This window comes from Vigna unguiculata, chromosome 7, assembly GCF_037176805.1.
Source record: "Vigna unguiculata cultivar grain cowpea cultivar isolate G323 ecotype 2 chromosome 7, ASM3717680v1, whole genome shotgun sequence".
NCBI lineage: Eukaryota > Viridiplantae > Streptophyta > Magnoliopsida > Fabales > Fabaceae > Vigna > Vigna unguiculata.
Window position 1 is genome coordinate 41,217,258 of NC_140798.1, and position 204,661 is coordinate 41,421,918.

General features: G+C 31.5%; 19 protein-coding genes and 1 long non-coding RNA gene across 30 annotated transcripts; 7 read left to right on the forward strand and 13 right to left on the reverse strand.

Moving 5' to 3' along the window:
- Positions 1-8,212: 8,212 nt before the first annotated feature.
- Positions 8,213-41,364, reverse strand: LOC114189764 (uncharacterized). Of its 2 annotated transcripts, none has more exons than XM_028078444.2 (3): positions 41,204-41,364; positions 40,960-41,106; positions 8,213-8,348 (listed from the first exon to the last, which is right to left on the reverse strand). In XM_028078444.2, exons 1-3 carry the CDS (start codon positions 41,293-41,295, stop codon positions 8,228-8,230), a joined length of 360 nt encoding a protein of 119 aa, XP_027934245.1. In that variant the 5' UTR covers positions 41,296-41,364; the 3' UTR covers positions 8,213-8,227. The 2 variants fall into 2 exon arrangements, with proteins under 2 accessions (XP_027934245.1, XP_027934244.1); XM_028078443.2 differs by lacking the exon at positions 8,213-8,348 and adding an exon at positions 40,343-40,649.
- LOC114189765 (uncharacterized) lies at positions 17,513-19,240 on the reverse strand. The gene is made up of 3 exons (XM_028078445.2): positions 19,124-19,240; positions 18,737-18,880; positions 17,513-17,783 (listed from the first exon to the last, which is right to left on the reverse strand). The coding sequence occupies exons 1-3, from the start codon at positions 19,207-19,209 to the stop codon at positions 17,675-17,677; spliced, it is 339 nt and encodes a 112-aa protein (XP_027934246.1). The 5' UTR covers positions 19,210-19,240; the 3' UTR covers positions 17,513-17,674.
- LOC114189763 (uncharacterized) lies at positions 34,986-36,043 on the reverse strand. The gene is made up of 3 exons (XM_028078442.2): positions 35,871-36,043; positions 35,414-35,560; positions 34,986-35,267 (listed from the first exon to the last, which is right to left on the reverse strand). The coding sequence occupies exons 1-3, from the start codon at positions 35,969-35,971 to the stop codon at positions 35,156-35,158; spliced, it is 360 nt and encodes a 119-aa protein (XP_027934243.1). The 5' UTR covers positions 35,972-36,043; the 3' UTR covers positions 34,986-35,155.
- Positions 41,365-49,110: 7,746 nt separating the features above from the next.
- LOC114190357 (uncharacterized) lies at positions 49,111-51,451 on the reverse strand. The gene is made up of 4 exons (XM_028079206.2): positions 51,142-51,451; positions 50,945-51,048; positions 50,488-50,874; positions 49,111-49,363 (listed from the first exon to the last, which is right to left on the reverse strand). Exons 1-4 carry the CDS (start codon positions 51,272-51,274, stop codon positions 49,301-49,303), a joined length of 687 nt encoding a protein of 228 aa, XP_027935007.1. The 5' UTR covers positions 51,275-51,451; the 3' UTR covers positions 49,111-49,300.
- A 1,721-nt stretch (positions 51,452-53,172) lies between these two features.
- LOC114191593 (G-box-binding factor 4-like) lies at positions 53,173-56,702 on the reverse strand. Of its 6 annotated transcripts, none has more exons than XR_003605985.2 (5): positions 55,984-56,702; positions 55,817-55,888; positions 55,518-55,726; positions 54,343-54,372; positions 53,173-53,828 (listed from the first exon to the last, which is right to left on the reverse strand). XR_003605985.2 is itself a non-coding variant. In XM_085665088.1 (5 exons), exons 1-5 carry the CDS (start codon positions 56,521-56,523, stop codon positions 53,770-53,772), a joined length of 729 nt encoding a protein of 242 aa, XP_085521214.1. In that variant the 5' UTR covers positions 56,524-56,702; the 3' UTR covers positions 53,173-53,769. The 6 variants fall into 6 exon arrangements, 5 of the variants coding, with proteins under 5 accessions (XP_085521214.1, XP_027936658.1, XP_027936657.1 ...); XM_085665088.1 differs by lacking the exon at positions 55,518-55,726 and adding an exon at positions 54,201-54,228; XM_028080857.2 differs by lacking the exon at positions 55,518-55,726 and adding an exon at positions 54,185-54,228.
- Positions 56,703-59,483: 2,781 nt separating this feature from the next.
- Positions 59,484-60,516, forward strand: LOC114191405 (UPF0496 protein At1g20180-like; the record flags this gene model as incomplete). Its single annotated transcript, XM_028080576.2, has 1 exon — positions 59,484-60,516. A coding segment is annotated over one exon (1,023 nt), but the record flags the coding sequence as incomplete, so codon positions are not given.
- Positions 60,517-64,292: 3,776 nt separating this feature from the next.
- LOC114191623 (sterol 3-beta-glucosyltransferase UGT80B1-like) lies at positions 64,293-76,489 on the forward strand. Of its 2 annotated transcripts, XR_003605988.2 has the most exons (17): positions 64,293-64,855; positions 65,789-65,937; positions 66,286-66,522; positions 67,064-67,175; positions 68,310-68,480; positions 69,300-69,363; positions 69,609-69,666; positions 69,782-69,959; positions 70,490-70,620; positions 72,230-72,332; positions 72,663-72,739; positions 72,894-72,941; positions 73,096-73,245; positions 73,372-73,573; positions 74,638-74,736; positions 74,834-74,906; positions 76,236-76,489. XR_003605988.2 is itself a non-coding variant. In XM_028080921.2 (14 exons), the coding sequence occupies exons 1-14, from the start codon at positions 64,672-64,674 to the stop codon at positions 73,579-73,581; spliced, it is 1,872 nt and encodes a 623-aa protein (XP_027936722.1). In that variant the 5' UTR covers positions 64,294-64,671; the 3' UTR covers positions 73,582-73,882. The 2 variants fall into 2 exon arrangements, 1 of the variants encoding a protein (XP_027936722.1); XM_028080921.2 differs by lacking the exons at positions 74,638-74,736; positions 74,834-74,906; positions 76,236-76,489 and having other exon boundaries at positions 64,294-64,855; positions 73,372-73,882.
- A 7,105-nt stretch (positions 76,490-83,594) lies between these two features.
- On the forward strand, positions 83,595-86,451 carry LOC114192588 (Sphingomyelin synthetase family protein). Its single transcript, XM_028082355.2, has 4 exons — positions 83,595-83,982; positions 84,632-85,026; positions 85,496-85,689; positions 85,811-86,451. The coding sequence occupies exons 1-4, from the start codon at positions 83,693-83,695 to the stop codon at positions 86,207-86,209; spliced, it is 1,278 nt and encodes a 425-aa protein (XP_027938156.1). The 5' UTR covers positions 83,595-83,692; the 3' UTR covers positions 86,210-86,451.
- A 1,031-nt stretch (positions 86,452-87,482) lies between these two features.
- On the forward strand, positions 87,483-90,111 carry LOC114189708 (uncharacterized). The gene is made up of 5 exons (XM_085675541.1): positions 87,483-87,898; positions 88,311-88,399; positions 88,552-88,729; positions 89,639-89,709; positions 89,813-90,111. Exons 1-4 carry the CDS (start codon positions 87,704-87,706, stop codon positions 89,702-89,704), a joined length of 528 nt encoding a protein of 175 aa, XP_085531667.1. The 5' UTR covers positions 87,483-87,703; the 3' UTR covers positions 89,705-89,709; positions 89,813-90,111.
- A 1,267-nt stretch (positions 90,112-91,378) lies between these two features.
- LOC114189987 (small ribosomal subunit protein uS13z/uS13y/uS13x) lies at positions 91,379-93,667 on the reverse strand. Its single transcript, XM_028078720.2, has 4 exons — positions 93,534-93,667; positions 93,105-93,265; positions 92,782-92,970; positions 91,379-91,754 (listed from the first exon to the last, which is right to left on the reverse strand). The coding sequence occupies exons 1-4, from the start codon at positions 93,534-93,536 to the stop codon at positions 91,649-91,651; spliced, it is 459 nt and encodes a 152-aa protein (XP_027934521.1). The 5' UTR covers positions 93,537-93,667; the 3' UTR covers positions 91,379-91,648.
- A 4,220-nt stretch (positions 93,668-97,887) lies between these two features.
- Positions 97,888-99,004, forward strand: LOC114189812 (uncharacterized). Its single transcript, XM_028078512.2, has 2 exons — positions 97,888-98,476; positions 98,576-99,004. Exons 1-2 carry the CDS (start codon positions 97,982-97,984, stop codon positions 98,762-98,764), a joined length of 684 nt encoding a protein of 227 aa, XP_027934313.1. The 5' UTR covers positions 97,888-97,981; the 3' UTR covers positions 98,765-99,004.
- Positions 99,005-101,996: 2,992 nt separating this feature from the next.
- LOC114192529 (18.1 kDa class I heat shock protein) lies at positions 101,997-102,963 on the forward strand. Its single transcript, XM_028082277.2, has 2 exons — positions 101,997-102,277; positions 102,364-102,963. The coding sequence occupies exons 1-2, from the start codon at positions 102,130-102,132 to the stop codon at positions 102,819-102,821; spliced, it is 606 nt and encodes a 201-aa protein (XP_027938078.1). The 5' UTR covers positions 101,997-102,129; the 3' UTR covers positions 102,822-102,963.
- A 4,817-nt stretch (positions 102,964-107,780) lies between these two features.
- LOC114191110 (plant/protein (DUF793)) lies at positions 107,781-109,902 on the reverse strand. Its single transcript, XM_028080286.2, has one exon. It carries the CDS (start codon positions 109,343-109,345, stop codon positions 108,125-108,127), a length of 1,221 nt encoding a protein of 406 aa, XP_027936087.1. The 5' UTR covers positions 109,346-109,902; the 3' UTR covers positions 107,781-108,124.
- Positions 109,903-121,819: 11,917 nt separating this feature from the next.
- LOC146884877 (uncharacterized) lies at positions 121,820-122,128 on the reverse strand. The gene has a single exon (XM_085676064.1). It carries the CDS (start codon positions 122,126-122,128, stop codon positions 121,820-121,822), a length of 309 nt encoding a protein of 102 aa, XP_085532190.1.
- Positions 122,129-123,400: 1,272 nt separating this feature from the next.
- On the reverse strand, positions 123,401-125,262 carry LOC114191406 (uncharacterized). Its single transcript, XM_028080578.1, has 2 exons — positions 125,223-125,262; positions 123,401-125,130 (listed from the first exon to the last, which is right to left on the reverse strand). The coding sequence occupies exons 1-2, from the start codon at positions 125,260-125,262 to the stop codon at positions 123,401-123,403; spliced, it is 1,770 nt and encodes a 589-aa protein (XP_027936379.1).
- A 2,195-nt stretch (positions 125,263-127,457) lies between these two features.
- Positions 127,458-131,594, reverse strand: LOC114189630 (uncharacterized). Its single transcript, XR_003605702.2, has 2 exons — positions 130,319-131,594; positions 127,458-129,380 (listed from the first exon to the last, which is right to left on the reverse strand). It is a non-coding gene; the product is annotated as an uncharacterized LOC114189630 (long non-coding RNA).
- Positions 131,595-137,795: 6,201 nt separating this feature from the next.
- On the reverse strand, positions 137,796-141,659 carry TLP5 (tubby like protein 5). 4 transcript variants are annotated; one of them, XM_028080841.2, is made up of 5 exons: positions 141,479-141,659; positions 140,091-140,558; positions 139,868-139,955; positions 138,888-139,020; positions 137,796-138,685 (listed from the first exon to the last, which is right to left on the reverse strand). In XM_028080841.2, exons 2-5 carry the CDS (start codon positions 140,436-140,438, stop codon positions 137,956-137,958), a joined length of 1,299 nt encoding a protein of 432 aa, XP_027936642.1. In that variant the 5' UTR covers positions 140,439-140,558; positions 141,479-141,659; the 3' UTR covers positions 137,796-137,955. The 4 variants fall into 4 exon arrangements, with proteins under 4 accessions (XP_027936642.1, XP_027936644.1, XP_027936643.1 ...); XM_028080843.2 differs by lacking the exon at positions 141,479-141,659 and adding an exon at positions 141,433-141,453; XM_028080842.2 differs by lacking the exon at positions 141,479-141,659 and adding an exon at positions 141,287-141,426.
- A 16,096-nt stretch (positions 141,660-157,755) lies between these two features.
- Positions 157,756-161,198, forward strand: LOC114191519 (trihelix transcription factor GT-2-like). Its single transcript, XM_028080730.2, has 2 exons — positions 157,756-158,172; positions 158,991-161,198. The coding sequence occupies exons 1-2, from the start codon at positions 157,895-157,897 to the stop codon at positions 160,606-160,608; spliced, it is 1,896 nt and encodes a 631-aa protein (XP_027936531.1). The 5' UTR covers positions 157,756-157,894; the 3' UTR covers positions 160,609-161,198.
- A 17,232-nt stretch (positions 161,199-178,430) lies between these two features.
- On the reverse strand, positions 178,431-181,809 carry LOC114191520 (trihelix transcription factor DF1-like). Its single transcript, XM_028080731.2, has 2 exons — positions 181,446-181,809; positions 178,431-180,498 (listed from the first exon to the last, which is right to left on the reverse strand). Exons 1-2 carry the CDS (start codon positions 181,748-181,750, stop codon positions 178,836-178,838), a joined length of 1,968 nt encoding a protein of 655 aa, XP_027936532.1. The 5' UTR covers positions 181,751-181,809; the 3' UTR covers positions 178,431-178,835.
- A 17,095-nt stretch (positions 181,810-198,904) lies between these two features.
- Positions 198,905-201,222, reverse strand: LOC114191094 (uncharacterized). Its single transcript, XM_028080261.2, has one exon. The coding sequence runs from the start codon at positions 200,541-200,543 to the stop codon at positions 199,191-199,193; it is 1,353 nt and encodes a 450-aa protein (XP_027936062.1). The 5' UTR covers positions 200,544-201,222; the 3' UTR covers positions 198,905-199,190.
- Between the last annotated feature and the right edge of the window lie 3,439 nt (positions 201,223-204,661).

The following is a 204,661-nucleotide window of genomic DNA, read 5'->3' on the forward strand; positions in this document are numbered from 1 at the left end:
GCTGCCACTGTTGCTTGGCCTGGGGCCCAGGCCAATACTACTGGAGGAGGTGGAGCCTCAGCTGCTGCAGAGGATGAGGAGGAAGATCTAGACGAAGAGGGCGAGGATGACGCCTGAGCACTTGGAGAGAATGATTCACTTTTTGCAGGACTTGTTTTGTTGATAGTCCTGATTTATTTTATGCTTTTAGTTTTCAGTCTTAACTTTCTTTTGATAGTTTTGAACTTTTTAGCATAGTGTAGAACTTTGTAACTTGGTTGTGGTGAACTAATCTTTTGCATTGAATTACTACTTTTCATGATCATCTTTTGTGCTTGTTATGAAATGATGTTGAATTGGCTTGGGAGCATGAGCTTGTGGTTGTTCTCATTTTGATATAGTGATGCTTAAGTTTAATTGTGATCAATGATTTTGGCATATGTTGACAAGTGTGGAACCCAAATACCCTGTGAGAGGTTGTGCCTCCAGAGTTGATTTGTGTGAATGTTATCACTGTGAACTCATAATTGACTTTGCTTGAGTTCATTTGCTATTCATTTACTTGCATGCTACAGGTGATCAAGGCCATCTTTCTTTTTCTTTACATAATTGAGCCAATCCTTTTTAAGTTGATTTCTTGTGCAAATCCTTTGAGTCTTCTTTGAGCCTTAAAGATAATATGTGCCATTCCTTGAACCTTGAGCATAGTGAAGATTTTGACTACCTTACTTTGAGCTTGAGAGAGCAAATGATTGTTAGTCATGAGTATGGTTCAAGTTTGGGGGAATTATTGCTAATACAAGGGAGCATGGGAAAATTTGTAAAGTTTTTGGTTTCATTCAAAAAAAAAAAAAAAGAAAAGAAAAGAAAAGAAAAGAAAATTGGTGCAAGCAAGTTGGGAATTGGTTTCATTGGTTCAATAGAGAAGGGAGAAAAATACTTTCATGATTTGATTAGTTGCTCTCTTAGCTCAAGGTACTTTTGTTATCCTGAAAAACCAAATTTCCTTCTTAGCCTAGCCACGATACAAGCCATAAAAGACCTTGTGATGATAGCATGCTTGTGAAAGTCTTAGACATTTTGAACAAAAAGCAAAGTTAAATTGTGTGACATTGTGATGGCAGAGAGAATGTTGTTTATATCCATACACTAGTGGGCTTGAGTGAAACACTTGTTCTTGTGAGAAGTGGTTCCCATTGATCAAGGAAACATTTTGCCATGATTGTTGATCCCTTATAAACTCTTGCATGCACTTGTGATATTTTTGTTTTGTGAACACCATAGCTTTAGTTTGCCTTGCTAATGAAACACATGTGCTACACAATCTTTCAAATAAGAGCAGGCACAATTGACATTTGTTTTCTTGATTTGCTAGATCATTGCAATTGTGTTGTTCATCTAGGCCCAGTTACCTTTTTGCTTGAGGACAAGCAAGGTTTTAAGTTTGGGGGAGTTGATAATGTTAATTTTTACCATTATCCAAGCGATATTTCATTAGCAAAATCATCTCTTCCAAAGCTTTTAACCTACTTAATCCTCAATTTTACCTTACTTTTGTAAATAAATACATTGTGGGTTACATTGATCTAATTATACCACTAATCCCCATTTTTGTGTCTTTTTGGTAGATGGGAAGACTTGTTCCAAAAATCCAGACTAATGAGTGACCCGGAATAGCAAAGAGAGAAGAAAATTTTCAACAGGAAGCGCCTGGCGACGCGAAGCCAGCGCCAGGCGGAACAGACCGCCAGCCATGCGCCAGCCAAGCGCCAGACAGGCGCTACTGTTAGTCACCGCCTGGCGGCACCTAGTCACCGTCGGGCGGTAGCGGGAAGATTTGCCCCCTGTTTGGTGGCTTGCGCCTGGCGGTGAGACCCTTCCGCCAGGCGCCCTTTTTCGCTGATGTGTCAAGTGACCCATTTTTCTTCTGTTTTCGCGAAGGGAAACTCATCTTGGACATTTTGGAGCTCGAGCAACGCGATTTGGAGAGCTTGGAGGAGTGCTAGGGCTTGTGGGAACAGCTCCATCTTCCTCTTTGTATCTCTTTCTCTTCCATTTTCCATTTTGTAAGCTTGAGCTCTCCATGACAATGGAGAGCTAAACCCATTTTTGTTGGGGTTAGATGTAGCCACTGAACTTTCATGTATTTTCGAATGGTTTGAATATATATATGCTTCTTCCATTGATTTCTAGTATCTTTGTTTATGCATTTAAAGCTTGCTTTGTTTTACCCATTCATTGCATGATATTTGGGTCATTAGGTATTGGAAAATATCTCTTGAAACCTTGAATTGGAACAAGATACCTAATGGAACTTGTATCTAGGAATGGAACTTGACCCATTAGTTGTCTTAAACCCTAATTTGTAAAGCGGGTTTGTTTATTTAGGGATTCAAGGAATTGACTCTAAATAAGGAAACCTAGGCTCATTCAAATAAGGGATTAGAGTTTGAGTAAACTTGTGGGTTGACATTAGTAATTAATGGAGAAGAGTTTTATTGCTTAATAATCATGAGAGTGAAGTAGGTGAAGTCTAACTCCAACAATATCAATCCATTACATTTCTAGTCTTTACCATTTCCTAGAGCCTTCTAATATCCAAGTTCAATTTTAATTATTTAGGAAAAATTTAATTTCATACAAAAACCCCAAATTATGAATTTATTCATTAGTTTAAATTAGTCACTAATTACGCAAATATTTAGTATACACGAGTCTCTTGGGAAACGATATCCCGGTCTTACCGGTTACTACTTGCGCGACTTGGTACACTTGCCAAAGTCTTAACATAGAGACATTTTCTCTTTGAGGATAGTGTTGTGTGTGCCTCAACCTAGACTTTTTCTATCATTTTCTCGTTTATTTGTTATCTTTTATTGTTGTTATAATTGTTGGATATCTGATTAATATTCTTTGATTCATATACATGTCAATATTATTATTATATTATTTCATATTTTATTATTAATAGTATTATTTGTTTAATCATTTTCTAACATCTTATTTTAGGGCCACATATTTGTTTATCTTTGAAATACTCCAATAGTCTTAATCATTATTAAACCTAGGTTTCTTTATAAAAGTCGTCACACTTGGTCCATCAACCATAATTTTTAAGGAGAATGGTCTTAATCCTAATATATTTCCATATACTAAGTAGTCTCATATTGTTTAAGAGTTGAGGTCAAAAGAAGTTTAAATATCATTTATTTATTTCTTCCTTCAACCATTTGATATTCGATGCGCCTTTACAATATTTCTCTTAGTCATCTATTTAGGGATGAATCTTCTTTCTTCTTAGATCTCGATTATAGAACTTATTGTTTTGGTACACTAATACTTATGAGTTAAGGCCAAGAAACAAGGTCATTTAACAGACTTAGGATCGAAATACCAACGACTTTTGTGAGAAATAAATTTCTTTGGATAACCGATAAATAATGAGTTTAAACAATTTCCCTAAGATGTTGATGAGAAAGCAAATACTAGGAAGATCTAAATAAAGAACTTGATAAATATCAAATGAGTCAAATAATTTTGAGAGAATAAAAAATTGTAAAGTGAAAGAAGATTATTTCAAATAAAATGAACCAAATTATCAAAGAGAATAGTAAAACAAATTTTTTAGGTTACCTAATGAATAAAATGTGTTTTGGTAATTTTAAATGAAAAGGAGTATGTGAAAGAGAACCAAATTCATGATCATTGGGTTTGAATCCAAATGTGAGTCTAAGTTTCACTTTGAGTAAAAATGAAAAAGTTGCACCTTATAAGAATGAAGACCTATAAATTCATCGCCTTATGGCGTTTTAGATTGAGAGTGATGTTAATCTCTTATACGTGGGTTGGACTCATGTCTTATTGGTGTTAAATCTCTCCCGATAATCCTCTCTCGAAAGACTCAATAAAGTGAATTAGTCAAACAATTATGAGAAAATGAAAAATTGTGTAGTGAAAAATAGATTATTCAAATGGAATGGACCAAATAACTAAAGAGAATAGTAAAGTTACATTATTTAGGTTACATAACTAATAACTAAATAATAAAGTGTGTTTTCATAATTTAAAATGAGAATGAGTATTAAGACTAAACCTTTATATACGCTCTCCTCTTGTCTATGTATTTAGCTTAAAAGAATAAATATTATTCATGCTCGTATTAGTGTCCAGTTAATACATGAACTTTTTAGTTAAAATTAGAACGAAATCAAACAATATGATAGATTTATTTACCATCACTAAACATTAAGTTTCCAATAAAAAAACATTTACAACACAAAATTGTGTAATAAATATCGGTATTTGTCATTACCACCGACAAATTATATGTTATTGTACCACATAAATCATATTGTACATGCACAAAGATGAAATAATTTAATTTAAAATATGAATTGCATGATATATAATAACATGCATATATATCAACATACTCATACTCGTCAAACGCCCATTGGATACCAAAACACACAATTAACTACAATATTACATTCTTACACTATATGATAGTATTCCTTACAAAAACTCCCAATAAACATTATCAACATAAACATTGTCAAATCTTTATTCACTATTAATCCACAACAAAATTGAATTTTTATTTATATTTGATAAAAATGGCATATATACAAGTATATGAAAAAAAAAACATGAAATTTTGAAGAGATCGAAACTTCTAAACTATGACCTATCAATTAATAAAGTCATCTATCACGACCAATTTAAATATTTAATAAATCGTACAAAATTTTTATATAACTTTTTGCTTAATTTTAATGCAATAAAATGTTGACGAGTGAACCATTAATAGAAGAGTACCACGCTGCCAATAAGTAGTGTTGAATATTATATTTTCTTTTTAAAAACAATAAACATTTAAAAGATAAAATAAAGGTAATAATGTTTTCGAGACAATAGCTTTCCTTCATTTTTTTTTTATTTTTTTCTAGACGCAGCTGGTCTTCCAAGTTTGGAAGAGAGAAAAGCATTCCATTGATCGTGTAAACACAAGTCTCACTCGAGAAAAATTGACCAAGTTATTGCTCTGTGTTTTGGTAAAATATATCGTTAAGAATATTATTGTTTTTATTTTCAAGAATTATTTAATTAAAAAATAAATAAAAAATATAGAAATATAACGTGGAAATTTTAAATAAAAAAAAATCACAATTGTATTATGTATAAACTTTTACAGCACATAACAAATATTTTTAAATTTTTAATCCCAAATACATTTACATTTCTTAAAATAAAAATTTAACTATATCTCACAAGAGTGTAAAAAAGTTAAATGTTAATTTAAAATATTTTTTATTTAAGAGAAACAATATCATATACTTAAAACTTATTATATAATCATTGTGACCTACTTTCTAGTTTATTTTAGATAATATATAATTTTTCAAAGACATTATTTGGATGAATATGATATTTAAATATAAGATAAAGGTAATCATGTTTTCTAGACTATACCTTTCCTTTATTTTTATTTTTTATTTTTTCGTAGACACAGCTGATCTACCACGTTTGGGAGAGAAAGAAAAGCGTTCCACTGATAGTGTAAACACAAGAAGTAAGTCTCACTCGAGAAAAATATTGTGGGAAATGTTTTCACTTTTTGTTTTTACAGTTCAACAAATTTTAAGAAAAATATGTTACTTTTGATCTATATATTAAGCATTTTTTTTTATTTTATTTTAGGTCTGACTGACCTATCTAGGTCTGTCAATGATATATCCACTCAATTGATGCGAGTATGTTTGGCATCGTTGGATAACGGGATAAGGTATTCATATAAAATAAAAACATACGAATTCGTGAAAAGGTTGGAACTCAATTTTATATAAAAATAAATAAATATAATAGATGTACATAAAACTAGAATTAGAATGTATGAATGAATGTATACTATTATCTAACATAAATTCTAGTGAGATAAAATTAATAAAACAATTACAATTGAATAAAATGTTTTTCTATTATTTAAATTAATTTCTTTCATAAAAAAATGTATCCTAATATTTTGAATATATTTTTATGTTAATTATTTTTGTAAAAAGTCGTATTTATAATAATACATATATACATACATATATACATACATACATATACATATACATATATATATATATATATATATATATATATATATATATATAAACTCAATTATAAATTCTATACATGTGATTAATCAATATAAAAATAATATGAGTAAATGTTTTTGAAATTGTAAACAAAATGGTAGAATGACTCGTTAGAAATATTATTATGGTTCATGAAAGGTATAAGAAGTAATGAATTTTATCTTTTAAAACTCAATATCAATATTATTTCAAATAGATGATAAATAAATTCGTTTTGGTAGGGATTATTTGAAGTTTTTTTTCGTGGAAATCTATGTAATGATTGAATGTAAGAATAATACTTGATATTTTTGAATTAGATAGGGAGATTGGATGAATATATATATATATATATATATATATATATATATATATATATATATATATATATATATTAATTTTTGATATAATTTTTTCCTTTTCTTTTTAATTGTTTGGTTTTTTATGTATCCATAAAATCAATTCACATTTTCAAAATAATTTTTATCTTGTCACAACCTTTGTAGTATTATATTTAAATGGTGTATTATAAATTATAATGATTTAAATAATTTTTAGGTATCATATTTATTATTTATATTTTTTAAAAATTTTTATTTATTACTTATTATTTTTTGGTAAAAATATTTAACTTTCAATTTTAAATGTTCAATCGTATAAATACTTTATTTATTAGATAATATAAAATTTTTACCTTATTTTATTCTTAAATATTGTTTCACATTTACTTGGGAAACTTTTGTCGAATACACAATTTTTATTATTTTTCAAAAATTCAACTAGTTTAATTATTTAAAAATATTTTATAGATCTCCAAAATATTATTTTCCATCTTATAATACCTTTAAGTGTACATTTACATTTTTTTTAATTATCAAATTGTTTTTAAAACATATATTAATTATTTTTAGTTTTTTTAAATATTTTTATTTATTATTTATTTTTATTATATAGAATAGCGATTTGATAATTTTGTATATAACTCTTTTTACTTTCCATTTCTTCTCATAAGTATAATTTTATTATTGAAATAGTACAAAGGCATTCCATTCAGTGTAATATAATAATTCAGTATAAAGGCATTCCATTCAATGTAATATAATAATTCAGTATAAAGGACATTGAACTTAATTTGAAAATAATTTATGATTGAAACTTTATCATTATTTAGTGTATGCACATCGAATAATAATTATATAATAATAATAATAATATATAATTAGTATTAGTATATTATTATTATATATAATAACAATAATAACTATTATTATTATATAATTATTAATAATATTAAAATAAACAATAATATTATAACTATTATTAATATTAATAATAATAATAATAATTATGTATAATAATAATATAAATAATAATTAATAATATTAATATATAGTAATAATATTAATATTATTTCTTATTATTTTTTTAATATTAGCAATATTAGTAATTAATAAGATTATATAATAATAATAATATTAATATTATTAATAATATAATTATATTACGTATATATAATTATTAATATTATTATTAGTATATAATGTTATTATTCTTAATAGTAGTATTATTATATATATTTTAACAATGATTTTGCAGGGATCAAACAGTAACCAAGTTTCAACCATGGACCATTTTCAAATTAAATTTAAATTTCAGGGATCAAAAAAATATTTTTTCAGCGTGTAAAGTGTTGGTCTAAGCCGACACTAGTTTTTGTTTTATAAAACAATTTAAATAAGATGTGGTACGTCGTTTGTTATTTTTAACGCAGTCCAAAATTAAGAACTAAAAACAATGATTTTGAGAGTACATGAATGAAGCAGTGATCGAGTTTCAACCAGAAACCATTTTTAACTTTAGGTCATATTTGAGGAACCAAAAATATATTTTTCTCTATATGTACCGACCAGTATAGGATTAAATGATAATGACATTAAATAATTAAACGAGAAAAAGAAACGTTTTTATCGGATATGTTTGAATTATTTTATGTGAAAGTACAGAAGATTAAGAGAATAGAAGCATTTGATGAAAGCTTAAAATAAATTGCAATAGATTGCAACCAGAATGTTGCAGATACGGAATTACTTCAGCATTCTTCTTGTGCTTCTCACCGAATTAACGTCTCAAGTATTTTTACCTTTATAATTAGGCGGGTACTTTTCTCCGAACAAGTACGCAATCAACAGTGATAAAACATTCTTAATCTCTTGTACTTCTGCTGAATTCCCTGACCCGCTTGCCTCACTACATTCACCCAATTCACAGTGAAAATATGTCAGAATTTGAAAATTCTATTATACCTTAGTACGATGGAATTGGAATATTATTTCAAATGAAACCAAAAAGTTAGTAATTTAAAGGGTTAATCTCCGACAGTGTTGATTCAACATTGCATATATCAGTTTTGACGAAATGTATCTGACACTATGAAATGAAAAAGAAAAAAAAAACATTAAGCAAATACCGTCCAATTTTAGCCTTAGTATAATTTTGTTTGGCGTAGTCTGCGTTATTGAATGCGCCGGAAATCTGTTCAGCGCGTATTTCCGCCCGAGTCATGTTTTGTTGTGCTCCCTCTCCATTAATGAATGCGCCATGTATACCTCTGGGTCTGCAGTTAATGTTAAATTGAAACAGTTTATTACATGACATTGGAAGGTAAATCAGAGATAGGTAAGAAGAATGATCCAAGCTATGCTGCATATTTATAATCGTTGCAGATAGGTGCACAAATGGAATTTGATCTTTCAATAAAAACAAAGTTACTTTATTAAGAAAAATGATTTTTTTGACAACTTCGTCTCCAAGGGTTAGACCAATCATGTGACACGAACAATATTCATTTTCAAACATGTTTTTGACAGGTACAACGTACGAGAATTGCTGTATAAATCTGATGAATAACAAAATTATACGTTTAAAATGGAACTAATGACACCAAGTTATCGGGTAGGAACTGAGGTGAAGTTGAATGTGAAATTGATTTTTTAGTAAACAATATACACCTAAAATACTCACTATTTATGCTTTAATCTTCTTGTTCCTGTAATTCATTTTCTCATTCAATATTTCGAAAGCTGCCTATTTTATACTCTGTATCTACTTTTTATCCAGAAATACTTCTTTTCTTAATTTTAAAATCAAACTCATACATCTTAAAAGGAAGCTTTGAATTTACCTGCGATTCAGTTATCGATGAAGTGTAGGAATTTTATTCACACTTCCATGTATTCAATCTTCTCAATTATACATAAATATCTTCATATAACTCAACAAAACTAGTCCGTTGTTGTTGCTATGAATAATGAATCATGTTTTTTAATGGTTTAATTTACATCCGTGTCTCGCGCTCTATGGGAACCGATCAAAATTATTGCTACGCGGTACCCTAAACCTTAAGTTTACCAAATACATCGTCAATACTTTTCTTTAAGAATTCTCCCTTTTCTTTAGGGCAAAAGTTACCTCCTTTAGAGTAACATATGTGTTTATCTTTGAAACTAGATCGTCTTAATCATTATACTTAGGTTTCTTTGAAAGAAATCATCACGCTTAGTCCATTAGTCATAATTTAGGAGAATGGTCTTTAATATCTATATTATCGTCCACCATTAATCAACTGCGTTAATTGGATATTCTTGAATCTTTGTTAACATTCACGTGAAGTTATTATTTTTCACATATTGTTCATCGACAAAAACAAATTTATTTTTGTTCACTACTAAATAATTAATGAAAAAAATGCACCAAAAAACTAGAAACAAAATACAAATTATAATTATTTCCTACGCTTAGATAGTCATTCTTTCAAAGTCTGTCATATTTATTTTTGAAATTTTTTATGTAATTTCTTTGTTACTCACGGAACGTTAATGTTATTTAAGATTTTTTTCTAAATAAAAAAAATTATATAAAAGAAATTCGTAAATAATTACCATTTTCTTGTAATAAAATGAATATCAAATTTTCATTTAATATAACGAAATAATATCTATAACAATATATAAAGATGATTCTCTTTTGATATACATTTTAAAATATCAATTTTACCCTTTAAAATATAATTATTTATTAAAATTTTGAAAATTGACCGTTACTTTTACAAACTTTTTTTTAAAAATCGTCTATCTTTCTTCTCTTTTTTCTTTACTTAACAACAATTATTTTCTCATCTTTTCTTATATATTTCACTTTATTTTTAATAAATATAATTTTATTTTATATATTAACTTAAAAAAATCACATTATCATTACCTACTAATATAATATCATACATATTTAAAAAATGTTGTGTCTATGTGTACACTAGTAAATAATAATGATAATAATATTTGTTTCACTATTTCATAACGTTTCACTTTTTTTATGTTAATTGGTCATTTATTTTATAGGATTTAAATCATCTTGGATTAAACAGGATAATTATATTTCAAAAAATCCTAACGATTTATTACGTTTGTTCTTAAATATAGTCATTCAAACATTGAACCAGTAGATCATATATTAAATTTTGACCAGCTTTTAAATAATTAAAAACTGATACGGGTATAATATTTGTTGGTTGAATACGTGAAAAAATTAACAAGATCCAATTTTGCTATCCCAATGGCACATTTTGGTTTGGGACCAAACTTAAGGGATACCAAGATAAAATGTTAAATATGTTTTTAGTATATGAACTTTGATGAAAAATTAAAATTTGTTATTGTCTAAAATTTTGATACATTTTAGTTTTCAAACTTTAAAAATGAATGGATATAATCTTTTTATCCAATTACGATAATATATTTTTTTTGTGTCAAACATATGTTTTATTAGATATTGGAACCTGTGAGACAGTATAAACAACTCAAATATACATTTTAAATTAATTGGATTAAAAAGACAATATATGTTCATTTCTAACATTTAGAAATCAAATTGTATTAAAATTTTAGATAAAGACGAATTTTAATTTCACCTGAAATTAAAAACATATTTAATATGAAAAATATATAAAGTTTTTAAAATTATAAATGCGTTAAAATTAAAATAGTATATATATATATATATATATATATATATATATATATATATATATATATATATATATATATATATATATATATATATCGGTACTCATCGATGCCCATGGAAAAATATACAAGAAATCTTTCATATATAGCATTTTGCTGAGTTTAAATGCAATAAAAAAGTTGAGCAGTAAACCATTAATGGAAGACTACCAGGATGTTAATAATGTAGTGTGAACTGTTTTTGAAAATAATAATCGTTTAAAAATTAAGATAAAGGTAATTAATTGTGTTTCCCATTGTATGTGTTGGTTCCTTTACTTTCCCATTTCTTTTTTTTTTTTTCAGTGACCTTAAGACTTAAGAAAGACCACGTTTGGAGAGTAAGAGACCTTAAGACCACTGTCGAATCAAGTTGCCAATTAGAATATTCCGTGTTATTATAAAATGGAAAAAAGTTTCTAACATTTTTTAAACACGCTTGCCTAACTCCATAAAAATAGACCAAGTTATTGGTTGGCGTGCAAGAGAATTTTTTATGTTAAATGTTTTCATCATTTTATATTTCAACAGATTTTAAGTGAAATATATGCTTTTAATCTTCATAAAAAAATATTTTATTTTCTTTTAATTTGTATGAATTTAGATGTTGGAAATTAATAATTATTAAAAATTGAATATATATATATATATATATATATATAAGGATTGAAATAAATTATTTTTAGGAAAAAAAATAGTATAATTATAATGGCTAGATAATTAATTAAATTATGATAAATATTGGGAAATATTATTAAAATACTAAAATAAGAGCTATTTTTAATGAATTGTAAATTAACTTTGCATCAATTAATCTAGAGGGGTTTTTTCTTATTAGTTCTTATGAAATTTTATTTTTTATTTGTTTATGAAATAATTTTGTTTGTAAAAGAATTGCATAAAACTGTTTATAGAAAAATTTCAACTGAAGGGTAGTTTGGATGATTTATGTGATTCATTTTGTTTATTGCAATTTTAATTCTCTTGCAAGAATGAGATGTACCGATTAGATTCATGTGTTTACTAGAATCATATTTTTTCACACTCATTTTCTAGTTTGAGTAATTGAGATGTCACCACTCTCCTTCCTCCACGAGGGTCGATTTAAATTTGACAAGTTGGGATGCCTACAAAAATTAATGAATGGATAACTTAATAGTTTTTTTTTATATTATTTTGTAGCTCTTACATTAGTAGACCTAAGTTGGGTAGGTAAAATCATATATAAGCAGGTTTAGGGTATTCTAACCTCTAACATCTCTCATATTCCTTATCTTGTTTTTGTGTGTTGATCTTATTACTTATATGCATGTGTCGAGGTAATGTGGTTTTGAGCTAACAACATCATTTATGTTATGAAGAATACACATAATAGATTTAGGGAGGGTGAAATGAAGGATTTGAGATAAGTGTGGTGGTTTTTACTATGAGAATTGAGAGGTGAAAAATGAATGAATTTTTAGAAAAAAGTTTGTCAAAGATTTGATGGATTTGATGGATAAAAAATGTTATAATAAATAAAATTAAAAAATTATGCATTTGCTCTTGTTGTTAGAAGTAATATGAAGTAAAGAATTGATGAATTAAAAAAATTAATGTAAAAGAATATGTTGATGATCGGTTTTTAAATAAAAAATTAATAGGTCTAGTTAATTAAAAATACAAATGTTATTACTATTAAAAGAAGTTTTAATATATTAATTCAAAAAGAAATGTTCAAATTAAATTAAAGTAAAATTTGAATAATTAATTTTTAATTAAAAAATGAATAAAAATACAGTTAATTTCAAAGACAATGCATGGGTTGAATGGATAATTTTAATTAACTTTTGTTCCAGGTGATATATATATATATATATATATATATATATATATATATATATATATATATTGTGATTACATGAATATTAAATATTGTTGTGAATATTATTTTTATCTTACATTTTATTTTGATGTTGAGTTATTTTTCAAAGAGAAATATTTTTAAAAGCTTTATATTTCATTAGTGTTATTACTATAAATTAATATAAGTATTAAACGAGAATTTTTAGATTCATTGAATTAATTTAAAATAAAATTGGACGTTCATCGCAAGGATTGTTCCTGTTCATGCAGGAATCTCATTAAGAATCCTAACCCTCGCTGCTTTTTGACGGCATGCAAAGTCATGAACACAGTCAAGACTAAAAATAAAAAATAAAGGTGTAATGTGAAATTATGATTAATGATGTAGGGTTATTTGGTAAAAGCAGACAATAATTACATTGTTTACCCGCACATTCCCTTACGAGTGAATATTAAATTTTGTATATTATGCAAATCAGCGCTCGCACTCACGCAGAAATCACTTGAAATGAACAAGACAATCACTCGTGAATCTGTCTATTCCAACAATAATTACTTGGATGTGAACAAAGTGTAAGAAATAAAGGGAACACATATTGTGACAAGGTGTTCAGTTAACAATTGTATAATGTATTTATAATACATAAATAAGTCACTTTTGAAAATACTAAGGTGGAAAGGGAAGAAATATTTGATAAGACAGAATTTGATGCTTAGGCTTGAATTAAGTGATGGAAATATTTAATATAATTTAAAAAATATATAATTAAAATGTTATCTTATGGTTAATACTATTTTTATGTACATTTAATTTTGTGGGTAAATGATATTTATAATGAAGGATTATAATTTTATTATGAATTAATATTTTATTTAATCAAACTAGTTAGAATTGACTTTTAAGTCTATCTCTATTATTTATAAATACTTCCTATTTCCTATTTATACGAGAATAGATAACAACAAACAATAGAATTCGTATAAAAGTGTTTTGTCTTCTTCTCTATATTATTTTTTAAGACATTGATGTTCATAAGATTCAGAGGAGATTATTCGCTACATTCGATCGATCTAATGGATTGTTGTATCTTGGAAGAGAAACGCAAATCATTTTGTTTGTTCAGTGCAGTGGATGTGTTTTCTCTTCAAGAATAACGTTATGCGTACCTCAACCTATGATATTTTTACTCATTTTGTCATTTACTTTTTATCTTTTATTGTTGTAAAAATTGTTATATCTTATTAATATTCTTAATTCATATATATGTTTTAGTATTATTATTCTTATAATAATAATAATTAGTTTTATTATTATCAATATTATTTTGATTAATCATTTTTAACATTCAAGATAAAATCTCAAAGATCTTATATTTTTATTTGTGCTTATGTCCAAATATATGGATGTCATCCTCATTAAGTGGAGGTCTTTGAAAGTATACTTACCCACCTAGAGGTTCTCTGAGAGTGAGAGTTTTTAGTGGATGTTAGAAAACTAATTAAAAGTTACCACAAGTGTTATTTAAACTTTACTTATAGGAAACATACTAATTACATAAGGAGAGTTAATGTTAACTTGTAACAAATAGATATACTGTTTAGATGTATGAAGAATACGATACTTAAATTATATGTACTATATGAAAGTTTATATGCAAATATGTACATATGATTTTTATGATAATTTAAAATGTATATAATATTAGAGATTAACTGATTGGGAAATTATCAACAATAAAAGATGTTTTGGATGAATTGAAGAATCCTCAGACGAACATTTAAGCAAATTGCAGAGATAAAGAGAGATTGCTGATATAGGATGTATAATTGAAGTTTAAAAGACGGTTGATCCTTATTAATGAAAATAATGTAATAAATATATTTGCACTATATACATTTACATTTTAGAAATCAATAAAGGAAGGAACAGAAATATATGAATATAGAAAAGAATATATATTATTCAAACCTGATAATCATAACATACATTTATTCAACATCTTGAATAAACTACCTTGTAAACAAAAGCGAGAGGTGTAGCTTAAAGTTTTTTCTTTATGTTATCTCAATGGAGTTAAATTGGGAGGCTATAGTGATATCTTTTTTGATGAAATAAATATTACGATTAACTTCTAATAATATGCCGTTGTTTAGTTTCTTGGTCATTTCCTTTTTTTGTCAGAAATAGATATTTTTGATGTATTTTTTATATTTTAAAAAATATTGCATTTCAAGATGAATATGTCACAAAATTATTAAACATAAGAGGCCAAGTTTTTATTAAAATATCCTGATAAAATTAATCATAATTAGGCGTACGTATCCCACTCTCCAACAAAAACAAATTATCTGAAAATAGAAAAAAATTTCATGCACCAATATAGAAACAAAAGTTATCCGAGAGAAAGAAATGTTACACAAGTTGTCCTAGAGAAAGAAATGTTACAGACCAGATCCTCATATCTATCATAAATTACTGCAACATCATGCGTGTGCTTCTGAGCTTGCCAAAGTTATCCTAAATTAAGGTTTCAACTGAAGGGTAGGATGATAACACTTGGTCATTGTTAGGAATCTGAGTGTGAGTCTAAATCTCACATTCAGTAAAAAAAATTGAGAAAATTGAGCATCATATAAGGATGATGACTCATAAATCTATCGTCTTAAAGTTTTGGGTTAATGGTTGTGTCAATCTCTTATTTGTAGGTTGGATTCATGTCTCATTGGTGTTGTATTTTTCAAATAATCCTCTCTCGAAAGATCCAACAGTGATATCAGAGACAAAGGTTCGTGTAGTGATCAGCTTAGAAGAGGTCATGTATTGACCGTCTTCCTAACTTCTGTCAGGCAAGCGTGTCTCGTTATGTGAACGACAGTACGAGTAAGGGGTACTCGTGATTTGAAATGCTTCTGCTCGAGGGAAAAGTGTACAAGTAAGGGGTATTCGTGACTTGAAATGTCACCTTAAGGTTTTGATTCAAGAGTAGTGTGAATATCTTATGTGTGAGTTAGACTCATGTCTCATTGGTGTTGTATCTCTCCAGTAATCCTTGTTCGAAAGACCTAACAGTGGTATCAGAGTCTCTCGAAAGACACGCAATAGTGGTATCAGAGCGGAAAGTTCGTGTGGTGACCGCCTCAAGTGAGTGCTTATATCGAAAGTCTTTCTGATAGTGAGTTAGGTAAGTGTGTCCCGTTATTCATATTATTTTCATGGTGTTTGTTCTCACTTCCTCTATATTTTTATGTTTATTTTTCTCTTGGACTATAACAAAATGAATATGCAATAATACATGAATAAATGACATCTCCCTACATTGGTCAAATTAAATGTGATAATTCATGCAACTTTTCCTAACATACAATGGAATATAGATGCCCAAAATAACACAATGACTTTTAAAGGTTAATGATCATCAATTTTGTCTCTTCCAGACGGATTGCCTCCTGTCAACCTGACTATTACTGTTACATTTACTATTCTGACCACGACTGTCCACATGAACCCTTTCTAGACAATGTCAATCCATTAGTTTCTCACTCGAGAAAAATAATAATAATGTTGTATAATTATTAGGAAGGAAGTAAATATGAATATAATATAATTATAACTTGTGTAATTATGGTATGCATCTATATAAATATCAACTTTATAAATTGTGAAATATCTTGATAAATAGTGAATGTTTTATAATTTTCTCTACTATAAGAAGAGTGATCAATTAGGACGTCGTAATTTTTATATTTATTTATAACTTAATTGAGTTTTATTTTTGTAAAAAAAAAGAAAAAAAGAACTTTATATTTTTTTCGTTAAATTAACATTAACACTATTTAGAAGAGTCACATGTCAAAAATTTAGGTCTGTCACATATTAAAAATTGGATTATCTTCTATTTTAACATTTTTTTTTTTCAATTTTGACACCGGAAACATTTAAAGTAAAAAATAACCTAAATTTTGACACGTGATATACTCATGTGATTCTTCCAAAATATTAACATCAAATTAAAAGAAATAAATATATTAATTTTCTTTTCTTACAAAAAGTACTCAATTGAATCTTTTAATAAGTATAAAAATAAAGATTCAATTAAGTTAAAAAAATATAAAAAAGACGAACACAAATAAAAAAACCTAAATATACAAACTAAATTACTTATAAAAACTTTAATAAATGATAGAAAATCAATGAAAGGAAACATGGGTTGTTATTTGTATTTTGTTTATAGACACGCCTATAAACAATGATTAACTTATTATCATCATAGATTTAAGTGTAAGACTACAATGATATTTTTTTCGATAAAAGAAATATCATGATTAACTTATTATATTCCGTTGTTTAGTTTCTTGCGTCGTTTTCCTTTTTTGTCAGAAATAGATATTTTTTAATGTATTTTTCATATTTTGAGAAATCTTGTATTTCAAGATTACGAGACACAAAAAACGACATATTTACTAAAATATATACATAAAATTAAACATAATCATGCGTATTTTATTATCCAACAAACATATAATATTAACTGAAAATACGACAATTTTTCATATACCAACATAGAAACAAGTACAATTGACAAAAGATAAAGAAATGTTACAAACTGAACTATTCATATTTATTTTCCAATGAAATTACTACAACATCCTTGAGCTTATGAAGGTCTGAACTCATTTGCTTTTATGTCCACCATCAGCTTTATACTTTCCACCTCGAACTAAGTATATAATAAATTGAAATAAAGCAGTCAAAAGGTTGGTTGCTTCACTTGGGCCATCACTACATTAATGCAATTGAAATAAATTGTTACAATTTCAACATTGCAGTGTACTGCAGTGCAAAGGATTGAAAAAAGTAATGATAAGAGTAGAATATTATTCCAAAAAATGTAGTATTTAATCAAACCGGTGTAAACAATATGTAGACCTTTTAGAGATGCTGTAAACATCACATGCTTTCATGGTAAATCTTCATTTGTGTTTGAATGAATAATTTAAAAAGTAATTTATTTGATGATTTTTTTTTTAAGTTAAGATAACTTTTTTAACAAGCTATTTCAAAAAATTAAAATAAAAAAAAAATTGAAATTCATTCAAATAAGAAGAAATTAAAACCTCATAACTAGTCACTCTCTCTTTATACACATTGTACATGCATACATATAAATAAGTTATTAAATATTATTTGAATATTTAAATTTGGCTAATATTTAATTTTTTAAATTTGAATATTAAAATTATATTTTTAAAATAAAATGTTATCTTAAAAAGAAACATTTAATTACTCTATTAAAAATTATATATATATATATATATAATATTTTAATTACTCTATCTAAAATAAAAAATTTAAATATGTATTTCTATTTTTTTAAATTATTAATGTTTAAGAATGTTTTTAGTGTTTTAACTTTAACACAAAATTGTTTTGACGTAGTTTAATCCTAAATTTTGAGAATGAATTAATATTATCTTCTAATTCAATTGTGCTAATTGGGTTATTTATTCAATTAGGGTATATTTTAACTCAAATATCAAATTAAAAGATAATTTAACAAGTCTAGAAAAATTAATATGATTGAGTTAAAAGAAGTAAATAGTTTGAAATAGTTTCAGTTTTAAAAGTTTTAAGTGTTAATGACCGACAATAATACCCTAACAAACACGTGTCCAGTTAAGATATTGTAAAAGTCTAAATAAATTAAAATTGTAAGATCTTTTTGAAAGCAATACCAGATAATGGAAGCATTGTCAAGATTTTGTTTGCCGTTTCCTTCATTGTTGAACGACTTGGTAACTTGTCGAGCGCGAACTTTCAGGCCTTTAGCGCTTTGTTCCCCTCCACCACGATTAAGTAATGAATCGACTACTCCCGATCTGCATACAAAATTGAGTTAATGTTAAGTTGACACCATTTATTAGTGAGGTAATTATAATTAAAAGAAAATGTTGATATAATTGGAACTATATACATAAATACCATTTCCTCTACAATTATCTGAATTCTAAATTATCTATTACCTTTCAAGTAACTTAAAGAGTTAGATTTAGAAGAAATTTGATTGTTTCAATTTGTTTTTTTTATATATGAATCAAAGTATGAAAATTGGTTATCCATACCTTGTTAGCCACATGGAAGCACCCAAGATGAAGATGACAGCCAACAGAATATAGAGAAGGAGACTCTGACCGAGCTGAATTGGCATCTTCGATAACTAATTCAAAGTCAGATTATAGTAGATAGGGTGAGAAGAACTATCCAAGAATGCATATATTTATAGGATCCAGAGAGGTGCTCAAATGAATTTTCATGTTTCAATATAAAAATTGCTATAAAAAAGACTAAACACATATTACTTTCTTATTCAAAAAGGAGGGAATGGATCATATAACAATTCAAAAACGTGCTTGCACAATTTACCACTATATTATATACATAAAGAATGGTGCTTCTTCATGCAAATGGTTTAACTATTGCATCTCAAATTATTATGTTGCAGGCATCAACCTCCTTCGCACATATATCACTTCATTTTTCTCTTAACTCTACTATCTAAATTCATCTTCAAATCCAAACCTACCTTAAATTTGAATAAAAATCCTTGAAACACATAATTTTTGGCGTACATATTTATATGAAAATTTTAAACATGACCTATCAGTTAATGTAATCATCTTTCAGACCAACTCAAATATTTAAACAACCATAAGAAAAAAAATCTTTTAATATAGCATTTTGCTGAATTTAAATGCAATAAAATGTTGACCAGTGAACCATTAATGGAAGACTACCAGGCTGTTAACAAAGTAGTGTGAAATATTATATCAAGTCGTTTTAAAATAGTAAACACTGAAAAATTAAGATAAAGGTACGTAATCATGTTTCTCAGTGGTATGGTATGTGTCGTTTCCTTTTCTTCAAAAAATAAAATAAAATTCGGAGACTCAGTGGGTCTTCTACGTTTGGGAAAGAAAAGAAGGCGTTTCTTTGATAGTGTAAAGTAAACCCTACGCAATGAGTACTGTTGAATGAAGTTGCCAATTAGAATAGTCTCACACTCTCAGTTATTATGACACAGAATGGATCAAGCTTTTTAACTTTTTGCAAACAATTGTTTCTCACTTCAAAAAAGAAAAAAAGGAAAAATTATGAGATTTTTTTTATGTGAAATGTTTACATTTTTGGTTTTTATATAGTTCAACAAATTTAAGTAAAATATATTAACTTTAAGCTTATAAACATAGTTTTTATTTTCTTTTAATTTTTATTAATATATATATATATATATATATATATATATATATATATATATATAAAATCCCAATTTTGTGTGTAAGTATTTTTAAGTATAGTAAAAAAAATTTTTGTGTAATTATAATGATTGTATAATTAATTAAATTATGATAATTTGACAAATATTTTTAAAATATTTGTTGAAAGTTTCACATCAAGTATATATAAATCAATTTACAATATATAAGTGAATACAAACCTTATTTAATTTTATAAGATTGAGTTAGACTTAAATTTCATATCTTAATATGATATTAAAGTCACGAATTAGACCTATTTTAGCAAATTTTGTTATTTGTTAAGTCTATTGTTCTTCTATCAAGTCATTATCAAATGACCTATTAATCTCTAGTCTCAAACTCAAGATATATATATATATATATATATATATATATATATATATATATATATATATATATATATATATATATATATATATATATATATATATATATATGTCTTGGTGTGAGTGGAGTTGCGCTGGAATAGTCTCACATTGACTGGAGGTAAAACCAAATAATATATAAATAGGACAATGGTACTATGACTCCCTAATGTGATTTAATGTGAGTCATTGATTAATATACCACTACCACTATCATTTTATTTTTAAAAAAATCAATAATCCACACTAAGTCAAGTCAGGAAATAAATGATGAAAGTCAAAAAGTGAGGAGTCAAAGAATAATTTTCCATATAAATAAGTGGAAGTCTTACCTTATAAGCAATAAATTTTGCAAAATTGAATTAAACTTAAAATTCATCTAATATATATATATATATATATATATATATATATATATATATATATATATATATATATATATATATATATATATATATATATATATATATATATATATATATATATATATATACACACACACGCACACGATAAGAACTACTTTGTTAGTCTAATTAAAATATAAAATTCTCATTATTATTATTATTATTATTATTATTATTATTATTATTATTATTATGTCATAACAATTATAATTGGGATGTGCAGTCTACTGTAGTTACATATTACATGATTAATTAATATCAAATTCTAAATAAAAATCAACACTATAAATCTAAAATGGTTCGCTCATTAAATTTAATAGTGATATAGAGTAGCTTAATTTTGTTTCTTAGAGTCGTCATAAAAGCAAAAATAATGTAGTGCATATGGTTAACATGTGAAAATCAAAACCCTAATTTTAGCTCTGCATTTCGTTTGGAAAATGATGCCGAGTAAAGTGACAGTTACAGATATTCTTAGGAAAATCTAGGTTGTATTATGAGTGTCATGTGTGGTAGAATCAACTACTCATTCTTTTTTCTAGTAATGGGATAATATATTGTTTTCCGTAGTATGTAAAAAATATCTCATATTCAACCTCGTGATATATATATATATATATATATATATATATATATATATATATATATATATATATATATATATATATATATATATATAATACAATCTAAAGATATCATTCATGACCAAGTAATAAAGATATGGCTTAGTGTCTGCATAACGGTTGTCATTTGTCATATTTAGAATGAAAGAATTGAGGTCACTTTTAAAAATCCAATGGACAAAAAACTTTTCACTGATAAACAATTTAATGTTTGGACATTACTAACAAAATTTTAAGTTTAAGGTCCTCATTGATGTTTATGCCTAAGAAGGAAATGTTATCCTCGTTAAACCAAGAAGATGGGAAGGTAAAATGTAAGATTAAGCTTAATTAATTAATACGATTCTCATTGTTTAGTGGTGAATGGATAGTCAATGTTTTAAATTTAAAAATAAAAATTTCAATATAAGTTATATCAACAATAATTCGATAAACATATTTATGTTGTGTATTAATTGATTACGAATATATGAACAAAAAAGAGTTTCTATGTGGATTGTCATTGTTTCTAAAGACTTGTCAGTAATATATCATGTAAGTTTTTTAAGATATAATAACATCTTTGGATACTTCATTGATGAGCTAAATTTAAATAACGGTTCTTGTAACGGTTTAGGGCTTCATAATTATTTAAATGACAATATTAACTATAATAACTGCAATAATAAAAACAGTAACAACTATTAATTTATATAAATTTTCATATGACTAAAAGATAATAAATATTAAACATATCATTCATATTTTTCTCATATTCTCAGAAGTGTTTAAGAAAATCATAACAATAGCCATTAGATTTTTTCTTTTTAGAAATTTCCATCCGCCACATACAAACAAAATCACAAAGAGAGAGAACACATGTAATAGAAATTACTTCAACATCCTTCTTTGTATATGAAGATTCCGTCAAAACCTCACTCCTTTTTATCTTTATCAGCAGTTCTGTAATTTTCTCTTCCAAATAAATTCGCAATAAAATGAAGGAAAACGTTCAACATATCAAGCAATCCGTTCAACATATTGAGCAATCCGTTCGAACTTCCTTCGCTGGTTTGGCAAAATAAAGATGGTGTCATAATTTGAAAGTTGCGATAACCTTAACGATAAAATTAATTATGAAAGGATAATGAAATTGAAAAATCATATTTTGACTTCACAATTTGATTTTATTTTGTATTTCCTGACATAATTTAATGTAAAACGTTAATTAATATACCATTATTTTTTTAAAGAAAATCAATGTCTAAAAATAAATTACCTCAGGAATATAAAATAAAAGTCAAATTGTGTAAAATATCAACGTCCTTACAATTAAACACAAAAATGTACAGATGAGTATTTCTAAAAAAAACCTGGTCGAAACAATAATTGTAGTGTCTTGAATCCTTTGTTGGCCCCTTTTGACACGAAAAGAATTTTCGATCACATCTGGAACTTGTACATTTGTCCGAATGATTTGTTGTGTGCCATCTTTATTAGTGAATGCGCCATTCATACCTTGGGGCCTGCAAAATTATTAATAAATGTTGAGTTGAGAGGTAATTAATTTGAATGAATGAAATGTGTTTTGATACAAACCTCTCCTAACTCTCTTGAGAATCTACGTATAGGAGACTAAATACTAGAAATGATGAATTGAGTGCCTCACAATATACATGGTTTGAGACATAGAATTTGTGTATCCCGTGTATGAGGTAAAAAAGAACAAAAAATGAAGAGAAGAGAAACTAAGAGTGTGAGTGTTCCTAGCTTATGCCTCTTCCTGGAACAGTAATATAAACTAAGACTATTGTTAGTGAAAAACCAACACGGCAAGTGCACCGGTCACACATAGCAAGTAATAAGTATGTTATCGTTCTCTCCCAAGGGACTTGTGCAACACATGACAACTCTCGCAATTCACGACTCAATTAGACACAAAGTTCACAAAAATACTAAGAAACTCTTTTTGTATTTTATGAAACAGTTGGTGTGCAACTAGAAATTAACATAGTGTATTTACAATTTGTCAAGATTAGACTTCAACCATTTCATTCTCATGCATTCTAAATTATCTCAATTCCATATTCATGTTAAAATCAATTCACAAGAATACTCAAATCCTATTCCTAGAGCCTTTGAGCCTATGATTACTCATCAAGTTTCAATTCTTGAATCCTCAACAAGTGAAATCATGCATTAGTTTCAAGAATCTAAGATTACTAATGAACCAAGTTCTATTCCTAGATACAAGCATCCATTAGGTATTTAATTTCAAATCTAGATTCTAAAGATGTTTCCCAACACCTTAAGAATCACAAATCAAGCATGGGAACAATCCACATCAAGCATTAAGCAAGGAAATCAAATACTAACATGAATTGGAAAAGCATATAAATTAACAACACAATTTTACACAAGAATTCAATGGTTTACATCTAATCTCAACAAATAGAAATTGCTCTCCATGGTGGAGAACCTAGGGTTTTACAAAATTGAATAATAAGGAAGAAATTGGAACCATAAAGTAGAAACAATCTCTCTCCCAAGGTTCTTGAATACTGCTCATGGTTCAATTGCGCCTCCCATTCGCATCTCCGCCTTCAATTTTGTAGCTCATCATCCTCTCCAACCTATAAGGGGTAAAACCTCCATGGATGAAGAAGGAAACCCAAGAAGGAGAAAGGAGAGTTTCCCAACACCCCTAATAGCCTCCAAGAGTCTCTCCCAAGCACCCAAGGTGTTTCTATTCGTTAAAAATGAGGAATCTCCTAATACTCTCGTAGAAACATGATTAAATAACCATATTCGCGAATTGGGATCGATATTCTCGCCCAGCGGCTTCATTCTCGCCCAGCGAGGTCTAAAATCGACGTTTTCAGACATGTGCTCGCCCAGCGACTCGAATACTGCAGTTCTGATATGCCATTTTCGCCCAGCGAGCCACCAGCTCGCCCAGCGAGTGACCCTGGCGCCTAATGATCGTTTTTTGGCCTTCCAAGGGTTGTCCAAGGCAGTATATACATATAGGTGAGTCCTTTCTCCATGTTTGCAGTGCTGGACTTGATCTCGGTGCCCCTCGACATGATTATTTGTGTAAAAGTTAATCGTTTATGTCCAATCATGCTTCTTTGAGCTTTAGCTTGTTTTCTTCCACCAGAATTACTTCCTATTATTTTATTTCACACACTCATAATAGAGATTAGAAGTAAAAAAACATAAAACAACTAAAATACGAAACAATGTAAAAACAACATAAACTAGAGGATTAAACAAGATAAAAGTTATGTAGGAGTTGATTTTATTCACAAAACTTAACATCAATAAGAGGTAGAAAACAACGTTATCAACTATGCTGTTTACACAACTACCCTCTCAAAGAAACTGAATATAATTTAGGTAAAGTTGGAATTTAAGGCGGAGAATGCATAGATAACCTGTTATTATTTTAAACTTGTACTGTCAAATAAATTGTTTTCTTTATAAAAATGCACAGTTAGGTTGGTCAACCAACACTCTTAAAAACAACATCCTTTACTTCATTGCAATTCATAAATATAGTGTGTTTGTGTGATGAACATATGATATTAAAACATAGTTTAAATCATGGTATAAATCTTCCATGATTACATGCACTGTATATGACACCCTCCACCACATCATGAACCTAAATATGTACAATGTTCTTTGTGTCAGCACAATTAAATGTGCTGATTAAGTAAATTAGTAAAAAATGCATTGAGATATATAATTCTTGATGCGATTATGCTGGAGTCATAAACCATGCACGTATTATAGTAATTAAGACTTATTATTACTCTAAATGTTATAGCTAACCTTTCTCTAAAGTTAATGACAATGTGTTATAATTAACAAGAGTTCTGAACGTGAAGAGTTATATAATTAGATTATTGTACACATATTTCATCTTTCAATTATCTAAATTCTAACTTATCTATACATATTTCAAGTAACTTAAAAGACTGGGAATCAATAAATTGTTTTAATATTTAAATATTGAAATCAAAATGGTTATCCATACCTTGAGTTATGTGTGAAAAAACGTATCAATATCAAAGCACCCAACAAGAGCAGTACGAAAGCCAACATAATATTAACAATAAAATTGGGATCTGTGGGTGGAGTCTGCATCTTAAATGATTAAATGACTGTAAGTTTAAAGGCTGAGAAGAATCATCCAAGGTAAGCCTATTTATATAGATGGAGGGATGCTTAAGAGGAAAATTAATATTTTAGTAACAATTAAAGTAATAAAAATGAAAAAGTTGTTTTCGAAAAAAATATTAAGCACATGTTACCTTTTTATTAAAAAATGATAAAGGAGGGAATTGGACTTCATTCACTAGTTGTTGAGCATCGAAAAATAAGGTTCTACATGGTAATACCGTGTACAAAAAGAATCGTGCTTCTTAAACTTATTATTATCAGGGCAAGAAAAACTTTTTATACCGGTTAAAAAAGAGATTTTTATATTGATTTTAGAATTTGTATAGATATATGCGATATAAAAAATATCCAATCAAAGTATTTATTCATTTGGTTTTCTCTTTGAGTTTGGACACCAATAAATTTCTCATGAGTTGTGTTTATTGCTTATGGTACTACAACAATTTGAAGGTTAATCTATAAAAGGTGATGACTTTATCGACAATTAAGACAAGATACATTGTCATGATAGGCAATGAAGGAAGTTTCATTAATGAAGAGTCTAGTCAAAATGTTGAAGGCTCAAAATCAAGTAGTCACACTCTATTGTGACAACAAAATGTTGTAAAATCTATTTATTGCAAAATATGCAATTGTAATTTGGTCATGATAGTTAGAGTAGTTTTGTTTTGGTTATTATTAATATAACAATTTGAATTTGGACATTACAACATATATTACTGTTGCTAAGCTATTGCAAGATATTCATTACGAGTCATGGGTTTTTAACTCATCACCATCTCTCATCACATAAAAATGTGGTCTGGTGCTCTCTAACAAGGAGACAATTCAACTTACATATATTTCTCTCAAGGGTTTCTTTTTCTCTTTTCACCCTTTATATCTTTATTCTATTATCCTAGATTATTCATACTCTTCTAAAGAGTTTATCTTACTAGTTTTTATTATTCTCGGAATATATCTGAGATCTTCTTATTGTGTCCTGAGAGTTTTGCTCATATACTACGGATAAATCTTTAAAGATAGTGTTTCAACTTGTCTAAAAAATTTACGCATTCATATTCTCATCATATTTTTTACTACACAAAATGCAACAGCTATCTAAGAATCAAGACTACCATGAAAAAAATTAGGTTCATTAATTTCAAATTGCATTTTGTATGAGAGAAGATTGCTCAAGGATTTGAAAGTGGGAAAGGTCTCAATAGATCATAATCTGTCTTATGTATACAATTACAATAAGTTCTTTAATTGTTTGGATCTATTCTAGTTGATTGGTGATTACAATTACAGTAAGTTCTTTAATTGTTTGGATCTATTCTAGTTGATTGGTGATTAATCATGTAATGACCTCAGTGAGTGATTCTCACTTAAAAGATTTGTGTTGAATCATAGTGAAGATTTATGAAGCTTTACTCAATAAAATCTTATTAAGGTTCCTATATCCTTATGGCACTACATCATTTTATAGTATCAAACTTTCAACCCTAAATTAGACTGTAACTTTTTTCATCTGCTATAATAGAATCCACTCTCAAAGCACTATTCATGTGACTTCTTCACTATTTAGACATGATTTACGAAAGTTAGTTATAACAACTATTTTTGTATAAAAATGATCTTATATCTACTGTTTTAACTAATCGATATTTGAAAGTTCACAGAAAATTCAAGTTATAATTTCCATTATTACTGAGTTTCTTATTATGAATGTAAAATTAAAATTTGTTAACACCTCAATATAATTATATTAAATTCCTCTGTGTTTTTCTTTTGTTCTTACTCTTCTTTGTTTACCGTCTAGTAGATTTCTTCATTATTTTTCCACAATAATTATATTTAATTAATTAGTTTTTCGTACTTGAAAGTTATTTGTCATTCAAGTCAAAGAGATATCCTAGGATAGAAAAAGGATCTTAAATTTCTATAAACTCCAATAATCTAGAAAACATAAAAATTAAGTTTTAATTTGTATGAAACATCAATTTCTCAACTCATTAACATGTGAATTACAAGAAAATTTTTAAATAATAACTAATTTTAGTGATCTAAAATATGTTTAAAGATCAATTCTTTTAATAGTCAAAATTTTGATTATTAATGTTACTGGCCAGTTTAGAGATCAATTTATAATATAGACTATTTTAGTTATCAATTTAAAAACTAATTATAAGTTTTTAAAATTATTTTAGTTATCAATAATTTTTAATTTATAAATTGGTATCTAAATTTATCGTTATAGTGATTAATTATTTTTTGTCACCAAAATTAATCATTATTCAAAGATTTTGTTTGTAATAATGGGACAAAATCTAGAAAAGGTTAAATATACGATTTTATAAGAATAAAAAACGATCCTCACTATGTCCCTCTTTCATTGGTATTATTAAAACAAAATTTCAAAGAAATCATAAATTTTACAAATAAACAAATAAATACTTTAAAGTTTAACTTATATACCTATATACAACTTAAAAAGGTAATCTTTGTTATTTTTTGAAATCATCCTAATAAACATATATATGAATACGTTAAGAAAATAAATCAAGCACACATACTGATTTTTCTCCGGAGGGGACGACTTTTTTGTGTTGTTTACGAAGAGCATATATAGGTATTTTTAACATAGCAAAAGATAATTCTTTTAATTATTATTTTTCATACTGGATTAAAACCAAGGAAAAATAATGTATAAAAAAAGCCACCATAAAATATTTACCTTTAAATAAATAAATATTGAAAATTCAAATATGAATCTAAGTCCCACATTAAATAAAAATCAAAAAATTGAACACCATATAAAAATAAATGTCCATAAATTTATTGTCTTGATGTTTTAAGTGTTTATGTGAATTGAACTTATGTTTGTTATAAGTGAACTTTAGGTTGAATATTTATATCATTATATACGACTATTTTATCTTACAGACTCTGTTAACGAACAATACTTTCTTATTGATCTAGAATTTTAACTTTAATGACCATATTCTTACACCGAATTTGAACTTTAATAGTTATTGTGTGAACCGTAAGACTTGTGCAGTGAGAACCTTGGAAAAACTAGTCCGTTGTTGTTGCTATGAATAATGAATCATGTTTTTTAATGGTTTAATTTACATCCGTGTCTCGCGCTCTATGGGAACCGATCAAAATTATTGCTACGCGGTACCCTAAACCTTAAGTTTACCAAATACATCGTCAATACTTTTCTTTAAGAATTCTCCCTTTTCTTTAGGGCAAAAGTTACCTCCTTTAGAGTAACATATGTGTTTATCTTTGAAACTAGATCGTCTTAATCATTATACTTAGGTTTCTTTGAAAGAAATCATCACGCTTAGTCCATTAGTCATAATTTAGGAGAATGGTCTTTAATATCTATATTATCGTCCACCATTAATCAACTGCGTTAATTGGATATTCTTGAATCTTTGTTAACATTCACGTGAAGTTATTATTTTTCACATATTGTTCATCGACAAAAACAAATTTATTTTTGTTCACTACTAAATAATTAATGAAAAAAATGCACCAAAAAACTAGAAACAAAATACAAATTATAATTATTTCCTACGCTTAGATAGTCATTCTTTCAAAGTCTGTCATATTTATTTTTGAAATTTTTTATGTAATTTCTTTGTTACTCACGGAACGTTAATGTTATTTAAGATTTTTTTCTAAATAAAAAAAATTATATAAAAGAAATTCGTAAATAATTACCATTTTCTTGTAATAAAATGAATATCAAATTTTCATTTAATATAACGAAATAATATCTATAACAATATATAAAGATGATTCTCTTTTGATATACATTTTAAAATATCAATTTTACCCTTTAAAATATAATTATTTATTAAAATTTTGAAAATTGACCGTTACTTTTACAAACTTTTTTTTAAAAATCGTCTATCTTTCTTCTCTTTTTTCTTTACTTAACAACAATTATTTTCTCATCTTTTCTTATATATTTCACTTTATTTTTAATAAATATAATTTTATTTTATATATTAACTTAAAAAAATCACATTATCATTACCTACTAATATAATATCATACATATTTAAAAAATGTTGTGTCTATGTGTACACTAGTAAATAATAATGATAATAATATTTGTTTCACTATTTCATAACGTTTCACTTTTTTTATGTTAATTGGTCATTTATTTTATAGGATTTAAATCATCTTGGATTAAACAGGATAATTATATTTCAAAAAATCCTAACGATTTATTACGTTTGTTCTTAAATATAGTCATTCAAACATTGAACCAGTAGATCATATATTAAATTTTGACCAGCTTTTAAATAATTAAAAACTGATACGGGTATAATATTTGTTGGTTGAATACGTGAAAAAATTAACAAGATCCAATTTTGCTATCCCAATGGCACATTTTGGTTTGGGACCAAACTTAAGGGATACCAAGATAAAATGTTAAATATGTTTTTAGTATATGAACTTTGATGAAAAATTAAAATTTGTTATTGTCTAAAATTTTGATACATTTTAGTTTTCAAACTTTAAAAATGAATGGATATAATCTTTTTATCCAATTACGATAATATATTTTTTTTGTGTCAAACATATGTTTTATTAGATATTGGAACCTGTGAGACAGTATAAACAACTCAAATATACATTTTAAATTAATTGGATTAAAAAGACAATATATGTTCATTTCTAACATTTAGAAATCAAATTGTATTAAAATTTTAGATAAAGACGAATTTTAATTTCACCTGAAATTAAAAACATATTTAATATGAAAAATATATAAAGTTTTTAAAATTATAAATGCGTTAAAATTAAAATAGTATATATATATATATATATATATATATATATATATATATATATATATATATATATATATATATATATATATATATATATATATATATATATATATATATATATATATATCGGTACTCATCGATGCCCATGGAAAAATATACAAGAAATCTTTCATATATAGCATTTTGCTGAGTTTAAATGCAATAAAAAAGTTGAGCAGTAAACCATTAATGGAAGACTACCAGGATGTTAATAATGTAGTGTGAACTGTTTTTGAAAATAATAATCGTTTAAAAATTAAGATAAAGGTAATTAATTGTGTTTCCCATTGTATGTGTTGGTTCCTTTACTTTCCCATTTCTTTTTTTTTTTTTCAGTGACCTTAAGACTTAAGAAAGACCACGTTTGGAGAGTAAGAGACCTTAAGACCACTGTCGAATCAAGTTGCCAATTAGAATATTCCGTGTTATTATAAAATGGAAAAAAGTTTCTAACATTTTTTAAACACGCTTGCCTAACTCCATAAAAATAGACCAAGTTATTGGTTGGCGTGCAAGAGAATTTTTTATGTTAAATGTTTTCATCATTTTATATTTCAACAGATTTTAAGTGAAATATATGCTTTTAATCTTCATAAAAAAATATTTTATTTTCTTTTAATTTGTATGAATTTAGATGTTGGAAATTAATAATTATTAAAAATTGAATATATATATATATATATATATATATATATAAGGATTGAAATAAATTATTTTTAGGAAAAAAAATAGTATAATTATAATGGCTAGATAATTAATTAAATTATGATAAATATTGGGAAATATTATTAAAATACTAAAATAAGAGCTATTTTTAATGAATTGTAAATTAACTTTGCATCAATTAATCTAGAGGGGTTTTTTCTTATTAGTTCTTATGAAATTTTATTTTTTATTTGTTTATGAAATAATTTTGTTTGTAAAAGAATTGCATAAAACTGTTTATAGAAAAATTTCAACTGAAGGGTAGTTTGGATGATTTATGTGATTCATTTTGTTTATTGCAATTTTAATTCTCTTGCAAGAATGAGATGTACCGATTAGATTCATGTGTTTACTAGAATCATATTTTTTCACACTCATTTTCTAGTTTGAGTAATTGAGATGTCACCACTCTCCTTCCTCCACGAGGGTCGATTTAAATTTGACAAGTTGGGATGCCTACAAAAATTAATGAATGGATAACTTAATAGTTTTTTTTTATATTATTTTGTAGCTCTTACATTAGTAGACCTAAGTTGGGTAGGTAAAATCATATATAAGCAGGTTTAGGGTATTCTAACCTCTAACATCTCTCATATTCCTTATCTTGTTTTTGTGTGTTGATCTTATTACTTATATGCATGTGTCGAGGTAATGTGGTTTTGAGCTAACAACATCATTTATGTTATGAAGAATACACATAATAGATTTAGGGAGGGTGAAATGAAGGATTTGAGATAAGTGTGGTGGTTTTTACTATGAGAATTGAGAGGTGAAAAATGAATGAATTTTTAGAAAAAAGTTTGTCAAAGATTTGATGGATTTGATGGATAAAAAATGTTATAATAAATAAAATTAAAAAATTATGCATTTGCTCTTGTTGTTAGAAGTAATATGAAGTAAAGAATTGATGAATTAAAAAAATTAATGTAAAAGAATATGTTGATGATCGGTTTTTAAATAAAAAATTAATAGGTCTAGTTAATTAAAAATACAAATGTTATTACTATTAAAAGAAGTTTTAATATATTAATTCAAAAAGAAATGTTCAAATTAAATTAAAGTAAAATTTGAATAATTAATTTTTAATTAAAAAATGAATAAAAATACAGTTAATTTCAAAGACAATGCATGGGTTGAATGGATAATTTTAATTAACTTTTGTTCCAGGTGATATATATATATATATATATATATATATATATATATATATATATATATATATATATATATATATATATATATATATTGTGATTACATGAATATTAAATATTGTTGTGAATATTATTTTTATCTTACATTTTATTTTGATGTTGAGTTATTTTTCAAAGAGAAATATTTTTAAAAGCTTTATATTTCATTAGTGTTATTACTATAAATTAATATAAGTATTAAACGAGAATTTTTAGATTCATTGAATTAATTTAAAATAAAATTGGACGTTCATCGCAAGGATTGTTCCTGTTCATGCAGGAATCTCATTAAGAATCCTAACCCTCGCTGCTTTTTGACGGCATGCAAAGTCATGAACACAGTCAAGACTAAAAATAAAAAATAAAGGTGTAATGTGAAATTATGATTAATGATGTAGGGTTATTTGGTAAAAGCAGACAATAATTACATTGTTTACCCGCACATTCCCTTACGAGTGAATATTAAATTTTGTATATTATGCAAATCAGCGCTCGCACTCACGCAGAAATCACTTGAAATGAACAAGACAATCACTCGTGAATCTGTCTATTCCAACAATAATTACTTGGATGTGAACAAAGTGTAAGAAATAAAGGGAACACATATTGTGACAAGGTGTTCAGTTAACAATTGTATAATGTATTTATAATACATAAATAAGTCACTTTTGAAAATACTAAGGTGGAAAGGGAAGAAATATTTGATAAGACAGAATTTGATGCTTAGGCTTGAATTAAGTGATGGAAATATTTAATATAATTTAAAAAATATATAATTAAAATGTTATCTTATGGTTAATACTATTTTTATGTACATTTAATTTTGTGGGTAAATGATATTTATAATGAAGGATTATAATTTTATTATGAATTAATATTTTATTTAATCAAACTAGTTAGAATTGACTTTTAAGTCTATCTCTATTATTTATAAATACTTCCTATTTCCTATTTATACGAGAATAGATAACAACAAACAATAGAATTCGTATAAAAGTGTTTTGTCTTCTTCTCTATATTATTTTTTAAGACATTGATGTTCATAAGATTCAGAGGAGATTATTCGCTACATTCGATCGATCTAATGGATTGTTGTATCTTGGAAGAGAAACGCAAATCATTTTGTTTGTTCAGTGCAGTGGATGTGTTTTCTCTTCAAGAATAACGTTATGCGTACCTCAACCTATGATATTTTTACTCATTTTGTCATTTACTTTTTATCTTTTATTGTTGTAAAAATTGTTATATCTTATTAATATTCTTAATTCATATATATGTTTTAGTATTATTATTCTTATAATAATAATAATTAGTTTTATTATTATCAATATTATTTTGATTAATCATTTTTAACATTCAAGATAAAATCTCAAAGATCTTATATTTTTATTTGTGCTTATGTCCAAATATATGGATGTCATCCTCATTAAGTGGAGGTCTTTGAAAGTATACTTACCCACCTAGAGGTTCTCTGAGAGTGAGAGTTTTTAGTGGATGTTAGAAAACTAATTAAAAGTTACCACAAGTGTTATTTAAACTTTACTTATAGGAAACATACTAATTACATAAGGAGAGTTAATGTTAACTTGTAACAAATAGATATACTGTTTAGATGTATGAAGAATACGATACTTAAATTATATGTACTATATGAAAGTTTATATGCAAATATGTACATATGATTTTTATGATAATTTAAAATGTATATAATATTAGAGATTAACTGATTGGGAAATTATCAACAATAAAAGATGTTTTGGATGAATTGAAGAATCCTCAGACGAACATTTAAGCAAATTGCAGAGATAAAGAGAGATTGCTGATATAGGATGTATAATTGAAGTTTAAAAGACGGTTGATCCTTATTAATGAAAATAATGTAATAAATATATTTGCACTATATACATTTACATTTTAGAAATCAATAAAGGAAGGAACAGAAATATATGAATATAGAAAAGAATATATATTATTCAAACCTGATAATCATAACATACATTTATTCAACATCTTGAATAAACTACCTTGTAAACAAAAGCGAGAGGTGTAGCTTAAAGTTTTTTCTTTATGTTATCTCAATGGAGTTAAATTGGGAGGCTATAGTGATATCTTTTTTGATGAAATAAATATTACGATTAACTTCTAATAATATGCCGTTGTTTAGTTTCTTGGTCATTTCCTTTTTTTGTCAGAAATAGATATTTTTGATGTATTTTTTATATTTTAAAAAATATTGCATTTCAAGATGAATATGTCACAAAATTATTAAACATAAGAGGCCAAGTTTTTATTAAAATATCCTGATAAAATTAATCATAATTAGGCGTACGTATCCCACTCTCCAACAAAAACAAATTATCTGAAAATAGAAAAAAATTTCATGCACCAATATAGAAACAAAAGTTATCCGAGAGAAAGAAATGTTACACAAGTTGTCCTAGAGAAAGAAATGTTACAGACCAGATCCTCATATCTATCCTAAATTACTGCAACATCATGCGTGTGCTTCTGAGCTTGCCAAAGTTATCCTAAATTAAGGTCTCAGCTCACTTGTTTTTATCTCCATAAGGACCTCCTCCAAACAAATATGCAATGACCTGAAATAAAATATTTAAAAGGTAGTTCTGTTCTGAATCCGCGGTCCCGTTTGAGCCACCACTGCATTAACCCATCGAAAATGAAAATAAAGACGTCACAATGTGAATTGATTAAAGTAATTGTAAATATTTATCAAACACATATCCAATAGTAAAAGTCTAAACAGACCAATCTAATTGCAACATCGATCCTTTCGAAAACAATACCAGATAATTTTCGCCTTTTCAAGATTTTGTTTGCCTTTTTTCTTTACATTGAACGACTCGGTAACCCCTCCAGCACGGATTTCCGCCTCAACAGCATTTTGGTCCCCTTCGTCATCAACAAGGAATGACCCTTCTATACCTCTGCCTCTGCACACAATATTTAATTAAAGGTTAAATTGAGACAATTTATTAATTAGTGAGCTAATTGCAATTATAATAACATTATCCACAACTATTTCATTTCACCATTTCTCATCTTATAATAACATCAACAGATAAGTTAAAGATAATTGAATATCATTGTCCTGGACATCAACATCATTTCCTCAGAGTTATCTATATTCTAACTTATTACAAAGTTTGAAGTAACTTAAAAGAGTTAGAATCAACAGAAGTAGAAGAGATTTGATTGTTCTTTGAACTTTCCAGTACAGAAGCAAAGTACGAAAATCCATACCTTGTTGTTAGGTTACATATGAAGAGCCATACAAGAGCACCAAGGAAGAAGGCAATCAAGAGAAGATAGAGAAGGAATCTGGAATCGAGGGAGATTTGCATCCTAATAATAACTAAAATGAGAGTGAGTTTATAGTAGATAGATGAGAGGAAATGTTCCAGGTATGAATGTTCATAGATCTATATATAGAGGTAGACAAGTGGAATTTGATGTTTCATTAAAAAATTACTTTTAAAAGAATTTTAAAACACCTGTCTCTTTCTTATTAAAAAAATAAAGGAGGGAATTGGACAAATAACAATTCGCATAGGGTTTAAATATTGAAGAAAAAATTGTGCTTGTCTAAAGTGGCCACTCTATAGGGGAAAGATGCTTCCTGGTGCATTGGTTAACTACTCCATCTCATTTTGAAAATTATTGTAGGTTGTGAGAGAAAGATGCACGAGTACTCTTTTTCTTTCTTTTTTTTTATCGTCGATCTTCTTAACGAGATACGTTTACCTGAAATCTTTGTCAGGAAGACTTTTGATACAAGGATCATACTGCACTCGGCTCAACTAGTTTTAACCATCGACTCTGATACCACTTGTTAGGTTTATAGAGGAGGGGGTTTCCCTGGGAAGAACAAAAACCAATGAGACTTGAGATTAACTATATATGGTATTGACACCACTCTCAATCCAAAACTTTAAAGTAATGAATTTATGGGTCTTTATCCTTATACGGTACTTTACTTTCTCATTTTTAACTAATATAAAACTTAGACTCACACTTAAGTTCCTAACACACTGTTATCATAATATATATAGTTATATATTACTGCATCTAATTAAACTTAAAACATCTTGAGGCCTGGACCATTCCCAGTTTCAATCTTCTCAACTATACATAAATATCTTCATATAACAAAATCAACCCAAGGCATGTTTCTTCCATCCTATCTTGATTTTTCTTTAACTTAAAATAAAATAACAAAATTAATTGAATTTAAGGCAAAATATATAAAATAAAAAAAAATTTGAAAATCATTTGATTGATATTAAAAAAATATAGTGTGTCACTTGAATTCCGATGATTAACAGATGGTTGAATTCGTGGGTAGTGTAGAAAAAGAGAGGGAGAATCGTAATAATTTAATAAGTTCATCAATACTCGTTTTCAGACTGGGAAATGGAACTTTCCTAGTAACTACGATGTGTTTGGAGTGATGATGGAAATATTTTACTTTTCAACGACAAAAAGAAGTCGTTTTGAATTTAAGTCACGTACAATAAAACTCCAGGACAAACACGGCACTACTCCACCCACCCACCAAGTAAATATATATGGACCAAAAGAAGAAAAATAAATAATTATAAGGATTTCTTTTTGACGATTACACATGAATACGTTAAGATAATCATTTTAAAGTATTTATTTGTTTAATTTCTCCATAAAATTTTTGAACTTATGTGTAGTTAAATTTTAATCTATAAAAAATATTATATTTTTTCTGTATGTTTCTCTTATGAATATATGTATAGAATAAATTATGGTAATCTGTTTGTCTATTTATCTATATATAAGTAAATTAAAGAAATGATAATTATTTTTATATTTAGAAGTAAATATGTAAAAAAAAATCGTGTAATTAACTCAATTATAATTTTAATATTGTGAGTTAAACTTTAAAGAATAAATTATACTTATTTCTAATATTAAACAATACTTATAATTTTTTAGTTTCAAAATACATTTTTTTTTCATATATTTATATATATAATATATCAATGAAAATTAAGTTAAACCTCCCCTTCACTAACTACTTATATATCTAACGTAAATAATAAAGTAATGTGTTATTATACTAAATAAAATAAATATTATCACTCACATTGTTTTAGTCTTCTAAGGAGACTATGTTTCTCAAATGGAACTTCCTATAAATTTCTTTCAAAGTCAATTTAAAAGAAGGCAAGACTTAATTCTTAACTCTATCATAGTGTGAATCACACAAATGCACCCTTCAAACAATTATTGGAATAATCAGCGGTCATTGCCGTAAGTAACGGATAAAACATTTTAACTTTTTCAAATATGCGTGTGAGCTTTACTCTAAAAAAAGTCACAAAAATCCTTCACCCTTCCTAATTCTTTTAAAATGTTCATCTTTTTATATTAACCGCTGAAAAAAAGAGGTAAAGTGTTTTTCTATTTTATGATTTCATATATTTTATTAAAAGTGCGATAAGTACCTTGAATTCCACTAGTACAAGTTTTTTTTTTTTTATCAACAAAAATTTATATATTTATATATTTATCATACAATTGGAACTTTTAAAACTACTTTTAAAACTAAAAATACTATTAAAATAAAAACTCCTTCATATTCCAAGATCCAATTACATTAACCATGACATTAGTAGTGTATTCACATGTCATGATTCTTTTATAGAAAGTCTTATATGTTGTTGTGTGTTTACTGATATGAATTAAGTTTAATTATATAATTTATCATTTAGTTGTTAATATATTTTAAATTTTACCATTTAATTTTATCCTTTTTATAAATTTTATTATCAAACTTTTTAACTTTGACACATTTTACTATTTCAATAAATGTTCAACGACTGTCATTTTATCAATGTTTTTCGAAACTATGCTATTTTGATACAATTTCATTTGTTTGTAAATTTCACTTCACATCATCAAACTTTAATGAACCGGTAAAAAAATGTGCAAAAGTAAAATGTCTGACTGTAAAATATGTAAAAAGAAAAATAAAATTGAAGGTGTGAACTGAACGACTCACGTATCTGAGTATTTCATGATATGTCTTGTCATTTGATAGAAGTATCTTCATTATTGTACGAAAAGGTGATGAAGAAAAGAAAAAGATATCTACTGACAGCTATGAAAATGTATTACTTTTGAACGAGAAAAAGAAGTCGTTTTGAGTTTAAGTCACGTTCAATATAACACCAGGACAAACACGCGCTATTCCACCCACCCACCCAAAGTATATATATAAATATAAATAATCAAAATAAAAATTCTATGGATACAATTTTGATGAACTTTACATCTTACAGGTTAATTTGATTTATGGTTGAAGACTATATTTTTTATTATAATTTATTCTTCTATCTTTTTTTTTTACTTATAAATATTATTTAGGTGCATGAAGAAAAACAAAAACAAAACAACCATAAATATTAGAGTTCTTTTGAAGTGTTATTCTTTTTTTCTCTATATTATCTTTAAGATATTGGTGTTTATAAGGTTCGAAGATCATTCGCTGCACTCGGTCGATTTGATGAATCATTGTATCTTGAGAGAGAAACACATATGATTGTGTATTGTGTATTCGTATTGTAATGTACAGAAGGAACGTTTTCTTTCTACGGATAGCGTCATGCGTGCCTCAATCCAGATTTTTTCTATATCTTTTTTTCATTTACTTACTTTTTATCTCTTATTGTTATTATAATTATTAGATCTTTAATTAATATTCATTTATTTATATATATATATATATATATATATATATTATTGTTTTAATAATTATTATTATATTTTTATTATTATTAGTATTATTTGAGTAATATTTTCTAACAATAAATATATATATATATATATATATATATATTCACTTATAAATTTGAAAAAACCATCACCTTTTAACATCTTAAAAGATGTGTAAAAACCAAGGATCAGAGTCACCTCTTCTAAATATGTGAACGTAAATATTGAATATATATTTCTCTCTATTTTCAATACGATAAGAAAGATTTTGTTATAACATTATTTACTTTTAACTTTACAACATTGGTTAACAACAATAAAATAAAAGAATATATTTTGATCCTTTTAAAATGACAGAAAAATGAAATCTGATGAAATGATTGACGGTTCAAACAAGATGAAGTATTAGTTGACAAAGTTAAATGTAACTATAGCGCTAATAGCTACATGAAATAAGAATTACAACAGAAACGTAAATAGTTAATTTTATTGAAAGTGTTCATTATAGTTGTAATTTTTTTTTTCATTTTTAAAGAATATTTCCTAAATTAGGTGTAATCTATTTTAGAAATTTGATAGTCATTCATTTTTTCGAAGTTTTTTTTTTCGTTTTAAGATTATTTTTATTTTATTTAATTCATAAAGAAAAACTTATAAAATTGGAAATCTCATGAATATTTTCATACAAAATCATTTATGACTACACCGATCAGTTTTAAAGAGTGTAATTCCTATTAAAAGTAAGTTTCGATCATAATAAATGAACGTATATCTCTAATCTAAAATTTAAGAAAATAAGTGTATTGGTGTATAAATTTTTATTTTTATATATTATTTAATTTTCTCATTTCGTATGAGATTTAAATTTACACTTAGATCATTCACAAGTCACTATACGATATTAAATGCTAGAATCTTTCATATATTTAATGATGAATTTAGAATTAAATGGCAATGGCATTAAATAATTAAACGAGAAAAGGAAACGTTTTTATTGGATATGTTTGAATTACATTATGTGAAAGTACAGAAGATTAAGAGAATACAAGCATTTGATGAAAGCTTAAAATAAATTGCAATAGATTGCAACCAGAATGTTACAGATACGGGAATTACTTCGGCATTCTTCTCGTGCTTCTCACTGAATTAACGTCTCAAGTATTTTTACCTTTATAATTAGGCGGGTACTTTTCTCCGAACAAGTACGCAATCAACTGTGATAAAACATTCTTAATCTCTTGTACTTCTGCTGAATTCCCTGACCCGCTTGGCTCACTACATTCACCCAATTCACAGTGAAAATATGTCAGAATTTGAAAATCGTATTATAACTTAGTGCGATATATTGATAAAAGTAATGATGAAAGTAGAATGGAATTGGAATATTATTTCCAAATGAAACCAAAAAGTTAGCAATTTAAAGGGTTAATCTCCGACAATGTTGATTCAACATTGCATATATATCAGTTTTGACGAAATGTACCTGGTGGCTTTTGGAAATGTATCTGACAATATGAAATGAAAAGAAAAAAGCAAACATTAAGCAAACCAATCTAAATGATTAAGATGTTTTCAAATGTAATACCGTCCAATTTTAGCCTTCTTATGAGTTTGTACGGCGTAGTCTGCGTTATTGAATGCGCCGGAAATATCTTCAGCGCGTATTTCCGCCTCAGTCATGTCTAGGTTTGCTCCCTCTCCATTAACGAATGCGCCATGTATACCTCTGGGTCTGCATAAAAAATTTAGCAGTTAACGAAGTACATAGTAAGATGAAGAACACGTTAACGAATAAGTTGAAGACAATTGAATAGAATTAAGTTCAATACCTTGTTATGTTATATATGCATATCAAAGCACCCGAGCACAAGACAGCTAACAGAATATAGATTAGGAGATGGAGATCCAGATGAGTTTGCATCTTAAATAACTAAATGAGAGTTAGTTTAGTAGTAGATAGGTAAGAAGAATCATCTAAGCTATGCATATTTATAAGATCGAGAGAGGTGCACAAATGGAATTTCATGTTTCAATAAAAACAAAGTTACTTTATTAAGAAAAATGATTTTTTTGACAACTTCGTCTCCAAGGGTTAGACCAATCATGTGACACGAACAATATTCATTTTCAAACATGTTTTTGACAGGTACAACGTACGAGAATTGCTGTATAAATATGATGAATAACAAAATTATACATTTAAAATGGAACTAATGACACCAAGTTATCGGGCAGGAACTGAGGTGAAGTTGAATGTGAAATTGATTTTTTAGTAAACAATATACACCTAAAATACTCACTATTTATGCTTTAATCTTCTTGTTCCTGTAATTCATTTTCTCATTCAATATTTCGAGCTGCCTATTTTATACTCTGTATCTACTTTTTATCCAGAAATACTTCTTTTCTTAATTTTAAAATCAAACTCATACATCTTAAAAACAAGCTTTGAATTTACCTGCGATTCAGTTATCGATGAAGTGTAGGAATTTTATTCACACTTCCATGTATTCAATCTTCTCAATTATACATAAATATCTTCATATAACTCAACAAAATCAAAACTACATATAAAAGGCTTATATTTAGAAAACACAACTTTTATTAATATTTCTAAATGAAAACCTTATAAAAAGATGCTGTCAAATAAATATATGCTTCAGTTTTTCTTAATGAAAGGACCAACTACTTTCTGACTCTTTATCTTTATTTTATTTTTCTGTGTTCTATTATAATCTTAAGACCTATTTAATTCGAAAAACAACAAAGTATAACGTTGTATCTATCTTGTTAATAGAAAATTAAATGCATATATAATAAAGCAATATTGCTCCCAATGATGTGAAGAGGGCACAAATGGAATTATGATTACTCGTCGTCCATGATCAATAATAATAATAATAATAATAATAATAATAAAAAAGAGATAAGTTAAAATGAATTTGCTCCCAATCTTATCTTCCCAAAGACATGGACTCCAAATTGCATTTGTGCACTTCCTACGACTAAAAAGAATCAACGCAGATCAAATCATTGTCCTTCCATCTTCCTTGGTCTATGTTGGAATTAAATAGTACAAAATAAAATTATTTAAATTAGGAGAAAAATGAAAATGAATAAAATAATTTGATTAACCGGAGAAAATAAAAAAATATATAATAATTCGATAACTTGAAGAATCATCCAAATATATTTTTACTTTAACCAAATACTTATTATTTCTTATTTGTGTGTTTAAATTAAGACATTTTGTATAAATTCACGTGTGACTTTGAATAGAAACTAGCATTTTTCCTTTAAGTATACTACGCCTAGTGACGGATCTTGACCAAAAGCGTCGGAGGGGCCAAAATAATGTAGTTTTGAGATCATTAGATTCAATCATTAGTACAATGCTTCAAAAAATGACTTTTTTAACTGAACATTTTTTATCATTAGTATAATGCTTCAAAATATGTGAAGAAGTAGAATCTATCTTATTTTAGTCAATAATTTTATTTTCATCACTCTTAGATGATTAATTTATTCTTTCATTATTTATCAATATACCTTTTTTGTAAATAATACTAAAAATTAATTGATCATAATTTAATAAAAAATTGAGACATGTAATTATTAAAAGAAAAATATATTCATTATTATTAATACATAATACACTATTTTTTTCTATATTCATAAAAAAAAATACAAAAAGCTCATGAAATAAAAAAATAATGTTTTCATTATCAAGTAAGACAAGAGACAGGAAAGGAAGATGATAAATGAGAAATATAATGAGTTTATGTCTAACTTTTTTTCTTTAAAAACAAAAAGAAGACATATGAGAGTGAGAGATTATTACAATCTGTGAAAAAACTAAAAAGACAATGAAAAGGAAAATAAAAATTATGTTAATAAATATTTTGTTGAAATACTCTTTTGATTCATGTTTTGGTTTAAAAATGTTAAGTTGGTCCTCCAATTTTTTTAGTCTCATTTGATCCCGATTTTTTTGAAAAAACTAATGTAATTCTATCTTTTATAATAAATTTCCTTAAATTCTTCGAAACAGATCAATGATCTTTTCGTTCAAATTGAGACTCTTAATATGAATAATTTGCTCTGTTGGTGTAATTAACCTAATCCTAGTGTCAATATTTAAATAAAAACAGGGACCAAAAGAAAAATTAAACCTAAATATTTTTATTTTTTATTATGTTTTATTTTATATTTTATTTTGTATTTACATTAAATGTTATATTTAAATAAAAGAAATAAAAAATAAAAAATTAATTTTTATTAATTTCTAATATATATTACTACAATTTTAAAATTTTAAAAATTTAATAAATTTTAAATATATTTTTATATTATATATATATATATATATATATATATATATATATAAACAAAAAAACAATTAAAATTTTGGGGGGCAGGGCCTGACTACGTCAGTAAACAAATGGTTGAAATGAAATGTCAGAAAAGTAATTATAATGTCTCTTTGTAAATTACGAACAATAATTTAACAAGCTTATCAAAAATCCTTTTCAGACTGGGAAATTGAACTTTCCTGGCAACTACGGTGTCTTTTAGTAACGTGTTAAAATTTAAAGAACAAAAATACTTATCCCATCTCTGTAATATTAAGGCATAATTCTTTTAGGAGAAATGATTTGAGAGGGAATAAGAAGAATAGATTAAAAAAATTAGAGATGAAGTCGGTGTTGTTTTTTCTGAAAGAATTTGGAGGTAATTTTGGAATGAGTTAGAGAATCAAATTTGTTACTAAATTGAATAATATGACATGTTAAAAAAAAATAATAGATAAAAAAGTTTGATTATCAAAATATTCTTATCTATAAAATGATATATAAATGATTTATAATTATTTTTATAAATTATTTATAAAAAAATGAATCATACAATATATTTGGTATGAAAATAAGTTTAATATGTAAGATGTGAAATAATTTATATACATGAAGATTTTATTTTATTTTTAATAATAATTTTAGAAGTAATAAATTTTTATTATAACCTTAATAAATCTTTATTTGTGTTATTAATTTTTATTATGTTGTTTTCATTACAAAGAGAAATGAATAAATCACACGGAATGGAACTGAAATATGAGAGAGTAATTTCGTAAATTGAAGTGTGTCATCCTCTAATTTCATCCTGTACATAGGAATTGCATTTGGAATAAATTCTTCTAATCATAATTAGACATCACCTTCTAGCCAAAAAAATAAGATAATTACATGTTAATCATCTCTTTCCATTCTACATGAAAAATAAATTTTTCCAAAAAAACACGGTATAAATGATGTTTAAATTTTTTATTTTAAAATAATAAAGCATTTTGTTATTATATTAAATAAAACAATAACATTCTTACATTATTTTAGTCTTTCTTTCGATGGAGACTATGTTTCTCAAAAGAAACTTCCTAAGAAAAAAAAAAATCTTTCAAAGTCAATTCAACTGTAGGTGAGACTTTAGTATAAGAAGCATTATAATTTAAATAATAGAATTATATTATATATTGATTTTCTTATCATTATTGATTTTGCGAGCTTGAGGTATATCTCCTAAGGTGTTCTAAATATCAAAATTTTAAAGGGTACACGTTATTGAACTCTGAAGTAGGAGCGAATCTTAGTGTGTATCAGACATGACCCTCTAAATTAGATAAATTAGATCTTTATTCTTTTTATAAATTATAATATTTAATACTAATTAATAATAAAATATAAAATTAAATATAATAAAAAATAAAAAAATTTGTTGAGATATATTTTATATTCTTTATCATTGTTTTTTAAGCTTTTTATATATTATATTTATCTTTCATTCATTCTTGTATGACTTCTTTTATTTATTTTTCTTTTAAAAAAAATAGACATAAGTTCATTGTTTCAATTCTCATTTTTCATGTGTTTAGTTCCATTTTTTAAGATAGAAAAGATAATTTTCTTTTATATTTTAATAGTAAAATATTAGTTCAATAATCATTATTTTTTTTATTTAATAAGTTTTGTGTATATTTTTTTTTATGAATATAGACGGAAATGTCATGTACTATATGTTTTTTCATAACATTTTTTTGTTTTGACTTGATTATCATATATGTTTCTTTTAGTAGTTGTGTCTCTCAATTTTTAATTAAATTTGATAAATTATTTTTAGTCTTAAACTTTTATTTAAGTAGGTTGATTGATGAAAAATAAAATAATAGATTCATTTTTTATGTGATAAAAGAAAAGATATTCGAGAAGATGAAAACAAGACAGATTTACTTCTTTACCTATTTTCAATCATGCTACTAAGGATCAAATTATTGAATTAGAGGAACCATTTTTTAAGATTAGAAGAATTGTGGGTGGAAGGTTTCATATTAATTCTTTGGAATTTATACCTAAAAAAGGTTCTTAAATATGAGAGTATCTAATGAGTGAAAAAGATAAAATTAGAAAAACTTATTTCAAATGGATTCTATATCAAATACAACTTCAAAACTGTCAAAATTTTTCTAAGGAGAAACTTACAAGGAGATTTCAATACTAAATTATTTATACTATGTAATTTTAGAGTATATTGTTTAGATCATTTCTAACATTTTGGTCTAGATCCACCAAAAAATAAATATTAATGAATACATAATTAATATATCTTCTAAAACATGTATTTTATACTACAATTCGTGGGTCTTACTTGATTAAACTTGGATCCAAGTTACTTGATTACTACCGGTGTCTCAGCTTAATTTATTAGTGTGGGTCAAATACATATCGTTCTAGAGAACCAACATATGCCGAGATACTAGGTACTCCAAATGAACATTTTGCCCTTGTATAGCACAATTATACATGACTATTTTATCTTATAAAAACTACTAACAAATAATTCTTATTAGTTTATCTAAAATTTAAACCGTAATAACCTAAATTTTTGTATACCGATCTTATTCTGTTACAGTGTGAACCATACAACTTATCCAATGGGAACACTTGGAAAAATTGGAATCAGGAGCTGTTGCCCTAAATAATGAATCAAACATTTTATATTTTATTTATATGCATGTGAGCCTCTAAAAAAAAGGTATACTAGCCCCTCTTCCTTCCTTATCCTTTCAAATATATTTTTTTAAAAATTCCTTTTCAAACATTTTTTTTATTTCTCTAAAAACAGATATGAAATCCTTTTCGTGTGACAAGAATCTACGTGAACACTAAAAGAGGAGGTAGAATGTTTTTTATTTATAGTTCCATATTTTTATTAAAAGTGCAAATTAGGAGTTTTAAAAAAAATATGGAACATTCGAAAATTAGCAGATAAAATTAGTAAAACAATGATAATTGAGTAATAAAATGGGTAATTAAATTTATGTAACAAGAGTAATAAAATGGGTAATTAAATTCTTTTTGTTGGAATTTTTTGGACTTTTGAAAAGTTTTTAAAAATATAAGAGATACAAGATATATATAAAATAGATATATAAAATATATTATATGAAATAATTTATTAGTATTTTATTGATATAGCATAACGTAATATCAACTATAACATACTTATAATATCTTAATTTTAATCTAAAATGATAAGTGACTTCAAAAACTGAAATATATTTCTAAAAATGTAATATTTCTTAAAAATTAATTTAAATAAAAAAATTATGTAATATTCTCGACACTTCTTTCACCCTCATAATATTTAAAATGACCATTTTACTCTTTGTGAAAATGACTTTTCTGAACTTAGTAATACTTACAAGAATATATTTTTTAGATCGAGTTTTCTCAAACAAGTCTTCTAAAATACATGAAATCGTTTCAAAAAGTTTTTCAAAACAAGCCTTTTTCTCAGAATGGAGGTACAACAATAATGTGGTTTCATATTTGGTCTTTTCTGTTGGTATGCGGGTACAATTAATAATTCTGGGAGTGCAGGAAATATAAAAGACAAATTTCTCACTTGCAGGAATACATTGACTTGGCCCAAAAGTTTGCAGGCTAACCTTTCTTGGTCCAGCGTAGAATCTACGGACTATCACACCGACAACCTAAGCAAATTATATAATAACTTTTAATATATTTCCAATTTCTTATTTTTTATTATTTATTAGCAAAACATAGCGCGATAGCACATGTATATCCGATTTTTTAATTTTTATAAGATCAATAATATCTATTTTTAAAATATATATCATAAATTTTAAAATAATTGTTAAATAAAAAACCTATTTAAAAAAAAAATTAAAATAACGGTCAAAATAAAAAATAAAAAAAAAACAGTTAAAATAAAATATAAAATAATTAATTTTTAAAATAATATTTAAAGGTAAATTTAAAAAATGAAAAGTGGATAAAAAAGAGAAATTCCCTTTATATATTGTTATAGATGACATATTCTATATTTCATGGATAAATATTCAAAAGTGGGAAATTGTAAGATTCAACTATACTATCAATGACATCGAACACTTTTAATAAAAACAATGATTTTATTTTACTTTGTAATTTGAGATCGAATAAACTCTCTATTTAAAGTTGATTTTTTAATTAAGAAGTTGATTAAGTATAATTTTTATTTTTTTAAAACACTTAAATATGTCAATAATTATATTTAATGAAATAAATTTGTGTTTTCTAACCTTACTCATGTAGTCTACAGGTATTGTGGGAATGACATTTATTCAGGATGGAGACTATTTTCAAGATGGGCTTCTACATGTACAAATTTAAACGGCTCACTCTATATACTATTTATTATATAAGTAAACATAAATATTAAATATAGTTTATGTTTTATTTTTTAAAACTTTAGTTAATAAATATATTAATAAAAAATGATATTTTTTAATTTTTTAAAACAACAAATAAAACGAAATCAACCTATTCTTTAAAATGATTGCCATTTCAAACTAGACGAAAGGTAATGAACAAGCAAAAAATGAATAAATATATATATATATATATATATATATATATATATATATATATATATATATATATATATATAGAAGTGATAAACACAAAAAAATTATTGTACACGGTATTTTTTTTTCCATTAACAGAAACAATAATTATAATGGAAGTGTAAGTAGTTAATTTTATTGAGAGCGGTCATTCTAGTAACTATTATTCTTTTCATTATTAAAAAATTCATTTGTTAAGTCTAACCATTTTCTTTCTCGGTTTTAAGATTATTGGTATTTAATTTAATTAAAATTTACACCATTTAATTTACGAAGGAAAACTTTAAAAACAGTATAATAATTCGAAAAATTTATTAATGTTTTCACAAAAGATAAATTCTCAACCCACCTTTTCCCAAGTTGTTTAGCAGTTTCACATTTCATAGTTTTCAAATTGGTTTTATTATCTTTTAATCATATTATTTATTTAGTTTATTGTAAAACATAAAATATTCAGCTCTATTTTTTTAAAGAAATAAATGAATTTGATTGAAGTTTAGAAGAATCATAATGTTACATTTTTTAGAAACTTGATTGAAATTCTAATGAAATTCAACAGTATCAATAAATAATATAATATGAAGACAACTAAGCCATTTGAAAACAAGTTGCTTAATGAACCCAGAAAACTGCCCCAATTTTATATATAGATGGGTGGAATTTTGAGCTGTGAGGTATGTTTTGGAAAGTGGCATGACATCAGAGTTTCCCCACCATAAAGGTGCCATGTTTGATGCAGTGGTGGTGAAGTTAGGACCCCATATTGTACCATCACCATGAAAAGCAAAGAAAAAAGCAATTGCAGTAATCGATTGGTTTCTTAAACCAAGGAACAAAAAGTTGCAACCATTCCAAAGTAGAATGTAAGAGCATCTTAATACATGGTATAATCATCACTCTTAAAGCTACTTTAGACCAATTGGCTTCCCATTCTCTTTCTCTGCATAACTCTCTCTTTCTCTTCATCTCACAGCAGAAGTAAAGCCATGGTGTACACAGCAATGCCAACTCCAAATGACCCAATCATCACCTGCACTCACCCACAACACAATCCAACTTCCAATCACTAACGCATCACTCACGTCAAATAAACACATTTATGATTTATGTGCAAGTTTCTGGCTAATAAGTAATAACATTAGGTACCACATACACAAATTTAGGTGCACCAACAAAACATAACATTTATGATTTAGGTTGCATGTTTCTTGCTGATATACCGCATTTTTGTGGTACATGCATAGATACGATACGAACTTTAGGTGCACTAACTTCAATTAAAAGACAACGTATAACATTAATGATTTTTGTGCACTTTTGTAGCTATTACACCACATTTAGGTACGCAGATAGATACACATTTAGGTGCACTAACATCAATTGAAAGACAGAATAACATTTATGATTTATCTGCACTTTTGTAGCTAATAAACCACATTTAGGTACACACATAGATACACATTTAGGTGCACTAACATCAGTTAAAAGACAGCATAACATTTATTCTCTGTGTGCACTTTCATGGCTACTAACCACATTTAGGTGCACTAACATCAATTATACCATAACACAGCATTTATGGTTCATTTGCATGTTTATTTCTAGAAAATAAATCACACAAGACACTTAGCACTAAAACATGCATGGAAACATTTAGGTGGACTGACACCAACTGAGAAATAAATAACCAAGGTTTTAAATTAGAAAACAGTCTGTCACAACAATTTCAGTCACAATATCAATGATTTCTTTTTTATCTTTACAGTCACCCATGACTATTGTAGTTATATTACATCAACATATTTATCTATAATCTTCTGTAATGTCAAGAAGTACATGTTTGTAATAAAATTATGACTACAATAGTATTTTAAAACCTGAAAGACAGCATTTTCTGCATGTTTCATGATATTGGAAGAAATTGCAGATAAATATAATTACTGTTGCAGATAAATCTCTCCAAAAACTGGACATTAAGGTGGAAATTGAAGCGGTGGAAGCTTTTTTCAAAATCTTGCACATGGTGTATGTGCAATTTATTGTTTGTGCAATCTAAGGAAAAGTGCATGACACAGAATGAACGAAAATAGAAACAGTACACATTAAATGCGTGGTTGCTTTAGTAGAGAGAAAGAGAGGTATGGTATGGGGCACCTGTCCTTGATGGCCAGAGGTGGGTAAGGGGCGAATGGTGGCAGAGTCAACTTCACCGGTGGGCAGAGGAACTGCAGGGTTGCTGTTAATGAAGGGCATGCCACCACCTTTATCTGGCACTAATGGAACTGTCAACGGTGAACCTGCTTGTGCTTGTGGTGCTGGGCCAGGTGAAGAAGCTGTTTGGTGTGGACGAAAAGGCCATGGAAATGAAGGGGAAGATGGTACCTCTCCGCCGGAAGAAGGAGCTGGTGTTGCCACTGGAGAAGGTTCTGGAACCATTGCTGAAGAAGCAACTTTTATGGCAAGCTTTTCAGAATCTTTGCATGCTTTGAGTGACCCATTATGGAAGGTAAAATAGAAGAAGCCGGGTCGAGATGGATGCCACTGAAAAACATGATCTTGGTTAAGGAAATTGAAAAGGTTAACAAAAAGAATGAGGCTTTAAGGGCCTTACCGTGTAGGGGTTGGTGAGAAGAGTGGCCTGAGTGATATTGCAGAGGTTGTAGGCTTTCTCGTTCTTGAAAATGTAGAGGTTGAAATGTTGTTTGTGCTTGAAAACTGAGAAACAGAGGCAGAGTAATGTTAGAGGCTAGTGCTAGAAATTGTTATGCATTGTTTATGTAGATTCCAAATCTGGGTGTTGGTACTTACTGATAGAGTCACCGATGGAAACTGTGGGGTTCTTCCACTCTGAAGATCCGTCTACAAGAATTGTGGCTGAATGTGAAAGCTTGAAGAGGGAAGGTAGGAGAAGGAGAAGCAGAATGAGAATGGGGAAGTGCATTGTGATGAATTTGAAAGGAAACTGAAATAGGGAGGGTTTGTTTGTTGGTTTAGTGTTGTATTTATTTGTGGGTGGGTTCTCTGGGTAATTAGGGAATGGCGAAAGAAAAAGGATTTTGAAAACTGTGTTTGATGTGGAAGAGAGAGAGTGTGTGTGGGGAAGGAGACTGTTAAATTGTCAGGTGTGTTTGGCTTTTTGATAAGGAAGAGTTTGAATGGGTGCCAGACATGGGTGTTGGGAAGGGGGTGCTGATATTATTATTTTACAGAGCAAAAGGTTGTGAGATTTTGTTTCTGAAAAATCCAGTCTCAAAATTGTGCCAAAAGAGGTTGAAAAAACGGGCAGGAACACAATCACTAGGAAGTTTTTTGGGTTCTGAAGTATGATGATGGGGATTATAATTCTAAAATGATTAGTGCTGTGATTATAAACCTGCAGTCAATAATGTAGTGAATGCTGATTTCATTTTCAATTCAGAAAAAAATAACCCTTCTTCTTGGGCAGTGAGAAATAAAAATTGCTTTTCTCCTTTACCCCTTTTATTTTGAACCAAGTTTTCCTCCCTACTTTGTACAATGCAATGTTACTCACACTTTGATGCAATAGCGGGAATAGAGTTTTCAACCTATCCTTTTTTTTTTCTGCTTTTCAATGATAACAATTTTCATTTAATAATATGACTGGTTACAGAGAGAGAAAAAAAAAGTTGATAGTAAAAGGGCTTGGCATTTCAATTTTATGTAAAAAATGTGGTCCTTTCCCGGTTAGATGTATTTTTTTTTTTTTTAAGATTTTATCGTTTATAACAAATAACTAAATAATTTTTGGATTAGGGAGCTACATTTTTATTTTTTGGGAGGGTGGAGGTCATGTTTAACTTCTTTATATTACACTAGTGTAATGTAACTCTTCTCTTACTATCTTTCTTATATCCATAATACTTTTTGTCCATAAGTGTGATATCATCTCAATCGAATAAGTTACGACCCAACAAAAACCTACACGCCACAATTACTTGGAGAATGAAATGCCAATAATATATTATATTAAATTTATGCCAAGAATGTATGGGTCTCGTAAAGTATTATAATATGTTCTTCTTTCCCACGCTTCCTCTTATATACCAAACACTTTTTCGTTCGTTTTATTTTTCTTGTTTTGTCAATACATGGGCTATATAACATCTTGGAAGTTGTTTTAAAATAAAAATATTATTTTAATATAAATCTCAGAAATATGAATTACTTCAAATTAAAGAATGTTTATAAATTAGAGAAAGTTGTTTATTTAAATACCTTTTTTTTTCAATTTATTTGTTTTCAGTATCATATTGAAATACTTCTTTTATATATAGGTAATTTTATAAACAACCTCATTAATGATATAGAAGAGAGAGATTTAGAATATCGAATATTATAATATATGCAAAACTTTTTTATCAACCACATGATTCATTTTCCTTTTAAACTAACTGATGTGTCTCGTATCATTTATCAGTTTATCCTCTTACTGTTAGAGCTCTGAACTCCAGAGTCCTAAAGTTTTACTGTGACTTTAATTTTTAACATTGACACTTGTGAGTAGAGTTCTTGGTGTAAAATGGTACAACACTTGCCCTATGGAAGTAGGGACAGTCAAAAACATAAGGCTCGATGTCTTTCCCTAAGGTGGCAGCTTTGCTTTCATTTAATCTCAACATGTGGTCCAACATACAGATAACGAGACCACAAGGATAGCAAGGACAAAGAGGAAGCATCATATTTATTGTCTTTGGTCTATTTAATATTTTCTCCTCATTTGCCCCTCGCTTCTCAAGAACTCTCTCAATTTATATAATCATTATAATTAACTTCTGTTTTCTAAAAGAGGCCTACGGATAAAACAAAAGGATTACAATATGATACAATAAAATCAATAAATTATCCGCGTCAAGAACAGCGCTTGTTGGTATTTTACAACAGGATCAGGTTCTTAAGTTGAGACTGAAATACCTACGCATCTCCGGACATCAGAGATTATCTATCTTTCACACGCACAGAAGAATTACATATCGCATTAACAATTTCTATATACTTTTCTCCAAATAAATATTGTCCGAGCACATGACTAGGATATATACTCGTCTACAAATCCCCTTTGCTCTCTACTATTACACATTGACACTCTGCATAGGGGAGAGAGACCAGGATGTCAAACTCATATCTAAAACTACATGGTCCAACTCTATATTTCTGTTTTTACCTACGAATAAGTAAATGCTTTTCTCACGCCATAAGGAATTTTCCGAGCCCCCTCCCGGTTCAATTCCTTCTATCTATTTCATATCATTAACCAAGATTGGCCTTGAGACTAACCGTTAGGCTGAGAACTATCATTTAAGACATGATGATTAGTTTGGTCCTGTTATTACTTCCCACCACTGATGTGACTAATTCAGTAACTGTCATGCAGCTGCACCACTGGCAAATTTTATCTACCACTGCAAGGAGCGAGCCCTACGGAGTATACACGGCGGCTTTTGTTTCTGCGCTACAGGGAGTACCTTTTCCATTAGCTGCCCAAAAACGCCAAGGTCAGTCGTAATCCAATCACTTTCTACAGCCAACATCTATTCTATAAACACACTTTAATATAGTCACAAGATAGCAAACAATCCAATGCTACAAGCTTCATAAAACAGCACAACTAGGTCTAATAATATCATCATACTTGGCAAACTAGTTTTGTTGCATTGCATCTCCATTAAATCATTGTGGGCACTATCGATAAAAAAATCAGTATGAACACTGGGTCAATTTTCTATATCTTATATCATATAGAAGCAACCTTCATATTCCAATGAACCATGTTTGTATTCATGATTAATTACCAGTTATGTTTTCAGGCAAAATATCTAGAAGAAATATTTACCAATAACATATTATACCAGTAGAAACCAGCAAGCAACCTGTAACCTTCAGATAGAGTGTCAACAGAGGAAAAATGTCTTCAAAGCAATATGCAAATTATTATCATAAACATTTTCACCAAAGAGGTCCAACGCTTACTAACTTAGAACAAATCAGTACCTGCTTGTACCTCTCTTTTTTCCTCTCGGCCTGCACAAGAATATCTTTAGTAAGAGATTAGAGAGTAAAAATACATAATAAACTCAAAAGCTACAAAGGCAAATGGGCAACAAGAAATGAGACACAAAAGTAGAACTTGTTTTACAGGCTACACTCAAACCCCCTTAAAAGTTACATCCTCTGTTTTGGAAATACAGTCCAAAATGTGGGACGTTTGCAACCCAAAATGCTTGAAGAAACATATTCCAAATTCAAACGTGTTAGCAGTGCCCAAGCAAGTGTTGAGGGAATAAAAATCAGAACATCATGGCTCAGGCATAGATAGAGACTGAATTCTGAGGCAGAAATAGACATTTCCCCATCCCAACAATGGATTTCCTGTTTGGTAGAAGGCAGACTTAACACTATAGCTTGAAGATTATGAACGGATCCAATTCTGTGAATTTCAATCAACAGTGTATCATTCCCCCGGCCCATGTTTGTAACTGGAAAAACGCGGTGCCATGGCCCACATAACACTAATTTGAGTGAACAACCACCAATGAGGGAAACAGTGATATTTCAACATAAAATATAGTACAAGCATTCTTAACAATGGACAATGGTAAACATATCTGTTTATAAACACCAGTGAAGTTATCACACTTGTATGCAAAATAGTAGTGGTAAGATTACGACATTCTGTAAAAATATATTGGTGTAAAAATCATACATAAAAGGTAAACAAAATTATTTATCAAAATATGACAGAAAAAAATCATCCCATATCTAAAAAGTTCAAGGCGAGCATCAAATACAATGTCAACAAAAAAGTAGTGATAGGTTAACCAAAGTTTATTTATTACTAATATCAAATCTATCCCAATTTTGTATACGCATCTCAAAAATATGAGACCCTTGGCTACTAAGAGGGAGGGTAAAAATGATTACAATCGGATCATAATTGTAACAGCATTAAAGCAATTGGGAGCACAATCGCTCAGACATTTTATTCCAATGGTAAGACAGCCTCAACTACAAAATATTCATGGCTTCAGAAACATTTACTGCATAACCAGATTCCCAGAAACCAGACAGGTTATACTTAAGCAAGGATGACTTCAGGTGTGACGGAATGAGAAATAGAGAATAACACTGTGAACCCATTTATGATGAGAGCAAGAGAAAAATATGACCTGCAAGCGTGTTTATGAAAGGAAAGTCCATCAATGCAATCCCAAATATTAATAGATAGCACCCAACAGCAAGGTAATGGAACCAGGTCAGGGAACAAGACCAGGCCAAAAACCCAATCAATGATCAGCCAAATCAAACCAAAAACGAAAAGTCACCACTGGAAGGGTTTCAACTTTCAAGTTCAACACATAACAAAACTTATTGTCTCCTGCAATGATTACAAAAAACAAGTAGCATGGCTAATGAAAACTGAAAGCATCCCCGGGACAAAACTTCAAAACAATGAAAACTAAAGCACCTTTTCCTTCAAGAGCTTGTCGTTTTCCTCCTCTAGTTTCACCGCCAAGGACTCTAATTCTACTTGGTAAGCCTGGAATAACGAAATTCGCATCACAACCAACAACGAAAAGTCAAATACACCGAAACAAACACACATGTATACCATATCCACATCACTACAGATACCTGCTTCCGTTCCCGAGACCTAGCAGCAGATTCCCTGTTTTTAATCATTCTTCTTTGTCTCTGTTGCGCTGCCTTATCCAACTGTTCCAAAACGGGACGTGCTCTCTTTCCTCTCCCACCTTCAACCACCTCCACGCCGTTCCCGAACCCTATGACGGATCCTTCCACTCCGTCCTGATACGGGGTCATGGCGAGGAGGGGATCGAAGGCGAAGACGCCGCTGCCAAGCCTCTCCGTGAGGGGCATTGGAATCTTCATGTCGCAGTCGACTTCTTCATTGTTGTCATCGTCGACTGCGCCGGCCTTGGCGAGGAAGTCTTCGAGAGTCATCATCTCGTCGTCAGGAGCCTCCTCCTTGCATTCGCGGCGGTCGCCGGCCACGATCTCCCGCCACACATCATCGACGGTCTTGGGGGCGGCGGTGACGGCAGCGTCGGAGATGGGGATGAAGTTGGTGGTGGTGAATTGAGGCGTGGGAGAAGGAGAGGAGGACTCTGATTTCCGTGAATGGGAAGAAGCCATTAACTTGGAAGATGCCATCAATCAATCATTCAGTGTCTCCGTGTGTCTCTCTCCTAGGGTTTGGGTTTTGGGATTTGCAATTTGGAATTTGGAAGTGAAGAAGTTAGAATAGAAGAGTGTGCAAGCTGCAGAGTAGAAACCCCCAAGGCCTTGTCGCGGGCTGTTTTTGGTTTTACTCTTCTTCTATTACTCTTTTCCTTAAACCATTTTATTTAAATACACCATCATCAAAGTCGCTTTAGTTACTCATTTTTACTTTTTTATCAAATATCTTCGTATTTGGCATTTTCACTCGGTAAATATTCTTTACGAATATCTTAATGTATATATTATCAAATGATGATAGCTATTTATTATTGTGATGAATTGATATCATCTTTTTTACTACGAGAAAATTATTTTCATATATAGTATGGATCCTTTGCAATAATGATGAGAAAATTGTGAAAGAGTAGCATGCATATGCATAAGTCTAAAACTCCTTTGTCAGAAATTGAACTTTGCACGCACCCAAAAGTTTGCGTCTAATTTTATGCATCACTCGTTCTTATGTCGTTTACTGATTGGTGATGTTAAGTCCTTTCTACACGTAGAGCCTCCAACTCTCATCTATCCTACGCGTGTAATTCACATATTGTGCCTACCCTATTCTAAAATCAACCCTTATAGATGATAACAAATCACTTATTTAATTAATGAAGATGATAAGATGATAATTTTCATGTGCTAATCACAGTTAATAATTAATAATTACCAATTGAAATAATGATCCCTTCTGCTTGACATTAGAGCAAACATTTGGCGATGTAGCGTAGGAGACTAAATTTCAGAGTGACAACTAATTAACGTAACAACGTAGTGTTGTTCCTGTTTCTTTTCCACTTTGAAAATGTTCACATCGATACCTAACCTGTTGGTTTCTGAAAACTAGATAGGTTTATGCTGATTCACAGTGAATCAATTTATCTGTACGCATATGTCTCTTTCAATTGGTTAAGGCGTAACAACAGAAGACGACTAGGGGCCATATATGCCTACAATAACGACAATGAGGACGAGATTGACTAAGGGATATTTTTAACTCAAAAAGGAATGAACCAAATGATTAAAGATGATAGGTGGTTAGCCATGACAAGTGTTGACAAGTATATATTTGATTTCAGCATTTTGTTCTTGAAGCTGTGTGTGTGTGTGCATGTGGAATAATAGGACAATAAACGTATTGCTTGTAAGGTTGGAGATGGACCATGCATCAACCAGCAGGTAAATTATACATGTAAAAGACCAGAAACCACTAACACAGTTTTACTTGTAGCAAATGCTCTAAACAGAATTTGTAACACAAAGTGCTAAAAACATTGATTGAGAAAGTAAAAAATAGAAAAACTGTTTAAAAATATTTTGTGTTTCAAATATAACTTTTTCATTTAAAATGATTAGGAATATTTATTTAATGATATAAGGTGTATTAACTATCTTCTTAATATACTTGAAGGATGTAAAATAATTAATCTACTTTCTGGGATAAAAGTAACCTTGCAAAATTAGGTGATTGAAATGAGGAAAAAACCCACGCGAAGCAAATAATTAGAAAAGGGATATCTCCAGCAATTTCAGCCTTAAGCTTGCAGACAAGTTGGCAAAGAAATTATTATCTCTGTATTTGTGGATGAGAATAGACGATTCCAATATTCGAAAGAAAGCTTAAACCAGAATTCTTGAAATTAACAACAGTAATAGAGGCTTTATAAGCACATTCAATTTAAATATTTATCAACTTCAATACACAACCTATGATCATTACCCTTATAGGATATATACCAATCAACCCATTCTTTATTATGTAATTAGAACTACAATTATATCAGGGATATTGAGATTGTATAATATCAAGGTTTTTGAGAGTTTGTTCAGTTAACTTGGTTAGCCTTTGCACTAATTATCAAGTTTTTATTAGGATCAATAAACCAAGATGTCGCCAAAGTTAAGGGCTTGGAAAACTCAAGGTATGTTTTTACAACTTCAGCCTTTTATATATATATATATATATATATATATATATATATATATTATCTTCATTCGGCTTCTCTATTTGTTTCAAACCCATGGAAATCTAAAGCAACATGGTTCATGTGGATTATTTTGTCGAAAAAGATTAACCAAAATTTGAAAATATTAATCATTCAGTATAATGTTCAGGCAATAGTGTTGGAAAAATTGAAAGGAAAGGTCAAAAAATTAGTATCATGTGTCTAGTAACAATTTAATATTTCATCACACAAATAATATATATGAATTTTAATTATTTTAAAATGTGAGGGTAATAAGCTCTTGGCAGAGATGATTTCCAATGTTGTTCACCCATGTTACAAGAAGAAGAAGAAAAAGATGGTGGAGGAGGAAATGAGAGTAAATGGTTTGTCCATTAAAAAATTAATCTCACATAAATGTTTCAAATTAAATATTTTTTCTGATTTAAAAGTAAAGTTACGTTTTTTCCTCTCTATTTAATCAACACGCGACTTGTTCCCCTTGAAACTTAAAAACCACTTACAGATATCCAACAATAAAAAAATAAAAAATCCCAATTAATTTTTTACATGAAAATTTCCAACCACCAGATGGAAATAGATAGCTTTTGCTAGACCAAACTATTTATCCTTTGGTAATCGAAACCCTCTTTGGTTACAAACAAGTGATGTAAACTGCTTCGGAAAGAAAATTGATCAGGTACATGTGCTTTAATGGTTTACATGGAAAAAGTTTAGTATTTATTGTTCGTCAAATTTCAATTTTCCCTTTTCTTCACGCAATCCTATATTTATGAATGTAAATTTAACTGATCAGTTCCAAGCATAAAAATTTCTTTCTGTTTACCATTTCTCGCCAGCATTCTGATTCTTGCATCAAGTTTTACAAGTTCCAAGTCTAAAACATGTTGTTTTCGCAAGTCTTACCTCTAATTTGTATCATGATTTAACGTCACAGATGTGAAGGAGTGCAGAGAAGCTACGAAAAGCATAAACTTCCATGATGAGTACCATAGAACACTAAGGACAAAGCCCTATGTTGATTTCTACAGTAAAGTTCAACTACTTGCAAAGCAGCCTGACAATTTTTCGGAAGTCCTCCTTGAACCTTGCCAACAAACTATATCTTCCATTGTTGATTCAGGAGCCCTTTCAAAGACACCAAAACTCAAAAACCTTATGCTAAGTTACTTTGACATAAGTGCAGAGGCTTCACACATTTGCTGTAATCTTCTCAAAAGCATCGACCAAGTCCACTCTTATTACCAATTCATTCAAAGAGTTCTAGACATTAAGGATGGTGACTCTTTCGAAACTTTTGAAGTAATCATCTTTGAGCTAAGCTCATTCACCTACCCAAATGACCCGTTTTCAAACCTTAAAACCCATGACTTCAAGCTCATCAATGATAAGCACTCATCAGTTTTGTGCCATCTAAAGTCAATGAGAAAAAGAGTGGGAAGGAAAATTAAGCTCATGAAGTATTTGATGAAGACATCATGGTTTTGTGTCACTGCAGCTTGTGCCTTAGTGGCAATCACAGCCATGGTTATAGCCACACATACTCTGACAGCAGTAATCTTGGGCCCAGCAATTCTGAGCTTCCCATTTAAGCATCTTAAGAGAAAGCTTAGAGGCTGCAAATTTTCAAGAAAAGGGTCTCTTGGTAAGGTTTATGAGCAGCTTGACATAGCAGCCAAGGGAACTTACATATTGAATAGAGACTTTGACACAATGAGTAGACTTGTAGCTCGGCTTCGTGATGAAATTGAGCATAACAGGGAAATGGTGCAGTTCTGTTTGGACAGGAAAGAAGATAAGTTATCTTTTCAGATTGTGAAGGAGCTTAAGAAAAGTGATGTAGGGTTCAGGAAACAAGTGGAAGAGCTTGAAGAACATGTGTACTTGTGCCTTGTAGCAATAAACCAGGCAAGGGCCTTGGTCATTAAGGAAATGAAAAGATCCGTATGATGTCAAGAAAGACTCAATAGAATTTAATCAATCTTTTTTTGTTCTGTTAAGGTATTATTATTACAAAACAAATAAAAAATAACAAGTGTGCTTTAAAGTTCTTTTTGCTCAAAATTTCAAGCTCTTTAAAATAACGTTTCAGGGGACATTATATTATTCATAAGTTATTATTTATGATTACTTCAGATGGAACTTTGAGTGTGACACATGAATCTCTCGATATGCAAAATGAAATATAGTAATCCTCTTCATTTTAGTGGTACTACTTTGTTACATTTCCCATTATAAAATTCGTGAGCACTATTATATTTCCATTGATTGCCTTAGACATTGGAAGTTACAATTTATCGCTGGACGCAGGCCATGTTCTATCTTTGTAATCATTTACAAAACCCAAATTGGGGTTAACAATCAGAAATACACTATCATTGATTTAAATTTGTTACAAAAATTATCATTGAAGTATCACATGATCGACAAAGAAAATTGTGACATTAATCTTATAAATAAACTAAATTATGGTAACTTGTATACAGCCAAAAAAGGAGCATTTATTCTTTCACCACCCTTTACGCACTCCATAAAATATTTTATCCCATCTTATTCCTGAATAAAAATATATTAAAAATCCTAAATTTTTTTCCTCTTTCTTCACACAACGTCCCTCTTGATCTTCATGCTCTAATCTCTATCATCTTCCTCACCCATCACTAATTTCATCTTCACAAAATTGTTTTTGGATTGGTCATTCAGTATGCATTACCGGATCCGGAAGTATATACAAGATTACCTAATTCAGTATGTAAATTTACATACATACTGGATTGTGTAATCTGGTATGTAAAACTACATGCCGAATTGGCTAATCTGGAAGTGCATGCTTTTTTGTTTGTTTTTATTCAGGTTTGTTATGTGAGGGTTGTATGCAAGCCCCAAAGCATGTACTATGTCCATGTCGGAAAATATGGGCTACATTGCTTCCAAGTGATGAAGGTACAACAATAAAGATAATGGATGTACATCTAGCTTTTGAACAAATTCACCCGTATGTGCAACTGGCATAACAAAACGGATAAATAATGGTTCTGAAAAAGCCTATTATTACAATTCTTTTAGGCCTTCATCAAAAAATAAAAAAATGCTCCTCAACTGTAGAATTCAAGAAGTCTAAGCCCATTCCAATAAAAGTATCAAACTTAAGACCTAGATAGCATACTCGTGTTATCTCTATGATGATTGTTTGAAATGTCAAAGAATTTAACAAGATAAAATCTCAAACTAAAAATATTGGATTTATCATGTCATGAGACCAATGTACATTTAAAACTTTAACAACTAAATAGTGTAAGTGATGCACACAATCATTGAATGCAACCAGAAAAATAGAAATTGATGCACATTATCATTTTCATGTTTGTAATTGTTGGTATCTACAAACAACCTTGACACAGTGTTGTTGACAATGTTCTCTTATCAAAGTTGTCATTTTATCTCAACAATTATATATAACTTTAGTCAATAATAAAAAACAAAAAAACATGTGTTTTAGGATTGGTCAATCTAGTATGCATTACTGTATCTGGAAGTGTGTACCGGGATTATCCATTCTGGTATGTAAATTTACATATCATATTAGGTAATTTGATATACACTCACAAATTCAGGAGTGCATTCCGGATTGACCAATCCGAAAACAGTTATGTGAAGACGAAATTGGTGATGGGTGAGAAAGATGATGAAGTTAGCGATGTGAAGGTCAAGAGGGACGTTGTGTAAATAAAAAAAATATTTAAGATTTTCAATATATGTTTTTCATAGTAAGATGAGGATAAAGTGTTTTATGGGGTGTAGGAAGAAAAAAGGAGGTGTAGGAAGAAATGCTCCAAAAGTGGTAAAGAAAAAAAGTATTACGTGATCGACAAAAAAAATTGTAACATTAATCTTATAAAAAACTAAATTATGGTTACTCGTATAAAGCGAGAAAATTAGTAAAAAGAAAAGTAGTAAAGAAAAACGTGTCTTTATTGACTCTGACAATACAAAATACCAAATGGAGAAAAAGAAAGACGATGAAGAAAATTGTGTCCATAGGAACTGTGCCATTTAACAGAAGTCAATGATTTCTGTAAAGCGGTGGAAGTATGAGAATATTAGAAGAAACAATGAATCATAAGTAAATGTTTATTTATTTAGTTTTATTTTATTTTTTTAACATGATAATCGAAACCTTTTAATGTAATTATTGTAAAATTACATATGAATAAGTAAATATTGATACTTTTAATTTATGTGTAATATTATTTATAAAAATAATTATATTAATGGCATTTGATAAAATGAAGAATTTATTAATTTTTAAAATAACTATGTTTTATTTTAAATTTGAGAAATTTAATTAAATATTTTCTTAATATAAAAAAACATTTAAGTATTAATCCAACAATAAATAAGATAATATCACATGATGATAGAATTGTTCGTGTGACCACATAAATATCAGGTGAGAGAGAAAATATAAAACCGTGAATTATAAATTTAAATTTAATTATATTTTAAGGATATGATAAATTTAAGAATTTTTAATTGGATTTACAATAAAATTTTATAGTTTATTGAAGTAATTTTTATAGTTAATTGAAGTGTGAATTATAAATTTATGGTTTAATTGTGTTTTAAGTTTTAGTAAATTTGAGAATTTTAAAATTGAGTCTATAAATTATTTTTATAGTTTATTGTAATTTAAACTTTTAATTAAATTTTTTTGTTTACTTCTTTTATTAACTTAGTGATGTGATTTTTAAGCATGATTATTATTTTGTCATGTTAACTTGCTTAATTAGTCACATGTAATTTTATTATTTTAAAATTATATAAATTGTAATTTTTTAATTTTTTAAACATGACAATATATTGATATTGTTCGATTGTCGTCACATGTAATTTTATTATTTTAAAATTTTATAAATTATAAATTGTAATTTTTTAAATATGATGATATAACGATATTGATAAGACAATATTTTATATGTTTTGGTTATAGTCATTAAGAGATTATCATTTTATATATATGACACTAGTTTTACACATCAATTATTTGATATCACTTTTATCCCAAAAGCTTAAGTCAATGATGTTATGGATATTTATTTTTACATAGTGTTTAATTTTATCTATTTTATCAAATATAAAACTTTGACTCACACTTAGACTATTACTAACAATATGATGATATGACAATATGAAGATACAACGATATAACGATATGATATAATAATATAATGATATAATGATATAACCATATATAATAATATAACTATATGACAATATGACGAGATAAACGTTTTATTTATATATATATAGCGGTATAATAACGATAAAATTGTAAAATTATAAAATAATAAATTAAAAACTTTAATTTATAAAATAACAAAATAAATAAAATAACATACGGGAATTCATAAAATAACAAAAAGGACATGAAAAAATAATAATTATGGTAATAACTTCTAAGTACATCACCAAGTTAATATAAAAAAAATAAATTCAATTCAAAAATTTATATTTATTTAATACACAATAAATCATATCAATTTATTTATTGAGGACTTAATTAAAATTTTAAATTTATTAAAAACTTAAAATATAATTAAACTTAAATATAAAGTCGAAAAAAACGAACTAATTTATGAAAGTTTGTATTATGGAAAGGAGTAAACAGGATATTGGTAAAATCTATAATTTTAAAGTAATTTGAATACTATTAAGTTGACCGCAAGTCGTATTTGCACTGCCATGGTAGCATTGAAGCTGAGAATAGCTTAGGTTGGGGATTTTGTGTAGAAGTGCTTCTCCTCGTGAGGAACGTGAATACACCTTGAGTTGACACGTCGAAGGAAGAACTGGGTTGGAAAAGGGTTTGAACTTTAGGTTTACCAAATGTTCTGTGTGTTTTGGTGACTGGTGGGTCTGCGTGCCAACTGTTTTTTCGTTACAAAACCTTTCGACTACTAATTTTTTCCCTCGCTCGTTGAAGGCCCACTTCCCACGTGTTAGCATGGATGCCTGCGCTTTATTACAACTGTTCAGTACCCGATTCACTGGAACCTTCTGTTTCTGCTGCTCCTTCTGTTTGCAAGAAGTAATGGATTAAGAAACTCTGATTCTGATGATGGGTAGTAATGAGATTGAATGTTTGACCCAAGAAGTGTCGGATGGAGTTCTTGATGGTCGGCAGAAGAACGATCACAAGAAAATGGAGATAATAAAGTCACAGGGTGAGGATGAGAAGTTTGGTGGAACCTCTTCTGAGGACGACGAGTCGGTGCAAGTTTCTCCTTCATCAAGAAGAGGTTTGTGCTTAATACTTCTGTCCAAATCATTTTCTTTTGTTAAGCAATTGATTGTTATTACTGTGAAATAGGCACTGCTTTATATGTGTTGTGCCGTGGTAATAGTGAAGCTGTCTTCAGTGTGTTAAGTATGTTATTGCCTTACTGCGTTCTGTTATTGTCAGATGACTCCATTTTTGTTTGGCCTATTCTTTTTTCTTACCCCTTTTGAGCGAAGGGGAGTTAGCTCCAGCACTGCATAATTCAATAAAATCTTGTGAATTTAGTTGCCGTGTTTTCTTGAGTGAGGAGGGAAAAAGGGAGGATTCTTGTGTAGATAATAAATATGTCCTAGCTCTACAAAATTAATGCCTTGGAGAAAAAGATTACTTCTTTGGTCCTCTTCAAAAGCTTTTATGTGTCCGCTGTTGTTTCTCGAGTCTAAATTACTTGCCTTCCGTGTAAGGCCCTATCCAGATACTCTTTCATATTTATGATATATGTAGTTTCCATTGTGTTTTTGTTTCTGTCAGATTCCTAAGCACAGATAGTTAGTGACGACGAGTTAGTTACAGTAAATAGTTAGTTAGTTAGTTAGAGGGTTAGAAAGGAGTGGTATATTCTCTTTTGTATCAATTGAAAACTGCATTAGCTTTGTAATAGAAAGGGGAAACTCTTTGTTAAAGAGATCTTTCTCCTTGTTCCGTTCATTTTCAGTCATGAAATAAAATAATTCTTTCTCTTCTCTGTTTTGTGTTCTGGGCTCCTAACAGTTTCACAGGTTTAAATCTAAAAAACCGAATTTTAGCTTTATTTCCTTTGAAAATAATTGTTTGCTCACTGCCTACCTTGGCCACAATTGCTATCAGTCTTGTCCTAACGGACTGCTGTTTCTAATTGCTTCGGTTGGATGATTAATTTTTCTGGCTTGTATGTCCCATTCTGTGTGTGAAGGTTTGGAACATTGCATCACAGCCCCTGTTGGAGCTGAAAGGAACCCACTTATAGTTGATGAGGAGTTTATGATTTCTAGATCAATGACAGAAAACAGGGGATTCCCTAAGCGAGACACAATATTGGACAGGCTGTCTGAGAGGGCAAAGGTATATGGCAAGTATTACTGTATGTGAATGATCTTAAATTTCACACTTGTGTTTGCATATTTTTATTCTAGTTGGATTAAGTTTCACCCAAAAGGCTGATATAAATATTTGTTTGCTGTTCATTTCAACCTTGTCTGAAAGATGCAATGCAAATCTCAGAACAGTTCTATTACTTCTTGTGTGTGTTAGATATATCTTACGATTTCTTGACACATGATTGGTATTTGAAAAATATGGTTACACTGTCTTTGTACCTTTGTTCTTGAAATGGTTCTGTATTAGTCAATTATGTGTCAGAGTTTCCACATTATTTGCATGTTCATAACACTTTCTTGTTTTGCTACTCAGCAACTGATTACTAACTTGGTGAAGATACAAAATGATGGAACTGTTGAAGTTGATCTAGAAAGGAGTGCATCTGTTGCTTCAGAATTGTTAGAGCTCCAATCTTTTGAAGAGTCAACAGTGAGTGGAGGTCTTGGTTCAGAATCAAAAAAAACTGTTCCACGGTTACAAATTGTCATACTTGTGGTTGGAACAAGAGGCGACGTACAACCTTTTCTGGCCATAGCAAAGAGACTTCAGGCATGATTGGATTTTTTCATTCAATTCATTTTGATGCACACAGCACATGAGAATTGCCATTAAATCATAATAATCTTTGTTACTGCTTCTTGCATTTTGTATGGTGCAGGCCTCCATAATATCTTCATATTTGCTTTAATGTGAGCCAAAAATGTGACATTACTTTTCGTGGAAATCACATCATATAAGATTTCATTTTACTTGTTTTGTTCTGAAAGGATTTTGTACCAGTTTAACGTATTAGTATATTATCATCTTGCTAATTTATCATATTGGTATTGGTGATTACAACTTGTCATTGAAATTCTAGATAAGATTTCTTATATTTGGGAAGGAATTATTCTGGTCCAATTGACTTTGAGTTTAAAATCCCTAGGTTTTTTCAAGTTATCTGATTACTGTTAGATGATTTGCTCTGCTGATCTATCTGAAAATTTGCAATGACGTGGTTTTTAACTACTGTTGATGTATCTTACGTCCCGACAGTCAGTTTTGTTGTATTTATTCTTTCTTTCATAGATGAACTAATATTTACTTGCAGGAGTATGGTCATCATGTTAGGCTGGCAACTCATGCTAATTTCAAAACATTTGTAAAGTCAGCTGGAGTGGATTTCTATCCTCTGGGTGGTGATCCTCGTGTTTTGGCAGGATGTAAGAGGCCCCTTTTTAATAATTCCATTAATATCCAGTCATTTATTCTCAATCTATTTGTACTTTTTGTTTAGCTTGATTTAGCATGATGTGGGAGATCCCTCCTCAATATTTTTCATTAATATCCAGTCATTGATATTGGTTCACCTATTAAAAGGGTATGTAGATTAGAAACCATGCTGGAATGCACCGATATCCCTGGGTACTGAGGTGCACTTAATTTCTAATAGTGATTTCTGGAAAGACCAAATTAAATATTTTATAATACTCTAGTAGCTGTAAGGAAGATCTTGCTTTTATACCTCAAGTTATTAATATATCTTACATATCTAAATTTCCAAGTGTTAATAATAAGCTCAACGATGCAAAATAGATACACTAACATATCTTGCTTGCCTATAACTATGTTTGAACCTAAAACATATCTAAAATAGATAAGGATGTATTATGTATGCTAGCTATAATAACTACCAAGAAAAGAAAATATGTTTTTGGAGCAAGGATTTTGAAAGCAAATCGAGATCTTAAATAACCAGTTGAATTGTAAGGTAAAAAAAAAATAAGAGAGTTGATAGAACTGAATAAAAATTCAAAGCCTAACAAAAACATTTCCTTTTAAAATCTTCACTACAAAAAGTCACAGGTCTGATCTCTCTTTTAATACAGTTAATTAATCTACAGTAATTCTTGCACTCATAGTCATATGAAATAGCAAACCTTAAGGTAATTAAAAATTGTAAAAAATATTCGCATTTCATTCTCATATGGCTAAGCATATGCAAAAGGTTCAATGATTTGTCCATTGTAGATTAAGCTAACTTAGGCAATGATAAACACCCAAGCACTAGGGGAACCTATCTTTAAAAGCTAAGAAGGAAGAACCAAACACTTAATTTCTCCACCTGATATCATATACTACTCAATATGGGACTTAGGCACCACATAATACCCAAATCACTTTCAGGCAATGACTATGGTCTTTCAAGCTTCAGCTCTGATCTCCTCATGGCTTAGTCTCTCCTATTTTTGTTTTACAACATGCTGAAACAATGTTCATTTTTTGTTTTAATCTAATTCTGCTGTTACTCTTAATCATTTTATAGTGATATACTAAATGAAATATTTAAACAATAGATATGGCTAGGAATAAAGGTTTAATCCCTTCTGGACCGGCTGAAATATCTGTCCAAAGAAAGCAGCTGAAGGCCATCATTGATTCCATTCCTCTTGCATGCACAGCACCTGATATGGAAACGGGTGTTTCTTTCAGAGCTCAATCTATTATTGCCAATCCTCCTGCTTATGGTAAGTGGTTAGGACTTGAGAGCTATTGGGTCTTGTATTTCTCCACTCCCCATCTTATGATTTATTTGTTTTAAGGTTTTATTATCCTTAGTTCTTTTATCGAACCACAATAACCATAAAAGATGTGATATATATGCAAATATGACATTTGGTGGTTCTATGGTTAACCTAGAGACTAGTCTTTGTGCCTGTTCAATAGGACATACTTCTGCTACGTGGATGACTGTTGGACAACATTACGTTCTTCATATAGTAATGATGTTATGTTCCTAGACTTTTTTGTCTAAATGATCAAAAAATTATTACTAAACCTTTTTCAAATGGTCGACCCTGATATTTTAGTCAGACATGGCTACTTAGTATTGACAGGTTGAAATGCATCAGCATTTTTCACATGTACATACATGCAATTAATTTTAAATGCTCATAAACATAATGTGAGGTCGGGCTTATCTCATCAGGAGCAAAAACGGAAAAGTAGAAGTAGAAATAAAGAAAATTAAGCTATTTCACTTTTTTTCTTTAAATACTTCTTATATGAATATCACACTCCAATTTATAAACAGAAAGTGTTATCAATGTACTGGAAAAAGGAAAAAAATTATGTATTAAAGGGACAGTAGGAATACAAGAGTAGCTACCGACATTGAATTATGAAATTCAGGGGCTTTTCACATTCAAAGCCTGAAGAATAAAGTCCATAAGAAAGTTGTTTTTTAAGAAAATATCTTTTTCATTTTAGGAGAATATTGTTGTTTTATTTACGACTTCAATATCTGCAAATTTTCCTGTACTAAATCTCGTGATCCCTGTTTGCAGGACATGTACACGTTGCTGAAGCCCTTGGGGTGCCCCTCCATATCTTCTTTACAATGCCATGGACGTGAGTTTTAATTGTTATATAAGCTGTCACTTTATTTCAGAAAGATAAAGTTTCATAACAATATATAAATACTTTTTTAATTCTTGTATCGATTTTTATTGATCAAGTAGTATAGTAATGTTTTAATTAAAACCGGTGACAACTGTATTTTCAAATATTCAGATAAATGCAACATTCTTATAGCTTCACTTCTTAGTGCTTTCTTTAAATATTTGAGGTCACTTAAATAACTTTTGAATATGCAGACCAACATATCAGTTCCCCCACCCTTTGGTACGTGTTCCTCAAAGTGCTGGTTATTGGGTATGTCCTTTGCTGACACAATAGATACTCTGATTTTGATAATTTTATAAATAGTTTATGGCTGGACTGCCTCACGACCAACATACATGTTTCAATGTTTGCTTGCCATCTCCAGCTGTCCTATATAATTGTAGATCTGCTGATATGGTGGGGAATGCGAAGAATTATCAATAACTTCAGGAAATCGACGTTGAAGCTTGCTCCTATTGCATACTTCAGTATGTACCGTGGATCAATATCTCATTTACCGACTAGCTATATGTGGAGTCCTCACGTTGTTCCAAAACCAAATGGTATGCACTAGGATTACAATATTATCTGATGGCCTCGTCATACTTTTTTTTGAATGAGCAATCATTTTAAGTCATTGAAGGAGCAAATAGATAGCTGTTTCTAGAGAACTGAAAACACATTAACTGTTGACTTGGATTGTGAATCTATATTATGAAGCTATCTTTTGAAATTTAATTACTGAATGAGTTTTATTATATAATATATGAATTTATAAAGGACGACCTTTGTAATTGCTTGGGTTCAAATCATATTTCAATCAATTTTTGTCCAAGTTTAAGCATTAAAGAGACTTCACATGTATCAAGGATAAACTATAAAGTACAGTATGCATTTTATGTTAATAATACTATTATTTGTAAATGTTAGAGATAAAAATCATTGATGGGCCTCCTCTTAACATCTTTAGTCTTTTGAAGAAATTATTCTTGGCAGTAATTACTAGAGCCACCTTAGATGATTGGTAGACATTTTTTGGTCGGAGTCCCAAATTTGTTCCTTGTAGCACTAATAACATTTTACAAATGTGCAGACTGGGGCCCTCTAGTTGACGTTGTTGGCTATTGTTTCTTGAGCCTTGCATCAAAGTATCAACCTCGGGAAGATTTTGTCCAATGGATTAAAAAAGGGCCACCTCCTTTGTATTTTGGGTTTGGGAGCATGGTATGGTATTTCACTTGAACTATAAGTCAGTATTTTCATGAATTATCTCTAATAATGAACTTTATTTTCAAAAAATAGCGTAAATTGCCAATTTAATTGTACCTTGATGTCTATTCCCTGAATTTAACAAAATCTCAGATAAGCTTTTAACATACTTTAGAATATCATTTAAGTTTCTAAAGTCAACTCTTTTTTTCTCCATTTTGGCTCCTAAACATATGTTAATATTATCACTTAGGTCCCTGGACTGGAGACCAAAAATGAAAAAGAAAACAGATTAATTTTAGGGACTTAAGTGAAAGCTGATAAAGTTTCAAAGATAGATTAGAATTATTTTTAGTTTGCTGGACTAATATGACAGAGAGAAACAATTTCAAGGACTAAATTGGTCGTTTATTCTTGGCTTTTCTGTTTGAATAGATGGGGGTGTAGAAATGAATGGAAAGTTGAGTGAGAAAATTGTATGAGATGTGAAGAAAGTGAGGGATTTCTGGGGATGGTTATTAAATTACTAATTTACCTTTTTGTTCAGCATTTGGTTTTTTAAAATAATTCTATTTATATAGTTTTTCTTTATTTTTTACAATTATTGGCAATTAATAAATATTGTTTTTAAGAAATAATTTTTTTTTACCTAAAAAATTAGTTGTTAAAAAACCATTTTCTCGTTAAAAAAATTAGTTGAGAAGCAAAAAATAAATTATTTCTTAAAAATAATATTTATTAATTGCCAATAATTGTAAAAAATAAAGAAAAACTATATAAATAGAATTATTTTAAAAAACCAAATGTTGAACTAAAAGGTAAATTAGTAATTTAATAACCATCCCCAGAAATCCTTCACTTTCTTCACATCTCATACAATTTTCTCACTCAACTTTCTGTATAAACCATCTCATATCACCTATATCAAACACAATTCTCACAAATCAACTCTATAAAATCCTTCTAAATACACCCTAACCAAATAATGGCATTATTCATTGGAGGATGAAAACTTTTCTTCAGGTAAATGAAACGTGATGTTTCATGCAAGGATTTTTAGGTTATTTTTCCTTCCAAGCGTGACACATTTGATGCTTGAGAATGGTGCAATCTATTTTTGTATATCACCTTTGGATTGTGTCTTTGCCTTGATTATTCATTAGATAATCTGTTCTCAATCACACATTGGGCAGAATCATAAAGAGTACTCAAGATCCTCGATATTCATATTCAATGGAGCACTATTCCCAATGTCTCGTATAAAAGAGCACTATTCCTTGAGCTTATAAAATTAATCCATTTGGTGTCTACAGAAAATGAGTACTTATTATTATGATTCTGACCTTTCTGACTATTAGATCCACATATGTGACTCTGGTCAAGATAATTTCCTTTAATTATTTTCTTGACCATCCATAATTTGGGTACACTTTGATTGTACATGTCCTATAAAGAAGCGTTATAGTTATCATAGAACCAGTGCAAATGTATAATTGGCATATTTTCATCAATAACTTTCAGCAATACTCATAACTTCGTAAGCTCATGAACTTGACATTTTATACGTTGATGACACTAAGCAAAATTTTGAAATCCTCTAAAAAAGTTTGATTTTCTTTTTCAGCCTCTTGAAGATCCTAAAGGAACAACAGATGTTATATTGGAGGCACTAAGAGATACGGAACAACGGGGAATTATTGACCGGGGTTGGGGCAATCTAGGGAATTGTAAGTATTTCATTCCATTTTTGTTTTGCACTTAGTCGGTATTTTTTTTTCAAAATACTTACTCCATTTGTGGAAATTTTTGTCCGCAAGTGTATCTAAGACTAAGACCTGCCTCAAAATTTTCCTTAATATTAATTTTTTGTCCATTAATCACTTGATTCAGTGAGAACTTTCTGTTGAATTGTTTGCTGTTCGTTGGCCTTAACTTCGAAGAATGGATGCCTTTTCTCGTGACATGTTTTGTGATATGCTTTGAGAAAATTATATATTTTCTTTCACTTAATTTTAGGTTAAATTAGTTCTATTTGCATTTTGTTGTCCATTATGCAGTGACTGAACTTTCTGACGACGTTTTCCTTCTGGAGGAATGCCCTCACGATTGGCTCTTTCCTCAATGTTCTGCTGTGGTGAGTTCGAATTCTTAATTTCACAATATAAATTTTTTGCTGCGATAAGTTCGTCAAAGAAAAAAACTAAGAGAAAGAGGGGATAGGGAAAGGGGTTGGTGGAGAATATTTTGGCATGCTATTAACTGGAATATATTTTGGCACAAATTTGCAGGTGCATCATGGTGGAGCGGGAACCACCGCTACAGGATTAAAAGCGGGGGTAATTAATGTTCATTAGTATCTTAGATATTTTTCTTTTACATAATCGAATGATTCGTTTGAATTTCATAGAATTTAATGACAACATAATTCTGGTGCTAAAGAACAGTTTTTGCTTCTATTTTTTTGTTTTAATTTGAATACTATACTTGCAGTGTCCAACAACCATAGTTCCATTCTTCGGAGATCAATTCTTTTGGGGAGAGAGAATATATCAGAAAGAATTGGGACCCGCTCCAATTCCAATATCTCAGCTCAACGTTGAGAATTTATCAAATGCCATTAGATTCATGCTCCAGCCAGAGGTGAAATTAAATTCTATTCATCCCTCTTTTTGTTTCCTCCAACATACTTAATAAACATAATATAATACTGGTGCCATTGGTTTAACTAATAATAATATTGATAGTTAGTGGATAATAAATGTTCAGGTGAAGTCTCGGGCAATGGAAATTTCTAGGTTGATTGAGAATGAAGATGGTGTTGCTGCTGCGGTTGATGCATTCCATCGCCATCTGCCCGATGAGTTGCCGCTGCCATCTCCATCTCCATCTCCGGTGGAGGATGAAAACTTGAATCCTTTACAGTGGTTTTTTCTCCAACTTGGAAGATTTTGTTGTGCTCCTTGTGGTGGTGTGTAGCTTTTGTGCATTGATTGTTTTTTCATTTTCAAAATTCATTATAGAATTACATTTTGTAGGCTTCATAGCGTTTTGCTTTAGTATTCCATTCATTTTGTAAAGTCTCTACTCTGAGGGCGTGCTAACAGTTAGTATTCATGTATGATGTATATTTGATTTGATATCCTCCCCCAGGTATAGGTTCGGTCATTAGTGATAGATACGGGTAAAAAAATAATTCATGTAGCGATTGGTCCAAATGCTTCTGTATGTTTCCAAATTTCATAGTTGATAATAATATGATGCAGGGATTTTGTGTTTTGCTTTCTGTTGTATAGATGTTCTCATCACTGATCCAAATATCAGGGTAATGACAAAAGATAAAGTGCATTATGGTAGGATAATTTGCCCAGCCATCAATTATAGTAACTACTACAATCTCATTCTGAAAATATTCTAAGCCTGTCACTGAACCTGTTTCTTTCTCCAATTGGCATCGTTGCTTGAACTTTTAGGATTTGACTAGTTAGTTGTTATAATGCTGACCATCTTTTTCTCATTTTCAACCGATGAAACGGTGGTGGCTTATGGAATCTTTGATACTTAAATTAAATTAGTTTCCATGATCTAATTTTTTCTTGTCTGTATGAGTTGCACTCTAGTTTCTTACTCTCCTTACACGTTATTTTTGTAATTAACAAAATATTTATCTTCCAATTACTTTAATCTACTTATTTTTTCTATGTGCCTGACTTGCTTAATTATCTATTTCTTTCAATTTATCCTCTTTTATATCAAATATTTGACTTGTTCATTGTAAATCTGAAATATAATTTAGATATTGAAAGATTTTATGATATATTTATATATTAAAAATATTTGTTTTTATTATTTTGAATTAAATTTAATTTAAATTTTTTATCATGCGGTAAGTAAACTAAAACACTTGTAAGGTCCATGAAAATCCACCTTACTTTTCTGCGCTAAAGCTTTAAGGGCTGCCCTTGAGCTATTGGGCCTTAGGGCTGGCCCAAAAGTTAAAGCCACCTGAGTCTGACCTAGTTCCCCACTTTTCAGATTTCTCCTACCTTGGTGCTTAGAGCTGCAGCCGCACTCTCTCCGTTAGGGTTCCATCGTGTTGACAGTCCACCTTCCGTTTGGCCGTTCTTAGCTCACGTAAGTGCTCTCGGACTCGTAGTTTCCTTTCCTTGGTCTGTTTTTCGTAAGTTGTTGTTAGGGTTCCGAACTGACCCATTCTCACGCTGCTCTCTAGCTTCGAGTCCATTCCTAGAAGCTGTTCGTCCCCCACAGTTTGGGGTGTCGAGGTTTTCGGCTAGCTTGTCCAGGTACGGGAAGCTAGACTCTCTTCGTGTGGTGTGTTTTGTCTTGTATCGTTGTGATTTGTGGTTTGCTTGAGTTTGTGTACTGCTATGGGTGTATGAACTGCTTGGGAATCTTTATTGGGTGTGGGAATGCGTTGTGCAGGTGCAAACAGTGGCAAACAGTGATAGTTTCGCCCAGGCGAGCTTGACTCGCCCAGGCGAGATGTGCAGGGGCTCGCCCAGGTCTTCCTGCGCGAGTGGTCGCCCAGGCGACCAGAGTGTGTTTTGAGCGAGCAGGCAACTCGCCCAGGCGAGAGGGGTCTCGCCTAAGCGAGATCCCGCGTTGCCCATGCCCCTGATCTTGTGCCCTCGCCTAGGCGGAGGGGGAACTCGCCTGAGCGAGACCCCTCAGCCTGAGCAAGGCGCTGGGCGAGGCAGTGCTGTGTTTTGGATGTTTGTTGTTCCTAAATGATCTGTCTTGGTTGAGTATGATGGTATGATGAGTGATATGTATATAATGGAGCATGAGGTATGTTTTGCATGATTCATGAATTGCGTATGACGGGTTGGGTATGTTATTGGCATGTGAAATGGATGAGAGGTTTGGAACTAAAGGAACACGTTAATGATATGAGATGAGGCCTTAAATTCATGGGGTGGTGATGATCAGAAGTATGTATTCGAAATATGATGTGTATGAGGAGTTAAATTCAGGGGTTGGTATGGAAATGTAAATATGACTTTATGTTCTTTTATTCTTGAGCTATGAATGTTGGTCCGTGTCAGCGTATAAATTCCTTGGGGTCTCTAGGTGAGGCCTCCGAGGTCGCGCTTCAGTGGTCGGGACGTAATCCCATGGCTCCTGTTAGTGGGTGTCCATGGTGGTGCCCCATCTGTATAACTAGGTAAGGATTCAAGGTAAGGTTGCATCCTGACACTCTGAGGAGCCAGTTAATCTCACCTAGAGCGGACTGACTCCTGTGGTGAAGTAGCAGGAGACCTGAAATCCATTAAGGGCTAACCTTGTGGTGAGGGAAATTTGATTCATCGTAACACTTGTAACACATAGCTCGGAGATGAGCAGCTCAGGGTCGAGCAGGGGTATCCACCACAAGTGCAAGCATCCGCTGAATCCGACTAAGTTATACGTATCCGGATGAGTCGAGTCGAGTCGTAGTGTATTGAATGAAGAGTCATGACATGCTTGGTTGCTATATGGATATGGGATGATGATAATGTATTTGACTGTATGATGAATATGTGTTGGCTCTAACTTACCCGTTTCGTTGCATGGTTGTGTTGTATGTGGTCGTTTTTCCTTGCGATGATCATCGACTTGGTTGATGGGAGCAGATAGGCGAGGTCCTCGTGGCCAACAAGGGAATGGTGATTCCGCTGCTTAGCCATCTGGGCTGGAGTTATCTTTATGTTTTCTTTAGGGCTATGGCCCATGTATCTCTTTATGTATTTCTACTCTACACTCTATGTGGTTTTCGTATTCAGTTTTCCTTTGGCATCGTGGTATGCCCGGGTTTTGTCAGGATTGTATTAAGGACCCCAGGACTACGCTACTGTACTAATATTGTGTGACGTTTTCTTTAATTTCGCTTATTAATTAAATGGGACGTTACATTTATGGTATCAGAGCAGTTCGTCCTTAGGATGACCTGAGGTTGTGGGTTTGTCGTGCTTTGCAGGCGTAAGTAGTCATGTCTAGTCGAGTTTGTCAGTGAAACCAAAAGTTTAGGAACATAAAACGTCTTGATAGAGTAATGAGGGTGCACACTCATGACTAGATTAAAGGTTGTTTTCCTTTCTTGATTCTGATGGTTTGGAAAAAAAAGGGTTCGTTGTCTGTAAGTGATAAACTGTTGCTTGGTATGATCTAGTTTGTCTTGCTGCGCCTCTGTGCTTTGTGTCTAGTGTCTACGGAGGTAAGGGAATGCAGATTCAATGTCTTGGACTAATAAACTGGAGAATATGCTAGAGTTCCCAAAATAACGAATCGTCAGAGGAAGCTTAAGGACAGACTCTCCGAAAATAGATACTACAAGTTTTCTAAAAGGGAGTTGGATCCAAAGGTTAATAACACTAAGGGGGTATCAGTGCATGCAAGTGCCACATCGTTTGAGGAAATCAAGCTGATTCTACACGTCGATGGTGGTGAGGTTCCGAGTTATGAAAATGCATACAGTGTTAGATGGAGTGTCATTGAATATAGTCATATGGTCACATCTAGTTCTCCTTGGAGTGGTGTAAGAGGAACAATTGGTAAATCTTAGGTTGCTGAAAGTGGAGGGATTGCTTAGCGACGAAAAAGGTAAGAAAGGGAGAGACCGGGAAGTGCGAAAAGATGGCAAACCTCTAGTGAGAGGCTGAGATGGATGAGGGTTTACAGATCAGTCAGGAAAGATGATGTTCCAAGTAGGGGAAAGAACAATTTATGGATAGGGGGAAGTGGCATAAGGGATTCATACCAGGATTAATAGTCAGTAGGTAAGGATGGGTCTTTTCAAATTTGTTAGTGGGATGCTTAAGAAGGGAAAGTAGTTTCCATGAGTAGGACGTCTGACCCTGGGTATAAAGTGGGAGGTTTCACGTACCAGAAGGAGGGGCACGCCTTTAAAGGTTATTCTCGTATGGAAGGACAACCCAACTGATGTCATAACACAGTGACGGGGGAAATGAAAAGAGAAGTTTTGAGTGGTTGACATGATGTCTACGATGGTTGATGCTAAAGGGGTTAGCACGAATGAATCTCATACAGAGATGCACCTTACGAAGAGATGTTTGGACTAAGGGCCAATTTTCTTGGGGTCGTGTACTCTTTGATGTCGTCGATATGGTAAAGGAGTCATGGTTGTCTTTAAGAGAGGACTTAGATGGAGACGATGGTTTTGCTAAAATTGCGACCAAGTGGAGACCCGCTCAAGGATATGGTGCCTTCGGGGTGATCAAAGTATTTAAATTTAAATCGATCTAAATTATGCGATGTTGGAACGTAGACTCAAGGGTGAATCAGTTGTTTTCTCAATCTCATCCTGATGAGCTGGGACAACCCACGAAGGGGTGTTCTTGGATTAAAAAGAGATGATTCAATGGTGGCGTGTGAGGTATGGACCGAGCTAAATAGTGGGGGGGGGGGGGCAGAGCTTCACGTGAATCATAGACATCTGACGAGGGAAAGTGGATGGTAGACGAAGAGGATCTCAGTGGTAAATGAGTTATAGACGTGTTGTGAAACAAGTACCAGAGTTTTGACCTTGGTGTGTTAAAGTTCCCCTCTGCATTGGTGCCTGAAGAGGAACTTGAGACAATACCCTAATGGGATGGTTTCTACCGCGAGTCTGAAATAAATGCGGAGGTGGAAGAGATGTTGGAGAAGTAGTGGCTTATACTAAGTATAACCACAAGGATGACGACAAAGTTGGTGAACATTAGAGGAGAGGTAGTGGCGGAATAGATTGTTCAAGGGAAAACGTTAGATAAGGGAGGATGGGCTTTTCGGGCCTATGGTTGTAAAGAGTGGAAACCATGATGAAGGTAAGGCAATCTCAAACATGTTAGTTGTGTCGTCAAGGTTTAACAGCGAGTATCCAAGTGCGAACAGAGTCGTTAAAATGTGCAAGAAAGGGTATTGACAAAGGTTGTAGTGCCTAACAGGACGTATAGTTATGAAGGGTGGATGCAATGTTGCGAAAATGGGACGCTAAGACTATAAAAAAAAAAAAAAGAAAGGGGGGGTGAGTCCAAAGGATTTTACAAGTTGCATAGAAGTTTTGGAAGAAGGTTTCTCGGCGATGATTGATTCCTTGTCACGACAGACATGAAAGGGGCATCATTTCGAGTAAACAAATAAGTGGCCTTTGTGGTGATCAGAGTAGCACAGCGAGATGATGGCAAGTGATCCTTATGAAGGGTAAAAGGTGCGTGGAAAGAACTATCTTACTTATGAACAACAAATGTGTCGTTCTTATGAGTATCAATTAAGGATGTTCAGTGACCAGTATAAGTTGGAATTATGGAGTTGCTCAAAGAAAGTTGTGCAAGAGAAGTAGGAGATGGTTTGAGTTATGATTTCAAGTTAGGGTGCCAACTTGGAAGTGAGGAAGTGAGAGTAGATGTTTAGCCAGAGAAGGGAATTCAAGATCCTTGATTTGACGAAGTAAGAGTGAGAGTTGGTTGAGAACCATAAGTGTTTGGGTTGGGAAGCGAATGTGTGAGGGGATTTCATTAGTCTCGTCATCTGACTAGCACTAGTGAGTCTCTCAACAAGGTTGAGAAAAGCCGAATCAAAATATCTTAGTTTGAGGTGTATCGGGGAGTTGCGTGGTACGAACCAGACTAGAAATTTGAAGTCAATGGAAGTTATGGTTCTGAGGTTTTGTGGAATGTTGCCTATAAGTTAGGGGGATTAAAGATGAAGATAGGATGCCAATGCGATATGGTAAAGGAAGCAGTTGAAGGTTTAAGTGGGAAGAAGATGTAGGAGTCTCGATATACATGAAAGTGGTCAAAAGTGTTGATGGTGTGGCAGTAGGCCAGCACTCAAGAGTGATCAAGGCAATGGAGTGATGCATAAAGGAGTGAACAAGGTGATGTGAAGTGATAACGAACGTGCTTTGGTTGGAGACTTAAGGTCATCTGAGACGTTGATAAAAACCTACAAGAGGTAGCAGAGAGCATATGGTAAGTGAGTCAGTGTGTCAGATACAAGTTAGTAGGGCATGCATGGAAGAGCGTTCCGATTTTGAGGCTGGAGGATTTGTAGTGCTTCGAGAGTAGTGACTAAATTAATCTACATAGTTGGACACATATCGCTTAGCACAGAGGCAAAGTTTACAGTGACTATAGGTGTGGGAGTCGTTATATATGTCATGTTTGAGTAGTGGTTCCCAGAGGAGATAAAGCGAACATAGCTCCTTCCTATCTCATCGATGAATTTTCGAGGACGAAAATTTTTCTTATTGCGGAGAATGTAAGGCCCATGAAAATCCACCTTACTTTTCTGCGCTAAAGCTTTAAGGGCTGCCCTTGAGCTATTGGGCCTTAGGGCTGGCCCAAAAGTTAAAGCCACCTGAGTCTGACCTAGTTCCCCACTTTTCAGATTTCTCCTACCTTGGTGCTTAGAGCTGCAGCCGCACTCTCTCCGTTAGGGTTCCATCGTGTTGACAGTCCACCTTCCGTTTGGCCGTTCTTAGCTCACGTAAGTGCTCTCGGACTCGTAGTTTCCTTTCCTTGGTCTGTTTTTCGTAAGTTGTTGTTAGGGTTCCGAACTGACCCATTCTCACGCTGCTCTCTAGCTTCGAGTCCATTCCTAGAAGCTGTTCGTCCCCCACAGTTTGGGGTGTCGAGGTTTTCGGCTAGCTTGTCCAGGTACGGGAAGCTAGACTCTCTTCGTGTGGTGTGTTTTGTCTTGTATCGTTGTGATTTGTGGTTTGCTTGAGTTTGTGTACTGCTATGGGTGTATGAACTGCTTGGGAATCTTTATTGGGTGTGGGAATGCGTTGTGCAGGTGCAAACAGTGGCAAACAGTGATAGTTTCGCCCAGGCGAGCTTGACTCGCCCAGGCGAGATGTGCAGGGGCTCGCCCAGGTCTTCCTGCGCGAGTGGTCGCCCAGGCGACCAGAGTGTGTTTTGAGCGAGCAGGCAACTCGCCCAGGCGAGAGGGGTCTCGCCTAAGCGAGATCCCGCGTTGCCCATGCCCCTGATCTTGTGCCCTCGCCTAGGCGGAGGGGGAACTCGCCTGAGCGAGACCCCTCAGCCTGAGCAAGGCGCTGGGCGAGGCAGTGCTGTGTTTTGGATGTTTGTTGTTCCTAAATGATCTGTCTTGGTTGAGTATGATGGTATGATGAGTGATATGTATATAATGGAGCATGAGGTATGTTTTGCATGATTCATGAATTGCGTATGACGGGTTGGGTATGTTATTGGCATGTGAAATGGATGAGAGGTTTGGAACTAAAGGAACACGTTAATGATATGAGATGAGGCCCTAAATTCATGGGGTGGTGATGATCAGAAGTATGTATTCGAAATATGATGTGTATGAGGAGTTAAATTCAGGGGTTGGTATGGAAATGTAAATATGACTTTATGTTCTTTTATTCTTGAGCTATGAATGTTGGTCCGTGTCAGCGTATAAATTCCTTGGGGTCTCTAGGTGAGGCCTCCGAGGTCGCGCTTCAGTGGTCGGGACGTAATCCCATGGCCCCTGTTAGTGGGTGTCCATGGTGGTGCCCCATCTGTATAACTACGTAAGGATTCAAGGTAAGGTTGCATCCTGACACTCTGAGGAGCCAATTAATCTCACCTAGAGCGGACTGACTCCTGTGGTGAGAGTAGCGGGAGGCCTGAAATCCATTAAGGACTAACCTTGTGGTGAGGGAAATTTGATTCATCGTAACACTTGTAACACATAGCTCGGAGATGAGCAGCTCAGGGTCGAGCAGGGGTATCCACCACAAGTGCAAGCATCCGCTGAATCCGACTAAGTTATACGTATCTGGATGAGTCGAGTCGAGTCGTAGTGTATTGAACGAAGAGTCATGACATGCTTGGTTGCTATATGGATATGGGATGATGATAATGTATTTGACTGTATGATGAATATGTGTTGACTCTAGCTTACCCGTTTCGTTGCATGGTTGTGTTGTATGTGGTCGTTTTTCCTTGCGATGATCATCGACTTGGTTGATGGGAGCAGATAGGCGAGGTCCTCGTGGTCAACAAGGGAATGGTGATTCCGCTGCTTAGCCATCTGGGCTGGAGTTATCTTTATGTTTTCTTTAGGGCTATGGCCCATGTATCTCTTTATGTATTTCTACTCTACACTCTATGTGGTTTTCGTATTCAGTTTTTCTTTGGCATCATGGTGTGTCCGGGTTTTGTCGGGATTGTATTAAGGACCCCAGGACTACGCTACTGTACTAATATTGTATGACGTTTTCTTTAATTTCGCTTATTAATTAAATGGGACGTTACAACACTAATATTGAGTAAAACAATTCGTTCATTTATATACATACATATATATATATATATATATATATATATATATATATATATTCTTGATAGTTTAATTTAGGAGGTGCTTGATTAGAAAGAATAGTTTTTTAGAATAATAAAGTTGATAAAGTATATTTCTTATAATTAGTTTAATTTTAAAGGTTTTGCGTTTCTGGTAAACAATACTTTTGTTGGAATGTTTCATTTTCTGTAAAATTATTTTTAAGAGAAGTTAATAATTTAAATATTCCTCGAATTACTCTACATTGATTCTAGTCATTCTCATAACTGTAGGAAGTATTATTCTCACAATTCATTAGTTTCAAAATAAAAGCTTTACATATACCAAACACTCCTTATAATTTTCTTAGGTTTTATTTATTAAACTATCTTACCATTTGGTTTACAAATAATTCTACAAATTTATCAGAACATGCCCAAATTATCCAAATGCACTTAAAATAACCAAATAATTGTGTTGTTTTCATTATTCTTGATAAACGATTATGGGAAAAGAAAAGAAAATGAATGTTTTTTTATAAAATAAAATTAACTTATGTAAACCACTTTTTAAACTCTCATTTACATTTTTCAAAAGTTGAATTGAAGTGTATAAATTAATTAAGGTTGATGAGGAAAAAAAACTTGACTTGTTTTCGTATATTTAATTAATTTTGTTTACTCGTCTAATTTTTGTGTGCTAAGAAACAAATTGTCTAAACTAATTAAAACATGTTAAGAAAAGTTAAATTCTCTCGTTTAATTGATGGAATCATTAAAATTGTATTGAAGGTAAGAGTTACAATGTGTATTTTGTAATTTTATTTATAACACTCTTTAGAATTCACTTGTAAGCATTCCGAGAGGTCTGAATCCACAAGCCGGAAGAAAAGAGATAGACACAGCTTAATTTTTTTAGTATTAGAGATAATTTTGTTATATTACACACGGGTATTTTATTTTTAATTATGTTTAGTTTATGGTTTAAAATTATTTTGAAAATTTAAATAAACACATGAAAAACAAAAAACACATTGTGAAATATTATCTATTTATTATATAAAGAGATTCTTTTGTCCACTTTTTTTATAATTTTTTTTTCAAGTGATATATATATATTTTTTTAATTTAACAGTTTTTTTATTTAACTATTTTTTAAAATTAAATAAATCAAAATTATTTAAACAATAAAAATAATTAAATATTTTTATTTTTATACTTATAGCTTTATTATTTTTATATTATTTAAACAATTGAAATTTATTTTAATATGATTTGTTAAATCAATATGGGAGAACTCGGATATGTTTAAAATCTTATATTGATTAAAAATTAAAAAAAGTTATATATAAATACAAACTATCATTATTAAATTTTATAAATCTGAATTAAACACGAATTTACCTTTCAATAAATTCTTTTATTTTGAAACACATCTTATCATACCTTCCTATTAATAAAAACAAAGGATAAAGTATCATAATTGTTTTTCTATATTTTCTTAGTACACAAATACATTTGTCATATTATAAGTTTCCTTCAATTCTTTCCTTTATGATTTATCAAGTTACACGTGTACATTTCTAATTAAATAGTAAAGCGTGAATTAATTAATAATTCGATAATAACTAGCCTACTTCTATTAAATTCAAGAGTATACTAAAACATGATAAAAACGTAATAAATATTTTGGCTATTTTTAAATACCAACTTCCCCTGAAAGACCCCGCAACTCGATTCCACTCTTCCGGTCAGTCTTCACTTCCACCCACTCTCAAATTCCTCAGTCTCACTCGTAGTCAATGCGGTGGCCGGCGAAGAACGCCGGCCTGGGCATAGCCGCCATGTCCTACATCACCGTCGACTACCTACGCCACCTGTCCCCGACGTGGCACTCCCGGCTGCAACCGGTGCTGTGGTCCCTCCTCGCCCTCGCCGCTGTGGTCCGCGTCCCCTCCTACCGTCACTGGTCCGCCGAGTTCCGTTCGGCGATTCCCTTTGTCGCCTCCATGCTCTTCATGCTCTCCGCGCTTCTCTTCGAAGCCCTCTCCGTCCGCTCCGTCACAGCCGTCCTCGGCCTAGACTGGCACCGGTAACTGTCTCCCAATCCAACTCCGTTTTCTTTCCTTCTTCTGTTCGTTGCAATGCGTAGGTCAACGTTGTTTCCTTTGTCGTGATTCTGTGTTGATCTTGTTTAGATTTTGGAAAGTGGATCTCGTTTAGGTGTTGGATGCAGATCTATATTTAGTAGTATTTTTAATTCAACTGCTTTTGGATGCTTCCTGTGATATCTGTTTGGCTAAAATAAGATAACTAGTATCAATGTATCTCTTACACTTAGTTATAATGACTAAAATTTAGTAGTCTTAATTTTAGTTCTTAATTAACTCTGTAAAGAACTCCTGATTTTATAGTTTTCAATAAAATTTTAACTGTAAGATTGAAAACGTTGGAAAGAATATTTCAGGGAATCTGTCACTACCACAAGTAGCAAGAAGTAAGCATCAATCAACTAACACAAGTGCGTTAAATAAGAATACTGGCATTGATAATATCAATTTGAAAATCACATTAACAACGGGCTATTAGGTTTTGAGTAGTTCACCGTTAACATAAATCACAATAAAAGACAAGCCAGGTGTGGTAGAGAGTGTTTATGCGTTACTTTTACATGGACTTAACTTCAATCGAGTGTTGTAATTTCTATTTAAAAATAAAATGCGTTTTTCTTTTTCTGACAGGAATACGCCTCCTCTTCCAGATACGGGTCAATGGTTCCTCTTAGCATTGAATGAGAAACTTCCGAGTCCAATTGTTGAGATATTACGAGCTCGAATCATTGGACTGCACCATTTCTTGATGTTGTTTATGATGCTGGCGTTCTCTGTGCTATTTGATTCTGTGAAAGCTCCAGGCCTCGGATTAGGTGCTAGATATATGTTTACCATGGCAGTTGGCCGCCTTCTTCGTGCCATAACTTTTGCATCTACAATTTTGCCATCAGCCCGTCCTTGGTGTGCTGGTTCTCGGTTCAGAGTTCCTGGTTACCCTCATCCTTGGGCCCAAAAGTATTATGTTCCCTATGCCAAAGATCATGATGCTATCAGCCGGTTGATAAACCTAGATACAGCTTATGGTATGTAGGATATTATTTTTGCTGGGTTCTGGCAACTGCTTTTAACTTAAAGTTATGTTCTCATACCATTTACTGATTTAATCTGGGAGTGCTTATGTTATGGCCCATAATCTTTACAAATTTACAAGACTTGGGATTCTGATTAAAGAACCTCTTCCTTTATTTTATATTAACTTTATCATTGGGTAGAAACATCAACTTTGAATTTTAGCTGAAAATTATTAGGTTTTGGACCGTGGAATTATTTGCAGCCACTTGGAGTTTCTTTTGACATGTGCTGTACTTATATGAATTTAGATTTTTCTTATTTGATGTATCATCCGCAAATATAGCTTTTAAAGCTTTTGATCTCAGCTCGATATGTCTTTCATCAATACCGTGCTCTATGTCTGTATGAACCTGTCCACCTTTAGGGACATTTTGCTTGGATGAGAAGATCTTCCAAATTAACGTACTTCTTTTTTCTTAGTTGACATTGGAAAACCAGTTGGCGACTACCAGCCAGATTGGGGTTCAATGAGCTTTCTGATTGATTTTTTGCGACCCACCGTCTCCGAAGGACCTTCATGGTTCAGTCTGTTAAAGAAAGCTGGAGGTGGCTGCAATGACCTCCTATACAGTGGCCACATGCTTGTTGCCGTACTCACAGCCATGGCTTGGACGGTATGATTTAAATAAATTCCAAGATTGCCTTGTGCTTTCATCCGTTGATTGTTTGCATTTGATTTTTTTAGCAGTAGCTTACCTTTGGATCTTTTTTCTTCTATATTTATAATAACTGCAGGAAGCATATGGAGGTTTCAGTTCTGCTCTTGTATGGCTTCTTTTGTTGCATAGTGCCCAAAGAGAAATACGAGAACGTCATCATTACACTGTAGACTGCATTGTAGCCATCTATGTGGGGGTCCTCTTGTGGAAGATGACTGGTTTTATTTGGTCACATGAAGCTAAGTCAAGTAATAGGAGTCTGACTAAGCTGGAGACGATTCAAAGCAGACTAGTCCAAGCTTCAAAAGACTCGGACATTGACAAAGTGAGGGAGCTTCTGAAAGAGATTGAGTTAATCAGTGAAGAAAGCAAGGATCCGACTGGAATTAAATATGCACGGTTGTTTCGTTGTGCCACCATTTTCTTTGCACTCACCATTGTTGTTCTGGCTTTCACGTTGACAAGTGATGGATGATCTTCTGGTGATCCACATTTTTAGAATGCCACAGACGGTTTTCAACTTTCAAGTATTCTAGTATTCTCGGTAATAGTTTTGGAGTCATACAAATATGTACATCACGTAATGAGGCTACCCTCAAATACCCCTGAAGTGAGGATTTAGTGTTCGGTATCATGTACTTTTCTTGATCATTGCCATCCTCTTGTACCACTGGCATGTACGTTATCTTGTTTGAATGAATTGTATCATTTTGAAGAGTTGACAACTCACCATGGATAGAAATCAGAATTACCACGTTACATTTGCAATACGAATCTTGATTTACTTTGTTTGGGAAGAATGAAGTGAATAGAATGGTTAGACTTTTATAGTCTTTTCATGTAATTCTTGTACCAAGTGTAAATCATCCATCTCCCTTTAACACTTCTTATTGCGGCTATGCATTGTTTTCTGGCTTGTACGCACCATTTGAACATTTTTTAATCTTGATTCGCAGATCCTCACGAGATCCAGTAGGTAAACTTTTTCATTTACCGCATTACTTGCATCGGGTTCAAGCAACCATGCATTCTCAAACTTGAATGCCCTCTTAGTATTTCTATTTTGCTTGTCAAGTACAATGACTAAGGGTTTCGCAGTGCTTGCAAACTCCTTAACATATGTTGTCACATTTTCTACCATTAGATTTTCCATTCATCTTTCTTTAATTAAAATAATACTGAGTCAAATGCATTAATGTCATCTTAACTTGTAATTTATATATGTGTAAATGTGACAAAGCAATCAATTATGAATACAAAACTTGAATTAATAATACTAAAATTTGAAAATAAAATATCCTACAAAAACTTGTAAGGCCGAAATACCTTTTTACAACTTTTCAAATCGACAATCATCTAGGAAATGGACATGTTTAAAAGGTGATATCTCAATGAACAACCTATTCCATCTCAAATTAGATAGTTCTTATAATGATCATAATAATAGTTATTTCTTATTAAAAATACTAGTTGCAATATATTAAAAATAAATTATAAACAACATTATCATCTTTGTTTAAAGTATAATTATAAAGTCACGAAACATGCAAAATATATTTTTAAGAGAAGGTACAACATTAAAGTTAATTATTGTAAGATGAACAAAAATATAAACAAATTTTTCTTCTAGCAATCAAAGTTATTTGATTTAAAATACTTCCTTGGTTTGACAATAGCACGCGGAAATTGTTTTTTATTATTTAATCAACTGTAACATTTATAAAAAAAAAAAAAAAACAAAGGAAAAGGAAAAGAGAGTTGGAAAATTGGGAGAGTACGAGTCAGATCAAAACAGCAGCTTGGGTTGGACCTTGGAGAGTCCGTTTGTTCCTTCGATTTGTTTTCTTTAGATATTTCTTCTTCTTTTTCTGTCGTTTCATTGCGAACTGATACTTCGGTATCCAAACACACCTCATCTACATTTTCTCTTCTCCAGCACAAACAAACACGTGCATCTCCTTTCGTTCCCATGGCGATTTCCGTTTCCGCATCCTCCGCGATTTCTTCTTTGAGTTCCGAACGTTCTACGCGCTTGCCGCCATCCTTTACCTCTGCATCTTCTTCCGCCAAACAGTCCTCGCTGCAATTCCCCTCGCGCACGCACCTTCTTCGGATTAGTACTCCACGCGCTCCTACTTCCACGCGGCCACGATTCCTTCCTCAGGTTACCTAAACTACGCTATCTGTTTTTATTTTCCATTGCAATTGTACGTACGAGTTTCTTCATTGTTTAGTAAATCAAGGAACACGCATAATAATAATAATTATTGTATTATTGTTATTATTATTATTATTGGTGTTGTGCGTTAATAGTTTGTGAAATTATATTAGTGGTTCAATAGTGGAAATTACATGCGTCGTCCCTAAATATGTATTCCGTGAAATTAGTCGCTGAATGAATGTGTGTTTCAGTAGTCAAATTAATTCTCGAATTTGTGAAGTGAAGAATAAATTGAATGAACAAGTGCAGACTTAAGGACCCTGAATATTAATTTTATTATTTAAATTTGTTAAGCTGATCAACAGTTTTAGCCAATTATGGACTTATAAGTATTTTTGTGGATTGTTCTGTGTAGGTTCAAGCTAAGAAACAAACCTTTAACTCTTTTGACGATTTGCTTGTCAATTCTGAAAAGCCTGTATTGGTTGACTTCTATGCCACCTGGTAAGTTTCTCCCTCCGTTTTCTGTTTTCTCCGTATTTTGCAGGCAGGGTATTATGCTGGTTTTTGTTAACTGGTGCTTTTTGAGGTTGAAGCTGTCTTATTAACTTGTTATATGATAGCAATTAATGAGTGACCCAAGACCTGGTTTACAGGTGTGGTCCTTGTCAATTCATGGTTCCCATTCTCAATGAAGTAAGCACTCGGCTTAAGGATAAGATACAGGTGGTGAAGATTGATACTGAGAAGTATCCCAGCATTGCTGACAAATACAGAATTGAGGCATTGCCAACTTTCATCATGTTTAAGGATGGAAAACCTTATGATCGTTTTGTAAGTCAATTTCATTTTATTTTTTTCATTTGAGTTATGCTTTCCTCGCACCTGGTAGTTAATCGTGTCTTTGTGACCCTTTATAATATGTGGAAGCTTCTGGTTGTGCTTTGCAATGACTGCAAACACTTACATTTGGCCTAAAATGGCGTGACATGGCATTTAAATTTGAATTGTGAAACCGAATTTAGGGTTTCTATTTGAAAGTACATGTCCATTAACAACGAAGCTATGCTCTGGGATATATACTAAACATAGAATTAGCAATGCTACTACTTTTCTTTGGTTTTGTTAGGAATTTGAATTTGTAGTGTGAAGGATCCAAACCATCATAAAACTTCCTTTGACTGCTAAGCCAGCTAATAAAAGAAGTAGCGATCTTTTTGGCCCCTTATTGGGAACTGCCTGAAGTTTGTTCTTATGCTGCAAAAACTTGTAGAGGACTTGCATCTAAAGGAATAATCTCGTTCCTAGTTTTGCTTAAAACTTTGATATTGGCCTATTCACCTTTATATTCTCCTAGGCTTGTTCATTTTAACATAATAAAAGCAAATTTGATTCTATTATAATGAAAAGAGCCTAATCGCTTGTTTAGTTCATCCATCCAATAGAATTTAAAATAAAGCACATTTGTGGGAAGGTATGTAGCTTGAAATGATCTGGTCTTGAGTTTGTCTGTTTGCAGGCTTTTCTTTGATGTTCTTGAAATTTGTTGGTAATGTTGGTGGAGACTAGACAGATTTTGTTGAGCTGAATCTGTTATTTACTTAGGAATTTTTATTATGAAGCTACATAGACATTTGCTTATTTGACAAAACAAAATAAAACAAGGGTGTTGTCTGTTATCTCCATATTCTAAACATCTTCACATTGTAAGCAAGAAATTTTTTTGGTCTTGATGACTTCCAGGAGGGAGCATTGAATGTAAATCAGCTTATTGAACGCATAGAAGCCGGTCTGAAGGTTGAACAATAACCCTAGTAAGTCTTTATTGTTACGCTCATTATTATCGTATTACAGATGCTCAAGAACATCTCCCCAGTAATCGCTGTCCTCTAAACTCATTGTTTTAAATTTTTTCAGCTTTGATGAAGACAGAATGAAACTTGTCCATTGGAATGTTCGATCATATACATGATGTGACCGACTTGAGGACCACTAGTGGATTCAACCTCATTAGACATTTTTTAAAGTGATCACTTGTAAACCAAGTTCTGAGTTCCTTTCATAAGTTAATTCTTGCCCCTTCTTTAGACTCATCTGCATTATTTATACTTCATTTTCATTTTCTGAGGCTTAAAAATAGTGTAAGTGTCCGGAGATTAAAGTTGGTCAATGTTTGCTATACACCGATTGAATTGCATGAGAAATGCTTTATGTGATACACATCCTAAAATGATTTTATCAAAAAAACAAAATTGATTAAACATTAATCCGTACAAGTTTGTAGACAATGCATTGTAAAAAGGTCGCATTGAATGACAGCCTAGACGAGAGTACATGGCAAACGTGATTCTTCAACATTGGAGGCCTTGCATTAGCACTACTTACTAATCAGTAAGTATTTTGAGCGGTGTATGTTTAGAGGCTTGTGCGGCACATGAACCTTTTAGGGTCAATGTTTGCACCACAATTGTCTATTCACTAACCTCAGCAATTATTGAGTCGGCATGGAATAATCAATGAAGTAAAAAAAATACACCATACTAATTTTAAGAATAATTATAAAATACAAATAATTAGCAAATTTATTACAACTGACGGGATTTTTCGGTGTTGTGAAAGGGTTATTTAGTAATTTAAAAAATATCTAAAAGTAAAATTCTATCATGTTGTGATAACTTTGAATAAAGTGAATTGAAGTCATATTATGTTATAACGATTTCAATTCTCCATAATTGAAGTCATCAGCATGATTGACACAATTTCAATTTATACATACGACTTATTTATTATAAAGTCATGCTTTCTTAACACGACTTACTATATTAGTTAATATTTCGAATAACATGAAATATTATGCTTATACCGGTTCCTCCATCATTACATAATAATAACTTATTTTAAAATAAAATAAAATTAAGAAAAACAAAAATATCAATTCAAAAAATATTATTCATTTTCATCAAAAATTTTAAACTAATTGTACTAAATTCACTTATGAATTCATTTTTCTACAATTTATGACGGAATAATCTAAGTAGACATAGACTAATCAATGAAATACAAAACAATAAAAAATACACCATACTAATTTTAAGAATAATTATAAACCACAACCGACAAAAATTCATAATACTAACAATAAAATACAAAAAATGTAAATCTCTTTCATTTAAAGATTTTAAACTAATTGGTACTAAAATCACTTATGAATTAATTACAGAATAATCTGAGTCGGCATGGAATAATCAATGAAGTAAAAAAAATACACCATACTAATTTTAAGAATAATTATAAAATACAAATAATTAGCAAATTTATTACAACTGACAGGATTTTTCGGTGTTGTGAAAGGGTTATTTAGTAGTTTAAATAACTTCAATCAGAACATTATCATTCTTTTCATTATTCATTATTATCTTAATATACAATAAAATATATTAGTTATATTTATGCTTAGATACCAAATATCACTCAAGCACTGTGTAGGCATGGCAATCATATATTAATCTTGCTCAATATTAAGCCATATTTTAACGGAAATGAACATGGCGTCCCCCCTTCAAATGGGACAAATGGGGGACCAAAAAAAAAAACAAGATTCATAAGGAAATAAAAAGAACAACCCAATCACGGTTAAAATTCAAATGCAACAAAATCCAAATGCATTCTCAAAATAGAATTGTTGACTTTAACAAATAATATATCCCATTGTTCAAAAAACAGTAAGAAAAAGAAAAAGAGAGAGCTTTAAGCTCAGCGCTTCTTAGAGACACCAACAGTTTTACCCCTACGACCAGTGGTCTTGGTATGTTGGCCACGTACACGAAGACCCCAGTAGTGTCTCAACCCCCGATGGTTCCTGCATGCAAGAATAAATATCAATCAGGATGCCCAACATTTAGCTACCTACATTCATCATTACAACCAAATGTAAAAAGACAATAGTACTGTGTTTGTGATTCGTGAACAATTTCTGCAGTTTTCTTTCCTAGCTTAGTATTTAGATTCATGAAGTGAAGGCCAGAGAAATGGACGTATTATTTTTCCACTGGACACCCAAAATTTATACTCTTTGCAATCCGTCCCTCGGGAAAATGGTTAGGAATGAAAAGGTTCCTGGGAATCCCTAATTTGTTTTTTCACTCATAGTTATATAACTCTTTTAAACAAAATTCAATGGATAAAAGGTAATGAAGTAATTTAACTTGTATTTACATATATTTGTATCCAGTTTGATGAAACCGGTTAAAAAGAGGAAGCCTCCTCCTTCCTTATCATTGGATTTGGATAAGGGATGTGACTCTTCAAGTTCTCTCTACATTCCTTTTTTTCATTTCTCTACATGATACCATATACACCCTGACATGCAGACAGTAAGGTTGAAGCATAACTTAAATTCACATGGCTAATGTCCAACATCAGGTCCAAAGAACAATACTAACATGCTAAATGGTATATTTGAACTCATACTTGTACACATCACTTGTTACCTTCGCAGTTTATAATACATGACATATTTGAACTTTATGAATGACACTAAAGAAGCAGGTTGTCTCATAGTGCATGCAACCATTAATAAAATAAATATAATATCCGGGAAAAAAACATTGCTTTGTTCTCATGCATTTTTTAGTTTTCATAGCTCCAATTCCAATACAAGTGTATATTCAGAAAAAAAAAAGGGTATTCAGCATAATTGAAATCAATAATGTTCGAAAATAATTAGTTTCTTGGTATAAGGTTTTTTCAGTGAGCAAACAGGTGTCAAGAATCCAAAAATCACTCACCATTGCATGATTAACAATCTAATCATTAAAAGTGGAATGTATCAGTTATAGCTAAACAATTTTTTCCATGAAAAAAACACAATAAAAAAGGGTATTCACCTGATTTTCTTTAGTCTCTCCAAGTCATCCCTCAACTTCATATCCAATGCATTGGACACTACCTGAGAATACTTCCCATCCTTGTAGTCCTTCTTCCTGTTTAAAAACCAGTCTGGAATCTTGAATTGGCGGGGATTGGCAACCACAGTCATGAGGTTATCCAACTCAGCGGCACTCAGCTCACCAGCTCTGCCAACAAAATAACCAAAACCTAATTCAATTTCAATACAAAACATAACTAATTGAACCACAACACTCTAATGCAACAATAAGCAATTATCAACAAACAATGAGAAACTAATGACAATGAAAGTAAAGCAAACCTTTTGTTCATGTCAACATCAGCCTTCTTACACACCATGTTAGCAAATCGTCTCCCTATACCTTTGATTGAGGTAAGAGCGAACATTATCTTCTGCTTCCCATCTACGTTCGTGTTCAAAACACGAAGTATGTGCTGGAATTCCTCATTTGCCACCAAGGCCTAGAAAACAAGGCAAGGATCGGATTCAAATAAAACAAACCAAAATCATAAAAAACCCAACTTCTACACCATATGCAATCATAACCACCAAGAGGATAAGTTCTAAAATTCCTGATTTCAAATCACAGTTAACAAATTCTACTGAAATTCACATTTTTATGATCATTCCAACGAGAAAATAAAAACTTCGAAACACTACAAAAACATGAACCCTAAATATCAATAGCATGAGGAAATAAGAAGAAATAGAAAGCGTCGAATTACTTACCATCTTGAACGCAAGGGATGCGCGATTCCGGGAAGTGATGCGGCTGAGAGTAGGTGAACGCCGTTCCTAGGCTAAAACCTCAAAGTATCAGAAGAGGGTTCTTATATTTCTGGGACCATAATCATGGGCTGGGCTTTATAATGGGCCTGATCCACCCAATACAATTGATGGCCTTCTATATACATGGGCCTAATATTTGGGAGTCCTAATATTGCGCTTGTGTTTGGACCCATCATGATTAATACCTGATGTTGGATTTTCTTAAAAAAAAAATCATTTTTAATGATGCATTGACTGTGATTGATATTCTGTATCTCACTTATAAGCAAACAGTTAACATTAATGTCTATTTCTATTTAATTAAATTCGACACGTGGTTAAATATTAATAGCTGATTAATCAGAGTAATAATAATCACACAATTTAAAGAATATTTAAATCCTCATAAAACAAAAAGATACCAGAGAATCGAGTCTTATTTTTTCTGCTGAATTTTGTTGTTTTGTTTTTGGCTGAATATTAAAAGCACGTTATTTTGATATTTTAAAAATAATTTTAATATATTTTAAAATTTTAAAATTAATGATTATTGGTATATTTTAAAAATACAACAAATAAAAATCAGTAAAGAATTCAAATTTCAGAAATTCATTATCACCATATTTAAATTTTTAGTTTTATGGGGAAAAATATTATGAAGTTAATTACGAATTCATTTCTCTTAAGTAATTTAACTGAAATCTTCTCAAAACTCTTTACACATATTGATACTATCAGAAATAAAATTATAGCCTCAACAAAACAATAGGATTAAACTCCATCAAGTCCTTTTCACGTTCGATATGAATGAATAGTCATTTAAATAAATATTTCCTATATTTTTCTTTTATTTTTGTACGATTAATATTTTTCTTATAAAATTTAAATGGGTTATTTGTTACAATAGAAGAACATTCGCATAAATAAGATTTTTATTTTACATAAACTAACAACATTTTAATCATGTTATTACAGTGAAAAAATACTTCTCTGATTCATTATATAATAATAACGAGAGATCTTGATAATTTGCATAAGTGGCCTCTTAAGTTCAGATCTGAATAGTATTATATTACATGTTTAAAAATAATATGAAAAGTTGAATAAGGATATATCTAAATAACTAAGTTAGGCGGACTTTTTGTGAAGACTTTTAGAAGAAAAAAATTAAGCTTTTTTACTAATTAAAATAATTTATAATATAAAAATTAATTTACAAAATTTCTTCACGTAATTAACTCATACAAAATAATTTTATTTACTCCTTGTATATTTTTTTTCCTTTGAAAGAAAATCTGTGAAGAATTTGGTTTAAATATACCCTAAATCTTAAATATAATAAAAAAATTACTCCACTAAAATCAAATAGGGATTAGAAAAGTATTCCAAAATTTAGGTTTTAATAAAAAAAAACACAACACATTCTATATAACATATAATGTTAGATTACAAGTAAAAACAATTTTTATTTATATGAAAAGAAATTTAGTATATTCTTAACAACAACAACAAAGTAGTAAATGAAGTGGATTATAAACATAGTTCGAAAAAAACATTTATAAAGATGAAGTGGATTGTTTAAAATAGTTAAAATAATTATTGAACGAAATAGAGAGAGAACATAATTTATTTTTCCCATTACTAACTTTTCCTTAATAATCACTCGACCATTTATAGTTTAATTCGAAATGAACTTGGGAATTTCCCAATTAGGTATAAACACAAACCAAAAAAAAAAAAACTCTATTACACTTTGATGGTGATAAAATGAAATTATAGGCAAAAACAAAATATAATTTATGAACAATGCATGTGATCCTACAGATCCTAAATAATCTGCTATTCAACACTTACGACGTTACATCACGAGAAACCAAACACTAACGGACTTATTTTTATTTTATTTTTTATTTATATATGTTCTCCGTGTTATACACGTGTCAACACCACGTGGCTCTAATTTGATCCACAATCTTTAATCTTCCCAAATTCAAATCCTAAATTTCAATCAATTAATTCAACTGTCACAACCATGTCACGTAAATAGCCAATACGTGTAAGGTCGAATATGCCACCCAAGTTTCCTTCAATTCACATCTCTATCCACCTCTCTTCAAAACAAAACAAAAATTATCAATTTTGTTTCATTTTACAACTATTTCCACAGTGTCGGATTCACAGTTATCTGTTTATTCTCGTTAGGTTAAATATATTTCTTATTGCTCTGCTGCTTTACAATCACAGTTTTGCTAAATGTGTTCCATATTTTAGATAGGGGCTTTTAAATTACGATTTTTCTTTATCACATGATTAAAATAATTAAATAATAACTTTTATAATCTGTCAAAATCAGTTATTCTTCTCTGCTGAAACTAAAATTAAATTATTTTCAAATTTCTAATTAACTAAGATATTAATATTACAAGTGTGAGGTCACGAATAAGTTGTGGGGTTTCGTGTGACAGATGGTTACCTATATTTGATATGCGATTTTCTTTGATGCTTTTTGTGAGATTTCATTTATAGACAAACTTTATATTATATCAATCTTAAAATCTTGTTGGAAACAACAAATTATCCAACTGTATGCACACAATTTGTATTTCTTCACATGTAACTCGCAGATATATAGCGGTAAAGTTTAGTGATAAACATAAATAAATATTATTAAGATAATTCTTTAGTAAACTTTAGTACCATATGAAAAGTAAAATGTAAAAATTCAACTTATGTTCATCTTAAATAATAATAATAATGATATGTTGTCATATTTCTATAGAATATATGAAATATTTAAAGAAACATTCAAGTTTATTTTATCAATGAATCATATATTTTATTACATTAACTATTCTTCAAACTTTTTTATAATAGCAATATACGAAAATTAGAATTATGTTTTTTATATTTATCTTTTATTTAGGAAGAATATGCTTAATCAGATGTAATGGAATGTTCTTTTTTGCCGACACAAACGAACAGTTCGTCAACTAATAACTGCCATTCAAAGGGTCCCATACCATTTCAATCAGTCACACCAAATCTTATCCATTTCATTATCTCTTTTATTTATATTTTTCTATTATTTTTCAACATAATCAATAAAATCTTTTGACCTAATTTTTTTTCCTCTACAAGGTCAAAATCTAAAAAGAGAAAGAAAGTACTTACTACGCACATAAAAAATATATACCTTTGTTGAATTGTCAGATATAAGTAAAATTTAATTATCTCTACTTTATTTAATAATTTTTTTCTGAAATTAACTTGTTTTTTATTAATGTTTGACCTTTAGTTATACCATCATAACTTGTATTATTTATTTTAGTATAAGTAGATTTTAGATAGAACATTAAGATATTAGTAAAATTTAACGTATTGATAATTGACTTTCTTATATATGTGAAGTTAAAATTTAAAAAATTGAATTAAATACTTATATAAAATACATTTTCATTTACATTCTAAAATAATTAAACTTTAATAGCCATCATTTGGTTGGTTTAAATAAAATAAGGTCAAAAGTTATTAAAAGAATAGTTTGAATCCAAACTTTACGTAGACAAAGGCTGTGAGAGAAGGTATTACTAGAGTGACCAATCATCTTTTTAAATAAGAACCGATCATTGATAACATTAGTAAACATTTTATACTATAATTTAAAAAAAAAGTTCTGAGAAAAATCTCATATAATTTTAATTTTCATACGCAACCTTTATACATTTTTTGCATTCCATTAAATTAAATTCTTTACATGTGTCCATTTATAGGAAAGTATTCAAGTGGTGTATAACTCATAATTCATTCATGAAGTTCATATATATATATATATATATATATATATATATATATATATATATATATATATATATATATATATATATATATATATATATATATATATATATATGAACTCCAAACAAGTAATTATAAAAAAATACATCATATAATAAAAAACAAAAAAGTGGAAGAAGAAATTCTAATAAAAATAGTTAGTTAAATGTTTGAACAAAAAATTAATCATCGATCTACTATATTATATTTCACATTAATAGTACATTTATTAAGGAAATATTAAGTCATGATAACTTTACTTTACTGGAAAAAACTTAAAAAAAATAAAAACATTTGTAAGAAAATATTGTTTGTTTCAATTCTTAAAAATGTGAGATATTTTTTTTTTTTTGTCAAATAATGATAAAGTATGATGCAGAAGATAATTTAATAATGCCCTACCAAAAAAGCAAGAAGTTAAGAATCATGTCTAACATGTTACAAGGTGATCAAAACTTTATAAATAGCTAACCACTCCTTCTCAACTATCACATCCCACCTTACTTCAACCCATTTCCCTACTCACCCTTCTTCTCCATCCATCTTTTCATCCACTAACTATTCCAACAACCACCATGGCCGAAGAGAAGCACCACCACCACCACCTCTTCCACCACCACAAGGATCAGGAGACTAAGCCCATAGAAACCGAGACTGGTTACGACAACCCATCGTACGAGTCTTCTGGTGTTGCTGAATATGAAACTGGCTTCAACAAAACATCATTTTCTAGTGACGAACCTTCCGGTGAAGGCTATGAGGGGCGCAGAAAGTCAGGTTACTCTGCCATTGATGAGTCTTCAGGTGGCTATGGCACTGGTGGTGGATACTCTGACACCACCGATGCTGGCTACACCAAAACAAGTGCCGGTGGTGGCTACGGCGTTGGTGGTGTGTACTCTGACACCGCTGACGGTGGCTACGGCAAGAAAAGTGGTGGCGGTGGCTACAAGGATGATGATAGCGATGAACGTTACGATGAGGTTGACTACAAGAAGGAGGAGAAGCACCACAAGCATCTTGAGCACCTTGGTGAGTTAGGTGCTGCAGCAGCTGGTGCTTACGCCTTGGTAACAATTTTTAACCATTTTTATTTGCTTTATACTACATACATATATGCATATTACGTTGTTCACTTGAAAACGATCTCATTTTCTTGGGATTTATAGCATGAGAAGCACAAGGCAGAGAAAGACCCAGAGCACGAACACAAGCACAAGATAGGAGAGGAGGTTGCAGCAGCTGCTGCAGTGGGAGCTGGTGGATTTGCCTTTCACGAGCATCATGAGAAAAAGGAAGCGAAGGAAGAGGAAGAGGAAGCTCATTCAGAGAAGCGCCACCACCACCACCTCTTCTGATACATCAAAACCAACATTTATAATTATGCATCCAATAAGAGCATATATATTCCTTCTACTTCCCTATATGCTTCTGGCTTTACATATGTTTGTGTGTACTTAAGTTATTTATCTTCCACTTTATTTATTTTGGGAGTGAATGCTTTGTGTGGACAGTATTTCCTTCCTATGTGTATGTAGTGTTTAACAGTTGAGTACATATATATAATGATAAAATATATTGTGAAATGATTTCAGCTCCATACATGACTCTTTTTTTTTTAATACGATATGTTCCTCTCAATATGTTAGAAGACAATCGTTAGTTACTTTTGATATATATCAAAACAGATTTTTTATTTTTAAATTAAGAATATAAATAAATAAACAAATATATTTACGTGGATATATATTATTGAAAGAAATATAAGAAGAAATGAACAATAAAATTGTTATTATGATCTGATTTTTCTTTTTACTTTATATACAGAAGATGTGCCATCTCTGTATTAAATTCGAAGGGTAACTGTTTGTAAGTGGTTACCGACAGAAGTAATAGAAATAACATTTTTTTCTTTTTCGGCAAAATTATGACGGGTGAATTAAAGAATGCAATCTCACTGAAAAAATCACGATCACATGTGCAAATATCAGCATTGCCAAAATTCAAGGAGGTTTGAATTAAAGTGGGAGGAGGGCAACAAATGGGCCCGCGTGATTAAATAACAATCACAAAGGTATTGTTTTTTATGTCGGATTATGTTTGAAAGTTTAAATAGTTTTGGAAGAAAATATAAGAATATCAATAAAACTTAACAAAAACACATTATATACCCAAATCAATGCCCCTCCATAGTCCTGTCTCCGGTGGCGGATCTTCAGCTAAAATTTTGGAAGTGCCAAAATTTTAGTTGAATTACTCTTTTGGTCCATCTTTTTGTTTAATTTATTCGTGATTTTTTAAAAATTGATGTACTTTTTTTTTCGTTGAATTTTTTAAAGCGGAAGAAAGATCTTCCATAAAAAATTGATATTAGGATTATGTCAATTATACCAACAAATCAAATAATCATTCTTATTTACAACTTCAATTTTGAAGAAAAATCTGATTCAAGAAATTTAACGAAAATGAAAAAATTACATCATGTTTTCAAAAATCGGAACTAAATTGAAAAAAAATATATAAAAAACTGGAAGACCAAATTGATATTTTTGAAAGAAAATAGAAACCAAAAAAATAATCTCAAAAGATTTTATATAAATTAGTAAAAACATTATATCCACTTTTTTCATTATAATATAAAAATAAAATAAAAATTATAATTATTGTTATTATTATAATTATAAAATTAAATATAAATTATTTTTATAATTTTACTATAATTAATTCTCATTTATAATGATTAAATTTTAAAAAATAATCAAATAAAAAATAGTTAAATTACACAAATAATCATTTAAAAGATAATATTAATAAAATAATTATTTTTATTTAAAAAATATTTAAAATATAAAAGTAAAAAATAAATGTGGACAAAAAAAACTTTTACTTATTTATAAATATAAATGTATACAGATTTATTAAAATATTAAAATATAAAATATATAAAATATATTACAAATATTAATTTTTTAAAAAATATATTTAAGATTATATATTAATAAATATAAATATAAAAAAAATTGGGGGGGCCATGGCCCCCCTTAGTCCCTTCGTAGGTCCGTTACTGCCTGTCTCACTCATTTTTTTAAGGCACAAAACAAACTCTCACAACACCACATATCTCATAATTTTCTCTTTTTATAAAATCACCCTCATGGGTACATTCATCAAACTTCTTAAATAATTTTAAATGAAAAAAAAAATAAAAATCAACTTATTTCGTAAATTAAACTTAAATTCATGCATAAATAATTATTAACAATATTTATATGTTCATTGTTCCATTAACTCAACTTAATCTAAAATCAAATTAATGATTTGGTTCAAGTTATATGATGAAACCAATTTGAAAAATTTATAAATATGTATACTTTGAATTTGTTTTTAAATTTGTCATCATTTAGTTCGAATTTTATTCGATGAATCCAATCATACATTTGATCTCATTCACCTTTTGAGTGTATTTTATTTAGGAAAAAAGATAATTAGACATCCAACTAAATTTTAACATCCATCTAACACTTTCATACAAGTTAACAGCAAAAGCGATTTGTTTGTTTCGAAGAAACCAAAATCATTATTAAATTGATTCTATTTAGATTGTAAATCCAAAATTAACTTAAATAGTGTGCACCATGCTCACATGCCATACTATTTTATTTAGTCTACCCAATTGTTACACATAATCCCTTGGATCTTCTTTCCCTACTGCTATCAAATAATAAGTTATATATTAAGTTGCTTCATTATAGAATATATTTTCTTTAGAAGAAAAACATGTCATTTTGTTATATGTTACACCAATACCACAATATTAATAATTATTACCATCATAGAATAAATTAACTACTTCACATATTTAGAGATTTTTATAGTGATGAATCTTTAATAAAAAAATTTACTATGAGATCTATAAAGAGTATTTAAAATCTCAAGCTGAAATCTATTAGCAAAGTAAATATCGAATGAGATGTTAACCGGTCTTATATTCTATGTGACATTAAACCACTTGCTAGAAAAAATAGTATAAGATTAAAATAAGATATTTTACTGATGACACCTCTCTTCATATTACCGAGGAGCTAGTTTAAATAGCTGAATCAAGAATTTATATAAAGTTCAATTTTAATTTTCTTAAAAATAGAGTTTAATTTAAATCGGAATAACAGCAATTGAATGAGCTCTGAATCGAAAATTAGATAGACAGATAGAAGATTAAACCGATTTTAAAAACATGTAAGCTTTCTATTATAGTTAATTTTTTTCAAGTTGAAATTGTTAACGGATTTTACTGGTTCTTGTTGAACTTAAATATAATTCACCGAATTTGTTGATTTTCATTTCATATTCATAACCTATAATACATTTATGTGAAATTTAAAGGGGCTTCATATAACACTGCATAACAAGATTTATAGGACATGTTTTCTAGTGCTTTCATGTTACACTAAAGTGTCCAAAAGCAATAGTGTAGATTCCCTTAAAGGCATAAAAAATAGCGATAGTAACAGTAAAGCAACTTACCAACACTATAGCAGCTTTGCCCCTACATACTATATAGTGAAGAAATGAATATGTGCCTTACTTGAACAGTCTTTGTTTTTGGAGACACAAAAAACTGTACTTAGATCCTTGGACATCGTGTCTATTCAAGGAAATACAAAAAACGAAAACCTTTCAATCTCACAAGGTTCCGTTATATTTTGAGCAAAAATTTAGGGTGATGGAGGTTGAGTTGGGGCTGAAGATCACAAGAACCCAAGATGATAACACTTCCGTTTCTGATTTCCAGTTTGCCAAAGACAGATCTGGACCTGTCTTCTTTTCCAAAGAATCTGATTCAAAGCTCATCCTCACAGCACATCTTAAAGGTTTCTTCAGTCTTGTGTAGATTTATGTTAATCTTTTCTTTCTGTATTAATTAATTAATATTGTTAATGGTGATGTGCAAGTGCAGGGTATAAGAAAGAGGACATTGACATCAATATCAGTAAAGATGGGAGTGAGATTTGTGTGAGTGGGGAGAAGGAGGTGCAGGAAATGCAAATGATACCGTTCAAGAAAGAGATGAAAACCAAAGGGTTTGCGAAGAAGTTTAGAATCCCTGAAGGGGTGGTTTTGGATCGGATAAGGGCTAAGTATAAGGAAGTGGATGCAGTGTTGACAATTGTGATGCCAAAAATGGAATTGGGAAAAGGAATGAGAGAAATTGAGGAGGTGCTGGAAAGAGAAGAGCCAGAAAATGTTGTGGATAGCGTGACGCCAGAGCCAGAAAAGATTGAAGAGGAAACAGCTCCGGTGAAGAAGCCCAAAAAACCATGGACTCCTTGTCCTCCTTTCTATTTTGGAGGATCAACTTTGCTTCTCACTCTTCTATTTCTTGTAATGCACTATATTAGAGCCAGAAAGAATTAATCTTTTTCTTGTAATGGAGAAATAGAGTTTAAGTTTGCTCAGGGATTATTTATCTTAATTTTTCAGTGTCTCCACCTATAAAGTATTATTTTTGTGTATCTACCTATATATAATTATGAAGAGTACTACGTAGTTTAAGTTTGCCTTGACATTCAAGTTCAATCATGGCAAACAAAAAACTATAGGTGGTCCAATCCAATGAATCGTTTGTTTATGAGATTCTGACATTGTTACAAAAAACTATGGGTGGTCCAATCTTGTGTTTGTTTTGAGGTTACATGAAATGTCCTCCCTTTAAAATGCACTTCCAACCAAATCTTTATTAGAGTGAAGTATAAAATTAAAGTACACTATATATTTTTTTTTTCTTTCGAGTTTATATGCATCATTTAAAATTTTATTTCAAGAAGGAACATAGTTATATTACATCACGAGACAAATATTTTTAAAGTTTAAGCAAATAAATAAAATAAAATTACGATTATTTTAGACTTCTTCATTTTCTCACTATTCAATATGGGAGGAATAAATGTTAAATTGATGGCACATTCCAAATTCTATCTTTTTTCTGAAGTTGTCTTCAATGAAATTCCTGATTGAATTCTCGGTATCTTTTTAATGGAATGAAACTGAGTCTTATTTTGCAAAAAAAGTAACTAAATAAAATAGTTTAACTGAAGTGCCATAATCACACATTATCTCAAGTTTATTAACTTCTATAATATTTAATTTAAAAGATATGGATATAATAATTTCTTTCTTATTAAAAATGTATTACTCTCCCAAAGTCAGGGATGTGAAAAAAAAACTCGTACTCGCATGTAGTTATCCACGAATAAAACCCGCAATAAATAAAAAATAATATTGAAAATGAATATTCACAGGTAACAGGTACGAGTATTTTTTATATCTGCATATTAATAGGACGACGGGTACAAATATCATAGTATTCGTACATGTAAATATCTGTTTCTGCTATACTCTAATTTAAATTAAAAAATTAAAAAAAATGATTAAAACATTAATACATTGATTTTGAATTGATTATTTTTTATCAATTGGTTTTAAAAAATTTGCATTTATTTGTAAATTATCATTCAACACTATTTAAATGCATTATTGTTTAAAATTTATAAATGTTATGCATTCTATTTTTATTTGAAATTATGATTAGAAGTTATTATTAAATATTAATTTTTTCTTTTTGTAAATACTTGTGAGTACTCAAAAATATTCGTAGATATTAAAAAAAATGTAAGTATCCGTAACGAATACCTGAACGACATATATGAATACGGGTACAAAACAAATTTTTGATTTTTGTCCAACAGATAAAGTATGAAGTTACTACCCTGACATCCTACACAAACCATGAAAATTAAATTGTAAATAACATGAATGGTTGAAATAATTTTTCTCAATGGGTTGCATATAACTGGGTACTAAGTATAATAGGCCCAATAATTGACCCAGTACACCATTACATATTAGCTGCCCATTGCAAAAGCCAACCACTACGTTTCTACAGCAAAAATGACCCAAAAAAGGGTTATTACTGACTGAAGTCACAGTGCTAGTGCATCTTCCTCAAGTTTGCTTAATTTATTAATTTATTTAGTGGGCAGGTAATGAGCATTTTGAGAACATTGATTAAAGTGAAGAAATAAAATCAGAAATTAACAATAATTTAATTATACATATATTAAAGGTTTACATTTTTTATAATTTTACTTTTTTACTCTTTCGGATTTGAACGAGTAGAGGTTACTTTCTTAACAAAAACAAATTGAATTTTTTTTCCTCTTTTTTTTATCAGAACAAGTTGAAAATCTACTTGAAAACAAATAGATGAGTTTCATTTAATTGTTAGTGACTTGATAACCCATTTCTATCTTCTAAATTCAAGTTTTACTATTAGAACAGAATAATATTAATATATATATATATATATATATATATATATATATATATATATATATATATCACTTTTCACTTTTCACATTCATTTATTTTTTTATGACATGTATCAAATAATTATTTAGATTTTTTTTCTTCCTAAAAGAAAACCAGCCATCTAAATCAGCTCTCTTTGGACGTTATACAAGTTCATCCAGTGAAGCATGGATACCTCCAACTTGAGATTTCATAAAAAATCGACTAAGATTGTTGCTCTTCGGGGGAATAACAGGTTTTCAGTATATGGAAATTTTGTTCTTGTTTAGTCAGGCTATTGTGGTTAAACCTTCAAGGAATTTACTTGTATATGTTTAGTTTATAGAAAGATTATGTACGAAAATGATTACTTTTCATCATTTATTAAATTGTTATCATATTTGAGATCCTCACATATTATATATAGTCATTGTTTTGATAACATGTCTCAATAATAGATAAGGAAATATTTATTTTCAACATACTTCAGAGGAGAGGAATTCTTGTGTTAGCTGGTTCACCAAATATGAAACTTCTAATTATGAACATGAACCTATTTTTGTTTGGGAATCTTATCTCGTTGAAATTAGCATTACTTTATTTCCCAGTGTCACTGGAAGTTTGTTTATGAGAGAAGTTGATTAGTTTTCTTTTTATATTTATCAAAGTTAAGAATAAATGGTATTGTAATTTACATATACTTTCAACTCACCAAGAGTTTTACTATTTCTCCACATCCAAACGCCACATTTTAGAGTCATGTGATGTTGTTAAAGCTAATTTAATATCATAAAAAAGTAAAAAACAAAGTGCGAAGTATAATACATGACACTAATATTAGTTACTTTCACATGTTGAAACATTTCCTCAAGAGTGTAAATTTAAATAAAGTTTTCAAATAAATTTTGTATGTGACCACAAGACAACACTACACATTATCTCTAATTTTATCTTTCATGACAGTACTAAATATATTAAGAATATTTGTCATCCCATAAAACAAAAACCAGGGTATTAAGATATCACCACTAAATTGGATAATCAATTATATATGCAACAAGTTGGACTCATTATTTTTAGGAGATCAAATCTCTTCTATGTACTATATTGATTCATCTTTTTTTTCCATAGAAATAAAACATTGTTGTTTCATAAATACACAATTTTAGTTTAATGTTTGTCTTTCTCTTGGAGTTTAACAATTTAAATCAGAGTATATCACAGTTAAATGTCACAGTCAAATTTGTTAAGTTTATATTGTCATCCGTTATTGGATTCTCCAATTTCATGTTTAAAATATCTAATTCTTAAATTGAAGACTGTTTTAAAAATTTGACATCAACTAAAAATAAAACCGAACTATATTATATAAATATATACAAATTTAATGTAAACTTCACTTTCTAAATTGATATCAAAATCATACAAAGCTTATATCATGTTAAGCGTGTCTCATTTTTCAGGTTATAATAATATTAAATGAGATCCTATTTATGTTTAAATAATATTAATGAATTTACTTGAGTACAATGATGACACGTATATCTTCAAATCAACATTTTTATTAAACCAAAAGGTATATCCGATTCTAACATTTTAGGTTATGTTGTTTTATCGTTAAAATGGAGATTATGGTATACGTAGTTATAGAAAAACGAAAACTAGATTAATTTTTATGAATATATTTAATATAATAAAGTCTTACTGCAATTTTAATGTTTTTTTTTTCTCTTATGTATTATTCATGGTTAAGAAAACTAAAATAGAAAGAGAGTTTTTTGGAGATTAAGGTAGAAAAAATAATTGGTGTTGAGTAGTTCTTTTTTGACAACTCGTTGAGTAGACTAATTCATCAATTGTCCAACTACCATATGCATGAGAAGCTCTTAGGTTAGGTAGACACAAAGCCATCTTCTAAAGCAGACGTTGTCACTTAATTGCATGCTACTACATCAATTTGCTATAAATATAAGGGCATACCTTCAACTTTAGTCATTCTATTGTATCTCAGAAATTTGTTCTTTTATCTAAGACTAGATAACATAATCAAAAGCAAACCATTTTCCTTGATGTATTCATATTGCATTGAGCTGGAAAGAGAATAGTTTGCTTCTGAAGCAAAAAATCGTACATTCTTCTAAACCTAGGCACAAGTTGCAGACATAGCATGTGCATACAGATAGATAAAGATAAACTAGTAGAAATCATCATGAAGACACTTAAAAAGACATAAAATAGATTGTAATTATTTAACAGTTGAAAAATATTACTTCGATGACACTTAAGAGATATAAAAATAGATTGTAATAATTCACGTAACATGAGAAACAAAATTGATGTTCAATGGAATAATAACAACAACGTAATGTGACATTGCCTTACCCGCTGAATCAAAACTATGATATTTTCCAGCAGAAAAGGAGGGAGAAGCTATCAGAAAACCTTTCAAACACTTCCAAGTTCTAGCACAAATGTTACATCCACATCCACAGCCGATTCCTGATGACTTTAAGAGATGTCATAAAGATTACATTGACCAGCGCTACTGTCACTGGCTCCAAATTCAATTCCGGATGGCAGTAACCTAGTCAAAGTCCACCAAATTCAACAGACAATTCAGACACAGATAACAGATTATGTTTGTGAGATTCCCAATTCAATATGTAATCGTACAGTGAATGCTTAAGGGTGACAGACTGGTCTGATTTTAACTGACTAACCCAAATGCTATTGCAAAATCTTTGAGATCGTATTTTCCTAACACGGGTCAATAGAGCAGAAAAAAAAGTACTTGACCAACATCAATGCCATTCTGAATTCAAGCCCACAAATGATAATGGAACAAAAAGAAGACTTAAGCATATGAACGGCATTGTCTTTTTCTACGTTTAGCACTTTTATAGTTTAAAGGAAACTAAACAATCCTAAGACTGCAAAGGAAATAAAGATTGTACCATAATTTGGTCTTCCAAACCAAACACAGATGTTAGTATATTAACCAAAGGGATTTCGCTAATACAATCAGGGTGAAGCAAGTTACAGCGAAATTTGATTAGACAAAAGCAACGTTACAAGACAAAAACAAGAGGAGAGGAAAACAAAGCATAGATCACAATGATCTACTTCAATATCCTACATTCTATACATTTTATATGATTTTTAAATACAAGAATCCTTCCCCTTGCCATTTCCTCGCGGGTATAATCTTCATTTCAAATTACCAGACTTTCATTTGCCACTTTTTATATCCATTGGTAATTGGCTTCTTCATTTAGTAGTATTGTATTTCCATAGAAGCAAAATTAAGTTATCAGATCATCTCAACTTGTATTTGATTACAGCACCCACAAATAAATGATGCGGGTAACAAGTTATTCAGCATAGGTTGGCCTACCAAGAGAGTCAATCCCTTCTGTTCGACTGCGAACAATTTTATGAAAAACCTGCCTTACTTGGCGCTCCAAAGGGTCCAGCCCGTCTTTCAAAGCATCACAAACTTGTGAAACGTCCTGCACTATCTGCTTAACCTCCCGCTCTTTGTCCTCTGTCAACGGGAAGATCACAGAATCAGACAATTCATTCATCGATCTAGCACATTTCTCAATCTGATGAATCTCCCTGAGCAAGCCACAGGAATTCTTGCGATCCCTCTTCTTTGACTCCTCCATGATCCTTTCGTGAAGAGAGAGTAATGCAGCAGCCCAAGAGAAATTCCTGGGAATGGTAAAGTGGACATGTAACCCGCGGTCCTGGCACGGAATTGCTGCCACAAGAGCCCACATAACAAACAACAGGACTGAATTCATGATGAACAACGTCATTGCAATTCCATTAGAAGCCACAAGATCATTTGCCTTTGGTGGATTAATGCTGTTCCCAATTGCTTGGAGCTGCTTGGCAGCAGACCAGGTCCGAGAAACACTCCATGAAAGCGATCGAAAATGTCCTAAAGACCGATGATGATAGCCACTACCGCTACTATGACTGTGACCATGACTATGGCTATGATGATGATCTTTATAACCAGTGTTGCGGCTAAAGGACCGGTTTCTATTCGCCATTGAGGCATTGGAGTCCTTATCATCGAGCATCCCAATTGCCAAATCAGCGAGGGCCTTCCTGGCTCTTCGAAATTGGCCCTCGCCAATGCTCCTCTGATTTCCCAATGCATAGACAACAATCTCTAACAGCTTCTGCCATTGGCGAATCTGCTCAATCCCATCACGAATAGCGTTACAAACATCCAAAGCCTTGACACTGCGGTCAAAGTAATCAGTCACCATACGATCCAAGGGGGGTCTCAACGACTGTGTCTTCTGGGCGCAGACAATGGCTCTGAATTCCTCTTGGCAACTCAGGAAGCAATCAAGGAGCTTCCCAACCCATGAGAGGGAAAGCAAATCATCATGGGCCACCGAAGAGAGTTCCAAGAACCGGTCAGTGACGTGTTGCTGAAAAGATTCCATCTCAGCCTCAAAGCTTGACCCCTCCATGGAAATGGAGTGAACCTGTTCGCGACGAAGACTGAAAAGTGCACGGCCAAAATGGGTTAAAGAAGCAGGAGACGACCCTTGGTAGTCCGTCGCGGGCATTCTCGGAGACAACGCAACTTACACAAACTCACTCAATCCTCCTCCAACACCTGTCTCATGAACCGAGATACCAAAAATCCAAACAAGACCAAATGTTCTCTCCAATTTTAATTCACCTCACTTTTAAAACCAGAAATCAAAAACTCAAATTTCACACACTCGATTCACAAAGAAACCGATACCCCCCAAAAAAGAATAATAATAATAACAATCTCGGGCTTAAAACTTCTACAACTTCAATTTGAAACCCAGGAATTGAAAACCCAAAATTTTCCTAGAAATTCGAAATTGAACTTCCTGAAACTAAATAAAATCCCCTCCAAATTGAAATTGTAGTCACTCCGATTGGAAAACCCAGAAGTGACAACCAAATTTGGGTTTGAATTTGAAACCAGTGAAACAAAAGAAGAGGGAATTGAGAATAAAAAACACAAGTCAGAATATTTCAAAGACGGAGGGAGAGAGAAGCAGAAAAGGAAGTGAGAGAAAAAGAGAGAAATGTGGGGAGAAGTGAGGCATGGAACCCTAGTAGGAAGGTGAGGGCTTATATTAGGGACAATTGGTCCGCGTAACACGGTGGTTGGAAAATAAAAACAGCGAAATGCGCAGAAACAAAAAACGAACTCACGAAATAAAAAAAGAAAATCTATTTTCCCGGATTAGTAGTAATAGAAAAGTTTAGGTTTAAATCCATGGTTAATTAGTGAAAATTTTAAGGTTGAGAGAGAAGTTTGAACGCGCACCCAACACGTATCGGACACGCTGGCAAGAACCAAGATTCTTAGTTAGTGGCGTAGATCCCAAGGAACAAGTACGGATTATATATTCGCCGTTGATTTTTCAAACAGGGACGTTTCTGTTATCACCCCTGTACGACAGCACCTGAAGAAGGTAAACGAAGGGTTAGGTTAACGTCCCAGCCTTTTCTTTTTCCGAAAAAATTTTAAAAAAAGCTAACTTTTTCCTAAAACAGTACTTTACTGTAGTATTAAATAACAGAATATTTAATGTGTAAAAAAAAGATAAAAATATTGATAGACAGAATATGTGGAAAAATAATAAGAATATCTTAGAAGAAAATTTAGAATTTTTTCTATTTAATGATTTAAGGTTAGAGTTTGGAGCAACCATACATGCGGCACCAGGTGGAGGAATGATGGGATTTGGTGTCACGTTGGGTCCAGAATGCAGTCATTGGGATCTGTTACCATCAAAGACTTCTGTGCACTCTATTTATTTTCCTTTTAAAAAAAACTTGGATAAATGTATATGTAAATTATTTAAAAGTTAGAAGGAATGGAGAAGAATAACCGAGTATTATTGATTAATTAAATGTTTTCAGAATATGGATAACATTTATGTAAAACTTAAACTTCAATAACAACATTTATGTAACAGTTTATGACACCAGCAGGATGACTCATCTTTTTTTTATGTTATCTTTAGAAACTGATTATTACCTAATATAAAACAAAAAGGTTGTCTACTAGTAAAATATAAAGTTGAATATTTACTTATGTTCTCATTTTTCTTCATTTTTCTACTAACATATTTTTATACTTTCTCCTTTCATGAGAACGAGTTTAGTTTTTAAGATTTTCATTTTTCAAAATATTATTATTATTATCATATTAAACTAAAATTAAGTCATGATATCTAATAAATATTTTTTAAAATTAAATTAGGCAATCTATTATTATTATTATTAACAAACTACTATGTTTATATTCAAATCTACTTTTTTCTGCACAAAAAACATTTTCTTACTCTGAGTTTTAGCAAATTTTAATGTTTTAAAAATTTCAATACTGTAATAAAATTGCTTTTAATCCATATAGTCAAATATTTCTATATATTATTGTTAAGTTTGTTGTTGCCTTCAACAATGCAAATTTTTTTTTCTAAGCATTTAATGCAACAGTATAACAAGAATTGAAATTCAAAATGTAGAATAACCTATAATTTATTTCATGTGATTGATTGATGATACAAAAATAGTAATGTAATATTTGCCTTTTTTACGTTGTAGATTTTCCAGAAAATAAGCAATGGAAAGAAATGTAAGAAAGTGTAAAGAGAGGAATGGGTTTGTGAGAAAAGACGTGGCTGAAACAACCGAGTCTACGATGGCGCGTGAGGGACTGGGTCCGTTCATTCATACTTAATTTTTCGCTGCTTTCTAGAAAAAAAAAAATGAAACTCCGAAAAGACTAATACCAAGAACTTTATTTTAAAAATAAATAATAATTGATTGAAAGGTTCAAAAGTGCAATGTATGTATTGAGATTGTAATTGATGGGTGCAACCAATGGTTAGTATTGTTTGCATTGGTAGCTATGATGTGACACTCAACTCGCTTCCATCATCATTTTTTTTTTATATGCATATATCAATATCTCTTTATTTTACTTTTTCCTTTTAGATAATGGTGTTTAAGTCATGACTTAGCCAACCACAAAGATAATACATCAACTTTAGCTTACGTTATCTTTTCGTAACAAAATTGCAAAATACTTTTTCATCACTAATTACTCGCCACTATATTTTTTATATAAATTATTTATAAAACAAAAATTCAATTAAAATATATAATTCAATATTGTCTATAAATATATAAATAACAAAAACATAAGTTTCTAAATAAAATATTTGAATAACCTTTTCTTGTAGATTTTAACTTTTGAGTGAACAAAAATTCATTTAAGCAAACTTTGACTTGTTTTTTCAAGTTATATATATGAAACCTCTTTTATTTGAAAGGTTTTTTTATTGAAAGAAAAATATTGTTTGAAAAAAAAACGTTAAACTTAATTCCTTTTTTAATTATATATATATATGAGAAAACACAAACCTCTTGTTGATTAAACGAAATAATTTAACCATGTGTTTAGAAGAATCTAACTACCTTAATTTAAATTATTTTATGTTGCTTCAACTATACTATTTTTTTTTCTTTTTTTGCATGAAATTAGTCATGAATCTAGGTAATGACTAAAAAATAATGAAAAATATTATATATTTAAATAAAAAATATTTTTGCAGGGTTGAAAAGAAAAAGAAAATCATATTTATAACAAATAAAACATATTTAAAAAAAATTAGTTGGTAGTAGTATTTAAGTTTTTAATCTTTGCTAAAAGAAATTACTTAAACTTAATGTCTGAACACGGCCTCTTTGTAGGATTATTTTGAAAAGGGTTAAATATGTTTTTGGTCCCTCAAGTTTGAGCAAAATTTGGGTTTAGTCCCTCATCAAAACTTTTGACCAATTTAGTCTTTCATCTTTCAAAATGCGTGAATTTAGTCCTTTTAACCAAATTTTGTTAAGTTTAACTGACATTTCAAGTGCATTTCATGATAGTATTTAAATTATTTATACTGTTTGACACATTTTTGCTTCAATATTAACTTAAATACTATCATGAAATGCGCTCGAAACGTCAGATAAACTTAACAAAATTTGGTTAAAAGGACTAAATTCACGCATTTTGAAAGATGAAGGATTAAATTGGTCAAAAATTTTGATGAGGGACTAATTTTAAATTTCGTTCAAAATTGAGGGACCAAAAACATATTTAACCCTTTTGAAAAATATATTTATGAAAAACTACAAAATTTGGGGCAATGAAAAGAAACAACAATCCTTCATCCTGAACACTATAAAAATAAGAGAGTGGAAAGAGCAATGATTAAGCCAATTGTCAGAAAATTTGTTGATTTCTCAACAAATACATCTTGAGAATGAGAGAATTTAATGAAAAAGTTGCTTTCAGTAATGTCAGTAGAAAGTGAAGTCTTTCAGGAATGAATGATATCAACATAGACAAACTAGGGTTTAACTAATAATTTTAAAACCTTCTTACCCAATTAAACACGTCGGTATGTATGCAACACACTCTTTTAATTGATTTACTGATTTGATATTTATTTATTTCATTATTTTCACAATTATATTATTAATATCAGCTTAATCTGCGTTGCGATACTGGTTTGATTTAAATTTTGTGATCAAAGTGACATGCAATACATTCTATAGAATATATTGCAGTGAAAAGTTGTATTGTAATTCAATTATATATAATTTGCATATATTAAAAACCATTCAATTTTATTATAGTTGTTTTCAAAACCATGTTTATACTGTTTTTGAATAAATTATACTATTTAAAAATATAATGACAATCTGCTATAAAATACTAAAGTTAAACATATGCATATGATACCTTATAAAACTTTTTTTGATGCTCTGTAATATTAATCTAATGCTAAAATATATTAAAGTTTTTGTTTTATTAAAAAATGTTTTCGTAAAAAGAAAACTAAGAAAAGAAATTTTATTGGAAGAGGAAAGAGGGCTGATATCTATGAATTAAAAATATTGAGACAGGGACGTTCAACTAGCTCTTCTGACAGTTACCATCTACCAGCAAGCTCGTAGTTGTTGTTGAATGAAACCTTATCTTTATATATTTATTTATGCCAAAGAAAAAAAGAAAGGGATTAAAGAATAGAATGGAGCCCCACAATTGTAAGATGGAGAAGCCAAAAACATTTTGTTTTACTTTCATGCTCTAATAAAAAAAACCTTATTAATCAATTTATTAAACAATCTCACGTGTGGGTTGCTCTTCCAGATAAATTATCCCGACTTGGATCTTGAATTCAGTTAAAATATTAACTATAAAGATAAGTTTCACATTAAAAAAATTATGAATTTGATATGATAATATATATTTTATATAGGACACAAATATTTTGACACCGCATTTACTTTTATTATTATTTTTTTACTTTTAAAAATAAAAGTTACTTTTTATTAAAATTATTTTATTTTTATAAAATTTATCAAATAATCCTTAAATAATGTCGAGCAACATTTTTTTCTTAGATAAACATAGTATAATATTTTTACATAAGTTAATTTATGTTTTATTAATATTATATCTTTCCTATTAATGTTTAGTTCAAAGATCTAATAAACTAAACCTAAAAATGGATTGGTCTACATTTATAATCTCAATGTATTGTAAGACTCGAAGGTAAAACGGTGTCCCAAAATTTATGTCTTGCACATGCACATGTGTATTCAAAACCAAAGGGTTGGCATGGACTTTGAATACCCTTGTTTTCCATTTTTTATGCATGTAGATAAAGAAACATCAATAATTATCTTCCATCGAAAACCTGAGTTGTTTTGTTTCACATATGTGGATGGCTCTTCAAATACTTTATACACAAAAATAAATATTAATATCCCTTATCAAATATTAACCTTATATTAGAATTGTATGAACATACTTTAAAGTTGAATTTTATAAATTTATAATGTAGAAGTAATTTATAAATATTTTTCTCCTTTGTTTTAAACAGAACAATAACCGAGTTTCAAATTGAATAATAGGTTGAATACGATCATCTAAATAATACCTACTAATTGAAAGTTGAAAATTTTAAAAATATAATTAGATCAAATAGTGTTTTGTTTGATCAATAATTGACAAATATTTATATAAATATTAAAAGACATTTATTAAAAATGCACAATATACTATTTAGGGAAAACTTTTGTAGAAGCTTCTCATGATTTAAATTCAAACTATAAAACATTTTACAGTAAACTGTTTGGTATTAACTAAAATTCATTAGAAGTTGAACTGTCATTAGAATCAATTATAATAAATAATAAAAGTAACAATAAAATTTACTAGAAAATGTTAAAGATACACGAGGCTGGTCATTCAGTTGTGGTCCTAAAACGAAATTAATGAACACATGATGACAATGAGACTTATCCACGTTTTTTTTTTCATTTTCAATGGAACACTTTTTATTTTCCGACCTTTCTGTTTTTCTAAAATCTGGCATAAAAAAAAAAAGAGAAAAGAAGTTGAAAGATTTATTTTAGATATAAATAAAAGTGATGTTAATCTTCTCCCTTATATATATATATATATATATATATATATATATATATATATATATATATATATATATATATATATATATATATATGCATCTTTTTATATGTGGTAAATCAATTAGGATTTTTTTTACTGTTTATTTTAGAGTTAAATATGTTTTTTATCCTTTAATTTTTATTAAAAATTAAAATTAATTTTTATTGGAAATTTTGAACTAAGTTAGTCTCTTATCTTTATAAATGTGTGAATTTAATCTTTTAAACCAAAATTTGTTATTTTTTAAGTTTATTTGACGTTTCAAATGGGTTTCTCAAAGCGAACATGTGTAAATAAACTAAAATACTATAATAAAATATGTTTAAAATATCAAATAAACATAATAAATTTTAGTTGGTTAAAAAAACTAAATCTACGCATTTACAGAGGTAAGGGACTAAATTAGTTCAAGATTTTCAAGAGAGATTAATTTCAATTTTTATTGAAAGTTGAAAGATAAAAAACATATTTAATCCAAAATTTTATACTCTATTTTAAAATTTATGTTATTATTATTATTTCCTTAAACTTCTATGTTTAAAAAAGAAAATATGTATCACTTAGACTGTGAATTAATCATGATATTTTATTTTTTATTAGTGTTTCGGGTGTAGGGACCAAGCGCCTACTAAAGAATCTCTTCAAGCTTACTCTACTATCCACTGCGACGATAACTCCGAGAAAATCCACTCCTTAGCTCGATCGGCTGGGATGACGATCGAGGTACCTGTCTAAAGGGCTCCGATGCTTAAGTCAGTAAAAGACCGATCAGTGTATCAATATATCTGCTGCAATAAATGCAAAATTAAGATCCTCACCAACCTACCTTTGGGCCCTATTTATTGTTTTCGGTGTGGGCCTGTGATTAGGGTTTCTTAATCATGGCCCAATGACTCTTTAATCAAGATTACTGACTCGTTTAATGTTAATTAACCCGATTGACTGGTTATTTGACCGTACAACTGATGGCCGCTTGACTGGGTTAGTTATACTGTTTGTTTTTAACAAGTGAACGATTCGTGTATGCTTGATCGACCGACGGACGCATGTGGAGGATTACACAAGTCTAAAGAAATTGATCAATTTGTCATTTGTTATGGTTAGGTTCTATTCCTGTTTGTCCGATCGACCGATATGTCATTTAAGGATCGCTCGATTAGGTGTTACCTGTAACATCCCTGGCTACCCTTCTCCGTCCATTCATACCGGGCCCAGAGGCTGTCAGGTTACTACAGCCCGATGCACCCCAACCCCTCACCCTTTTCCGTCCATTCATACTGGGTGGGTTGTTGCCAGTGGGAATCGAACCCCCAACCTGACCTTTAACACCTCTGGTTCACCAGTAGATGCTACCAGTTGTGCTGCAGCGCAACTGGTAGCATCTACTGGTGAACCAGAGGTGTTAAAGGTCAGGTTGGGGGTTCGATTCCCACTGGCAACAACCCACCCAGTATGAATGGACGGAAAAGGGTGAGGGGTTGGGGTGCATCGGGCTGTAGTAACCTGACAGCCTCTGGGCCCGGTATGAATGGACGGAGAAGGGTAGCCAGGGATGTTACATTACCGATGGACCGATGGACCCGAACGTGGTTGGCTGTTGACTTATTTTCTTAACCGTTTGACCGATGGTCCTACAGGTTATTCACGAACCGTTCGACCGATGGTCCTACAGTTTATTCATGAGCCATTCGACCGATGGTCTTTTGTCGATGCTACACGATTTGCTGGTAGAACCGATTGACCGATGGGCGTACAGTACACAAGCCCCCCCAGCCTCGAGCGATGGGAGTGAAGCGAGGAGGTTTAGTAGAACCGTTGTGCCGATTGACCGCTGGTGTGCCTCTCAACGGTTATCTTGCCTCGTAGATCGTGCCTGACAGTTATGATTTGAAGCGTCGCGAAGTATGGTCCGTTGATCTGCGTGTGATCGTAAGGTTTTGAGACTGCCACGTGTCACATGGTCCCCCTATAAATAGGTCTGTGTGGTTGTCGTTATTTTCACGTTTTCCTTTCTCTTTCTAGCCGAGTCTCCGATCGATTTCTTCTATTTGCAGGTAAAAAATGTCTTCCAGCGCATCGAGTTCAGATGGTTTGTCGGGTGGGGCGGTCGGGACGTCTGGGGGCGGCGGGTCGATCTCCGCCTTGTTCAGTTCTTCCGACTCGAGGACATCGCTCGGGGGGTTATCAAGCTCGACGGATTCTCCCGTTCAGCCTAGCGGCAGCCCGGAAGCTGAGCAACCGGGCGCCGAGGCGGTGGATCAGATTGTGGTTTCAGACGAAAGTGGGGACGTCATAAGTATAGACGTTCGCGACGAGGGGGAGCAAGCTAATCTGTCAGAGATTCAGGGGTACAATTGGGCCCCTTACGAGCCGCGCACACATGCGACGAGGTTCCAGTGGGGCAATGACCTTGGTGATCTGGTCGAGCGGACCAAGATCTTTGGTGATGAAGTGGAAGACGGGCTCCTTCGGGTTAAGGTGTGTGCCAGCAACGAGAGGGTCTGCCACGGGAAGGGAGCGGCGCGGCTGGAGTTTTTCTACGTCTACGCTTGCCTCTTCCAGGACTTGGGTTTGACCGTGCCGTTCCCCGAGTGGCAAATGGCGGTCCTTCGTCAGATTCAATGTGCGCCGACCCAAATACACCTGAACGCCTGGGCGTCGATGCAAGCATTCGACGTTTTATGCCGAGCGGCCGGTCTGACACCAACCATGCCCTTGTTCCTTAATTTCTACAAGACTCGACCGACGACGTCGAAAGGTTGGGTTTCTTTTCTCGGGGCGAACAAGAGCTTGTTCACCCTCTACCTTGCTTCCTACAAGGGTTTCAAGATCGGCTTTTTTAAGGTCGCGATTCCCGGTAAGGGAAGGAAATATATTTTTGATGAGCAGAACCGGCCGAAGTTCCCTTTGTATTGGACGGCGTTTCCCCCTCCTACCGATGCTTGGGCCGAGGAGCGGTTGACTCCTGCCGAGCGGGCCGATCTAGCCGTCCTCAAGACCCTACCCGACAAGATCCCCCCGCGGCGACTGATGCAATGCCTCCGCTCCCCGGATTTGCCGAGGGCGGTTTATGGTAGTTGTTCTGATCCTCCCGATCATTATATCTGTTGCAGCTAACTTATTTGTTTTGTTGTTTCGCAGATATCATGGCCCGGACGACCGTTTCTAACGCGGAGTTTCTGGCTCGTGCTAAGAGTCGACGAAGGGAAGAGGATACTGCTGAGGAGGTGGCGCCACTCCAGAGTGTCCCCGCTGCCCTTTCGACCGGTCGTGTGCCTGCCACCGCCGCTCCGATTGGAGCCTCGGGTGTCGTATCCAGACCCCGCTTTATCGTGAAGCCCCCCGGCTCTCCCACCGGTCGACCGTCCAAGAAGAACAGAAAGGAGGAGACGTTCAGATCGCTGGTTGACGCCCTTCTCGGCGGCGACGTCCGGCTGGACGAGGAGGTCTCCTTTCAACTGGGACCTCGGGTGACGGACATACTCAAAGATGTTTCCGAAGAAGAGGCCCTTCGAACTGCCGGGGAGCTGACCCTTTGGCTTGTTGCCGTATACACCAAGTTTCCTCACCCCGACCGGAGCAGGATGGAGAGCTTGGAAAAGGAGCTCGCAGCGGCAAAGATGGAGCTCAGTGAGGTGAAGGTCTCAGCGTCGGACCTGAAGATTCAGTTCGACCGATTGAACGACATCAAGGCGAAACATGCTAAGTGTGCCGGTCTGCTAAAGGCCGCCGAGGATCGGGCGAAGGCGGAGCAAGCGAAGACAAGCGAGGCCGCTGAGGAACTTCGCAAGCTCCAACGACGTTTTGACGATCTGACGCTGGAGCAGATGGCTGCCGCCGAATCAGCCTCAGACTGGCAGAAAAAGGCCAAGGAGTTCCAGGCCGAGCTGCGAGTGGCCGACGAGCAAGTATTTGCTCAGTACGAGGCGGGCTTCCAGAGTGTTGTTGATGATTAAACTGTCTTTTACTATAAATGCTCTCCCGACCGGTTTGATGTTCATTTGGGGGTGGTTGAAGGGAAATTGGAAAGGGTCTTCGATCGGCTGGACGAGGTCAATGATCCTCCTGCGAACACTTGATTTGTATATTTACTTGTGTATTTTGACATAACTGATCGAACCCCATCGACCATTCAGTTGATGGCGTTCGATCGGTTATTAGGCCATTTTTTGACAAACACTTATGTAAATATTAGATGCCTTCTTCTTATTTCGTCTGCTAGCTTCTATCTGTTTTCGTTTGTTTATTGCTTCGCGCTGGCGATCCGCCATATTATTGTTGTTATTTCTGTTAATTAGCTGCGCTTGATATCGAACTAGTCGGACTATCGGCGTGCAATTTTCAAGTTTCTTAAAGTTATCTTGATTAACTGTCACGGAGGGTCGACCTTTGCGCGTTCAATTTTAAGTTTTAGATCGTAGGTGTAATACCTCGATCGGCTAGGACAGCTCGTGTCACTTATTTACCCATAGGGTTAATTAGATCGCTTAGATCGGTGTTGACGGAGCGGGACTTCCTCTTGGTAGTCCGCATCTCGATCGGTCAGGCTTTGCTTGGGTCCCGTAGGGAGCCCCATCAGTCAGCTTGTTAGATGAAGTTGTATGCAACACTCATTTTATTCATAGTGTCAGCTATAGTACATTTTGAGGTGCGACACGTTCCATGTGTTTGATATTTGTCTGCCGCTCAGGTATTCCAGCCGACAGGCTCCGTTCTGTAGGCTTTCTGTCACGCGAAACGGGCCTTCCCAGTTTGGCGCTAGCTTTCCTTGCGCTGACTTTTTGCGTGCTTCATTGCTCTTCCTCCATACCAAGTCTCCTCTGATGAAGCTCCTTGGTTCAACCTTCGCGTTATACCTCCTCGCCACCATCCTCTTGCATGCTTCGGCCCGCACGGCCGCTCGCTCCCTACATTCGGTCGTCCAGTCCAATTCCTCGCGCAGGCGTCCACAGTTTACCTTGAGATCTTGCATGCCCCGCCGAAGAGTTGGCTCCCCCACTTCAACTGGCAGCATAGCGTCTGTTCCATATGTCAAGTTGAAAGGAGATTCCCTTGTCGTCCCATGCGGGGTGCACCGATAGGCCCAAAGGACCTGCGGCAGCTCGTCTACCCATGCTCCTTTGGCTTCTCCCAACCTTTTCTTCAACTCAGCCACTATAATCTTGTTCATGGCCTCAGCCTGACCATTGGTCTGGGGATGCTCGACCGAGCTGGTCATGTGTCGTATCCCCACTTGCTTATAGAAGTCCTTCAGCTTCTTGTCGATAAACTGACGATCGTTGTCGGTGATGATTATGTGGGGAAGGCCGAAGCGGCATATGATGTTGCGCCAGACGAAGGAGTGGACCTGCCGAGCGGTGATGTTGGCTAGGACCTCTGCTTCGACCCATTTGGTGAAATAGTCCACTGCGACAAGTATGAATTTCTTCTGCGCTCTGCCGATAGGGAAGGGCCCAACGATGTCCATTCCCCATTGTGCGAACGGCCAAGGGGCTGTCAAGCTGTGCAACTCGGTTGGAGCCCTCTTAACGTCATTTCCATGAGTTTGGCATCCTTCACACTTGCGTATCATGACCTCGCAGTCTTGTTCCATGGTCGGCCAAAAATAGCCTGCTCGGAGTATCCTCGCTTTCATCATCCTCCGACCGGTGTGCATTCCACAAATGCTATTGTGGACCACGTTCATAACGTACTCGGCTTCGTCTTCTGATAAGCACTTGAGGAGCGGCACTGTGAAGCCTCTCTTGTATAGGTCTTCTCCGATGACTACGAATCAAAGTGCTCGTCTTCTCTCCGTCGGGCTCACTTCTTCTCCCGCCTCGCACCTCTTCAAGAGTTGTCGCACCTCCCCTATCCAACCTGCCGCTCGGTCTGCGGCAGCGCACTCTCCTGCGGAAGGTCTCATCAGGGTTTGTCTGATGATGGTTTTCAGCTGGCCTTTCTCTTTTCCTTCCGCCAGTTTAGACAACCTATCAGCTCTGGTATTTTCCGCTCGGGGGATGTGATGGATGGTAATCTCTTCGAATTCCTTCATGGCTTCGACTACTTTATGATAGTACTGGAGCAACAAGTCATCCTTAACCTGATACTCTCCCTGTACCTGCCCGACCACGAGCTTCGAATCAGTGTTGCATTTTAATTTCGTCGCTCCTAAGTCTTTTGCTAGCCTTAGCCCGACGATCAGCGCTTCATATTCTGCTTGGTTATTCGAGGCTTTAAACTTGAACTGTAAGGAATGCTCCACCGTGAAACCACTCGGTCCCTCGATGACGATCCCTGCTCCAGCATTACGTTTATCCGATGATCCATCGACGAAGAGAATCCACATATGCTCCGACGGGGGGATCGGTCCGTGGAGTTCAGCTGCAAAGTCTGCCAAATGTTGTCCTTTGACAGATCCTCTGGGTTCGTACTTGAACCCGAACTCGGATAACTCGACCGACCAGGCGATCATTCTACCAGCTAAGTCGGGCTTCCGGAGTATCTTGGCTATGGGATGATCGGTGCGGACGATCACCTAGTGACTTTGGAAGTACTGGCGTAGTCGGCGTGCGACTGTCAATAGCACCAAGGTTATCTTCTCTATCAACTGATACCTTGTTTCTGCGCTCTGCAATACCCGACTGATGAAGTAAACAGGCCGTTGCTCCGGGATTTCTTGTATTAAAGCCGCGCTAATCGTGTCGTCTGACACCGACAAGTATAACTGCAGGGGCAATCCTTCTACCGGTCGGCTCATTATTGGGGGACTGCTGATCATCACCTTTATTTGCTGAAACGCCGCCTCGCATTGACCGTCCCACTTTTCTGCAGTCTGCTTTTTCATTATCTTTAGTATCGGCCTGACCTTCTCCGTCAGCCTGGGTAAGAAACGTGCCAGAGAAGTTAGCCGACCTATCAACCGCTGGACCTCCTTCAGGTTTTGGGGCTTCTCATCTCAGTAATAGCAGCGCATTTGTCCGGGTTTGCCTCTATGCCTCGGGCGGTCAGCATGAAACCCAGGAATTTCCCGGTCGGCACCCCGAAGACACTTCTCAGGGTTGAGACGCATATTGTATTTGCGCACTTGGTGGAAGACCTCGCCGAGGTCGCGCACGTGGTCTTCGGCAGTTTGCGACTTCACGACCATGTCGTCCACGTACACCTCCATGGACCGACCGATCTGCCTCCTGAAGACCTGGTCCATCAGCCTCTGATAGGTTGCCCCCGCGTTCTTCAGACCGAACGGCATGACCTCGTAGCAGAAATTTGCTCGATCTGTAATGAACGCCATTTTGGATCTGTCCGGGCCATACATAGGGATTTGGTTGTACCTTGAGTACGCGTCCAGGAAGCTCAGGAAGTTGTGTCCTGAGGCCCCATCCACCAGCCGATCGATGCTGGGTAACGGGTATGCGTCCTTCGGGCAGGCCTTGTTGAGATCGGTGAAATCGGTGCACATCCTCCACTTCCCGTTCGTCTTCTTCACCATGACCACGTTAGCTAGCCACGTAGTATACTTGATCTCTTTGATGAAACCAGCTCCCTCTAGCTTCTTGACTTCCTCCTCGACCGCTCTCCTTCGCTCCTCTCCCATTTTTCTCTTCTTCTGAGCAACTGGGCGGGCTTCCCGGAAGATGGTCAACTTATGGGACATCACATCATGGTGGACGCCTGGCATGTCAGCGCTCGACCATGCGAACAGATCTTTGTTCTCTAAGATCACCGCCCTTAGGAGCTCTTCTTCTTCCGCGCTCAGGGCTCCCCCAATCTTGGTGACTTGTCTAGGTTGGCTCCCGATCGGGATCTCCTTGGTTTCTCCTTCTAGTTGCAGCCGATCCTCTGTGTTCGTTCGGGGGTCCAAGTCTGTCATGGCTACCTCCGAACGGTGCTGTTTCCGCGCACGACTATAAGGAGTGATCCTCAATCCTGCGACATAACATTGCCTGGCGATTTGTTGATCTGCATGCACCGTGCATATTGTCCCCTTGTCCGACGGGAACTTCATGGCCAGATGCAGGGTGGATACGATCGCTTCGAAGGCGTTCAGACAAGGTCTCCCTAGCAATACATTGTAGGAGGTGTTAGCTTCAACTAAAAGGAATCTAACCCTTACCTCTCAGTCGTCCTTCCGTGAGCCGATCCTGGTACGAAGTTCCAGGTAGCCCCTTGTGTCGACTCGCTCGCCAGAGAAACCAACGATCTGCTCGTTATATGGGACGATCAGGTCCTCCGAGAGGTTCATCTTCCGGAAAGTCTTCCAGTATAAGATGTTGACGGAGCTTCCCTGGTCAACTAACACCTTCCCGATCCCATACTCGGCTACCTCTATTGAGATGACCATCGGATCATCATGATCAAGGTCGGGCGCCTTGAAGTCGTCGTCCGTAAACGTGATGGGGGGCATCGACCGGATCTTCTTTTCCACCAGATGAACCGACTTTAGCGCCCGGACGTGTCTCTTTCGAGCTGTAGAGCTCGATCCTCCTCCGGCGCAACCTCCGGAGATGGTATTGATATAACCCCTAAGGGGTTTATCGTGGCTCCGACTGCGGCTCCTCCTTGGGCTATGATGCGCCCTAGACGGTCCTCTCCTTCGCCTCTCAGGTTCGGGCTCTCTCCGCTTCTCCCATCGGGCCAGGGGGGCTCTTCTTACTGGGCTCCTGTTCCTCGCCGGGCTTTGCGGAGGACGATCTTGTCGAATATACTTCTTCAGATGTGTCTGCCGAATAAGCTCTTCGATTTTGTCGCGGAGCGTGTGGCACTCTTCAGTAGTGTGGCCGATCGTCCTATGGTACTGGCAGTGCTTACTACCGTCGGCATCGGGTGGTGGGGGCTTCTTTCTGACCGCGGGAAGTGATTCGACGCTGAAAGCTTCTTGTAGAATCCTAGCCCTAGGAACGGCTAAGGGGGTGTACGTCGTGAACTTCGGTGGTTTCTTCTCGCTGGGCCGTGCCAAAGGTTTGTTTGGCTGAGGTGCGGCCGGCTTCGCGGTTGCGGCATCCTCCTTCTCCCTCTTCTTCACCTGGAACTCTTGCATATCTTCCATCTGTATGAACTTGGCCGCTCGTTCCCTCATCTCCTCCATCGTCTTCAGTTTCTTGCGGCTTATCTTGTCCGTGAAAACTCCCGGCTGGAGCCCATATGAGAAATGATGTCGAGCGATTTCGTCGCTGAGATCCTTTATCTTGACCGACATCTGATTGTACCGATCGAGATAACTCCTCAGCGATTCCCCATCTTCCTGCCGAATGATCACCAGGTTATCGACCATCAGAATGGCTGGCTTCAGGGGCGCGAATTGTGTGCTAAACCTTGCCTTCAGAGTGGCAAAAGAGTCAATACTACCGGCCGGCAGCTCGGAAAACCATTCCAACGCCTCCCCTGTCAAAGAAGTCGAGAAAACACGGTACCAGATGGGGTCACTAACTGCGTGGAACATCATCTGATGCATGAAGACCCGCATGTGATTATCTGGGTTAGTCGTGCCATCGTACTTATCGAACGTTGGGATTTTCCACTTCTCTGACAGCGGCGTCTCCAAAATGTACGATGTAAAGGGGGAGAATCCCGACGCAGGGATCGGTTGACGCGATGGGCGGCCCCCATCGTTTGCTTCCGAGCTCTCCGCCATCGTGTGCGACGGATTTCCCCTCGAAGCCTGCGTCTTCTCAACCCGAGCCGGCTGTGATTGCTCCTGTCCTGTTGGTGGAGGACGACTCTCCACCCATTCGGCATCCCGGTGCTGCTGCACCCGACTTAACCTGAGCGGGTCGGGTACAGTAGGCGTCGACGAGATCCCTTCTTCCTTCCGCCTTAGGATGGCGTTCTCCTCCGCAAGATCTGCATCTGCACTTCATAATTCCTCTGCATCTCATCCATCCTCTGCTGCATCGCCCTTATCATCTCCCTAGTGTCTGCTTGATCATCCGCCATTCTACCTCCGTCTATGTTGCTGTTCCGGTTCCTTGTGGTCACCATAAGGGTACTCTCTTAAAGAAGACTGCTCGGCCCCACGGTGGGCGCCAAAATGTTTCGGGTGTAGGGACCAAGCGCCTACTAAAGAATCTCTTCAAGCTTACTCTACTATCCACTGCGACGATAACTCCGAGAAAATCCACTCCTTAGCTCGATCGGCTGGGATGACGATCGGGGTACCTGTCTAAAGGGCTCCGATGCTTAAGTCAGTAAAAGACCGATCAGTGTATCAATATATCTGCTGCAATAAATGCGAAATTAAGATCCTCACCAACCTACCTTTGGGCCCTATTTATTGTTTTCGGTGTGGGCCTGTGATTAGGGTTTCTTAATCATGGCCCAATGACTCTTTAATCAAGATTACTGACTCGTTTAATGTTAATTAACCCGATTGACTGGTTATTTGACCGTACAACTGATGGCCGCTTGACTGGGTTAGTTATACTGTTTGTTTTTAACAAGTGAACGATTCGTGTATGCCTGATCGACCGACGGACGCATGTGGAGGATTACACAAGTCTAAAGAAATTGATCAATTTGTCATTTGTTATGGTTAGGTTCTATTCTTGTTTGTCCGATCGACCGATATGTCATTTAAGGATCGCTCGATTAGGTGTTACCGATGGACCGATGGGCCCGAACGTGGTTGGCTGTTGACTTATTTTCTTAACCGTTTGACTGATGGTCCTACAGGTTATTCACGAACCGTTCGACCGATGGTCCTACAGTTTATTCATGAGCCATTCGACCGATGGTCTTTTGTCGATGCTACGCGATTTGCTGGTAGAACCGATTGACCGATGGACGTACAGTACAATTAGTGATAAAAAAATTATTTAATTAATATTCAAAATGCAAAAGATAGAAGAAGAATATTAAAATTAGTGATGAACCCAAAGATAAAACACAGATTAAATGAGTACGAGAATAATAGAAAAGACATCCTGAGTCAATAGGATGGTTCCCTTTTTATTTTATTATGTTTTCTATTGACTAAAGAAATAAATAAAAGATTATATAATTTTATTTTCACTCAGAGCATTAAGAATTACTGTAATGTATGACTCTTGTTAAATAGTAGCTTTCATCAATCCAATTTGCATAGTTAGCTCTTCAAAATAAAAATATCAACTTTCGGAATTATAATAGTAATTATTTTATTTCTTTATTCCAATCATTCATCATATTGAAAAACACAACAGGAGGACGTAAGGACGAGTCTCGCTCCCTCTTACATTTGGCAATATATACTAGCCACCGTTTCTGGCTATTCTGTGTAAGATATCCATCTAATTGACCCAAAAAAATTAAGATATACATATACACATAATTTATTAAATTGTAAAAGGGTATAGAAAAGAAAGAAAGAAGAGATACATAATAAAACTATAATATATTGAACAAATTTGTGAGGTAAAAACAATAAAAAATGACGTGGTAACTTATAATACTCTAATTTTAAGTATGTCTGGCGTTGTACTATCATAATATACATTACATTGTCTTTTAAAATATAAAGAGAATTAAAAAGCTTAAGATACTTTTAAATTTTAATACTAAGTAATATTCGTAGTTTCTGAAAAATTATTTTTTTTAATAAACGAAATATAGACATTAGTAAATGTTTATACGTATGGATTAATATGCAGAAATGAACACAAGCTCTGAATACGAATGACTATACGAAGCCTTTTTTCCATAAAAGTAGGGAGCCACCAAAATATACGAATTCAAATTCCTGCTTATTTATCTCGATAAGCAGTTATTGGCTTGTTAGATTTGAAATACAAGAGTCTCGCTATTACGACCTTTTCTCTTTTTTGATTCATACCTACAACTACCATTACTTGTGCTAATACGTATAATTTTCCAACAAGACAGCATATTCAATTTTAGCATCCCTATGTTATAGCAACCCTCCTTGACCTTTGACTTTGATGGTTTCCAGAAATTGAAGCACTCAAAAGCGACCAAAAAAATCCATAGTAATGACCAGCAAACAAGGAGACACAATGCTTCAGTTCAGACAGGTCAAGAAGCGCTTAAATTCTCACATAAAGCCGGTCGTAGCCTTTCTATTTATTACGAACATAATGTATGTTAGTTTAATCTTTATTGCAACACCTCCATTCTCCAACCCACCTACATTCTGTCATTTCTATCATCCATCAAAAACAGTTAATTGGAGACTAAAATCATTATCAAATTTGTAATACTGTTGATATAAAACCTAAGGAAAGGTTAACAGAAACGAGAACCCACAAAAAAGAAAAATAGTTAACCAGCTATTGTTTCTGTTTCTTTAAAAATAATATTACAACACTGAAAAGTAAACATCTCTTTAGCATCCTAGATTTAACAGTATCTATATTCTAATCTATAGCCACAACTAACAATAAGCGATAACCGGATCTGTTGCTGAAGTTCATTAACGAAACCACCTTTCCCGGTCCATATTATTTCAACAAGGACATTGTTGAGTTAAAAGCACTGTATCATTTTATATCTTCATCGATCAATACAAATGAACATGAAAGGGCACAAGAATCACCATAGCCGCTAATCAAACTCGACCACTGAACATAACTTTAAAAATTTACCACGTCTAAACAGATTCACAATATAGATGTGAAGCTCTTCAGAAAAAAAAAAAAATACATCACTGACAAGACATCACGATGCACATGAACAATCAAATCAGTTAAAAGTTCAGGAAAAAAAGGCATAAAGAAGAACAAGGGAACTCATAACTATTTATAAATCATCTAAACCTCAGGGGCAATATTTGACCAATGCCACACCCATTACACTAAGAATGCATAACAGATAAAAGTAGGATTGCGCTCAGATAACTCCAATTGGTACTACTTTTTCAACATGCATAAAAGCCTTTCAACATCCATTCTTGGCACTAAAAACCCACAACCTCCATCATCTCTACTTGCCGCCAGCAATAATACTAAATAATAATAATAATAATAATAATAATAACAGCAGCAGCAACAACAACAACAAAGGGAATGAAGAGAAAGAAGAGAAGCAGTGGCAGAGTAGGCGATGGCAGTGGGAAGAAAAGCAGAAAAGATGGAAAGGCTTTGAACAATATTCGAAGTACCATATCTCACAGCAAGCATTCATCATTGCGCGATCACAAGAAATATGACAATGACACTCAACTATAACAAAAATTATCGACCTGGACATTCGTCATTGGGCGACCAAAGGTTATGATAATGAAAAAAAGAGGAAGACAGATTTGCTCATGAAAATAATATGATTGATACTAAAGAGACTAGTAATTATTTAAGTACATGACAAAATGAAACTAAAATGACACTATCAACTTAATCAGTTGAATGAGAAATAAAATGCTTCAATAGATCTAATATTACTGAAGGAAGTTTCAAACTTTAATATACAAGGACAAGGCAATGCAGACATGGCCCACAACCTCCTGGCAACACACAAGTGAGCAAGGATGGATTACATCAACACAGGTGAACAATCTATTATATAACCTCAACACAACATAGTGGATAATGAAAAAGATTTACAGCAAAGCTTGCTATAGAAAAAGAGTGAACAGAGATTTTATTGCAAGACTTCATAAACATAGGAATGGCTTAGATCATAAACTAACGAATGTTATAAAGCTAATCCAGAACAAAAAGAAAAGAAAAAGACCTGGGTTGTTCGTATGACCATAAAAACGAACAAAGATTCTATGACTACTGAATTAATATAAAACAATTAAAGTTGGTATTACATGGAATAGGAAGCTTTTTATACTTTTTTGAAGATAAAAATATCCATGTTCAAGCACATTTATAATGTAGGCCATAAGTTTGTTCAAGTTATAACAATACTTTAATAAAATCACTAGTGATTATGAAATACAGTTAAAATAAAATATTATCACACATTCATTCAACAAAATGTTTGACTGATGGCAAATGTAAAACACAATATTGATAACTTATGCCTTAAATATTGAAATACGTAATGTTGATCTTTTACAACATCATGTTTGGCAGAAGTGGAAATTAGTAGTCCGTCCGTAACCCTCAGACCGCATAGCTAAGTAAAATCATCTATGACTTCTGAACAGGCTTCATTCACATCTGACATGCACCAACCACAAACACATAAATAGATAGATAGAAAGATAGAAGTATAAATAGATAGATAGAAAGATAGAGGTAATGGCACATGACCGATTATGAACAAAACAGAGCAGTCGTTCAATGTCCATCATTGGGCAGGACAGAGAATTGCAATGAATGCATGCGGGAAGACAAAACAATGACATGAGATAAGTGTTTATAACATGAACATAAAAGCAAGTATGCAAGCACACAATTTGATGAACCACATTAAAATAGCAATATAGTTTTGGATCTATAAAAAAGAATGACAAGTAATTTAAACATAAACTATGATAACAGAGCAAAGTTGGAAAAACAATTCAGTGGTCAACATTATGCAAAAGATTAAGTTTTTCTGACATACGGACAGCGTTTACAGAGGCAGTTGTGAGCAGAACTGAATCGAAATTGAAACAATATGGGATATTATATCTCCTCAGCCCTTTCCCCTGATTATTTGAAAAAAATAATCAGGTAACTTAGAATCATACTCTCTGTTCTAAGATTTTATAAAAAAATGTTATAATATTAATATATATATATATATATATATATATATATATATAGGAATGACTGGGAAACCAAAGCCAAAAAGAAGAAAAATATTTTATTACGAGACAAGAACGCTTACTTGTCAACTAAAATATTATGATGAACACTATATATCTATATCATATTTGTTTCGAGACTATGTTTCAATTGTTTAATGTATTTCTAGTTCAAAATAATTTAATTGAACACCGTACATCATCTTTGTAATATATTTAAAGTTATTTTTCATTGTCCAGTTCAGCACAACAAGAATTTACAATTCAAGAATTAGTTTGGCTATCTCACAATCTCATGAATCATCTACAAATACACAAAAGGAAAATCACGTATCCAGTTTTGAACAAAACAAATCAAATGCTCACTGGTCATTTCGATATCACTGAGCAGGGTGAAGAGATCTTCATTACAAAAGAAATTACATAAATACATCTCCTCGGCACTTTTCTCCTGATTATTTCAAATGCATTTCAGATGTTAATCAAAAATTGTGTAAGCCTGCTAACATGTCTAATAATAACAATAAAAAATTTGCTTTAGAAAATGAAAAACAAGTATTGCCAAATAGAACGCATAACCCTCAGATCTCATAGCTAAAGACAGATCATCTACAGCTTTATAACAGGCTCCGTTCACAGCCTTCTTGCACCATCTCAAACTAATTTGTATATATATATATATATATATATGTGTGTGTGTGTGTGTATGAATTGAGTTCAGAGATAGAGCGCACGAACGCACGCAAACTGACGTAGAGGGACAGAAAGAGAGAAAAAGAGAAAGAGAATGGTGCAGGTCCAGTTACGAACAAAACCATGTAGCCGTTCAATAGATTATTTATCAGTCATTGGGTAGCATAAAAGGCAGCCGCATGTCAATTAAACCAGTTGAAACAGTAAATGTGTTTTCAGACCAGAAAACCCTAGATCAAAATTTAGGTCATTCCACTTCATACTTAACAAATCCTTTCAAATTTAACCATCTAACCGGTTTTAATTGGCATTTTTGGCGTCAAACTAATAGGGTTTCCCAAAATGCAAGCCATCGAGAAACGAAAGTACAAAAGATATAGAAAACACCGAACAATAACAAAGACGGCAAAGGAAAATCTAACTGGATGATATCACAGAGCATACACAGTGCTACTCAATCATCAGGCTCATACAAACAGAACAAGCATCTATGATAAAAAAAATCGGTGAACTGAGGTAAAAGCGTGAAAATGCCCTCAGATCCCATAGCTTAAGAACAAATCATGCAGTTTTAAGATAATGGCGTTCATCAAAAGCCTTCACAAACAACCACACACATACACGCACGTGTGTGCATGTAGAAAAATGTAGGAGGCGGTGGCGATGGTTAGGTAAAAAGCCAATGACAAGTCAAAAACTAATGAAAAACAGCTCAATACATTTTGAGTTGTGCAAGTATATTAAACAACAGAAAACAAAAGGAGACTTCCGTTGAAGAATCAAGGAAGGACTGAAGAGTGAAAAAAGACGAAAAATTAAAATAGCACAGAAGAAAGCACAACGAAAAAGACGCAAATGCTTCTAGTTTTGACCGCAGGAAACTAATCCTTCGGCTGCGTGAACTTTGTATTCGGGCCGTTTTGGATTTGGGCTTTTATTTGTTCATGGACTCTGTAGGGGCCGATATTGCTACCTCAAATTGCTATTTAAACACCCGTCAAGTTGAAAATGTTTTACATGTTTCCGTTGATCCAACTTAATTAATCTGAAAACAAAATTTTGTTGATTCTAACATTAAATTTTTTATTTCAAATTGTAAAACCGAAAATTGGTACGAGTAATTTGCATCGTTCGTTACACATCCATGTGTCTATCTATCAATCAATCAACTTCAGAATATTTGTCGATTAAGCAACTATGACGCTTAAGTCAATTCAAGTCCATTTAGATGAAAATAATTAATGTTGTAATAAATGCTCATATTTTTTTATATGGGTCTGTGATTAGAGATTGCAAATAAACCCGTCCCCGTGGGTATTGCCCGAACCCGTTCCCGTTTTGACGGGGAATCCCCGCATTGACTGGGTATGAGTATGGGTATGGGGAATCCCCGACTTTTTCAGTTGGGTATGGAGATGGGTATGGGGATGTACATATACCCGCCATAATACCCGTCCCCGCCATATCTTCATTCTCGTTTAAATTATCAAAATATTCACAATTAATCAAGTAACCCATATATATATATATATATATATATATATATATATATATATATATATATATATATTCTATTTTTTATTTCTTTTAATTATTTCATTTGTCATTAAACTCATTCTCATCTCCAATATATTTTTTATTTCTCATCTCCAATATGTTTTTTATCTTATCATAACCTTTATGTAATTATGTTAAAATAATGTATGTTAATAAAAAAAATTATGCCTTACATTTGAATATTTATATTATTTTTTAATATTTTTATTTATTATAAATTTTCCTTTCACATGAGAATGTTTATACTCTCAATTTAAGGTAATATAAAAAAAATTCTTTACTTATTATTATTATTATTATTAATTTTTGTTTAATTTGAAGAACTCTTTTGTTTCATTAAAGTAATTTTCGTTATTTTTCAACCATTAAGTATATATGTTGATATTTGAAAAGTTTTCTTAGTTCTCTGAGATATTTTTCGTCTTATCATACCTTAGTTATACATTTGATTTCCTTTGTGTGATTTTTTTCGATAGTCTCTCAAATTATTTCTAAAACACACATTTGTTAGTTTTTTAATATTTTTATTTATTGTTTTTATTTTCATCATGTAGAATAATATATCATAATGTAATTGTTTCACTTTAAATTCTGTTTGAAGTGGTTAAAATTATATATATATATATATATATAATGATATTTATGAATAGTATATGATAATTCACTACAAGAAAAAATGAAATGGTGACTGATTTAGTCAGTAACCCATATCAGTCACTATTTTTCGTCATTGGTGGTAGTAGTTGATTTATTGTCTAAATTAGTGACTGATTCAATGATCGAATCGGTACTTGATTTAGTGACCAATTTAATTACTAATTTATTTGTAATTTAATGATAAATTTTTTGGTCACTAATGATATTTCTATTTATTTTTAACCACTTCAAACATAATTTAATAATTAGTTCTCTAAGGTTTTTTTCATTTTATCATACCTTAATTATACATTTGATTTTCTTTGTGCGATTTCTTTCGATAGTTTCTCAAATTATTTCTAAAACACACATTTGTTAGTTTTTTAATATTTTTATTTATTGTTTATTTTCATCATGTAGAATAAAATATTTCGATATATTCTATCTAATTATTTGTTATTTTATAACTCACTATTAATCATACTGTAATTTTTTTTACTTTAATTGTATAAATAACTTTTATTTACTACAATATAAAAATTTAATGTAATTTCTATGAATATTTTTTTGTCACTATGCAACATATATTGAAGTTCAAAAGATACAAAATCTATGTCAAAATTTTATTATTATGTTTATTATTTGTTTTTTGTGTTATTTTGATCAAGTGATGTATTATAACTTTTTATTAGTGTATAAAAAAGAGATTCATTATAATTTAAAAAATTGAAGTAAACAAATATTTAAAATATATTTTAATTTGAATATTTGTTCTTTGTGTCATTTTGATCAAGTGATATATTATAACTTTTATTAGTGTATAAAAAAGAAATTCATTAGAATTTAAAAAATTGAAGTAAACAAACATTTAAAATATATTTTAATTTGAATATTTATTTTCCTTTTATACTTTTTTGAAATATTTTTTAATTTTATCAACTAAGTTCATTAATGTTGTAGTTTGCAAATTTAATAAATGTTTTGGTTCACATGAAATTTTATTTGGTATTCTAATATAAAATATAAACAATTATAATTTATTTTAATGTATTTGGCATCGAAGAAAATCCTCCTAATATTGAATATTTCATAATATTATGTTTTCTTTACCGTAATTTTTTTTCTTTTATAAAAATTAATATTGAAGTAGTTAGAACATGGGTACGGGTATGGGTACGAGATTATACCCGTTACCCGGTGGGGATGGAGATGGGAAAAAAGTTTGATACCCGTTGGGTTTGGGTATGGGGATGAGGATGAATTTTTTATGCGGGGATGGGTATGGGATAATGAAACCCGTCCTCGCCCCGCCCCGTTGCCATCCCTATCTGTGATTAAGGTTTTCTTAATCATCATAACCCAATTGCTTTTTAAACTTGATTACTGACTTGTTTTACTTTAATATTTAGGTTTTACCTTTTGGTCAATTGACTGATCATATTGTTGTCCCCTCATAGTTGGATGAGAATAGCAAATCATGACATTCGTTCGTCAACACTTACCTTGAGGAGGATCTCAGTGTGATTTTCATTTATCTATGGCCAACCGCTTATCCTCGGACCACTCGGTTATGAGCTTCTAAAACCACTTCAAAGAAATTGTCACATCAACAATCCACTGAATTATCTGCCTGTAGCAGATGACTTTTGACCGCCTATGTTTGGGCTGCCTGACCAAAGGTGTAGCTGAGAATATTGATATGTGTAGCTGAGAATATTGATAAATCATACGGTAGATATACATATGGATTCTTTTTATGAATTTTGGTGCTTCCTAATAGTGGAAGGGAAAAGTGTGATCTAAGTGACAACATTATCTTCCAAAATATTAATGAGAAAGACCGACCTGTCCACTGTGTGAGTCCAGATCCAACGAAATTCAGGATTTTTGTGTGGGGTAGCATGTTTTGATAGAAAATCTAGCTCTAGTGCTCCACCAACCTAAACCATAACACCAAAAAAAAATTACTTTTTTTCCTGTTACATGCGCATGACATTCTTTTGGGACCACAAATTATTTGAGAATCCACTCATATGGTCTAAGACATTCACCTTTCTGCATTACCCTTCAATTAGAAAGTTGCCCCTTCAAACAAGTTTTGGTTCCTGATATGTTTATGATTCCATCCATCTTATACTATATTGTGTCGTATCAACTCTTCATACACATACACTCACAGGGATAACATATAATAATGAGTACCAAAGCTCATCATTAAACTTTCAGTACACTTCAAAACTTGTACATGTCATAATTCAGCCACAAATGTAGCTCATTCTTATATTTTTTTAAAATAAATAATAGTTCATGTAAAGTGTAATCTGACTAATTTAATCGTTAATCTAAGTGATTAAGAATTCCACTGTTTTCGGTCAAACCTTACAGTTGAACCTTGGAAATCTTCTGTGGCTAATAAGGCTCAGATTTGGTTCGTTTGAAATCTAAAGCAAATATCAATCAGAAGAAAAAGGAGAGGGATCGGAGTAATCAATTGCGAATCTACTATTTTTTCTTTTAAATCTATGAACATATCTTGATTGAATATACTTTTTTAAGCATCCACAGTCAAACTGACTCTAAAAAACCTATCATATTAATTTCATTCAATGTAAAAAATATTTTGTTTTTATTTCAATTATATTGAAAATGAAAATATGCAATACTTTTTCTGCATCCTCCAAAAATTAGAACTCTGAAGGGTGAGCCACCTTAATGGTGTTAAGGGCCACCGTACATGAGTCAGATACACATGTGACGAGACCAACTGTGGATTCAGCTTATTGATATCTGGATTGAGTTTGAAATCTTATCATATAAATGATTTTCCATAAATCCATGTACATCAATACCTAACTCTTTAGGTTAACTTTCCCATTTTCTATTTGATACTTTTAAAATATTTGTATTGAATTGATGGTCATAATTTAAGACCCACCGAGCCGAAGGAGGGGTTGCTGCTCTCAACCCCATGATACCACGTGGGCGTGCACCATACATTTATATAGCAGGTACCTTTCATCCTCAGAACAAACCAGAGGAAGAGATGGAAGAGGGAGAAACGAAGATGGAAGAAAAATACACACTCGTGTGCTTTCTCCATGTCTCCAATACAAAATCATGATTCAAGGGGACGAAGCAGTGCTCACTTCTCGTAAGTCTGTCATGGGGTTCAACATTTTGGGTGTCTTCTCATCTTGTCTTTTTAATTAATCATACAACCATACTTTCTACACTCTTTTTAATTGTTCTAGTTTTTACACTGTTCTCTCTTCAACCAGATCTCAATGTACTTCTACAAACTCTCATCTTTCTATTGCTCTATGATCCTGCACTCTTGTGCATATGTACCATGTTCTTGCTATGTGTATCACAGGTTGTAATGGGTGAATAAAACAGTTTGTTGGTGGATTGTTTTTGGTTCATGGAAGATGTTTTGTTTTTGGTAAGTAATATGTAATGGGTAGGTTGGGATAGTTAATGATGTTTCCACAATGCATACTTTAATCAAAGTGTGTGTATATGTATATGTCAAATGTATATCGGGTTTTATGTTTGTCCTTTAGTTTTTGGACTATGTGGTTGGGGTGCACTTCTTGATATACCACTATATCGTAGGTGTATGTTGGCAAAAACTAGACAACCTAGGAAACGTGGCCATTAACGGATTCAATGAGTATTTATGATCGATATCAACTTTTTGCGAAAATGGTGCACCACCACACCCATCTTCGATGTACCGACACAGTGGTCATCAAATAACTTGAAATTTGTTTGTTTTGGATATGGTGGGATGAGAGGTTGAAAAGATAGGTTAGGATGGCAAGAAGGGATAAAATAATTTATGCCAAAATAGAATGGCAAGTTCTAAAATTTAAATCAATTGTTATTTATTTAAGAGTTGGGTTTCATACCTAATAAAAAATAGTGTAATAAAAAAATAATTATGCAATACTATATGTTTAAGAAGCATAATACTATATGTTTATTTATTATATACAAAAACAAAACCTTTATATACGTTTAATCTTACCTCTTCCCTGTTAAAACGGCACAGCTGCTGACAAAATAATAAAAATAGATATAAAATACTATTAAAAACTCGCATTGTTAATTAACATTTGGATCTTTCCCTTTTGAAACAAATAATACCTCTTTTAAACTTTAAAAAAAAATGACAATAGCCTTTTTTGAAAGATATTAAAATCAATTATATTTTTCAAGAAAATGACATTCTGCCGTTGCGTTTTTAATAAAATCATATTTATTTTACATTTTATTTAGAAATAGCATACTATCCAAAATCTAACTGAAAATTATTTAAATTTAAAACATAAAAAGTTACAGAATTTTGTAAAAAATTGAGGAAATTAATCATTATATATTAATAATATCTAAAAAATTGTGAGTCAGTCAGCCAATTACAAATAGACTTATAAAAATTAAAAATATTTCTTGAGAAAACTGTTTTAACATAGAAATGAATTACTATTATAATTAAAAATGATATAATTATGCAGGAAATGAGATAAGATAATTTTTAATTAAATAAAAATATTCCTCCATTAGCACCTATTCGGGTTTCATCAGACTCTTATAACATCTTTCAATTTCATGAGCATTTCAACAGAAATACAACTAATGGAGCTCACTTTTTTTCGGATCAACCTTTGCAAAGCAATGTCTTCACTCCTTTTATGCACGATGAACTTGACCCTTCGTCTGTTCTCCATTTCAATTCCAAAGCAGTAAAATAATACAACAAATACTGTAGTCGCAATAATTGTTTATTTTTCATAAATACCTCTGGGCGACATCTTCATTACATATTTACAAAAGTATGGAAATCTACATAATCAAAGTTTGACAAAGATAGTCCAAACTATAAAGCATAAATTGACTATCAGAAAGAAAGGGGCAATGGCAAGAAAAAAGGAAAAATGTTCAAAAGAAAAAGAACAACAGCAAAAAGAAGAAAGGTGCATTGGGCAGAGATTGTTCCATACTTTACAGTTTAACCGTGAGGAGAACAATAACTTAATGAAGCTTCAACATTCCTACAAGTATCTAAAATGAAGATTAAATTCTACTTCTCTTACCACACATGTATTTCTTGTAAACTATTCACAAGCCAATTTTGTGTCAAAGCTAGTCAAGCATATGGCAAAAGCCTGAAATGCAGAGAGGGGGTACCGGTAGTCCATTGTAAACATATCCTTGCCAACCTTACCAAACTGAAGAATAATCTTGTCATGGTCAGAAGAAGACTGTGTTGGCTGGGATAGAGAAGGTCCTGATCCTACAGGGGGGGCGGCGGCAACGGTTGGCGGTGCGGCAGCAATGAGCTGAAAATTCTTAACAGAGGCAACGGTGACCCTTCCTCTAAAGTTGAGACACCAACACTGCAGCTGTTCATGCCACCTTGGGGACTTGTTCTTGAGAACTAAAGGTCTCACCTTTCCCTCCTGGTCTTCATTACCGGTTCCCATGATGTCTGAGAACCTAGAGCTGCTAAACTCGGTTGAATGGTCAATTGATTTTGAGAAGGATATACTGCGGAAAGAATCCTCAAGGGGGCGAGAAAGGAGTTCTGGTTGGCCTGGGACAACGCCATTAGGCTCAAGGGATGATGCAGGAATGGAGTACATTGTGCAATTCATCCTTCGCGGCCCCCTAGTACCAAGAACATTCAACTCATACGTCACCTGGGCAATGTTGTAGCTGCCGCTAGGGACCTTCGGAGAAACCTTTTTCGAAAACCTACGGCTACGCCCAGGTGGGGACAGCATAGCATTGTAGTACGGTGGTTGTGTGTCATAAATTATGAACTTGGTGCCAAGAAAATTTGACCTGGAACAACCAAAAATTAATAGTGTAAGTCCATGATGACTACAAAGTAAAGAAATAATTGAGTTGTAGTTTCTTGAATGATGGCGTAAACACTTATGCATAAATTTAGATCTTGTACAGGTCAGTAAAAACCAAAAAATTGTTGTATCCATCACTGTTAATGCAAAAATGAATGTCAAGCAGCCCCAAAATTCAGTCTTACCTCAGTTTTCCGATGTACGTACTACTAGATCTCGATATGTTATCTGCATCCATTGATATAATATACTCCGTGCAAGTTGTTCTTCTGGTCCTTTTTGCAGAGAGAAGAAACTTTCCATTTTCAACAAGCAAGGCTGCAGGAACACATTTATCAGTCCAGAACAGGTCCCAAAAACAATGATAGCCAGGAACATAAAATTGCTAAATGCATATTTATACACCATATTGGAACAGCAAGACACTTGTCAACTCAAAATAAGGAACTACTTGTTCCAGCATGGAAAACATTTGAACCAATAAAACAAGTAGGATATAGGCATGGCATGAACTATTCTCTCGTAATTAAAGTCAACCAAGCATAGACATGCATCACACACCATTAAAACTTCAGCAAAGCTAACAAGCCAAAACACACACCAAGTTAAAATGATGCTCGGAACATGGTTGAATTATTTTGAATGGAAACTAGAAGTGACATCAGCACCCAACCCTCAAGTAACTTGGTCACCAGTTATTACTTACTTTCATAAACTTCAATAAAATGATACAATAAGTTTGCAAGTGGGCCACAACAAAGAAGTTGACCATCATATTCAAACACAAGTATCTAAATTGCATTAACAACAACAGGTTTTGATAAAAAATGAATTTGAACACACAATTTCCCACGCCACAAGGAAGCTGTAAGATCGAGTTTAAGGTAGCAAAGCATACATTTAAAAAAAAAAACCACCTCATTTCATCATTTTTCACCAATCCAAACATAGAAATGAACATCACAAGCAATTAAGCTGAACAAAAAATCAAAGAAACAGCAATATTGATAAAGGTGACCCGGCTGATATTGATAAGGGAAAAAATCAATAAATATATCAAAGGCCATAAGCACAAAAATTACACAATAAAAGCAAAATAAAGAAAGAACAAAACAAGATGATCAGAAAAATTCATATATGTTAAAGTCAACAAAGGAAAGCTTACCAGGACTGAGGCAAAGGAAGAGATGGTATGTCAGCTTAGATTTGTCTCTTTTGATGAAACACTGGATGGTTCCATTCCTATGCCCAGGCTGCAGACAAGACAAGAGTTAACGAAGAATAAAAATGTAAACTTTGGTCATGGCACAAATTTCATATCCTTTATACATAAAGCAAATACTTTACACAGATTTTAGGCACAGGATAGAAGAAAAAAAATGTCATACCTGCTTCAGGGCAACAGGGAAAGTAATCTTCCCACAGAATTCAGGACTGCTGACAATTTCTTTGCACATTTCTCTCCAGGACTTGCACACGGCAGCACATGCAACCACATGCTTACGACCAGGCCATGTACTCTCGCTTGCTTCCAATCTATTGATTACATCGCGAAGGAGCTCAGGGGGAAGGCTAGCCCACCGACTGTTCTGTATAACCGCTGGCTGCTCCTGCAACTCGTGGACCGAACTGCGTGACTTGCCCCTGTTATGGCCAGGAAGCCTTACCTCAAAGCTCCTCCTAGATAGGCTTCCAAATCCATCCCTTACATCACGAACTATGCTGCGGAAGGACATTTGTTCTGATATACTCACACCCCACAACTTGATATATCATCAAAGAGCCACCGAAACAATAAATGCTCCACTCCAGTCACTAAGAGGATCTCACAACTGAAACCTTAGAAGAGTGAGGAGCTGCAAATAAACAAAACTTTATTTTAAATTGCATCTTCGATGCTTAGTGATCGAGAAGCGAAAGAGAATGAAGACAGATTGGGTAAAGCACATAGTGGATGAATAAAAATAAAACCTAAGATTCTCATAAAAGAAAGCCCCACATGGACCTAAAGGCTAAAATTCCATACTTTAGTCAGAAACCTGTTTTTGAAGGGTTTTTAAACCTAATTTTGTTTCTCCTCATTCTAGCTTAACATACGAGCAACTGAACCAAAACAAAAGGCTTACTGAAGGTTCTGTTTTATACTAACTTCAACTATATGTGGAATCTGATTTCCCTGTTTTTTTTGTTGCGGAATTTACTACGCCACGAATCGAATAAAATACCCCTTCACACGCACAGGGGGCAGAGACAAAACAAGCACACAAGAGAAAAAGAGGGGTCTTCTTTCTAAACGCGGAGATCAAATAACATAACGAGATCTTTAAAGAGCAGAAAAATAGATCAAAGCTCTAGACTACCGACTTTCTTGTTAGCCAAATAACAAGATTCCAGAAGAATTCCAGAACGAAAACATAAATTTATTTATGTCTTTGCAAGTTCCCAAAACTACACAACAAGAAACACGTCTGGGACTACCCAAATATAAAAATTTCACAAAACCAAGAGTCCTTAGACTAAAAAAACAGAAACTTTGAAAGGCGAACAAGAAACCCGGAAGGAAAAAGAATTCGAGGTTACAAACCATATCCCAAAACACCAGGGTCTCGAAGTTTCCCACACCCCAATCACAGCGAAGGAAAAAAAATAAATAAAGAGCACAGAAAGTTTGAAGAAATGGAGAAAGATTAAAAAGATAAGAAATTGAATAGAGCAAAGGTGCGTTCATACACATAAAACCACCCAAGGCCATTAGATGAAGATATAGCTGACTAACCATGATGTTCCAAAGTCTTGTCAGATTACACGTTTTCAGATCCTGTGTGCTTCACAAATCACAACTCTCTTTCTCTCTCTAACTTTTCTCTCTTTCTCTCTCCAACACAGAGGCTGACTCTCTGAGGCACGGACTCAACGCCTTCATTAAATCCACCCCCACACACATGTAAAAAGAAATGGAGAAGCCTTATATATAATACTATAATTCCTCACCTTCAATCGTGTTTAGAATGTTATTTACGTATATTTTATTAAAATAAAAGTTTAAATATCACTGAAAAACAATAACAATATAATAAATTATTTATATTTGTTTTCCAAAAGAAAACTGCTCAATCATTAATTATTTTTAATGATTATCATGAATTTTCAACCAAACAATAAATAGCAGTTAAAATTTGTTATTAATTATAAAAATACCAAAGTTATTGAAGTACTAGCAATTTTTCGTGGGTAAAGGCTGAAATTACGGTTTTGACCTTGACAGTTGACCTTTACAAATTACTACAAAAGGTTATACCGACTAACGATGCTTGGTGTGCTCACAGTTCACGCTTTGCCTCAGTGGGGGTCGGATAGCATGCGAAGTGGTGTACACAGACTTAAGGTGGTCACGCAATTCTATTTATGGTCACGCAACACTATTTATTCTATTTATGGTCACGACAAATCTTTCAATCTCATTTTTTATTGTATTTTCTTTAGAAAATTACAGCTTTCCTGTTTTTCTTTGCATCAGTTTTGCATTTTTATATTACTATTGACATTTTACTTTTCTTATTTGTTGAAAAATTGAGAATGGAAAAAATCACAACCGTGTATGATTGATCATAGTACAAATAATCAATTTAAAGTGATTATTTAAATTAAAAAAATAAAATAAAATAATATGGTTGACTGCAAAATCAATTTTCATGGCTTATTTTTTTATGTTTGTTTCAAGCGAGAGAAACATGAAGTACGAGAAAGAATTGCGCTTATATTTAGAAAACTAATAAAATCAATTGTTAAAAGCGAAAAAATATTACACTCTTTTTCCACTTAAGTATACGAAGAAAAGCACAGAAATTGTCATTTTCCTATTTTTATAATAACTTATATTTAAAAACTATTTCATGATTAATTAAAAAATAAATACAATTAGATAAAATATAAGAAAATATTTATTCTTTATTATAATATAATAAATATTTAAAATATATTAATAAATAATTTTAACAATGTATTTAATTATTTAATTTTATTAAAAAAATATTTATCAACACATGTTCATAGATTTTAATATTTTTTTTCTTATTTCACAGTTTTTTACTTAATCTAAACTACTTCACATTTCTAAAATTCACTTATTTTTACTCTCTCAAATTTATCATCCCATCCAAAGAAATCTTTTAGACTATATTTTGTGCCAAAATTCACACTCTCCCCACTTTTCCCAGATTTTGTTATTCATTCACTCTCTATTAAATCAGTATTTCATTTTATTTATTTATCTTAACCAATAACGTCTAGGGATTATGAGAGTTTAATAGTTTGAGATCAATTTAATTAATAAATTAGTTGTTTGGTATTTATTTTCCTTTAGAATTTTCAATCTGGTACTCGTTTTTTAAAATATTTTACTTTCATTTTAATTTTTGAAAATGTGTTTTAATTAGACTTTTTTTAGAAAAAAATTATTAATGTCGTTGCGTGCCACTGTCAACCTCTTATTTTTTAATTTTTTAAAAAAAAATTAATTTTTTTTAATTTAAAAAAATGTCACGTGTAAGATCTTGATGACGTGGCATTGTTAGTGTCACGTGACAAGGTACTATCACGTGTCAGTTTTCCTGTTAAGTGTTATTGTATTAATTTCAATATAGTTTTCACATGTGTCTAATTGTTTCAATTTAGTTCTCACATATGTTTATTTGTTTCAATTTAGTCCCCACTTTATTTGTTTTAATTTAGTCTGAATATTTTTTTTCTTTTTGAAAATAGATAAATATTGTACATCTTTTAAGACAAAATCTATTATTTATATAAATATTATGTTGATATTTGTTATTAAAAATGACTTACAAAATTAATTGCTCATATTTATATTAAAGTTTAGTGATAAAAGTCATGAATAACAAAATATACAATTTCAATGATACTCATATTTTTTTTTATTAAAAATGAAGTTATAATATATTACATTTTTTCTTAATTGTTAATCCATATTTTATTATTCATAACTTTTATCACTAAATTTTAATATAAACATCAATACTTAATTTTGTAAGTCATTTTTTAATAACAAATATCAATATAACATTTATATAAATAATAGATTTTATCTTAAAAGAGGTGCAATATTTTTCTATTTTGAAAAAAATATTCGAACTAAATTGAAATAAATATATTGAAGACTAAATTGAAACAAATAGACATATGTAGGGACTAAATTGAAATCAATATATGACACTTGGTAAGGATACTGAGACGTGACAGTACCTTGCCACGTGTCATATTAAGGACCTGACACGTGACAATTTTTTTTTTTAAATTTTAAAAAATTAAAAAGAAGTTAAAAAAACTAGAGGGTGACATGTGGCATGCTTTTAACGGTGTTGCTAACTTTTTTGTCTGAAAGGACCTAATATTGAAATACTCTTTCAAAAGTTGGGACGAAATTAAAACTTTTTAAAAATTGGATATCAAACTGAAACTACGAAAGCGGTACTATCGAACTGATTAAACCTAAATTAAATTAATATTCACCGAAATAAATTTACTTTATAAGTGATTTTTAGTCTATTATAAGTGATTAAGATATCATAAAATTATCAAAATATCTAACTTTGACTATTTTAAAAACAACTAATACCAACATCATTATTGCATATACAATTTGTTTAATCATTTATAAAATAAAATTAATCTTGTTTATTTATATATACCTAACCACTTAAGTAAGCAAACAATGGATGGGCAAATTAATACGTTAACCATTACTTCCTATAATCTTTATTCAATCTACCGCGGTAAGCATGTAAGCAGAAATTGAAATTGAGAATATAAATATATATTCAACTTGGACAACTTGGATAGAACTAAGATTTTTGCCCGTTTTCACAACAAAATTTGTGGATTAAAATGCCAATTGGAAGTCATCTAACACTTTCGTTTTATTAAGAGAATATCCCATTAACATGATCCAATTTTCATTAAATGTCACTTGTAGTTTTTTCTATCATGGTGAGCTTCGAGTTTACTCAGTCCACTTTGTGTTGTGTTGCTACTCTTTTATAATTAATGTCTGATTATGATCCACAGTGTACTAAATTTAAGGTAGTTGGTATTGAGAAAAAAGAAATGGAAGAAAATTGCAACTTGTATAGATACTATGATCAATCTAACAATCCAATTTTAGATGAAAGTCAATTGCACAAGTCTTAATCGTACAAACTAATTAATCCTTTCACACTGCTACAATTGAAATTTTTTAAAAGCCTTTAAGGGAACGCTTTTAACAAAATAGAGTAAACAAAGTCAGCTCGTGGCGATTCAAACTTAAAATAAATAAATAAATAAATAGAACCATAAAAACAAAACGATGCGATGGTGACTTTATTATTGATTATAGCATAAATAAATGGATAAACCCCATCATACCCTTATACTGGGTCCAAGATAAGCATGAATCATTTTACTTCTAAAATCTGAAAAGAAAGATGTTTCAAATTTGGTTTCTTCTTAGAGGCAATTTACGAAGAGGCGTTTTTCACGACACAATGTTCAGTGGGAGCTTTTAGCCACTGGAATGGCCCATCGTTTCCTTCCTCCAGAAATAATCTTCGCCAACGATTTAATCCAAACACATTAAAAATAAACGTTTTTTTATACTTTGAAATAATTATTAATTTTTATAATTATTTAGTTTTTGTTTAATTTCTCGAGTAAATGTATTGATAAAAGTCGGTACCTAACATCAGAAATATAGATCCTAAAAATATTGAGCATGAATCATATGAAAATCGAGGCTTTTTGCGAGTTTGAGTTTAAGTAGTTCCTTTGTTGTGAGTTGACACTATCCAAATTTTCAATGTTATACGGATTATTTATTAATAAATAATTTTAGAAAGGGACCTTTTGTTAATGAATGACCATCAAATTAACTCAGCCTAATAATAGAATAATATCATCATTAATTTCAAATAGCTACAAATTCAGAACCACACACACATACACGCTAGCTATCAACACCGTATATTTCTTCAAATGAAGAAAAATTTAGCCCTCTTATTGAGATGATCACAGAGGTTTGCTAAAAGAAAATTCAGATTTCATATTAAGATATAAACCTTACATAGTTGTTCAACGAAACTTATTTGTATGTATTTATAAAAATGTAAGTAAGAAAACAGAATGCATAAGTTTCTCAAAATATGAAAGACAAGCCAAACGTGTCTCTGGTTTGGAGACAAAACATTCTTTATGAAGAATTAAACCACTAAAAGTGCAATGTGATGCATACAAGTTAATTGTCTTGTAAATTCTACAAGAAAACAAATACCACAAAAAATCATAATTTCTGAACACAGAGACAAACGGGTCCATTATTAGGCCCATTCAGTAAAATTAAAACAAAAGAGATCTTATATATAGCTTTCGTGACTAATCGCAATTCTTAAGTTCGGGGTGCAATTATTTTGCGGCAAGGTCTTCCACCCTGTCAAATTTCTTGTGCACCCCAATAGAACAGGGATAATTGTTTGCCGGAAAAAAAATTGAATTTATTTTAATGTGTTCCGAAAAATGAATTCCTGGTAGAGTATTGTATAATGTCAAAATATTTTTATATCTGAAAATATATTTTAATTATATACAGTGAAAGTGGGTGCTCACATTCCGGATTCGCCATTCTGGAACATAGATTTTTTCCAAATATTAATTTTGTTTGATGTATATGAGCACATTCACCCCAAGTTGGTGAAGAAGAGAACTAAAATTCTTGAGTTTTGCATGAAAGAAGAATGAAAAGGAAATTTTGAACCGGAACAAATATTCCTTAATATATTCCGGAACACCTATTTTGAAACTATTTTTCTGTATGTCGGAATAAAAAATAAGGAGGTGTAGGGATATTTTTGTTATATTTTTAATGAAGGGTGGTTTGGGGAGTTCAACTTTTACGAAGATGCAGGAAGAATAATAGGGAGGTGCAGGTAGAATCACCGCTTAATTGTTGTGAGCTGTTTAATGGGCTTCAACCTCTAATATGCAATCTCTTGGGTTGGGTACGGGCTGCTACTTTAACACGTTGTTTTTCTAATGGGGTTCCTTTTTCTTTGTCACCATACTTTCTCCATGTAGTGTATATAAAGACGATTATGGTATTCACAAACCAACTTTCACTCCACCCGCGTTGTTGTTCATGAACTTTTCATATAATTTAAAAGTAGAATCACATTTTATCACTTTAATAATAATAATAATGTGTTTGTACAATTAGGAATTATATTATCCAAACTACAATATTTACGTTTCAAAATATTCAATCCATAAGAAGATAAAATATCAACATTACATTTTGGATTACCCTAGAACGCAACAAAATAAATAAAAGAACCAGTATCCAGATCCTCCAATCTTATTCAAAATGGGTTTCAAATGACATCATAAATATTTATCACACACTAATAAGTACTACCTTGAGCCAGCAATAAAAGGACAACAGTGAAACTCTGGTAAATATAAAAGAGAAAAGGACAAAAAGTTCTTTTACAAACTTTGGGGTGCATAGAGTAATTATAATTGATGTAGGACGAAGGAGCCTTCTTAAAATAGACCCAAACAACACATCCAAATTTTTTATTCGTACTTTAAACATCAATTAAAAGATAAGAACAACACAATTCTCTATATGAACCATTAATGTATCACTTTTCTTCTTGGGCTTCGTCCCTTGTTTTATATGGTGTTATCCAATAGTGCCTTTAGTGTTTGATAACTTCCAAAAACTCTTTTGGAACATAATTTCCATTAATCTCTTCAACCTCACAATAATTCGCTTTCATAATCGAATAAATAATGGACATTATGAAAGATGAGCCATTCATATGTTTAAATGTAATTTTATTATATTTTTTCGTTAACTTTATATAAACATTTTTTCCATTTCTAAAGTTTGCCGATTCACTCATTTGTGTATATAAAATAGTGACAAAGTTAATATATATATATATATATATATATATATATATATATATATATATATATATATATATATATATATAATATGATATAAATTACTAATTTAAAAGACGGTGCAACTTTAATGATGAGACGTATTAAAAGAAAAAAATATGTGCAGGTTCAACGTGTATTTCCAACAAATAGGAATATAATTTAGTGGTGAGAATATAATTCTGAGTCTAAGTTTTATACTAAATAAAAATGAGAAAGTTGAATATTATATAAAGATGGAGACTTATAAATTTATTGTCTTAAGATTTTGGGTTAGAGTGATGTCAATTCCTTATGTGTGAGTTGGATTCATGTTCTATTGGTGTTATATCTTTTCAGTAATCATCTCTCAAAAACCCCAAACAATTATATCAAAGTCAAATTTGTGTGGTGACCAACTTAGATGAGACTTTCGATATCAAAAGAGTTAGTGTCCCATTAAGAAAATTAAATTTACCTTCTTTAAAGTTTTTATAAAGATTTTTTTTTTATGTATTTTAAAGAGTTGAGGTATAAATTTAACTGTGGCAAAGTGAGTCATTGAGCAGCATCTAGAAAACTATATTTAATGTAAGTTAAATTTTGCAGAAAGGCTTATGAGAATCATATTTATTGTAACCTAACCCGTATTAGAATGAGAGAGAGGGTTGATCTGAACAAATATACATATGGATCCAAAATAGTAACGAGAGGAAAGATAGAAAGCGTCGTTTTCTGTTGCTGTTTTGAGATTAAGAAGCCATAAATTGCGTATCTCTGTGAGTGAATGCAAGTGTGTGTGGGGGTGGTAGCCCTAGTCATAGTCCTAGCCATAGCCCTAGCCCAGCCCTGCAAACTAAGGTAACTGAAAATTACTTGTTGAAGTTGGGATGAAATTCCTGTTATATACAGATAGCAGATGAGTTCCCGAAGTTTGATGGTGTGGAAGGGTCCTAGCTATGACCTACCCTTGGTTTGCCTTCAAATGGTAATTAAACAGTATCATGGTCCCTTCAATTCTTCCACATAATTGCCCTTTAACCAACATGTATTAGCGTTCGAGATGCTTAAATTATGTAAACACTAACAACCTACAAAACTAATGCTATCCCACAACCATCCACTGCCCTAATTCATTTTCTTCTGCTTAATTACCCATGCAATTCAAAATCTCTACATGCATATAACCTACTTTATTCTTTCATTACACTTTTCATATTCAACCTAAGAATTTACGAGTGAGTTAAAAGTTCTACCTTGAATACAAATGAATAACATAAAATCAAAATAAGAAGAAATATCCATAAATTTATTATCTTAATATTTTGTATTGAATGTGATATCTTGATTTTTTTTATATAGATTATTATTGTCAAATTTTATCAAGGTGTTTCTTTGAAAAATCTTAGTATTTTAATCGGTAAGATAATAAAAAACCTAGCAGTAGCATATGAGTTAGATTCAATTTTGGTGACAACTTGGATAATAAGTATAATATAAAGTAGGTATTATTAAGGTTTTAGATTGGTTGTAGTGTCATAATTCTTTTAAGATACTGATATTTTAACTCACTTTTTTTTATTCACTTTAAATCCACCATTCTAATCACCCTTCAATTATCACGTTACACTAATAAAAAAAAATCAAAATAGAAAATTGAAGAGTGATTAAAGTGATGGATTAAAAGTAAGTAAAAAAAGGTTGGTTAAAATATCATAATCCATCTTTTTATACAAGTTATCATGTTTCATTAGTGTATATTTTTTTACTTGAAAAACCTCACCTTCAACTATCTAATACTCAATTTTTAGATTTGCATATTTTTCTATTACGTAAATTAAGATGTGGTGTGATTTTGATCTCTTTAAAACCATTTTATTAAGCTTTTACTTCATATTTTTGGTGATGAATACAGTGTACCCACCTTAATCGAAACCTGTAGCTTGAAAAATGATATCTCGCAGTTTTTTTCTAACACGTTATAATTTGCAGTTATTGGTAGCTTTGATAATGCAGCGAAGTGATAGCGTTCGCATAACAGAAAGCATTAATTAGCTAATATTATCCACCGCTAAAAGTTACTATCTCATATTGTCTAAAGTCCAAACTATGTTGCATCACTAAACTTTAATTTACATAACTCATCCATTATTCTTATTAAATAAGATTTAATATCTAATTAAATGTCTTTTGTCGTGTCTCTTGCGAATTCTCAATGAATTTAAGGATATTCATTCCATCGTTGTAGTTATTTATAGCCAGCATAGCAATTTCAATCCTGATTTATTTTAGATTAATTGAAACTCAGACGTACCAGTATTATGTCCTTTATTACACTTTTCAACTTCATAATGACTAACTATCAAGTTCATAATATTATGTATATTTAACTGTTATAATTTTAATAATCAATATATATATATATATATATATATATATATATATATATATATATATATATATTGTTTTAAAAGGAAAACATTCAATTATTACCGACAATTTTTTTTTGTATATATAAGATTGTAGTTTTTCTTACCTTACGTTTGTTTTCCTTGTAGAACAAGGAAAATAAAGTCGAAGAATAGATGAAAACCACCTAAGAAACCCTTATCATAAGAAAAGAAAAAAAGGTTTTGAATCCGTATTCAAAGAAGGATAATTGAAATTCGAAGAAAGAAATGAAATGTGGCTAAATGGTGAGTTATAAAGAAAAAAGAGATTTCCAAAGTATTATTTTCACCTTCCTAAAATACTAAGTACACGACAACCTTTCTCTTTGGTGAACCAATTTATGCTATAAATCAACTAAAACCCAAACTATTTTTAATATATGCACTACCTCAAATTTCTATTCTCACCCCTCTAACTAAAATACAAATATTTTGTTTATTTAAATATAAAACTAACTGAAATAATAGAATACCTCAAACACACAATTAAATAAATTATAACTCACATAAAATGTGAATATAACGATCACATTTCAATTTGTTTTACACTCTTTATTTTAGCACAAAAATAAATCCTTACAATAGTAATAATAAATATTTTATTCCTTTGTACAAGAAATTTGTTTGTCACAAATTATTATTTTTATTAAAATGCCATTAATCATTTTACATTTACCAGTTAAAATAACATAAATGGCATAAATTTATACGATACATTTTTTTTTCACTTGTGAGAATTGGAAAATATGGGTGGTTAACAATAATTAGTTAGATGAAAAGCAATTTAACAAAAAAAGAATGACAATTCGTAATAATTTTGAAGATATTTTTAAAAATAAAAAAAAATTATTACTAAATTTAGTCTTATTAATTAAATTAACAATTTTTGAAATAAATGATAATTAATCGAATAGCACTGCAGGGGAAACCTTATACACGAGAGCAGCTACCCCAATGCATTATTTCTAATGAGTTCCCTTGTCGGTAAAAAATATCACAAGATATATGAGTGAGTTTTACAACATAAAGTTGAACTCAACCATTTTTTGTAATTTCAAAGAAAATCATCCAATCTAATAAAAAATGTGTTATAACGTACTATCTCCTGTTTAAAGATAAAGAAAACCAAAGAAGAAAAAAAATTACATATATACATGATTTGTTATGAAGTACGGCTCAAAAGTTTGAGAGGCTTAAAATAAATTTAAAAAATAAAGTTTTTTATTTAAAATTTATATTTTTGAGATTTTTTAATGTAAAATTTATTTATTAATTGTCATAATTAATTTTATTTAATATTTTTTTTATATAATATGATAATCTATTTGATTTTTCTTGAGATAGCGAGGGAAATTTAATCTAGAACCTCTCTCATCCTCCTTTCTAAACCCCTTCAAACCCACCTTATTTTTCCAGATTATTAGCATGAGAGATCAATATCTAACAAATTATCATGTTTTAAAGATTTTTCACAAATATCTTCATACATTTTAAATTGTTCAAATCTACTTTGAAGTGTGATAATTGCTTTATCTAGTATATAGAAAAAGTAATTAATTCTAAATGATTATTGAAGAGAAATTTCATTCTTAACGCTTTCCTCAAATTATTTCTTTTTGCGTCTAATATGTTTTTTTACGAAACTTAGGTTCTTCTCAACTCGATAGTAAATATTTTTTTTCCTAAACTTGAATTACCTTTCTACAAAAAAAAAAAAAAACTAACTTTGAATTAAGCTCCAATTAATCTATTATCCACCAAAAGACTAAATCCTTATCTAAATAATAGTTTCGTAAAAAAAAAATAGTTTCTCGTCAAGATATATGTAAAAGAACCCTCAAAACTCATTTCTAATTTCAAAAAGTACCGAAACAAAATTTAGAAAAGAAACACATTTCTAATTCTAATACAAATCTAAAATATAATAAAAAAAACAATACAAATAGAAATAATAGACATACTTACAAAAAAATTTGAGATGAAAAAATTGGTACATATGAGCAACATCAGATTTAAGGAATATAATATGTCAAAACTTAAAAAAAAGAACTCTTAAAAGAAAAGAAAATAAGGAGAGACAAGAGAAATCTCAGAGAGATAAAAAAAAAAGAATCCATTTGGATTATAAGAGAACAAATATAAGTTGTAATTACTAAATTATAATTTACTAAATAAAAGTTTTAACTCATTAATTATCATTTTTAATACCAATAAAAATTAACATACACTAATAGTGACAAAATGAACTTTATTTCTTTAAATTGTTAGTAAGGGATGAACCCACAATTTTTTCCTCCTTTTTCTCCCATCTAACCACTAAGTCACCTTATCACTCTTTATATAATATATCATTTATCATGATTCAAGAATGATATGGACATAATTTAAAAAAATGATCTATCTCATCTATTAATTTATCAACTCAATCGATATCATTAATAAAGAGAGGGAGACTCCAAAGGTCTGAAGTTAGAACAAGTAACTGATGTTATTCATTATGAATTCCAAAGCGGATGAATAATCTTCACCCTTATGTTAATTCAACATCCCTAATTTTTTTATTTATATTTTAGTTTGAAGTTAGAGGTGCATGTATATGTGGCAGTGATCCCATGATTGAATGATTAAGTTGAAGAATTAGCAGTATTAGTTAAAAGACATTGGTTATTTTGTTTGATGAAGCAACATATGGATTAATTAAGAAGCCCCCTAAAGGAGCATGATGAGATTAATGAAATTGTTTATGTAATCCTTGGTTAATGGGTCACAATCATAAGATTTCCTTCACGGAAAGATAACCCACCCCGATGATTATAGTATTGTAGAATAATATATTCACCAATGAATGCGATTGGATCAACAAATATGATCCAACGCGTGACTCCTTTCAGAATTTATTAATCACTTTCTGGTTATACATGTTCACCACAATTGACATGTATAGAAGAAAAACTGTGTGAGAAGTTAATTAAAAAAGAGAGAAAATGGTAGGGTTTTTGAGTAATAAATAAAGTTGAAGGTTAAACCACATGGAAGACATAATTTGTAGGGACATTCACACCACATGCCCTCCACGTTAAGGATCACCCTTCACTTCACCTCAGCCAGCGTGGCACCTCTCAGATACTAGTTGTGCCATGCAACACTCCAGGCTAGCAGGGTTAATATATATCTCTTATTATCAACAGATAAGTTAATTATGAACACTAATTAAGCTTCATGTAATGAATTTTACTGCTATAATATATGCATGATTGAATCTTGTATTATAAAGATATTCAAATAGCTGATCTGGGTAAAAAACCAGTTTATCAAAAAACAAACTTTATCTGTTTCACCTTATTTTAATCTTCTGTAAATGATTATAAAGAATGTTTATTCATATAACTCGTCAATTCCGAGATTGAAGAGAGTGATAAAACTGATATGTAAATTGGTTTAGGTATGGTTTAATAATGATAATCATTTTGTTTAGATAAAATGTTATCTATCCATGTGGTTAAGTGTATGTGTTTTGATTTATGTTTAGTTTTCATTCTCTTTAGTTTTAGTTTTTCTCATTTAATTTAATTAATCCTTGCAGTTTTTCACCGCAAAATTTCATCTTATTATTACTGAAAAAAATATAATGTACATGAACTCTTTTTTTTTTTTGAATACCTAACAATGATCGCCACATATCTTCTTAATTTCAATATTGGAATACTATAAAAACTAAATCTGAACAAAAAATTAAGAAAACCATGAAACAGAAAAAAAAAGATTACGGAAAATATTAAAAATGAATGGAAGGATTAAACCATTAAAAAATGTGAAGAATATGATCACAAAAATTTCTCAAATGAAGAGTTAAAAATAAGTGTGACAGAGAAAATGAGCATAAAATCAGAATGAGTGAAAAAAAAAAAACGCAAAGAAGCTGTAAAAGAAAGCAGGGGCAAGCCATACGGTGAGCAAAAATATTTCATGAAATGAATGAAAAACACTTCAAATAAATGAAAAAAATATAAATGGACAAGAAAACAATCTAAATAAAAAATTATATATAGATAAGCTGAAAAAAAAATAATGAAGCTTGATAGGGAAAATTTTTGTTCTCGAGAATGTAAGTTTTATTTTAATATATAAGAATAAATTAAAATGTGATAACACTATTAAGTTTGAGTAGTAGTTGTTATGCTCATTTGAGTCTATGATGAAAATCTTAGATTAATTAGAAATAAGACAATTTTATAGTATATAGGTAAAGTGCAAACTTTATCTTACAAGTCAATTTTATGGGGTTGAATTAGACTTAATAGTCCACTTCTAATATGATATCAGAATCATTGTTTACAAAATTATAACGGATGACTTATTTCTAGACTCACACACAATATAAGTGGATTACAAACTTCATTTTATGATTCAGAAAATATAGTGTCAATAATTAGAAAAAAAATTGACTAAATTAAATTTGAAACAAGATAAATTACGTACATGAGAAAATTGAAATCAGTTCTATTTTGGGAAAATTTGATTTTCATATTAAATATGGTTTTTAAATACGAGTTTGAAAATTATACCTTTAGAAATAAATAATGTTGAGTTATACGACAATGAATTCTGAACAACTGTTGACAATCGGTATATACATTTACTAAAGTATAAAATATGAATAATTATTTGGGTACCCTAAATTTGATCTATTCTGTCAGGATGTTGATATTTAATTTTGATAGAAAATAATATGTATAAAAATTTGGTATATAGATATATCATGGTTGCGATTATTTGATGTGTTAGGTTAGGATGAATGTTATTATCAAAGTTGCGACTAAAATGAATTTCTCTTGTCTAAGGACTCCTTCTTTTCATATTCTTATGATTTATGTCTTCTTTTTGGCTTCCACGAAACTTTACTAGATTCCTTGCCATCATCAATTAATGTTGCATATGCATGCACATTATAGAAGCATAATGCAGGTGGTTCAAAGATAAAATAAACACAAGGAATAATAAAAGTAATAATAATTAATATTGCCAATGTTTCGTATTTACAGCGCACAATATATATAGAGTCGACAATACGAAACAAACCAGCTAACATATACGCATAAATTAACAAAATGCACATAAAATAAACAAACAAAACGCTCTTTCTCTCCCTCACTCATTCACTTTTCAATCATATAACTATATTATATAATTTCATCATATACATCAATACTTTTTACACCGTGTCACCTTCATCATTTCATACATCTTTACCTACCTTACTTCTTCCACTCTTCAACATCCTTTTAAATTTCTACCCTATTCTTTTACTTTATCTTTTTTTTTTCCTTTTAAATTATATATTATTCATTCATGTCTTCAAAATAAAACTATTAGACATAAATCATAATAATGGTGATAAATGGACTTATAAATAATTAATAATTTGGACCCCACTCTTGGGCATTATATCCATTCTCATACATTCAATAATTGAGTTCTAATCATTTTTTGCTTCGCGCTTCTTCTTCTCCCTGTGTATACGTATATCTCATTTCAACCAAATCAATTTTTAATCAAAAAATACATTTTTCATGGTTGTTGATAAAGCTTCGACGTATAAGACCCACATCGTTTGGTGTTTTCTTTTCTCACCCTCAATTAACCGGTGATATGTTTATTAACAGAGAGAGATAAGATTTAGCTTAAAAAAATTATTTTTATATCTAGAATAAACTAAACAATAGTCTCAATTTTATAAATCCACGAAGTTGGCGATTAAAATACTAATGGTATATGTATCTAATTATGCATGTATTTGTACTGTTTAAAGACTCCACGCAACTAACTATATATATATTTCTGATAATTTGATATTTTTATTGATATTTAATTATATTTTTCTAAATTTAGAAATATTAGTACATTCGTATAGTTGGTGGTTAGTTTGATGTGAGAGTAAGTGAAGAAAATGGTCATTTTGATTGAAGTTGGAAATGTGAAAGCATACAATTTTCTTTTCCGGTAAAATGCCAAATAAAATAATATTGGGTCATAAAGTCCACCACGTTGAAGCACGTTGTGGGGTCATTACAAGTTAATGGTGAAGTCTTAGATCCAAAAAATACAAAATATGAAAATAAAGCTCACTTTATCACCTTCTCCTCTTTTACATCTAATATCTAATTGGACATTTATTCACATTGAAGGAAAAAAAAGGGGAAGAATTGACTCAATAACTCTATATAGTTAGTGATAAGTATTGCACGTACAGTCACCTCATTGTACGCACCATTGTGGATGGTCCCTAATCAAAATTTTAATAATTGGTGAAACATGTGGAGTTACAAGATTTTTAGTTATCCAAAAATTCATTCTATTTATTGTGTTAGGTTGTAGCTAACTGAATTTGTCACCGGTTACTTCCCTTCATAAATGGTCTTCGTCTTCACAAAGAGACCTAGCTACTTCTACCATCTATCTACCCAAGACTAATTAATTCATTCATTCATCTCACACAAAAATAAAACTTAAATAATTCATCACCATCAACTAACTATGTCAAAATTAGTAAAATACTAACAATTCTCCTTTAAATCACACACACAAATAAACTAAATAATTCAATTTCTTCACTAAAACATATTAAATAAATCTTAGTTAGTATTCTTAGACCACTTGCTAACAACACCTAATTAGTATTTCTTAACTACACATTTCAAGTTCATTAAAATTCCAATGCCGTGTTCAAAACAATATGTTTGATAAATTCCATGTTAAATTATTTGAATTCTTTCCGATTTCGACCGTTAAGTGAAGTATTACACTAATATGAGGTGAGATGATTATAAATATAATTAAAGTTTAATCAAAATTGAACAAAAGCGATTACTCTATTGATATAAATCATAAGATAGTTTATTTTATTTTTTTCACGTGTAATTGTAATTGGAGTAAAAGCACCTAAGTTGATTATACCGTTGTTAAAGGAAACTTGGGATTTAGAGTTTTATGATTAATGTGATTAATTAAAGGTCAATGATATCCTTGGGAGGGAGAAATATGTAATTTCAGATTTTGTTATGCCACTCAATTCCAAAAGCTCCCAATAAGCAAAGCTGACCTACATGGCCCAACTTATCATCTACATCGTCCCTATCTGCAGGCTGTTCCCACTACTACATGTATATATATAAATTTAAATTTTTGTTCATAAATATATATCATATACGCATACAAAAAATCATTAATATTAATGGTAATATAAATTAATAGTATTATCTTTTCCATTTTTATGATTATTATTTTCCCTTTAAAGGATCCATGGTATAATTTATCCCTTAGCTTTTCTTTTGCTTTTTCCAGCACTAACGTATGACACACATAAGAGAACCCAAAGCGACTGCTCTAATATTGTGTTTGTTTTCTGAATCCATAAAAAAAGAAGAATAGAAATAAAAAATGAGCGAAGATTCCACAGCCCTAATCATAAAAATTAAAATAAGAGGAACAATAATAATTATGCAGAGATACAGCAGGGAAAAGTTAAGAGAGCTTAATTAAAGGGTAATATTTGCATTTTTCTATGATGAAATTGACAGATCCCACCACCTAAAAATAAACAAATCTATTCACCCCCACAAAAGCATCCTCTCTCCATGCGCACAATAAAACCCCTGAGAGACTATACTATTCCCTTTGTTTTCTGATATATTCCCTTTTTTTTTCTCAAGCTGTAATTGCTTAGCTAGCTAGCTAGGTAGGGACATCTCTCTCTATCTCTCTCTCTCTCTATGCAGCTTGGAGACAACACAGCCATGGAAACCTCCTCCGGTGAGGCTGTGGCGGCGCATGACGGTGGCGAGGTGATTATGATGGATGCAACTTCCGGTGAAGAGAAGGGAAAAGAGGGTGGCTTAGAAGAAGAAGAAGGTGACAAGATCAACAGCTCATGTGCTGGGAACAGATGGCCCCGCCAAGAAACTTTGGCTCTCTTGAAGATAAGGTCGGATATGGATGCTGTATTTCGTGATTCAAGTCTTAAGGGTCCACTTTGGGAAGAAGTTGCAAGGTACACACACCCAAAAATAACTATATCTATATCTATGTATATATAGATAGATAGATATAACCAGACGTGTGATTTAACTCAATTCATTATTCATCTATATTTCTCTCTTTTTCTGGTTTTTGTTTTTCTTTCTAGTGTATCACCTCCTCTATCTTTGTCTTTCTTCTCTCGTTTTGAAGAAACCATGTATGCTGGAAGCTAGCGAGAGCTTCTTCAAGATCATGCATGGTGATTTCATGAACTTCATCAATTTCGAAACCAAAAAGTTTTTCAGACCCATTTCCTGTCGCTGTATTTTTTTATAAACCAATTGGGAGGGAGGGAGCGGGGGAAACCTTATAATTTATATTTTTATGTTTGCCTATAAGATAATAATTAATTAATCATCTTTGTTAAAATCCGCAGTATATCAAAATCACCCACATGTCTGAAATTCTTCTAACTCAATCTTGTGTTATATACATATATAGCGAATCCATAGCTGCAATGAATCATGGTGTGAGTAAAATTTGTAAGTTTGTGCAGGATTTGCTGAATCGAATTTTGTTGAGTTTATCTTTGTCATTTTTTGGTTTCAGCCTCTCAGTTGATATTTTCTGCGTCTTATTTATTGTTCAGTACTATTTTAGGAATCAACTACCCTCGTGTTTTTCATCAGTACGGCAAAGCCGTCTAAATTTTTACCCTTCTTTACGTGAAAGGAAGTAGCTTTATTTATTTATTGTTTTCTTTTCACTATTTTCAACAGACATATGTATTTCATGATGAAATTTGATCATTCTCTTTCTTTCTCTCCCTCGCTTTATGTATGTGTTTAGGAAACTAGCAGAACTGGGTTACCACCGAAGCGCGAAGAAATGTAAGGAGAAATTCGAGAATGTGTACAAGTACCACAAAAGAACCAAAGAGAGTAGAAGCGGGAAACAAGAGGGTAAAACCTACAAATTTTTTGATCAATTACAAGCCCTTGAGAACCAATTCATTGTCTCTTACCCGTTAAAACCACAACCCACTTTGGCAACAACAAACACGGTTGCATTATTACCTCCCCCAACAAGGCCTAGTGATACAACAACAATCTCTTATGTCACCGCCACTGTTCCCTCCACAAACCCTACAGCAATATCTCCATCACCACCTCCACCACCACCACCACCAACCAATGCCACCACGACAACCACCATCACTTCTCCAACAGTGCAAACCAACCCTAGAAACCCTCCACAACCCAACAACAATAACCATGACATCCCTTACACTTTGCCTAACATGAACAACCTCTTCTCCACCACTTCAACCTCTTCTTCCACCGCCTCTGATGAAGACTTGGAAGAGAAGTACCGGAAGAAGAGAAAGTGGAAGGACTACTTCAGGAGGCTCACAAGGCAGGTTTTGGCCAAGCAAGAGGAAATGCAAAAGAGGTTCCTGGAAGCCATAGACAAAAGGGAGAGAGAACACGTGGCACAGCAAGAGGCTTGGAGGATCCAAGAAATGGCAAGGATCAACAGAGAACACGAACTTCTTGTCCAAGAAAGATCAACCGCAGCAGCCAAAAATGCAGCGGTTATTGCCTTTTTGCAACAGTTATCTGGTCAGAACCAGAACCCCTCAACACAAGCCGGTGCCAATTTTCTTCAAACACCGCCGCCTTCACAACCACCACCTCCACCCCAAGTATCACAACTAAAACCACCATCCCAACAAGCACCATTGGTGATGTCAAATAATAACAACATCGAAATTCAGAAAATGAATAATGGTCACAGTGCAGTTGCTGCTACTCCTACAACTGCTGCTACTGCTATTTGCGTTGTTGCTACGACTCCCACTTCATTGAACTCCTTATCTTCTTCTAGGTGGCCAAAAGCTGAAGTTCTTGCTTTGATAAGGTTGAGGACGAGTCTTGAAACCAAGTACCAAGAAAATGGACCAAAGGCTCCACTATGGGAGGACATATCAGCAGGAATGTTGAGGCTCGGGTACAACAGGAGTGCGAAGAGATGCAAAGAGAAGTGGGAGAACATCAACAAGTACTTCAAGAAGGTGAAGGAAAGCAACAAGCACAGGCGCGAGAATAGTAAGACATGTCCGTATTTTCACGAACTGGATGCCATATACAGAGAAAAGAGCAAAAGTCAGAACCCCTTTGGCGCTTCATTCCTGAACATGAAGGCACATGAGATGATGGAGCCCTTGATGGTGCAACCGGAGCAGCAGTGGCGACCTCCGTCCCAATACGAGCAAGGTGCAGCGAAGGAGAACAGTGAGAGTGAATACGAAAGAAAAGAGAGAGAGGAGGAAGAGGAAGAGGATGATGAAGAAGAAGTAGAAGAGGATGAGAATGAAGAGGGGGATCTGGAGAGTGTGGAAGATGAAGGAGGGAACCGTTATGAGATTGCGACAAATAAACTTTCTTCGGTGGACACAGTTGAATGAGACAAGATAAGGAAGTTTCTGATTGGATGGAGAGTTTAATTTTAATTTATAATTTGAATTTGAATTAAATTTATTTGGGGGTTTTAATTATTTAATTTGATTTAATTTGAAATTTCCAATTCGGGGTTAGGAAATGTCAGTGAGAGGTTTTCATAGCAGATAGACACTAAAGGGTATGGCACAAACACCTGCACTATAAAATTCAATTCTTTAATAATGAGGCATCTAAAAGCATGGTGGTGCACAAGGTACCTATCTGACACACTTTCTGATGATGGGCCAGCTTAAAAGCAGATGATTGGAGTTGTGGGTCACATTCCGGCCGCCATGAACTGGGATCAGAGTAAAGATCGTTAACAACAGTTCACATGGGCCAGCAAAGCAGAAGAAGTTGTAGTGGGTGTACATGTTTTAGCGCTCTTTAATTTATAATGTGTAAAGTGTAAATTGAAGATGACAGACAAACAGAGAGAATATGAGGTCCCATGTATAACAGTTTAATAAGATAAAAGAAAAACTCACATGCAACTCTTGTAATTTTCCTTTACTTTCATTTTATATCACGGAACCACTCTGTACTTCTACTTTCACTTTCTTCTTCTTCTTCTTCCTCCTCCAACTTTTAATTACTTCTTCTTCTACTTTCATTTTTTCACCATTCACTTTACAACCCATGACAAATTCTTCATTTTTATGAGAATGAAAAAGTGATTTAGTTAAAGAAGATAGGGCACGTTAAGTTTTGGATTAGCTTGGTCAGCTGTCCATTCTTGCCAATTAATGTCCAACACACTGTTATATTACTACTTTTTTATAACACAAACAATAACAATCAAAATAATAAATATACGAAATTCGTTGAGGGCGTATTAAGAAATTTATACAAAATATATAGATTAAATTATTTCTTCGTTTATACATTTATCGAAATCTTAAGTATTACGTGTGTTGTTTTTAAGAAAAATATATCAGTGATGTTTTAGATTACTTAGAAAACAAGCACTGAATTATTTGATACACAGTGATATTTTAAAAATGTTGACTTTCTATATTGTAATAATGATTGAGGAGAATACGGTAATAAGGCTTTAGCTAGGGTTTGTAATAAATATATGTAGTGAATAATTGGCGTATAAAATATAAAAAAAAAAATGATGAATAGTGAGAAAAAGTAAAAACACAACCACTCTCTTATCCTCTTGCCATCTTCCTATGGCTAGTTGCTACAAGATGACAACTTTGCAAGAGGCAACCTGTTCAGGTAGCACAGAGAGGAATCTTATGACTCATGTGCTTTCCAAATTAATTAAGCTATTCAATTATAATATTATTTTTTCTATGTTAGTCCGTGTTGACTTTTTGGTGTATCTATTTTATATATTGGGATTCTCAAGATCAATACTTTCATTATTGCACTCGTGCGGAGGTTCAAATGGCTATTCACCGTAAAACATAAGGAATAAAAAAAGATAATTACTAAATTCATTCATCTATATTTTTTCCTTCATTAACAAGACTAATCTCGTTACAACAACCAAATTGAGTGTTTTTTCATACAAAATGTATTTTTTATAAATAATTACGACCAATAAAATATGTTATCACGGAGTCAATATTGTACATCGTATTGGAGTTGAATTTGGAACTTCTTTACTAGTAAATTTGCTTGTAATTATGGGTGATAAACAGCTTCAATGTCCCCACCCGAACCAACATGTAGATAGAGGAAGGCCAAACATAAAGTTTTGAAAACAACTAACTAAAGTTTTTATGAAAAAATTATTTGATGAACATGTTTTTCCATTGTAACTGGATTTTGGTGGTTCCTTTTTTCAACACATTTTTAATGCCATAAAAAAATACAGCTAGATTTGTATGCTAATAAAAACTTTACTTAAATTCAGCATCACCAACGTGTCACATAATTCAGGTGCATTTTATCAACATAAGATGAGTAATGTGATAGCCATACTCCAATCTCCTGTACATTTGTTTGTACTGATGAAGATGTCACGAGGAGTGGAATGAGGTAAAAAAAGAAGTGGAATAGAAAGAATATATTAAGTAAAAGAGAGAGGGTAGAAATAAAAGAGAATTAAGATAAATTTGTTTAGTATTACTATTTTTTATATTTAATATTATATCTAAATTATAATAAAAGAAAATGTAAATATTATTAAAAAGTTATAATTAATTAAACATTTATTTTAATTTTCTTTTCTTTTAATGTTGATGACTTTTTTTGTGCGTGGTGTTGAAAGAATTTTGACTCAAATAGATTAGTAGGGAAGTTGGGAATTTGATGTTGGTGAAATTCTGGAATTTGGAGGGATTAATTTCATAATTCAACGGCCCTGCAATGCTTAGAGACCGGGGAGAAGTAATAATGTGAAAAAGATTATTTTAACTATGCAATAACATGCGCTTAAAAGTTGGTTTAAAAGTGATAAGATATTCTAGTGGTTAAAAAGAACGCAGGAGAGAAAAATATGCTTAAAAGTTGGTTTAAAAGTGATAAGATAATCTAATGGTTAAAATGAATACACGGAAAAAAAATATCGTGAAATTGATTTTTTTGAGAACAAACTTAAAGTAATAAAATTAGATGGGTAAGAAAAGATTATGGGTTCAACTCTTCTCACCGACAAAAATTAATAATTGCAAAATAAAATAAAATTGTGCTTTTTCCAACTTAAAAAGGAATGTTTTTACAAAATTATCATTTCTTATTATTTTTAACTTTTCTTTCTTTAGTCGGTACTTTATTTTTTTTGTTCACTTTTTAATCCAAATAAAACCTTAGTGTTCAATGTTTTTTTTTTCAGCAGAAATCATCTAAACCTTTGTGTACATTTTATATCTTTCTTTACTTTCTTTTCGTGGATAACAAAAAAATAATATGTGTTATGTAATAATCTTTAAACAGATGAAACTTATGACTTTATATATTTAATACTTAAAAAGTTAAATACTATAACTTTATATATATAGATAAAAGAATCAAGAAAATCAGTGTCGGATCTTGGGGAAAAAATGTAAGAATGTCAAAATAAAGGGTTGTTTTTGTCTCTTAAATTATAGTAAAAATTAAAATTAATTTATCTTTAAAATTTTGGTCGAATTTAATCTTCAATTTTAGAAATTGGTTAACTTTATTATTTTAATCAAATTTTGTAATATTTATTTTTTGTTTTAAATACAATTTATGATAATATTTAGGTTGTTTACATTATTTAAAATATTTATGCTTTAATATTAACTGAGACGCATATTTAAAACATAAATAAATTTAACAAAATTTGATTAAAATGATTAATAATAATTTTCATAAAAGTTAAATGAACGAAAAACATATTTAATTTCAAAATCAATGCACAATAAAATATTACATGGACTAAAAGTAAAATATTTATTAACTAACAAAACCCAAAACAGTTTGCATGATCAAAATTGGTACAGTTACAATATAAAAAATATGCTGATAAAAAAAATATTAAAAATATGTTTAAACTTTTATTGTTATTTGCTTAATTATTTTTGTATAACTGAAGAACTTGATGTAAAATTGGTATATATTTATTTTTTTATGATTTTTCTGATATTAAAGAATAAGTGAACCCATGTTTAATTGTAAAATATTATTAATATTTAACTTTTTAAATTTTGGCTTCCAATAATTTCTTTTGAAGCTCCACCATTTATGTACCTATCAATATATTGCGATTGATGCATTGATGTTGGTCTCAGAAAAGTTTGTTGATTTGGACAAAGACGGTCTTTATATACATGTAACTGATGCTTCAACACACTTCCTAGCAAAAGAGAGCTGATGTGTTTGAAAAACAAAAAGATATTGTTTTTATTATAAAAACTAGAGAATAATATTAAATTTTAACGAGTTGATTAATGGTTTTATATCCATTTGTCTATTTATCAAATTTATTTATTTTTATTATGATATTGACAAATAGCTGGTTAATGGTTTTATCCATTTGTATGCTTACAATTTTTAAAAAATAATTAGTAATATATATATATATATATATATATATATATATATATAATATTTTAGTATTAAGAATAAAGTGTGAGTTTAAGTTCTACATCAATTAGAGATGAGAAAAAAACACTATATAAGAATAAAGACCCATAAACTTATTGTCTTAACGTTTTGGATTGAAAGTGCTGTTAATGTTTTATGTGATTAGACTTAGGTAGAGCCGTCAAAATGGGTTGGAACCCGCGAGCCAATCCGGCTCACCACGGGTTCGGACCGGGTTGGGTTGAAATTTTTTTACAAATTTCAATACGGGTTGATTTTTGACCCGACTCATTTACAATCTGGCTCATCCGGGTTGAACCCGTGGTCAGCCGGGTTGGCTCACGAACCCGCAGTTAAAAGGGTTACACAAGTGTTTTTTTTTTTTATTAAGTTGGGTTTTACATTTGGATCATGTTAAGTTGTTTTTTTATCCAACACATAAATAATTTATATTTTTTTTTATTTTGGTTTGTATTAAAGTTTATTTAGATTTTAATTAAAATTACAATTTAGTTTTGATTGAAAAAAATAAAAAAATAAATTTTTTTAATTAAGTGAACCCGTGAGCCAATCCGTTTAACCTGCCAACCCATGGTGGGCCGGGTCGGGTTCAAAAATTTTTGGCTCGCTAAAAAGTGAGTCGGGTTGGGTTGGCTCAATAAATCATCAATCCGTGGTGGGTCGAGTCGGGTTACCGTTTTGACAGTTCTAGACTTCGGTCTTATTGATTTGTTCTTTCAATAAAACTCCTCCTTATAACGGTACGAGTAAATGAGTACTCGTGATTGAAGGGACAAACCCTTGAAAGAAAGATTGCCTTAATAATTCCTCGTAACTTTCGTTCCTTTTATTAAATACTATAAAATAATTTTTTAATTATTGACAAATTAACGATATTTTACAATCAAACCGTTAATACAAGATTAGCAAAGTTTGAATATGGAGTGTTAATTGTGTGCCATGATTATGATTTTCTATCTATGAAAGATAAGAACAAAAAATAAGTACATTTCTTTTAAAATTTCAATTGACAGTGATAGTTTGAAGCATTATTTTCCACTTGTACTGAGTAGCTACAAGATATTTGTGCTTTTTAAATAGAAAATGACATGGTGGTATTTGGAGTTGGCCTTGGTGGTGGACAAGATTTGTCAGAGAAGAAGGACTAGTTACAAATCCAGTAAATATTTTGTGTTATGTTACTACTCACAGACTAATTAATTTGGTGTTAGTGGCTTAATTTAATTTGTGCTCTACAAATTGGCTTTTTATGCGAGAAGGGAGAAATATGTGGGAAAATATCTTGGGTGAGTTAGGGTGTATAATTCAAGGAGTATAAGTGTATAATTCATCAATCATTAATATAATATTATCACTTATTTATAATAGTTTAAGTAAAATTTTATTTCTATAGATAATGAGGATATGTTAATGTTTTTATAGTTAATTATCATGATTTTAATGGATAAGGAAGAGTTGGTGAAATCGTTTATAATATCCTACCAAAGTGTTTAGGAATAATAATTCGAAGAGTGATTGTAGTTTTAATATATTTTTTTTCTTTGTGAAGTAAAAAAATCATCTTGTTTCTCAATAATATAAAATTTGTCATTAGAAAAAAGTAAAAATCGTATATTCTTTTTCGATATTAGATATAAAAAAGAAATATAATTATATAAATATCAAAGTGTTTTACATTATTTAATAAACAAAAAATATTTCAATAATTAAAATCAAAGATGAATATAACGACAAAAAGATATATTGAAACAAAATATAGATATGTATGTATCCGTATCTTTATATCTATTTAAAAAAAATTAGATATCGTTCTTATTTATATTTATACTTAGACCATTATTATTTGGTCTATAAAGAATACAGTCTAGAAGACGACACACATAATTAATAACGTCAAATTAACCTATCTTCTCATAAAGAAAGGTAACTACAACTTAGGAAACTTATCAATAATTATCAAGTAATTAGGATTATTAAATCAAGACCCAAATCAGATTAGGTCCATAAATTTTATTATAAAATGGCACACTTTACGAGATATGTTTTTTATGTTATTGTGAAGAATTTAGAATTTATCACTAACTTAAACATTGAAGTGTCTTTTACATACATTCTTTGAGCATCGGGGTTGAAGACAAGAATATCTTCAAAAAAAAAAAGAACAACTCGTTCAATGCAAAATTCTTTTTCAAAATCGAGATGAATTTAGAGGAGAACCTAAGAGTATCTCACCGTGGAATGTTGATGAATTCGGATTAAAAATAAGAGGTGACAAGTAATGTTGGATGGTGGGAAGGTGAAACCTAATGGGACCAAAATTGGAGAAGAAACTAAGTCAATTGAAAAGAGACACGGTGGACAAATCGGATACCTTGCTAAAAAATGCTAAGCCACAAAATCATAGTTTACATAGGTGGGTTTGGCTTCAAAAAGACCTATGGGATTTTCAATGCAAATTATGCAAATTCGGAAGGCTAATCAAATAACCTGTTTGTGGGACTGTGGAGGACATAAATTCCTCCAAAAATAACTATTATTTTGAGGATGTTTTGGGACAGCAGAGAAAAATTAAAGCAGAGGAATTTTAAGTTGAATAGGTATGATTCCACATGCCCTTGATGTCAATCAAAGGAGGATACAATTTCACACGTGATGTTCTCTTGGAAATCGCTAACAAACACAATCATAATTCATCCGAGACTCTGTATTCTTAAAATCTTGATTTGTGGTTCACAGTGTTTTAGTCTGCACTGTCACATAACATTGCAAATGTGTTCTTTTATACATCATGGAGAGTCGATAACTTGGTCTATGTTTGTGTTTTCAATCATATATAACTCCTTACAAACTCAACTTTTGGAAATGTTCGTTTTGTGTTCATCGTATCTTGCTACACCATGATGTGATCAATTTAATGATATTGTGTTTTACTGTATACATAACATTGGATGAACTGTTTATCACTGGAATAAAATTCATCACTTTAGTTCTGATATCATTGTTGGATTGAATGTTTGTTGTTAAACAAAAAATTATAATTATTAATCATAATAATTTTTTTACTTAATGTAATCGTGTAATCGTCTAAACGATACGATTTGACAGTGACTTATCTCGTTTAATTTTTAATATGAGAAAATTATTATCCCATACAACGATCTCTCTACTAACAATTATACTATTAAAAATCCTATTTTCCAATTAAGAGTCGGTCTACTAACCTTTATCAAAAGATAATTATACCATTCGCAACGATAATAAATATTACTTTATCTTATTATTAAAAAAAAATAGTCACAAGTGATATGTCAAGTTGCAATTAAATTAAAATATCTATTAAGCCATCTTAGTGTTCACGACTTTGCCAAGAGAAATCGAAATGACTGCCATAACATAACTATTAATGATTTGCGATGTTTTTTGATGGTATAAAAAATTTCAAGTTACATACACCTGATAATATTAAAATATAGGCAACAGACCAAGTGATATAATATTAAAACCCATACATATCTTATAAAAGACATGTAAAAGCAAGTGTCGTTTTCAGATAATGAAGACATACTTTATTAAACATAATCCTTGCTTACTTATATAGATCCCAAAGCGTTGATTAGTTTTAGTGGCTGAACCCCCTAAAGTGTGTTCACATTCTCTTTTTATTAAGCTTTGAAATTGTGGCATTAGTTGATAAAACGACGAATTTTTGAGGTCGAAAAATATTGGTTAGTGAGTAATGATGATGGGTAAAGTTAATGACAGGGACACGCGTCTTTTGTCTAGTTTTGTCAAGTGATTACCATATTCTGCCAAGGATAAACCTAGACTCATACCTCATTTTGGTCTCTTCAACTTGGAGCTCATCATATCAATGTTCTGGTTGGACCACAATATCCTAATAAACAACTAATTACACTGCACTCTCTCTGCAACAGCATCTCATCTTCCCTTTGATGCTTCTTTCTTCAATCTTGTCCAGTTTCAAAATTATTAAATAATATCATTTTTTATTTATTTATGTCACTATCAAACTGGTGCGCGTGCTTATCGATATTTTTATACTCTCTTGTTTATCACAATTACATCATCTAACAAAAATTGACACTCTACATCTATTATATAACAATAATTTTGAGGTTAATTAATTTGGTTTAAAATTACTTAATGGCATTAAGTCCTTTTCAAACGACTCTCTCATGCGCTCTACGTGGTAACATGAGAAATGTTGATTTCACTCTAAAGAACTGTTAAACCCATGATTTCTGGAAGCAATCCAGTTTCTCAAAGTGTTTTAGGTCTTAACCAATGGATTTTACCTCTTAGGTTTTATTTTCTCGTTGAAGCAATTGTCCGCACAGATTAATCCAAAATCTTTCATACTGTTTATTCGCTTATTAGATAGACGAATTTTTCGAAACATTCCCCCTCTTAGGTTCCCTTGAGATAGATCGAATTTTATTTATACATGGATGGTTCCTACTGTATGCTAGAATCAAATTTGTATGAGATATGATAAGATAAATTTATAATAGTTTACGGATAGATATAAATCTCATTTTATAAATATTCTGCGTACAATTGAGTAAATTTAAATTTTATATTTTAAAATAATATCAGGACTATTTAGAAAAAACATATCTAGAAAGATTAAATATTTGTTAATTTGTTGTATCTAGGGATGATAATGTGTGCTGGTCTAGCCTGTTTACGCCTGCCTCGCATTTGGACCCACAAAAATGTGAATCGGGTTGGGCTACTCTGCAATGAAAATGCATGCTGAAAAGTTTGGTTCGTTCCACATAAATATAGGCATGCAGGCCCACAGGTTGACCCGTTTATTTTTTTTAATTCTTATGATAAAACTTTTAATATGCAACAAATTGGGAAACTTTAACAAGTTCACAATGTTCGTCATATTCATATTCATATTTTGAGATACACGATGTATTCAAATTTTAGCACATTCAAAAATACATAATACTTGTCTTTCTCACTCATACAAGAATTCTGAACGTTCATGCAGGAGTTCATAAGGAAAATAACTAATATATACAAGTGCAAGTTTTTTTTTTGTCATTTTTTTTATGCGGGCTCAATATCTCAGTCTGCCCTGCATTTTTTTGACAGGCCCGTGGACTAGCCTACATTATCACCCCTAGTTGTATCCAAACGGTTGTATAAATTAATTGTCGCTATTTTTATTGTTAACAAGGATTACCGGCACTACAAGAAAGTACCTTATTGTAAAGTGGGACTTGCATCCACTTATATGCGTGAGACTATACATTAATGAGTGGTCTTGTACCATGTAAAATTATATGCCCAACAAACATAAATTTCACTAGGATAGACTTTAAATAATGATTCTGATACCATACTTAGAGGTAGACTTTAAATCTAATTCATCCTCACAAAACTGACTTGTAAGATGAGATTTACATTCATTTATATAATATGAAATTGCCTTGTCTCTAATCCATATAAGAGTTCTAACATAGCCACCTTTTGAGAAATTCTTGCCACCTTGCTGGTTGTGATCAAACTGTGGCTGAACATTGTTCATTAATTCCGCAACAGTTTTACAATATTCTGAAGCAATTTTATTTTTTAGAAGTCAAAGCCTATATATCTGTCAGATGCACGAGTTACATTACAAATGTAGGGCAATAGTAGTCACTTTACAAGTTCATTATGAAATAAAACTACAAAAAACCATATAGTTTTACTTTTTTTTCTGTGTTTGTGTGTATATAGATGGAGAGGGGAGAGATATAGTAATTGCTAATAGCTAAATAATTAAAATTAACAAATTTATTAAAGATTATTTAGTTCCAATTTTTTTTTATTTATGATTCATTTTTTTTTATTAATTTTTATAAATTATTCGAATGAAAATGTGACTAATAATTTTGTAAAAGATAACACTATAGAGAAGTTTTTTTTTTTTTAAGGAAGTTGATTGGGTTCACGTCACATTTCTTTAATACTAACAAACTGAAAATTGAGTTATAAATTTTTAGCCACTATTAAAAATCTGTTCTAAATCCCTCGACTTGACAAGGTTAAAAGGGAGATAGTGTTAAATTTAAACCGTGTTGCTATGCTATAAGGAAAAAATAATGTAAACCTTGACAAATCTTTATTCTTTGATGGCCAATATACCTTAACTTGAAAGCTAACAATGGGTAACGATACAACTAATTTATACAGCTTCTGATCGGTTGTATCATAGTGATTGCTTAAATGATTTGAACTTAAACATGAGAGGGAGATGGATATAGATAAGGTGAAACTTAGTCAAATTACATATTTAATAACATTTAAACAAATAATAAAGTTAATTAATCTTACAACTAAGCTTAGTATTTTTTTTTATAAATTAGATCATGCACACAAAAGATTATATAATTTCAAAATTATTTAAATAGTTTGTTACACCACTTATTTTAATATATATATATATATATATATATATATATATATATATATATATATAAAAGATTATATTTAAGAAAATATAAATATTTATAAAAAATTAAATCATGTAAAATTTGATCTACAATATCATTAACAAAATATTATGAAAATACATTAATTAACAATATAAATGTAAGCAAAATAATCATTCATGTATATGATGAATTAAAATATATGATACACTGATATTTTAATTTGAATCACATACTTGTGTTTGACACGTATTCATGTCTGATATTTTAGAATATTACAAATACTTATTAGTATTTTATGATGATAATAGTTTATTATTTTTTATGTTAATAACGTTTAATATGTATGGTTTAATTTTGGATTCACACAATATCAATTATATATTTTTTATGTTTTTAAGAATTATTGTATACTTTTAAATTTAAATATATCATGTATTGTGTTCTATTATTTTTAAAATAAATATACCAATGTATCATATACGTATTGTATCCGGTAGATATATTGTATTCATATATTGTTCTTGTATTCGTGTATCATATGATGTAATTATTCAAATCAACTCTTAAATGAAAGAAGATTTTCATAAATTTTAACCAAATGTAGACTGTTAAAAAAAATTATTGGAATCAACTCTTAAATGAAAGAAGATTTTGATAAATTTTAACCAAATGTAGACTGTTAAAAAAAAGATTAAATAGAGAATATTAACTTTTTCTCATTCAGAAATAAAGTGTGGTACTTATTGAGAGAGGGTAATTTGTTACTAACTAAAAGTTTTTTTTTTTAATTTTAAAAATATAATCCAAAATGCCAAAAGGAAAGAGTGGGATAAAAATTTGAAGTAGGTGTAGAGTATAGAGTCCACGTGCGGAAAAGAGTTACTGGGGCGGTTTGCATTGGGATTAGAAATGACAAAAGAATGACGTACATATTTATAGGTAAACTTTGTAATAAATTCGAAATAATTATTTTTGATAAATATCCGTGAGTAAAAATATAATATGATTCATAAGTATATGGAGATCTTAGTATGCATGTTTGGTGGCTCCTAATTTTGTTGTGATTATGAGAAATTGGTAAGAGCAGGAAGCATGGTAAGAGATAGCTATGAAATCCAAAGTATACACAACATTAACACCATCTCCTCTTCTTTTCCCACCCACCTTTTCAGAACCAATCACCAATCACATTCATTCATTTATTTGGTCCAACCTATCCTCAACATAAATATACATGCATCTCCACCATCTCTAAACTTAATCATTATACTACAAAAATTTAAATTCAGCAAACCAAAATTCAAATATCGAAACAAAATCCTCTTTCGAAGATAAATGGATAATTGTTAGAAAGATTTTAAATGTAACCTAACTCCACGTAACCAATTTGTAAGGTGAAATATGAATTCATTTTATAGTAAGAGACTCCTTACCTAGTCAATTTGAGAATCCAGTAAATATATAAATAAATTTTTAATTTTTTATTAAAAATTTAAAATTTGTTAATGAACTCCTTCAAGAAACAAAATACTTTTCTACTCATTTTCTTTCGTGAGTTCGTCCTCTTCTTTGCTCCTCTTATAATCTAACCTATTTCATCTTTTGAATATTGAAGCACTATTTCTGCAACAAACCGTATAATTTGCTTTTAACAATCTATACAAATAGGTAACTACAAATTGTCCTTTTTGTTATGAATCAATTCTGAATTTAATGCATTCAAAATTCTTGAGTTTGCATGTGATTTTTGTGCGTACTAGATGAATCCTCATTCCTTGGTAGTCATAGAATTGCAATCAAATTTTCAGTGGGATTTGGTTGTGTATAGAACAAGCTTGAATAGTGTGGGAGAGACCAAGGAGAAAGTTGGTATTCTCCTCTTTAACGGTAAGGGGAGCTAGTCATTTATAAGTTTTTCTTCAGTTTTATGTTTGAAGAATTGCAAAAGTTATGAGAAACTAATGAATATTTCGTAGTTGAAATTAAATTTGGAATTTTTTATGTTGTGAAGTAGGTTTCAATGTGGGTGTGAGTGGTTTGAGTCATAAGACAACAAAAGGTGGAATGTTGGACATTTTGATGTAATTCTGTGAATTTGCTATGACTTTGTGAGTAAAATTTTGGTGGAAAAGAGGTTATCATGCAAAATTTTGAAGAGATGATGAGGATGATAACTAATGAACCTCATGTAAATGTTGGTCGGTTTGTAGTTTGAAAATTAACCATCTTAAATATTAGTTTGAAGTAATAATGTATAACTGAATCCAAGTAGCTATTTTCATGGGATGATATTACTGCTTATGTTTAGGGCAAAGTGTATTGAAGGAAACTTTGGGATGAGATTATTTTGATTCAACTAGTGTCTAAGTTATATAGAGTAGGACATCTAGGTGGTATGAGTCGAAGAAAGGATCATACTTAGTGGAATTAATCCTGTTATGACTTAGCCAGAGACATTGGTCATAAGTATTGGAACATCATTGAAGAGTTTGGAAGCAAGCAGCATGACAATGCAGAGTCTTACAAGTCGATTTTATACACCAATCTTTCAAAATATTACGTAGGCATCTAACAAAACTAATTGCATACAAATCTAGGCGACCAATGAAGTTGTACAAGATTCAACATAATAAAAAAATTTAGTTTTTTCATACCTGTTATAATATGATTTATTCTTTTCCTACTATTTTTTAAATGCATTAGTTCACTTGTGTTTTGTTTGTATGTTATGTTATTTTTTTTTCTCTGCAATGACCGTGTATCAAATATGTAAGCAGTAATAGATTTAGATGAAGCTAGTAGCTCTGCAACTAGATCAAGATTTTGAAGAGTAAGTAATATTAGTTCTATTAGGAGTATTTCTAGATTTTAAGATTGAATGTACCTAGACGAATCCAATTTTTTTAAAAATAATTTAAACCTTGTTGATGCTATTTTGTAATGATTATAACTACTTTATTGAATATTTGAATCATATGCTTATTATATGTCTGATAGATAATAAATTTTTTATGATGTTACTGTCCTTAATCCAATAATTTTGTTATCTTCCCCGTTGATGCACAATATTCTTATTTTGGATATAATTTAAAATATTTTATTTCGTTTCAATTAATTTCATCCGATGATACTTTTAGTGGTTAGTTAAAAAATTACAATTTTTTATGATTAATTATTGTTTATATGATTCATAGAGAGCGAGACTGTTGGTGATGATCATGTATCCGGCAAATGCACATGCCAAAGTTATAAAATTGGATAGTAATCAGATTCCAATTCCTTTCTCCCTTTATATATATGACAGCATATTGTTTTATGTGTTTATAAATCTTTATCTGTAGCCATTTTCTTTTGTCGTTTCTCATTATCATATAGTCTTATATATTCCATAAAAGAAATCAGTAATTATTGATGGAATATAAATTTAACTTAAATATTACTTTTGATTAATTTTGCTTTTGCAAACTGGGTGAACAATAGACTAACCATTTGTTGCTTAGAAGTTACAACAATATGACTACAGCCGTCACTTCAATGAGTGATTATATCTCATTCTTAATCATTGAGTTCATCTTTTCATCTTCATGTGTCTCTTTATTATGCATACACATCGATCAATAGTACAAAATGTAGTATCTTATTTTTTCTTTTTCTCAGACCAACAAGTATCTTTATTTTGTAAATGTTATTAATTTATATTTATACTTTATTTTAATATTTTCTTATTATAAATATTAAGAAAATGAACGTGTCTATACATATTTTTATGACAAGACAAAATAAAAGGTTGAAAAAATATAAAAATTAGAATATTGTTAAATTAATATAAAAATTCATATAAAATAATTATAAAATAAATAATTTATATAATTTTATTATAAATATTTTTTTTATTAAATATGCAGTTTTTTTCCAAATTGTAGATAAATTAATTAAATTTAAAAAGTTACCTGTTAAAATAGTAAGAATTTATATTAAAATAACAATTAGGAAAAATTCCTTTATTATTGTTACATTAAATTTTAAAAATATTTAAAGAATATAATAGTATAAATGTATATAAAAGAACAGTTTAAGAAAAATACCTACACATCCATCTTTCTTTTTTTCATCTCTTCTATAGAATTGTGTTTTGTTTGATTCATCTGTTCTGAAATTTAATTTAATTTAATATTCTATTATTGGAAACAGTAACTATATATAACTTATAGTAGATTAGAATATTATGTTTATTTTAATTCATTTGTTTTGAAATTTAATTTATTGTTTTTTATTATTTTGAACTTGTAGATCTTGATGTAATTATGGCGTCTGTATTTTAGATAAATAAATTAATCATATCAGAAGTATTTTTATCGTAAATTTGTTTTTCTATAAAACTTTATTAATACTAAATTTATATTTTTTTTCTCCTATTTAGTGGAGATGAGTATGAAAAATAATAGTATTTTATTACTTCCAATAATCTTACATTAATTAGGAGATGAATATTATAAAGGATAAATACTTGTAAATATATTATTTTAAAGTTTTTGGTGTCAGTTTTTTATATGTGAATTGACCTCATATATCATTGATGTTGTATTTCTTCAATAATCCTCTTTCAAAAAATCCAACAATTCTAAACCTAATGCCACCCAACCTTATAAAATTAATTTATAAAATAAGATTTGTATCATATATATTATAAATTAGTCTTACTTGTAAAATTTATGAATAAAACCTAAAAAGCCTAAAAAGGTATAAAGGAAGAAAATATGGAAGGGTAAAAAATATTGATTACAGTGAGAATGAGAGAATAAAAGAAAAAAGAAAAATGAAGCATGTGAGTGAGTTAGATGATATTAGAGTGAGTGAAGAGTGAGTGAAGAAGGCAATGAATAAGGTGATCCGACAAAGGAATAGGGTCCGTAGAGTTGTGTGCATGCACGTATATGAATGAAGAAGGTACTGCAACAGGAGCGTTTATGTCTCAAACTGTTGCTGTGTAACAGAATAATTATTCCTATCCGTAGAGGTAAATGCAGGCCAATCAATACTGTGGGACACTTCTTTACACTCACCATTTTCATCAAAATGGACAATTTTGTAGGCCATACATAAGTCAAATACATATGCTATGCTATGCACTCTCTTATTATTTTTTCTACATCACTCTAATTTCTCTCTGCGCTTACTTTTATTCATTCAAAATTCTTTTACTAAAAAGCCCAACTTTATTCTAAATAAACAATTAAGACCACAAGAGCCGTAATACTTTGCTCGATACAGATCCAATAATGCAAAATTAAACAAAATTAATACCTAAGCATCCATATCATATATATGAATGTTTATTTTTATATGGTTAACAATGATAAAATAAAAATATTTATAACTAAAACGTATGTGAAATATAATTTAATGCATAAATTAAATTTTAACTTTAGAATTAATAATTTAAAAGGTGACATAAATACCATATTTAACTATTAATTGTTTATTTATTTAAAGATTTGTTTTAAGTTACAACTATAAGAAAAAGAAATGGTTGAGATATATAAAATAAACATTTATATAGCACAGACATTTAAGTCGCATCGTGTCAAACAATTCAAAAGATTAACCTAATGACACATTATAAATCGTGTTTGACACATTGAAAAAATTTAACCCAATTGGATTAAAATAATTATATCTATTAATTTTTAAAGTTTTGGATCAAAATGAACCAAAATTTGAAACACATTTAAAACATTAAAGTGAAAATGTGCCAAACATATAAATAACTTAAATGTTACCATAAACTACATTTGAAACATCAAATAAATTTAAAAAAATTGATTAAGTTGGAGGACTAAATTTGACAAAAAAATTTGAGATTTCAATTTACATTAAAGTTAAAGAAACAAAAACATATTTAACCATTTAATTAATTAATTATATATATATAATATAAAAGGAAAAATAGAAGTAAAGAATATAAGAAAGTAGAATTGGATACCCCATTCCTCCTACCTGTAAAAAGTTCAAAGGAAAATTATGAAACGGATAAATGATTCGACAATCAAATGACATGAGAAGTGATAAATTAAGTTGAAAAAAACGAGGAGTATGATTTGCATTGGCAACAGTAAATCTGAAGATTTAGAAAGAAAAATAAAACAAAAGTGTAAAAGAGGAGAATTAGATACCCACGAAATGATTGTGCATGCGAGTTCAAAGAAAAATAATGTCCTGTTTTATTCCAAATCCAAAATTGTTCCATGTATATATAATAACATAAACCAATAAAAATACAGAGCCGAAGAAAAAGAAAAGAGAATAATTTAATAATTTTTGGAAACGATGAGATTAAATGAGATATTTAGATGGTGATGAAAGGCTGACAAAAGCACATTAACAGCAGAAAAAGTTGAGGCTTTAGATGATGATGACGACGATGATGATGATGAAGATGAAGGTTCATCTCTTTCTTAGGACTGACACCCATGAAGAGAAACACATCACCTTGCGTGCACAGTGCCACAGAGACAACAAGTGCATGCTAGTGTTTTAGGTTCTTTTCAGAGTGAGGTTACTCACAACTCACAAGATTCCCCTCGTGGACCCTCCTTCAAGGGTTTATCACTCCATGTGTGATGCTGCCATCTTCTGCTCTCACAACCCTCTCTTACAATGCAAAATGTAGGGTCACTGTCCCAACTATTTAACCCTTCTTTAATATATTCTAATTTAATCACTCCTCTCTTTTTTTTCACCGCCAACAACCCTTCAATTCCTTTATTTTCGAACCCTCTTTTTTCATCTCTTACAAATCAAACGGGGCAATTAATTCACCAAAACTCATCAACTACTCTGCATCTTCGTAATTTTGTTCCTAAGTGTAAATACAATAAATCTAATATTAATATTTCTCTTGTTGCTTATAAATCTCAAAAGTAATTAAATGATACTCATTATTGTTTAATGATAACAAAATATTATATGTTTTTTCAGATTAATTAGTAATGTGACAGGTCTAAATGCATGTCACGTAATTAATAAATAATGATAAAGACTAATGTTCTTACGTCTTAATGCATGTCACATAATTAATAAATAATGATAAAGACTAATTAAAGGAATAATGTTGAAGATGTATTTAATTAATATATATTAAAAATATTTGAGTAGAGTACCCTCTACTGGTGCAAAAATTTATGTGTACCAAAATATAGGGATTACAAAAAATAGAGAAATAAGCTAAAATAAGAAAAACATAGGAGAGAAAAGTCAATGGCAGTGATATGAAGAGTAAGAAGATGTCAAAACTGAAAACACAGAGAAAAAGACAAAACCGGAATTAATCTCCTCCCATTTACAGCACCAGGAACGTAAGAAAAAAAGATGATGAAGATAAAAGAAAAATACAACCTTAATTAAGGTCTCTCTCTTCTTTATTGGTCTCTATCTTAAATTCCTCTCTGATCGGACTTATTTATTATCCCAAAAAATAAACAAATTTTATGAAACAGAAAAGAAAGAAAAGAGAAAAACATATAATCTTACTGACTATATGCTACAACAAAGTACCAACCAAACCTCATCTTCCACAGGTCGATACCCATGCCATGTGTAACTTCACCGTACGTGAATATTCAAATTCTTTCTCCACAACAATGGCCACCACCACCTCCTCCGACAACCCCTGCACTCTCTATGACCTACCACCACCACCTTCTTTCATCACACTATTCTGTTGATGCCGCAACTGAACCACCACTCGTTTTGTTCGCCACTATCTCATATTTCCCACCACCACCACCACCTTCTTCATCCTCTTCATCATCTTCTTCGTCCTCTCCCTCTCCCTCTCCCTCTCTCTCTTCCTCGTACTCATCCTCTTCGTTCTCCACGTCCTCCATTCTGATGTCCCTATCCCTCATCGTTTCCTCCTGAGGTGGCCATTGCTGCTCCGGCCGCACCATCAGCGGTGCCACCGTGCTTTCCGGCTTCACCGCCGCCGCCACGCCCTCCACCTTCCCCTTCTCCCTGTACAGCGCGTCCAGCTGGTGGAAGTAAGGGCACGTTTTTGAATCTTCCGGTCTCCGCTTGTTGCTTTCCTTCACCTTCTTGAAATACTTGTTGATGTTCTCCCACTTCTCTTTGCACCTTTTCGCGTTTCGGTTGTACCCGAGCTTCCTCATTGAGGATGAGATCTCCTCCCAGAGAGGACCCTTTGGTCCGTTCTCCTGATACTTTGCATCCAGGTTCGTTCGAAGCTTTATCAATGCCTGAACCTCCACCTTTGGCCACCTTGAGGAACTCGATGGCGTGAAATTATCCCTACTATTATTGTTGTTGTTGTTGTTGTCAACTTTCACTATCTCCATGTTGGTCACTTGTGAGACCACTGGAAACACCACTGGCTGTGGAACAACCGCGGGCAGTGGTTGTTGCACGGGAGACGGCGCTACACTAGACGGTGGTAGTTGTTGCAGTGGTGGTTGAGGTTGTTGCTGTGATGGTTGTTGTACGAGGTTGATGGTGTTCAATGCTTGACCGAGGTTTTGTTGTTCGGCTACCTTTTGAAGGAATGACATGACGGCAGCGTCTTTGGCTGCGGCTATGGATCTTTCCTGTGCGAGGATTTCTCTTTCTCTATTGATTCTTTGCATCTCTTGGACCCTCCACGCTTCTTCTCTTGCTATTCTTTCGTGTTCTCGTTTCTCTATGGCTTCGAGGAACTTCTTTTGTAGATCCTCTTGTTTCTGGATGACTTCCTTCATGAGTCTCTCGAAGAAGTCCTTCCACTTGCGCTTTCTCTTGCGCCTACCTTCCAATGTTTCGTCGGAGGAGGTGGAGGAGGAGCTAGAATTGGAGAAGGTGTCGGTGGGGAGCGAGGGGAAAGAGGGTGGTGGGGTTGTGTTGGTGGTAGGGTTTGTTGGAGGGAAAGAAGGAGTTGAGAGATGTATTGATGGGGTAGTGAGCATGGGCTGGGGTATGGTTATGGGGAGTGTTGTTGTTGATGGAACAGTGATATGGGGGACAGTACTGGTGAGAGTGGTGTTGGACAGTATTGGCTGCATTGGCACTGTTGTTATTGTGGTTGGAATTGGAAGTGGCAACGATGAAGCAGTTGTTGCTGCTGTTGCAATTGGTAGTGACACTGATGCAGCTGTTGCTGCAATTACTCTTGATGGCGCTGATTGTGGTGGTTTTGGTGATGGGTTGGGAGAGTGGGGTGTTGGAGTGTGATTCTCAAGGGCTTGTAGTTGATCGAAGAAACGATATGTTTTTCCATCTTGCTTCCCACTTCGACCTTCTTTGGTTCTCTTGTGGTACTTGTACACGTTCTCGAATTTCTCTTTGCACTTCTTGGAACTTCTGTGATACCCAAGCTCTGCCATTTTCCTGACGCACCAAGAGAAGACAAAATGAAAAAAAAAAAAAAAAGGGAGAGAGAGAGAGAGAGAGAGAGAGAGAGAGAGAGAGAGTAGAGTAGAGTAGAGTTTCTCTGGGTTTATCTTATCTCATCAAATTGAGCTAGATGACAAAGGGTAAAAGGCAATGGAAGCGTGATATTAACATAAAATAAAAAGGAGATGAAGTAATGAAGCAGTGGAAGTGATGGAAGGGAAAGAAAGTAAGTGAAAGAGAGATGGGAGAAAATGCGAAAGTTGGACGTAATCGATGTTTTGAGTAACAAAATGGCATGAAGTGATGAACAGACATGTCTCCCATGAGAAACACATGAACCCAAGTTAGAAGATTTGACAGATAATCTTCTTCCTTAATTTCCCGTAGGAGTTGGTAAGCGAAATAAAGGGGGAAGAAAAATCTCGCTTTTCATAACTCAATTCAAGTCGGTAACTTATTTGGAAAATAGGACATGAACCAAAGTGAATGTCAGAAAAGCAAATCACACCCAAATCATGTAGACTGCACATCTAAATTCTTTTGTAATTATTTTATGCTCAAACTCCGAAAGAAAAAAATAAAAGGGGGGGACGAATTTAAGCCAAAGAAAATAAAAAACACACGAAAGGAGCTGGAAAAGGAAGGAAAATCCAAACGATGGAAAGAGAGAGAGAGGGGAAAGATGGAATTGGAATTGAAGGCAGTGGAAGACTGAATACATTTTGGAGAATAAAACTGAAAAGCAAAGCAGAATTGAATTCTCAGATCTCCAGACCTCATTAATCTATTTTTCCAGCAGCTCAAAAATTGACATCAATTGAAGTGAAGAAGTGAAGTGATGAATTGAATGAGAAGATGCAAACTAAAAAGAAAAGAAGAAAAAGGTGATATATATAATAAAAACGAAAGATTAATATAATTGAGTTGGAGTGGTGACGCACCTGGATACTTCTTCCCACAAAGGACCCTTAACACTTGCATCTCGAAACGCCACGTCCATATCCGACCGTATCCTTAACAGCGCCAAAGTCTCTTGTCGGGGCCACCGGTTACCACCGAAGCTACGTTCTCCCTCTTCGATTCTACCCCTTTCGTCGTCCCCTGAATTTGATCCAACTCCGCCACCGCCTCCGCTCGCTGCCACCGCCCGCTCATGCGTCACCCCGGCCACTGCATCGGCGGAGGCGCCACCTTCCCCGCCGCCACTTCCGCCTCCCGCTCCCAACACAGCTGAGTCCCCGAGCATAGTCTCTTTTGGGTCTCTCTCCCTCTTTTCCAAAACAGCACCGCAGCAATTACAGCAGCTTAGACGAGGAGAAAAATTAAAAATATAAACAGAGCTAAAAGGGTGGTGAATTCTTTCAAAAATTTTGATGGCTTTTTATTTTATGTAATAATAATATTATTATTATTATTATTATTATTATCATTATAATGTATATAGGTGTATATATACATACATACCAAACCGCTATCTCTCTCTCTTTCCCTTTCTTCCCGGGTGAATTTGTTTATTTATTTTTTCATTTTATCATCTCTATAATAACACTCGGAATAATTAATTGCAATAAGAATAATAAATACCTCCCTTTTTTCTCTTTTTTCAGTAATTAATTAACTTTTTACGTCTTTCCTTTTCTTCTCTTTTTCTGCTGCGGAATCTTTTTATTTTCATTTTTTGTATTGTTTATTTGTTCCCATCCGGTAAATTCACCTGACTCTGCTCTTTTGATATGGTAATAAGAAAAGTGGCACGGAAAAGTAGATGCAGGTATGTGGTAGTATTTACTGATTTATTTATTTATTATTTTGGAAATAATAAATAGATGCATAGATTTTTGAACAGCTGCGCACAGGGACGATAGAGATAATTGTTGGTTTTTGTCTGTCCAGCTATATTTAGTTAAAGGCCGGCTCCTGTAGGTCACCTTTTTTCTTTTCCCCTTTTTTTCATTTAATAATATTTTAACCATTTTTTCTCTTAAATTGGCGTTGTTATTAATTTCTCTCCCCGCGATGAAGATGAAGATGAAGCATGTTGCTTTTTCTTTTGGGATGTGTTTTTTGGATTTCAGTAGCGGTTAGGCGTACTCATTGAGAAAAGACGAAACAGGCCCTAATGTGCTTCCTGCATTGACCTTTAATCATTGAACCTAATCTATCCTATATTTTATTTACATCAGCTTCTTTGTGATCTGGGTTTGTCCCTCCATTTCACAGCTTCCACAACTTTTTTATTTTTATTTTTTACTATGTAGATCCCCAAAATGCCCTTTTCAGAAAAAAATGTTTAGTGGGGTGTTGATTTTAATCTTGAAGTTGTTGCCTACAACTGTGGTACTCTACATGTGGGGTTTGGGACCTACAGTGACAGTGACAATTGCAATTTGGTTCACATATATAGGAGATAAAAGAAAATTGAGAAAATAAAAGAGGTTTAAATAAATAAATAAAAAAGTGTTTTTGATTAAGAAAAAGAAAGGTGGAAATAGTGTAATTGAATTTATAAGAGTGATGAGTGAATTTAAGTGGGAAGCACTGTTGAGTAGAAGTAGTTTGAAGGAGGTGGTATTATTAGGCGAAGCTATTTATGAACAGAAGTAAATGGTGGGCAGTTCTGTTGGGTTTGTGACCTACCGTAATAAATGGCGTCAAAGTTTCGATGGCCGTGATATTCTGCATCATGCTTCATTCTAACTACAATTATTGCTCTTCTACATTTTAACAAAACTAATTACTCCCAGGACAGTTTTGGTAATTCACACTTTCGCTAAACCCTCTCATTATTTATTTCCTATATTATCACCTAATAATTAAAATGGTCAAAAATCCTTTTTAACTCTCACATTTCAAAAAAAAAAAAAAAAAACCTATTAAAGTCGCGGACACTTTTATCGCATAGGTACTATCAATATTTATTTTCTAATATCAACCTTTTCAGTTTCTTAAAACTATTTATTTAAAATTGTTTTTCTTTGAATCATACGGAGTTTTACAAAGAACCGTGTATCGCTTTAATTACTTAAAAACTAAGTATAAACTATAAAATTACAAATATCGTTAACTTGATACATCTATTAATTTTCTATTTAATTACATATCCTCCTCCAATGAGTTCTAGTTTGATAATTTAATAGATGTTTAGTTGATTAAATTATTTTTTACTATTTTAGATTGTTATTTAATTTTCTAATGCTTAATAGAAACATTAATTTCGTAGTATATTTTGCTGTTATTAACACATTAAAATACAGACATTTTTATTGAACCATGAATGTCAATTGACTAAAGGCTTTTTATACCAGGTAACTAAAAGTATGCAGCTAAAATAGTGGAATACAGTTAAGTTTTAAAATGAGGAACTATTTTGGATTACAAATAATTGGAAAATAAAAAAAATACATTTATGTCTAACTCTTACTAAACAAAAACTTTATTATCTAGGAAGATTTCAGATTTTTTGTGAACATCTCTTGACATGTTATTAAATATTTGGTACGTATTATAGATCTCATATTTAATGGAAATAAATATATAAAAAAGAATCAACAACAATTAATTCTTCTTTTATGAGAAGTACGAGAGCAAGGGATAAGAGAAAAAAAAATGTGTGTACACCGAAATTCACATTACAAAACAAGTATTTTTAATATATATTTATAATCAATTTAACAGTATTCAATTCTAACTATATGCATGTTAATGATGTGTAAACATGCTCCGAAATACTCATGTATAAAGCAATAATAATTGAATCATGGTTTAAAACTTGATTTTGAAATTTTATATTTTCACTTTTAAACAAGGTTAAATTTGCTTTTGAAGTGATTGTTTGATTTAAATTTATAGTTTTTAAAAATAATTTTTAAATGATTTAATGATATCTTTCGGTGAGAAGAATAAAAAAGGCGGTCCGTGAATTTTAAAGTACTGTTTCAACTTTTTTGAATAAACTTGAATTTTCACATTTTGAACCTACTGAAATATTAGTTGAGTATTTTAAAATATCGAGATAAATACATTTCTTTCGTTCTAAGAAATAAACTTCTAGCAGCTAACCTCATACATATATAAGAGTAATTGTCTGATTTATCTTATTTTATGAATTAAGATTAATTTCTTAAAAGACCAGAAAATAATAATTGGCGATGGTGTGCAATTCTGTATAAAAAAACATTGGCCCCTATCATATACAATTATGGAACCACCGCTGAGGTATGCTATGTGAACGTTGCGTTTCTCTTTCCAATTTTAAATTCCAAACCTCTTTGATCGTTGCACTTGCACTTGAAAATGACTTCATCTTGAGATAAGATTGTTGAATATTGATTTTTTTATTTATTTATTTTCTGTATCTCCATTTCCCTGTTATGCAATTCATTTTGTATTTTTCTGCATTGAGTGTATATTGCATGAGACAAAAATAATTTTTCTATTGAAAGACACTACTATCCTTAGAATTAGTAACCATAATGAATGTTTACAAAATCCTCTTTCTTTCTGGGGAGAAATGAATTACTCATTATGTTAACATTCAACGCCAATAAATGTTTCTGAAAAAAAATATTTTGGTCAGATGAAACCCCCAGGAATCCAAAATAGTTATTCATATAAATGGCATCATTCACTCAAGACAAATTTCACTTCCACTTACACTTTCGGTAATTTAATGAAATTATATTTTATATATCCTCTTTTTTTTACGTTGCTTCCATCTTTTATTTTAATGCAAATATATAACCATACAAAGAATCAAAGAAATTATATTATCTATAAATAATAAAAATTATTTTACCCTGAAAGTGTAATATGGTTTTGGCAGTAGTGATAAAAGAATTTGGAAAATATATTTTTAGTCTTTTATTTTGTGCCATCAATTCAATAAGTCAATAATTGAGTCTAAAACAAAACAAAGGAAATGGAAGGAAACAGAAATATAATGCAAAGAGGTGGGACCCACTTAATCAATATTCCATTTAATGCATATAATGATCAAGGATTAGCTTTATGTTGGAGATGTATTAAGTTGTACAAATCTAATTTACAAAACACCTGCCATGCTAATCATCTGCAGAGGGTATTTTAGTCAAACTACACAATACCCAGGCAACGCGTAATGGTGGGGTATATAGTAAAATTGGTGATGGCAGGTGAATCATAGTTTTATTTTTATTTTTTATTTCTTTAAGATGTTTTCTAACAAATAATTATTAAGCTGAAACACTTATTCACATTCGAACTAGTTTCTGGATCATTATTATTACTGAGACCTAAAATTTGTTGTTTTTTTTTTTTTTTGAAAATAAAAAAATCATTAAATCCAGAGAAGAATTACAACTATTTTTTTATGAAGTCTTCAAATTAAATTCTTTTACCAAAAAATTAACTCCTATTTTTAATTCAGCCAGTTTATCAAACTTGATCTTGATTTGAAAAAGATTTCATATACGCACCCGGTTTTAATTAAAACCAAACAAAGATGATAACCAAATAGAAAACGGTTGTGTCGAATAAATTAACGACAAATTATTTATGAACTTAAGTTAAGCGAAATCGTGTCATAATTAACTTAGTTTGATGTCTTCATTGTTGATTTTACTTATAACATGTGTACTTTACAGCATAACAAAAATAAATATATGCAAATCAGCAAATTAAATATAATGTGTGCTTTGAAAAAGATAAAAATAAATAAATAAGATGCACAATAACTTTTTCATTTAATCAACTGTTTTATTACATTCGAATTTTCTGTTTACACTCGAATAAGAAGTTATTCGACAAAGCAATACTTACGAGAATAGAAAAGCTTTTTTTTTTTTTTCTGGAAGAAAAATATCAGGGAAAAAAAGAGCATATGGCAATCACATAGTAGATATTTATAAATCATAATGTAAGGAGTTAGGACCACAAGTTTGGTAAAAAAAAAAATATATTTATGTGTTTGTCCAAATAAATAATTGTGGATGCAATTTTTTTTTCTACATTTTCATTCTTGGGATATTATACAACACCATCGAAACAGCCAGAAATACCTTTTTTAGAATGATTTAACATATATTGATCTTAATTATTAAATAGAATAGTAATACCTACAGTTTTAACTTATTCAATACCTAAAAATACTGTTAAAAACGAGTTCAATTTCACGAAAGAAAAAAGTTAGGTTAATTATTTGCAACAGTGCGATAATTAAGTTGGACATAGAAAATGAAATTCGAAATTCTAAAAATAAGTTGTGTAGACATATGGGAAGTTTTAAATTGAATAAAGTAAATTCCAGAAGGCATTTTGGTATTCCCCAAAGAAAAAAAAAAAAATTAAGACAGAAGCACACATGAATATGTCTCTCTTTTGTTCAATGAACATGTGAGATGGAATATCTGATTGGTTAATATTAAGTGTGAATAAAGGATAGGAAGTCGTGTACAAAAGTAGGCATCTCATCATAACATTTGCCATACCCTTTTTTCAATACTTTTTCTCCCTTCACCTTTTTTTAATCTTCATCTCTCTCATCACACTTCCACCATAACCACATTGCTTCTCTTACAAAACATATCAAAATTATAAAAATTTAACAATTTTCAAATAATAATTATTCTCCCCTCATAAATCTAAGGTAGCTAGAGAGAGAGAGAAGATGCCCTAGAAAACATTTTGGTATTTTATTAATACCCTAACGCATATATACCATGAGTGTATTTTTGTGTTTGTATTATTATACGTATAATATTATACTATAGTTGGAGGGTATGCATGATCGACAACAGCACCCTGCAGTGGGGAATAATATAATTGGATGCAATCACATAATGCAATGACATTGGCAGCTTCTTCTACCAGAAATTTATTTTCACCAAAGTTGTGATGGAACATGTTGACTATGTTATGTGTGAGTTAACGCATATTCATATATGCCATTATATTGAAAACCGAATCATGCCAGTACTTAACAATATCTGCATACCAGAAGATCGAAAGAGATATATACTGAAAAGAAAAGACTAACAACATTCAATCAATGCTAAACTTTCTTCCAAAGCCACTCACAAACCCCATAGTCTAACTCTAACCAATGCACACGCTAGTGCTATATATGTCTTTCAAAAATAATGACCTTATAATCATTGAAACTAGATGGAGGAAACAACTTCATCACACCTTTCAACCAGTAATCATATTTTTTTTCCTATGTGCTGTAAATTTCAATTCGAATGATTGGAACTCACACAATTTCAACCATATATAATAAGAAAAATTCACCTTTTTTTCCTTCTTGTTACTAGATTTCCTTCACCCAAACTATTTACAGTTTTCCACCTTAACAATTTACACTATCTTAAATTAGGGTTTATTCATGCACAGTATTTTCAAGGTTTTCCACATGTGTGTCTACTGAAAAACTGATGTTCAGACTGGTGTGAATAAAATAATGGTTAGATTCAAGCTTAAGTTCTAATTAATGCATTAATTTATATGTTTATGATTAATAACTTTAGTTTAGAATTATGGAAGAAGTAAACAGAAAGTTTGGGCAGGATTTACTTTACAACTAGGGGCCATGTATATGCACTCACCGTTGTCTGCAGCAAAGTAACTGTCACTAATATTTGGAATTGAAAATTACAGATATGGACTGTAACTTGTACATTGCAGTTAATCTTGCATAGGAAACATTGAAAGAGAATAACGCGAACTGGGAGAGTGAAACTTGATTCTATATAGTAACATTTCATGGATTGCTTGGTGTGTGTCAGGTTGTGTTTTACATAAGAGAAACATGCGTCTGTCAAACGTTGTGGTAAAAAAACATTACCGTTTTGATGGTCATAGGAAGAAGGATAAATAGAACTCCACCTCATTTTTTGTTTTCTAGCAATTAATTTGCCTTAAAAGAACAATTAAAAAAAAAAAAAAGAAACTGCATACCGACCCTGCAGACAAGGAAATTACTGAAAATAGGGGAAATTGGGGATCCGTTGTCACTTTTCCAGTTGCTGAGACAGAAGGAAAAATAAATAAAATAAAATAAAATAAAATAAAATAACACATAACATATGCACTCATTAAATACGTAACAATTTATGGATCTGGATGACTTTATATTTACAGGACCCATATGAGAAAAGTTTTACATGTAGACAAAAGGTTTACTTCACATGGGGGGTGCATGTGATGTGAATGTACACTTACATTTTCTGTCTACCATGTGGATTAACCCTTAGATTTATCTGTCACCAGCTAAGCAATCCACCAATCTCATGCATTTTTTTTTTCTTGCCCCCCTCTTCCTTCTTCTCTCTCTCCCCTTCCTTCCCTCATAATCTTCTCCATCTTAATTTTAAATCTTGCAAATCACACGCATGCTCCACTATTTTTAACAAAAATGCACTAAAGTAGGCTTCAATGCATCAAAGGGTTATTATTATTCATCTTCCTAGTCCCTCTCCCTTTTTACCTCCATGTGTTCTCTATCACGAAGCAGATTTACTTGACAGATCAGATGAATTAGATCACTGTAATCTGATGAAGTTATTGGTGTGGTTCTCTCTTTTCTAAATTGTATATTATGCATTAAAGATTGGTTGATTTGGCGTATATATAGCATCTGGTTTGAAGTTAAGTGAACGGGGGAAAAAGATGGTGGTGAAGAGTAAATTGCAAGCGATGATAAGCATGTGCAAAGGATTTGGTCCTTCACAATAATTTTATTTGTTTATTACAGCCCTTACTTACAAGCTACAGTAAAATTATTCCTCCACGTCTTGTACCGTAGATTCATCGGAACGTGGAACCATGTGCACATTGCACGTAGGGTCATAAACATAATCCTCTGCGATCCCAATGTTACTTATTATTATTACTATTACCATTTCTGGGAGTAGTATTTAATAAAACTGTGGATCAGCTAATGAATGCTTTAACAAACAAGATTGTTTTGCTATTACAAATAATCATCATCATGGAAGTGTGTTTCTAATAACTTTATATGAAACCTTTTCGTTTGTGATATCATAATCACCTATTTAAAGACTGGTTAGCGCAGGTTTCTTGATATATAATAACAACAATGAACCACTCTCTGCCGTCGCTGAACACTGCTAACCCTAATTAAGAAGCATATTAATGAGAAGAAGGTGGCTGTAAATGGGCCCCATGTGGGCCCGAAGAGAGAGGGCACTGAAAAAGCCCATATTGAGCAAGGAGGGGTGGGAGGGCCCATGTCCCCACAAACAACAATTTACAAGAGGGGAGAAGAAAGGGAGAGTACTACGTAACAAATAAACACATCCTTTCACGTCCACTTCTTGGCTTTTGAATTTCTTTAGTTTATCAGAATTAATGGCCTTAGTTTTTTGTTTTAACTTTATATTTTTTTTTTCTTCCTTCTCCACTTCTGTGATGTAAGTCTGAAATGGATAATGGATAAGCATGTGGCAACGGACTTTACATGAGTGTGTTTCGCAACTCTTTCTTCGTTATCATCTCAACGGACCACAAAGCCAAAACCCCACGCACTCCAATAATATATATCACACCGATACATACACATATATATATTTAACATCAACCATCACTCCCACTGCCAAACAAGAATATGAATAACCAGTCTCTCTCTCTCTCTCTCTCTATATTCATTTCATGGTCTTTATCAGGTCATGGGGATGCAAACAAAACACAATAAAAATAAAGTTGAAGAAAAAAAAAGAGATGCAAAAAGGTGGCACTGTTTGTGAGCCACGTCTAACTTTAGTGCCGCCATTGGTAGTGTCTTTTTAATTTTCTTTTGTCGTCGCTGTTTAACACACATTTTGATAACCAAAAGAGGGTGCATTTTAAATGAGTGGAATTGTCTTCTTATGGGGATTCATTAATTCCAGTTATGTGGACTCTGGCATAAAATTAACGTCACAGAAATTGGATTTCAGTTTTGGACAACATGGAGCTACTGGATCTAAAAAATTGCTGTGTGCATTAGACTTATGGGTTGATTGTTTCATACAAGAAAGTCTGGTCAAAGAGTTGGTAGAGAAGACCACCTGAGTTTTAGTTTTGGAATAATTTATATTATTATTTGACTACTACCTTTGACTTTTGCATTGGCTTGTGCTCAAAAGTTTTAATGGGAATGCGGACATGGACGCAAAACAAAACAAATGAAAAAAGGTTCGTGAATAATATATAGCTACAGGGAAGTGGATTTGTTATGTAATATCATTCAGAGATTGAAGTTTTAAATTAAGTGTAAGGGTTACAACATGATTTAATAAGATTTTGAAAAAAAAAAAAATCTTATATTACCAATTACGATGTAACGGTTAAAATTCATACGAATGAGAGTTTCGGTTTTTTTTTTTTTTTTCTATCTTGTTATGTTTACTTAAATTGAATCTATTTGAAGTCTTATTGTTAACCCTAATTCAGTTTTAAGGTTTTGGAATTATTTTATGACTTGACTTGGTCAATATAAGAAGAATTTACACAAGTCTTTTTGGGTCATCAATTTTTGGCTTAGCTCTTCAATCTTGTAGCTTTCATGAGATTGTTTGGTTTTGTCTTCTTCTTAAATTTCATTTATCGTATTTGTATTATTAAAGAAATCTTCAACTGCATATAGTTACTTGAGATTCAGTCTTCAAAGGTTGTGATACATTTACAATTCCTTCCATGTCATGATTTCATTCACAACATTCCTTTAAAATCTCTAACAAAATTGTAGACCACTTCCAATTTTTTTTTTTTGTGTGATTATTTTAAAAGGTCATTCATCAAATATTGTCACATTATTCGATGATCATCGAACATAACTTTAACTAAAAAAGTTCTAGATTTACAATATAGTCACAACCTTTAGTGATAATAAAAATACATACTGCAAAAACATGGATTTGATCTTCGAAACAACCTTGTTAAATCACACCCCAACACATGTATCACGAAGTGGAAAGGTTCATTGACATTTATAGAACCAACATAAATGTTATGTGACGCCCTAACAACGAGAAAATTTAATGGAAAACAATAATAGAAGGAACAGTTTTTCTACAGACTTGTTTATGAATAACTTATAGTAACAACACACGAAACCAAACCCCAAAAAATGTTGACAGGTATATGCGTAAGAGAGTTAATTAAGTTGATGTTTCTGTATGAAATGTCATAACTTAACCAAAACAAGACATGAAGTCAAAAAATTAAGACATCAATTTAAAAGTCGCATATATAACATTGTTGCCTTAGATAGGGAAACCAAAACCCATTTTAATTAAAGAAATGGAAAAAAAAAAAACAATAACAAAAGTGTAACTCATTTCACAAGTATAATATAAAGTATTTTGTTGGAAATCTAAGTGTAAATCTAAATATAACAAATATAGATGAGAAAATTAAGTGCTACATAAGAAAAAAGATATACAAACTTATTATCTAAAGAAAAATGATAGTATGATTCTCACTTTTTAACTTTTATTCTTTACTCTTAATGTCTGACGTAACTTAGTTTGGATCATTGATTCTTTTAAAAGAAAAGATAATAGTACATTAACCAATGGTACACACTAAGTCACATCAAAAAATAAAGGATGAGAGTCAAAAATTAAGAATTATAATATCATTTTCTTTATCTTAAAGTTTTAAATCAAAGTGATGTCAATCATTTATACCAGTTGGACTTACAGTTCATTGAAGATCGATTCGGATAAATATAATATAGTCACTAGTTCAAGAAGATATACCTATGGAAAAACAGTTATACTTTGAAGAAATTTTACTTAACATTAGTTGAGTTTGTTTTTTATTGTTATTGTATTTCTCGGACAAATTATCTCTCAGAAATACCCATAGAATATTGAATTGAGAGCGTGTATAAGCTCATTCATTTTGGTTTTTTATTTTATTTTCTTCTCGTACATTCTACAGTGATCTTCTTATTTTGAAATTTCCAAAAACAAGAAGGAAATCAACAGCACAACACAAAAATAGTCCCTTCTTTGAAAATGGTCTCCTAAGGTTGAAAAGCAAACCTTCTTGCAATCTAAAGTCAATATCCGTTACAGTGTCATTATGTCCATTAAAATTATTAACAAACTATATTAACATCATTTCATAGTAAATATTATTGTTATTATTATAATCCATGTTAATTCAAATGGTCACGTGTGTACTCTTGAGTCAAAACAAAAACAACCCAACTCTGTGGCTTATATAGACTTCAACAAAAATAACAATTGATGTTTTTGTCCAAATAATGGTGAATGGGTGCGTTTAAATAATTTGGAAGAATGAGGCCATGATCATATACTTTTTTTATTATTATTTATAAAATATGGGTAAAGTATTTTAGCATTTTATAAGTTATAATTATTGGTAAAGACAAGCATATAGAACAATGATTGACGAAAAGACAAATTATAGTTTTGAAGGAAAATATTAAGCAAGATCGTCAACAAAAAGAAATAGGGTTTCATACTTTGAAAACGAAAGTGAAAAGAAAAGAAAAAGAAAATAAAAGTAGTGAGAAAGTCATGTCAATATGGCACGCTCCACCCCGCGGCCGTGGTGCCCATACTGCACCCTTTTCTCTCGCAACAATCAATTTTCTGTAACGTTCATTTTACAATAAATAAAAATAAAAATAATAATTCATATATATCTTTTTCTATTGCCATTTAATTACCATGCATATGTTAAACTATCTCACAAACACTTTAATCAATCGTCTTAAATATCCGTTTTCATTATGTAATTACTTGTAAAGCTAACAATTACATCACTGTATTATAACTGTACGTATATATTGTTTTTAATTGTTTTCGTGTCATTTTTTAAAATTAAGTAATAATAATAAAAAGTAAGTTAGTAATTAATATTCACATGTGATTAAAAATTATATACTATGCAATCTTTTATGTATATAAATAAATTAATATACAAAATATATAAATAACTTCTTTATATATGTGAGACCAAATTTCGATTCAATGAACGATTTTTCGTTAAATTATCGAATTAAAAGTTATTGAATAACAGGAGTTTTATATAAATTATAGATTCAATCTCATCTGTAACTAAAAATTAACACACGATAATACTTGTTCATTAAACTCTTGGTTTTATTAATAAAAATTATTATCTTATTTTTCTTGAAATTTAATATTCAAATGCTATTTTTTAATTGATTATAATATTAATATATATGTATGTATTTTGGTCAATCGCGTTTAAATATATCCATTATTAAAGATAAGTCAATTAAAAAAAGTAATATTGAAAATTTACATATTGTAAAAAATATATTTGCTTTTATGACAGTCAGATGAATGCGTGTTCATAGTTTTTTGTTTCTTTCTTTAACTTTTAAATAAAAACTATTATCCAATGATATGTAGAGAGAAAAAAAATGGTCTGAACTAAAAACACGAGAATTACATTTCACCAGAACATAACACGAGAAATACGTGGAATTAATTTTAAGGAAACATCACAGTCATAGGTACAGAAACTACTGACAAGTCACGTTTACCAAAGAATTGCACTGTCGAAACAATGTGCATTTTGAATCTGGGCTTCCAAAATGTGTTTTTTGTGAAAACTGGGCCTTAAACATGAAACCCAATAATCCAACATAAAAAACAATTTAAATACAAACGTAAACATATATTTACATATTTTCTATTTCTGCATATAATATATACTTCTGATCAATAATAATCTTCTTTCTTTCTACTCCTACATATGTCATTCTTTCCTTAAAAGAGAAAACCGTAACAATAATTTCAAATTCAAAATCAACCACGATATTAATCCTAAGTTTATTATCTTTATGAGGTCGGAAAAATAATGATAAAAATAATTTTGTAAATTTTGATGGATGATGTATAAATATTTACGTTAACACTTTTTAATGATGAAGGCAATCTTGACCCAAACTTTTAGGACCACTCACGTAAACTTTGGAGCACTCTGTAATTCATCTTATTTCACACTTCTCACTTTTTTCGAGCTGTCTTTCTCGGTGTGTCAAAATTGTGTATAAATTACTCTCATTCCCCACACTCCACTAACTTAAATCACGTGCATTCATTCTGTGCACTAAGATATGAGAATGAAGTAGTGGGATTCTCACTTTCGCATTCATGATAGAAACCAAACAATTTATAAGGATGGAATTTCTTGAATTTGGTAAAAATCACTTTCTCATACCAAACTGCCCCTAAAGGAACACCAAATACCAATTCTTTTTATTGCCTCAAATTTTAACCTTTACAGTCTTTGTTGACTTGTCACACTTTTGCATTCTGAAACTCAACCTATCCATAAAACCTTGAGACACCATACCTAACAAGGAATTGTAATAAAGCTCCCCAAATCCATTTTCAGAACAGATTTTTTTTTTCTTAAATAAGACACACTACGGTAGGAGTAAGTTAGATATGTGACCTCCTGTTTAAACTTAGGCCAGACAAACAGTATGTGCTTGGTCCTAATATTAGTCTGCGACAAAAATAAATTAGCCGTAGACACAAGCTGAGTACACCCACAAATAAGCCCATATATTCAGAATGAGACTTTTAATTCCCCTTAAATTCTTAACAATCTTTCTACCACATGCGAGTCTCTCAACAATCAAACACACCTCCCTCGAACACGAATATCTCGGTGGTAATCAACCTTTAAACTTTTAGTATTATTCACCATCTTTATATCATTACTCGTACGAGTCATCCCCAAATTCAACCATCAATTTTAATACCACTACAAGGTTTTTTTCAAAGAGAGATGCTAGAGAAATTTGACAAATAATGAAAACTCAAAAGACTTTTAATTCAGAACCTTAAAACAATAAATTTATGCGTTATTCTACTTATATATTGTTCATCTTCCTTATTTCTAGTAAATATGAAATTTCTAACTTACCTTAAATTTCTAACAATATGATAATGGGTTAACCACACAACTTTATTGGCATGTTCGGGGGTGACTTGAATCCAAATTCCCATGTGGCAAACTCCAACACCTCTATTTTAGTATTAGTATGTAATACCCTACAAGTAGAAAACAAGTCCACCTATTGTATTGCTTCCTCGATTGAGGATTTTCTCTCCTTTCCTTGATCAACCACTGAATGTATCAATCCAAGTTCTGGATTTGTTGAGCGTCAGATAATAGACTAGTAATGGGCAGAGACTTTGATCCACCGCAAAGTCAAGTGTTTTCATGATTACAATTTTGATGGACAAAATATTCTCACAAATACACAACATCATTTGTTGCAGCCTAAGATAAACAAAACAGAAAACTCCTTAAGAGGTTGTAACGATCATAGGCTCGTGCCCGATTCTATCAAACAAAAAGGCAAAAGCAAATCCGGATGAAGTATTTCTGTTCGTTACTCAAACATGGTCAATCATAGCAAAAGGAGTAAGCCAAGTATCTGTGCGTTAAAGAATTTGACACAGAATCAAGACCTATGAATCCTGGGAATGATATGCTATATTTATTAGTGTAAAATTAAGTTTTTTTCAGTTCAAAACCATCTGCATTATATCAGACAGGAGAAATATCATGAATAACATTTGTAGAAACTGAAAATCATAATTTTGTCGATTACTACACTAATAAACATCTTACCTTGCTCATGAACTGATCAAAACTATAAATATTATTCACTTTATTGCATAAAGTTCCTTCATAGTTTTATCCTTAAAAAATATATTGATGGATGAAAGGAAGAAAGGATATTTAAACTATCTTAGACATTGACTTCTAAATGATGTGAGACTATAAGATATGGTAGGAAATTACCAAATAAAACACTAGCTATTAACTGGCTCCAAATAAAACAGTAAGCCACTAAAAGTAGGATATTTATATCTATATTTATCTACACTGATACGAAGAGAATATCTCTCACAAAACTATTCAATTACCACCACCAAAACTAAACAAACTTTCTCTTAACTTTCTTGTTTCTCATTCACTCACTCCCTACCAAAACGAATTTTTCTTTGGAGTTATTTTACTGACATACAGTTAGTTTCACTCAAAAGTACATACACCAGGTTTGGCTTCAACCTTCATGCACAAAATTCACATTGCAAAGACATTTCCCCACTCCTCTCCACATCCATTCAAGGGCAATCTTTCTCACCCACGGTATCAACACATATCCATAAAACAAGTTCTATATCTGAAGACACTGATTAAGGAGAATTTAACTAAATGATTCAATTACTTGAAAACACATCAAATCGATTTTCTGCTTTTAATGCTTACTAGATATAGCCTAGATACGTTTAGAGATGTATCTGCAAAACCAACCTTAAAACTTTTTCTGCAATATGTTCTCCTCAAATCATGAGAGGAATTGAAATACATACTACTTCATTCTTAGAAGAAAAAAAAAAGGAAAAAAATATTTGGTCTATAGTATTCCAACCTTTACAGTTTTGTCTATAAAATATGAAGAGGGTAATTGGATAAAAAAAGGGATATAAGACTGAGACATTGATAGAGATATGCATGATCCACCTCACGATGGTGTTTTTAACTTCTTGAATTTATAAACCAAACTTTGAAGTTATTATATGAAGGTAACGAGAGAAATCCAAAATAATAAACATTAAAGTATAATTGAGTAAAGAATCAATGCTTGTTGAGTTCCTCCAAAGATGCATTTATTGATTAAGTTAACCAAGACTGACTATGATATAAGCATAAATTACAATATTCTTTTTGTGATCACAAATATCATCTTTTTATAAATTGGGTTCATCAATGAGAAATTATAAACGTGTCTCTCTTTACCAATATTATACATCTATATAATATACTTCATAAACTTTTGTTCACGTATACAAAACATATCATGTCTTAAATTTAAGAAATTCTCCTGAAGGATTTAATTGACAAACTTTCTCATAAGGACTTATAGAAGAGAAAATTAAGAAGAAAAAAAGAAATAAACTTCTCTGATGGACATGTCAGAGATATAACAGTATTTCTAAGTCTACCCGATCATTGACTAGATGACCAGGAGTTTGATCCTAGTAACCAATGTTTTACACATTTTTAAAATTAAAAAATCAAAAAATAAAGCAACAAAACTATATATAATATTTACTCTGTAAGACTAGGATGCTTCTTCAAAATTCAGACTCACTAACATGCAGTGTGGTACTACTAAATAGGATGGAACTCTGCATTATCTACATGTGGTTTATGCTTGTGTAATTGAATGAGATAAATTGATTACATCATACATGAAATTTGTAGCTTAAGCAATTTAAAAACAACCAGAATTTCATCACAAGCAAAGATGGCATATATTTCATAAAAGGAAAAAGATTTTTTCACCCCCTTTCCTCTTAAACCACCTTATATACTTATTTCCTTGAATAAAGAAATTCCCCCTAAAATCTGAGTCCACTACAACCAAAGACACAGAGCTTAAACTGGCACAATGCCATAAAACTTTTTCCACCTACCATTGTCCAACCTTTTAAACTCAATGGAAAACACTCCTACAAGCACAGAAGACAAAAATATTCAAAAAAAGAACACCAAACCAAGATTACTATGTCAAATTTTACTGACTTTAGGACAATTTCTGCATTAAAAACACGTCACATCAGAAGATATAGCATTTCATTGCAATGTATTATTTGCATAAAATGCTCTGATTCTGTGGAACTTCCATACATGTTTCCTAACGCAATTGCTAAATACCTCTTCCAGTTTCACACAATTCCTAATGAATTTTCCCAATTTGACCTCTTCTATTCTGCGCTGTGATTTTGAGGACAGTGCTAGGTTGTTGCCAATGGCACCCAAGGAAGACTAGAGTCCAATGAAGAAGTAAAACACAAGAAAAAGTCAATGGTGGGTGAGGGGGCATCACTGACAACTGCAAAAAAGGAAAAAAGAACGCAGGTACTGGGTGATAGATGACATTACAAGGAAGCTTTTGCTGATTCAAGCTTCTCAAGTGCAAACCAAGGAAGATTTAGTGAATCTTGCGCATGGAAGACGAAATCAATCGTGGCGGAGGAGCTAATCTTCATTGTTGCTCAATTCCATTCCATTGTGCAAACGCTTCTGTTGCGTCCTTGCACAAGTGAATGAAATCTTCCTCCACTGCTGTTTCTTCCTTGTAAGAATCTTCAGTAACTTCCTTCAATCTATTGTTGTTACATGCATCAACAGATCTTCTGTATCCACAACTTCACTTCTACCTATTTCTCTGCTTTTACAGCAGAATCACTGCTCTCTCCAAGAGAGAGCACTGATACTCTATCAGAATTTTATTAGGGACATGAATGATTTCACAGAATGAAGAAAACAAATAAATCACCAGAAGAATAAATACAGGCTGTAAGATAAATGGAAGAACAGACAATTAATAATACCAGAAATTTAAAATTACAAATTGAAAAGATTAAAGGTATTTCAGCTACATAGTCTTTGAACATAGGCAACAAAACTTCAGTAGAGTCTAACCCTCATGCACTACTATTAACAAACTTAAACGGTACAAGCAAGAGGGAAAGTTAGATTTGCAAAGTTCCCAAATAAAAAACCCATAATTTGAACTAAACAAACAACTTACCAAAGACAGCAAAAGAAAGAAAAATTGAGCACCGTGCATGTAATGCAATTGCTGCAAAGCTTGCAAGAGTGCTGACCTATTTAAAGCCAGTGCTCATTTCCTTTCGCTTGAGTTCTAAAGCAATACGTTCATTTTCAAGCTTCATTCTTTCATTTTCTAGACTTAGCTTCTCCAACTCCCGATCCTTTTTCTTACTAAACCTCTGCCACTTGAATCTCTGTTTCTCTAGTTCCAGCATCTCAACCTGAATTTGTAGCTTTTGTTCCTCTAACTGAAGTGAGCGAGATTCAACCCATTGCTTCTGTAACCAAGCTGCTCTCATGCTTTCAGGTAAACCTTGATTCACATCAGATTGGATCATCTGCCCATGGGGATATGAACTTCTGTTGTAGTCCTGAGAATTTATAGAATTGCCAAAAGTATTACCATCTTCTTGGCCTTGGCCTTGGCCTTGTTTCAGTTTCTTCACAGGTCCACCTAATGGTGCATATATTCCTCTGCTATCACCATGAGAAGCACAATTCTCTTCAAGGTCATCATGATCATCAATTTCCACATCTGGATCATCTTCGCCGTGATCGTCGTGGTGGGACCTTCTCATGTCATCATTATCATGATCATCCCTATTTCGCAGCGCTAACTGGAGTGAACGTTGCAATGCAGGATCATGGGGTAAATGCAACCTGTTACCATTATGGTAAGAACACATCTCCTCATAGAACAGGTGTTTTGAGCTTAGTATTTTTCGAACATCGTCCTTTTCTTTATCAGAAAGAAAATCTATTACATCCAACAGTGCAGGATTTTCAACAACCTGACAAGAAGTGCCTCTCCCAAGCATATCGTTAAGCTTTTTATACCTTTTATTGAGATCATTGAATTTATCCTCGCATTGCTGAGGTGAAACGTGATAACCCCTCTCAGCCATGACCTTGGAAACAGATTTCCACTTACCCTTCTTCTGTAACACTGCAAACTTCCTTCTTCCACTGCCACCACCATCAACAGTTACATCCTCACCGATATAAGAAACAGCTGTTATCAGAAGTTTTACCATCTTATCAGTCCACTTCACTCGCTGCCATGGTGATCCTTTCTTCCCTCTGCTAGCTTCATGGTGACAATCAACACCATCCTCGGTAAAGCTCGGCTCGTCTTCCTCACTCGCTGAGTTTTTGCACCTGTCTCCTTTACTAAACTCTGTCATTGAAATAGTTTGGTCACAGTTCTGCAGAGTTCCCATTGTAAGAGGGAAAACATCATGAACAGTGGAATGTACAGAAGATCCTTGACGCGGATGAGTTTGATGTTGGTGCATGGCATGTGGATGTTGTGCTTGATGCTGAACCCGAATTGATCCCGGCAAATCAAAGCCACCGAAAGACGTTCCACCTTGAATAATACCTCCCTGGGGCAAATTCCCTTCCATTGCTTCGCACAAACCACAACCCAAATCAGACCAGTGAACCCATTAGACCTCAAATCCTAGCTCCAACCCAATTTCTTTCAACCCTTTTCACATTATCCACATATTGAAAGCATGCAAACTCATTCAAGCTCAATCATCCATCAGCTTTTTCATTTTCATTTATTACCCTCTTGATCTTCAATTAAAAACAGCCACCAATTTAACAGGCATAAATCTATCTCACAAACATCATTTCACAGAGACCAAATCCCAAATCCACACACATAAAGAGAAAAACTAACACACCAACTGAACGGACAGCTTCAAAACAATACCCAAATGCAAAACAAAGGAATAGGGTTCAAAAAGTGCAGAAAAACAGCATCAGAAACCTTCAAGGCTCATCAAGGAAGCCAAGTACTTATCTGCTCGAAACATGCAAAGAACAGCACCCCCAGAAGCCCAAAAAGACCTTCATGCAACCAATCCCAGAATCCAGAACCGAAGATCACGAGAAATACATCTCCCGTGAAGCAGAGCAAGGGTTGAAGGATGTGAATACTGAGAAGAACCCCACCCCCACAAAGGAAGAGTATCAGGAAAACCAAGTGAAGAACAAACACGATGAGAGGAGAGAAGGGCGTGTCATCTAGTCTGTGACTCACCTTTTGTCATTTAATGAAACATTTCAGAAATGATCCATCAATTAATTGAGACACTAATTTATTCAACACTGGCCTCGAAATGATGTAACAAAGCATAACGCCAGCAAGGCCCTTATTTGATGAAAAAGAGAAAAAATAATTATAAATTTTCTTTGAAGTATTTGTAGCATTAATTTTACTTAAAATTACCATTTTTTTACAATTTTACTCACTTCCAGTAATGGATAAGTTAATAACCCCAATTATAATTTTACCTACAAAATCACACAACAAACACATTATACTAGAAGTGTGTATCATTGACAACAATTTCCTTCATTTTCAATAATAGGTAAGTTAATAAACTAAAATTATAGTTTTAGCTAAAAAAAATTCATACAAAATAAATATATTATACTAAAAGTACGTGTCATACGTCAAACTAGTTTAATAGTTGTTATACGTATGACGTCACATGATGGAAAAACACGAACCTTAACAGGTTCAATGTATTGGGAGATTTAGTGGGTCCTTCCAAGACAAGTTGCTGTCGCATTCGAAACAGTACACATTTTATATTACATTTATACCGTATAGAAATTCTTAGAATAATCGAAGATAACGCGCCAAACATATATTATAATCGGCATAAAATGATGTCGGACCTCTTTTTGTTGCAACTTGACAGTCCAAGAGATATAAAAATTTAATTTAATCTCCAACAAGTATAATCTAGGCATCAAACAATCTCATGTTCATGTATCTCTTCTCTTCCTTTTCAGTTAATTTATTCATTCTCCCATATAATTTGAAGGGGTTATTTTATATCTTATTGATCTGATACTAGTATACTGTTATTGGAGGAAAGTGTGGGGAATCAGAGTTCTGATAAATAAATTTTCAACTCTACTTTTTCGACCACGACAAAAGTGGAGAATTTTTTAGTAACACTTGGAAATTTATCGTTATAATACTCAAATAGTATTGGAGCGGATGCGTGTGCTATACACACTCACCCAATCGCTTTACATGATTAGAAATATTTTTCAACCGCATCGGATAATGTAAAGGGACAGCGAATGTGTCTTCACGCTATATAAGAATACAGAAATATAAATATATTTTTAATTTGTTTAATGAGTCAACACATTTGCAAAATCTAAAATTTTGAAAAGAAAAATTTAACATCTTCTCTAGTTTTTAAAAAATAATATAAATAATTTTTTTCTTGAAAATAATTGTTATGAATAAAAGTAAGAAAATAACTTTTTAAAGTTAGGTTTGCAAAGGAACAATAGTTTGTTGTTTTTTCTTAAGAAAGAATGGCTTAATATAAAAATTTGTTTTCCCATGTTTTTGATATGGATTCTGAATAAAATGTACAATTATGTACATATTATATGAAAATTTTGATTTTATAAGATAAATAAAAAAAGACATTTCAAACCATTACTTTTGTATTTTTTGAAATTTAAGAAACTATAAGAATAAAAAATATGTACTATTGAATTTAGTTTTTTTATTTATAATTTTTGGTTTAGTAAATGAAAATGCATAAGTTATTTATTATTAAAACTAAAACTTTAAAATTAATTAATGTTATCTATAAATATTTTTATGGTGTATTTATAAATAATATAAAAACTAATAAAAATACTATCCATAAACATTTAGTAAATTTTATAAATATTTATACATATATTCCACTACTTAATGCTTCATATATTATTACATTTTGAGATCTCATATGTCATAGATATAAGTGTGTTCGGACATGTAGATACACAAATACCTATATATTGTTAGTATTTAGCTTTAAGTGACAAGTATAGCTGTATTTGATGACCAATTTAGACAATAATTTTACAAAAATACACAATTTTTTATCAAACACTTGGTATGCATAATAAAATAGAAACGTTTGTAAGTACATTGCTATTCTTATGCATACTCAAACAACTCAATTTTAGTTTCATGTTAAAATCAACTTACAAATTTATTCAAATCTTAATCCCTTAGCAACTTAAGTCTATGTTTTTTTATTAAGACTCAATCTCTTGAATCCTTCACAAACCAACATGCCTTAAGATCAAGAATCTAAGATTACTAATGAATCATAATATATTCTTAAATACAAGTTATGTTAGGTACTTTATTTCATTTCTAGGTTGGTTATTGTACATAGGGGTTGGGGTAGTGTACAGAGGAGTTGGTGCAGAAGGACTGGTGTATAAAGGAGCTTATATATACAATGAATTGGTGCAGGGGCTGGCGTATAAAGGAGCTGGTGTGCAGAGGAGCTAGTACAGGGGATTGGTGTATGAGGAGCTGGTGTACAGAGGAGTTGGGAGACTGGGAACATGGGAACATAGGGGGTTGAGTATATCTCGGCCCATTTCCATCCACAAGGAGAATGAGTGGTTTAAAGGAGCGGACCGAGATGGTCATGATTAATGGTTGTGTATATCTCGGCCCAACTAGGCAAAGGAAAAGGTCGAGTATATGTCGGCCCAAGCAAGAGGTGTGGGTGTCCTAGCCTAGTATGGGTAGTGTACATGCATACTGACAGTGGTAGTTCTAGGTTGAGTGAGAAAATGTAATGGAGCGCTCAACAGTATCGGCAGTTGCAATGCGGCATTGATGAAGAGTTATTAGTGTTTATGAAAGGTAATAAAGAGGTAATAAAGTCAGGGTTAGTGACAGGTAATATAAAGTAAGGGTCTATTTGTAGAGGAGGTATGTTTTTTCTGAGTTCAATCATCCCTTAGATATCTTATTGAAAGATTAAAGATTCCTAACTTGAGCATTAGAGTGCCTGCAGGTATACAACTTTTGCGAGGAGCATAAGTGAGAGAAGGAAACTCTTGAGATCACTTGGCTCTTTGTATAAGAACATTTTGGCACCCACATGGGGACGACGACAACTCCCTTTGCCTCAACTGGGGGCTTGTTTTGTTACACACAACAAGTCTCACATCGCTTAGGAGTCGAGGTCAAACTCAATTTATATACTCCTTCCTCCCTCCATCCTCTTATATTTATTTACTTATTTACTTTTAGGTTAAATATGTTGTTCGTCTTTTAACTTTAAGTGAAAATTTAAATTAGTCCATCTTTAAAACTTTGAACCAATCTAATTCTCAATCCTTAAAAAATGGGTGAATTTAGTCCTTTTAATCAAATTTTGTTAAGTTTAGTTGACATTGTGAATCATTTATTTATTTATTTCTTAAGTCAAACAAAATAATCAAATGTAATAAGTTAGTGTGTAGAGCTTAATAAATTTATTATCAATAATGATGATTGAATGTTAGTTTACCTCTTTATTAAGAAAAAGGAAAAAGGTAACATTACCTATTATTCTTATTATCCCATGACATATTGTTCCATCCAATGGTTAGTTATTAAAAGGGAACTATAGGAAGAAAGAAAAATCTATTAGTGTACTTCCTTCAAATGATGTCGGACTAATGTGTTCAACAAATAATTAAAATC

Coding starts and splice junctions, on each gene's coding strand:
- LOC114189765 (XM_028078445.2), bottom strand. CDS start 19,209: ATGCCAATTCAGCTCGGTCAGAGTCTCCTTCTCTATATTCTGTTGGCT. Junction 18,881..19,123: donor GCTTCCATGTGGCTAACAAG/GTATGGATAACC, acceptor TTTTGTATGCAG/ATCGGGAGTAGTCGATTCAT. Junction 17,784..18,736: donor GACAATGCTTCCATTATCTG/GTATTGCTTTCA, acceptor GCATTAATGTAG/TGATGGCCCAAGTGAAGCAA.
- LOC114189763 (XM_028078442.2), bottom strand. CDS start 35,971: ATGCAAATCTCCCTCGATTCCAGATTCCTTCTCTATCTTCTCTTGATT. Junction 35,561..35,870: donor ATATGTAACCTAACAACAAG/GTATGGATTTTC, acceptor TATTGTGTGCAG/AGGCAGAGGTATAGAAGGGT. Junction 35,268..35,413: donor GAAAAGGCGAAAATTATCTG/GTATTGTTTTCG, acceptor GGGTTAATGCAG/TGGTGGCTCAAACGGGACCG.
- LOC114189764 (XM_028078444.2), bottom strand. CDS start 41,295: ATGCAAACTCATCTGGATCTCCATCTCCTAATCTATATTCTGTTAGCT. Junction 41,107..41,203: donor TGCATATATAACATAACAAG/GTATTGAACTTA, acceptor TTTTTTATGCAG/ACCCAGAGGTATACATGGCG. Junction 8,349..40,959: donor AAGAAGGCTAAAATTGGACG/GTATTACATTTG, acceptor GGGTGAATGTAG/TGAGGCAAGCGGGTCAGGGA.
- LOC114190357 (XM_028079206.2), bottom strand. CDS start 51,274: ATGCACTTCCCCATTCTCATTCTGCTTCTCCTTCTCCTACCTTCCCTC. Junction 51,049..51,141: donor TTCCATCGGTGACTCTATCA/GTAAGTACCAAC, acceptor TCTGTTTCTCAG/TTTTCAAGCACAAACAACAT. Junction 49,364..50,487: donor CCTCTGGCCATCAAGGACAG/GTGCCCCATACC, acceptor GGGTGAGTGCAG/GTGATGATTGGGTCATTTGG.
- LOC114191593 (XM_085665088.1), bottom strand. CDS start 56,523: ATGGCATCTTCCAAGTTAATGGCTTCTTCCCATTCACGGAAATCAGAG. Junction 54,373..55,816: donor ACAAGCTCTTGAAGGAAAAG/GTGCTTTAGTTT, acceptor ATTCTTGTGCAG/GCCGAGAGGAAAAAAGAGAG. Junction 54,229..54,342: donor AAAAAGAGAGGTACAAGCAG/GTACTGATTTGT, acceptor CTCTATCTGAAG/GTTACAGGTTGCTTGCTGGT.
- LOC114191623 (XM_028080921.2), top strand. CDS start 64,672: ATGATGGGTAGTAATGAGATTGAATGTTTGACCCAAGAAGTGTCGGAT. Junction 65,938..66,285: donor GGCTGTCTGAGAGGGCAAAG/GTATATGGCAAG, acceptor TTTGCTACTCAG/CAACTGATTACTAACTTGGT. Junction 72,333..72,662: donor TTGGGGCAATCTAGGGAATT/GTAAGTATTTCA, acceptor TCCATTATGCAG/TGACTGAACTTTCTGACGAC.
- LOC114192588 (XM_028082355.2), top strand. CDS start 83,693: ATGCGGTGGCCGGCGAAGAACGCCGGCCTGGGCATAGCCGCCATGTCC. Junction 85,027..85,495: donor AAACCTAGATACAGCTTATG/GTATGTAGGATA, acceptor CTTTTTTCTTAG/TTGACATTGGAAAACCAGTT. Junction 85,690..85,810: donor TCACAGCCATGGCTTGGACG/GTATGATTTAAA, acceptor TAATAACTGCAG/GAAGCATATGGAGGTTTCAG.
- LOC114189708 (XM_085675541.1), top strand. CDS start 87,704: ATGGCGATTTCCGTTTCCGCATCCTCCGCGATTTCTTCTTTGAGTTCC. Junction 87,899..88,310: donor GGCCACGATTCCTTCCTCAG/GTTACCTAAACT, acceptor TGTTCTGTGTAG/GTTCAAGCTAAGAAACAAAC. Junction 88,730..89,638: donor GAAAACCTTATGATCGTTTT/GTAAGTCAATTT, acceptor GATGACTTCCAG/GAGGGAGCATTGAATGTAAA.
- LOC114189987 (XM_028078720.2), bottom strand. Junction 92,971..93,104: donor GATGTTGACATGAACAAAAG/GTTTGCTTTACT, acceptor TTTTGTTGGCAG/AGCTGGTGAGCTGAGTGCCG. Junction 91,755..92,781: donor GAGAGACTAAAGAAAATCAG/GTGAATACCCTT, acceptor TCTTGCATGCAG/GAACCATCGGGGGTTGAGAC.
- LOC114189812 (XM_028078512.2), top strand. CDS start 97,982: ATGGCCGAAGAGAAGCACCACCACCACCACCTCTTCCACCACCACAAG. Junction 98,477..98,575: donor CAGCTGGTGCTTACGCCTTG/GTAACAATTTTT, acceptor TGGGATTTATAG/CATGAGAAGCACAAGGCAGA.
- LOC114192529 (XM_028082277.2), top strand. CDS start 102,130: ATGGAGGTTGAGTTGGGGCTGAAGATCACAAGAACCCAAGATGATAAC. Junction 102,278..102,363: donor CCTCACAGCACATCTTAAAG/GTTTCTTCAGTC, acceptor GTGCAAGTGCAG/GGTATAAGAAAGAGGACATT.
- LOC114191110 (XM_028080286.2), bottom strand. CDS start 109,345: ATGCCCGCGACGGACTACCAAGGGTCGTCTCCTGCTTCTTTAACCCAT.
- LOC146884877 (XM_085676064.1), bottom strand. CDS start 122,128: ATGAAAAAGCAGACTGCAGAAAAGTGGGACGGTCAATGCGAGGCGGCG.
- LOC114191406 (XM_028080578.1), bottom strand. CDS start 125,262: ATGGTGACCACAAGGAACCGGAACAGCAACATAGACGGAG. Junction 125,131..125,222: donor GAACAGCAACATAGACGGAG/GTAGAATGGCGG, acceptor TATGAAGTGCAG/ATGCAGATCTTGCGGAGGAG.
- TLP5 (XM_028080841.2), bottom strand. CDS start 140,438: ATGTCCTTCCGCAGCATAGTTCGTGATGTAAGGGATGGATTTGGAAGC. Junction 139,956..140,090: donor TCCCTGTTGCCCTGAAGCAG/GTATGACATTTT, acceptor TCTTGTCTGCAG/CCTGGGCATAGGAATGGAAC. Junction 138,686..138,887: donor ACGTACATCGGAAAACTGAG/GTAAGACTGAAT, acceptor TGGTTGTTCCAG/GTCAAATTTTCTTGGCACCA.
- LOC114191519 (XM_028080730.2), top strand. CDS start 157,895: ATGCAGCTTGGAGACAACACAGCCATGGAAACCTCCTCCGGTGAGGCT. Junction 158,173..158,990: donor CTTTGGGAAGAAGTTGCAAG/GTACACACACCC, acceptor GTATGTGTTTAG/GAAACTAGCAGAACTGGGTT.
- LOC114191520 (XM_028080731.2), bottom strand. CDS start 181,750: ATGCTCGGGGACTCAGCTGTGTTGGGAGCGGGAGGCGGAAGTGGCGGC. Junction 180,499..181,445: donor TTGTGGGAAGAAGTATCCAG/GTGCGTCACCAC, acceptor TTGGTGCGTCAG/GAAAATGGCAGAGCTTGGGT.
- LOC114191094 (XM_028080261.2), bottom strand. CDS start 200,543: ATGGAAGGGAATTTGCCCCAGGGAGGTATTATTCAAGGTGGAACGTCT.